The following is a 288,358-nucleotide window of genomic DNA, read 5'->3' on the forward strand; positions in this document are numbered from 1 at the left end:
TCTTCTAAAATGTATGTCACACTGATTTAGGAATCCTCGGCAGAGTTTAGGATTGCCGTCAAATTTATTTGGTAAAGGAAGACGTAAGCGGGGAGATGATCTGCCTCCTGTATTCCCAGATGCTGATGCGGATGTAGATGCTGGTACTTCAGGGGTAGAAAAGGAACTTTGCAAACTATCCTGTCGCTTGCACATCTCTTGCAGAATTGAGCCATCTGATGCTGCATGTTTTCCAGATTTTCTAAACGACCAGAAATACACCTGAACAAATTCACTCCTGACTCCTGATCCGTGGCCGGCTCCATGAGGCCAGTGCAAACTGTGATGTTCTGGGTTGTTTGTGGACCCGGGGTGCTAGCAGGAGCGATCACAGAAGCAGATTTAAAAATAAAACTAGAATTTTTAATAAGTGCTTGAGTAGACATATAATGGCAGTAAATAAAAGTCCAGGAATATATAATGTGTACAAGAGTTCTGTGGTGGGAGTAAAAGGGTTAATGTCCAAGTTGAAACAATTAGAGCTGTCCAGGTGTGCAGGTAGTGAAACTGAAAATAAACAAGCCAGGTATACAGGTAGTGAACTGAAGCGCAGGATGTCAGCAGGCTCAGGCACTCAGGTATGGGCAAGGGTGATGGAGGAAGCGGGGTAGTCCAGTGGGAGCTAGGAGCTGACAGGCAGACTGGCAGACAGCGAATTCACAGGAACAGGAAAGCACAGAGAACTCCCTCTCAGCTAGGCTGAGATACACGTTGCACTGGCAAAGAAGGAAGGCACTGACCCTTCCTAAATACCCCATGCCGTGCTGTTACTGGCCGGAGGGAACATGTGACTCACCAGGATTGGCCAGCCGCATCACATGGCCAGAAGGCAAGATGGCGGCGCCCATGCCAAACGGAACGGAGACGCCGCCAGGCCTCACCAGCGCAGAGTGACAACAGGGCCGCACAACAACGCGCGCAGCCAAAGCCCCCCGCCAGACACCAGCTCCGCCACCAGACAGCCCGCACCACAACGACCTCACAGGTAACACCTGCCTAGCACCATGCTGAAATACCCTGGCCGTGACACTGTGTGGCATAATGTGTTGTATGTGGCATTACTGTGTGGCATAATGTGTTGTATGTGGCATTACAGTGTGGCATAATGTGAAATAGGAGCATTACAGCGTGGCATAAATTTGTTATAAGGGCTTTACTGTATGTCAATATGTGTTATGCCGGTGTGGCACACTGTGTTATAAGTGGAATTACTTAGTGTGTCATAATGTGTAAGGCACGTTGCTGTATCATGTAACCACACACCTTAAACGTCGTCTTTGGGTGTGTTTGATCTTTGGGTGGGGAGGGGCGCCTGAAACTTTTTTGGTATGGGGTAGCAAAATTTATAGTTATGCCACTGCTTGGCAGGATATTGACACTCCCCCCAACTCAAAGTTTAAGTGCAGCGAGTGTCTGACTGTCTCTCAGTAATGCAGGTGGAGCGGCCTTAACTAAGGGAGGAGCTGCTAAAAGGATATTATTGAGGTGGGTTTCAGCTCAGCATTGCTCTGCCTACTTCTCACGCCCCCAGTGACAGCACCACCCTCTCCTCTCCTCCTCCCAGAGTGTCAGTTCTTGCACTCTGGCAGCACGAAAAGAGACAGTCTGGGCAAGGCCAACTGGCAGCTGCAGACAATGACCACAGCTGAGTGTATGAGCGCATGAGTGTTTTTCAAGGCTATCAGGAGGATTGTCACAAGGCCTACCACCGGAGCAGGGGTTTTCATGAGGGAGCCCAGTTACTGTGTATTACTGTAGCAGGGATAATCTTTTGTGAATTGTAGCAGTAATTTATGTTGCACTGCTGCTGCAGTAATCTAAGGTACAAAGTGTTAGTTACCACTGCACTAATGTATTGTACATATATAAACCCCTATGTGTGACATCTGTTAGACTTTTCTGGAGGAGTCCGAATTTAAAATCCAGAGTAGCTGCATAATATGCTGTTCACAGGTGGATATGTTGAACTGAAGCTATATTACAACAACTGATCGCTTTCATGCTTGCATGTGTTGAATTCCCCTGGACTAGCTGGACATACTGGTAAGTTAGTAAAGCTTGATGTCCTGATGATGCTGTTTCTCATGAAGACCAGTAGGGGGAAAGAAAGGTATGCTGGATATACACTAGTATGACCAGCATAAGATAAGATTCATCTTACAATTTCCCTTGAACTGCCGAGCAGCTCCCTGGCAGTCCCGGCTGCACGATTGTACATACGATCGATCTGCAGTTTAGGAGGGAAGGTCATTGAAAGAACAAACACTTCTTCAAAATGTCACTGAAATTACGCCGGTCGGAAGCACGATGCATCGTATGCGCAAATACACGGCACGATCGGCATTCGATTACAATAGACAATATGGGTTGCACATCTGATCATACGATATGTTTTAAGAGTGGCGGGAGTGAGTATCGCATCGTATCCTACCTTAAAAGTTACACGATTTCCACACGATTCACCGTACGATGCATCAAAAATCGGGTAATTGGCTCGAAATCACACTAGTGTATGGCCAGCAGTAGACTGCTGCAGTGCTGAGATCACCACAACTGGATTGCAGCTAGGATGAGTAGTATCAGCTGTGCAGAGAGAAATAAGCCAAGGTGTAGGCACTGGTGTGGCATAGAGGTATACAGATATTGCGTGTATGTGGGCACTTGAACACAGGAGCTGGTTTCCAAGATATTAGTATATGTACACTGATGCAGGTTAGCAGAATATCCAATGTAGGGATACTGGTGCAGGTTTGCAGAATATCCAGTGTAGCAACACTGGTGCAGGTTAGCAGAATATCCAGTGTAGGGACACTGGTGCAGGATGCAAAGCAGGAAGGTACTAAGCCTTTGTGAGAGTAGTTGTACTGGCCATGTACTGCCAGGACTTCCTGCTTTAAATAGGGCACATTTACTATCATTGGTTCCCTTAGTCACATGACTGGGACTGGGAGAGGACACCAGCCACATGTAGGTGAGTGCTGAGCGCTGTGGTGTGGCACTCTGGGGATCTGCAAGACAAAAATGTACCCTGCCAGACCTGGTAATGGGGTCCCGGGATCCGTTGTGTGACAGTATCCCCCATTTCTTTTTAGGGTGGCCACTGAACACTTGCCATGAGGTTTCGTAGGAAATTGAATATGAAGTCTCTTCACTAATGCAGAAGCGTGCACAATGGATGTATTAATTCAGGCCGTCTCCTCAAGACTCTATCTCTTACAATCAATAAATATTCGAGATTACTGCGATGAAATAGAGAGTCATATTCTTCACCATGTTGGGTTTGAATCTTGGGAGAACCTTGATTGGGAGAATAGAATTGATTGAGTGAGGGGTTTTAGAAGTGATATGTGGAAGGAATTGGGAATTTAATCTGGAGGTAATAATTGAAGTTTGAAAGACACAGGATTAATGATCTGGGATATGCTGACCAGACCAATGTAGCATGGAGTGAATTTAATTGATCATACTTGTAGACGAGTGGACAACCAAAACTTGTCTCCAAGCTGCAGATTAGGAATGGCTCTTGTTCTCTTCTTCTCTTGCTGTGTAGGACTTGTAAGATTGTGACATTTTAATAAGAGATAACTTGTTGCCAGATTTTAGTAAAGTCTTCAAAGTATTAATGTGAATGCTGGAACTGAAGAAGGTGATATGGGAGAAAAAGATGGAACCAAAGGATGCATACCATAAACTGAATAAAAAGAGAGGAGGAGGAGGATTCGTGATAGTAGTTGTTATGAGCGAATTCTGCCCTGGAAAGAATTTCCGACCAGATATGCTGAGATGTTGGAGTGTATAAATGAAGGAAAGTCTCAAGATCCTGGCTGATCCATTCTGTCTGACCATTGGACTGCGGAGTATATGTAGAAGAGAAGTTGGCCAAAAACTGTACACCCCAATCAGAAACTATTTCAACAGGACTGCTATGAAGTCAGAATATCTCTTGGATGAATAGTTGAGCCAGGTCCAGAGCAGATGGAAGACCTTTGTAGAGGTATGAAATTATCCATTTTTGAGATCCAATCTGGATGGTAGTGAACTTGTTAGAAGGTGGTAGGTCGGTGATGAAGTCCATAGAAATGTGAATACAAGGAATATTCAAATTTGGCAATGGTAGTAACTGCCTTGCAGGAATTTGTCTAGAGAATTTGTGCTGAGCGCATTTTGAACAAGTGTCTATTGTCTTCTGCATGCCCAGCAAATTGAGAGCAATGTGTCCATTGCAGTATTTTTTTTCAAAATCTGTGAGGAATAATAGTCTTTCCCTGAGGAGGAACAGAAATGTGGGTGACAGCGGCTACAGATTCAGGTTTAAGAATTATCCATTTTGCTTCTTGAGGCGACTCCTCACCACTCATCACAGATCAAGAGACAGCATCAGCCTTGCCATTTTGGTACCTAGGACAAAACAAGATGTAAAGATCAAGGGTCTGATTCAGAGCAGCACCCAATACTAATGTGGTTGAGCTATTTTTTTGCAACTGTGCGTAAATTCCTAAAAACTCATATGGTGCATGTGTTATACAGAGTGGACTCTGGAAGTCAATTTATTTTTTTCAAAACCTGGGATTGAAAAAAGTTAGGCAGTATTGGCCTCCCTAATTGTACATGTTTTTAATGTTTTGTGTGAATTCTACTACTATTGTGTGCCCCAATTATACCATTTATATATATCAAGGACACTTCATGAGTGCATTATATATATATATTTATTTATTAACATTTATTTTATTGTGCCAGAATATTCTGCAAACCATTCTAATTGGGAACAAACACAGTAAAAAAACGAGACTGGGTACGTAACAGACCGATAAAGAGGTAAGAGGGCCAAAGTTGTAAGGTTACAATCTTCATGAGAAGATTCCTAATATTGTATGCATTTTGTAAAAAAAAGTATTTCCGTTTAACACCCCTTTCTTTTCCTGTGACAATCTTACCATATGGGTCAGTGTTGTGGAGGAAAAAGAGAAGCAATAGACAAGTGCAATGAGAGAGGTTTTTTTTCTTTTAGTTTTTTCGCTGTATTGCTGACAGGCTCATACTTTATTCTAATGAACACTTTGCCATAAACATCAGAACAATCAGCAGAGTTTGGCAAATAAGCCAGGAGTGTAAGTTCATACCAGGCATCCGGAGTCAAAAAAGACAAAAGTGCCCCCAGCACATGAGCAGTAGCAAGGTGAGGGGGCAGAGGAGGAAATAATTTGCCAGTAATCTTGCCAGTTGTGGATAATCACCAGCAACTCCACCCCAGATCTCTTCAGCCTCAACATTCCTTGTGTCTCTCCAGCCTCATTCTGCCATGTTTCTACAGCTCCAGCCCCTCAGTGTCTCTTCAGCTCTATCCAGCTCTCTTCTCCAGCCCCCCCAAAGGTCTTTTCTGCCAGCCACATTCTGCTTCCAGCCCTGCTTGTCTCTTCAGCCAGCCCCCTTCTGTCTTCAGCCCCCAAAGTGTCTCTCCAGCCAGCCACATTCTCTCTCTCCAGCCCCCCAGTGTATTTCCAGCCAACCATCATCTCTCTCTCCAGCCCAACAGTGTCTCTCCAGGTATCCCTCTTCAGTCTCCAGCCTTTTCACTGTCTCTCTAGCCAGCCACATTTGTCTACAGTCCTGCAGTATTTATCCAGCCAGCCCACTTCTCTCTCCAGCTCCCCAGTGTCTCTCCAGCCAGCAACCTTCTGTCCACAGCCCTCCAGTGTATTTCCAGTGAAGCCCCTTTTATATTTTCAGCCCCCAGTGTCTCTCCAGCCAGCCCAATTCTGTCTTGATGCCCACCCCCAGTGTCACTCAACCATGTTGTCTCCAACCAGCTCCCATCTGTCTCCAGCTACTCCAGTGTCTCTCTATCCAGCTATGTTCTGTCTCCAGCCCTGCAGTTTCTCACCAGCCCCCTTCTTTATCCAGCCCCGCAATGTCTATCTAGCCTGCAATGTTCTGTCTACAACCCTGCAGTGTGTTTCCAGCCAGCCCCTTCTGTCTATCCAGCACCTCAGTGTCTCTCCAGCCAGCTATGTTCTGTCTCCAGCTCTGCAGTGTCTCTCCAGCTCCCCAGTGTCTCTCTAGCCAGTCACATTCTGTCTCCACCCAGCAGTGCCTCTCCAGCCAGTCCTTTTTGTCTCCAGCCCCCCCAGTGTCTCTCTAGCCAGCCATGTTCTATCTCCAGTCCTGCAGTCTCTACAGCCAGCCCCCTTCTGTCCCCAGCCCTCCAGTGTATCTCCAGTCAAGCCCCCTTCTGTCTCTCCAGCCCCACCCACAGTGTTTCTCCAGCCAGCCCCATTCTGTCTCCAGGCCCACCTTGTTTTTAAGGGGTATGTTTAGAGGTTGGATTGTGGTTATATAGGCAGGGATTACATTATAGTTGGTCTATTTGTTCCAGAAAAGTCTACCTCCCTAGTTTTGTAGAAAATATATCAATTATATGCAATATGCTCCCCTATATCGGTTAATTTTGTACTATGTAGAATATGATAATAGTATGTTTGCTACATACTGTTTACCTAGAGCATACAGTTGTTCTTGACAGCATTGATGTCTGATTTATCTGTGATGGCATGGTTCAAAATGTGCTCTGCTCTAAGCTCTGTATCACTATGGTTACTAAGATGTAACAAATAGTGCTCTATTACATCACCCAGTGAGTCACATGGAATACAATTAGCTGGTGTTTCTCTACATTTCATCAGGTAAATTGTTATTCATTCCCACTTTTCGATTTTGTTAACAGATTTAGTTGCTAAAAATGCTTATAATGTCAGTAATTGAATTTCAATCTATGGATTTTTAGCAACGTGTAGTTATAGTTGATTTGAATGGATGAAATAATTTGAATGAGTAGTTATATATTTTTTTAACTGACCAATGAATTTGTTTATATTTACAGTGTATACGTAACAATTTATATGCCTGAATGGACTAATTTCAAAATTAAGTGCTAATGTCGAACAATAGAATATTGGAAAAATAAATTTTTAAATATTCATTTTTCACTTTCCTGATTATATTCTTGTGTAAACAGACAGAAAACCAAAAAGACAGAGGAGTAGATGAAAAATATAATACTGCACTATTTAGATAAACATCTTGAAGACTGGTAACTTTTGGAAACTGTTCACAAAGCAGTTGGTGCCCAACTACAACCATCAATCATTCACAAGAAAGTTACTGATATCTAGTTTATAAGGGTGAAATTGCTATCTCAAACATCATTAAGAATATCCCATAAATCTCCATTGGTTTCTGGTCATCTGGTGACTGACAAGTCTACGACAATTAGATAACATCATTGATTAAACCATTGGGCAACCACATGTGCTCTGTGTATAGGGACATCCGGATCCTGGAATATGCCCCCGCCCCCTCCCCTGCGGCAAATGAAATACTGCAACATGGGGAGATAATGATGATTAACATTGCTTTCTAAGTTAATTACTTTGCCCAAACCAGGGCAGAAAAATTAACCCCACAACATTAAAGAACCACCAAAACCCTTCATTGTTGAAAACAAATAATCAGGGCTAAAGAGATCATTAATTTAGTGCCAGGCGGGAACTCGTCCATCTGTTGTTGAGAGCATGGTGAAATATCATTGATCTGAAACCTTTCCCCACTGCTCATTAAACTATTACCACCTCTATTCTATCACACATTTCAGGTGTGATGTGCAGTTTGTGCACTGCAACCTGACTATGATACAGTATACTGCAGTGTGGAGTTCTCATCAGACCATTTTTGAGAGTGGTTGCTCAATTGACCTGATCTTGCTTGTCTGTTTTGCCTTGCACCTTGAATCAATTCACATTTATAGCAATTCTGAAGAAAGAATCTGCAGTCCATTCTTAAAAGATTATGCTTGCTGATGTCACCTAATGAAACATTAGCCGTTGTGCTGTCTTGGCACCTACCAAATGAACAATCATCCCTCTTTCAAATACACTAAGGTATCCTTTGCAGCCATGGTACCAATAATTATAGGGCAGTCCATGTTTGGATTTGATTTGATTAACTAATCCAGGAGCCACAATTGCAGTTGCTTTCAATATGTTGGGTGTCCCTCATTTACCTAGATGTTTAAAAAAAAATTCCACTTCCTACTGTATACATTTTATGATGTGCGCTGAGGTGAGGCAGAGCCTTTCCTGTCTTACTTAGGTATTCTCCAGAGTTTTGACTAATAATTATAAGAAAAATTTAAAGAAAATATTATAAATAAATTGTCACGGGAGGATTATGATTATGACCCGCAGTGGAGCTAGGAGAGGTCTACAGGGCAGATTGCTGGTACTGGAAGGATGCAGGTTTCAGAGGGGTATGATTCATGAGTGGCCCACTGGTAGGTGGTAGCCCAGACAGAGGTTATCCGACAGATATGCTGAGTATTGCCGACTGGTAACTGACTGACTGGGGAGAAGCGCAGACTGTTTGGATGTCAGCAGGAGTCCCCTAGGGGTGGTAGCCTGGAGAAGCATTGCTATCTCACAGAGGTCTGACAAGAGTAGCTGGAGTCTGGAGCAAACAGGGTCCATGGATAGTAGCTAAGAACAGGTAACAGCAAGGGAGCACAGAGAACTAGTACCCAGCTTGCAATGGGATTAGATGGCGACGCCCATGTTGTGCTGCAGCACTGCCTAAAGTGACCTAAACTGACACCTGCATTCAGAACTGTCTCTGTGTGACCCCGAAGTATGCAGCGCTGGCCTTAAGATTCCCGCGCCCCCACCAGAGGGATCCTGCCACAGCGTCTGAACAGGTAGGCCCTGGACACACACAGCCCTGGTCATGACAGTACCCCCTCCTTTACGGGTGACATCCGGCAACTCTTGGGTTTTACAGGATATTCTGAATGGAACTTGCGAAGAGGACGGGGAGCACACACACAGCCCTGGTCATGACCTAAATCTTCTTTGTATTATTTTAATCATTTTTATAGTCAAAACTCTGGAGTAAAGAGTGTATGGCAGGTGAGGGACTGCCTGATCAAAATGCACTATATACTGCTGTATAATGCATCCTTAGAACATTCATGTTTGGGGTTGCTTCTCAGCCAAGGGAGTGGGATCACTCACAATTTTGCCTAAGAACACAGCCATGAATAAAGAATGGTACCAAAACATCCTCCAAGAGCAACTTCTTCCAACCATTCAAGAACAGTTTGGTGATGAACAATGTCTTTTCCGGCATGATGGCAAAAGTGATAACTAAAGGGCTCGGGAACAAAACATCGAAATTTTGAGTCCATGGCCAGGAAATTCCCCAGACCTTAATCCCATTGAGAACTTGTGGTCAATCCTCAAGAGGCAGGTGGACAAATGAAAACCCACAAATTCTGTCAAACTCCAAGCATTGATTAGGCAAGAATGGGCGGCCATCAGTCCGTATGTGGCCCAGAAGTTGATTGACAGCATGCCAAGGCGAATTGCAAAGGTCTTGAAAAAGAAGGGTCAACACTGCAAATATTGACTCTTTGCATAAACCTAATGTAATTGTCAATAAAAGCATTTGGAGGTTACACTATGAAAAGCTTGTAATTTTACTTCAGTATACCATAGTAACATCTGGCAAAAAATTTTAAAACCACTGAAGCAGCAAACTTTGTGAAAACCAATACTTGTGTCATTCTCAAAACTTTTGGCCATGGCTTCACTTCACAATATTTAAAAAAGAAAATTTGTTTAAATGCAAACACTGCTGTTCCTGATTGAGGTCTGCTGATTGCCAGTAGCAATTAAAAAGCATTCAAATTAATAAATTTAAGCTTTAATAAGTTTAATATTGTGTGCACATAAATGAACCAGCTCGATTAGGAGCAACCTAAAGCTGGGTACACATCTAAAGATTTTCTGTCCAACCATCCAACTACTTGATTGGTTAGAATGAAAATCTGGTAAGGTATGAAAGCAAATGACAATCAGCAATTTGCGCCCAAATGCCAGAAATCAAAAACTGTTGTTTGAACAAATTGTTTCGATCAAACATTTAACAAACTTGTCTGACAACCATTTTCATCTGTTTTCTGGCATTTAGGAGCAAATTGCTGATCATCATTTACTCCCATACATTACCAGATTTTCATTCCAACCAATCAACTAGTTGGATGGTTGGACAGAAAATCTTTACGTGTGTATGCAGCATAAGTTGTCCATATGCAAACCAGCTAGACCATGGTCAAACTGGATTGAATATGATCAAAAGTGCTCAGCATTTTTGTACTACTTTGAGAAACAATAGACAGTTATTTTAAGCATCTCTACAATAGTTGTTCTATCTTATTCTATTAACTTTATATTTTTTTATAAATCAAAACAAGGAGCTTTTAGCCTGAAGATTAAATTATTTGATGTGTCTTAAGCACACAAGTCATTTAGAGACCATAAACTAGGCAATGAAATTACAGAATGCCTGCCCCAATTTTCAAGTATAATGTGCTAGTGCCTGACCACTGATAATCCTGACCACTGATAATCCTGACCACTGATATGAGTAAAATAGTTTATTCATTCTGATGATTTCCTACATTTTGTGTGATTTGAGGGTATAGTTTTATATTGCAGTTTAATGTACAAGAAGTAAATTCATAGCAATTATCAGTTACAAATAAAAGGCATTGCTCAGCTATCATAATAAGTCAAGGTGGGGTGATGATAGCATGTAAAATTTATGTTATCACCCTGGGTTGATAAATAGACCACTAAGTTTGAAGAAGTATTTTTTCACATAATGGGCCAGATGTACAGTATGAACATATGTTAAATGTATTTGCGGTAGCTACACACGTTATGTGCTGCAGTTACCGTATCCCCAAACATGCCTCCTCTCCCGGAATGGCTGTGAGTCACCTGAATCGCGTCATCGTGGCCCCGCCCCCTGTTTCACAAAGCCCTTAATCTCTGCATTGTGAAGAGACGGGGCCACAATGTCTTGATCACGCTGTCACGCCCCTGCTCCACCCCCACTGCTATATCATCGCTGCACCATGCCCTCTTCTGCCACGCCACGCCCTCCCCGCAGTAGAAGCATAGAAACCGACATTCAGCTCTCTCCCGGAAAAAGGGAGCTGAATGTCGGTAAGTATGTGCTTCCCTGCATGTATTAATGCAGGGAAGTGATCAAAATTACAGAAGCACTATGCATCCCCGTCATTATTGGTGCTGCTATACCTAGATAGGATGCTGATCTGGTTTTGAAAGTTATAAACAGTCAGTGGCACTGACCAGTCAGACATGTGCAGGTATAGATTTTTCCAGATGAAACTGGCATTGGCACATAAACAGCACTGTCCCTGGCTGTCGGATAATGCAGCCAGTGATTGTGCATAAAAAAAAATAATAAAGGGTTTTTTTGTCCTTGTTTCTCTGTCAGCGCGGGAAGTTTAGACCAGAGCATGCGCGGAATCACTGCAAGCATCGGACACAGACACCAAAAGAGGGAAAGTGAGATTCGCCAGAGAGGTGAGTTAACACTCTCTCAACTGCATTTTTAATACATCCCATCGGTAATTCGTCCTGCTCCGTTCAATAATGGGTGAAGCAAGGCCATGCATTTAGAGATCTTTAAACATATGGCTAATACATCTGCCCCAATGTTTTTTTTAATACACAGTGCTTAAGCATACATATTTTTCCATTTCGGATCATACTTTGTTACACATCAGTGACATCACAATTAAGAAGGCTGATTAACCTGCAAGTACTCCTCCTGCTCTCTCTCTCACTCATACCTTAATGTCAAAGCAATTTACTTCCTGAGTTGTGGAGTCAGCATAAACTGCAAACTGTCATTATCAATGCATGTCCTGATTCTCTATTAACTGTTTCTAGTGTGCCTTTCTCCAACTTCTCTAATCACACTGAATAACACAGCTGTCAGCTGTCTCTTCCTTTTACACTGTTTTCCCTACTCAGCAATGCAGCAACCATTTCCTCTAGATAACTATTTCAGCCTCTCTGCTTGGTCACACCCATTTTTTATGTTAAAGCAAATGAGTATTAACTTATTTAATTACTAGGTCAATATGTATTGTAACAATGCTGGCATCACTAGGATATACAAATAGTATAAGCATTTTTTACAATCCCTAATTCATGAAGTTACGACATTATGGGCAGGGGTGTAACCAAAGGTATGGGGGCACCATAAAAAAATTTCCTCGGGGCCCCCATAGGTCTACCTATACAGTGCCCCAGTAGTTGTGCTTATTATGCAATACCCCTTGTAGTTGTGCCCATTATACACTACCCCCTGTAGTATGGTCCCCCATCCCCCGTGCAGTACTTACCTCTCTACACGATCCAGTCCACGCTGTCAGCTCTGCCCATAGGCGCTGCCGCTGACTGGATCTGACTAGATCCAGAAGCAGGCTCCTCTCTCACCCGCACACTGCATCACTGGGAACGCTGGCCTTTGAAGCGATCAGAGGTGTCTTTAGTCTCTGATCGCTTCAGAGACCAGCGTTCCCAGTTACTACAGTGGGTGCAGGGGGACACTTGCTGGGCTGGCAGGCCCCCTAAGCCGCAGGCCCCACAGCAAGCACACCCCCTGCACCATCTATAGTTAAGCCACTGATTATGGAGGTTATGTAATTGGTTCCAAGATTACAGAACCTGAGGGATTTTGGTGAGTTTACTGAAATCACTTATAAAGCTGGTTTTCAAATAGCAAACTTGCCAAAATCAAGCTGATTCATATAGCATAACCCCCTATATGTTTTATTGCATCTTTTTCACTTAAGTGTTTTTTTCCCTCTTCATGTTCATTACATCAATCCTATTGCAGCTAATTCACATAGGGGACAATTAAAATAGGAGCGAGTAAGGGCACTATATGCCGCACTTATGGTACCTCCAGACTTGTGGAAATTAGTTCATCCCCACAGTTCAGCTGCACTGGCGTCATTTATATGCCGTTGCAAGGGCATCTTGCCCCCCTTGCTCCTAATTGAATTGACCCCTTAGTGTGTTTTTTTCATCTGCTCATGTTCATAATCTCTACCCCATCCCATTTTCTTAATTAGATGACTTTCAAACTTTTTAAACTGTGTTCCTGTATTGTTTTCTCAGCCTTCAGGCCCCTCACACATCTGTCCTTTCCTGTTCCTCTTTACCTTAGTGTATGATCACTGGTTCCTCAGCGTTCTTTCCTCAGAATTCCACCCTGCTACAATATATGGAGTAAGCAGGTGTGAGTTCAGACTTCACCACTCGGGGCATTCAGCTGCTGCTCAGCTTATAAGTATCTAGCATTTTATACCTATCACCTTCCTCTCACCATAAATAAGTCTCATGTCCATCACAATATTTCTCCCCAGGCTAAGTTTTTTCCCTTCAATTACTCTGCTTCCCATCACACACTGTATAAGTTTCATGCTTGTTCAGTCTTGTGCTCCTTGGACTGAATATCCATTCTCCTCCACTGTCAGTCACTTCCTGAGATCTTACTCAGTTCTCTGTGATGTTAATGTTGTGCAGCCTTTCCGTTCCTGGTCAAGTTGGTTGACATCTGCAATGCATGATACTGTTTTATCTATCACAGTTATTGCTCTTAACAAGGCTTTACTGTCTGTTAGCATCAACCAGGTCCAATGTCTCTCATACATATCGGGCTCTCATTAACAATCAGCTCAGAGCTTCCATTTTATTCACACCAATGCATTTGCATTTCTTCTCTTGCCTTGAATTCATCCCTTGACACTGCCATACATTCCAATGTTCTAGGAAAAGTGTTTGAGTGTTTCCATTTAAATTACATAATATTTCTGTCTTTCAATTTAACTGTAATTCTACTTTCTTTTTACAATTTAGTGTGTAATTTGTATTTTAATTATTACAACTATTTGGGAGGGGATGTAGTGAGTATGCCGGCGGACGAGATTCTGGCCGTCGGAAGCCCGACCCGGGACTAAAGATAGGCGTTGAAATCCCGATGCCTAACTAAATCCCGATGCTGGAATCTTGACAGCCGCCACCCCAATCAAAGGTACACCGGGGCATCTTAGCGGTTAGCTGCGGGGGTGGGATGGTTAAGTTTAGACACCACAGTGGGGTTAGGGTTAGGCATTGGGCGGGGAGGTTAGGGCTAGGCACCACTGGGGGGTTTAGGCAACACTGGGAGGGGTTAGGGTTAGGCACTAAGGGGGAATGGTTAGGTTTAGGCACCAAGGGGGAAGGGTTAGGTTTAGGCACTAACGGGGAGGGTTAGGGTTAGTGTGCGGGTTGGGGAGGGTTAGGGTGCAAGAAGGGAGGTTTAGGTGAAAAAAGGGGAAGGTTGGTATACTTACCCGACTCCTGTCGAGATATCGAGCATCAGGATGCCGCTGTCGGCATTTTGACAGTAGGCATCGCGACTGCCGGTATTTCATACCCAACCCATTTGGGTGATATTGGACTAGATGTGCATATTTCTCTCTCTTTTTTTCTTGTAGCAAGATGCCTACTGTGTATTGTAAGTGGGGGGAATCGAAATAATTAGTGGATCCTGATTATGTGAAACATTATAAAGTGGCATATATTTTGTGTGTAATTAGAAGTGTAATTACATATTGACCAGTGTAGGAATCACCATTGAATGTGCACAGAAGGTCTAGGCTAAATATTATATTTCTATGGAAAGTAGTATTTTTGTGTTCCAGTTATTTTACCAGTCTCAAAGACAATTTTTTGTGTAAGGTCAACCACAAAGAGAATCGGTGGAGGGTTCACCTATTTGATACTGCATGAAAATGTGGAGTGACGTCACTAATTGGGGTATCAACCTTTTATCTTTATTTATTAACCTTTTATAGTACCACACTATATATTTTCATTGTTATTTCTCCTCTTTGTCTTATGTGTTTAAGGACAAAATCAGTGGAAGATGCCATAATAGCTGAACTACCTTTACAGTAGAATAGATGGATTATTTTATTGTATGATTTCAATAATTTGATGTCAATTGTATATGTTTATTATTATTATAATTTTATAGATGTCATCTTCAGATTTTTCATAGGGCCAAATAATTGCTTATATTTTGAATTTGTCTATCTATGGTGGGTTGAGTGGAGCTCTTTCAGTTGGTATAGGCAGCAATTAGGAGAACTGAAGGAACAACACTTTTTTCTAGGTTACTATGGGTGCCTAACATTAGCAGTAACTAATGCTGGGCATACATTGTTGTCAGATAAAATGTCTGTGAGACCAACAGACATTTTATCTGACAGATATCGTGGCCATATTTCACGGTGTATGGCCACAAAATGGGGGAACCATGTGGACAAAACTGCAGACAATCATCGGTGTTGAAAATCTGACGCTTAGTAAATATAGCCTCTTTATTTTAATTCATCATATAAAATAGCTCATTCAGACTTAGTAACATTCATTTCAATGCCTAGCCATCTATTTGGTTATTAGGACTAATTGATTTTATGTTTTGAGTACCAAGTTCTATAATCCCTTAGTTCAGTACTTCTGACCTCTTGGTAATGACATCAAGATATGGAACTTTATTTTCTTCTTGATTAGAAAGTATTACCAATATATAAATCACCAACTTTTTTCCCCTTGGGAGGATAAAAGGCCAATTGTCAAACAGAACATTTTTTTTTGTCTTCCTTTGGATCAATGAAATTGGTTAGTAAGGTAAGGTTGAAAATCCATAGGTACATGCAGTTAAACCTTTCATAAATTCATGCCACTTTGCCCACAATTGAAAACCTTCATTGGCACGTTAGGCTAAAGTTATCTTTAATCTGTTCAAAACTTTTGGGATAACGTATGGTCAATTTCAAGGATAAGCTACTGAGCTAACATCATGGCACAGAGTAGTATAGCATATTCCCAACAGTCCCCACATATTTGGACATTAATTGGAAAAATGAGGCACTGCTCATCACTGGTGTGGTCTACATGGATTAATATAGTGCAGTTTTTCTTATTTTGTAATTTGTATGTTTACCCCTTGTCCTTTCCCTTCTTCAGCATACTACTACACCTTCTTATGTCAATCCACATATATTAAATGTATGAAGCCAGATGAATATTTTGTGAAAATCCATTGAACAGTTATAGATAGTAGATTGTATTATCTCCAAGACTATACATCCTTCACACCCTGCATTATATGCCTCTGTCCATATCGCCTCCTCAATACTCTGCTCTTCTCTTAATAATTAATTCTACTATCTGTATTCATTAATTGTAACATCCTTATGGATATCTATTTAAAACCTCTATGCAATCCTGTCTATACCTTCTAAAATCCTGCCTATAACTTCTAATAATTGTCGCTATTTAGCGTAATGAGTCGCACAAGAAATAAATGCTTTCAGACTTTGAGTATGGTTCCAAAGCACAAAAAGTTATTATTCAATATAAAAACAGATGGTTACACGCTGTGATCTACAGACAATTAGCACAAATAAATCATACAGACCCAAGGTACAGTTGTTACATATGCACGCGCTCTGGACCCAGATAACGGCATCAGTATAGAAACCTCTGTCAACAGCACAGCAAGAAGACTCTTCTGAGTTCAGAGAATCCTGGTTCTTCTGTTACATTATAGTTCATAGGTCAATTCGAATGGACACAAGACAGCCTCCAACAGCCCTTTGTGTCCTTTTTCCCGCTGCATGCTAATCTAAGCTGATAACATTACAGAGTACATTTTAATGTTTTAACTCTCTATAGTCCATAGTTTGCAGACGCATGTTGCGATCTTCTCACCGAAGATACTGGAAATCTTTTGAGACACAGTGGATCAGTACAACACCAAACACGGTCTGCTTACCATGTACTAAACCTTAGATATCAAATAACCTTTATTAGACAACATAATTAATATAATAATTAATTATTACTGCATAAACCTTGGATATTACACTTTAATGTTAGGGAACCTTTTATGTAAGTGTGCAGTGTGTAAGTATTGGGATTTTGGGAAAAGACGCTAGTTAGCGCTGTGCGACTTCGTATTTGGAGTACATCATGGTACGTGTTTTGCAGGGTTAATCATTTTATATGTTTTAGTGACTGTATTTATATGATGAGGACTTTTGACTTCTTTCTATTGCGTGGGAATCGCACAACGCTAAATAATAGCATCGCCGTATGTACTTAAAGTGGACAAGATTCACTAAAATGGCGCTGGGCGGCCAGTCGCAAAATGGCGTCTCTTTGCCATTCACAAAATGGCGTTGCACAGATTTAATTTTAAACCGATCCTGTCTCAGCCAATTATCCGGCATCGACATCCGCAACCCCTATCAGAAAATAAAATCACACATCCTACACATTTTTTTTAATCTCTCTCTCACACACACACATCAATTGTCTTCCTTCACTGTCTAAATCACTTAAACATCCATAAATGGCCTAAGCAACCTTAAACTTCTGGCAATAAAAGAAACTTATCTAACACAATCAGACTCTGCCTCACCTGCAGCCCTTTCACATGGTGGTCTCCACTTCACCCAAACTGCCAGAGCTGGAAGCAGTAAAGGAGGTTGGAATACTACCATGACAATACTGCACATGCACATCTTTGGAAGTACACACTATCAGGATTTTCTTCCCATTATCACTCCCCTAGACAACACTAGCAGTTTCTTGAACATTTCTCTGCCTGGCTCCCTCATTTCTTCTCCTCTGACATCCCCATTATCAACATACCTATTGATAGTCCACATTCTCCATGTGCCTCCAAACTTCTCTCTCTAACCGTCTCTCTCAGATTCCGCCAGTGGAGTAACTCTTTTGCTCATTACTACCTTGATCTTATATTAGCTACTACACCTTCATATGACTGTGCTTGGTTTCTGATTTCCTTAATACTCTTTTCCCTCTCTGAAATCACAACCTTGTCACCCGCTAGCTCCCCTCTACTACTTCAAGCTTCCTGTTAATGAACTCTACCAAGCCTCCTCAAACCTGCAGAAATATTACCTCTATTAATTTTTATCACCTTTCAACTGCTCTGCAACAAGTTTTCTCAACAATTTCTGCATTCACGTTTCCTGATAATGCTGTACCGTAGCTTATCCTACAAATAGCCCTTAATAAAGTGGTTTCTGCTAATTGTCAAACTCTGTATCAATTTCTAGGTCATCCATAACATTGTAAACTAACGTGACATCTACAAAAACTTTCTTGTAAAGTAGAACATCATTGGTGCAATTCTCATACTCCTAATGACTTCCTCACATATAAAGCTATATACCACTCCTATTGAAAGTTCTGGGCACTGCCATACAAACACACTTCCAATCTCTCATCTCAAGCATCTAACTCCTAGTGATTATTTAATAAATGTAAATAATTCCTTAACCCTCCCACCTTAAACCTCAAACTCCTAGATACAATCAGTGCCTAAGATCTTGCTTTCTACTTCAAAAACAAGATTCATGTAATCCAACATGAAATGGTATGGTCTTCTTTAGTCAACAACCTGCTCAATTTCTTCCCTGAACCCTCTGGCAACTTCTCTTCTTTTGATCCCACAAATGAAGAAAAAAATATCTTCTATTGTCTTATCTTCCTACTATACTACTTCTCCTCTTGATCCTTTAACATCACAAATCAGTCAAGCCCTGTGTCCATTTTTCATTCCAACCTTAATTACAACCTGTAATCTTTTTATCTCTACTGGTATCTTTAAATCATTATTAAAGCATGTAGTGAGCACTCCAATTCTGAAAAAACACAATTCTGAACCAACCTTATTTACAAATTACTGTCCCATATATCAGCTACCTTGCCCCTCCAAGCTGCTTAAGAGACCTCACCTCAAACACTTTCGTGCATCACATAAGTTATTGGAGCCACTTCAGTTCCACTCTCTTCCCAACACTCCACAGTGACTGCACTGACTAAGGTGGTGAATGATTTCATCACTGCCAAGTCTAAAGACTATTATGCATTCCCTATTCCTACCCTGGTACTCATTATACTTAACAAATTGCTTGTTCAGTGTGCTTTTCTCTGGATCCACCTCTTCTCCATCTCTTCTCTATCTATACAACGTCCCTTGGAAAACTAATCAGCTATTTGAATTTCAAAATCAACTTTATGTGGATGTTACCCAAATTTACCTTACCCCTACGATCATTTGCCATCTGTGTTGGCCAAAGTTACTGAATGTCTTTCTGCATTTCATTATGGATGTCATTTTGCCACCTCAAACTCACTCTTTCAAAAATAGAGTTAATTATATACCTACTGAATAATAATAGTTAATGACTTGACAACTCTATTTCTGTTCACGACACAAGAATAAACTGTACACCTCAAGCGTGTTGCCTAGGCATCATCCTTGACTCTGAACTGTACTTTTCTCCCCACATTCAATCTGCATCAAAATCATGTTACATACATCCAAGAAACATATGCAGAATGTACACATATCTCACACAAGACACTGCAAAAGCTTTAATCCATGCACTCATTATTTCCCACATTGATTATTGCAATAGTCTCCTTACTGGTCTTACTGCTCTTCCCCTAAACAGACTTTGACCACTACAGTATATTCTAAATGCAGCAGCTAAGCTGATCTTCCTCACAAAACTTCTTCTGTTCTCCGCATTGCCAGTCCTTACATTAGTTGCCTGTATTCAACCAAATTCAGCATAAAATACTTCTACTAATATATACTGTAAGGCTACCAAACTATACCAACATACATCTTATGTCAAAAATACCTTCCAGCTCAAACCTTTTGCTCGGTGCAAAATCTGCATCTTTAATCCACACTTACATTCAAGGTTAAAGGGCTTTACAGGCTGAACTGTTTTGGAAACCCTTCTTCGCACAACGAGATTTTTTTCTTGCCTCCAAACCTTCATCATTCTCTCTAAACACCTCTTCAGACAAGCTTTTCAAATTCCAGATCCAATCACACAGGCCATAACTAGGGTTGTGCGAGTGGCGCAAATCATGTCATCAAGCTGGCAGCAGCGGATTCTGGGAGACGTGCTTGCTCTTACCAGTGTTTGAAAGAGGCACCTAATATTCAAATGTCTCCTGAACGTTAGAAGGGAAGAGAAGGGAAGCATGCACTAAACCCAGGCCAACATTGCTGTGTGACTGTATCAAAAAGTCCACCAAGAACCTCTGCATTCTGGCTCGACCATTTGCAATATGTAGCTATGATTGGCTTGCGGAGGCACCATATTCTAAATGCCACGGCCACCGCACTGGGCTGCTCTTCATGACTATCACTGGATGGCTGCAGGTCCATGACTGCAACCAGCTTGCGGCCGGCGCTAATCCACACCGCTGGCAGTGCTGCTGACAGGCGGGTTCCGGAACGCCGTTCCTGATGACAGAAAGTTTCAAAAGAGCTTCAGGAATGGCGTTAGGGTCCGTATCCACCTGAAAAATATCCCTGGTTTAATATAAATAAATGTTAATAAATATTAACTATTAAATAAATCTGAAAACTTGCCAGCTCATAGGGTTAGGCACTTAGAGGGGGGATTAGGTTTAGGCACTTGGGGGGAAGTTAGGTTTAGTCACCCCTAAGGATGGTTAGGGTTATGGGGGTTAGGTTAGATTAGTTGATACCACGATTGGGATTTCCAGCGCTGTCGGGCTTCCGCTGCCGGCCTCTACTGTTTTGTCGGGCTGCTGCTGCTGGGATTCGAACTCCCGGCCTTGCGGCAGCTGGGATATCATACCGATTCCGTGAAACCTGTCAGTAAGTTACCTCTATAGTGATACCTGTCAGTAAGTCACCTCTATAGTGATACCTGTCAGTAAGTTGCCTTTATAATGATACCTGTCAGTAAGTTGCCTTTATAATGTTACCTGTCAGTAAGTTACCTTACCTCTATAGTGATACCTGTCAGTAAGTTACCTTACCTCTATAGTGATACCTGTCAGTAAGTTACCTCAATAGTGATACCTGCCAGTAAGTTACCTCTATAGTGATACCTGCCAGTAAGTTACCTCTATAGTGATACCTGCCGGTAAGTTACCTCTATAGTGATACCTGCCAGTAAGTTACCTCAATAGTGATACCTGCCAGTAAGTTACCTCAATAGTGATACCTGCCAGTAAGTTACCTGTATAGTGATGCCCAGGGCCGGCTCTTGGAGGGGTTCCTAGTGAATACCGTGCCTTAGTGCTGGGTTCCGTCAATCCCTAAGTATGGGTTAGCATCCATTATCCATCCGTAAGTTGCGACAAACAGGCACTGTAGTCATTTTTAATTGATGTGGAAGAAGTTCTAGGTTGCACTTCTGTAAGTCAAATTATGTTTTCAATTCCAAATCAAGAGCAGATGTATTAAAGAAAAATCACCATCTCTGGAAAGAGGTACAGTATTATTGTGATCAATAAATGTAATTTAATCATTCTAGCAGAAGAATATACTTAGGGCCTGATTCAGAGATGGACGCAAATGCCATTGCAGCTGCTATCACTCACGGATCGCAATAGCAAAAATATGCTAATGAGTCACTTGCTGCCCAGGGATTAGAGACTCCCACTTAAAGCATCTCACTTCCGCTGCTCATGCACAAAACTGGAAACATTGAATGCAGATCAGGCGGCCATCAGCCTTCTGAGAAAGTCTAATGGTGCATACACACGATCAGATTTTTCCTTCAGATATGAACGATAACGATTTAAAAATCGTTCAGTCGTTCATATCTGAAGGAAAATCGTTCATATCTGACATGCCTGAACGATGGACGATCAACGATGCGCGTTCCCGATGGTCAGATAACGATTTCTGATATCTGATGTGTTTGCAGTCAGACTTTGAACGATTTTTGACTGCATTAAAATGAATGGAATCGTCCATCGTTCAAATCGTTTAATCGTTCAATCGTTCATCTGACAAATCTGACAAGTCTGACAAATCTGACCGTGTGTACGCTCCATAAGATGTCGCAAGCAAGAACGCAGTGGCTAATTTATGGACGCCCAGAAAACAGTGCTTAAACGGTCCAACATGCCTACATTTCTCTAGCCACCCCCATTACCTCCCCCAAATGCTGACTGTCTGTCATTCACTTTGCAAGTGAATCCTCTGTGTGAGCATATTTACAATTCAATTTTTGCACGTGCTCAGTGCAGCTTACACGCATGTGCAATGGCAAACAATCGCTCAATCTGCATACATTTTAGAATTGCGTCCATCTCTGAATCAGGCTCTTATGGGCTCATTTATCAACGAGTTTTATCATACGAGTGATAAAACTCACTGCGTTGATAAATGGTGCTCCAGCCAATCAGCTCCCAACTGTCATCAAACATCATGAACTATTGTAATTTACAGTGTAATTAGGCAATACAATAATGTTATACTTACAAGTATTGCACTTTCCTGTTGTGTGCCAATAATGAGAATCGCCTATAATGGTTGGACATGCCTCCGGCATATATAAAATGTATTTGTCTTGCGTTCACTTCAGCATGCTCTGAATCTTCACACTGCTGAGTGTATGCCATGTTTCGCAATAAAAATAACTCAGATTGTTCACAGTTAATGCATTATTGACACTTATGTATTTAACATTTCCATACAGGATGTTGCATATGAGTAGGCTTCTACTACAGTATGTCCTGCCATTCCACCATGACCCGTGTCACATTTCAAGGCTTAGTAATGATGGTAGGTATGAATTAAGAAGCCATGCTCCAATATACTTATTTTGCACCGTGTCCATGGATTAGTGCGCATCATACTTGTCGACTTTTCTGCAGCCCACCCCGCATCATTGTAGCCCCGACCCCGTCGGCATGGTCTCCTACTTTATAAAACCACAGTCATCAGCATTGTAAAGCAGGGACGCATCATAAAACCACCCAAACGAACTACTACATTCAGGAAGTGTGTGGTGGCAGCGAGCAGCCGCGTGGGGGCTTGTGAGACCTGCCCACTCTTCCTAGTGTCCTAGATAGCAGCCCGAGTTTCAGGAGAGTAGACAAGTATAGTGCACACCCGCAATTCCTATATTTAAAAGTGCCCCAGTGCTGAATTTCTGTCGGTCATAGAAGAAATAACATTTAGTTTTCTGCAGACAAAAATAAAAACATCATCTCAAAGATTTACCTACTATCACTTTTCCCTTTAAACTGTTAATTGCAATTTTCTCCTATTAGATTGATTATATTAGAGCCTTATTGCTGTCTTTAGTTAAGTTAGAAACTAAGGGGACATTGGAGCTGTCTAAATTCATATTAGTGCATATTTATAAATGTGCTTTTCTATATGAAGTGCGACAAAAGACATCCAGATGTATGCCAGGGCCAACTCTCAATTTCAGTACCTCAGATAACATGTAAAAATCAAGTTGTGTGCAGCAAAACTACTAAACCAGAAACTTTCTATAGGACTCTCCACCCATCGAAGATTATTTAGATATCTCTCCTCATATCATGCAATCTTGCAAAACAAAATCTCACTCTTGCATTTAGCATTACTGCAGATAGGGCCTGATTCAGCGCAGGACAGAATTGCAAAGCTGCACGCAAGCGGTTGTTGAATTCGTCAATAAACCTTTTAATATATTCCTTCCTATAAACCTCTAAGATTCACCTGCCTAGAACCTCTAAGACAAAACCCTGCCTAAAACCTCTAAACAGAACGCTAATTGCGTACGCAGTTTAACCGCAAATAAAGACAGGAGTGGAATCTGTGTTTCCAACGCACAAGTATTATTCAGGTAAAAGTACAGTCAGTTACATGCAATCTATACATACACAAGTTAGGCGTAAAAGGAAATAATACAGACCCAAGTACGGTTATACATACGCTGCGCCTCTGGACCCAGAGTTAGACTTCGGACTAGATATCCTCAGTTCACCCAAAATTCAGCATGAACTGCCAAACCAGTGTTCGGACACATGTATTTATTCCCCCCCAGACTGAAACAGGACAAAGGGGGAACTTCCTGCTGATCTCATTGGTTCCCAGAGGAGAAGCATATGTAACGACACATTTAACAGGTTGTTTCAAATAGACTTTCCCTGCCTCTAACAGCCGAAGTCTTTCTGGTAACGCCTCCTGTAACATTCCATCAACTAAACATTTTGTTGCTTGTAAGTTCTTCGATCCGTAACTTGAGTTGGCATGATGCGATCTCTCCACCGATAACACCGGGATTCTGTAAAAAGCGTACGCATCAGAACGAAACCAAACACACCTTGCTTATCATGTATAATACCTTAGATATCAAAAACCTCTATTTCTTAGCATTTAAACTAACTTAACCAACTTGAATCATACAATTTGATGCTAATGGAACCTTGGCCCTCATTCAGAGCCGTTCGCTATTTGCGTTCATTCGTTCAAAAACAAGGGGTGGCTATGCAAATGATCCGTTCGCACATTGCAGTCTGTTCACACCTCTAAGTCTGAACGAGCGAGCAAAACATATGCTCTTTTATTTCTTAAAAATGCCCCCTGGCCGCTCGCACCATACGTCATGTCCGCTATTTATTAGATTAATCGAGTACATCGAACAGAATATGAACTGCTCGCTATTCTTGTGGTTGGTTTTTTCAACCGCTATTTTGCGAGCAGTTCTGAGTTTAAAAAAACCAAGTGACGTGGTCATTGACGCTGCTATATTAATTATGCACACCCATAAAACGCCCGTTTTGACCTTTAAGCATGCCTGCATTCGGATCTCCACTCCCCGTTTTCAAGCACCTTCCCCTGTTACCACCCACATACGCCTCATTCTGTCACTCACAATAGCAGGCACTCGCTATATTGCGTACAAATGATTTTCGGCCGCACTGACTGGTTCGCGCATGCGTACTAAAAACCGTACGCATGCGCAGATGTTGCGAACATCGCTCGGAACGAGCGTACTGCCGATAGCGAGTGGCTCTGAATGAGGGCCCTTGTGTGCGAATATGTAGTGTGTGAGTATTCGGGGCTTGATATAAGGACGCTAGTTATTAATGGGTGAGATTTAAGTGCATCATTTCTCATACACGAAGTGAACATCCAGCAGTGTGGATGGCTGAGGGTTGTAGTTCTACATGCCCTCTGTCAGCAGGCCCCCACCTGTTGTGTGTTCAAAGGAAAACAAAACCTCTTTTGTTCTCACAGACTCTTGTGTGAAGTGCAAATGTATTACCACCTCAAGCTGTGGAATCTGGGGCCATCCTGTCTAGGATTCAGACAAATCCAATTGTGTAGATATTATATTACAATTGCCACAACTATACTTTATCTGCATCCACGGATTCCCAATTTGTATGTAAAAATACCCATTGTCTCTTCTTATTTACTTTTACTCAGAAAGCTTGTTTTTCCAGTTGCCCTTGGTAGGTTAACAAAAACATTGACATCTGTTCTTAGCTCCTGAGTTATAACTTGAATTGACGCTGACCACAAAAATGGTGTCTTGCGATCTCATTTCCAAAATGGAGTCTTGCGGCCATTCGCAAGATGGCGTCGCCGCGATTAAATTTTAAACTGAACTTGTCTCAGCCAATTTTTCAGCTTCAACATGGTCCTAATCACGTAGGTTTAGTACATCTAATTACACAGGTGAAATTACAGAAATATAGGCACATAAGGGTATATTTACTAAAGTGCAGATTCTTAGAAGTAGAGTTGTTGCCCATAGCAACCAATCAGATTCTAGCTATTATCTTCTAGAAGGTGCTAGATAAATAAGTAGAATCTGATTGGTTGCTATCGGCAACTTCTAAAACCACTTCAAAAACCCGCACTTTAGTAAATATACCCCATATAGTGTTACCAAAAAATAAATGGCATTTGACCCCCTATTCTTATGTTTTTGTGAATTTTTCGGAGATTGGGAGTCACAAGTCCTAAAGTTACACGTTGCTGTTGTAATGAGCAGAGTACCACACTAATTCTAACATCATCCTTCTATTAATGAAATAATCACATTAGTATCATAGATTCCATCTTTTCACTGATTTCTTTTGCATTTAATGGTTCCATATAGCAGACTCCACTTCCTCTTTGCTGCTTACATAATGCCACTTTCTCTCCACCAAATCATTATTATGACAAGAATGAGGATAATAACATTGGCAAAATTTAAAGCAATGGAGTTTCACCTTGATGCTGGTAGCTATTTGGGTCAGCCTCTCACTGTTAATTGCAGTACTTGTAATGCCTGACATAAGCATATTATTGCATGATAATATCCTCTTTCTGCAATAGGAATGTTTGAGGCCCTTTTATTGTGGCTGATAATATGAGTATTAATGATCTGAATGGCAAAATGAGATGCAGTATGAAGATCTATTCCTTTTTTTCCTTTTTATAGTGTTGCTCTTTTGACTGATAATTGCAATCCCATTTAGTATTGTTCCAGCCCATACAACTATATTGCAACAAACCTGAAAATGTATATTAAATGTACCTTATTCCTATGTGCCTGTTTTATTTTCTCTTATGGAATGGTAAAATGTCAGTAGTAAGGTATAAATTAGAGATGTGCAATGACACCCGTGTTTTGGATTTGGATTTTACAAAACCGCCCTTACGGGTTTTGATCTGTATTTTTTTGTTTTAAATGATAACTGCTAAAATCATATAATTTGGGCCTGTTTTTGTTCCTACAGTATAATTAACCTCAATAACATTCATTTCCAGTCAATTTTGACCACCTCTCAAATCACAATATTGTTTTCATTCAGTTTAGGCCAAAAGGTTGCACCGAGTTATCTAGCTAGCTGACTAAGATAAGTGACAACAGTCGGCAGTACAAACAACTGCCAACATGGCACATCCAGAAAAGAGAATGGCACTGCAGTGGCAGACAGGATGGCAGTTTAATAAACTATATGACTCCATAGAAAGAACCCGAGAATGCTTTCATTAATCAAAAACTAGATCAGAGGCCTGAGGGAGATGGAGTATGTATGTAGTTGAATGCAGGGAAAGGAAGGAAGTTTTTATTTGTAGCAAATTTAATTACAGTTTTTGATTCCAAAGCAAATTTAAAGGAGTAGGGAGAGGTAGTATGGCCAGTGGATCAGCCTCCTAAATTATTTGATATATGTCATTTGCTCATGTAAGATTGAGTTTCCAGCTCTGCAGTGCAATAATTAATTCTCTTGACTTTAAGTTTTGGAATCCAAAGCAAAATTTATGAGGGAGGAGGGAAGGCATTTACAGAGGAAATTTTCTCATTCACATCAGTCCCTTCCCCAGTGGAGATCTTCGGTTGTTCAGAACATTTTCTGCATTCAACCGCATGTAGATTTCAGCGGCTGTGGTAGTTCAACCTCCAAAATGGCATATCTAGGAATCAGAATGGCACTGCAGTGGCTGAAAGGAAAGCAGTTTAATAAACTATAAAAAAAAAATTGTCTATGCAAAGACATTCAGCAATGCCCCAAACACCACATAATGCAAGAAAAAAAGTGCAAGATGGAATTGTCCTTGGGCCTTCCCACCCTTATGTTGTAAATTAAACAGTACATGCACAGTTTAACAAACCTATCACTTCAGCGACAAGTACTGGCACTTGTGGCTGAAGTAATTGGTTTGTTAGGACCCCCACAAAACAAGCTACCAATAGGCAGCTTGCAATGATCTCTATGTACAAACTGGCTCTACAAAGGGAAAATGTCTTCATCATTATCATCCTCTCTCTCATAATCAATGTGTGTATATCATCTTCTTTATACAATATTAATTCATCCCTGCAAGAATCCACCATTACAGGTGTCTCTGGACTTTGAGGTAATTGCTGGTAAAGGTCTTCCTCATGGAATTTGTAGTTCATTTTGATGAATATCAGCTTTTCCACATTTTGAGGAAGTAACCTCCTATGCCAATCACTGACAAGGTTCCAGGCTGTGCTGAAAACTCTTTCTGAGTACACCCTGGGGTGAGCAGCTTACGTAAAGCAAAGCCAGTTGTGCAAGGGCCTCCAAATTGCCATTTTTTTCCTGCCAGTATACAAATGGACTGTCCGATATGCCTATTTGGATGCTGTCATTAAAATAATTTTCAACCACTCTTGAATGGTGACCGTATCAGATGGAGTCGCGATAGAGGTGACCGTGTCACAAATTTTAGGCCATTCTTTTAGACCCGACCAGATGTCTACATGTTATATTGACTCATCAGTATCACCAGTGGGTCTCTTAGGAAAACTACGTTTTTTCCTGGCAGCCGCAGTTGCCGGAAAAACTGAATGAGACCTCTATGTCTCACGTGCCGCTTCAGCTGACAACGTGCACGCGAACAGCTCTTTGCATCTCTTAAGATCTGTGTCCATTGGAAAGAAATACGTGACATACGACTTAAACCTAGAATCAAGCATGGTCGCCAAACTGAGATGCTGACAACCCTTAGATCCTGGTGAAGCGAATAAAGGACTTGAGCATTATTCAGCAGTGCACGTTAGTTGGAAATCCACGCAGGTGTTGGACCCATCCTGCATTTGTGGGCAGGAGGGGTGACAATGCCCTCCTTTTCCCGAATCGGAGGCATGTTGCCGCCATTGAGTGTATCTGCGGCGGACGGCTTTGCATGACTCCATGGGTCACTCAGCAGGCCGATGTTATCGCAGACTATCCAATGCTGCATCCTTGGATGAAGCTCGGATAGGTAATGCATGCAGGAGGCATGACGCCTCCTGCTGCATTACCATATTGCAAGGACGGAATTGCAACGCTGCTTTGCAATTCTGTCCTGTGCTAAATCAGGCCCTTGAGCTAAAAGGCCGACATACTTAACAGAATCATTTGTTTCAGCTCCTCCTTCAGTTTCTTGAGCTTCTTTTCCAAAAGTCTAATTAAGGGAATCACTTGACTCAATTGGCAGTGTCTGAACTCACTTCACAGGTGACAACTTTGATGGGTTTCGGCACCTTGCACAACACAGAAAGTATTCTCCACTGTGCTGGAGTAAGGTACATTCTGCTTATATCATGGCTAGTTGTGTAGCTTTAGATGGCTTTTGGCTGTTCCTCCATCCACTGTAGCATATAAAGGGTGGAATTCCACCTTGTTACTACATCTTGCTTCAGCTGGTGGCAGGGTAACTTAAAATGTTCTTGCAGGTGCTACAATCTTCTACATGCAGCTGGTGAATGACAAAAATGTCCCGTAATTTTTCAGGCCACATACAGCATCTCCTACAAGGCCCAGTAATTTTTCCAAAAATTCTGTACCAATAAATTGTGTGAGCAAAACATGAGATGTGTTCAAAATCACCCCAGAAATCACAAATCCGAGGAGAGTACAAGCAAGGTAAGCCATTTTGCAATGACTTCCCTGAGTTTTTGTAAGAGGTTGACACTGGTATTCCTCTTAGGATATTGATGATAAAGGTGTTGGTGGTGGCGATTGCAGGTGCTTGGATCTGGCAGAGAGAAGGAAGCTAGCTGACACAGGACTCAGGGCCTGATTCAGAGCCGCTCGTTAGCGGCCGCTCGTTCGCTCTGAGCGATGTTCGCACATCTGTGCATGCGTATGGGTCGTAATGCGCATGCGCCAACCAGTCAGTGCGGTCGGAAATCGTGTGTTCGCAAAATAGCGAGTGCCTGCTAATTTGAGTGACAGGATGAGGCGTTTGTGGGTGGTAACAGGGGAAGGTGCTTGAAAATGCGGAGTGGAGATCCGAACGCAGGCGTGCCAAACAGTCAAAACGGGCATTTTAAGGGTGTGCATAATTAACAAAGCAGCGTCATCGGCAACGTCAGTTGGTTGTTTCTTAGCCTGAACTGTTCGCATGATTGCAGTAGGAAAATCCTACCACAAGCCCTGCGAGCAGTTCAGACACCTTTCGATGTACTCGAATAATCTAATAAATAGCGGAGATGACGTATGATGCGAACGGCCAGGGGGCGTCTTTACAAAATAGCGAGCGCCTATTTCATTCACTCGCTCAGACATAGAGGCTTCAACAGACCGCAAAGAGCGGTAACAAAAACTGCTTGTAACAAAAACTTTTCATGCACGTGCTGCAAATGACGTAACAGGGAGGAGGCTTCTAGATGGTTTAAGGACCTGATTCAGACCCGCTCGCTAAGAAGCAGGCTGACAATGTTTGCATTGTGCTCATGCATCACAGTGTGCGTGAGCGAACCAGTGCGAGCAATCAGGATGTGTTCGCTCACCATGCCTAGACTGTCCGGCTGCATGAGTGACAGAAGCAGTTTGTGGGTGGTGACAGGGGCTGGCCGCTGGAAATGGGGGGAGTGGAGGTGCAAACGCAGGCATGCCTGAGCGTCTTAACGCTGTTTCAGAGGCGTGCATAATTAACAGGCAGCATCATTGTACACTTGGTTGAATTTTACACTGAAGTTCTCGCAGTGCTTGCAGTAGGGTATGGTCAACCACAAGTGCTGCGTATACATCTGATGGTACTCGATGGAGCCTATAGTTGCATACTTCCTGGAGAAGATGTGCTCAAGTGGGCATCTTAAGACTGGCTGGTGGGCGTCTGCATACACAAAGCGATCGCACGCCAAGACATAGTAAGCGTGCTAATGCTTTGCCGTGCTATCGCCTGCCTTGCTGAATTTGCATACACATCTAGTGAGCGGGTCTGAATCAAGGCCCTGATTCAGAGCCGGACGCTCTGACAGAGCACTCGCTCTGAATCAGGGCCGTCCTTCTTCATTTATAGAGCGGCCTTCTGGCCGCTCGTATAGCTGTGGGTGACCACCCACAGCTATAACGAGCAGCCAGGAAGATGGTCGCGATGGTCAAGACCATCGTGACCATCGGGCTTGCGATGAGACCCTTGTGGTAGGATCTCGTTGCCGCAAGCCCTGGAATGCTTTCGGCTCTATCAGAGTCGAGAGCACTCCCACTGACATCACTTGTGATGTCAGTGGGGCCACCCCCAAACGGAGGCGTTCCCATGGGAACACCTCTGTCTGGGCAGCCACGCCCCCAGCATGCCCACCAAAGGGGGCGTGCTGTCACTCAACATCTACAGCACGCCCCCTTTGTAGCGAGACCCAGAGCGACGGCTTGCCCTTCACTATCCGGGTCTCGCACATGCGCACGACGGAGCCGCCTCCGTCATGCGAATGCGCAATGGGCCAACATCGACCCGCTTGTGAGCGCTCAGCGCTCGCGAGCGGGTCTGAATCAGGCCCCAAGTCCTAAGTTCCTATCTCTGCTTACTGCGGCTTTACAAACGCTACAGATGGCAAGACAATTGTTGTCCGGGTTTGGGTAAAAATAATTCCACACATAAGAGGTGGATTTTTTCATCTTTTGCCCAGGCATGACAATGGCCTTCTTCTCATAATGGGCAAGAACTGTGTCACGACCGGGGTTTCGCGACATGGAGGTTGCGGTCCTTGCTGGGGTGGGTGCTGTGGCGCGGTCCTTCCAGTGAGGGAGCTGGTGTGTGAAGACTGGCAGTGTGTGTGTGTGGGGGGGTCTTCCAGTGTTAGGCCATCCTGGCAAGGGTAAGTCTGGCAGTGTCTCAGCATCACAGGTACATGGGAGCGGCCATCTTGCCTTAGGTCATGTGACATAGTGGGCCTATCCTGATGCGTCAGGTGATCTCTCCAGCCACTCACTTTCTGATGCTGGGTACTTAAGGGGATTTAGAGCTCCCTGTAGTGGCCAGGGCAACCGTGTGTTTCAGCATCAGCTATGAGAGAGTTCCTGCGCTTCTGACCTTAGTCTTGTGCTCCGGTGCTTGCCCTAACTCCTTGTTGGTCCCTGGCTCCCTGAAAACCTGCACCATGCTACCCTGCCTTGCTTCCTGCTGTGGATGAAGTCCTGCTCTTACTACCTACCCACTCCTCCCTGAACCTGAAGTTCCCAAACCTACCTATTCCTTCCTGAGCCTGTTGTTCCCAATTACCTACTCCAGTCTGCACTTGAGTTTTCAGCAACTATTACAGCATTTCCTGATTACCATGCGCAGTCAACTCTCAGCATTTTTGGATATCCCTTCAGCCATTATCACAACATTTCTGGATTACCCTGTTTAGCCATCATCTCAGCATTACCTGCTTTCCCTTTCAGCAACTATTAGTGTTTCTGGATAACCTTGTTCAGCCATCGTCTCAGCATTACCTGATTTCCTTTTCAGCTATTATCACAGTATTCCCGGATTCCCTACCCTGCTATTACCACTCACTTTCTGGACTTTTTCTTCAGCTCCGCAGTTACCTCGGTAATCAAGACTTTATTTTAGTTCTGTCACTGATCTGGACATTCATTCATTGCATCACTATTTTTTCTTCGGTCACAGATGTTAATCAGTATTATTATTGTGCTTGTCTATTAGTATTTACATTAAACAACCCAGCTTTTAGTTTAAATCAGTTTCGGTGTCTGCTCCTGTTTCCACCCTGGGTCCACAACAAACACAGATCCTAACAAACTGCTTCCACTGTTGCCTCACTTAGACAAAGAACATCATTATCAACATCCTCATTAGCACCTGTGTCAGATACACAAATATCCCCCTCATCCTGTTGTACTTCTACTGTAGCATCCTCAATGTCTAGGTCAGCAACTTCTTGATTTGTGCTGTTCATGCCCACATTGGAGGAAGGAGGCTTCTCTATGAGTTCAGAAAGGTCAGGCTTACACATAGCACTCATGGACACAGACTCTCCTTGGGGATTTGTGATGTTTCTGAACAAACAGTTTGTTCTACTGGCTTAGTGGGGGTTTTTTTGCACTGATCTAATTTTCCGGTGTTCATTTTTTTGACACCTCTTCTACATTCTGAGTGAGAAGGGCTTGTATCGTCATCATGAGAGAAAGAAGATACTTCACTGACAGCAGTAGCAGAACCACCACTCAAATAAAAGGCCAAAGCCTTTCCTTACCACTGCATGTGGTAAATTGCATGTTGGTAATTTTATATTTTTGGGCAAAAACTTTCTCTTTATTAGAGGTGTTTTTTTCTTTACCACTGTAACATTGATTTCATGTAATCATGTAACATAAGAAACATATCCAGAATGTGCCATCTCAAACAAAACACTGCATAAATGAATCCATACACTTATTGCAACAGTCTCCTTACTGGTCTCTCCCAGACTTTCACCACTACAGTCTACAGTCTATTTTGAATGCAGCGGCTAGACTGATCTTCCTTACAAATATTTTTCTATTCATGCTCTGCTCTGTCAGTCCTTACATTGGTTACTTACCAGTACTTTACTATATTCAAAATAAAATATTTCTGCTTACCTATAAGGCCATAAACAAGATTACACCAACCAGGGTCATAACTAGGGGGGTGCAGCCGGTGCCACCACGCAGTGCGCAACAGCCCTGAGGGCAGAACCGACCACCCACCACAATTTCTAACCGTTAGGCATACGCTGCTATATATATTAATAGTAGGGTGCATGGCTCCCAGCTCTTTCACTGTAGCAGCATGTCTCTCATGCACCATAGTCTCCTCCCTCTTGACCCAATCCTGCACTGTCTCTTTGGAAAGGAGAGACAATTAAGTCTCTCCTCCGCTCCCACAGTTTCTAGGGTGAGGAGCTGTTGGGTAGGTCATTAACCTTGGATTAGGAATTAGATTTATGAGAATCTCCTTAGGGCGCTACTACTGTCTACATAATGTGTAAGGGGCACTACTGTGGGCATAATGTGTAGTGGGTACTACTACTGTGTGTCATGTGTAAGGGGCACTATAACTGTGGGCATGTATTAGGGGCACTACTACTGTGTGGTATGTGTTAGGGGCACCACAATGTGGCATAATGTTTCTAACTGGTACTGTAGTGTTGCATAATGTGCATAAGGGGCACTACTTTGTGGCATATGTTTAAGGGGCACTACAGCATGGCATAAAGTGTATAAGTGGCACTACTGTGTGGAATAATGTGAATAAGCACTACTGTGTGGCATAATGTGTATAATGGGTACTGCTGTGTGGCATAAAGTGTATAAGAGGCTCTACTATGTGGTGTAATGTGTATAAGGGATACTACTGTGTGGCATATTGGGTCTAAATGGCACTATTGTGTGGAATAATGTGATTAAGGAGCACTACTGTGTGACATAATGTGTATAAGGACCACTACTCTACCCAAATACTGGGTGGCAATCAGTGCGCTTCAAAAAGTGGGAAATTCTGCAAAGAGTTCTGGTGTACACCCTGTAAGAAACACCAAATGTAAACTGGAAAAACAACGAAAAAAAACCTTGAGCAAAACCTCTAGTTTGGGGTACAGTCTTAGGGCCTGATTCAGAGCCGGACGCTATTTGTGCTCGCTCGTTCAGAAAAAGGGATCGGCTATTTCAATTGACCGCTCGATCTTTGCGGTCTGTTGAAGCCTCTATGTTTGAGCCAGCGAATGAAACATGCGCTCGCTATTTTGTAAAGACGCCCCCTGGCCGCTCGCATCATAGGTCATCTCCGCTATTTATTAGATTAATCGAGTACATCGAAAGGCATCTGAACTGCACGCAGTGCTTGTGGTTGGATTTTCCTACCGCAATCATGCGAACAGTTCAGGCTAAGAAACAACCAAGTGACGTGGTCGATGACGCTGCTTTGTTAATTATGCACGCCCTTAAAACTCCCGTTTTGACCGTTTGGCACGCCTGCATTCGGATCTCCACTCCCCGTTTTCAAGCACCTTCCCCTGTTACCACCCACAAACGCCTCATCCTGTCACTCAAATTAGCAGGCACTCGCAATTTTGCGAACACAAGTTTTCCGACCGCACTGACTGGTTGGCGCATGCGCATTACGACCCATATGCATGCGCAGATGTGTGAACATTGCTCGGAGCGAACGAGCGGCCGCTTACGAGCGGCTCTGAATCAGGCCCTTAGTTCAAGTCAATAAGCATGTCCACAGCTTATTACTGTATACTGTCTTAAACCCGGAAGCCCCTCTGTTGCAAAGGACAGCTCTTACCAGGAGAGCTGTCCTTTGTGATCTTATTCATGCAGCGTTATTTACACCAGCATGCATGCGGTGAGTGGTGGGATGCATCGCATGCAAAATGTGATGCTTGATGCATCCTACCCATAAAGTGAATAACAGAAACTACTGTGTGGTGTAATGTGAATAATGGACACTACTGTGTGGTATAATGTGAATTGGTACTTTTGTGTGGCCATGTCCCATCCCTGTGAGGCCATGCCCCTTTATTTTTGGTGTGCACCTTCCCCGCGCACTATACCTGTTTAAAATATAGGGGGGGGCACCAATGCTCTTTCTAGCACAGGGCACCAAAATGCCTAGTTACGGCTCTGACACCAACATACATCTTTTATCTGAAAATATTTCCAAACTTCACCCCTCCACTTTGCACAAGATCTGTGTCTCTCATCCACACTCATTACCTGCTCATATTACTGGAATTTTTTCGGGCTGCATCTACTCTGTGGAATGTCCTCCCACACACAACAGGCCTTTCTTGTAGCCACCAAACAGTCATTATTCTCTGGCAATTCACCTCTTCCGCAAGCTAATCTGTTCTGAACTACACACATGATCTCCATAAGCTATTCTCATGGCTGTAGAGAGCCGGCCCAGGTCCCATTACTAACTGGGTGTGGCCTAATCATGGGAGGCACGGCCACACCCCCTTAGAAAAAAGAAACCACCTATTTGCAGCGCAGCTACGGGCTGGGGAGGAGGGTGCTGTGAGCCTCTCAGCCTGGCACATATCCAGGCAGGGCACAATTAGTGTGACTGCTCCCCTCCACAGGCAGAGGAGAGGAGAGTGCTGTTGCTGACTAACAGCAGCGAGCAGTCTCCCTGGTCCAACACAGCAGCGTGTGTTGGGCTGCTGACAGGTAAGAGGGAGGGGGGGTCGGCGTCAGACTCGGGCACCCGCCTTGCCCCTCCAACAAGCCCGGCCCTGGGTGATTAGTACCCGCCCCTCCCCTCTCAGCGCCCTTGCCTATTCTACCCAATTACCTCCCCTCTACACAGTCCACACTTTATAACCACGATAAGTTATTGAAGTTGTAGTGCCTTTAGGTTTGCCTATACTGCAGCATGTAGGATATGCTTAGATGCACCTGTCCAACTGGGTCTCTGGAAATCATAATAGAATATTAGCAACTGCACAACTCTTGATTTACTAAATAATTAGGTTGTACTACCGCAGGTCTGCATTAAGGGGACACAGATAAATGACTCCCAAATGACAAATAATTAGAGACAGCGTAGGAAGAGAGGATACTCATGTAAAGTATTACAGTATTATACCATATCATTACATGTATTGATTTAATTTCCCAAGCAGCATCATTTTCAGTAACCGATGACAAACAGTGAGTCATCCTGAGTCCATTTGGTTGAACCATACATTCTTGTTTGTGTTATCAATAAACTAAGCATGACTTCATGTGGCTTCAGATTGTCTTACAGTGGGTTAGACTGCAGAAAGGGTGCAAGAGTCAGTTATTAAGCAGACTCCAGAGAAGCAAATGCAATTACATTAATCTATCTAATGAGGAAGAGAAAGGTTTCATGTTACTTTTAATATGTGGATATTTCATGCAGTATGGTGTTACAGCAAATACAAGTTTAGAAGAATTATATCAATCTGCCTTCACTGCCCTTCCTGCCAACAACATGATTTTCCTTAGTGTATGGCAGCTGCCCGCCTCTGGCAGTGACAAATCATTAGACAATACTATCCAATTATAGAATCTAAGATATATCAATAGTAACATTACTTTCATGGAAGCTTCATGTATAAATGGCTCACGTAAGGGAAAAATGGCAGCTGGACAATTGTTTTGCCCATGTGTAGAAATAAACAATTACTACAATTGTATAGGCCAACAGCCATTTTGAAATTAAGAATAAAAAGAAATTGAAATTGAGTTATTTGGAGAATTTGTGGTAAATTAGCTATCATTTCTTCTCATGAGCCAGACACAGATTTATGTTCGAACACATTGGGATGTGAGGCTATTTTGAGCTTTTATGGCTGCGGCAGACTACTTAGTACATTATGGTAATGCAATAAGTCACCTGTGTATGCCAAACATCCAAAGTGGCTGCATGTGCAATGCCGTGCTGCCCAGTGTTTTCCTGTCTGCTGCCATAGCCATCATCATTAGTATCTGGACATGCACCCACTTCATGCTGGGTGCAAAAGGTCCCCGGGAACAGGCGTCCCATATTCATCCACACACTACTAAAGTTGGCTTGCATGCATAGGACACTCCCGTATGTCTGCTTTGTCGCCACCCAGTTACTGCTCAGAAATGCCCAATTCATGGAAAAAGAGTGGCCCGATCATTCCGCCTGCACTCAGAATCTCTATTCATGTGCGTATGCCAGATCCAGCAGATATACAGTAGCCAATTTCTTTCTACAGCGCAACCCACTTGTGGCTGACAGAATCACGTCCTGTATATCTATGACATCTGCAATGGCAGCCAGCTTGTCCCTACAATTGAACCAGGCTACCAATCATAGCATTTTGTTCTATGCAATAAGAGGCTTGTGCAGAGTTGGGCATAAATGGATTTTGCAGCTTTTTTTTAGACCAAGATGCTTTTAACGACTTCTTGCACGACAAAGGTTGACATAGGGGTGGGAGGGTTGTACAAACGTGGGCAAAGTACAGTAAGGGTGTGTTCACACAAAAAGCTTAATCAGAGTTGAACACAAAATAAAAACCACAAAATGAGTGCGAAAAAAAACACTTTTTTGCGACCTATTTAGAGTTGGAAACATCTGCAAATCTTTAGCTGCGTCTCCCTCCCATTCACGTACTTGGGTCAGATGGGGCTGAAATATGGCTAGGAACATGAATTCACTGAGGGGCCTATTCATCAACACTAAAATAAAATTTTTAAGGACATTTTCCTTAATTACCGTTATTTTAGTATTCATGAAGAGACTTAACACAGGAGATATCACTGATAGCTCCTGGTTAAGTCCCCCTACGTTAATTTCCACACTCCCCATACATTAGTACATTAGTATGGGGATATGGAAATTAGGCTATTCATCAAATTCCGAAAATTCTGTATTTTCAGAATTTGATGGAGTTACTATCCGCCACTGTGAGGTAGCGAATAGCAGGTAACACTTATCTGTGTTAGCGTGTGCAGGTCCCCTGGCGCTTTGGTCCCTCCTCTGGCTCCGGTGTCTGCTCGGACACTGTGTTCTCCCAGCAGAACACAATAAAATTTAGAAAAAAAAAAAATGTAAGTCGGGCGTGGTCAGCCACGGGGGGGGGGGGGGTTAGAGGTTTTAGGGGTCCCAGGAGGACTTAGGGTTAGGCTAGGGGGGCCTTACGGTTAGGCTCCCCTGGGGGGAGGTCAGGGTTAGGCACCCCCAAGGAGACTTAGGTTTAGGCATGGCCGGCGGTTCGATTCCTGGCAGCGCCTGGCCGACAAATGCAGAGTTCCCAGCAGCAGAAGCCCGACAGCGCTGGAAATCCCGATCGTCGCTAATGTAAGTATAAACTAACCTAACCTAACCCTCCTTAAGGGTGCCTAACCCTAACCTCCCCCCCCAAGTGCCTAACCCTAATCCCCCCCTTCCCCGCTGCCTAAACCTAAGTCCCCCGGGGGGGTGCCTATCCCCAAGTCCCCCCCGGGGGTGCCTAACCCTAACCCTCCCTCCCCCTAGCCTAACCCTCCCAGGGGGGTGCCTAACCCTAAGTCCCCCTGGGTGCGCTAAACCTAACCCTCCCCCCCCAGCGGCTGTCCGCTCGCAGAACCCGGAATCCCTTTGATCGGGATGCCGGGCGCCTGTCTCCCGGCGTCGGGGAAATGTCAGGCGTCTACATCTAGACGCCCGGCATTTCGCCCCCGTCAGGATATGACAGTCGGGAAGCCGGCTGTCGGTATTAAGGCAGCCGGTTTCCCAATTGTATACCCTGCAAGGAAGGGGGGGTTAGGTTTAGGCACTTAGAAGGGGGTTAGGGATGGGTACCCCTTAGGGAGGGTTAAGGTTAGTAAATACTTACATTATTAGCGATTGGGATCTTCACCTCTGCCGGGCTTCCGCTGTCGGGATTTGAACTGCCGGCCATGCGGCCGGCGAGATTACCTACTAAACCCGTCCATATTACAGTATATCAATAGTAGATACGAAATTAAGGGATGGATTTCTGAAATATATTTGCATTTTATAACAAAGCAAGTATAAAGTTCAATAAGCTGATTTGACCCTCTGCCTTATAATTATAATTAAAACACTAGTTAATATGATATGTACATAACTATAGAGTAATTAGGAATGATTCATAATCTAATTAAACAAATTATGACATTTATAGCCATAGTAGGACACTTCAGTGCTGGCTGACGTTGCCCCTCACACGTGACATTTTGAGATCATTGAAGGATGTGGCCGGGCTGCCGGGAGCACTAGGGATTCCAGGAGACTCTTTGCTGGCAGGTTTAGTAAAACAAGGAACTAAGGATGGTAATACAATGCACAAATCAGCAAATAAGTTAGAATAAATGCATAGCTATGGAAAATCTCAACACTCCATATTTAATCCTGTAGTAATATTCTTAGACGTTATGTTTTATATTAATGAACAGTGATAATAACTAACTTTTATTAAAGTTTTAGTTTAAAATTTACAAAAGAACACTTAATAAAGAACCAGATGCATGCCTCTAATACAAACCAAGGCCCTGATTCAGAGCCGCTCGCTGCTGGCGGCCGCTCGCAGGGCTTGTGTACGTGTTTGTTTTATTTTGTCTCCGGCCACTAGCAAAGCTGTGGGTGACGACCCACAGCTTGTGTGAGTGGCCAGGAGACCGTTGCGATAATTGCGACCATCGGCCTTGCGATGAGACCCCGGAGTAGGGTCTAGCTGCTGCAAGGCCGAGTGGACTTTCTGCTCTATTAGAGAAGGAAGTCCACTACTGACATCATTAGTTATGTCAGTTGCACCGCCCAACAAACGCCCGGCGTTCCTAAGGGAATGCCTGTGTTTGTGCAGCCACCCCCTCTACCCGCCCACAAAACGGGGCAAGCTGTCACTCACCATCGACAGCCGTCCCGTTTTGTTGCAAGCCCCGTAGCGACTAACCTTCAGTTGCTCAGCGGGGCTCGCGTACACGCACGCCAGACGCGGTGTATGCACTGTGCACAATCATCGAGCCGCTTGCGAGCGGCTCTGAATGAGCTCCCAAGTGCAACTAGTATATGTGAGCCCACATCCTGGTAAGACATGTCTCATTTTTCAGATGGTCCAAAGCAGCTGAAGAAGAAATAAAGGGGGTCATTCAGAGTCGGTCGCAAGTGCTGAGCGCTCTCAACCGACTCGATGTTGCCCAACTGGGCATGCGCACGACGGAGCCGGCTCCGTCGTGCGCATGCGCGAGACCCGGCTAGCGATGGACGCTCCGTCGCTAGGGGTCTCGCAGCAGACGGGGCGAGCTGTCAATGGTGAGTGACAGCTCGCCCCGTTTGGGAGGCGGGCAGGGGGCGTGCCTGCCCAAACGGAGGCGTTCCCGTCGGAACACTTGCCATTTGGGGGCGGCCCCACTGACATCATTGCTGATGTCAGTGGGGAACTTCCTGCTCGATCAGAGCAGGAAGCTCCCTGGGGCTTACGAGTGCCCAGACCCCAACCTTAGGGTCTGGTCGTGATCCCCGATGGTCGCGATGGTCTTGACGATCGCGACCATCACCCATGTCGGTCGCTAGAGCTGTGGATGTTAACCCACAGCTTAGAGATCGACAAGGAGGCGGTCGTTCGGGATGCAAGTGGCTGCCCTGATTCAGTGCGACCGCTTGCAACTAACGACCGCCTCTGAATGAGGTCCAAAGTCCATGTATGACAACCTAACCTGTATACTTACTTAACTGCCAGCAGGGAGAAAGACCACGGGCAGCAAATGGACATTTGGAGCTATGTGCACCAGATATGGGAAGATTGAATAGTAGAGGAGACAGAAACAACAAGCTTTTAAGGAAAATGTGTTTTATTTTCTAAGCCTCAGCTGTTCTAAATTATGATCGTGAAGTAGTCACTCTTTTGCATAGATTTATTTTATTATACTATCTTCCTGGAAAATCACTAAGTTAAAATATGAACATGCACTGGTCACAGTAATACTTATGGCACATCTTTCCCTATATGTTTGAGGTTAGAACTTAGAAGTACATTCTGTATTCCTCTTATGGCATACTCATTTTGTCTGGATCAAGTGATATGAAAGTTTAGAGATTAATAAAGGAACTTGATGGGCTCTTTTTTCAACCTATACAATTATGTTGCTATGTAACTAAACAATGTAATTCCTTTAGATAAAATATATGCATTTAGTATTATCCTATCCAAAGTAGGACTCACTTCGGGTGAGTTCAGGTGCTGGGGTCATGGATCACAGCATTGCGGGAGGATCGGGGGGGGTTACACCTCCCCTGCACTCCTGGACCCCTTTAGAAGCTCAGGGTGGGGTAACTGTTACACCCTCACCTCCCTTAGCACCCCTAATTAGAGGCAAGAGTGTGCCCTTTAATAAGCCTCAATAAAATCTGTTAAAAATATGATTGCAAATCCTTCTGAAATTAAAGGAAAAAAAAAACCTCACTTCTAGGTACATTACAAAATAATTGGTCAGATATAAACTAACACATTATTTAGTTCAGGTAACATAAAAGTACTAGCTTATATCAGTACCAGATAACAACATAGAAATGAGTATAGCTAGATTGCAATATAACAGGATTTACATAGGTACATCAGTACAATAAAAATATTTTTCCAGATCTGTTATTACTGCTAGTGTGACTTGTAAAGGCAAGAGACAATATTTAAGCCAAACATCTGGGAAAGGGTGTGGACTGACACTTAAGCTTTTAATGCCATAAACATTTCATAAATGATTAAGAGCAACCATACAGAGGCACAGAATAATCAGTTATGTGATAACTCAAACTGGGTCTATGATTTAGGGAAGGGCTCGCTTCTTAAAGTCATTTCATTGATAATGATGAACACATATATTATAGGCTACGTACAAGCTGTAACTTACCTTTCCATTTACTAACTAATGTTTTATAAGTTAGTGTTATTGTTATTTTTTTTGCTATAGTACCTTCATGTCTGCTTCTGGACCAAATATATATTCTAACATCATTTACTAAACACCTGTTGGTACTGTATATGTATTAAAGATATAACAGATACATTTGTATTTTTGTATAAATGTAAAAGTGTATAAATAACATTTGTTTATACTATAGTACAGCAGTACACAAATAATGTATATTATTTTTATTATTTAAGATTTTAACAATAAAACAGGAAATGATGTACATACATATAAAAAAAAATTAGAATTTGTTTTGGCAAAGTGAGGTACCATATCATTGTGGGAATATCGCTATGGTATTAATAACTTTGACCAAATGTAGAGGGAAGGAAAACAGGGTGGGATGGATGTCTGGAAGTAGCCCGGGTATATGGGTAATGATGAAATTATCCATCTTATTTTACCAATCTGTCTCTGTTTTCGGCACACCATAGGGTATATTTACTAAAGTGAGAGTTTTTAGAAATAGAGATGTTGCCATATCTCTATTGCAACCAATCAGATTCTACTTAACATTTAACTAGCACCTTCTAGAAGATAATAGTTATAATGTGATTGGTTACTATGGGACACATCTCCACTTCTAAAAACTCTCACTTTAGTAAATATACCCCCAAGTGTAGATCCAGATTAATAATGGATAATAATAATGATGGGATAGCAGTCATAGAGAAATAGGTCCATCAGGCTTCAGCTGTGTCTCCCAGCTCTGTGCCCTGCTGTGACATATTTATCTGCTTTCTAATGCAGCAAAGGATAGTGTGACAGACCCTCCGACATGACCCTTTCCATCATGTACAAAATTTTCTGCTCCTAGACTTCCCACTTAATTTATGATTGCAGTCACCTGTTAAAACACACTTCTCATCAATTCTTTTGGAGGTCTTGTTCCTTATTTTAGGTGTAGTGTGTAAGAGACACTAACAGCATAAATACACCTCCAATGTTATTTATGCTGTAAAGCAGGGGTTCTCAACCCCAGTACCACATTTAGTAGATTACTTTAATTATGCATAGATGAGTTTATCTATTTTGCTGGGTCAATATTTATCCCACCTCCACAAAACATGACCTGTTGGGAAAGTTTGAGGGTTGAGGTTAAGAACCACTGATTTAAATTTAAGCTTTGAGAGTGTGGAACAGTAGGTCAATGCTCTGCCAGCAAAATATTTAATGTAACCACCCTATCATCTAATATGTGGCCAACTCTGCCTAGGTACACCCCACGCAACCATTACCTATAACAAAATAATGACATGGAGGCATATAGACGAGGAAAAGGTCAGCTTTATTTTAAATTTTACTATAATTAACTAAGTAATCTTCCTAATCTGTGTATTGAAATGGAGAGTACCTCAAGACATACTTGCCTACCTTGTAATATCTCTTCCCGGGAGAAGCCCGGGTAAGAGAAGCAGGAGGGTGGCGACGGGGGTGGGGCCTGATGATTCACGTAATTAAGCCCCACAGCGGCTGGCCGACAGAGGAGGAAATCCCGATCGTCCCCAGGTAAGTATAAACTAACCTATTTTTTACCCTAACCGTCCTTTAGGGTGCCTAACTCTAACCTCCCCCCCTGTGCCTAACCCTAATCCCCCCTCTAAGAGCCTAAACCTAACCTCCCCTTCCCCGCTGCCTAAACCTAAATCCCCTGGGGGATTGCCTAACCCTAACCTCCCCCCGAGGGTGCCTAACCCTAACACTCCCCCCCCCTAGCCTAACCCTAAACCCCCAGGGGGGGTGCCTAACTCTAAGTCCCCCCCGGGAGCCCTAAACCTAACCCTCCCCCCCCGCGGCTGTGCGCTGCAGCGCCCGGCATCCGCTCGGTCGGGATGCCGGGTGCCGGTCTCCTGGCGTCGGTAAAATGACAGGCGTCTAGATTTAGACGCCTGTCATTCAGCCTTCGTCGGGATTAAATTGTCTGGAAGCCGGCGGACGGAATGCCGACCGCCGGCTTCCTAAAAGTATACCAGATAGATAGATTCTTCTTCACTTATCAATTACTGAATTCAAAGATGTCGTAGAGCTCTTGACTGTAGGTGCTTTGGCTTGTAGAAATGCCCACCCATCATGTGCTGCTAATACCGTGTACAAAAAAGGAAGGAAAATCTCCAGTGCTGCATTGTTTCTGCTGTTAGAGGAATCATCGCACTGCTGCTCTTATCCCATTACCTGACTAAACCTACACAAAGGCTCGGTGTCATCGGTCTGACTGGCCCCTCTCTCCTTTGTATCTTTTATTCTGTTACGGCTGGAAGACATGTCTTGTCTGTACTGTACAGGAAATAGCTACTCTTCAAAAATGGAAGCGCTTATACTAATTATTATTATAAAGTGGAGCTCAGTTAGAGAACAGAGCGCTGCATAAGTAAGGTCACCTTATTCATATAAAAATCAGTCTGTTGTGGGGCATTTGGTGCTTAAACAAACATTTTCCATTTAGGATGAAGGTTAATATGTTTTAGCCTTCAAAGATAATTACATATAATAAGTCAGTGTATTTGAACATTCCATTATTACATAAGAATGAATGATCCCTCTTCCATCTTGCTATATTGCTCTGGTCACTATATTATGAACAGTGCGCAGCATAGGCTGCTAATGTCGTAAAAAGCAGCAGAGTACAAATCATGAAAAAAATAGTACGTTCCTAAATCCTAATAAAATTTTAAAAATACACAAAAAATTAGTTCTCTATTTGGATTTATGTAAAAGTCTAAAATGAAAATGTAGTTATGGGAAGAATGAGATAAGATAATGAGAGTTATGGTAAAACTTAGCTTTGTTAACTCTCTTCCTTTGAAGTCCATAGGGTCCACAGGGATACCATGGGGTGTAAGTGGTGGATAAGGACCGGACACCAAACAGTTAAGCTTTCAACTGCCAGGATGCAACGGTGCCTCCCCTCTTTACCGCGCCCCTGAGGCAAATCAGTTTGTTAACAAGCCCAAGGCAATAGGAGGAGAGGAGATGGACCTTGAGACAACAGATCCGGACGTTGAAGAAGTAGGAGAGGAGCGTCTATGGAGAGGCTGTGAAGTTCGGCATACCAATGTCGTCTGGGCCAGGCCGGAGCCACCAGCAGGACAGTGCCTCCATCTTGCTTGAACTTCTGAAAGACTTGAGGAAGAAGGAAGACTGAAGGGAATAGGTACGCCAGAAGGAAGGTCCACTTCTCTGACAAGGCATCTATGAAGGCTGCTTTGGCATCCCTTGTTCTGGACCCGTACACTGGCAGTTTGTGATTGTGTCGGGAAGCCATGAGATCCACAGTTTGCAGGCCCAACTTGTCCACTAGGAGTTGAAAGTCCTCTGGGTGGAGAGACCATTCCCCGGCATGCACATCGTGACGGCTGAGGAAGTCTGCTTCCCAGTTGAGAACTCCTGGAATGAACACCACAGAGATGGCTGGGAGGTGACCTTTGACCCATGCGAGAATGCATGACTTCTGCCATTGCTGACCGACTTCGAGTGCCTCCTTGGTGATTGATGTAGGCCACTGCTGTGGCGTTGTCAAACTGCCCTTGAACAGGCTTGCCCTGAAGAATGTCCTGAGCCAGAGTGAGGGCTCTGTAGATGACTCGGAGTTCCAATACATTGATTGACAGGGTCGACTCAACCAATATCCAACAGCCCTGGAAGGAGTGTTGACCGGTCACTGCACCCCAGCCCTGTAGGCTTATGTCTGTTGTAAGGAGTACCCTCTCCGGGATCCAAAAGGGGCGACCCTTGTTTAGGTTGGACGTCTGTAACCACCAGGAGAGGGACAGAAGAACCTCTGGAGAGAGAATCATTGTCTGGGATCTGATCCAATGGGGCAAGCCTTTCCATCTGGAAGGGTCTGGTGTTGCAGAGGCCTGGAATGGAACTGAGCTTACTCCACCATATCGATGGTGGATACCATGGATCCCAGAATCTGCATTGCTGAGTGAACTGAAACTCGGCGACTGTGGAGTAATCTGCGCACTTGTTGAAGTGTGCATATCTTGTTCATTGTCAGGAATATTCTCTGAGAATCCAAAAGAGCCCTCAGATGGACCATCCTTTGTGAAGGGTCCATGGAGGACTTTTTCCAGTTGATTAACCAGTTGTGTCTCTGTAGGAAGGCAATGGATATCTGAAGATGGCATTGAAGACCATCTGGGGAGCGTGCTAAGAGCAAGAGGTCATCCAGGTATGGTAGCAGCCTGACTCCCTGACAACGCAGGTGGGCTGCCATGACCGCCATAATTTTGGTAAAGACCCGTGGAGCTGTAGAAACTCCAAAGGGCAGAGCCTGAAATTGGAAATGTTACTGTAGTACAGCAATGTGGAGATATCGCTGATGAGAGGGCACTGTACATGTAGGTAAGCGTCCTGAATATCCAGAGATACCATAAAGTCCCCCAGCTCCATAGTTAGTACAATAGAACACAGGATTTCCATCCGAAATCTGGGCACCCTGATGAATTTGTTCAGGGATTTGAGGGTGAGGATAGGCCGATAAGACCCATTTGGTTTCTGCAGAAACAGGGTAGAATAATAACCGTTCCCTCGCTGCGATAGCGGAACTGGAACTATTACCCCCCGCTTGCAGAAAGGACTGAATGGATTTCTGGATAAGCAGGGTCCTACTCAGGTCTGATGGAGGACCTGTGTAGGAAAACTGGTGGGGTGGCTGTCTTAGGAATGAGAGGGCGCACCCATGAGAGACCACTTCTTACACCCATGTGTCTGTGGTGGTTTGACACCAGCACTGCGAAAATTGAAGAAGTCGGCCTCCTACTCTGGGGAGGCCCACCCCGTCAGGCTGAAGGTTTGTCCCCAGATTTGGAAGCAGGATGTCCGGTTGCCCAGGTCTGCTTTGTACTGGGCTTGGCGGCCCTTTTGGAAGCCGATTGCCGAGTAAAGGACTGGCCCTTTGGATTTCACTGGGGACGAAAGGACTTGAACGACGTTGTCTGAGGCTTTGCAGAAGTTGCTGAAGGCATAAAAGTAGTTTTTGATGCTGCCAAAGTGGTTACAATCTTGTCTAGATCTGGGCCAAACAGGATCTTACCAGTGTAAGGTAATGATTCTAAGGCCTTCTAAGAGTCTGAATCCGCCTTCCATGACCGTAGCCAAAGAGTGCGGCGGCCAGACACTGACGTAGCCGATGCTCTAGAGGCCAGGAGACTAGCGTCCAAGGTTGCTTTTCTGATATAGGAAGCTACATCTCTTATGTTGTGAGCTATAGAAGACATCTGATCCCTAGAGGCCTCTAGTGAGAAAGACTCTTCTAGGGCATCTGACCAGCTCTCAATTGCTTTCGCCACCCAGGCAATAGCCATGGTTGGGCAATCAATGGCTCCCTAAAGGGAATACACAGATTTAAGGCCAGTTTCCAACTTTTTCGTAGGGTCCTTTAATGAGGAAGCTGTAGGGATAGGTATGTGGAGCTTTTAATCAATCGCTTAACATGGGGCTCATCGTCTTCTATTTGGAGGATACATTTGACAGCTCGCACCAAAGCAAGTATATTCATTTTAGACTGATGTACACCGTCCCCTGATGGAGATTCAGTATCGTCGTCATCTTCTGCCTCAGATGATATCTCGATTCTGACAGTTGTGTTAGACTGTGAAGTCAACATAGGGCCTGATTCCGAGATGGACGGAATTGCACAGCCGCACACAAGCGGATGTGCATTTCCATCCATTTAAAATGCAAAAGGAGGTGTCACACGCCTCCTTGCTGCATTTGCATGATCCCAGCGCTGCGACCCAGGTTGCAGCCTGGGGACACCATCGAAACAATCATGACCATCATTCGCGATTGTTGTCGATGTTCCATTGGCCAGGCTGCGGGAGCTAAATCTTCCCGGAGCCTGGCCGGGTCCTGGCTGCGTGCACTCCCGGAAAACAGGGGTGACACGGGAACCATTGGGTTAGCGTACATCTTTGAATCAGGCCCACAGTACGCTTGGTAGGTTTACTGGGTAGGGGCTTCTCACCTTGCAACATATTTTGAAAAGCTGTAGAGGAAGCTGCTAGACTCTGTACCGAAGTAGAGAGGACATCTACCCATGGAGGTACCGGTACTGCCTGTTCCTGTTGAGGCAACCCCATAGGGGGAATTACTGCCAGGACTGTCAGGCGGTCTGCAATAGTAGCTAGCACCTGAGTCAGGGATGCCCAAGGAGGCTCCTTGGCAAGGGCAGAAGATGTACCTGGTGTAATATAACACTTTGTACATAGTCCGTCCTGGACAACATCCTCCTCATTCAAGCTTGCTGCACAGGATTTGCATGAGAACAATGTAGGTGCAGTCGTTTGCTTGCTACTTTTGCCTTTGTTAGACATAGTCGCAGAGTATACACTAATATGCAACAGAATACACCAAATACAAATGGGTATGCAAACGCTATTATGCAACAGAATACACCAAATACAAATGGGTATGCAAACGCTATTATGCGACAGAATACACCAAATATAAATGGGTATGCAGACGCTATTATGCGATAGTGTATACAAATGGGTATGCAGTATAGTGATCCTGCCTATGCTTGAATAAGCTGCAGGAGAGCACAGCACAGAATATGGTACTGTGTAGAGTGCAACCAAACAGTATGTGACAGCCTTCACATTTATAAGTAAAAGCGAAGTATAGTAGACCCTGAATACACCAGTATGATAGGGTTATAGTGAGAGAAAAGGGAAAGGCATAGGCTGACATTAGAAAAATCATAGAGACAGACGGTGCTAGCAAGATTCACATACTATAGCTACTCAGACGCAATGTCTGGTAGGCTATAGTGCTACATAACCTGACTCCTGGGAGAGGTATGTAGGGGACCAGACCCAGCATTTTCCAGAGAGAGCTGTGGCTGAGCCAGCAGAAAATGCCCACCGGAGACCTGAGGGGGCATGGAAGTATGGCGCCATGAGCTGGGGGAGGAGCCACTGTAATAGGGAAAGCTGACCTCCCCTGGCTGATTTTTGACCACTGGGACGCTGGATTCCTGCACCATATGTACCCTGGTGGTCTAGTGGATCACGCGGTCGAGGCCAGTGTTCACTCTCAGCACCTCCGGTCTGTCCCCTGAGACCGGAGGTAAGACTGCCCAGCGTGGACTACCGCAAGCGGTAACCCACCTTACCTGTCCCCTGCATCCGAGTTGCAGTCTGAGGTCCTCCACGGGGCTGGCTAGCAAGGTCCAGGGAGCACCGCCAAAAGTACCAAGCGATACTATGGAGTTGCGGCGCCCAGAGGGGTGATGGAGTGGCAGCACAGACATCCTAAGGACTGTCTAATACTGCGCACTCAGTAATAAAGATAAATAAATTTAGAAATCATAAAAATAAAGCTTTGGGCTGCATAAGGCAGCCCACTATTATAAAAGGTGATCCGAGCTCCTGCTTGACACCAAGCAAACTGATTTGCCTCAGGCTCAGCGGTGGGGTTTAGGGGGGATGGATGGACCATTGCATCTTGGCATTTGAAACCTTAACTGTTTGGTGTCCGATCCTTATCCACCACCTACACCCCATGGTATCCCTCTGGATCCCTATGGACCCTGAAGAAGAAATAATATTTCTTACATGTGCTCTGACCAAGTAACATTTCGGTGGCTACCTTGATGCCTCCCAGAGTTGAAAAAGTGGGTTCTTGGACTGCACACTCTAATTTTAAAACATAATAAGAGGTGCTAACCTGCTGAGACTTGTAGTGCCATGCAGGAAAAAGAAAATACAGGTGCACACTCTAAGCCAGTGTTTCCCAACCTCGGTCCAAAAGGCACACTAACAGTCCTGGTTTTAGTGATATCCATGCTGGCGCACAGATGGTTAAATCAAAATAACTGAGGTACTTATTAACAGACCTGTGCTCAAGTATGGCTATCCTTGAAACCTAGACTGTTATACCCCTTTTCCACCTAAAATCCGGGTCTGACCCGGAGTTGGAACAAAGGGCCTGAATCAGACCCACTCGCAAGCGGGCACACGTACGTTAGGCGTACGTACAAAAATATTTAAATTCAAGGGCTCGCTCGTATTTTCGAACGCATCTAAAAATCCTCCCCAAACTCTGACGACCCCTCCTCTAACTAACGAGCATGCGAAATAGCGAGCGTACATCCCCGAAATGGCTTGAAGGGAACGCACGCACAAGTATAAACCGGAAGTGGCCTTGTCAGATGTCGATTACCTGCTCCTTTATTCTGCCTACCTCCATCAATTGTATCATGCCAATCAATGTATCAATTAGTTTTTTGTTTTGTTTTTTCAACACAATGCAAGAAACTTTACTCTTGTCCGTGTTTGTGTTTTCCCGCAGAATACGTACGGCTTAAACATTCGCTTTTATTGCTCAAAAAACATGTTACCCACAATTAAACAATTGTTCTATTGCTTTGGATCCCCGCATATTTCCCGGGGTTCATTTCTTTATTTAAATTTGCTTACGCATGTCACTGCATCAAGCCTATCATAACTCTCAAGAGATTTCTGGCCCTGTCGAACACATGACTCATACACTAACCAATAGAATTGCTCCTGTTAATTTCCCAAATACATTAGCCAATCAGAAATTTTTTGGCCACTTTATCAAAAATGAATTTTAGGAAAAACACCATTGCCATCATGAGAGCCTCCGCATTCACCAAGCGCGAGCTGCTGGTGCTAACGGAGGTGATAGATAGGCGTATCACCAGCCAGCCTCCACCTATCACCAACCGGCAGAAGCGTTCCGCATATGCAGAGGCACGGGCCCGCCTGTGCTCCTTCGGCTCATGCCGCAACATCGGCCAGCTGGAGCGCAGGTGGTCGGACCTGCAACGGCGAACGCCCCGCTTGCTGGCATGCTTTCGCATGCAGATTTCAGAAAGTAAGTTTTATGTATTTTGTTTTTCATGTTTGTCTTTGTGGCCCAAACTGCGTGTGCATGTTTTCATGTCTGTCCTATTTATTCATTCTCCTCATATTTGCATGGCCATGTTTTCCCTCTATTTCATAATTATTCCTTCTCCTCATATTTGCATGGCCATGTTTTCCCTCTATTTCATAATTATTCCTTCTCATATTTGCATGGCCATGTTTTCCCTCTATTTCATAATTATTCATTCTACTCATATTTGCATGTTTTTTGTAGGTGGGGGGTGATTTTAAATTTTTTTTTGGCCAGGATTTGTGCTGAAACTAACCACAATTTGTTTGACATCTTTTAGGGGGACAGCCAAGACTACGCCGTCACCGTCCGGCCAGACGGCGGTCGCGGTCACGCCCACTCTCCCCAACCCCCAGCCAACACTCCACCCCCAATAATTCCCCTATTCCCCACTCCTCCCCAGCCTTCCAAGACCCTCTCCCGGAAATGTCGGGCCTCCTTCCCCTCCGTCCCACTTCCCCCTCTCCTCCAACCACCCCTCTTCCAATTACCCCCTCCCCGGAGTCCGTAATAACCCCGCCCCGATCTTTGGGGAATGGAGGGTCCTCCAAGGAGGACGATGGTGGGACTTCCGGAGCTGCCGTTTTGTCAACCGGTATGTTTTTCTTTCTCCTTTTTTTTAAGCACAAACTGTTTGTATGTAATCATGTGTCGTTCCTTTATTCGGGGTTTTTGGGTCGACTTTTGTGGATTTAGCAGATTGCCTTTACCTGTTCCTGCTGATTTCAACATACACATATCACACCTGGGGGAATTTGTACATAGGCCTTGTATTTTTTGCAGCCCCCATTTTTTTTTTTTTGTGGTTTTTTTTTTTTTTGGAGTGATTTCGTTGTTTTTTTAAATTTTTAATGTGGTTTCCCTATTGTTGTATTAATCCACACACTTTTCTCACCCACAGAGGAACAGAGGCGTCGTCAAGAAGTACAAGACTGTGTGGCCCAGATGCGCCAACATATAATTGGGGTGCTCGTGGCCCTTGACCGTCTGTCTGGCATCCTTCGCCAATAGTTTTATTTTTGGTTGTTTTTTTTCAAAATAAATTGTATTTTTCAAACATACGTTTCGGCTAATTCGTTTTTTCAAACCCAAAGATTGTTTACCCTGACATAAGTAGACTGTTCCTGCAAGGATTTCCATTTTTTTAAAGTAAGATTGTGTTTTGTATTTGTATGTAAAACAGCCACAAGAAACACATAACAGTCACAATGTCATTTCCCTTTTTGGGTGTAGTGTCAATTAGATATTTCTACATTTTACAGGTTCCTAGTTGGTGTGCAAGCTGCTTAGGCCAATCTTACAAAGCCAAATGATTGTACAGGCTTCCTTTTGGTGTGGGTTTTGAACCTGAAAACATATTTCATTTTAGCTCAACTGGCGACAGTACTGGATTACCCCTTAGTCAAATGTACCGTGTGTGAACCTGGTTACACTTGCTGGTAACGTCCAAAAAAAGGAACAACATTTCACTCTACAAACATTTATTCACAACATAACTGATAAATCAAAGTGGTCACTCACAAAAAAAACACACAGTGATAATCTCAAATACAACACATACCAAACAAAAACAAACCAAAAACAACAAATCAAGAACTGGTTGACGAAGGACCATGCCAACATGATTCCACAAACATGGCGTTGCGATATGGGTTCCATAATATATTCCCAAAATGTCCAGATCCAGGTTTGGTAAGGGTAGCAGGAAGTAGTGAGCGTTGGAGTGCCAAAGATTATGTGAACAAACAGAAGATGGTGAAAAAAAGAACAAAAAATTAGAGGTTCGCAAACAAACCCAAACACATTAGGTATAAACACTGTTGTTTTGTAAAAACGTACCCAAAAAATCTGGCCACCACATAATCGCGTATGGCCCCCCCACATACTGACCTCCGACCAACCTCGGGGGGGCCATCCTCAGGTAAGGCATCCTCTGGCTGCATTGGGACACCACTCCTTATGGCGATGTTGTGAAATATCCCACACAGGACCACAATTTTCGACACCATATCCGGCAAATACATGAGCTCGCCACCAGAGCGGTGGAGGCATCGGAATCGGCCTTTTAAAAGGCCGATACAGCGCTCCACTACTTGCCTGGTGGCTGCAAGTGCAGAATTATACGCACTTTGTGGGCCTGGTGTGGGAGCCAAATAAGGAGTGAGCAGCCAGGACATGCAAGGATATCCACTGTCTCCTGTGAAAAAGAATAGACAACATCAGGAACACTGTGTATCAAGCTTAACATTGTTATGTACTAAAGGTCTCCACTTACCCAGAAGCCACGCATCACCAGCTTGTAGGTTGTTTAATTTGTGCCATATCCCTGATTGCCGGATGACGAAGGAGTCATGTGCACTTCCGGGTAATTTAGCATTCAGGGACAGGATCTGGAGGGAGGCATCACATACCACCATTACATTCAGGGAGTGATAGTGTTTCCTGTTTTGAAATATGGCCTCCAGCCGTGCTGGAGGCTGAAGTGGTATGTGAGTACCATCCACAACCCCTATGATGTGTGGGAAGCCAGCTATTTGGTAAAAATTGGCCTTGGCCACACTAAGGGCACCCATATCCAAAGGCATTTGAATAAAATGATGGAGGTGCTTGAAAAGTGCCTCCATCACTGCCCTCAGGATCCGGGAAAAGGAGGATTGGGAGATGCCCGCCACTATTCCCACCGTTGTTTGAAACGATCCTGAGGCACAGAAATGTAACACCGCCATAAATTGCGTAAGTGGTGGTATTGCTGTTGGACTGTCAATTTGCCGCTCAAGATCACTTTCTATTAATGAGAGAGTGTCTATGATGATTTTGGGAGGTAGACGGTAGCGTCTTAAAACCTCATCATCGGGCATTCCAAAAAGGGTGACACGTGTTCGAAATATCTGGGGCCTTGCATGCCTACGATGCCTACGCCTGGGATGAGATTGAGGTTGGTCGGCTTCCGGGAGCATGGCCAGAACAATCCGCCCCAGATCTACCTGAAATTCAAAGATTTCAATGTAAGGCTTTTGACCCACCCCAAAAGTAAATAAAAACAACTTAGCTTGATGATACCATCCATTGCTGCTTACATGCCGGGGTATTGTCATGATACGTCCAAACTGAAATTAAACACAAAAATTATTTGACACATTTCACTCTGTGCATTTTTGTTTCTAAATTTTGTGCTAGACCAAACTTAAAATATGCGAAACACACATTTGGCAAAACAGCAAAACGACATTTCACACAGTACATCAAAATGGGTTGAAATGTTTGCACAAAAAGCGAAAGGGAAACCTCAAAAAAGTTAAAATGATTATTAAGCATTTAAAAATGCGCTAATTAGTTCGCAAATACAAGTCACAAGAGTAAGTGGTAAAAATGCGCTAATTAGTTCGCAAATAAAAGTCACAAGAGTAAGTAGTAAAAATGCGCTAATTAGTTCGCAAATACAAGATAAAAAATGGACTTACCAAGAGCAAATATATAAGAGTCCAAATCAAAAGGTCTTTTGGTTCGAAAATAATCAAAAACTAAAATAGAAGAAATTATGGATCCAAAATTTAAAAAAAAAGAAGAAACACAATGAAACAACAATTGATCAAAAGTTAGACTTCACAAAACTTACCAAATCAAGAAACGAGGTCCCAAAAATATAAACCAACAAAGAGAACGGAAAATAAAAACGCAAATCTAACCAACAAAAGAATCTCCAACCGCCAACTCCTTTATACGCAATCAATAAACTCCAGCCAAGGTAACCTCCAACAATCCAAAAACGCCACCTCGACTCGAGACACACCAAGCCATAAATAGTGTTCCGTTTCCCGCACAAATTAAGGAGGGATCATAGGGACACACAATCAATGATGCGGCCGCAAAATAAGGACGCATGTATAAATACGTCACGAAAACATTAAAATTCTGGTGTATTTCTTGTTTGGATCTCAGACATGGCGACAGACCAGGGAAACAATGCCCAAGAGTCAGGCGGTAAGTCTTTCATGCATTTTGTATCAATGATTAATTTGAAACATAAGATTGGGCAAGTTGTGATTTTGTGAATTCTGAAAATTTACACAAATAGGTGGAGGATGACATGGAAGAGGCTGCTGGGCCGAGTATTCCGGCCAAAGCGGCCAAAAAAAAAAGGCAGCCACATTTCACAAGAAAGGAGATGGAGGTTTGGATACAGAAGTGTGTGGACATCCTGCCACAGGCAGACAGGAATATGAGTCTAAGCCAGAAGTGGAGAATGTGGGAAGAGGTAGCCGTTGCTGTCAATAGGGTGGGTGATTATGTCCATCTAGCCCGGGATGTCAAACGGCGGTAAGTAAACCCTTGCCCCCCCTAAAAACAAACACCATTTTAAACCAAAGGATAATGGCTTCCATTTTTTCCCACAGATGGGGCGACTTCAAATATCGCCTAAAGCAAAAACTCGCGGACAGGGCTAGGCATGCAAGGGGGACAGGTGGGGGTCCCACCCCTGTGTCATTGGAGTTGACGGATTTAGAAGAGCTGGCACAGGGGTGTGTGCAGCCTGTGGAGGTGTTTGGCGTGTCCAACATGGATACGGACATGCCAGACTTTGCGGCTCCTCATGTTGTCCCAGGTAAATCTTTTGATGTCATCAACTCAGAAATGTTATTGTGCCAATATGTAGATTTTAATGTGAGGCTTTTCTCTTTATTCCTAACAGAGACACAGGCGGATGAGTCTGCTCCAGAGGGGAGCCTTGGCCGCCGAATTTCTGCTGGCTCGGCAGGGGAGGAACCAGTACATCCGGCTGAGGACCCTGCAGAAGCCAGTCCAGGGCAATCCCCCTCGCAGGCAGTGGCCCTCCTCACAGAACTCAATTTCAAATCGGATTTCCATACGGAGATTCTGCAGAGGATGGACGCCAGTCTGCTATGGGTGGCTGAGGCCCTGGAGCAAAATGCTGCGGCCAACGTGACCATTGGTCAGGCCCTGGCGGAAAATACCAGGGCCAACATCCGCATCGCCAATGCCCTGGAGCAGCTCGTTCGCCAGCACATGGTGGAGCCGACCTCCCTTCCTGCCGGAACATCAGGATCCTCCACCTCTGGCACAACATCAGCCAATCCTCCAAATGTGCCTAGCCCTGTGCCTAGTCCAGAGGCCACAACATCTGCCTCTGGACAGGCCAGCCCAATGACATCCCGGACCCGGTCTGGCGCCCTCCCTCCCCCATCCAAACGGGTGAAAAAACGGTGACAGCAATGGTGACTTTTCCCACAATCCTTCTGTGCTTGGCTCATATTCCTTTCTGGTCAAAACTTCCCTCTCCTTTCTTGTGAAATGTTTTTTTGTTTTTGTTGTATGTTTATGTCAACAGTTATGTTGGGCCAATTTGTTTGATTTGGGAACATATCTTTAGTCAAAAAATATGTCCCCAATATTTTTTTATTTTTTTTATTTGAGCAATAAATTGAAACAAAAAATCTGACATTGGATTGTGAAATTATTGTACAAATGGGTTACATTTAATCCTGGCCCAAAAGGCAAAAACTGGCCAAAAAAAAAAAAAAAGGGCTCTTTAAGGAACGTTTAAAAATTCATATAACGAGGCAAATTCAAGAGACACAAATAAAATGGTGAGAAAATTAAAACATGATGACATTATTGTTACAATAGGCCCTAACCACCAAATTGAGGGCAAAATAAACCCCCACAAATGTACGCAAATTGATTGTGTCATCCTGTCATTAGCAGCTCTGAGTTCCACCTGCGTACGGTTTTGTGCTATCCCAAAAAACTGCTTTCCAAACACATACCAAGCCGGTTTTCAATACAACACTAATTGCTTTTCTGCCCTCCCGCGATTAATCGCAACAACATCGAGGAGTTCCGGGACGGAGGAGAAGGCCATCGCCAATGTGGTCGAGTAATCCAGACCCTAAGCTGTGCGAGCATTTTGAAGTGAAAGAGGATCATCCAGTGACGTATGAGTCGGTCCTAACACATTTTACGCTCGCATCTGCTAATGTATGTACGCCCCAAAAACGCCTCGCCACGCCTGCGTTTTTCCATCTCCACCCCCGTCAACACCCTAAAACGCCCTGTTCTGTCAATCACATTTGACATGTCACTTCCTGTACGCTATTTTAGGAACGAGTCAAAAAAAGCTCGCAATCTGCCGTACGCACATGCGCAGTGTAACACCGACGCATGCGCGGTTGGTCAACATCGGAACGCAACGAGCGTACTGCTGTTAACGAGCGGCTCTGAATGAGGGCCAAAGTTCCTATCCGGATCAGACCCGGAATTTTGCCGGCGCCGACTCGGGATATTCCCGAGTCAGCGCCGCTCACACCGCAGTCGGGTCTGCATAGACCCGGCCTTTGCGGAGTGAAAGTGGTCACTTGGAGATGACGTCATCTCCAAGCGCCACTGAAGCCGGACCAATCGGCCGGCTAGCAGCGCACTCCAGGTCATCGTGACCCGGAGTGCGCTGTTCTCACAGGGTTTCACGGGCTACGCCTGCGTTAAACCCTGCTAGTTACCTGGGTTGGATTGCCGGATCACTCGACCCGGCGATCCAACTCTCTCCCCTTTTACACCAGGGAGCTGCCCGGGTTAACCCTTCAAAAACCCGGGTTTAGCTCCGGTGTAAAAGGGGTATTAGTGTGCCTTGAGAAACATGGTTGGGAACCCCTGCTCTGAGCTCTAAGAATACTGATAGTCAAAACTAGAGATGTGTGCAGACCCCCTCACATTTTGGATCTGGATTTCTTTAAAAATTTACAAAAACAGCTGAAATTGTGTAATTGTGCATTTTCCAGTCAATTTTGACCATGTCACAATATTGTTTTCATCAATATTGGCCAAAGGCTGCAGCGAACTGGCTGGCTAAACTAAGGGCACACATCCACTAGACAATTTATGTGAGTGATTGAACGATAACGATATCGTTATCGTTCATAAATCGTTTGCAAAAATGTCTTAAACAACCAGCGATGCGCGCTCCCGCTGGTCGTTTAGACATCTATCATCGGGCAAAGTTACTGTACAACCTGACGATATCGTCAGGTTCAGCATGTTTGCAGATGATTGATGTGCCTTCACTGAACGACTGTTCATTCAGTAAAGGCACATCACAGACTGACAAACGACTGCACGATTACAATGTCGTAATTGTGCAGTCTTTTGCCTGTCGATTAGTGGATGTGTGCCTTAAGTGACAGAGCAGTGGCACAAACATTTAGCAGTTTAAAAGAACATTGCACATCTATGAAACAGAGTGGCACAGCAGTGGCAGACAGGATGGCAGTTTAATAAACTATACAACCCTATAGAATGTTTTCATTAATCAAGAACTAATAGCCTAAAAATAAAAGCCTAGTAGAAAATATATTACCAACACACTTTCCAAACAGCAAATCAATAGTATCAGACGAGTACAGGTTAATGGAGTAGTCTTTACACCAACAGCAAGGTGAGCAAAGCTCATAATGAAAAGTGGTGCATGATGGAAATGCCCTTATGTTGTATATTAAAAAGGACATGCAAATTTTAGCAAACCAAGAAATTCAGCGACAGGGACGGTCAATTTTGTGGCTGAAGTGCTTGGTTTGTTTGGACCCCCAATGAGTGTCCTGGCATAAGTGATCCGCTGTGCAACAGGAAGAAGACTGTCATACTTGGTTCCTCTTGCAAAGAATTGTTACACAGTCAATTGTTGTAGCAGCACTAGCACACAAGGATTCTCCTTGGGAATCCTGGATGGGGGAAAAGTCAGTTTGCTTTTGCAAATGGGATGAAGGACTACCTCTGATCATTAATGAGGAGGTTGATGATGAAGGTGTTGGGATTGGAGATTGCATGTGCTAGGATCTAGCCATGCTGTTGATAGCTGATGTTGGACTGCTTGTTATTATTTTACATATTTTTCCAGATTTTGATAAATATGCATGAACTTGCTGCATATGGGGTTGCCTAGATGGTTAACGTCCCTACCTCTACTTGTACAATTGGTACAGATGGCTTGACAAATGTCAGGATTTGGGTAAAAAAATATTCCACATGAAAGGTGACTTTTTTTGGTCTATTGCCCAGCCATGACAATGGCCTTCTTATCACTGGCAAGAACTTCTGCCACTGCTGGCTGACTTACTTTGACACAAACATCATCCTCCTGAATTTAATAAACTTGTTTTTGTCCAACACATGCATCATCAACATTATTATTATTTATTTATATGGCGCCACAAGTGTTCCGCAGCGCCTTACAAAGTACATAAACAAATTGCAGACAAGCGACTTACAGAACAATACAATACAGGACCAGGACATGGATAATATATATTGCTACATTAGCGACCATAACACCAGATAAGCAACAGAGCATAAGGAACCAAGTGTTAGGTGCCCTAGTGGTGAGTAAGAAGTAGATGAAACTAATGTAGGGAGAAGCACAAGAGGGTAGAGGGCCCTGCTCGTAATAGCTTACATTCTAAAAGGGAGGGGAAGACAAACAGGTTAGACACAGATGGGGTAGATGGGGAGGAAGGAGCATGTAGCTGGGAGTTAGAATGATAGTTGGAAGGCTTTGATGAAGTAGAGGATCTTGACATCCTCATCAGTATCAGATAAACAATTATCATCAAAATCCTATTGCACTTTCTATGTCTAAACAAATATCATTACTTTTACTACTACTCATACTCACATTTTCATAGGATTCAGAATGTTAGCAGAGGTTGTGGTAATTAGTAGATCAAATCTTTTATATTCACTGTTAGCAGGCACACACTGGGAAATTATTTGTGGTAAAACCATTTATAATAATAAACTGGTTTAGTTTAACAGCATACAGACATGACAGAATTACATGAATACTTCAGCATGTTCACATCTTCTAGAACATTCCTTTAACAACAGAGTACATAACAGTAACACAGAGTAATAACATATCAACACATTTAGCAACAGTGCCACCTGCTGCCCCTCCAGTGTAATCACTCAAACACATTAAGTCTAACTCTGTTGCAATATCAAAATACCCCTTCTCAACAGATGAGGCTTGATCCACAAGACCCCTCCTTCTAGATAGTCTCTTATGTCTCTTTCCAGCCAATAGTTTATTTTACTCCTGGTAGCCCAGCCAGTGTCCATACCTGGTCTCCATGAATGCATAGCCTCTTCCACCAGGTACAAAATTCTCTGCTCCTGGACTTCACTTTTAATTGATTATTGCTGTCACCTGTGCTGAAAACCCTTCACATAAATTAATCAGATCAACACAGGTGACTGCAATCATAAGTTAAGAGGGAAGTCCAAAAGCAGAGCATTTTGTACCTGGTGGAAGGGCTCATGTTTCAGGGTCTGTGATGCACCAGGGCCGGTTCTAGACATCGCGGAGCTCGGGGCGAAAGTTCACAGTTGCACCCGCCCCCCCCCAAAAAAAAAAAAAAATTTGTAGATGATGTTCCTCTGCATGCGCTGAAAGCACACGTGCTTCTGGAAAGGGGAACACCCCCAATTCATCACACTGTGGGGCATGCCCAGCACTTATGAAGGTGCTGGGCTTCCCCCAAGCTCTCCCCTTGTGGCGACTAATTGCCATGTGCAGTAATGTGCCTTACACAGTATGTCTTACACATTATGCCACACGCAGTAATGGCCTTTATAACACATTATGCCACATGCAGTAATGCCCTTTATAAACACATTGTGCCACATGCAGTAATGCCCTGTATAACACATTATGCCAGACGCAGTAATGGCCTTTATAACACATTATGCCACACGCAGTAATGCCCTGTATAACACATTATGCCACATGCAGTAATGCCCTGTATAACACATTATGCCACACGCAGTAATGGCTTTTATAACACATTATGCCACACGCAGTAATGCCCTGTATAACACATTATGCCACACTGTGGGGCGTACCCAGCACTTATGAAGGTGCTGGGCTTCCCCCAAGCTCTCCCCTTGTGGCGAATAATTGCCATGTGCAGTAATGTGCCTTACACAGTATGTCTTACACATTATGCCACATGCAGTAATGGCCTTTATAACACATTATGCCACATGCAGTAATGCCCTGTATAACACATTATGCCACATGCAGTAATGGCTTTTATAACACATTATACCACATGCAGTAATGGCTTTTATAACACATTATGCCACATACAGTAATGCCCTGTATAACACATTATGCCACATGCAGTAATTCCCTTTATAATACAGTATCCCCAATTCAAATTACGCCACACATTAGTCCCTTATTCATGTTATGACACACAGTGGTGCCCCTTTTACAGAATGCCAAAATTAGTCCCCCTTATACACAAGGCCCACAGTACTGAGTAGTAGTGCCCCTAATACAATGCCCACAGTAGTAGTGCCCTCTATAGTAGTGCCCACATTAGTAGTGCCCCAGTAATAATGCCACCTACATTAGTGCCCACAGTAGGAATGCCCCCTATAGTAGTGCCCAAAGTTGGAATACCCCCTATAGTAGTGCCCCCAGTAGGAATGCCCCCTTATAGACATGCCCCCAGTAGAAATGCCCCCTTATAGACATGCTCCCAGTAGTAATGCCCCCTATAGACATTCCCCCAGTAGTAATGCCCCTTATAGACATGCCCCTAGTAGTAATGCCCCCTTATAGACATGCCCCCAGTAGCAATGCCCCCTTATAGACATGCTCCCAGTAGTAATGCCCCCCTATAGACATGCCCCCAGTAGTAATGCCCCTTATAGACATGCCCCCAGTAGTAATGCCCCCTTATAGACATGCCCCAGTAGTAATGCCCGGATCTATGGGAGAGATGTCATGACGTCCCTCCCATAGTGCTCTCTGCTGGAGCCGGAGCTCTGGAGTGAGCTCCGGCACCACGGATCTATGGGGGAGACGTCATGACGTCCCTCCCATAGTGCTCTCTGCTGGAGCCGGAGCTCTGGAGTGTGCTCCGGCACCACTGATCTATGGGGGGGACGTCATGACGTCCCTCCCATAGTGCTCTCTGCTGGAGCCAGAGCTCTGGAGTGAGCTCCGGCTCCACGGATCTATGGGAGAGACTTCATGACGTCCCTCCCATAGTGCTCTATACGGGAGCCGGAGCTCTGGAGTGAGCTTCGGCTGCCTCTTCAGGGAGGGAACCGGGTGCCCGCTGATAACAAATATCAGCGGGCGCCCGGCAACGCGGGGGGGACCGGCGCTGTTTTTTTTTATTATGGGAATTATTTTTTTTTACCTTCTGGGGACTCAGTGGCGCCCTCTAGGGGCCGGCGCCCCAGGCGACAGCCCTGTTAGCCCACCCCTAGAACCGCCACTGGAATGCACCTCATTCCTTCCCTTACTGCCCCCTATCCATGTGTCTGCCTCCTCTTCTGGCAAGTCAGATACTTCTTCCCAGAATGTGGATTCACGTATATTGATTGCGTCAGCTTTATATGAGAGGCGCACAGATGCTTTACATACAAAAACTCTTAATATGTTTCATACTGGGTGTCTTGCCATGCCATAACTCATACAGAGTTTTCTCCACTGTTCTAGAGAATAGTCTGTGCTGTAAATAAGTGGCTGTCATAGCAGCTTCACACCATTATTTTTCAGATAGTCCTGAATCTGCCAACATGTATCTAATCATATCAGTCAAAGTGTTCTTTCTTTTGTCTACCCCATTTTGTTCTGGTGTGTAGGGTACTATCTTGTGGTGCTCTATGTCGAGTTGTTTTAGGAAGTGTTCTATTTTGTGTCCTGTGACTTCACCTCCATTGTCACTAAAAATACAAATGGATTTCTCTGAAATTTATTTTTAGCCATTGTTACATTATCCTGTAACTTCATCTTTGCTTTGAATCAGGTAAGTAACTGTATATCTGGGGTAGTCATCAGTGAAAGTCAATATATATCTGTTACCTCTTGGTGTGTGCACTTAAATTGGGCCACACATGTTACTATGTATGAGATCAAGTTGTCTCAATGCTCTGCGTTCACTTTGTTTTGGGGTTGTTATTCTTGTGGCTTTTGATTTTATATAACATTCACACCTCATGGTTGTTGAACAGCCTGATACTGTGAGATCTTTTGTTAGGTCTCTGTTTTGCAGTTCCTTAATGCTGCTTTGGTGTCTGTGTCCTAGTCATCTGTTCCACACATGAATACAGTCAGTGTGTCTGTGTGTGCCTAATCTCACCTGTTGTGTTGAAGTGACAAGACGATACAGGTGTTCTTCTGCTTTGGCTGTGAATAATACTTTTCTTCCACTCTGGATAATCCACATATTATCTTTCAATTTGACAGTAAATCATTTAGCCACTAAGCACCTTACAGACAATAATCTGTCTTCCAATCTAGGAACATATAATACATCTTTTACTGGTATTCGTAAATTACTGCCATTTGCAGAGGAGCATATGAGCAGACTGTACAGTATACCTTCCACCGTAATATCAATACACTACCATCTGCAAGATAGATTGCTTCTTTATTATTCATGTCAAGCTCAGTGAAGAAATCTCTGTCACTTGTTATGTGACTTGTTGCTCCTGAATCTATATACCAACTATTGGTCAGATGTGTTGCTGTCGCTTTAAGTTCACTCCGCTTGTTTGTGCAGGGTTTTGTATGAAATACCTGCAGCTCAATAGCTGCCGATTCAAATCCAGACAGCGGCATGCCGATGCATGAAGATCCCGACAGGGCAGGTAAGTACCCTAACCCTTCCTCTCTCCCCCCAAACCCTCTGTTAGTGGTGCCAAAACCAAACACCCCCTTCCCATGCCCTAAACCTAACCCTCCCGGGGGGGTGCCTGGCCCTAACCTTCCCCAAGGGGGTGGTTAACCCTAACCCCCCCTCGTTGTAGCCTAACCCTCCCCGGGGGATGCCTAACCCTAATCTCCCCCCGGGGGTGCCTAAACCTAACCCCCCTATCCCCAGGGACAGTAATACTTACCCAGCATCCAGGCAATCGGCATTCTGGCGGTCGGAATGCCAACGCTGCTACCCTGATCTCACTCAGGATAGCGGCATCAGCATTCTCGAGTCGGTATTTGGGCGGCTGGGATCCCGTCTGCCGGGTTTTTAACTACATCCCATTTGTGCATGTTTGTGTAGTTTTACCTCTCGGCTTGGACCCTTTCAAAGATAGTTTGTGCTGTTCCACTTTTCATATTGAGCAGTTTTTCTCTAAATGTCTTGTTTTCTTATTATACAACTGGGTATCTGTAACTTTAAGGGCTTTTTCTGCTTTACTGTCCATGTTATCCTGTGTAATTTCTCTTCTGTGCTGATGTTCATCTATGAGTCTATCACAAAATTCAGTGTGAGTTCTGCTTCAGACTTTATTTCCAGAGCATCAGAGCATTTATCAGTGCACTGTATGTGTCAGGTAAGCTACAGAGGAGTATGGCTACTATATGGTTGCATTTTATATCTTCTCCTATAGATCTGGGCTGTACTACAATCTCCAGCAGCCCATTTATATGCTCTTGCATAGTTTCATCTGGTAGTTTATTAAGTGGAATAATTTGCTGCTTAAAGTGGATCATTCATGTAGTCGCTGCAGTGCATCCCACATACCCGTAGCAGTATTCTCATGTATTGTATGAATTAACTGATCATCATCAACTGATAAGCTTATGTTGTCATGTGCCTGACTGTTTTTCTTGTTCTATTCCTGATTATTAATGTCTGGTCTGTCTGTAATTAAAACTTCTCAGACTGACTCATTACAGCACACTGCCACGGGCCGACACCTCCCCTCACGTCTTTTTCCCTCCTCTTACCCTGCTCTCTCTGAAACTTCTGTTGCCAAGGGCCTGACGTCACAATGTAGTGAAAGATGCTGTATATAGCGTCACACTGAGTGAAAGGTAAGGTCCCTAGGCACCACAAATAACTCCTCCTGTTACTCCACATACTCTCACTCTCTCTCCCCTTGCCTCCCTCTGTTTCTCCCTATTACCCTCTGTTTGTTACCCTTTTCCGCTACCTGTTACCCTCTCCCTGTCACCTTCTGCTTCACCCGGGAATGGGGGGCCTAAAACTTGTATGTACCGGGGCCACATGATTTCTGTTGCCGGCCCTGCCAAGACCAGCAACATGAGGTGGTGGTGAATAGCCTGTCCACAGTGTTTCTGACATTTTAATGCAAGCACTTGAAATGTATAAACTCTTCAGGTCTCCTAAGTTGAAACATGTATAGCTGCAGTACATTTATGTTTGTAAAAATGCATCTACTTATCCACATCTCGCATAAATAGATGCACATCCACATTCCAGTTCATGGTCACAAATGTGTATGGTGGAAATTGCAAGAAAATCATTTTATAATCCAGCCAGTCACCTCAAAACCTATCACATTTTTAATTTTTTTTTTTTTTGTCTAAAATACTACTACTACTCATTCCAGGCTCCATATCTTAAAATAATTATAATGGGCATAAATATTATATTTATTATCTATGTCAGTGTAACATGTTTTAAAGCTTTTAGTACATTGGTCAATATGTATCTAAAAACACACTCTCCTATAGAAAGGTGGGAAAAGTTAAAAAACAAAATTGTAAAAAAAATGAAAACATGAATTCATGTTAACGTTAATATTGTTTCACAAATAGACTTTCTACACTATATTACTGTGAATTCACTAACCGAGATGATTCTGCAAATGTCATAAGCGAGGCTTTTTTTTTATACAAATAACCTGCATTTTTTTTTTCCTTATTCTCTAGTCGGGTTTTTTAATGGAACATTTTCCTGCCCACAACAAGCAGATGAAGGACAAGCTGTGTGCCCGGCACATATGGGACAATCTTGTTAAATTCAGATGTCTTGGCAACACTACAATGTTCCCTTCACACATTCCAATGGTTTCTAGACAAATGTAGAGGATAAAGGCACAGTTCTCCCTGCCATGACCTATTTTAAAAGTCAGACCATATTATTCCACTTAGAAGAACACTAAACATTGCTCTTATTGAGCTTCCTTCACTTGCCTAGTGTTGCAGCCATTTGGCCCAAATTCAATAATAGCGCATTTTACCATAAAGGTTTCTTAAACTTTCTCCATCTAAGACCCAATAGAAGGGAGCAAAAATGAGCAGGTTCCAGCTTACACTGGTCACTATAAGTCATTTCCAAAAAAACCTGCACCCATTTTTGTGAGAATTTACACCTTTTAAGGGAAATGCATGGATGAATACACTGTAGTAAGTGCAAAATGTAGCAACTCGTGATGGAGTTTGGCCAGCTAGCGCTAGGGAGTTTCATGCTGAAAGCAATTAAGGAGTATCTGACCACCTGATATTGCACCCACATGCAAAGACAAGAATCTGTTCAAGATATATAAATGAAATTCAAGGGTGTATAGGTAGCATTCACATGGCTATTCCCTGGTAAGTGGGTGGGTAACAAGCCCTTTTTCTTTTGCAATAAGAACTTATTTTGACATTTTCTCATCCTATACATGCAATGGAATGCATAAAGTATCTTCCAGGTGTACTTCATAAGGACAATCCCATTTGTAGACTGATAGTTAACTACAGTAATAATTATATGAACAATAGTAACACATATGCCATCATTCTCATATGTAATATAAAACAAAGATAAAACTGGCACAACTGGAATTTTAGGGGTGAAAGGCCTGGATATCAGAACTCCTCATCCACAGATCTTGGACGTTGACGAGACCTGGTCAAAGGTGCAGGGAGGTGTTCACCATTGACCCCTCCGAGGGGGATATGGATTTAGCTGCACCCTGCAGGCAGGTCGCGGTCCCTTGCCCAGGTATCCAAGATCCATGGGAATAGAGACTCAAGATATCAATGGCCCAGGGGAAGTGCCTAACAAAGACACTGTTACACAAGGAGTTTCACCAGAAGATGGTACTTGAGGAGTACCCGAGGAATAGTGTACTGGCGCACTTTTGCACAACTGGATAGCACTTGAGAGGTACTTGGAATTCACACTTGAGAGGTACACTGGAAGTGACACTTGAGAGGTACACTGGAAGTGACACTTGAGAGGTACACTGGAAGTGGCACTTGAGCAGTACACAGGTAGCGGCGTGCGGGCGTACTTTTGCATCACAGAGTGGCACTTGAGGAATACACAGGTAGTGGCGTGCGGTGCATGTGGATGCACTTTTGTGCCACGGGGTGGCACTCGAGGAAAACACAGGTAATGGCATACGGACGCACTTTTGCACCACATGATGGCACTCAAGGAATTCACAGGTAGTGGCGTGTGGTGCACTTTTGCATCATGGGGTAGCACTCGAAGGATACACAGGTAGAGGCGTGCGGAAGCACTTTTGCACTAAGGGATGGCACATATAATGCACACAGGCAGAGATGTAAACTCACTGTTGCTGGAGGTGAAGCACTCAGGCACAGATGTTAGTCGCACTGCTGCTCTGGAAGACACTGATAATTTGTACACAGGCAGGGATGTTGGTTGCACTGTTGCTCAAAAGAGACACTGGAACTAATACACAGACAGAGATGTAATCGCACTGTCACTCAAAGGAGACACTGGAGACTAGGCACACAGGCAGGGATGTTGGTTGCACTGTAGTTCGAGGAAACACTGGAAAACGAGAAAACCAAGGGAACCTGGAACAAAGACTCTACTAGCACACCAGGAGTGACAATTGTTGATCAGGCAACTTCCTGTTGCAGGAGTTGGTCCTAAATACCCTCAGGCAGCTGGTCATTGGATCCTGAGATCAGCTGGGACACTAGCAGGTCTGCCATTGGAGGAAACTGGTCAGGTGAGATGAACCAACATGGCTGCGCCCATGCCTGCTAACACAGGAGTCCAGATGCAGGCATGGAAGTCCAACCGGACTCGGGGGAGAATCCTCAGCCATAACCCACCACTGCCACTGACATCTGAACGCCTCAGAGCCTAAAGACACCAGTTCAGCGGTGAGTAAAGGCTGATCCTAGGCCGGATCCTGACAGCCTGCAGCTATGTATTAGTGTGGTGGATAAATGGATGCATTTGCACAAAAGCCATGCACAAGAGGAGTTAATTTTTTCAGTTTAATAAATAACCAGTACCCTGTGTTAGATAAGGAACGAACATCTATTCAATATTTGCGATTTATTAATTATTTGTTTAAGAATTGCTGAGTCCCGCATCTGGCCACCCTCATTACCACCTAGAAATGTCCACTGAAATTGCCTCTCTCTGCATCCAAGTTCTTTGTGTGGCTTTTAGCAGAAATCATCGGGACGCATGCGCAAAGACTGATATCGGCGACTTGTGTGTGGCATTGACATAGTGCAACTTCTGTATCAGGCCCTCTATCAGGTGAACCTGCTGGCCTATCATACTTTTCTCAATTTTAAATGGTATAATTACTTTATCTCTGCCTTACAGTAGCCACACAGACTTTTCCCACCATTTGTTATTCCTTGATCTTATGTATCAAGTTATTCCCCACTGATCTAAGATTGTAAAGTGATTTGGGCAGAGCCATATATACTGTCCATATTGAGTATGTAGGGTGTTTGTGTCATAATCTCCCAGTGTACAGAGCCATAATGTGTTTATATTTTACAAATAAAGCATAGTAGCTACCAGACTGGACTCAGCATTGTATATTACTATATGCAACTATATGCTCGGAATCGGTATGAAATACCGAAAGTTGGGATCCTGGTGGTCAGAATCCCGATGCTGAGATCCCGACAGAGTTAACATACTGACACTTGTTGGTCGGTATGCTAACCCTCACCCTCTCCCTACCCTAACCCTCCCTCTTTTGTGCCTAATCCTAACCTCTCCCCCTAGTGCCTGAACCTAAGCTCCCTCCTTAGTGCCTAACCCTAACCCTCCCCCTAGTGCTTAACCCTAACACCTAAACCTAACCCTCCCTCCAACCCCATTACTTACCATTCGCATCATGGTGGATGGGATGCCGACGCCGGGATTGTGACTGGTGTCGGTATTCTGGAGCCGGTAATGTAAGCGTCGGCATCCCGAACATCAGGATGCCGAACGCATACCATATGCTCATACTGTTTACAAGATTAGTGTAAATTTTGTATACTAGCCAGTAGATTGGGCTCATCTTTGTACAAGGCTGGGTTCAGGTTTGTATACTAGTTACAACTGCAAATAACAGCAAATCACCAGATCGGGTTTACCTGTGTGTATTCATTCTTAAATTGGGCTCAGCTTTCTATATTAGTATATTAGTCAGGATCATACTACAGTATAGTGGGTGCAGAGGGTGCTGGCGCCTCTGGGGCCCACCTTCCCTCACCCAGCTTACATAGGCATCAGTGCAGAATGGCACTGTAAAGCTGGCCACACACTAGACCAACTTACATCCAACCAGCCAACTAGTTGATTGGTTGGAATGAAAATCTGGTAAGGAATGCAATCAGCAATTTGCTCCCAAAAGCTGGAAAATGGACCAAAACTGTTGTTTGAACAAATAGTTTAGATCAAACATTTAACAAACTTGTCTGAACGACCATTTTCATCTGTTTTCTGGCATTTAGGAGCAAACTGCTGATCATCATTTACTCCCATACGTTACCAGATTTTCATTCCAACCAATCAACAAGTTGGCTGGTTGGATGTAAGTTGGTCTAGTGTGTGGCCAGCTTTAGAATAGGTGATGTGGTATTGGATAAAGTAAGGATATGTCTACAAAGTATTTGCCATGGTAGTAATGTATGTAATACATATGTTTCTGAAGAAGTTGTGGGATTACTACAAAAAAACATGTTAAGCCAACTACTTTACCTACCTAAGCTAACTACTCTCCTGGACACCTTGGATACTTAGGACCATTTTACCTTTTTATCTGAACCAGCTTTATTGCATTCATTATCTTCCAGCACCACGTACCACCAGCCATCCACCATATTGCGAGACCTTTATAAAAAGACGACTGGATTGATATTTCTGACTTATATGAAGCTGGTAATACATATCCTATCTGCTGGTTGAGAATGTATCTCCATTTGTGCACATTTGACTTTTAATTTGTTTGAAATATAAATAGTTCCTAATTGACTATTTTTAACAACAATCATCCTGGACTCCTTTCTAGGGGGGAATTTAAATCAAAGCGATGTTGAATAGCCGCGGGAGGGAGCTCCCGAAGATATTCAATACACCGCGCTTCGGTGGGCGAGGAGAACTCCAACAAAAGTGCTGGGTGCACAGCTGTTTTCCTGCTTAGAGTGGCGCTAACAGCCGCGCGCCCGGCACTCAGAGAATGCCGGTTCTCGCACCTAAACACCCATGTTAAGTCGTGTGAACCGGCATTCTCCGACATAACAGCGTGCTGAATTGAATAGCTCCGGGAGCTCCCTCCCAGCGCTATTCAGGTCAAGTTGAATTGAACTCCCCCCTATGTGTTGCATATATAATATTGAAGTATTGATTTAATGCAGTTACAACCTATATGTTATTTTATTGCTTGTCTAGTATTAAATATATAACATTTTAACCAAGCTGTTTTTTTTAATCTCTTTACTAATAGTAAATGCTAGGAGTGAAACCCTGGTAAGGTCAACAGACGCCCTCACCCCCTGCATTCGTGAGTCTGCTGCTCTTGTGTACCAAGGATTGAGGGAGATTGCGGCGAGGATGTCAGTCCGAAACCTTAAGCAACACCACCGTGGGTCAGAAGTTCCCATTCTTGGTAAGGTTGCCCCAATCCCTGACCAGGCACCAAAATGATGAAGGAGTTAGTCAGTCCTTTATCCTCCTCAGCCTGCCATGAAGAGTGCCCGGCGCAAGTACTGATCTTGTCCCAGATCTGGATTTTAGCTAAAGCAACAATTGCCTGTCTGTGTTATGTAGTCTCTCTAGTATAAGTGTCATAAGTATGTTGACCTTCTTAATGCTGAAATGTGGCAAATCTATCTTTGGTTTGACCCTACTTGGCCTAGTGGTTCCCAGGTGGACTTGTTTATTTTGGTTCAATATAGTGCTAGTTCCCTGATTATTAGCATTTGGAATAAGTGCTTGATGAGCTATGTGAGCTTCCTTTATTTTTTGTTATATTTCTTAAAATAATAAATATTATCTTTTATTTGTTAAACTGTTGTCCGTGTGTTACTTTCAATATTTAAATAAGACAAGAAAAAAAGGAAAAGTGTTTCCCCAGCACACTTCAAAAGACCAGCAATAAGATTTGAATATTACTGTACATGATAATAGAAATCCAGAGATCTTGATGCATATATTTGCAAGATATGTTTAAGCATCAGGCAGCATCAAGGTGTCTCTGTTCCGGTTTCCCTAATGCTACATGATAATAGCACACACTTTGGGTCATATAATTGCATACCGTTGTGCCACATAAAAATAGCACATACATTAATATATATAAGTTTGGAGCCAACTCACCTGGAGGCACTCACAGATCCTCCAAATGGCACTACAGGAACCAGCACACACTCCAAATGCTGGTCCCATCCATGCCTCTCAGAGCAGCAATATCAAATGGTGGCTGCTCAGATCAGCATAATGGTTTTTCACAGGTGCATGCAATCCCGAGGTTTAATCTAGACAAGAAAAAAAATGTTCCCCCAGCACACTTCAATAGACCAGCAATAAATATTAATATTTATTTTAATACAGTATAATGGTTTTGTCCACTAGGAGTTCCGTTCAGCATGATGCGTGGAATCAGTATGAATTACCGCTGGACCCCTGGCCAGCGGTTCAAATTCCGGCAGCGGCTGGCCGATAGAGGAGGAAATCCTGATCGTCCCCAGGTAAGTATAAACTAACCTATTTTTCCCCCTAACCCTCCTTTAGGGTGTCTAACCCTAACCCCTCCCGCTGTGACTAACCCTAATCTCCCCTCTAAGTGCCTAAACCTAACCCCCCCCCTTCCCCGCCGCCTAAACCTAAGTCCCCCGGGGGGAGGTGCCTAACCCTAACCTCCCCCCAAGGGTACCTAACCCTAACACTCCCTCCCCCTAGCCTAGCCTAACCTCACAGGGGGTGCCTAACCCTAAGTCCCCCCCAGGAGCCCTAAACCTTACCCCCCCCCGCGGCTGTCCGCTGCGGCATCCGCTCGATCGGGATGCCGTGCGCTGGTCTCCCAGCATCGGTAAAATGACAGACGTCTACATTTAGACGCCTATCAATCGTCCCTCATCGGGATTAAATTGTCTGGAATCCGGCGGTCGGCATTTCGTCCGCTAGCTTCCTAAACGTATACCTGATGCGTAACATCTATTTATAGAATGGAACTTGTGTATGTGGTTTAAAAGGAATTTGTTTTACAAATTTTTAATTTCAATATTTATTGGGTCTACATTTTTGTGGGATGTAGTTGGGATTCCTGCGCACAGAATGCCGGCGTTCAGCATTCCGCCGTCGGGATGAGAATGATGGCACCAGCATCTTGGCGCCTGCAATCCCGGAGGGTATGTATGAGGGTAAGGGGGATGGTTAGGTTTAGGCACTATGGGGAGGGTTAGGGTTAGGCTGCAGGGGGGGAGGGTTAGTGTAGAGCTGCAGGGAGGGTAAGGGTTAGGTGGAAGGAGGGCAGGGTTAGGGTAGGGCTGCGGGGAGGGAAGGTTAGGGTTAGGCTGTGGGGAGAAAGGGTTAAGGAGGGTTTAGGGGTTAGTGTAGGAGTAATTACCTTTTGGGTGTTGGGATTCTGACTGTCGAGAAGCCGATGTCGGTATTCTGACCACCGGTAGCCCGTACCCAACCCCATTTTTGTATGCTAAGGCGCATATAAGGGTATAAGGGGGAGATTTATCAAAGCTTGGAGATAGATAAAGTGGATGGAGATAAAATACCAACCAATCAGCTCCTGTCATTTTTCAAATACAGGGCCAAATGTAATAGGGTGAGAGTTTAGAAAATGTGAGATTTTTGTCACACTTTTTAAACTCGGCCAATGTAATAGAGTCCGAGAACATGCAAACTCACATGTTTTGAAACTAAAAAAAATCTCATGATTTAAACTCATCCAGATGTTTTCCCATTTTGAAGAAACAACTTGACCAATGTAATAGTGTGAGAGTTTACTGATAAAGTCTCACATTTTCTAAACTCTCACCCTATTACATTTGGCACCCAGCCTGTAAAATGACAGTTAGGAGCTGACTGTTTGATACTTTATCTCTCTTTCTCTTTTGATTAATCATCCACTAAATTCTTTACAATGTGTAGCAAACATTACACACCTTATTTAATATAAATATATCCACAAATATAGTTTTGGAAAAAAAAAACATTATGCAATTGTCCATTTTAATTAAAACACAATTAGTCTAATTGTACATGATCAAGATAGATAAATTAAACCGGTCCAAGTGTATACGAAATAGGATTATGTAAATACATATTTTATATTAAAAAGGGTTGTTGTTTTTTTTAAATGGTGTCATACAGACTATGGCCCGTATTCAATATGGAGTGAAAAGCCGGAATCGGCGAAAAAGTTTCGCCAATGACGTATTTTCGCCATGCGGAAAAGTATTGCCGTATTCAATTTGAAAGACTTTCCGCCTAGGCGGAAAGTCAATGCAATGAAATAGGCGAAAAAGTTTTGCCTATGAATAGCAGGCGGAAAATTGCAGAATTTGGGCTTTGGGGTGCAACGTTGCGGGAACCCCCATGCAGCCTTCAGACAGTTCCCCAAAGGTAAACTGCGTAAAAAAAAACAAAAACACTTAAGAACACAAAAAATCACTTTCAATTTGAGGGCAAAAAAAGTAAATTGGGGACAAAGTTAAAAACTACACTCCAGGGGGGTCCCCAAGTATGCCCCAGGTGTTTTTTTCATTGCAGGTGCTGGCGGCAGGTGGATTTTTCATGATTTTTTAAACTTCACTTTAGGAACTTTAAAATATGCTGGCCCCCATTTTCAAGTACCCCAAATTTGCTGCGATAACTAATTTTCTGCACAAAAAACTCCTGAATACTATTCTTCACCACTTGTACAAAAATGCTATTTAGCAGCTATTGAGCCTGTTTAAAAACACCAAATACTAAGCAGTGATAAGTGACAGAGTGAAAAGTGATAAGTCTGTGATAAGTGCCAGCCAATCAGCTCCCAACTGTCATCTCACAGGCTGTGTTTGAAAAATGACAGTTGGGAGCTGATTGTCTGGCACTTATCACAGACTTATCACTTTTCACTCTGTCACTTATCACTGCTTAGTACATAGACCCCTTAATGAATGATGGAACAATCACTGTTCCGTCCTTCATTAATATGTACAGACTCACATGCGATATCGTGTGATTGACTGTGCAGCACAGCCAATCACACGATATTGCATGCGATCATGGGAACGCGCAAATTGGGCATACACACTGCACGTTATGCCCAATTTGTCGTTCCGATTTGTCTATTTTCATTGGAAAGTGGCTATTCAGACACACAAAGATCTACAGTCTGATGAGTGTGCTATGGGAGTGTCATGGGCGTGTAGCAGGAGTCGTTTCAGACTTTCGTACACTGGATACCATACTCTGACAGAGATTCTGCACCAGGCATGCTGCTGGTGCAAATCCTGATGGTGCTGCCGACTGTATTAGGGGGAGATTTATGAAAGCTTGGAGACAGATAAAGTGGAGAGAGAAAAAGTACCAACCAATCAGCTCCTAACTGTGACTTTTCAAACACAGCCTGTAGAATGACAGTTAGAAGCTGGTTGGTTGGTGCTTTCTCTCTCTCCAAGGTTTGATACTTCTAGAGTGTTTTGTGCTGGATATTTGGATCTTGACCTTTGAACTGAACTTGGCCTACTTTTGCTTGTGCCCTTAAAAATGTCTTGTTGGATTTCTGGACCTTGGATTGAACTTGATCTGCTTTGTTTATGCCCTTTATACTGTACCTCTGCTGGTTACATGGAATTTGACCTCAGACTGAACTTGATTTGCTATTGCTTAATTCCTGAAGTGAACACTTATGTGTGTGCTGAGCCCTGGGCTGTATCTGTCACATTGAACTTGACCTGAAGATGTTGCACAGGTGAGAAACTTTCTATTTTATCTGGTTGCTCACTGCCATTGCCATATTGTGAAAGAAATGTTGCTACACTATACACTAACAGTGTGTATAGTGTTAAATAATTCACATATTTCTGTGACAAGTACTACAAGACCTAGCAAGTGTCGACAGACATTAACTGCTTGGGTATACACAGTATGTAGAAGTAGTGCCAGTTTACCCATGGCTGCCAAAACTAGCTTGAAGAACTACATGAACCAGCATGCCCTACCGGCCAAGTCCTACTGGGATTCCACTTATTAAAGTAACCGTAAATAACCAAACACACCATGCAAAAAAATGCTTAACTAGAAATAGAAGACATGCCAATAACATATTTATTGTCTTCCTATAGGAAGATCTTAGATGGCAAAACCAGAACAAGTGTTATGCACAAGGATTGTGCCGGCCACAGGGCAACTCACCCTTTGATAAACAGAGCCCTTAGATATTAGCAGCTAGATGTGGTAATAGTGGTAGGGGAATCAAATATATATAGTCAACATGAAACTAAAGAAACTAAAAAGCTACCAATAAACACAGCATTTTGTTTTAAACCAAACTTTAGACCAAATTTCACTGCCAGTGTGTGCCCAAAATGACCAACATTTCCAACCAATATCTGATTGGGATTGATAAAACAAGAATTATTAATGCATACAAATATTTGGGAAATGACCACGACCTGCAACCATTTCCATTCCATTTTCTATTCACTACTACTCTATGTGAATGAATAGCTTGCTGATCAGGGCCGTAACTAGGGTGGGTTGACATGTGCCACGGCACAGGGCACTGCAGGGCAGGGGGCACTGTTAGGCAGTGCCTGACAATTTTCTGTTTATTATCATTCTCACTTGTAGCTTTCTCTTCTTTTGTTTCCCCAGCATTACCTGCCCGCAGGGCCGGTGCAAGGTTTCTCGTCACCCTAGGCAAAGCTTTGGCCTACCGCCTCTCCTCCCTCCAATGCCTATTGTACAGCCCCTCACAGACAGTTTTTTTTTTTTAAACCAAAATAATAATTCCATAAATAATAATGGTTTCCCGATCATCTGACATAGGAGTTGTACAGAAGCACTGTTAACTGATGCTGCTTATGCTGTCCAGGCTTAACTGTTGTCCAGAGGCAATCACAGGGTTTCTTAGGGGGATGTTAAGGCGCATACACACTGAACGATTCGCTCCATGAGCGATATCGTTAGGTGTTTGCCGGGCTCAATGTCATTATTGACATTGAGCCTATACACTGAACGAGATCGTTAACGATATCGTTCAGTGACGTCACTGGCAGCATCCCTCAACATGCACAACCTGATGACATCGTCAGGTTGGCCTGCATGTTCAGGCGATGAAAGATATCGTTAACGATCCGTGGGAGCACGCATCGTTAACAATATCTTGCATACACACTGGCTGATATTGTGGAAGTTAAAGATATCGTTCACAATATCAGCCAATGTGTACTCGGCATTAGTTAGCAAAACAGAGCAAAAAAAATTCACTTTTCATGATTATTTGTTTGAGATCTTGTCTTTGTCCCATTATATAAATTTAACCATTTACGTGCTTTACCTTCACATGCCCCCCTGGATGCATTTCAGCAACAATTTTTTCTCTCACAGTAATACTGTGGGCAGGGGTTGATTGGAAAGGAAAAGCAATCCTAATGGCCTCCAATTAAAAAAAAAAACAAATACACACATTGGTCCTCACAGGAAAATAATAAAAACACATTGGCCTCCAAAGGCAAAAAAGCAAACATATTGGTCCGATAGGAAAAATAACCAAACATATTGGCTGCCACAGAAGAAAATAACACACACTGGCCTCCACAGGTAAAAACACACATTGGCCCCCACCGAAAGAAAAAAAAAAATCATCGGCCCTGACAAGAAAAAAAAACAAACACAATGGTCACTACAGGAAAAAAAAAACACACACACATTTGCACCCAAAGAAAAAAAAATTAAAACACACTTTAATTGCCCCAGCCCACATCAGAAGAACGACCTAACCTGTCAGTAGCAGAACAGAGGAGCTCCCAGTCCCTTCCTCAGCCACTTCTGGCACCAGCAGCCTCAGGTGTGGTGGGTGACAGAGTCTGCAGGGACAGGTGTGGTAGGTGACAGGGTAAGAGAGTCTGCAGGGACAGGTGCGGTAGGTGACAAGGTAAGAGAATCTGCGGTGACAGATCTGGTCACGGAACCACCTCTCTAAAATGATCACCTCTCACAACACAACTACCCCCCTCAGCTACTTCAATGTCTTCCTCTCACAGAACTCCAACCCCGCCTATAGCCACTTTATTGTCCACCTCACACAACACTCCTACCTCTCACCCCCCTCCCTCAGCCACTTCAATGTCCAGCTCTCACAGCACTCCTACCCCCTCCCTCAGCCACTTCAATGCCCAGCTCTCTCAGCCAGGGGGTAGGGAGGGCGGTTCCAGTGGAGCATGAGCTCCAGGAGCCGGACAATCAGTGGGCGCTGGCCGTGGCTGGAGTCCGACTCCAGCAAGTGTATAATATATTATAGACTCTCAGGTGCCGGCTCCAGGTGAACTGCTTTCTCTATCTGATTGCCTTCTTCTCTGCTCCTACACAGTGTCACATCTAAATGCCCGCCGTGGAGGCAGACTGCACTGGGGAGCAGGTATGGGATGGACCTCTGTTCAGTGTTTTGGGCGAGGGATAATGCAGCCATGAGAGGGGGAGGAGCGAGGTTATCACCAGCATTTGCCTGCTTTATTGTGGTCAGACAGGCCCCTCTGTCCCAGATCCTCTGCACCAGCGGAGTTGCAGCATCATCAACTGACATCCAAACCACATATATTTGTGCTTACTGGACACACCCGGGAGCTAGCTCAAAGATTCAGGACCTCATTCAGAGTCGGTCGTTGTGGCCGCACGGTCGTACGCCACCGATGTTCGCTAAACTGCGCATGCGTAAAGTTCACAATGCGCGTGCGCAAACTAGCTGCTACGATCAGAAATTTCTCTCTCCTTGAACACAGCCAGGTCGGTAGTTTGAGTGACAGAATGAGGCATTTGTGGGTGGTAACAGGGGAAGGTGCTTGAAAACGGGGGAGTGGAGATCCGAACGCAGGTGTGCCTAATTATGCGAATGGCGTTTTATGGGAGTGCATAATTAACAAAGTAGTGTCATGGCACACGTGACATGGGTGGTTTGTACACTGACCTGATCGTAGTGCTTAAGAGAGGGTATGGTCAACCTTAAGCTCTACGACCAGTTCCGATGGTTACCGATGGTCTCGATTAATCCTTATATGGCCGGAGATGACGTGTAATGCATACGAGAAGGGGGCGTATTTTTTTTACGGCCGCATCCTCCCCTTGGTCGGCCACCTAATAATCCGATCTTAAGGACGCAACTTGCAAGTGCATCATTTGCCTATCCGGCCCCTTTTCCCTTGCGACCGTGCGGCCGCAACGACCGACTCTGAATGAGGTCCTCAGTGTCTATAGAACCTAGCAAGGATCAGAGCCACTCACACCATATAATTTACTGTAGTGACAAAAAGGTTGACTCTAGTGAGAAGTGGTCACCCTCAGATCCTATACATCATATACATGAACGAGTGACGGGAATGTTCCTCATTATCACTCTGACAGTGGCAATGTGAACCATGTGATTCTTTAGCACATAAGAAAGAAGTCAGGCTGAACCTAAATGATCGAAGCACCCAAATTCCTAATCTCTCTTTTCTAAATTCCAACTCGATTGAATAGACGAAAGGGACTCATGCATATTAGGGTATACGTTTAGGATGCTGGCGGCCGCAATACCAACCGCCGGCTTCCCGACTCCACAATCCCGGCTAGGGTTAAATGACAGGCGTCTAAAATCTAGACGCCTGGCATTACCCCTATGCCGGGAGACCGGCACCCGGCATCCTGATCGAAGGCATGGCGGGCGCCGAGAGCGGACAGCCGCGGGGGGGGGGAGTTAGGTTTAGGGCTCCCGGGGGGGACTCAGGGTTAGGCACCCCCCGGGAGGGTTAGGCTAGGGGAAGGGGGGGATAGGGTTAGGCAACCCCGGGGAGACGTTAGGGTTAGGCTTAGGTTTAGGCAGCGGGGAAGGGGGGGGGTTAGGTTTAGGCACCTAGAGAGGGATTAGGGTTAGGCACTTGCTGGGGGGAGGTTAGGGTTAGGCACCCCTAAGGGAGGGTTAGGGGGTAGAATTAGGTTAGTTAGTACTTACCTGGGGATGATCGGGATTTCCAGTGCTGTCGGGCTGCCGCTGCCGGGATCTCTTCCTCTGTCGGCCTGACGCTGCCGGGATTCGAACTGCCGGCCATGCGGCCGGCGGTATTACATACAGATTCCCATATTAGAGGGGACATCATTAGCCTACTGGAGCTAGTGAGGCAGTGAGTTGCAATGGAGGTCCCTGCAGCTCTGACACACTCAGTAAAAGGAGAAATAAGAGGGGTGAGAGGGAGACAAAAGTAGGGCTGCCAACAGTTTATTATAATTGCAATCATTATTAATAATTATTATTAACACTCAGTTACTTTATTCACTTTACATTCACAAGCTCAACTCCCCGCCTAGTTGTCTGCATCCAGTCCTCTCCTGCCTACTAGCACGCCTCCATGCCTGTCTTCCTGACCCATCCAGTCCTTTCATGCCTACCTGCCCGCCTCCTAACCCGCTTCTAGTCCTTGCCCACCTACAGTCCTCATCTGTCTACCAGCACACCTCCTCACCCGTCTCCTTGTTCCCAGCCAATTTTCTCCTGCCTTATCAGCACAACTCCTCACTGGCTCCTCGCCTGACTCCAGTCCTCTCCTGCCTGCCCGCTCACTCACCTCACCTGCCTCCAGTCCACTCCCATCTACCCACTTGCCTGCTCACCTGCCTCTATTCCTTGCCCACCTCCAGTCCTCTCCCACCTACTAGCATGCCTCCTCACCCACCTCCTGTCCTCACTCACCCGCCTCCCCATCTGCCGCCAGTCCTCTTGCTTGCCTCTCCGTCTGTGACTGCCACTACTTCTGGACAAGTGCCCTCTGCAGTTGGCAGTGGACTGCATGAACATACATCCCCTCACTGCCTTTATTCTATCTATGGTGTGCCCTAATAGCCAGAAAACAATTTGTAGGTTTGAGCTCCTGTTTTCTCAAATGTGGCCCATGACCAGTTTAGCAAAATTCAGTGCTCAGCAGTTGATATCCTTACTCACCCTCCCTCCCTCTCCTGCAAAGGAAGAGGAGGAGTTACAGTAAGGGAAGAAGTGAGCAGGCCAGGCCGGGGGTAGGGCATCCACACTAGTAAACAGCGCACATCGGCGCTGCCTGTGCAGTTGAGTGACAGCCCGGGCGGATGTGGTAGGGAGACCTGAAGCCGCCGCTTGCAAAATGTTAAAGAAGGCATTTTTTCAGCTTAACTGACTCAGTGGAGCCCTCCAATAGCCGGCGCCCATTGGCAGCTGCCTAAAGTTGCCTAATGGCGGCACCGGCTCTGCCTGCCCGTCCCTATTGCCTCTATGGCTGACCCCCCTTCTATCTGGCGACCACACCAAGCACCTTTAGTCACATCCTCTTTTATTTAACACACATTTCATAATGCCCTGGACTCGTACCTATCACCTCTCACATGGCAGTCAGACACCATACACATGGAGCTATCGGCCCCACAATTTTTGATGGCAGCCCTGAACACAGCCACCGATTCCCGACCTAGTTGTTACCAGCACTCCTCGAGTATCCTTGCCAGTGAGTTCAGCTGCCAGAACAGTGTACATACACAGACCTCCCTGCCGCTGATATTTGCTGCATATACAGTGTATACACTACAAGCAGCGCTCTTTCTATACCTTCAGTCGGTGATCTACACTGCAGGCACCAGGCTTGTGCACGGCTGTTAGACAAATCCTGCAGCAGGTGCAGCTTCACCAGAGGTCTTCTACATCTAGGACTGGTGAGTTAAACTGCATAATTATTGTGTATCTTCACTGCAGCCATTGGATTCACACTGTATTTGGCAGTGACACCTAGATAATCGCGGAACAACGAAGTCGGTACCACTTCATCATCGTACGGGATAAATCAGATTTGTCATGGCCCTTTCCCATGAGGTCACGCTACTTTTTCGGGCGTGCATCTTATGTCCCTAAAAATGGGGGGGGGGAACACGCTTGCTCTTCCTGGCCAAGGGCACCAAAAAGTCTAGTTACAGCTCTGTTGCTGATGTTTGTTTTATGTGATTTTTTCCATTGCTCGGTACATAATAGGCTGTTCATCGATTTGGTCCTATTTTATTACCACAGGTAGGAAAATGGAGACTGGGTGGCCAAGCATGGCTGTGAGTTTCCAAGTTATGGGAGTAAATACAGATAAAAACCTTTGAATTGTAAAAGAAAATAAAGAGAGAAAATGAAGGGGCTTAGCAGTCAGTTGTGCTCAGCAGTTGATATCCTTACTCACCCTCCCTCCCCCCATTTAAGTATGTGTTGAAGGTTCTGGTATTTTTCATTGAAATAAAGAGCAGCAATCCTTTATTTTATACGATATACACAATTCTCAGCTGCCCATTAACACATCATAACTCATAACACTGCTTACAGCTTACAGTTCGCTGTGCTTAACACTGGCATTTCTCATGTGCTTTCACACACATTCCTGGGAATGTTACAGGATGGATAACAATGGAACAATAACAAACTAATTCATGATCTTGTATTTTTCTTTGCAAGCATTCAATATGGAAATTTAAAAATGTTTTGGGCCTCATTAACTCCTTGGGCTCATTCACATGCACTTATGAGAGAAATGTAATTATGGCATCTTGAGGCTCACCAAGTCTTTGCCCATCACATGCATGAGCAACAAATCCCTGATTGAGTAATTCCTGGTGGATGGATTCTCATGTGGTGTCATTTGCACCGACACAGAAAGGTAAACTAGAGAGCTGTCACTGGACTGAACACAGCCTACTTATGAACAATCGATGATAATGATTAACTTTTTTTTATCACCACTTATCACGGCTATAGGAAAATTGCTATCAACTCAATTTATCAGTAAAATATTGCTGCGGCAGTTGAGCAATACTCAGTATGCGTAACCTACTGCTTCACTGGAACAGTCTCTGCTGATTAGCAATTACGTTATTTGTCGAGCGAGCTGGGGCATTCAGTTTCACTTGGTAAAAAAAAAAAGATTGTTAAAAATAGATTGAAAACTTAAATTTTTTTTAAAACAGAAAATGTAAAACAAGTGACCATTTTTAAATTTTTCTGAGATGGCGATAGCAGAACAAGTATTGTAGTGGCACATGTATTGCCACAATGATTGGTAGATAGGCTTCTCCAGCGACAGCAGTGTATGGTGTACTGTATAGGGCGCAGACTTTTGATAAATATGTCCCACATATACATAAAAATGGGCTTCCATTGGGGATGTTGTCAGCATCCCGGCTCCAGTATCCCAACAGCGTCGGGATCCCAGCTCCAGTATCCCAACAGCATCGGGATCACGGCTCCCCGAAGCTAAGTATCGGGCGTTAGGGGAAGGTTAGGTTTAGGCACTAAGGGGGAGGGTTAAGTTTAGGGTACAGGAAGTGGGAGGTTAGGTTTAGGAACTAGAGGGGGAGGTTAGTTTTAGGCACCGGGGAGGGAGGTTTAGTGTTATGGTGCAGGGAGAGGGAGGTTTGGTTTAGGCACTATGGGGGGAGGTTTGGTTTAGGCACCGGGGAGGGAGTATTAGGGTGCGGGGAGGGGGAGGTTAGGTTTAGGCAGTAGCAGGGGAGGTTAAGGTTAGGCACTAAGGGGGAGGGTTAAGTTTAGGGTGCAGGGAGGGGGAGGTTAGGTTTAGGCACTAGAGGGGGAGGTTAGTTTTAGACACCGGGGAGGAAGGGTTAGGGTGCAGGGAGGGGGAGGTTAGGTTTAGACACTAGAGGGGGAGGTTAGTTTTAGACTCCGGGGAGGAAGGGTTAGGGTGCAGGGAGGGGGAGGTTAGGTTTAGGCAGTAGCGGGGAAGGTTGGGTTTAGGCAGTGGGGAGGGAGAGTTAGGGTGCGGGGAGGGGGAGGTTAGGTTTAGGCAGTAGTGGGGGAGGTTAGGCACTAAGGGGGAGGGTTAAGTTTGTTTTGCAATTGTGGGTCTGCAACATCCCCCACCATTAGTTTGTTGAACAAATTGCCCCACGTTAGACTGGGTTTGGGGGCTGTCTCATGCTGCATCCCAATCACATTCGACAAACTTCTGGATGCGACAAGCTCTCACTCGAACGAGGGAAACGCTTGGTGCAGTCATGTTACCTGTTACAGTTTACACCGTTATTTTTAATTTCTGTTTAACTTTAACATGGTTTTTACCTTATAATGCTGTCGCTATTATTTTAAGATGGCCTTTTTATACCTTTGTATTTAGCATCTCATTCATTATTTGTATTTTCTCTCCGCCTGGATATTATACTTCCGCTACTTGCACACCCTGCCAGATGTAACCTACACAGTGCGCCCCAGATGGCTGCCTGGATGGTTATTTCTTAGCAGGATGAATAAACATGTGGATCTATTCAGTCAGGGTGTATGATATTACAAATGTTCAGTCACCCATATACATCATGCCCAAACTGCATCACTGTTTGCAGTATTTGCTACTCCCTGTTTTGTACAATGTACTTCCACTACACTGTATGATATACTGGTGTGCTATACATCCACTGAAGTGCATCCTCTATAGGCAGTATGTACTTCACATGGATCTATTCATACTGGGTATATCATACTGCCACACACGTCAGTTTTCCCATATATGCCTTGGGTCCTTGTATAGCTTATCTCCCACATTGTAACCATCGTAGTGTGCCCAGCATGGCTGCCTCACCTGGTACACTCGTGGATGGGATGCAAATTACATGGACCTGACGATTATGGTGGGACCCTACTCCTAGCGTTAGGATGCTGCAACCACCCATTTTGTATCATCTCTTCTAGGCATAACCTATTCCACCCAGGGTAATCCTACGTAGTGCGCCTAAGAAGGCTGCCTCATCTGGTACCTTTTGTTGATGAAATATATAACCTGTGGAAGTTCTTTCGCAAAATGTCTGCACCAACCCTGCAATATGTTTATTGTGCTCTTTAGGTTCTGGTTGTTTTTAATTATCTCCATTTGGTTTTCTATTTTCTGCAATACCTAATCCTTGTACAATGTACCATGTTTTCTGATGTCTGTAAAGCGACTTTGAGTCCTGCAGGAGAAAAGCGCTATATAAATACAATTATTATTATTATTAAGTTTAGGGTGCAGGGAGGGGGAGGTTAGGTTTAGGCACTAGAGAGTGAAGTCAGTTTTAGGCACAGGGGAGGAAGGGTTAGGGTGCGGGGAGGGGGAGGTTAGGTATAGGCACCACGGGGGGAGGTTTGGTTTAGGCACCGGGGAGGGAGGTTTAGGGTTTAGGGTTAGGGGTTAGGGTTAGTAGTACTATATTTACCTATGAGTGTCAGGATTCTGTCTGTCGGGATGCCGCTGTCGGTATTATGACCGGCGGCATCCCGAACCCATACACAACCCTTCCATTGGCTTTTGATTTCCAAACCAAACGTAGTTTTGAAAATTAAACATTTTTGTTATTCATTAATGTTTTAAACTAGATTTTGTAATTTACAAATCAAATACAAATTTTGGAAAGTCAAAATTTACATTTTCTGTTTAACTAAGCATGCTTACTTATGCCAAGACCATCAGCTCTTGCCACAACCCACCATAATCACTCAGTTGCCCCATCAACATGTATATTATTTTTTAAATTTAACTGTGGTGATAACCAACTTCTTATCCAAGCAATAAAAAAATAAACTTATAGATAACTGATCCTTGAATGTGTGTGTGCCCATGTCACGAGGGTGTTATGTCCTGTGCCGGATTGGCCATAGACCTCACAGGGAGTTTCCCAGGTGGGCCGGACAGTTTTGGGGCACTATAAACAATCTATTTTTCTGTTTTTTTTTTTTATAAATATGTGACTCAACCTACCCAGTTGACCCTGGCATATTAATGGCTGTACCCAACATGATTTGTTCATGGTGGTTGACCCCTCCCCAGTAACTAGCCACCTATGACTGTGCTTTGCAGATCAGTCCACCCCTTCCTGATCCACTACTCACCCTCCCTTGATAACCCACTAGTGGCTGGAAAGTAGGGATATGAGGTGAGCAGCACAGGCAGCGTCTCAAAGCCAGGGTCACACACATACACTGACTGCCTGTTGATCTATTCTGTCGATGCTGGGATTGGCGGCTGCTGCCCCTCCCAGTCGCTGTGGCAGAGGTTACCCTTCACTTCCTCTCCCCCGCCTGCAGACCCCTGGAGATCATCTTCTCTTTCATCGCTGGGCATGAGTTAGCCAGCAGTGGACACCAAGCATTTCCTGCCCCTGTGGAATTCCACAGTGTGCATGCACCTGGGGGGCTGCTGTCTGGGGCGCTGTTGGGTGTTTACCCACCTGGTTGTCTGTCAGGGCTGCAGAATCTTTCATTGCATTGTATTACAGGCCCCTGGAAGTACGTCAGGGTATATAGCCAGGCAGACTGGAAGTATGGTAGGGTATAGGCTGGTGGTTTATGTGTTCCCCTCTTTGCCGTACAGGACTTGGTCAAATTTTGAGGCTTCGGAGCTGGGTGCCCTCTACTCCCGGTAATGCAACTCTATTAGTGTCTGCAAACAAGTGTGAACAAGTTGCGACTCACTGGTGCGGGGGTACCTATACTGCCTTCATCCCCCTGAGCACTCACTGGTAAAGGTGGTACCTACACTGGGGCCAGCACACTGGACTAACTGCTGAGAGGGTAATACACTGCGGTTAGCACTCTGGGCACTCACTGCTGAGGGGGTAACTACACTAGGTTTATGTGTTCCTCTCTCTGCCCTTATAGGACTTGGTCAAACTTTGAGGCTCTGGAGCTGGATGCCCTCTACTCCTGGTAATCCAACTCCTGTAGTGTCTGCAAACATGTGTGAACAAGTTGCGACTCTTGTTGTTAGTGTAGCTGGGGACGACCCCATAGGTCTCACTGGTGTAGGGGTACTTATACTGCCTTTATCCCGCTGAGCACTCACTGCTGAAGGTTGTACCTACACTGGGGCCAGCCCCTAGGGCACTCACTGCTGAAGGTGTATCTACACTGGTACCAGCACACTGGAGTAACTGCTGAGTGGGTCCCTACACTGTGATTAGCACTCTGGGCACTCACTGCTGAGGGGGTAACTACACTAGGGTTAGGCCCCTGTACACTCACTGCTGAGGGCATGGGCGAATTGACCATAGCTTCACCATTATTTCCCAGTGTGCTGCTTTGTGTTTTTATTTTGTATATTCTGTAAATAATATTTTTACGTTGCCCAGTGGTGCAACTTCCCTATATGCATGACACAGTCTGCAATTACTGTGTACTGTGTAAATGTCTCTGCCCCCAGCTGAAATGTTACCACTTAGCCTGCCCCCTTTGAAGAACAAGTAGCCTTGCTTCTCCTAAACATGGCTGACAGGCAGGGCTGCATTAAGGGCTACACGGGCCTGCAGCTGTAAATGTTCAATGGTTCATATTGAGAAGGGGAGAATCTGTGACCAGTGCTGTGTGGGTGTAACCACCCCCTACCTTCAGCCCCACTTTCTCTCAATGTACATAAAAAAATAAAAGTTGCAGAATTTTGTGAAAACAATAGAAATATCATTTTAATAGTTAAGATTTATGGCCAACTATTTGATGCAGCTGGTCACCATCATCCTACCATGATGATAGACCTATTTTATGTGGAGGCCTTAAACTATAACTCCATCCGCCACATTGTTAATCTGGCCCTGCTGACAAGAGGAGAACAAACACCCCAAGTCCAGCAGCTGGAAAACTCCCTCACAGAGTGGAAAGTCCTGTCTACTTGGTCACCAACCAGCTAGAGCAGGGGTCTTCAACCTTGGCCCTCCAGCTGCTGTGGAACTACACATCCCAACATGCACTGCCATAGTTTTAGCATGCTGTTATATCAAAAAGGTGGCAGTGCATGCTGGGATGTGTAGTTCCTCAGCAGCTGGAGGGCCAAGGCTGAAGACCCCTGAGCTAGAGGATTCACCTCTGGGGATTAGAAGAGTGGGTCCCAGCCAACAAGACCTCCCTTCTTCAACATTTCATTGATTCATCCTCTCTCATAAATGGGATGAGGGAAATATTACATAATCTTTCAAACACAAAGTGCACATATGAAGATCCCTTTATCAATCTAACAGAAACACACACTATTTATGCCAGCAATCAAAATACAACTGTGATTAAACCAACTTAATTTGGCATTCTCATACTTTAGTCTGCAGAATAATAAGTTTAACCAGTGGCAAGTTATGAGAAAACATACCTCTATATAATAACTTATACCAAAATACTAGCTAATTTTACTAAGCTATAGGAAACAATTACAAATACTGATGTAGACTAGAATAACTAGCAGGGTGGATTGGTTGAAAGCTTCACTGGTAGATGTATTAAATTTGTTTTGTCCAACATGTAACAGGAACTGGGCAACAAGGGTCACTCAAGTATGGTAATCTCCCATGCTGGTCTCCACACAGTATGTTGGACTTGGGCTATGACCAGAGTGCTGTTCCATGAGTTTGTCATCCAGAAGTGATCAAGCTACAAGTCTGGGGTGCTATGTACATTACGATATTCTGTATGGCATCACCTTGATGCTCAATGTACTGTATGACATTCAATGGAATGCTGTCTGTACATTATGGCAGTCACTAGGATGCTGTATGGTGATCATGGGATATAATTTTTGCTGTATGGTGGTAACTAGGATGCTGTTTGTGCTGTATTGTCACTAGGATACTCAATTTAATGTGTGGCAGTCGCTAGAGTGATCTACAGCCGTGGCCAAAAGTTTTGAGAATGACACAAGCATTGGTTTTCACAAAGTTTGATGCTTCAGTGTTTTTAGACCTTTTAGTCAGATGTTACTATGGTATACTGAAGTAAAATTACAAATATTTCATTAGTATGAAAGGCTTTTATTGACAATTACATTAAGTTTATACAGAGTCAATATTTGCAGTGTTGACCCTTCTTTTTCAAGACCTCTGCAATTCGCCCTGGCATGCTGTCAATCAACTTCTGGGCCACACCCTGACTGATGGCCGCCCATTCTTGCCTAATCAATTCTTGGAGTTTGTCAGAATTTGTGGGTTTTTGTTTATCTTTGAGTAAAGCATCCTGAGACCATTTATGTGTGGGGTTGCTTCTCAGCCAAGGGAGTGGGCTCACTCACAATTTTGCCAAAGAACACAGCCATGAATAAAGAATGGTACCAAAACATCCTCCAAGAGCAACTTCTCCCAACCATCCAAGAACAGTTTGGTGACGAACAATGCCTTTTCCAGCATGATGGAGCACCTTGCCATAAGGCAAAAGTGATAACTAAGTGGCTCGGGGAACAAAACATCAAAATTATAGGTCCATGGACAGGAAACTCCCAAGACCTTAATCCCATTGAGAACCTGTGGTCAATCCTCAAGAGGTGGGTGGACAAACAAAAACCCACAAATTCTGACAAACTCCAAGCATTGATTAGGCAAGAATGGGCGGCCATCAGTCAGTATGTGGCCCAGAAGTTGATTGACAACATGCCAGGGCGAATTGCAGAGGTCTTGAAAAAGAAGGGTCAAGACTGCAAATATTGACTCTTTGCATAAACTTAATGTAATTGTCAATAAAAACCTTTGACACTTATGAAATGCTTGTAATTTTACTTCAGTATACCATAGTAACATCTGACAAAAAGGTCTAAAAACACTGAAACAGCAAACTTTGTGAAAATCAATACTTGTGTCATTCTCAAAACTTTTGGCCACAGCTGTATGTAATTTATTGTGGTAACCAAGCTGGTCTCTGTTCTTGTGGTGGTGACTGAGATGCTCTTTGTACTGTATGATGTTTACTGGGATCTAGCAAGACCTATGGGGGCCCAATAGCAACATTTCCAAAGCCCCCCCCATTCAATTATTTAGCAGTTTATCCATTTTGATTGTAAATTATCTACTATCTACCTACTTAGCTTACATGCACAATTAAATAAATGGTAATTAGCATATAGTAAGCATTACCAACTAAATAAAAAAAAACAATGATATAGTCTCCCTAGCCCTAAATGTTTCTGATACAACATGGTATATAAGAAGGCTATGACACACTTGCCTACTTTTGAAAAAGCATTTCAGGGAGATTGTGACAGCAATACCTTTGAGCGTGGCGGTAAAGTGGACGTGTAACTGCTACATATGAGAGGCGTGTCAGAAAACTGATTTACATCCAAATGTAAACAAGCCCAAAAGCAGTTAGTAAGATCTATTTGTTGATGAAAACACACTAATACTCTTCAGAAAATGCTTGAAGCCATAGAGATCATAGTGCTATATAACCAAGGCACTAAAAATCCCATTTGAATGTAAAATAGAACAGCTTCATAATGGGGAAAAGGTGCAATGAGGAAGATTGCTAGACTCTTCTGGGTGACAGAGAGATTGCTACTATTTCAGGGAGTCTCCCTGACAATGAGGGAGAGTTAGAAAGTATGCGCTATGATTCACTAATAAATCAGTTAATGGGCGGAATTCAATTATTTCTAGCCGCTATCGCGCCCGACGGAGCTATTCTATTCTTGCTCCTGTCGGGCGCGATCAGCAGCCAGCACTACATTTCAGCTCGCACCCCCTGGGGGATGAGAGCTGAAATGTGCGAAAAGTGACATGTTTGGGCGCCCAAACATCACTTTTCGCGATCGCGCCCAGCACTTTGGTCGGGTTTAGCTGCTTTACGCGGCTAAACCTGACCTCTATGGGCGCGATCAGCGTGAACATCTTGGACAATTGTATAGCGGCCCGCGATCTCCTGTCACTTTAGACGGGAGATGCGGGCCGCGAATACAATTGAATTCCGCACAATGAAGAGAGCTGGAGGCAGAGACAGCTGGGCCAGTGACAGCAGATGCCCTGCAGCAACACTCAAAGGCAGCCTGGGCCCTATAGCAGCCCCATTCTCTGTATCTACTGTCTAAGATTTGCTGCAAAATTGGACAGCTGTGTAGGCAAATATTGGGTGTTGAATCTGCGTCCAGGTCTCCAGTAGGATTGTGTTTTCAATCTGGCATGGAATTGAATCCTCAGAGGATTTGACAAGTGTATATCCATCCTAAGTCATGCAGTGTCATATCAGATGAATAATTTGCTTTATCCATTGTTTCTAAATTAAAAACCGGAGATAAAATAGAGGGAGGTGTCTGAAGGGGTAAGGGTGACAAGCCAAAATTTATTATAAAGTCCTTACCTGAAGATGTTATTCAGATTCTTTCTGAAAATTTTGCTGTTCAGAACCTTACTGGGAGATATAATCCAATGTTCATATCAGTAGTCGTTATCCAAAGTCACCTACATAAAATAGGAACTACTCAGAGAGTATCAATGTAGCAAAATGTCACCACAAAATGGCTGCCAGTAGCTGGGCATCCTTTATATAAGGCTGTGACCTGCATTGTGACATCACAATGCATGCAGGCAGCAGCTAGAGATGGCTGTAGCTTGGATCATCTCTGGGCCCAGATACCCTGCAGCAGCACTCTGGTGAGAATAGAAAAGCCGGGGCTGAGGAGATGGCAGTTTTACTCATTGCAGGGAGGGGGTGTCTGTAGCAGCCGCACTCTCTGCACCTACTATAGCTACACCCTTGACTGGGATGCTGTTTGTGTGGATGACAGGCACAAATATGCTCTCTGTATTGTATGGCTGTCAAGTTGGCTGTTTGCTAGCACAACTTATGATTGTTTCGGGGCACCTGCAGGTTTAATTTGAATGAGGCCACTCTCAGAATATTTTCCAGAGCCAAAGCACTTGGCTTCTCCTTACTCTCCAAACATCCATTCATTGCTGCGTACAACTACTACTCATTGGACAAAACTTTCACGATCAGATTGGTGGGACATAGCGTCCCTAAATTCAACCATTTGATAGGTATGCTACTGGTTTTTCTTTTATTCTGGTACTTTTCTAATTTGTTAGTTAGCAGCCTCCTGGTTAGACTCATTTGGAGGCTGTGACCTGTGTTTCTCCTGCATTACAGCTCAGTTTCTTTAGTTGGGTTCTTTAGTGAATATAAGGAAGGCTGTAAGACATCTGAAATTGCCTTTAAAAGGCGCTTTAAATCCTACAGTAGAAGTTGCCCCAAAGGAGCTAGTGTGGTGGCCAAGGGGATGGCTATATGTGCTGGACATTAGGCTTTAATATTCACAGGGGGCAGACCTTGGATTACTGTTTTACAGCTATATCTGTTTATTACAATAATTGCTAGTACATTGGTTTCAGTACAGGACCAGGGTTGTCGAGAGCAGTGATGGTCCCGGAGACAATGGAGTCAGCTGCCGCCGGACGCCTGCCCTGAAGGGGGCACCTGGCTCCATTGTCACCCGGGACCCGGCCGTTCCACCACCTACCGGCTTCTTCGTTCTAACAAGTAGTAAAAAGAAACAGAGCCAGAGGAGTCGCTGAGTGCCGATCAGCATCAGCGGCGCTCCTCCTCCGGCTCCATCACGTCGTCTGCACTCTCTGGTCGTGGCGGACGTCACATATCATGTGACCGCCCGTGACCCTGTACCTGCCCCTCCTGAGGAGCCCCTGACACTGTCTGCAACTTGGTAGGCACCAGCGGCTGGCACTGACTACTGCGGGCTGTGGAGAGTGGCCAGGACCCAGGAGAGAGGCTTTGTGGGCTGTGGCACTGGAGATAGGCAGTAAAAAACAGTAAGTCTGTCTCAGTGTCTGGAAAGCCCGAGAGCGGGGTGGGGTCGTTGTGGCGGTGGGGGCTGGTCTAGGATTTTTTGGGTAGTTGCTGTGGGGGGTGGGGTCATTGCCTGGCGGTGGGGGGCTGGTCTAGGACTTTGGGGGTAGGTGCTGAGGGGGGGGGGGAAACCAACATTTATCTTGTGTCCGGGCACCTGAGCTGAAGTTACGCCACTGATAGGATGGCAAGCACACAGGCATTGTCTGAGTTTCCCACTAATGATTTGCAGTTTAAATGATGATGTTGCTGGAGTCTGTCTTACTCTCCTGTCTGCTTGTGAGACAGAATGTACTGGGGACTGTGGAGGAAGAAGACCTGCGGAGGGAATCTGCGCAGATGCCTGACCCCTACTGATCATGTGTAGTCCGGGTCCTGCGTGTTCACATGCAGAGCGGCAGCAAACTGTCAGTGATTGACAGTCTGATGCCGTTTGTGGGCAGGAACCGCGATGGCCTCCGTTTCTCTAAACGGAGGCGTGTCGCCGTCGTTGGGTGGATAGAAAAGGCCAGGTTCTCCGTTGGGTGACGGAGATTTCCTAGCGTCTTTCTCTCATCTGTTGCGGCCGGCTTGTGTGACTGCATGGGTCACTTAGCTGGCCGATGTTCTCGCAGATTATCCGATGCTTTGTTGTACAATGCAGCTCAGATAAGTAATGCATGCAGGAGACGTGATGCCTCCTGCTGCATTACCATAATTGCAAGGACAAAATTGCAAAGCTGCTTGCATGCAGCTTTGCAATTCCAGCCTAAGCTGAATCAGGCCCTTAGCCTCTACCACCTCTAATGGGAGGCTATTCCATTTATCCACTACCCTTTCTGTGAAGTCATTTTTCCTACCTACCTCCAGTTTCAGTGCGGCTCCTCATGTTCTAATACTTCTCTTCCTTTAAATAATGTTTCCCTCCTTGTTAAAACCCTCTCCACAGGGTCTGTCCTGGCCTCTACCATGACCAGCACCTGGCCAGACTGCGGTAAGCTTCAGCTCCCACAGCCTGACCAAAGGAGAAACCATCACGACCATCTTGTATGCGTCTTTGCATCCATCCATCTCTGAATCAGTCCCACAGTACTCGAGATGCAGCTGTACCAGAGACCTATACAGTGGCATTACTACTTCTTTCTTCCTGCTACTGATTCCTCTCCCTATGCAAATAGGAATCTGACTTGCCTTTCTCACTGCTTTATTACATTACTTACCTGCCTTCAAGTCATCTGAAATAGTGACTCCTAGATCCCTTTCCCTCCTTTCTAGTTTCCATTGTAGTACCCTTAACACAATATTTAGCCTTTGGGTTTTTGAGACCCAAGTGCATGATTTTTCTTTTTTTTTCCTCAATCATTTTTTTACCCCTCCTGGTGTGTCTGCCCTGTTGCATATCTTTGTGTCTGTCACGATCCTGACTAATTTTTCCCATATTCTCCTATGTTTTACCTCTGCTGTGTTTGTTCCAGCTAGCGCTGAGGTCCGCTTGCACTGTGACCGCACATCAATCCCAGATGATGCAGGGGTCCGCCTGCGCTGCACATCACATCCAGCTGACTATGAGGTCTGCCCACACTTGCTCTGTGCTCTCAGTGTGTTTGCTCAGCATACTAGCTCTCAGGCTGCACACCAGAGTTCCTTCCAAAACTCAGTATGAGTGCAGCCATGTTGGATTCAGTTACCTGACTCTCCTCCACCACTCAGAGTGCTGCTCCCAGACCAGCTGATCGCAGCATCCAATCCCTGGAGATCCACCCCTATAAATTTTTCCTGAATGGCCCACATTGCCAGTACAACATTGCTTCTGCTGAAGTTACAGCTCTGTGCTGAACTCCCATGTACTCTGTATCTGAACGGTTCCAGTCTGTGTGATTCCAGTTCCAAGTCTGGTTGCAAGTCTCCATTCCATCTGTGCTCCAGTCTGGATTTTCCACTGTGACTTGTTCCTAACTACAACTATCGGTCTCAGCCAATATCGCTAACCATCGTTCCTAGCCGATACTACCATGATCGGTTCCAAACCGACCCAGTACTGCAATTCATCATCATCATTGGTTACAAACCGACCCAGTACTGCAATTCATCATCATCATCTATTCCAAACCGATCAAGTACTGCAACTCATCATCATCGGTCCCAAACCAATCCAGTATGCAATTCATCATCATCGGTCTCAAACCGATCCAGTACTGCAACTCATCATCATCGGTCCCAAACCAATCCAGTATGCAATTCATCATCATCGGTACCAAACCAATCCAGTACTGCAATTCATCAACATTGGTCCCAAACGATCAAGTTCATCAATATTGGACTCTTATCAATTAAGTTCTTCAATTAATTAACATCAGTTCCAAACAGATTGTCTCCAAACATCGGTTCCAACCTGACTGTCTGCAAACATCAATTCCAACCTGACAGTCTCCAAACATCAGTTCCAATCCGATTGTCTCTAAATATTGGTTCCAATACGATCCTGCTTCATCAATCCCACATCATCGATTCTATTCCATCGATTCTACAGTTAACTCTTTCCTGGCCATTATTGCTGAAACTTCTTTGTATCGCTCAGCTGCCACAGCAATATTATTTGATAAATTCCAGTGATGATGTTTTTACAGACAATATAAGAAGAAAAATATTGCCAAGATGGGGTTCTTAATAATAAATTATCCCAATAATGTCTTGTGATTTACTTGTTTAAATAAAGTTAATGTATGATTTTGGCACCATTACAAGCAGTGATGCAGAGATTTACTTATACGATTATGATTGGAGAGACAAAACTAATCCTTGGCACTCCAGAGCAGAAGGAGACTTCAACTCTTTAGGGTGCCATGTATCAATCTGTTAAAATAAATGTATATGGTGTCTATATAGAGAGCTATTGCTATAGACCAGTGATACCCAAACTTTTTTGAATCGCGGTGCCCTAGAGTATCAGCATATTTTCCACGGCACCCCTAGGCCAAAAGGTTCTTATTGAGAAATTCAGCAAAAATTAAATATGAAATTGTGCTTATATGTCACCCCTATGCCGGAGAAAAACAAGGGATATTCCCTCCAGCACACTGCAGCAATATTGGCAAAAATACTTGAATCCTACATGATAATAGAAATTCAGAGGTATTAGTTGCATACATTTGCAAATATATGATTAAGCGCCGGGCCAACGTCAAGGCTCCTCTATATCGGCGTCCCTAACATTAAGGGGTTCACGTCCGAGGCGCAAGGCACCCCAAAAGAATGCCAAGGACCATTCCTAGGGCATCACACGAAAAATGGAAGAAAGGTGAGTGTAAAGTATAGATGTGTAAAAGATAATCAATAAGTGTTAATATAATAAGAAATAATTAACATAACATAAATAAATAATAAACAAACAAATAGAAAAGTGATGAAAAAGTATTTATGTGAATTAAGTGGTGATGCCCTGAATAAGGCCCAGCCAGAGTAACCCCGGGGGTCCAGTGGCGGAACTGTGGGAGACAATGGAGTCAGCTGCTGCCAGGCGACAGCCCTGAAGGGGGCACCTCGGCTCCTCCATTGTCCCCAGTTCCATGCCCTGCTGGCAGTGCTGTCACAGAGGTGCCGCTGAGGCTGAGCTCAGTGCCGATCATTAATCTGCTGGACTGGTTGACACTGCCTATCAGCCCAGGCAGATTCATGTGTCTGCAGTGCAAGGAACGGCTGCTGCGCTTCCAGAATTTGCCTTCCGCTGCGGAACGCATACTGGAAACTCCTGGCTCCTGAGTAGTGGCACGTGGTGTCAGCAGCCAGTCCCCGGCAGTCGGCGCAGTCTCTCTGTTGCTGCCCTGAACTCAGCACATGTAGAAAGAGAGCAGTGAACCAGTCCCTGGCGGTCGGAGCAGTTTCCCTGCTGCTGCTCTGCACTCACTACTCCCAAGTGAGTTACCTACTTTCCCGGTGAGTCCTACTACTACTTCAGGGGGTCATTCAGACCCGCTCGCGAGCGCAGGACGCTCGCAAGCAGGTCGATGTTACCCCAATGCGCATGCACACGACGGAGGGAGTTCCGTCGTGCGCATGCGCGAGACCCGGGCAGCGACGCTCCGGGTCTCGCACCAAAGGGGGCGTGCTATCGATGGTGACTGACAGCACGCCCCCTTTGGTGGGCGTGCCGGGGGCGTGGCTGCCAGACGGAGGCATTCCCATGGGAACGCCTACCGTCTGGGTCCGGCCCCACTGACATCACTAGTGATGTCAGTGGAGTGATTTTGGCTCTGATAGAGCCAAAATCACTAAAGGGCTTGCGGTCACCGAGACCCTACCGCAGGGTCTCATCACAAGCCCGATGGTCGCGATGGTCTTTACCATCGCGACCATCTTTTTGGCCGCTCGCATATGCTGTGGGTGATCCCCCACAGCTATGCGAGAGGCCAGGAGGCCGCTCCATTTTTAGGTAGGAGGGCACTGATTCAGAGCGAGCGCTCTGGTCAGAGCGTCCGGCTCTGAATCAGGCCCTCTGTCCCCTGCTTCCCACTGCTTCTGCCATCCTGCCCCCTGCAGTGCTTCCCACTATTCCTCCTATCCTGAACCCCTGCTTCCCACTACTCCTCCTATCCTGCCCCCCTGCTTCCCACTACTCCTCCTATCCTGCCCCCCCCTGCTTCCCACTACTCCTCATATCCTACCTCCCTGCTTCCCACTACTCCTCCTATCCTGCCTCCCTGCTTCCCACTACTCCTATCCTGCCTTCCTGCTACCCACTACTCCTCCTATCCTGCACCCCTGCTTCCCACTACTCCTATCCTGCCTCCCTGCTTCCCACTACTCCTCCTATCCTGCTTCCCTCTACTCCTCCTATCCTGCCTCCCACTACTCATCCTATCCTGCCCCCCTGCTTCCCACTACTGCTCCTATCGTGCTTCCCTGCTTCCCACTACTCCTCCTATCCTGCTTCCCTGCTTCCCACTACTCCTCGTAACCTGTCCCCTGCTTCCCACTACTCCTCCTATCCTGCCCCGCTGCTTCCCACTACTCCTCCTATCCTGCCTCGCTGATTCCCACTACTCCTCCTATCCTGCCCCCCTGCTTCCCACTACTCCTCCTAACCTGCCTCCCTGCTTCCCACTACTCCTCCTATCCTGCCCCCCCTGCTTCCCACTATTCCTCCTATCCTGCCCCCTGCTTCCCACTACTCCTCCTATCCTGCCCCCCCTGCTTCCCACTACTCTTCCCATCCTGCCCCCCCGCTCCCCACTACTCCTTACATCCTGCCCCCCTGCTTCCCACTACTCTTCCCATCCTGCCCCCCTGCTTCCCACTACTCCTTCCATCCTGCCCCCTGCTTTTCACTAGTGTTGAGCAGTTTGGATTCTGAGGAATTCGAACCGCTCTAAACAGGTGGAATCCGAGTCCACCCGAACGCAAGTTGGAATGTTCCCGCCTGACTCGGATTCCACCTCGAGGCCGAACGTCACCCGGCCAGCGTCGGATTCTTGCGAGACTTCGCAAGAGCCGAGTGACGTTCGGCCTCTATAAAAGGCGCGGCGCCATTTCGCGTGACTGTATCAGACGGAACAGTCACGCTTAGTTAGTTAGTGATAGAGAGGGGAAAAGTGAGACTAGAGTTAGATTACAGTTAGAGAGAGTAGTTCTTGCCACTGTGTGCTCCGTGACTGGGCTTAGCCCACTGTGTGTGTATTATACAAGCTCCGTGACTGGACTTAGCCAACTGTGTGTATTATACAAGCTCCGTGACTGGACTTAGCCCACTGAGTGTATTATACAAGCTCCGTTACTGGACTTAGCCCACTGTGTGTTTTTATATTATACAAGCTCCGTGACTGGACTTAGCCCACTGTGTGTATTATACAGGCTCCGTGACTGGGCTTAGCCCACTGTGTGTATTATACAAGATCCGTGACTGGACTTAGCCCACTGAGTGTATTATACAAGCTCCGTGACTGGACTTAGCCCACTGTGTGTTTATATATTATACAAGCTCCGTGACTGGACTTAGGGCCTGATTCAGACCCACTCGCGAGCAGCTGTCCGCTCGCAAGTGGGTCGATGTTATGCACTGAGCATGCGCATGACGGAGGGAGCTCCGTCGTGCGCATGCGCCAGACGCGACGAGCGAAGGAAAGTCCTTCGCTCGTTGTGTCCGATCAAAGGGGGCGTGCTGTCAATGTTGATTGACAGCACGCCCCCTTTGGTGGGCGTGCCGGGGGCGTGCCTCCCTGACGGGGGCGTTCCCACAGGAACGCCTCCCGTCAGAAGCCGGCCCACTGACATCACTAGTGATGTCAGTGGGAGTGATTTTGGCTCTGATAGAGCCAAAATCACTCCGGAGCTTGCGGTTGAAAACCTCAACCGCAGGCTCCGGCTCGCAATTTCGATGGTCGCGATGGTCTCGACCATCGCGGCCATCAAAAAGCACGCTCGTATAGCCTGTGGGTGGTGACCCACAGCTATACGAGCGTCCAGGAGGACGCTCCATGAAAATGGAGCCCGGCCCTCATTCAGAGCGTGCGCTCTGCTCAGAGCGTACGGCTCTGAATGAGGGCCTTAGCCCACTGTGTGTGTTATACAGGCTCCGTGACTGGGCTTAGCCCACTGTGTGTATTATACAAGCTCCGTGACTGGACTTAGGGCCTGATTCAGAGCCGCTCGTAAGCGGCCGTTCGTTCGCTCCGAGCGATGTTCGCACATCTGCGCATGCATATGGGTCGTAATGCGCATCCGCCAACCAGTCATTGCGGTCGGAAATCAAGCGCTCGCAAAATAGCGAGTGCCTGCTAATTTGAGTGACAGGATGAGGCGTTTGTGGGTGGTAACAGGGGAAGGTGCTTGAAAACGGGGAGTGGAGATCCGAACGCAGGTGTGCCTAACTGTCAAAACAGGCGTTTTAAGGGTGTGCATAATTAACAAAGCAGCGTCATCGACCACGTCACTTGGTTGTTTCTTAGCCTGAACTGTTCGCATGATTGCGGTAGGAAAATCCAACCACAAGCACTGCAAGCAGTTCAGACGCCTTTCGATGTGCTTGATTAATCAAATAAATAACGGAGATGACGTAGGATGCGAGCGGCCAGGGGGCGTCTTTACAAAATAGCGAGCGCATGTTTCGTTCGCTCAGACATAGAGGCGTCAACTGACAGCAAAGAGCGAGCGCTCAATTTAAATAGCCGGCCCCTTTTTCTGAACAAGCGAGCGCAAATAGCGTCCGGCTCTGAATCAGGCCCACAGCCCACTGTGTGTATTATACAAGCTCCGTGACTGAGCTAAGCCCACTGTGTGTATAATACAAGCTCCGTGAAAGGGCATAAGCCCAGTGAGTGTATTATACAAGCTCCGTGACAGAGCATAAGCCCAGTGAGTGCATACAAGCTCCGTGAAAGGGCATAGCCCACTGTGTCTATTATACAAGCTCCGTGAAAGGGCATAAGCCCACTGAGTGTATTATACAAGCTCCGTGACAGGGCATAAGCCCAGTGAGTGCATACAAGCTCCGTGAAAGGGCATAGCCCACTGAGTGTATTATACAAGCTCCGTGAAAGGGCATAAGCCCACTGTGTGTATTATACAAGCTCCGTGACTGGGTTTAGCCCACTGTGTGTATTATACAAGCTCCGTGACTGGGCTTAGCCCACTGTGTGTATAAAACAAGCTCCGTGAAAGGGCATAAGCCCAGTGAGTGCATACAAGCTCACTGCAACCCTTGGGCAATAATGGTGAAAACAATCATTTAAGCTGTGAGGTGGTCTAAATTGACTGTAAATGACTGGAAATTAATGTTATTGAGGTAAATAACACTCTAGGAAGAAAAAAAAGCCCAATTTATGTCAGTTTAGATTTTTTTGCAAATTTTGGCAAAAAATGCAAATCCAAATCCAAAGCCAGTCACCGCAGTTTGGCAAATCCAAATCCGGACGACGAATTAGAACCAAATCCAAATCCGGCAAAAATGGTCCGGCGCACATCCCTACTTTTCACTATTACTCCCATCCTTCCCCCAACGGCCTCCGAGTGTATGGAGCTTGTGCACCAGGTGCTGGCTCTGTTGGGACGTACTAGGCTAACCAACACTACTCCCTGGCCTACCCTAACCACTACCCCCGCCTACAAAACATACCTGTAACCCGTCCTACCCCCGGCCCCCTATAAATACAGTACCCTCCCCCTCCCTGGCCCCAGAGACGTACTCTGACCACCACAACCCCAGCCTCGGTTACATACACTATCCATCCTACGACACCCCCACCCCAATAGCTAGGGACATACACTCCCTACCCTACCTCCCCTCGACCCCCTAGAGATAGCCCCCCTAACCCAGGGACATACATTATCCACACTATCCAGGCCAATTTGCTTGTTTCATTTTGTTCTTTTATATTTTCCTGTGGGGGCTAATGTCTTTTATATTTTCCTGTGGGGGCTAATGTCTTTTATATTTTCCTGTGGGGGCTAAAGTGCTTTTTTTTATTTCCTGCTTTGGTCAATGTGATGTTTTTTTGTTTTTTCCTGTGGGGGCCAATGTGTTTTTTTTTTCTTGTGGGGGCCAATATCGTCTGCGAATACGGTTGAGTTGCACCATGCACGCTTCGTGCAGGATTGCAGTACAGATACATGCAGTATACTAAAAATGTGTTTTTTGGCATTACTAGGCAGCTACAGGGGTTTGGCTGAGCAGACGCAGATGTAACGTAGTATGGGTGGGTTGACAACATTGCTTGTGTACAGTATAGAGACACTAAATTGCTCACATTGGAGGCCATAGTCAGATGAGAGAGAGAGAGCATTTTTTTTTTATTTTTTTTTTTCCCCTGGTAGCACTTTGAAGTTTTTTTGGGGTTTTTTTTTGGGGGGGGGAGGCACCAACACTTATCTTGCCTCCGGGCAACTGGGATGAAGTTACGCCACTGCGGAGTCATATAATTAAAATTAATGTACTGCATAATAACAGCACATATGACCCAGAGTGGGTGCTACTATTTGGTAGCAATAATTATTTTGGGGTGAGCGTTTGGGCGTGGGGCCCCCGGGGTTACTCTGGCTGGGCCTTTTTCACAGCATCACCACTTAATTCACATAAATACTTTTTCGTCACTTTTCTATTTGTTTATTATTTATGTCATTTTAATTCTTTCTTATTATATTAACATTGATTATCTTTTACACATCTATACTTTACACTTCACTATCACCTTTCTTCCATTATTCGTGTGATGCTCTGGGAATGGTCCTTGTCTGGATTCTTTTGGAGTGCCTTCCGCCTCGGACGTGAACCCCTTAATGTTAGGGACGCTGGTATAAAGGAGCCTTGACGTTGGCCCGGCGCTTAATCATATATTTGCAAATGTATGTAACTAATACCTCTGAATTTCTATTATCATGTTGGATTCAAGTATTTTTGCCAATATTGCTGTCGTGTGCTGGAGGGAATATCCCCTTTTTTTTCTCTGGTTCAGTGTAAACCCCGCCCTTTACAAGCACCTGGGCAATATCATTAAGCTGACTTGAGCGACCACCATACTTTCTATTTGTATGTCACCCTTCTTTTTGTCCACATATTTTTTGATAGGCAGTTATTAGCAGTGGTTTTGCCTATCACACTGACTAAAAATCATTGTATTTGATACTGGACTACCAACCTGAGGTACCTCTGCAAGTGCCCTGAGGAACCCAGTTTGGGACCACTGCTATAGACATTAAATCCTATCATTCTTTTGGGATGTAGTTATGAGACCGCCTCAAACCCGACGCTGAACGTCCGACGCGGGAATTAAGATAGGCATCGAAATACTGATGCCTAACTTAATCCCGACGCCGGAATCCAAGGACGGCAGCCGAACAAGGTAAGTCCAGGGAGCCCTTACTTTTAGCCGGGGGAAGGGTTACGTTTAGGGTGCATAGCGAGGTTAGCGTTAGGTTTTTGGGGGGTTAGGTTTAGGCACTAATGGGGAGGGTTAGGCAGGGGTTAAAGTGGGCAGGAACGGGGTGGAACTGGGCTCCGTCACCTCTAATGGTAGGTGGAGCTAATTCCACTTTCACCACATCTCAGCACAGAAGTCCCACAGACAGAGATGCTTGTGGGAGAAGCTGATGGTGATGGATGCAGGGTCAGGGAGCTGCTAGAAGGACATAAGGGGGTAACTGAAGAGACACAGGGGGATGGTGTTGCAGTGAAGACATGAGAATGGCAATGGTGAGATGCAGGGGGGGCTGATGCTTGTGAAACACAGGAAGCTGGTGCTGAAGAGACAGTGGGGAGATGGCATTGGAGAGATGCAGGGGGGATGATGCTGGTGAGACACAGGGGGGATGAAACTAGTTAGATACAAGGGGGGTGAAGCTGGTGAGATGCAGGCGGATGGTACTAATGAGCAGGCCCGCCAAGAGCCGCGGCGGGCCCAGGTAACAGGGGGTGTGGCCTAATCACGGGAGGCGTGGCTATGCCCCCTTCCCGAGAAAAAAAAAAAGCTTTACAGCGCCGTGAAGCGGTGCTGCGCGCTGGGGAGGGGGAGGTGCTCTGAACCCCCTGAGCCCTGCTCAAAGCCAGGGGGGGCACGATCAGTGTGATCGCTCCTCCCACAGGTATAGGAGACTGCTGTGGCTGCTGCTCAGCAGCCACAAGCAGTCTCCCACTGCAGCTCAGTACACGCTGTGTGCTGGGCTGCTGTGATGGAGGGAGAGGGGCGGTGCCGGGCCCCTCAGGAAGTCCGGGCATGGGTAATCTGTACCCGCTCCCCCCCTCTCGGCGCCCCTGCTGATGAGTAGGAAGGGGGTGGCACTGTAGAGATGAAGAGGGATGACGTTGAAGAGACGTAGGAGGATGTCTCCCCAGAATGTTTGTTCAGGCAAGTTCACATTTTGCCTTATCCCAAAATGTATAAGACTAAGTATTATCTTGTATGAAGATAAAATATTATTCCTACCCCAACCGGTGGCTACAATACCACGTGTTATTTTATATGCATACTGAATACTGGCTCAAGACGCTTTAAAAAATCGTTGAATCGTTCATATCTGAAGGAAAATCTGACATATCTGACATGCCTGAACGATGGATGATGAAGGATACGCATTCCCGATGGTCAGATAACGATATCTGACATCTGATGTGTTTGCAGTCAGACTTGGACGATTTCATTCATTTTAATGCAGTCAAAAATCGTTCAAATCTTTGGTAAAATCGTTCAATCGTTCATCTGACAGATCTGACAAATCTGACTGTGTGTATGCACCATAAGAGTTACGCTGTTGATATAGAACTTTTTTTTCTCTTTAAGTGACCTAACATTGTAGACTAATGGAGCATACACACGGTCAGATTTGTCAGACTTGTCAGATTTGTCAGATGAACGACTGAACGATTGAACGATTTGAACGATTTTACCAAAGTTTTGAACGATTGAACGATTTTTGACTGCATTAAAATGAATGGAATCGTCCAAGTCTGACTGCAAACCCATCAGATGTCAGATATCGTTATCTGACAAACGGGAACGCGCATCGTTGATCGTCCATCGTTCAGGCATGTCAGATATGAACGATTTTCCTTCAGATATGAACGACTGAATGATTTTTAAATCGTTATCGTTCATATCTGAAGGAAAAATCTGATCGTGTGTATGCACCATTAGTTTCTGCCCCCCAGCCATTCACTTTAAAGCTTCCTATACACAACTGTGTGTGTGTGTGTGAGTTTGTGTGTAAAGGACAGTTTTCACAGTTGTTCTGGCAGCTCAGAGTAGTCCTCGGTAGTATGTAGGGGGTGGGTGGCGGCGGGGGAGATGAGTTCCACCACCTCTCGTGGACCACTTTAAGCCCTGGGGTTAGGGTTAGGCTACAAGAAGGGAGGGTTAGTGTTAGGGGGAGATACTTAACCAATCCCTGTTGGGATACCAACCATCGGAATTCTGCTGTCAGTATTTTGACAGGAGGCATCCCGACAGCCGGCATTACATACCGATTCCATCTTTTTAGCGGTTATCTCAGATAATATAGAACATCAATGAGCCATTATTAATACAAGTCACATTGCTTTGATAACTCTCCTAAGGCTACTATCACTAAGCGTAACATTGAGACTATCGACACTGCTTCCTTATCTTCCCTGCTCAACTCACTTCTCTCCCCCATTGTCTCTCTCTCCTGCCCTGAACAAGCCATTTCTCTATATCAGTGGTTCTCAAACTCGGTCCTCAGGACCCCACACAGTTCACTGTTTGCAGATCACCCAGCAGGTGCACAGGTGTATTCATTAGTCACTGACACGTTTTAAAAGATCCACAGGTGCAGCTAACAGTTTCACTAGTAATTATGTGAAGAGACCTGCAAAACATGCACCGTTTGGGGTCCTGAGGACCGAGTTTGAGAACCTGTGCTCTATACAATGTCTTCCTTACTTCTGCTCTGGACTCGGGGTCTGATTCAGTGCGGATCACAAGTGCAATTGCCGCTGCCATTGCGTACGCAGTCTCACTGCGATGATATCCTTATCTCTGCGATCGCTATGCCGTCGTAGCATAACATAAGGATGCCCGCCTTACCTTCCACACATCCGTAATGTTTAGCAAGACTGCAAAAACATCGGTACAATCGGAGCCTCACGCACACTTGCTAACCTCAGCGCACGCTATGAGGCCTCAGGCTGCCCATGCAGCGGCGTTCAAATGCACACGCATGGCTGCGTTTCCCCGATCACCCCGTGTCACCACCCACAAACGGCACTTCCTGTCAATCACTCTGCGATGGGGCTGTGTAGTCACTGCGGTCGCAGTCCTGATTGCAGTGGATCTTCGTGCACGTGCATTGCTGAATCAGGCCCTCTGTTGCTCCGGCAATCACTACTCACCCTCGCAGATCCACACCTTAACCCTGGCATTCCAAATGCACCAGATACCCGCAAAAGTGCTCATCTTCTTCCAGTCCTCTAACCCCTGGCGTTTCTTCATCACTTTCAACTCCCTCTTCTACCCCCCCTCTCTTCCTCCCTCACTCTGTGCCCTAGACTTTGCCACCTACTTTACATCTAAAATTGAATCCATACATCAGGACATCACCTGACCATTCCTTCCCATCCATCTTACCTACTCCCTTGTATCTGGAGAGGAAGTCATAGCCCTTATCCGGGCCTCCCTTCCTTCCACCTACCCCCTTGAACCTATCCCTTCCAGAGTCCTCCACTACATCTCTCCTTCTGCCTGTTCCCATCTTGCCCACCTCCTTAATCCTAAACACTTGAGTACCACCACATAAGAGCTCTGACCCTGTCTAGGTCCAGCAAAGTAATTCTGGCACAAGTAAAGCCCATGATCATCCTGCATATAGATTTCCCCATTAAAGGTAGGCATTTTGTGTATTTGTAAAGCCTCTTTTTGCATTGCTGTCACTTTATTGTTGCCGAGTCCTGCATTGTTTTATGTAATTGTGCTGTATTGTGTTAGAACTGTTTAGCCAGGAATGGTAGTGCAATACACATAACCATAGTTCTATTGTGCAGCTACAGTATAAGCGACCAGTTAATCGTTGTTCAGATCATTAAGATTGTTGTTTGCTAGTATGGGATGAATATGTTACAGGGCAGTTATATTGTGTATCTTGCAGGTACTGTGCAGTGGAGCAGTGAGTAGCAATCAAGGGGATATGATAAATTTCACAGCAAGTAGCCTTGGTCTATCTGGGCATTCTCTTCTTTCTCTGGCCCTTGCACTTGTGCGAGCAAAGCGTCCATTGAGGAACTCTTCCCTGCTACAGAGACATGTAGCCCCTGCTAATGCATACTTGCCTACAGGGCCGGATTAAGGTCTATGGGGGCCCCTTGGCAACAAACATGTGGGGGCCCCTATTAAATATGCACAAACTGGGGGTATGCGCAATGGGGACCTTATGCAGAGCCCTCAGTAGTGTCAGTGCCCACAGTGGTAGTGCCCCATATGCAGAGCCCACAGTAGTGGTGCCCTTTATGCAGTGCACCCAGTAGTAGTGCCCCCCCAGGAGTGGTGCCCCTTATGCAGTGCCCCCTCTGCAATACCCCCATTAGTAGTGCCCCCAGTAGTCATGGCCCCTGTGGTACTGACCCCAATAGTAATGCTTCCTCTGATAGTGGCCCAGTAGTAATGCCCAAGTAGTAGATCCCCCAGTAGTAGTGCCCCCAGTAGTAATGCCCATAAAAGTAATGCGCCCCAGTAGTAGTGCCCCTTGTGGTAGTGTCCCCTGTGGTAGTGCCCCCAATAGTAATGACCCCAGTGATCGTGTCCCCTGTGGTAGTGCCCCCAATAGTACTGCCCCAGTAGTAATGCCCCCTGTATAAATGCCCCTCTATTAGTGCCCCAATAGTAATGCTCCCTCTGTAGTAGTGCCCCTTGTAGTAGTGCCCCGCCCCAAGTAGTAGAGCCCCCCCATTAGTAATGCCCCTAGCAGTAGTGCCCTAAGTAGTAAAGCCACTTTCCTCTTTGCGAGGAGGGAGCCGGGCGCCTGCTGGTTACAAAATCTCAGTGGGCACCTGGCAAATGGAGCCTCCCTGCGGCGCCGGGCTGAGGTGGGCCGGAAGAGGTTCCGTCTCCTCCAGCCCACTTTAACCCCGATGGGTGTGGGGGCCCTTTACGTGTGGGGGCCCAGAGTCGACCGACTCTATCACCCCCCAGTTAATCCTGCCCTACTTGTGGGAGGTTCACAATTTTTCGGGTAGCTCCCGCACCTCCGGAAGAGTAGGCACTTCCTAGTGAAGTGCCTACTTCCCGCCCACTTCCTAGTGAAGTAGGCAAAATGAAGAGAATCTTACCAGTTACCTGTGGTCTATGGGGAGGGGGCGGGGCTTAATGATGCGGTTCTTTGATATTAATAACATCAATTGGCCCCGTCTTCTAATCAAATGTGGGGGAAAACAAAACCAGGGTAAAAGCACTGCAGAAATGCTTCCCTACCTTCTCCCAAGATGTATTCAGTATCCCGACGGTCAGGATGTCGATAGCGGCATCTTGATGATCAAAATCCCGCTGGTAAGTATTAGGGTTAAGGGAGGCTCAGGGTTAGGCACTAGTAGGAGGGTTAGGGTTAGGCTGCAAAAGGTATGGGTTAGTCTTAGGCTGCAGGAGGGGATAATTAGGGTTAGGGGGATGGTTAGGGTTAGAATACTTACCAAAATCTTTCGTGATTTTGAACATCGGGATGCCGCTGTTGGTATTCTAACCATCAACATCCTTACCATCGGGATCCTGTACCCATCCCCTTCTCCCAGGGGTCTTGGTCACCGCAGGAAGAACTGCTGCTTGTATGCTCTTATCTTAACAGACTTGTCACATTCGTACAAAGATGACCTCCCACCCAGGGGTGTATCTATAATGGGTGCAAGGTGTGCGGTGCACACGGGCCCCTAGGTCCAGGGGGGCCAACACACAGCATACCCTGCACCCAATTTAATATGCTTACCTCAGGCGTCATGTTCCCAGAGACCTGCCCATGCGCAGTAGGCTCTGGCACAACGCCTGAGTCTACTGCACCGCCGTAGAGGAGGGGGCCTGATCGGAGCCTGCACACGGTCCCCCACCTTTCTTCGGGAAGGGAGCTCAGCTGCCACAGATCTGTGTTTAGCATGCACAGCACAATCAGTGACTTGTGATGTCAGTGGGGCTGGCCCCAGACGGTAGGCCTTCGTCTGGCCAGCCACGCCCCTGGCACGCCCACCAAAGGGGGTGTGCTGTCACTCACCATCGACAGCAAGTGCCCTTTGTAGCGAGACCCATAGCGACGGCTTGCCTGTCGCTATCCGGGTCTTGCGCATGCGCATGACGGAGCCGGGTCCGTCGTGTGCATGTGCACTGGCCCAACATCGACCCGCTTGCGAGCGCTCGCGAGCGGTTCTGAATCAGGCCCACTGTCTTTCTTATTCTTGTCTATCTTTTATACCATACCTCTAAGAATCAGCCCCTGAATCATTAGCTTCAACATTTAATAATGAAATCCGCACCCCAACCAGCATGTCAATAATGTTTATTTAAAAAATAGGCCTGCTTTCCTCCAAACATCCCACAGATAAAGTAGATATCATTTACATATAAATTATAATATATATATGCCTAGGGGAGACAAAAAAGTACATTTATTGGTTTTATAGAACAGCAGTGAGCACTACATATCTCCCAACTCTCTGGACTGCGGGACAAAGATATCCAAGGGCAGAATAGAGCCCTCTCATCGGGACCTTTGGAAGGTACGGTATGCTTTTCAGTGGGAGCGTAGAATGACTTGCATGTGAGCACAATTAAACACGCATAAATTCAACCACTTCATATTAAGCTAGGAACACCACAATCAGCATATGAAACCTCCCACACCCCATGCAGCTGCTGCTACCTACACATGCAGATTATTGATGCTTTCCATAAAAACAGGTTCATTTTCTCATAGTGAGTGCATGATGGGATGCAATTTTGCACGTTCAGATTACCATTACCACTATATGAACTGTTTACTCATGTAAAGCTTCAATCTACAACCAATCATTTCAAGCAAACAATGCAAAAACGTTACTTACCCTGTAAGAGTAATCCCAAACCACCACTTATGGTGCGTACACACTGGGCGATTAAAGTGGACGACTGAACGATAACGATATCGTTATCGTTCAGTCGTCCACTTTATCGTCCATTTTTAACACAAAAAAGATGAACGATGACGACGACGCGCGTTCCCGCGGGTCGTTCGTCATCCTCGTTCATCGGGCTGACATGCAGGCCAACCTGACGACCTCGTCAGGTTGCTGCATGTCAGGGAATGGGTGAGAGAGCCCAGCGCTGAACGATATCGCTAATGATATCGTTCAGCGGCTGTGCTCTATGTCATGAACGACATTGAGCACAGCCTGCCGGGGACACACTAGACGATATCGCTCAGGGAGCATATCGTCTAGTGTGTATGCACCTTTACATTTGTATTTACACATTGAAGTTAGTATTCCTTTAAACTACAGGTGCAGTTACTAATTCAGTCACTAGAGGCCCTGCTGTTTTGTTTGTTCCCACAAGACATTGGGATTCTTTGGTTGTAGTAGACAGTTGGGAGTTTGTTAACTGCTAATTTGCAGGTAAAACTTTCCTTTCTTCTGTGATAGACGGATTACTCTCATACAGGGTAAGTAAGGTTGTTGCATTGTTTGCTTGAAATGATTGGTTGTAGTTTGAGAAGATGGAACTTTACATGAATAAACTGTTCATACTGTATGGAGGGAGTGGTCATCGAAAATGCTAATGCTGTGATCCAATGCTTGTCTGAGGGTTTTATATTCCAAATGCACTAAACCTTTATGCCTAAACCATTTTAAATATGTCTAAAACCAAATCTGTCCTTTTTTGTGCAGAATTGCAGTTTGACAATAACTGTCTGCTCATCCTGCACCACAAGTATTTCTATTTAATTCACAGAATAATTATATAGAAAGATAATAAAGAGAAAGCAGAAGGTAGGCCACACAGAGCCACAAAAATATCAATGCTTCAGAATGTGTAGCACTAGGGCTATTCTGTTTACCTGGTCTCACCAGTATTTTATTAGGCGTGTTTACTCTGCATCGTTTCTGAGGCACTAAGAAAGCAATGCAGCAAATCCCCACTTTAGTTTAAGTTCTGCTTTACAAAATATATTGTTCTTACGCAGCTTAAGTAACGTGTTTTCAGGTAAAACTCAGTACAAAAATTTGTACCCACCGATGCGACAGGCCGACATAGCGGGCGGCCGGTACAAATTACACGTTCCAGTGCGAAACGTTGTGCACCTTCTACATTCACCTGCCTGATATCGGCAGCTGGGTTGTCCCGTTGACCATGCTTCGGCATGCATGGTCGTCTATAGTGGATACACATTTGCAATGTAGACGATATGTCGGCCAGATCAGGCGACATATAGTCTAATGTGTACCAACCTTAAAGCTACTCTGCAACTGCTGCGTATTTTCTGCATGTCATAACTGGGGTAGTTATTTATACTACTTGAGTGGTATAATTGCATGGGGAAGTTATTTATACTACATGAGCGGTATAAGTGCCACCTGTCCCTAATTTCTATAAACAGCCACAGGTTTTAAAGAAACATCCCTATTCTCCAGCATTGCGTTTCACCAAATGGACAGTATTCTGTCATTTCTGTACGTTAGATGCAGTTGCTACTCTCTAGGTGAGGGGTAGTCAACGGGCACGATTCAATTTAGCGCGATGTAAATAGCGCCGGGAGATGGCTCCCGGAGCTATTCAATTCATCGCGCTGTTAGGTCGGGGAAGGCTCGTTATCGTGCTTTAAACAGGGTGTTTAGGCGCGATAACGGGCATTCCCCGACCTAACTTCCCGGCGCGAGGCTGTTTTCCCGGCGCTAAGGGCAGAAAACAGCCTCGCGCCGGGAGTTTTGTCGGATTTCTTCTCTCATCCCCGGAGGGATGAGAGAAGAAATCATTAGTCGGACTTGTCAGCGCGGTGTATTGAATAGCTCCGGGAGCTAACTCCCGGAGCTATTTGCATCGCGCTGAATAAAATCGAGCCCGACATGTGGACCTCCAGTTGCTACTACACATCCCAGCATTCCCTGCCACAGGTTTAGCATGCCATAAAAGACAATACTGGGTTGTGTAGATCCACAGCAGCTGGATTATGATAGATAACTCTGCTCTTGGCTTTATTCTGCTACAAGTATGATACCTCACAATCATCCAGATTTTGGAGGAACAGTCCCCATTGAACCTCCCCCATCACGATCTGGACTTCATTATTCCAGTCTGTCCAGCTGTTGGGAGGTATGACCCATCCACTGCTTCTCTGCAAAGCAGTGGTGAATGTGTGCTGCACAAACATGACACTGGTGTATGTGGCAGTAGAAAGATGATTGCAAGACGTGGCACCCTTTTGCTTTTCATTGCTAGCCATGCCACTTCAACTTGATGGCCATGTCCCCTCTGTGACAAAAGCCCCTCCCCCTTGTCATGGCCACACAGCCTGTCTTGAGCCGAGATTCCAATATGGTGAGAGTTTTATTTACAGTATATACAGACATTTGCAATGCATGAATTAGTGTTCATTCTAGCACCCTTCACCTGTCACAATCTGTGCAGTTCTTTACTACCTAGGGTGTCGCGCTCTGCTCTGGTGCTTCTAGCACACTCAGCTAATTCAACCAACTGTTGAGATACAGACCAGTGTGTGCTAGAAGCACAAGAGCAAGAGCAGAGAGCGATAATCCAGGCAGGAAAGAGGAACTGGTTGTGACAGGTGCAGGGTTCTAGAACGAACACTAGCATGAATAATATGTTAAATGTTTAAAAACAGTTCAATATTACATTCATGTATATGTTTGTTGTTCATTTTGGAAATGTTTAATATGCTTTTTTGTGTGTATGTGACAAACAGGAAGTTTTCTGCATATTCGCATAAATAAAACTGTGAATGAAAAAACTACATTGTTAGCTGGCACTGATCAGTTTGTGTGCAACAATTTTACATCCGTGTGCTTCTGAATCTGTATACGAAGAGCAACGATGCCGCAGCTTTTTCTCACTCTGAGTTCCATTGTGCTTCATCTGTGTCTTTGTACGTGTGTAAAACTAATTCCTATGTGGTTAACGTCGCAGCCTTGTGTCTCTAGTACATTGTCAGTGACTTTTTCCTGCATCTGCGATGCATATAAAATGCTAAATTTTGAGAAAAAATGCGCTACCCATCTCTGGTCATGTCAGTCGTGCCGGGCTCCTTGCACCATATGGCAGACGCTAGGTGTATGATGGCATATCTGCAAGTGGCAGTTCCAACAAAAACAGATGTAGCGTTTTAGTGGGTGCTGTGCCCTGCCCTATTTCTAAAGGGCAAAAAACACCCTGCCCTGCGGCGCCCCGCTGAAACATACTGCGGGTTCCGTCCCCATCAGCACGTTGCAGTGTCCTGCAGGTGGGGAAAACTGCGGAGTAGCGGTCACTGCCGGTGAATGGATGCCAGGCGCTTGCGCCCAGCATCCATTCACACTGACAGCAGCGCTTGGGGGTAGCCTGGCATGTCCGTAAGTGCTGGGCACACCCCCAAGACTGACAAAGATGGGACACGTCTTAAAGACATGCCCCCTTTTCCTTGGTCACACCCCCTTTTTTGGCGCACAGCAACAGCCCTTCCTCTAGGCGCCGGACTTGGAGTGAACACTACAGATGTGCTTGGTGCCAGCGAGTACAGTTAATGTTTGTTTTTGTCCATTCATTTTATGCAGCTACTATTTAGCCCAGTTTTCCTGTACACATTTATTAATAACCAAGTCTACCTGTATAACTAAAACTGCCATTTAACCTTGTAAGCTACAACAACCCCTGACAAATCAACTAGCACGCAAAGGTTTTATTGCAGTCCAAATGCAATATTTGGACTGAAATACCATTTATTACCTGTACAGTACGTTATCATTTGCTACAGTCAAAAAAGAGGAGGGGTGTGAGGTTGTGTACAGCAAAGTAATATGATTAAAACAGAAGCCGGTTTGCTTATACAGGGTGTTTCACTCGCTAATGGCCCCAAAGATTTCTTATAACTTTTAAAGTAATTGACATAATTTAGTGTGACAGACATACCTTGGTCTATAACAGTGTTGGCTAACCTTGACACTCCAGCTGTTGTGGAACTATATATCCCAGCATGCCCTGCCATAGTTTTAGCATGCCCTAATAGCAAAACTGTAGCAGTGCATGCTGGGTTATGTAGTTCCATAACAGCTGGAGTGTCAAGGTTAGCCAACACTGGTCTATAAAAAACATGAGGAAGTCATAGCAAGTGTTGAAAGTATTCTCCATTAGCATCCAGGCCAGCTGTTCTTTCATGTGCGAAGTGAAGGCCATCTGTTCACCCCCTAATCAGCAGCACAGTCCAATATTCAAATAGGGGAGCTACACCAACTGCCAGTGAGGGTGGCTCCCCTATTTGAATTTTGGACTGTGCTGCAGCCCCACCTCTGGAGCCGCCACTGCTAGTCAGTAGGTATTTCTGCTTCTGACAGTGGTGTTGTGTACTGAGGCGTCTACGTTCATCGTGTCTGTGTGTTACATGCCGATATGAACCGATACACAGCTGAACAACACGTATTTATTGATCAGACTTACTGGAAAACTGAGTAGATAAAGGCAGGTCAAAGACAATTTATTGAGCAGTTCGCAGGTCAGAAACCACCGGCAAAATTCACTATTACGTATTTGGTGAAAAAAACTGGAAACCACTGGAACATTATTGGATGTCCATGGAGAAGGCCGTCCGAAAATGTTAGAAGCGAACACTTTTAACACTTGCTATGACTTCATGTTTCTCATAGACCACTAAATTACGTCAATTACTTCAAAAGTTATAAGAAAAACTTTTGGGCCAATAGCGAGTGAAACCCCCTGTATTTTACATTGCAGGGTTATTGATGCTGCAATCAATAATAAGATTTAATTTTTTTTGCTTTACTTCAAAGATGTTAATTTTTCCAAGGATTAGAATAATAATAAAGTAGTGTGACATAGCTGAGCTATTTGAAAAATTAATTTTGGGGGTAAATATTGAAGTTTTCAATCTTTGTTGAATATGGTCTAAAATGGCTGATAACAGAGAACATTTGTTGCTGCATAATAAATGTGAATGCAGTCCTAAACAGAAGTTCTGTCAGCCTGTGATGGCTATTCATTTGCCTGCATTTTGTGAATTACAAACCTCTTTATCTTAAAACAATTTTGTATTTTAGGTCTAGTGGTCTTTTAAATAATCAAACTATACAGGGCATTGCTATGCCGACAATGACGCCATATGCCATCAGTGCTTCGGTCCCCAGAGTGTATTCTCTGCTTGGCAGAGAGTTTTGTCACTGCTTGCTGCATTCTGTAGTCCTGATGAGGGAACGTGTCATGTGATTAAGTTCCCTTATGTGATCTTGTTATGGTCCCAAACCCTACGTATTATAATTGCTGCTGATCATTTTCAAATGCATCCGTAGATGAGTCTAAGGGGCCAAATCAAATTTACGGGACGTGGCACCGACCATTACCACCAGCTCACCTGATCCCATATCCAGCAAGTTTTCCTACGCAACCTCTATGAGGAAAACCTTGCAATACTGCTGCCTGCAATGTGCCATTTAGGAAGGGCACAACACTCTTGCTTCTCCTACACGGACATCTCCCGGGGAGGAGAAATTAAAGGTTGGCAACTATGGTATACTTACGTGGTTGTGTTGGGATTGTAACCCAGGCAGGATGCCGGGATCCTGAGCGCCAGTATCCTGCCCTTAACAAGTATTGCAAACTATTATTTAAGGGACACGGATCTATTTACTAAGCCTTGGATGGAGATAAAGTACTAGCCAATCAGCTCCTAACTGCCACGTCACAGGCTGTGTTTGAAAACTGACAGGAGCTGTTTGGCTGGTACTTTATCTCCATTAAAGGCTTAGTAAATAGACCCCACAAACGGTTATCACTATTACTTTACTGATGTCCCTGACTTTTTATTATACCTTTGCGGGAGCAGCTGGGAGAACTGCTGTTGTGAGCCGTTTCGGCGGTGGGGCGTAATTAGACACCGCCCACTAACTTGGAAAAGTCCATAAGCAGGGGACGGGGCTAAATGACATATTGCGCCTTTTAGCCCCGCCCCCTCCTCACAGACCCACAAATTCCCCATTAAATCTCCCCATCCTGCCTGCTTAGGATGCGGGAGATCTGCCTACACTTCTGGGAGTGCGGGGGGCTACCCGAAAAATCGGGAGCCCCATGTGACTTCCAGGAGGGTAGGCAAGTATGCCTTGCGCATGTGCAGCCACTATGCCACGCATGGACCGAACAGAACTACGGTAGGATAAACAGGGGGAGTATGGAGGCTGCTGAGAAGATTCTTCTCCAGTGATGCCCATAGGGTTAGGATGGCCAGTGCCATCTTGAGTTGGTTTTAGCTATGGGGACCAGGCCCAAAAAGCTTAATTGACAGTACACACAACTCCTCCCCACAAAAACAGTTGGAACAAAAATACATATTGAACACATTATGAAAGAAACTGAGCTCTAAAGTGTAATCATTTTATTAACTCCTTCATGCATTATCTATACTAATATAATAAGAACATTGTGGCTGTTTGTTCCAAGTTGGTAAAACAAACAAATGACCTTGGCACTTGTATAAATATTTTCAATTTTGATTCATTTATCAGCTGCAAGTCAACAATGTGGGGCTTGTGAAAACCCAATAACAACAACCAAAATAAAAACCAATTAATACTGCGCTGTTTAATATAAATCTTTTAGATTATGAAATGGCAGAAAAATACACAGCAGTCAAGTTTCCATATGTTAGAAACAATTAACAGTTTAATCACATGCAGATTGTGATGTTATTTAATAAGTACACTTAACAATACCACTTAAGTGGTCCTTTTACTTCAATATTATAACACTTGTACCAATAGTATACTTCTAAAGATAAACTTGTCTCTGAGCCACAATCCAGAAGAATATAGTAGTTTAGAAGAACACTTTGTAGCAGTCTATTAATTGGACCTGATGTAGACTTCCAGTGTAAAGTATTTATTTATATTAAGGTAAAGTCCAAGGCAATAAAACCGAGGTAGTATCGTAAAGTAGTATCCTATCTAGCGAGCAAAGTTGATTTAAATTATGCTGATATTTAATTATATAGTGATTTTCTCTAGAAGGACCTACTTTATATTTGCTGTAAAGAGACCATAGTAAAGGCAGCAATCTTGGGCGCACTACATTGGCTACATTGCGTGGTCCAATCAATAAGTGGAGGTATGATTACACTTCAAATGTAAATCAGAATACAAGTGACAAGATGTAACAGTGGAAGAAAGTACCTGTTGAGACAGCCAGAATAAACAATACCTGGAGATGTGATCTACATTGTCAGACTACAAAATATAAAGAGTTAGATACTAAATAACCGATACCCACAGAATCTTCTCTTCCAGGGAATGTTCAACCTATCCACTAGGGTACCAGGCAAGGCCAGCGATGTGCAACTTCATACATCAAGGGCCGCATGCACTGCCCTTTGACCTTCAAAAGGGCTGCTCATAACCCTTAATCTCAGTAGTCAATACCATAAAACCATAGATTTAATCAAAGTAAGAGACACCAATTTGTTTTAAAGATTAGTAGGGATTTTATTGTAATCAGAACAAGGGGAGAGAGAGATAAAATACCAACCAATCAGCTCCTGTCACTTTAAAGGTGTTTGAAAATGACAATTAGGAGCTGATTGGTTGGTACTTTATCTATCTCCAAAACTTAAGCTGGGTACACACTAGACAATGTGTGCACCCAGCGACGGCAGATTTGTCCGCACTGCAGGCTGATCAGAGGATATGATGAATGACGCACAGTGCGCAATAGTGCGTACACATTTGACAAATTGGATAATATTTGTTCTGATTCGCCTCAAAATAACAGATCGTCCAATATATTGTCTTGTGTGTACCCAGCTTTAGGCCGTGTGCACATCAGAACGATGTGTTCCCGGGCAATCGGCCGGCCCGTCATAGCACCATGTGTACACACTGCACGATGTAGTGGTACGACAGTGCAATGTACAATGACATGCTGCATCGTACATGATATCTTCTTGACCGTGCTGCGCGGCTAACCAGAAGATATCGTGAACGCCCTACGAGTGTGCAACTGTGGGTACTCTGTGTGCGATGCACACGATCAGTGGGCGCGATTCAGACCTGGTCGCTAAGAAGTGTTCGCTCGTAGCTGCCTGATTTTCGCATCGCAGTGCGCGAACTAGTCAGAGCGATCGGGAAGCGTACGCTCGCCAAGCATAGACAGCCCGGCTGAATGAGTGACAGGAGAAGCCGTTTGTGGGTGGTAACAGGGGCAGGCCACTAGAAACGGGGGAGTGGAGCTGCGAACGTGCCTGAGCGTCTTAACGCCGTCTCAGAGGCATGCATAATTAACAGGCAGAGTCATTGCACATGTCACTTGGTTTTATTTCACACTGAAGTGATTGCAGTGCTTGCGGTAGGGTATAGTCAACCTCAAGCGCTGCGTTCACTTCCGATGGTAACCGATGTACCGATGGTTACACTTCCTGGAGATGATGTGCGCAAGTGGACATCTTAAGACAGGCTGGTGGGTGTCTACATACACAAAGCGATCGCACGCCAGGACATAGTGGGCGTGCTTATGCATTGCTGTGTGATCGCCTGCCATGCCGTCACTTAGCTGAATTTGCATACGCTAGGAGCGAGCGTACGCATCTAGCGAGCGGGTCTGAATGAATTCCAGTGCCTCCAATCTGCCTGGAAATTACATATCGTGACAATATAGCTCGTGTGTACCCAGCTACAGATACATCTACCCCAAAAGTTACAAGCTCTGCCAAACATATCTGATCATTCATTGTGACCAGTTTTTCCAATTCAATCAATTGCAAATAAGAGCACAAAACTAAAGAACATACAGCAACTGAAAGTGGCCTATTTATGACAGAGCTCTCTTTTCTTGTCCCTTGTACTCCTCTTCTGGGCCATCACTGTCCAACAGTAGTCAGCAAGCATAGAAGCATTCCACCTACCCTGATATCTTCTATTGCTGAAATGTCTTGGTGGAATTGCTCACTCACTTCAGGTCCAGATGAATCGTGAGGGTGGATTTTGAGAGACATAATTGCTGCCGGATCCGGTCAATATCCCGGCAAGTGGGATGCCAGCGCCAGAATCCTGAAGGTAAGTAGCCACTAGGGGGGAAAGTTAGGTTTATGGTGTAGGGAGGGTAGGAGAAGGGTCAGTATACCTACTGACAGGTGTATGTATCATAACCCTGTCGGGATGCCGGCGTCAGGATTTTGACCGCTGGGATCCAGAGCGCCGGAATTCTGTACCCAACCCCTTGCAGCCTAATTGATTATACTTTTCTAGAAAGTTATTCACAATCTCAACATACAGTAGATTCCAGCTCTTCTGTTAACCAAGAAGCCATTCACAACACTTGGCTTCCCAAGCTGCTTTCTCATTAACCTGGAGGACTCCTCTCATATTCGTTCTTAGCATGTTGAAATCGATCAGAAGTCACTATTTTCACGTCAAACATTTTCACTGTTGCACAGTCAGTGTCATTTCAGTTGTGATACTGAGGAGATCTGTAAAACATGCACTGTTAGGGTATACTGAGGACTGGAGTTGGGAAACACTGCACTGGGCAAAGAATAAGATAAATGTCAGTCTCCTCTGTGTTACGAACTGATAAGCTTCACTGTCTGCTCCACAATGTTCGACAGGACATAAAGTAGAGAAAACGCAGTGGAGACAGAGTATAAAGCAGGAATTGGCAGGGAGCTCCAGGTAAAGAAATGGAGGCCCACAGGCAGATGATGTTATAATCTATGCCAGTGGTTCTCAACTCCAGTCCTCGAGTACCAACAGGTCATGTTTTGTGGATTTTTTTTAATCATGCAAAGGTGAGTTATTGTATATATTTTGCTGTGTCACAAATTATCCAACCTACTTCCACAGACAGAAGTTCTCAAAACATGACCTGTTGGGAAAACTTGGGGGCTGAGGTTGTGAACCATTGGTACAGGTGATATTTTTTTTTTTATTTCTCTTTTAAACCAGCACCTGGAAGTCAGAAACCGGTCCGCAGTTGCAATGTGCTTGTGTGACCTGCCAGGTGATGCATGCTCATAATGACGCTGACTAGCCAGCCATGCTGTAAGTCACTGCTTTTGCTGGCAAGTGTGGCTGAGGAGCTGAACATAGGGCCTGATTCACTACTGTACGCAACTGCGAATGCAATAGCGATTACGCACACAGTTCAACTGCGATAGTATGCTAATCCAGTGTGATCACAATGCCCTCACAGCATAACATTAGGATGCCCACTTTACCTTACACACATCCGTAATGTTTAGCAAGACTGCGAAACCATCGGTACAATAGAGTACCATTGCAGCCTAACGCTCACTTGCACAAGCCCTGACCTTACTCAGAAATTGCTAACAACCACGCACACTATGAGGCCTCAGGCTGCGTAGGGCATCGCATGTGGATAATTTATGCACACCCCTGCAACGGCGTTCAAACGCACTGACACTCCTGCGTTCACCCGACCACCCCCCTGTCACCTTCCACAAGCTGGACTTCCTGTCAATCACTCTGTGATGGTTTTGCGTAGTCCCTGCAATCACCGTCTCGATCGCAATAGCTAGCACTTGCACTGCGATGCATCTGCATGCGCAGTACGCAACAATTGTCTAATTGAGTGCTTAATCGTGAATCAGGCCCATAGCTCGGCTACCCTGGAAATGGGTTTTTATTTTGTATTGTTTGTGTTTTCTCTCTAAGAAGATTTCATAAAACCATATCGTGCAGGAAGTAAAGTGTGTGTGTGTGTGTACGTACGTACGTACGTATATATATATATATATATATATATGTGTGTGTATATATGTGTATATATAATATATCTTTCTATTTCTCTTTCTCCCCCTCCTCCCCCACCACATTCAGCTGTGCTCTTTGCATCCATTTTTGCAACTGACAAGATTTTAGTGGGAACGTCCCAATTCATGGCACTGGGGGCATGGATTTGTTCAACGGTGCGCATTTGTGGGCAGTTAGGAGCCGTGGTTGGATCCCAACTTCGTGTCTACATATTGGGGGGCATGTGTGTTTGTATAAATTTGTATCCCCAAAAAAACAAACTATGAACTACCTGATGATACATAGCTGAAAAGCACAGAAAGAAGTTGCACGAGGGTTAGACAGTTACTATTAGACAAAATACTGACTTGCATATTTGTGTGGACAGCCTCAGGGCTGTGTTCTTGGTGACTCTGGCAGTTAACCCTTGGTTACTTATACAACTACTATATCACTCCTGCTACTTAACCTTGATCTCTCATTTGTAAATAGGAAATGGAGTTTCCTGTATCTGTTCTCATGGAAATGTAATGTACATGATCCACCCACTTTGTCCTTACATCTCATTCACTGCATACAAAGTACATAAGACAAGTTGTCTAACATATATATTTTCACACATACAAATGGGGGAAAAAATATAACTTGCTAGGTTGTTGTTTTCATGGTTTCACATGACTAGTGGAGAGTTTCATTGCAAAAAAAAAAAAAAAAAAACCTTTAAAAAATGATCCCTTTTTAAGCAAAGCAATTTGTACGTTAAATCACATTTAATCTAAATTGGGACCATTCTTAAACCTCCTCACGTTTATTTACTCTGTTCTAAGTATTAGTAGAGTGGATCATATTTGCTTAATTTGCTGAAATGCCCAAAGGGGCTCCGGAATTTTGGTGCATTCACCCAGACTCCCAGGAGAGTAGCACCCCAGATCTCAACCTGTTACACAGAGAAGAGGGAAACACTGGGATATAATGACACAATTGACTGTGAATAGCATCATTAAGCCATGTCACCTCACCACTATGTAAGGCTAGAAATCGTGGAATTTTGCAACAGGGGGTCTTAATGCAAATATTGCATGACCTTTAGGATACAATTTACAGGTAATGGTGTCAGGACTGCCAGTCTTCATGACATTGCTATCATGTGATAGGCTAGACCAGTGGTAGACAAATACATAGCTATCATGTGTTAGGATAGACTAATGCGGGCCATGCACTGTGCGATAAAGCAGCAAGTACGAGGGATTGGTACGATTTAGCTGCTATATTGCACCGTGTATGGACCTAATGTCATGAGGCTTGCCACCTAGCAACAGCTGGTCGGTTAGTTGCAAGCTTCCCGACGAGCGCAGAGAAGGTAAATTGAAAAATCTTTCACTTACCGTCTCCACAGCCGGGGGTTGCGGGTGATAGGCGCCGATGAGCGTGCACTGCGCGTGTCACGGTTGCGCACGCTGGGCATGTGCTGCGCGCGCTCAGTATACAAGGCTGAGCCACGCCCCCTGCTATTTTTTACCTCAGCGTGATAGAAGACACAGTGTCTGTATCTGCCACAGACACACTGCTGGTGTCCCCATCCATAAGTAAAAGAGGTAGGCAGTCCTCCAGGCATAACCTGGATGAGGCTGCTAGTAGTTCTTCCTCAGGTGAGGAAATATTTAAAAGAAGAAAATAAATTAACCTTGTTCGGTCGGAGGACAACAGGGACACCTCTGAAGAGGGGGAGACTAGTCAGGCAGCAGAGACTCCTTCCCCTCCTGCATATTCTCACGGAGTGGTGAAAAAATGCACCTATAAAAGAAACATATTTACCGTGTTTCTTCAAGAGATGCCTGTTCAGGAGACAACATCTCTTTCCCAGGAATTGCCCGTAGCTGGAATATCTCTAAGGTCCACAGCAGACCTCTCTCTCCCGCCCATGGCCGGTACATATTTCCTACCTTGGACCGGCAGTTCGCACCACAGCGCTCTCATAAGGTGGATAGTCACCACCACACACCGCCCCTGTCTCACTCATATAAGGACGCAAGTTACCCTCAAGTAGATTGGGAGTCAGAGGAGGTAACTAGGACTAGCGCGTCCTCTCGCAGAGGCAAGTATAGTGATTTACAAATGGCCCGGGTAACATTAGCTGTCCAAAATTCATTCCTCTCACTGGGCCCTGAGCGAGCAGTCTCAGGTATATCATTTTGCTCAGTTAGCCTTTAGAACTGCTCTCATTAAGGAGGACGAGATGGTTCTCTGCAACCATACGGGCATTCCTGACATTCCCGCTCTGTTTGCCCCAGAGATTGATCCGGCCCTGCCATCATTCGTTGGGGATAAGGCCCAAAGTGATTCTACAGATAAACTTAGAAAAATTTAGCTTAAAGTTTCGGATGCGGCTTGTCCACTGTCATTTTTCCTAGAAAAAGAAGGGGTCTCTGGGTGCTCCCTAGATTCCCTGGTAGCTTCCAGGTTGGCCCTCTTAAAAGCTATAAGCAGGGCTACCCTAATGATTGGCCAGACTTTTGATTTCATATCCAATTCCTGTAGAATTAGCTGGCTGGCTAGCACAGGTCTGACTAATACCCCTTTTACACCAGAGCTAAAACCCGGGTTATTGCAGGGCTAACCCGGGTAGATCCTTGGTGTATAAGGGACTGGGTTGGATTCCAGGGTGGAGTGACCCAGTAATCCAACCCAGGTAACTTGCAGGGTTTTACACGGGAATAACCCGTGAAACCCTGCAGTGTAAACGGCATGATCCAGGTAATGATGACCTGGATCGTGCTGCATGCCTGCTGATTGGCCGGCTTCATTGGTGCTTGGAGATGACGTCATCTCCAAGCGTCCACTTCAACGCTGGAAAAGCCGGGTCACTGCAGACCCGGCTCCGGTGTGAATGGCGCTGACTCGGGAATATCCTGGGAATATCGCCGGCTGAATTTTGGGTCTGATCCAGTTTGGAACCCTGTTTTTAGGTATAAAAGCCCCCAGGCCAATAGACGTTCCTAACTTAACAACAGATTCTGACCTTTTTGGCCCTGACTTCATAGATGAAGTGAAAGTCCGCTATAAAGCCTGTAAGTCCATATGCAGACCTTAAGGACCCCCAGCCTTACAAACGGCCCTTTTATTCAGGAGGGTCATTCTGTGGTAGCCAGCAGTTTGACCCGAGACCAGCGGGACGCTCCCAGGGGAGGGTTCTCCCGGACACGTATCGTGAGAGGCTCCAGGTCTGGCAATGCATACTCCTCCCCAGGAAAGACAGAGGATATGGTAAGTCAGTTGCCTTCGCTTCCTCCTCCTTGTCTTTCCCAAACAATAATTTCCTGGAGATAGATCACCACAGACAGGTGGTTCCTAAGGATTGTGTAGAAAGGGTTTGTCCCTCCCACTTTTCCATTTTCCTCGTCTGGTTTATCCCTGCTCAAAAAACGCCAGTCCTTTATTAGATGGTTTCCTATTCCTTGCCCTACAGCAGGGCAAAAAAGAGTTGGCAGATCCTTCCAGGAAATGCTGGATCAGTCACCTGTTTCCCGTCAAAAAACAGGACGGTTCATACATACCGGTTTTTAATGTCAATACCCTAAATCAGTATATAAAACCTCGTTCTTTCGGTATGGAGGGCTTAGCTTGCGTACGTTTCCTTCTCGCCAAGAATTATTTTTGTATCAAAAATAGACCTTAAAGAGGCCTTTCACATAATTCAAATGCATCCAACTCAGAGAAGGCTGTTAGAGGACACCCTTCCAGAGGAATCCTATCAGTGGACAGTAATGGTTTTCGGGCTATCCAATGCCCCTTACACATTCACACGCCTCATGTAGGCGGTAGTTGCACACTTCCGTCAGATGGGAGTCCGCTGTATAATCTACCTGGACGATCTCCTGGTGGCCCACTCGGACCAGGACTCCCTTTTACTCCACAGGGAGCTTATACTGTCGCTCTTAAGGAATCTAGGGTTTACCATAAATCTCGATAATCTGCGTTAACCCCTTCACCGTTAATCGCATTTCTGGGACTCTTGATCGTTCCCCCAGACAAGTGGAGGGATATTTAAGACTTGTATCTCAAACCCTCGAACACCAATTCTCAATGATGGATTTAGCCAAAGGTATTGGCAAAATGAGAGCCTTACACCCAGGTTTTCTCCATGCTCCCCTGATATGCAGGCACTCTCAGAACCTTCTCTCAGCTCTGCTTCGAGAGGGTCGGGATTGGACGGACAAAATCCTCCTAGATCCCATAGTTCGCAGAGAGATCCACAGCTGGACAGCCCTTCCCCTACCCTCTCCCAGACTTCTGCTTCCTCCTCCACCGGACATAGTCATCACATCAGAAGCGTCTTTCGGGCTGGGGAGCATATACAAAACACACAGCAGTAAGGGGAAGCTGGTCTGCTCAAGGGTCGACAGCTCATTTCAATCTCTTGTAATTGAGGGCTGCCAGGTTAGCTTTTTCTGCACTAGTCGCACCGAATTCCCAGGTGATATCGGTCCAGCTCTGCCTAGATAACAAGATCGCGGTTTCTTATCTCAACAGAATGGGAGGCACTCGATCCAAACTCCTATGCGCAGTATGTTTCAGGAGAGCTAAACGAGTAAGGCGATTCCTTATCCAGGAAAAAACTCGCACTGAATCGTGCAACTCTGAAACCAGAGGTTTTTCTCAACATTGTGAAGACCTTTGGGTCAACTACAGGTGGACCTGTTTGCAACTCCGTCAAACACTCAGGTTCCAACCTTTGTCCCCAGAATCCACTACCCGATTAAAATGAGTGACATAAAATACCTCCCAACTGTCCTGTTTTTTTGGGACTGTCTGCAGGCCGCGGGCTGCAGTGTCCCACGGTGGTGGTGGTGGGGGGGGGAGTTGGGGGAAGCATACACCGCTGCTCTGCTATGCAGAGCAGCGTGCATGCAGAGCGAGAATAGATGCTGTGCGCATGTGCAAAGCATCTATTCGCAGTACGTGAGGAAGCACGGGGGCAGCCCAGCATCTCGGAGATGCTGGGTATGCACCTTAGTGATGGAAGCAGGGCGTGCCACTAGGCCACGTCCATTTTTTGGAGCACGACAATGGCGCGCAAATGTCCCGGTCAGCCTTCATCAAATGTTGAAAGGTATGGATATAACGATATGGTTATCGTTCATTAATTGTTCACAAATCAGCCATGAAATTTTAAATGAACAGCGATGCGTGCTCCCGCTGGTCGTTTTTGACATCTGTCATCGCCTGAACATACTGGTAAATCTGCCGATAACGACAGATTGCCCATGTTCAGGGATGATGGAGGGTGCCTACACTGAATGACTGATCGTTCAGTGTAGGCACAGCACAGACTGTGAAACGACTGCACAATTACAATGTCGTAATCGTGCAGTCGTTTCACAGTCTGCTAGTTGATGTGCCCCTTTAGACCCAGAACAAGATCCATATACCAGTCCATAATTGATGTTTATGGCCTGGTGGGCTGCTCAGGCTCCGCCCTTGGACTCCCTTTCCGAGCCCAACTTAGCCTAGATTTCCTGGCTACTAAGTTCGAGTCAGGCCTCGCTTCTGCCACAATATGTTCATATGGCTCGGCAGTGGCTCTCTTTATTCCAAGCCTCACAGAAAATAAACTATACATGAAGGTGCATACACACGTAAAGATTTTCGGTCCAACAATCCAACTAGTTGATTGATTGGAATGAAAATCTGTTAATGTATGGGAGTAAATGATGATCAGAAATTTGCTCCTAAATGCCAAAAAACAGATGAAAATGGTCGTCAGACAAGTTTGTTAAATGTTTGCTCTAAACAATTTGTTCAAACAGAATTTGTCCATTTTCCGGCATTTGGGAGCAAATTGCTGATTGTCATTTGCTTTCATACCTTACCAGATTTCCATTCCAACCAATCAACTAGTTGGATGGTTGGACAGAAAATCTTTACGTGTGTATGCACCTTTAGACTGCTTAAAGGTATTTTCTTGTCCAGACCTCCGTGTCCATGATGCTCTACCATGTGGGACATTAATCCCTTTCTAAACTTCCTAGCCACTATTCCTTCTACGGCTGACATCTCTAATCGTTCGAGAAAGCTGGCTTCACTCCTAGCACTGGCATTTGCAGCTAGACGAGCCGAACTTTATTTATTTTATTTATTTATTAACAGTTTCTTATTTAGCTCAGCATATTCCGTTGCGCTTTACAATTGTAAGCATTAACAGAACAAAACTGGGTAATAACAGACAGATATATAGGTAGGAAGGCCCTGCTCGCAAGCTTACAATCTATAGGGAAATAGGCATTGATACACAAAGATAGGTGCTATATATTGCATTTTGGTCCAGCCAGAATGCACAGTTTCTTGGTTGGCTGCATGATCCAGTCACACAGGAATGTCGACCAAATGTCATGAGAATGTGAGAGAAAAACGATGTGTAAGATTGTGTGTGGACTGTAAAAGGGGATGTAATTAGATATGGAAGCTATGAAGGTTATGTGGGAGGCTCTGGAATCTGATAAGCTTGCCTGAAGAGGTGAGTTTTCAGGGAACACTTGAAGGATTGGAGACTAGAGGAAAGTCTTATTATGTGAGGTAGGTCATTCCATAGAGTGGGTGCAGCGCGAAGAAAGTCCTGTAACCGTGAATGGGAGCAAGTAATGCATGGGGATGAGAGACGCAGATCTTTTGCTGAGCGGAGAGGTCGGGTTGGGAGATATTTTGAGATGAGTGAAGAGATGTATGTTGGTGTGGTTTGGTTAATAGCCTTATGTGTAAGTGAAAGTATTTTGTATTGAATACGGTAGAAAACCGGCAACCAATGGAGTGACTGACAGAGCGGGGCAGCAGAAGAAGAACGTTTCGCAAGGAAGATAAGCCTTGCAGCTGCATTCATAATGGATTGTAATGGTGATAGCCTGTTTTTGGGAAGACCAGTAAGGAGGCTATTGCAATAGTCAATGCGGGAAATAATAAGTGCATGGATTAGAGTTTTTGCCGTGTCTTGTGTGAGATATGGTCGAATTTTGGATATGTTTTTTTAAATGTACATAACATGATTTTGAGACAGATTGAATATGGGGAACAAAGGACAGTTCAAAGTCAAGGATGACACCAAGGCAGCGAGCTTGTGGGGTGGGGTGGATGGTCGAGGTATCAACAGTGATAGAGAGATCAGGTTGGTAACTGTTATTGGCCGATGGAAATATAATTAATTCTGTTTTAGAAATAAGTTTCAGGTGGCGAGATGACATCCAAGACGAAATGGCATAAAGACATTCAGTGACACGGACCAATACAGATGGAGATAAATCTGGAGAGGATAGGTAGATTTGAGTATCATCCGCATACAGATGGTACTGAAATCCAAAAGAGCGGATTAGTTTGCCAAGAGAGGTGGTATAGATTGAGCATAGTAAAGGACCTAAGACAGAGCCTTGAGGTACTCCAACTGATAGAGGTAGCGAAGAGGACGCAGAATCAGAAAAACGAACAGTAAAAGAGCGATCAGATAGGTAGGAAGAAAACCAAGAAAGAGCTGTGTCCTTAAGACCTAGGGATTGCAGTGTTTGTATGAGAAGAGAGTGGTCAACCGTGTCAAAAGCAGCAGAGAGATCTAGAAGAATTAGGAGTGAGTAATGGCCTTTAGCCTTGGCAGTGACGAGATCATTTACTACCTTAGTCAGTGCTGTCTCTGTGGAGTGTTGGGAACGAAAGCCGGACTGAAGTGGGTCCATTAAGTTTTGTGTGGGTTAAGAAAGTGTGTGAGGCGGGTGTAGACAAGTCTCTCAAGTAGCTTGGAGGGGCACGGGAGCTGGGAGATAGGACGGTAATTTGAGAGACTATTAGGGTCAGAATTTTGTTTTTTCAGAATGGGAGTAATCACTGCGTACTTGAACAGTGATGGAAAGGTGCCAGTAGAGAGAGAGAAATTACAGATTTTAGTTAGGGTTGGGATAAGCACAGGAGACGGAGCTTTACTGATTTGTGAGGGTATAGGATCTAGAGGAGAGGTAATAGAATAGGAGGATGAGAAGAGCGTAGATACTTCATCTTTGTTTGTGAGATCAAATGAAGAGAATGTGCCAGAGGGTTCGGGTAGGGAATTGAGCAGGTCACTAGCTGAGGAAGAGCCTACCATTTAATTTCGGATCTTATCAATCTTGTCCCTAAAATAGGAAGCAAGATCTTGTGCACAGATAGTAGCAGGTGGTTTGGGTGATGGAGGGGTAAGAAGCAGTTTAAATGTATTAAAAAGTCGCTTGGGGTTAGAAGCTTGAGTAGAGATTAGAGATTGGAAATATGTTTGTTTGGCAGTGTCCAGTGCAGTACGATAAGAGTTGTAGATAGTCTTTTATATGTGAGGAAGTCACTTGGAGAATGAGACTTTCGCCACTGACGTTCAACTTTACGCGAGAGTTTTTGTAGATGCCTTGTTAAGCTAGAATGCCACGGTTGACGTCTAACGCTACGTGGTGTGTGATGGGTAGCTGGAGCTACTTCATCGAGGGCTTTTTCTAGAATCTGGTTTAGGTGTGATGCAGCAGTCTCAGGAGAAGTGAATGTAGAAATTGGTGAAAGTTGTTGTTGTAGAGAGGTAGATAGTTGTTGAAGGTTAATGGCATTAATATTTCTACGGGGTTTAGGTTTGGTTGATTGCAATGATGTTGATGTAATGGAGGAGAGTGTGCAGGTGATAAGGTTGTGATCTGAGAGAGGGAAAGGAGCATTAGTGAAATCAGAAACTGAGCATAGTCTGGTGAGTCCTGATGAGTAGAGGAGTCAGTCCATTGGGAGAGGCCAAGAGAGGATGTTAAAGAGAGTAGTTTGGAGGCATGAGGAGATTGTGGACTGTCAAATGGGGATATTGAAATCACCCATAATGATGGTGGAGATGTCTGAGGATAGAAAGTGAGGGAGCCAGGCAGAAAAGTGTTCCAGAAATTGTTGAGGTGGCCCAGGTGGGCGATAGATAACAGCAACTCGCAGAGAGAAAGGGGTGAAAGTCCTGATAGAATGTACTTCAAATTATGTAAATGTGAGTGAAGGTACCTGTGGGAGAATTGTGTATGTGAAAGATTGGGAGAGTAATATTCCTACCCCACCGCCTTTACAATTACCAGGCCTGGAGGTGTGTGAGAAGTGTAGGTTACCATGTGAAAGTGCAGCAGGGGAGACAGTGTCTGATTGTGTAAGCCATGTCTCTGTTATTGCCAGAAGGTTGAGGTTGTTTGAAATAAAGAGGTCGTGGATGGATGTTAGCTTATTGCAGACAGAGCGTGCATTCCATAAGGCACATTTTAGTGACTTGGATGGTGAAGGGAGGCATGCAATGTTTATGAGGTTAGCTGGATTTATAGTTCGTTTTGGGTGTGGAATGTGGGTTGGGCCTGGATTTGGTGATATGTCACCAGCTAATAGAAGCAGCAGGGGAGAGATATAAATATAATTGTTGGATTTGTCCAAAAGATTTTTATGGCGACAGGTTGTGGATGTTATTGTCAGTGTGTATAGATAAGTTAAAAGCTCATGTGTGTTCATAAGTGGTGAGTAGATTAATGAGGTAGCAATATGTACAGAAGGGTGAGCTGCAGGAAGAGTAAAGGATGTAATAGCTTTAGAGATGATTCCATGAAGTGAGATTATAAAAAGAAGTTTTTGATGCATTGTCTTTTTTTGTATTTGGAAAAAATAAAATTTTCTAAGTAATGGGTTTGTAATTACCTGGTCTTCAATGTTGTTCAATGTTTTTCAACTGTTATTTAACTGTTCAGAAAGCACACTTGATTTTAACCACTTAATGCATAACCACATCAAGATGCTGCCCTAAGACTGAATGTTAAGAAATAGTATGCCTGATTAAGACACTAGCTTACATCTGAGCCAATTGGTCAGCTGGTTGAAATGCAGATTGTTCAGTGGACATATATCGCACTAAGTTTAAGTAAACAGACAGTATGACACTATAAACTATGCTTCAGTGATACCCATCTAAACACAGGTCATGACTATGGCTAGCAAGTAAAAAAAGATTCACAGACATTTAAACAATACCAATTACAAACTTGTACAAAATTAAACACATACTTTAAATACACAGCTAATTTTGCATTAATGCAACTATAGATTAGGAGTTGTGGTTTGCAGGATGTCAAATAATATCACATACATTGCCTAGACAGCTGATGGTGCATGGGGGTTAATGCAGGCTCTGGCAGTTGTACTAAGCAAGGACAATCACATACATTGCCTAGACAGCTGATGGTGCATGGGGGTTAATGCAGGCTCTGGCAGTTGTACTCAGCAAGGACAATCATATGCATTGCCTAGACAGCTGATGGTGCATGGGGGGGGGGGTTAATGCAGGCTCTGGCAGTTGTACTCAGCAAGGACAATCACATACATTGCCTAGACAGCTGATGGTGCATGGGGGTTAATGCAGGCTCTGGCAGTTGTACTCAGCAAGGACCATCACATACATTGCCTAGACAGCTGATGGTGCATGGGGGTTAATGCAGGCTCTGGCAGAACTTTAATACACATATCTGAACCCTCGATGACTCCCACTCCACTGGGTTTCCATATTGTTTTGAGAGGATACACAAAGACCAGTTCCATTCTGTCCCCTCTGTTATAGTTCGATTTACTCAGCGACCGGTCGGACCTGGATCTTTGCATAGTCGACTGCTTATCTACCTACTGAACACTCACAGCCCCACTGAGAGACATTTCTAATCTCTATCACTTGCAGTAAACCCTTTAATCCCACCAGACCTTCCACAATCAGGGTTTGGATAGTTTCTGCTATGCACCTCCCACTTCAGTGTTCTCCCCAGAGAACTTTGCAATTATACAGGTCACAGATTACTGCAAACTAGTGTTGCTGTATACTTTGTACAGTTCTAACTGCAATATAATAGTTACGTCGGGTTTCAGTTGAAGCTGAAACCTGTCTGAAGATAAATCTGCGCCTTTTAGACAGCAATACGCCATAGTTGGTTTTGAAACCGATGAAAAACAGACCATTAGTAAATTTTCCCCTTAGTGTTTTTTAGCCTTGAAAACACAGGCTCACAATACTAACTTGTTCCAAAAGCAGATAAAAAAATTAAATTGTCTACGATGGCGAATGCAACTTTGTAAGATGACGAATCTATTTCAAGATTGGCTTACTGACTTTCAAAGCCCTACATAGCCAGGGCCCAAGGTACCTGAATCTGTAGATGAAAGGCTAATAGTAGTATCTAGAATCTCCTTTAATTAATTTGGGGATCGAGCTTTTAGCTTTGTGGCTTCGGCATCTAAATTGTGTGGGCCCCCACCAATAAAATTTACACGCCACCACTACTATTTCGCTTACCTTGTCTCCAGACTCTCCACCGACCAGCAGCATTGTAGCATATTCCATCATACCCATGATGGACATGATGTAGTAGACTGCGATACAAATAGGTTGATTTGTTAAAGTGGTGGTTGCATGTGACTGGCTTTATAATATGGCTGCTAAACAGTTAGTAGGATAATAATGATACTGGGTTTTATTTTATTTATATTCGTAAAAAAAAATAGGAGTTACTGTGATCTCAGGGTTTAGGTGTAGGGGATGTTGGTGGATGACTGAGATAGCAATTAAAGTCATTGCAGGTGACAAGTTACTCTTGCAGGGAGTACCTTCTGTACACACCTGGTCCTCATGGCCTCATTTCCCCCTTCGGATGACTGCTCTGTAGCAGTGGGATCTACATCCCTTGGGAGGAATCCTCCGGTGGGTAGACTTGGCGGCATGCAATTACTGACCAGTACCAGGTAGGCAGTGGGAACTTGATCAGATGAGTTGGAAGTCCCTTGATGTCCCACCTATATGCACTAAACTGCCCTGGTGAAATGTGAGTCCAGTTGCTGTCGGTGGATGTCTGTGTTCCCCCTTTTCCTATGTGACTGGCATTCTAACATTGGAGCAGGGGAGTGTCTGACCACATTGTGCGGTGACTTCCTCTGTGTGTAGCTGCTCCAGTGGTGGTATAATGGAGTGGTGACCACCCACTTTGCAGTACCAATGCTTGGCTGTGGCTGTCAAGTGATGTTTGCCGGCTTTGCTTCCAGGTCAAGTGGTTGGGTTAAGGGTGGGGAGATGATGTGTGACGGGTTTGGCCCGGTGTAGCCGGGAGCCAGCTAGGGAGAGAGAGCTGCAGAGTGGGCCTTGACAGGAAAATAGTTGCGGCAATGTGGAGATTCCCAATGTGTGGAGGCCCCTGGGCGATTGCCTGGCCTATAACTGCCCTGGAGATGGCTCAAGACTTACCTGTTTACTTAAGCGTTTCTTTAATGTCCCTTTTAGTTTTTAAAATGCTACAACCCAAATGCTTAGTCTCTTTTCTGTTCAAGTTCTTTTGTATCTTGTGGTTATTAAATGCAAATGTAAAGCACTTTGGGCGGGATGTACTAAGCATCACACTACCGCGATGCGGTACATCCCGCCTCTCATTGAGTACATACCGCGGTATGTACCTAGAATATCGTAAAAGACAGCTCTCCCGTTAATAGCTGTCCTTTGCGATGGCTCCTGAGAGGGACACTTCCCGGTTTAACACCCAGCAGTCCCTCTGGCATCCTTCTGCACATGCTATCGATACCCCTTAATCTATACACCCTAACTATTGCTGTTTAGCAACACAAGTGGGATAAGAAATAATTGCTTTCCAGACTTATATTGTGGTTCCAAAGCACAAAAGTTATTATTGCAATAAAAGAAAGTTACACGCTTAGATCTAGCACAATTAGCGCAAAAGACAATTTGGGGGAGATGTATTAACGGCGACATCGCCGTTGCGGTACATCCCCCCCGACTTCGCGTACATACCGCGGTTCATTACCGCGGTATGTACCAAGGATTTCGCAAAGGACAGCTCTCTCGATGAGAGCTGTCCTTTGCGATGCTGCCGGGCAGAGGGACTTCCGGGTTGAACACCCAGAAGTCCTTCTGCGCATGCGCAGAAGGCCGCGGGCCGCGAGGGCTCGTGGGAGGGATCCGATCGGATCCCTCCCAGCCCCGAGCGTTGCGATAAGAAGCCCATAGGCTTCTATTGGGTAAGTGGCGTTACCTAGCGACGCGAAGCTGCATTCTGCTGCTTAATACATACGGGGAATGTGGTAAAACCCCCGAAAACTGCATTTTCGGGGGTTTTACCGCATTTTGCCGTTAATACATCTCCCCCTTAAATACAAAAGGTACAAGCTGATACATACGCGTTTGCAGTGTCCCAGTAAACAGTCGTCACTCCAGAAGCCTGTGGTCATCCAAGAAGAATGGCTGTGTACTATAACCAGTATGCCAGCTATATACCTTACAGAACAAAGAAACTAGTTAACAGGTTTCCATTGGGTCTTGCTCCTGGACATTCTGGTACGATGCAGGTCAATGGACAGTTCATATAGCATCACTAGGGGTATGTCCCAGTTTCTCAGATGTTGCTTTGTGTGATTTTCTCACCGAAGAACTGGTTTAAACTACTAAGACACTACATACAGCTTTTCATTCTAACCACTAATTTCATATAGTTCATATCTTGCGAACGCATGATGCGATTTCCTTGCGGGTAGAACCGGAAATCTGCAAATAGTGATTTAGAATGGTACCAGACATGATATGTCTACTAGCTTTTGTACCTTAAATATTGTATACATTACATTTCACAACATAAGTATTCGCTAATAAAACCTCTGATATTAAGCTTTTAATGCGGAGGAACCTTTTTATAAGTTATTGTAAGTGTGAGAATATTGCGTAAAGTCGCTAGTATGCGTGGTGCATCTGTGTTTTATGCTTTGATAAACAGCGCAACTGTGCGCTGTGTGTCTTGTATATTTTATATGTATGATTTAATGTGCGTATAGGTTATGGGAGGACTTTTAACAATATACGGGAGCAAAGCAGTCGCACAACGCTAATCTAATAAAGCATCTTACTCAATGGTTTCGTGCTGGCGATGCCCGATATTGACTTAAGATCTGGTCTCAGCCAATCATCTGGCTTCGCCAATGCACAGAATGACGCGGGGGGTGATGGGAGGGATCCGACTGGATCCCTCTCAATCGGATCCGTCCCGAAAAGAAGCCCATAGGCTTCTATTGAATAACGCCACCTGATGATGTACGTATGCGGTAAAACCCCCGAAACCGGCATTTTCAGGGGTTTTACATCCCACCCTTTGAGTCCTATGAGGAGAAAAGTGCTGTATAAATAACATTTAGTATTAATAATAATATTCATTGCTGGAAATTTTGATGGCAATTCACCCCATGTACAGTAGTTGCTATAATATCTAGGACTCTATTTCCCAACCGTAAACTTCTCTATCCAGATATGACAGCTCTGCAAATGGAATTAATTTACTTTTCTGAGATTCTATTTGGAGAAACTTAAAATGGATAAATTCTAGGGTAATTTCTGTTGCTTTCTCAGGGTTCAAGATATATTGAAACATTTGGCCGTGGATTTAGAGATCTTGAAACCATTTTGAAAAATCCTCTTTCAAAAGAGAAATGTATCCCTTCAACTGTAGTATATTAACACTGCATGCTTATCCACAAACATTTGTACTGTTGGAAAGTATTTCGGAGTAGAGTTTCTTTGTAAAAGAATGCCAAATTTCATACAAATTTAGTTTCTTTGACCCTGAGTATTCAAATGTGAAGTGATATCTGTTCAGAAACATGGCTCAGAGGCCATTCTTTGCCTTCCAGTTCTGAATAATTTTCACCAATTTCACAAAGAAATATTTACATTTCATCCACACAACTGACCCATGGAGAGAGTACTTTCCCTCTGATCAGCCAGCATACATTGCTGTGATATTCAAGATCACCATATTCAGATTCCATTTCTTCTAAGAAGTTTCTAAATCGATTATAAGTGTCATGCCACAATTCTATTAACAATTTTGACTACAATAACCATAACTTCATTTAAGGCATTATTTTTTTAAACGCCCTGTGCCGTCCCGTCCCCTTAGCCCCTGACCTCATGCGGAGGGGGTAGGGCCAGCACTACCGGTAAGTGCAGCACTGACTAGAGCATCCTCTCAGGATGCTCCAATCGGCTGCACAGACTGCAGGGTGTCTGTCTGGAGCATCTAAAAGACGCTCTGGCAGTGCCACAGCAGTGATCCTGGCTGCAGGATGCCATTATAGGCACTCTGCTAGCCAGAAGCAAGGGCCATGGGGCGGTGACGTTATCACCCACAGAGCCCTGCACTCTGTGCGGCAGCATCGGTTGCAAACCCCATGGACTGTATGTTTGTGTATATAACTGGTACTTTGGAAATGTTTACAGCTATTCGTTTAGAGCTTTATTTAAATAGTTTACTGTATAAATAGTTGTGTACAGTATAATATCAGATCCTTATGGTGTGTTGGTATTTGTATCAAGGATTTAAGACAAATGTGAATATAGCCCTAAATATCACAGTATGCCCCCCATAGGGTATTTGGAGCCCAGGGATAGATGAAAAATGGAGCGCCCCCCCCCCTCATGTGCGCACTGCAAGCACAAAGGGGTGTGGCCACTGGAAAATGGGGCATGTCAACATGACACACCACCGTTTCTCGTCATTCTGGCCTTGCTCGACCCCCCCACGTTACGTTACTGATGCCCACACAGCTAACGCTGTGTTTAAGTCTAACAGCAATGTCTGTACAGCCATGGCCAAAACTATTGAGAATGACACAAGCATTGGTTTTCACAAAGTTTGCTGCGTCAGTGTTTTTAGACCTTTTTGTCAGATGTTACTATGGTATACTGAAGTAAAATTACAATCATTTCATAAGTGTCAAAGGCTTTTATTGACAATTACATTAAGTTTATGCAAAGAGTCAATATTTGCAGTGCTGACCCTTCTTTTTCAAGACCTCTGCAATTCGCCCTGGCATGCTCAATCTAATTCTGGGCCACATACTGACTGATGGCCGCCCATTCTTGCCTAATCAATGCTTGGAGTTTGTCAGAATCTGTAGGTTTTTGTTTGTCAACCTGCCTCTTGAGGATTGACTACAAGTTCTCTATTGGATTAAGGTCTGGGGAGTTTCCTGGCCATGGACCCAAAATTTCGATGTTTTGTTCCAGAGCCACTTAATTATCACTTTTGCCTTATGGCAAGGTGCTTCATCATGCTGGAAAAGGCAGAGTTCGTAACCAAACTGTTCTTGGACGGTTGGGAAAAGTTGCTCTTGGAGGACGTTTTAGTACCATTCTTTATTCATGACTGTGTTCTCAGGAAAAATTATGAGTGACCCCACTCCCTTGGCTGAGAAGCATCCTGAAACCATTCATGTGTGGGGTTGCTTTACAGTTGGCATGACACAGGACGAAGACTTTGGAGGATGGCCTGGTATCAAAAAGGGCAGCAAAGAAGCCACTTCTCTCCAGGAAAAACATCAGGGGCAGACTGATATTCTGCAAAAGGTACAGGGATTGGACTGCTGAGGACTGGGGTAAAGTTATTTTCTACTTCAGGGTCCATAGGGTATCCACAGGATACCTTGGGGTATAGGTGTGACGTCAGTCGCAGGGCACCAAAGAGTTAAGCTTTCAGCCTCCCAGGATGCACTAGGTCCCCCTCCTATACCCCGCCCCCGGGCCAAGGCACCTCAGTTTAGTTTGGTGCCCGGCCGGAGTCGGGTGCACCTGTTGGAGTGGGGGCTAGAAGAGCCCCTGAAGCTTTTTCTTCATGCAGCTGTGGCTGCACATCTGGATGAACAGCATGGACAGTCAGTCCTGACGTCCATGCTGTCTTCCCTACACCCCGCCGGTACCAGAACGCCGGTACTGATCCGGGGATGCTGGTGGGCGTCTGGGGTCACAGCTAGCGGTGACCCCAGATGCTCCGGACCATGGCCGGATTCAAGGGGGACAGAGGTAAGCAGCGGGGTCCCGCGGTGGGTCCCCGCTGATCACATGGTCCTAAGTCCCCAGGCAGGGGGCTCCCTGGGGACTGGCTGCAGCGTGGAGCCAGGCGACCAACCTGCGCTTCCACTACCCCCTGGGACAGTGGACCGCAGCAGAGCGGTAGCGCTGCGGCGTCCCAGGGGTTAAATGCATGCCAGGGGAGCGCGCCTTCCCTGTCTCACAGCCGGCGCCTCCCCCGCTGCACACAGCCCTCTCTGCACTGTGCTGACTGGTCCTGTGTCAGCGCTCCTCCCCCAGGCCAGCTTCTCTCTGCTCCTCGGCGGCCATCTTCTCTGCAACGCATGGTGAACGCTGCTGGAAGTCTGGAAGGAAGCATCGTGGTCTGGGTCCCCCCGCATACCTCTCCTCCGCTGTGGCTCAGGTCTGTGTATGCAGCGCTGTGTCCTACCAGGCCCTGTGTCTGTGTAGTTGAGTGATCAGCGCTGTTAGTGCAGGAATTGTTATTTCTCTGCATTGTATGTGACTGTGCTAGCGCTGCCTGTAACTATTCTTCTCTAAACTGTCAGCTTTATTACTGTCCCTGTTCTTTCTGCTAAAGCCCTTGCGGTGCGGTGCTGCAGGGTGGTCTCTCGCCTATTTAATACTTAATTGGTGAGAGAGGTCACATACGTGGTGCCATCATGTCTGAAAGTGATTTTCCCCTCCGGCTACAGTGTACCACGTGCAAAGTACCGTTAGCGGAGGGGGAGGGTAGCGCGGAGGGCCTTTGCCGGCAGTGTTTGTCCATGGCGCGGCCTATTACGGTTACAGCACCGGTACAGGAGCCGCCCTGGGCTTGTTTCGCTCAGGCGTTAACAGCTTTAGTGGGCCAGTTAGCTCCGCAGCCCGCGTTTACTCCGAGGGGTTTGTCCCAGCAGTCTGTGGTGTCGTCACCCATGCAGGGGTTCCCACGACAATTGGTGGTACCCCACAGTCTCCCTATTTCCCCGCTCCCGGGTTCTCAGGAGCCAGCGTGGGTTAACTCCCTGACGAGTTCTGTACAGCACTTGTCGGATGTGTTGCAAGGGGAGTCTGTGATGCGGCCTCATAAAAGGCCGGTGGCGTCTCTGTCCGCTCCTTATGAGGATGACGAAGGGACGTCTGATGATGGGGAGATTCTTGATCCTTACGATCAGGAACCTCTCCATACTAAGGACGCTGATGCTAAGTCCAAAGTATATATTCCTGGACTTATTCGGGCGGTCCGCACAGCCTTGGTGATTGAGGACGAAGTTCCCCCAGCGGCTAAATCTAAGTATGCCTTTTTCAAAGATGTGAAGGGCGATGCCACAGTCTTTCCTCTTTCGGGTCAGTTGGTGGACCATTTAGAGGAGGCGTGGAAACAACCTGGCAAAAGATACCAGCCGCAGAGACGCCTAGCGGTGGCTTATCCGTTCGCGGATAATTATTTTGCTAAGTGGGAATCCCCTCCACAGGTGGATTCTCACGTGACCCGTCTTGTCCGTAGTGCCACATTGCCGATGCCATCCATGTCCTCCCTTAAGGATGCTACGGACCGCAAGGTAGAAATCTGCCTGAAGTCCGCTTATTCCCTTGCAGGGGGGGCAGCACGGCCGGCTATGGCCATTTGCTGGGTTGCCAGAGCGATGGAGCGCTGGGCGGATTCATTAGAGGCTTCTTTTGAATCCGACTGTCCGGCCGAACAGGCGGAGTTGATTGGCAATCTCCGTGATTCGGCCACCTACATCAACGAGGCGGCTCTAGACATTAGTACTCTGGTGTCTAGAATTTCTTCAGCAGCGGTAGCTGCTCGTCGCACCTTGTGGCTGCGATCCTGGAAGGCGGACGCAGATTCCAAGAAAGGTCTGGAAGCGTTGCCGTTTACCGGAGAAGTTCTCTTCGGTCCGGATCTGGATAAGATTGTGGCCACGCTGGCGGCAGCCAAATCTGCTTGTCTCCCGTCGGCCGCTGCTCCTTCTGGTTCGGGACCATCGTCCTTTCGGTCATCTAGGGCCCAGGGCAGGCCCAAACCACAGTCGTTTCCTCGACAGGCTGGCCCTAAGAAATCGGTCAAGCCCCGGAAGCAGGCATGGAGTACCAGACGTCCGGCCCCCAAGCCAGATGACAAGCCTGCGGCCTGACGGTCCGGGCCTCCCTTTGGGGGATCCCAGGGTGGGAGGCCGCCTGCTACAGTTCGCCCAGTGTTATTCGACCACTACGACAGACACTTGGGTTCTGGAGGTGGTTTCCCACGGATACGCCCTCTCCTTCCGGCACAGACCCCCGGCTCGCTTCTTCACCACGGGTCTCCCATCAGACCGGAACAAGGCTACGGAGCTGCGGAAGGTATTGCACACTATGCTCCAGGCTGGAGTTATAGTGGCGGTTCCATTCTCCCAGAGGGGCCAGGGTTTCTATTCAAATCTATTTTTGGTACAGAAACCCAATGGGTCATATCGTCCGATTCTCAACCTCAAAGCACTCAACAAGTCTTTGCGGGTCCCGAAGTTTCGGATGGAGACCCTACGGTCCATCATTCTGGCGCTGGAACCTGGGGACTACTTGGTGTCATTGGACATACAGGACGTTTACCTGCATGTCCCTATTCTTTGGCGCCATCAACAGTTCCTCAGGTTTGCAATCCGCAGCGACCACTTCCAGTTTCGGGCGTTACCTTTTGGCCTGGCAACAGCACCACGGGTTTTCACCAAGGTGATGGCGGTCATGGCGGCTTCTCTGCGGCTGCAGGGAGTCCGCATGTTGCCGTATTTGGACGACCTGTTATGGGTGGCAGGATCTCCGGAGCTCCTGTTACGCCACTTGGACCTGACCATTGCACTGCTGCAACGGCACGGCTGGCTAATCAACTGGCAGAAGTCCACTCTAATCCCGTCTCGGAGGATTCTGCATCTTGGAGCCTTATTGGACTCGGGACAGCAAAGGATCTTCGTGACGGAGGACAAGATCTCTGCTTTACAGTCAAGGGTGCGCAGTTGCCTGCACAGCCGCCGGGTGTCCTTACACTCGGCGTTGAGGTTACTGGGCTCCATGGTGTCGGTGTTCGACATGGTGGAATACGCCCAGTTTCACTCCAGACCTCTGCAGCACCTGATCCTGTCCAAGTGGAACGGGCTGACTCAGTCTCTGAAGTCCCAGACGATTGTGCTCACCCAGGAGGTTCGCCTGTCCCTTACGTGGTGGTTACAGACGACCCACCTCAACAAGGGACGTCCGTTCTGGGTTCCAAATTGGGTCCTGTTGACAACGGACGCCAGTCTTCGGGGTTGGGGAGCAGTTTCGGGTCCACACTTGTTCCAGGGCAGGTGGACGCCGACAGAAGCGGAGCCTCCAATAAATATCTTGGAACTCCGTGCGGTCTTCAATGCTCTCCAGCAGGCACAGCGGTTTCTCCAGGGTCGCCCGGTGCAGGTCCAGTCGGACAACGCTACCACCGTGGCCTACATAAACAGGCAAGGAGGAACTCGCAGTCGGGCGGCTCTCGTAGAGGTCTCTCGGATCCTGGTTTGGGCGGAGCGCAATCTTCCGGCCATATCAGCGGTCTTCATCCCGGGAGTGCTCAATTGGGAGGCGGACTTTCTAAGTCGCCAGGACGTTCATCCGGGGGAATGGTCCCTGCACCCGGACGTTTTTCAACTACTGGTGGACAGGTGGGGTCTTCCAGAAATCGACCTCATGGCGTCCCGGCACAACAACAAGTTGCCGGTGTACGGGTCTCGCACAAGAGACGAAGGGGCGTCTCTGGTGGATGCTCTGTCCGTCCGGTGGACGTTCCGGTTCGCATACCTGTTCCCTCCGGTCTCCCTTCTTCCACGGGTAATCCGGAAATTCAAACAGGAAGGAGGGACGGGACGCTCCTGTTGATAGCTCCCACGTGGCCCAGACGGCACTGGTTCTCAGACCTTCAGGGTCTGTCCGTGGACATTCCTCTGCGGTTGCCGCTACGACCGGACCTTCTGTCTCAGGGTCCTTGCCTTCACCCGGACCTGACTCGGCTGTCTTTGACGGCGTGGCTGTTGAGACGGCCATGCTGAGGTCCCGGGGGATTTCCAGCTCTGTGGTGCGTACCATGCTACGAGCTCGGAAACCGTCTTCCGCGAGGATATACCATCGCGTGTGGCATGCGTTCTTCCAGTGGTGTCGACCGAGAGGTTATGCACCGCGGGAGTTTCGTCTGTCTCGGATTCTCGCCTTCCTGCAAGCGGGACTAGATCATGGGCTTCGCCTTGCTTCTTTGAAGGTACAGGTTTCGGCCCTATCTGTCTGGTTTCACCGTAGGATTGCTACAATCCCGGATGTGCGCACCTTTATGCAGGGTGTTCTCCGCATTCAGCCGCCCTTTGTTCCACCTGTGGCGCCTTGGGATTTGGCTGTGGTCCTGAGGGCTCTCCAAGGACCGCCGTTTGAACCACTGGGCTCAGTGGATCTTAAATGGCTAACAGCTAAGACTGTTTTCCTTCTGGCCATTGCTTCGGCCAGACGTGTTTCTGAGTTAGGGGCTCTTTCTTGTAGACCCCCTTTCTTGGTTTTTTATGGGAACAGGGCAGTGCTCCGCACTCGGCCCGAGTTTCTTCCCAAAGTTGTTTCCCAGTTTCATGTTAACGAGGAAATAGTTGTTCCGGCCTTTAACTCACCGGGTCTTTCCGTGGGTGAGGCCTCTTTGGATGTTGTGCGGGCCTTAAGGACTTATGTTGACCGCACTTCTTCGTTTAGGAAGTCGGACGCTTTATTTGTCCTCTTTGGCTTCCGTAAAAAGGGTTGGCCTGCTTCAAAGCAAACTTTGGCAGCCTGGATCCGTATGGCTATTTCTGAAGCTTATCTTCATGAAGGCCTACCGGTCCCTCCTTCTCTGAAGGCTCATTCCACTAGGTCTGTGGGTCCTTCGTGGGCAGCTCGACGTGGTGCCTCGGCAGTTCAGATCTGCAAGGCTGCTACGTGGTCTTCTGTCCATACCTTCGTGAGGTATTACAGGTTTGACACCTTCGCCTCTCAGGATGCTTCCTTCGGGCGGCGGATTCTCCTTTCTGCACAGGAGCGTCCCCATCCTTAAAGGATACTGCTTTGGGACATCCCCAAGGTATCCTGTGGATACCCTATGGACCCTGAAGTAGAAAATATGAGATATGGTAAGAACTTACCCTTGTTATCTCTATTTCTACGAAGTCCATAGGGTTCCACAGGACTCCCGCCCTGTCGCACCTGTGCTGCAGATGGGCTTTGCTCTGGTCACCGGTTTTCCGTCTCCCTCTGGTGAGAATGTGATTCTTGTATGTGTCCAGATCTTTGTTCTCTCTCTTCCTTCTCCTCCTCCGGCCTATGGCTTGGTAACTAACTGAGGTGCCTTGGCCCGGGGGCGGGGTATAGGAGGGGGACCTAGTGCATCCTGGGAGGCTGAAAGCTTAACTCTTTGGTGCCCTGCGACTGACGTCACACCTATACCCCAAGGTATCCTGTGGAACCCTATGGACTTCGTAGAAATAGAGATAACAAGGGTAAGTTCTTACCATATCTCATATTTTCTCTGATGAATCCCCTTTCATATTGTTTGGGGCATTTTGAAAAACTCTTGTCCAGATAAGGAAAGGTGAGCGCTACCATCAGTCTTGTGTCATGCCAAGGTAGTGGGCTCACTCACAATTTTTCCTAAGAACACAGTCATGAATAAAGAATGGTACTAAAACATCCTCCAAGAGCAACTTTTCGCAGAATTTGATTGACAGCATGCCAGGGCAAATTGCAGAGGTCTTGAAAAAGAAGGGTCAGCACTGCAAATATTAACTCTTTGCATAAACTTAATGTAATTGTCAATAAAAGCCTTTGACACTTATGAAATGCTTGTCATTTTACTTCACTATACAATCTGACAAAAAGGTCTAAAAACACTGAAACAGCAAACTTTGTGAAAACCAATACTTGTCATTCTCAAAACTTTTGGCCATGGCTGTACAGTGGATCTACGTTTCTCATCTGTAGTACATAGTGTTTTCTTTATTAACATTTTAAAAGGACATGTTCTAAATTCAAACTAATCCTTACTTTGCTTTGTTTTAGTGCATTGTCAATTTTCTATAGCTATTATCTTGGTCAGTACTAGGAGTTGTTTTTTCTGCACAATGGGACTTGTATTACTGTGCAAAGGTGGTTTTCCAGTGAATGGAATGGTTTATCTTCAGATACATTGTTTATCCTATAATCTCATGTGTGTGTGTTCCTATTGACCTAGAGCATTTAACTGACTTCCAGAAGGAATAGATTATTGAAAGAGGCACGCACAAGTACGTCAATGTGCATCTCAACCATCTTCACTTTTCAAAGTGAGTGTGCTTGTGGCATTTTTTGATATATATAAAATCTCTATTCTGTTATGCTTTAACACTATACTGTTTACATCCTTTGAAACCAGTTTACAAGAAGCATAAGCTTTTCTTGTTATAGAAATTTTTTGAAAGATCTAGGAGCCAAATGAAAAGATAAGGAGCTATACCATAATGGAGAACGGTATGCGGTCAAAAAGTCGACGTTCACAATGTTGACATTTAACAATGACATGTCGACTGCAGATGGTAGGGTTACATTAAAAATGAATGCGAATTTGGATTGTCGTCATTCTGTCCATGTCAACATTCTGAATGACTAGTCCTTATACCGCACCCTAGAGAACAGTTCTGTACAACAGTCCGGATAAACCTCCAGGGGGTTTCTTCAAGCTCATATATTATATCAACACTGTCATTAACATGCAGTAGATGAGCCTTTGATCCCACCAAACGCCACTAGTCTTGGAGAAACATACTCTATCTGTATACAGGCAGAAACCTGTAGATGGTTATGTGATACTCTATGGCAGGTCTTAATAATATGCCATAGCCACTTAGTAACATGTCACATTTTGTAATCTGATTGGTTATCGCAGCATATAAATGCTTCTGAGGCAGAAAGTCAATATTAACATTAATGTGTGCAGGCAATACAAATGAATGCAAACCCATAACATTAGCCTAATGGTGTAAAATATATCATTATAAAATATTATTACGCCATCATATTCCATTGCGCTTACATTTAGGAACAAAACGGTAATAACACAAGACTAGGTAATAACAGACAAAAAGAGATGATAGGTCCCTGCTCACAAGCTTAAAATCTATGGAAATAGTATAGGATTTTTGGGGGGCAGAGTGCTAATCATTGATTAGAGCAAATTTTAATTTTAAAGGGCAAAGTTTTGGATTCAAGTTGCAACACGTTGTTAAAGTTAATGTATTCAGTTATTGTAATATAATCAATGTTACACTATATATACTGTTATGGGTTGGATACGGGATCCCTGCAGTCGGATGCCAGCGGTCAGAATACCGACAGAGGCAGTCCTGTAACCTTAACCCCCCTAACCTACCTTTCCCGCAGTCAAACCCCAACACCTCCTGCAGCCTAACCCCAATACTCATCGTCGGGATTCTGGGACCGTGATTCCGACTGCTGTCAGGATTCCGGCACCGGTGTTCTTACCGCCGGTATGCCGACTACATCCCACTGTTATATGCCCCCAATTCATATTATGCCACACCGTAGTGCCCACAATTAACATTATACCACACAGTAATGTCTTCCTTGAGTTCATATTATGTCACATAGTGCACCCAATGCATAATTTGCCATTATAAAATGCTCACATCATCTGCCAAAGTTATTTATTTGTATCTTTTTAAATTGATGTGTTTGTCATGTCAGACAAATTATAAAAAATGTTGCTAGGTAATGTGTCAGCACCGAATACTCATATCAAGGCATGGCTCTGTTCATGTTCAAACAAATGAATCCCCAAGTTCCTATGTTCTGCAATACTATACAGCCAAGCAAGCTTTGAGAATCTTGCGGTCTCCAGGTGGCTCACCACTTCTTCGCAGTGGCATACCCCATTGGCGGCAGAGGGACATGTGACATTGTGGTGCAGCGATGGTGTGCTCCAAAGTGGTGCAGGGTGCTATTCAACAGTCAGAAAAGGGGCAGGGTGCATCTCAACATAAACAAAACAGGCAGGGCGCTGTACCCTGCTGAAACAGCCTAGGGGTAACACTAGGGAAATAGGCATTGATGCACAAGGATAAGTGCTACATATTGGTCCAGCCAGATTGCAGAGGTTCTTGGTGGGCTGTATAACCCAGTCACACAGGAATGTTGGCCTATGGTCAGCGGGATGTGAAAGTGAAGAAAAGTAAATATGCAAAGTTATGTGAGGACTGTATTGAGGGGATGTAATTGGGTAGGATAGCTTATTGCGGTGATGTGGGTTCTGGGATTTCATAAGCTGTCTGAAGAGGTGAGTTTTCAGGGAATGCTTGAAGTTTTAGAGACTAGAGGAGTTGTGCATGGGAGGGCATTCCACAGAGTGGGTGCAGCCCGAAAAAAAGTCCTGTAACCATGAATGGGAAGAAGTAATGCATGAGGATGAGAAATAGAAATCTTGTGCAGAGTGGAGAGGTCGGCTTGGGAGATATTTTGATATAAGTGAAGAGATGTATGTCCGTGTAGTTTGGTTAATAGTCTTATGGGTAAGTAAAAGTATTTTATACTGAATTCGGCACAATACAGGTAACCAATGGAGGGGCTGACCGAGCAGAGCAGCAGACAATGGGCCTGATTCAGAGCCGGACGCAATTAGCGCTCGCTCGTCCAGAAAATAGGGGTGGCTATTCAAATGAACCGTTCGCTGTTTGCGGTCTGTTGACGCCTCTTGGTCTGAACGAGCGAACAAAACTTGCGGTCGTTTTTTGGGAAACTACGCCCCCTGGCCGCTCGCATCCTACGTCATGTCCGCTATTTATTAGATTAATCGAGTACATCGAACAGGGTATGAGCTGCTCGCTATTCTTGTGGTTGGTTTTTGCTACCATAATTTTGCGAGCAGTTCTGGCTTAAAAAGAACCCAGTGACGTGGTCAATGACGCTGCTGTTTTAAATATGCACACCCATAAAACGCCCGTTTTGACCTTTAAGCACGCCTGCAATCGGATCTCCACTCCCCGTTTTCAAGCACCTTCCCCTGTTACCACCCACATACGCCTCATTCTGTCACTCAAATTAGCAGGCATTCGCTATTTTGCGAGCACATGAATTTCGGCTGCACTGACTGGTTCGTGCATGCGTATAACGATCCGTACGCATGCGCAGTTGGGCAAACATCGCTCGGAGCGAACGAGCTGCCGCTTACGCGTGGCTCTGAATCAGGCCCAATGAACGGTTGACAAGGAAGATCAGCCTCACAGCTGCATTCAAAATAGATTGTATGGGTGAATGTCTGTGTTTTGAGACAGTCCAGTAAGGAAACTCTTGCAATAATCTATGTGGTAGATAAGGCGTGCATGAATTAAGCTGGCTACACATATATCCAATCCTCTGGGGGTACAACTCCCGACCAGAGTTACATAATCCTACTGGAGAACTGGTTGCAGATTCAACATCCAAACTATGCATACACAGCTGTCCAATTTTGCTGTAGATCTTTAATCTGCATCTGCTGAAACCATCTGTCTCTGTTTCTGTGTGAAAAGGGTCAACCTGGGTCAAAATTGCCACGTCCCCGACCCTGGTAAAAAGCCGTGTCGGAGACCCAGTAATTTCGACCCTGGTTGACTCTTTCACACAGAAACAGAGACAAAAAAAACCTGTGTTGATCTGCAAATTACCGGGTAAAAGTGCTTTACCCGGTAATTTTGTTTTCTGTGTGAAAGGGGGGTAAGTCTTTAACCGGCAAACCCATACGGCATTCAAATTCTGGGTAAAAGCCAGGATATTTCACACATTCTGTGTGAAAGAGGTAAATGAATACACCTGTGCACCTGCTAGATGACCTGGAAAACGTGACCTGTTTGTCATCCTGAGGACAGAGTTTGAGAACCACTGATCTCCATACATCCCCTTATTGTAAGGGGTGTCCCTTCTTTATATGAACAAATGACTTGGGTAAATATTTGTGCAAGTAGTATCTGCAATGCGGACAACCTCTTATCTTGTGTAATGCAAATTCTGCAATTCCTACTACTGTAGCTGCGGCTCCAGGACTACAAGATGCGGCTGGAGCCGTGGATAGCAAATGACAAATAGTGATTGCATCCTCTTGAATGCAGAAAACAGGACACTGCTTTCTTCAAATGACTGCCCATGTACAGGACCATCAACATCATAGTTAAAGCTTTTCACTTACTATGGCCTATAATAACAGCAACATTTATTGTATATTTATTAATAAAAATGAATGTGAATGAGTGTTATTGGGTGAGAGTTTACATTATTACTAAGACTTTTATTAGTATAGCATGTAAGTGTTTTTTCTTATCATGGTATGATCCCTGTTCCCATTGCTTTTACAGCCATGAGCTAGATTTATTGTTGCGCAGTTTGTCAAAGAAGTTGATAATCAACAGCTTTGATCAATGGATTTAAAGTGGCAACAAAAATAAATGCTAAACCACGCTGTTTTAGCTTTTATTTCTATTTATACCAATCATCGGGACATGGACAGACCACACAACACAAAATCTAGCCCCATGTCGCTGTATTGGTTATGGCTGACTTTTTTTTTAGGGGGGGGGGAAATACAATTGTTTCTTGCGCCTGTAGCTCCCGTCTAAAGTGACTGGGAGTAGTTTTGGGTGCCCATCACTTATCGCTAATTTCTGCTCGCACTCTCCGTAGGTGCGAGATGAATTCACCCATAATCAGGCTTTTGAGTGCCTTAACTAGCACTTTGCATGGGAGAAGCTGCTTTGCTCGGCTAATCATAGATTTTGGAGGACATGGCAGTCGTGACCAGCGTGGGGCTGATCGCTCAAACATTTGAATATCTCCCGGACCTTTAGATGGGAGCTACGGGCACCTAAAAACAATTGAATCACCCGAATAGAACCAAAAGAAATGAAAACTTTCTGGAAGCGCAGTAACTTTACATTCCCTTTTGTTACTCTAGAACAACATTTTGTTGTGATTTTTTTTTTCTTTGTTTTCAAACTTTTTCAAGTTGTATTAAACCATAATTTTGTCATTTTTTTATGATCTCCTTACACAGACCTACATCTGCTTTTAAGTCCTTTATCTAGAAGGCTTTCATATGCTGGTTGTCCATGAAGAGGTTAAAGACACTGCTCTGTGCAGTCATATATAAGAAATTCCCTAGTGAATCAATCTACTGCATGTAGGTTATACATTTACATCTGTCTACCTATAGACTGGGCACCTCTTAAAGGCTTTTGCATGCCTAATGCACTTAAATATAATCTAATTGTCTCTGTTCAGCAAACTGCTCAATTATAAATGATTCTCAGAACAGTTGTGCGCACACCAGGAAAAATGTGTTTTTAACTCCGGTATAAAAACAGTGGCCCCCTATAAGTGGGTCTCACTTCCTTTCCAGCATCTGGTCTTCATGTAGTTGTTGTATACTGTACCTGTATATTATCTGTAACTCATATGGAGGAGTTTCTTGTGTTTGGTTCTCTAGTCTGTGAGGGAGAAAGCAGTCCATTAACGATGGGATCGAAGGATACCATTGTTGATCTACTCCTCATCTCTTATGTAATAGAGAGAGAAGACCCCCAATGTACAGTGCTAGACCAGAAAGTGGTTAAGGTTTACAATACTGATTTAAGGACTTTGAGATGTATAATAAAAGTTTTAGAATCTATCGGTAATTTCAAATATACATGTAACAATTTACATTCCAGAATGTAAAGAGGCTGTTGACCTTCAGATAACTTCATTACTGTCACCTCCTCTTTCCGTCACTTCACCCCCAACGCTGACTGTCCTCCCATCAAACCCCACTCCAATACTTACCCCAGGTGATTGGCAGGGCACTGCGGCACTAGGCCTGACCCAGCTCCCTGCAGTGGGAGCAGTTGTGGTGTGCTGCCACTGCACGCCCATTCAGATTTATATAGATTCGTCTTGGATATGACACAGGTAATCTGTGCTTTGAGCATCTGATAAAACTGTATCCACCTAGCCATTCTCTCTTTATATCATTGTCTATACCATATAACCTTCGAGGAAAACCGAACCAAACTATAAAGATTAAACAGCGTATTTGCTTAAAGCTTCAGTAGGCCATATACATTCAATATGCAATGTATACAGTGTATCCGGAAAGTATTCACATCGCTTCACTATTTCCAAATTTTATGTTAGTCTTATTCCTAAATGGAATAAATTCATTTTTGTCCTCAAAATTCTACACGCAATAATCCCAGAATGACAACGTGTAAAAAGTTTTTTGGGGTTTTTTTTTTTTTTAGATTTTTGCAAATTTATCTAAAGAAAAAGAAAAACTAAAATCACATGCACATAAGTATTTAATGCCTTTGCTCAATACTTTGTAATTGCTGCCAAAGGTGCATCAACAGTCTCAAGTCTTTTTGAATATGATGCCACAAGTTTGGCACGCCTATCTTTGGGCAGTTTCGCCCATTCCTCTTTGCAGCCCCTCTCAAGCTCCATCAGGAGATATTAAATCGGATTCAAGTCTGGGCTCTGGCTGGGCAACTCAAGGACATTCACAGAGTTGTCCTGAAGCCACTCCTTTGATATCTTGGCTGTGTGCCTAGGGTCGTTGTCCTGCTGAAAGATGAACCGTCGCCCCAGTCTGAGGTCAAGAGCGCTCTAGAGCAGGTTTTCATCCAGGATGTCTCTGTACATTGCTGCATTCATCTTTCCCTCTATCCTGACTAGTCTCCCAGCTCCTGCTGCTGAAAAACATCCCTACAGCATGATGCTGCCACCACCATGTTTCACTGTAGGGATGGTATTGGCCTGGTGATGAGCGGCGCCTGGTTTCCTCCAAACATAACGCCTGGCATTCATGCCAAAGAGTTCAATCCTTGTCTCATCAGGAAAGATAATTTTGTTTCTCATGGTCTGAGTCCCTCAGGTGCATTTTGGCAAACTCCAAGCAGGCTGCCATGTGCTTTTTACTAAGGAGTGGCTTCCGTCTGGCCACTCTACAATACAGACCTGATTGGTGAATTGCTGCAGAGATGGTTGTCCTTCTGGAAGGTTCTCCTCTCTTCACAGAGGAATGCTGTAGCTCTGACATAGTGACCATCGGTTTCTTGGTCACCTCCCTGACTAGGGCCTTCTCCCCCGATCGCTCAGTTTAGACGGCCGGCCAACTCTAGGAAGAGTCCTGGTGGTTCCGAACTTCTTCCATTTAAGGATGATGGAGGCCACTGTGCCCTTCAAAGCAGCAGATATTTTTCTGTACCCTTCCCCAGATTTGTGCCTCCAGACAGTCCTGTCTCTGAGGTCTACGGACAATTCCTTGGACTTCATGCTTGGTTTGTGCTCTGACCTTATATAGACAGGTGTATGCCTTTCAAAATCATGTCCAATCAACTGAATTTACCACAGGTGGACTCCAATTAAGCTGTAGGAACATCTCAAGGATGATCAGTGGAAACAGGATGCTCCTCAGCTCAATTTTGAGCTTCATGGCAAAGGCAGTGAATACTTATGTACATGTGATTACTGCTCACTGCATAGCCGGTGGCTGCCATAGTCCGTGTTAAGATACGAAGTTTTCAGATTATAAGTGTAATTACAATTTGATAACTAAGTCAGAGTTACGCCGGAGGAAAACTGAGGGAAAACAAACTCAAAACCAGAACACTTTCTGAACGACAACAAGCATCTTACTTATGTGACTTAACAAAATCAACATCTTCTGCTGTATGCATATCCAGGCAACTACTTACTGCACTCACTGCTTGGACACTGCAAATACTTCCCTATCTGCGTATTGCTCTTGTTGATGGCTCTTTGTTGATCAGAACACTTCGGACTGGATCAGCTTGGGTACATTGTAATTTTGTCCTCATACTACATAAATTAAATTTTTACTGCCTTTTCCAATTGTCACATCTATCATTTGTTTAATAACTAATTCCTGCACCCACTACTCACACACCTCTCTTTCTATATCACTTTTGGAGCTGCGCTCATACATTAGCAGCACTGTTCTTTTACATGTATTTTTGAACATTTAACAACTTTAATTTACACTGTCTACTGTACATCACACAGCTTTCAGTCCAGTTTTCATCTCACTTATTACCTTGTCCACAGCATGAACACCCTTACTTCAAGCAACCCCCATATTCTATGTCCATATAATCCTCTACTGTATCCATCCCTATCCTCCCCCTCTTGTCTCCTCCACTTGCTGTTCCCCCTTTTTTCTCTCATCAGTCTGCTTTCTAACCCTCTGCTTATTTCCCTCACCTTTCCTGTCCCTCCACTCTCAACCACCTCCCTTCATCCATGGCCTTGTTACGCCAACACTAAGCCCCATTCCCTCCTGGTTCTGTCTGTCACCTCCAGGGCTGCCAAGAGAAATTCTGGGCCCTGCAACATCCTGTGGGACCACATAATGTATGGCTGCACCCATTTGTGAGTGGGTCTAGCATGTGAGATGCACCCACTCACAGGAGCATGGCATAGCACCCAGCAGCTGGGACTAAAGTAGTCACTAATACTATATTAGGATGGTGGGACAGTCCCATAATAGCTGCATTCTTTGTCAGGCTGTATATAGACGCTAAAATGTAACACACAACAATTAAAGTGCTACAACTTTATTTTGTACATCTCTCATGTAAATAACACATAAACAATCTATTTTCTGTCATAGAGATAGATGTATGAAGGACTTAATTTTTACATAACATCAGGTCATCTTATACACACACATTCCGCAGCACATTTCCTAACCCACTGCTCCATGCTCCTTCCTCACTATCTACCCCTCTGTGTCGCCCCTGTCTGTCTGCCCTTCCCCTTGAGAATGTAAGCTCTCACGAGCAGGGCCCTCATCCCTCACGTGCTTCTACTCCCCCTACTTATAGTATCATTTACTCCTGAATCCCCAATTGGCACCTAACACCTGGTTGCTCATGTCCTGCTGCTTGTGTTATGCAGCTATGTTTATAACCATGTCCTTGTCCTGCATTGTTTTGTATTACTATTAACTGTTATTCTTGTATGCTCATTTATATACTGTATAAGGCGCTGCGGAACCTTTGTGGCGCCATATAAATAAAGGATAATAATAATGTGATTAGTTTTTTATTTTTTTATTAAATTTGCAAAAATCTCAAAAAAACTTTATACACGTTGCCATTATGGGGTATTGTGTGTAGAATTTTTGTGGACAAAAATAAATTAATACCATTTTGGAATAAGGCTATAACATAACAAAAAGTGGAAAAAGTAAAGCGCTGTGAATACTTTCCGGATGCACTGTATATGCGGTTTACCTGTATATAATGTCCGCCAGTATATATAGCTACTTGTTGCTGCGACAGCTGTGCAATAACCTGCTGTCCCAGCGATTCCCTGACTTCCAGGTTCCTGAGCCAGGGGTTGAAGTTCACATGAGCGGCAATAGGCATGCGCAAGAGACCCGTAACAGAGGAATACTTCAGATACCTCTCCTGGAAATTTGGCAAAAGTAGCCCATACCATCTAATGATGGCATTAGCTAATTGGGCACAAGCTTTGGAAAGTTGCACTTTATGGAGCTTGCGCCAGCATGCAAACACATGCTCTACTCTCTTCACTGCCTGCCTGTAAGATGCCTGACTTTCGAAGCCCTACATGACCAGGGCCCAAGGTACTTGAATCAGCTTCTGATCCCATACTGTACCACTCGATTCCTGCGATCTGTTGATGGACTATTAACAGTATCTAGAATCTCTCGACTTTATTTGGGGTTGAGTTTTCAGCTTTGTGGCTTATGTATTTTGTGCTGTAAAGGCTAATGTACAGCATTGAGTTTTGGGAAAAGTGCTATATAAATAACTTATTATTATTATTGCAGCCCCCTTGAATTCTATTGGACAGTGGGGTATCTATAATGGGTGCATGGTGTGTGATGAGGGGGCCACACCGCACCCATGGTCTTTAATACTTATCTCTTCATAGTCCAGGTAAAGCAACATGGCGGCCATTTACTCGTTGATCGGAGCATGCGCAGTAGAAAAATCGCCTGCTCATGCACAGTAGACTCTAGCACAGCACCAAAGTCTACTCACTTATGCCACCGGCTAGAGAGGAGAGGGCCCGAACTGGGACTGCACGCAGGCTCCCTCCTCACTTAACAAGCCCCTGCTACAGGGACTGCTGTGCTGTGGAAGATATTTCCAATATCTGCTGCTGACCCTTTTCTTACATATGGGGATGTGATGCGGTAAACCTCTGAAAACTGCAGTTTTTGTAAGATTTTCCAAATTTTTCTATTTGATATATCTTGCCCACTGTATAGAGCAATGGAAGGCAATGTGTGGCACTCTAGCTGCTGTGGAACTACACATCCCAGCATGCCATGCCACAGTTTTTAGCTTTCCCTAACTGGCTGGGTATGCTGGGATGTATAGTTTAACAGCAGTTGGAGTGACACAGGTTGCTTACCTCTGCTCTTGATTTTTTTTTTTCATAATCCTGGCACTTTTTCTTTTGTACTGCATGTTTTGTTTTTATAATCTCCATCTCTACATTTTGTAGTCAATTAGTCAATGTGCTGCAACATGTGTGTGCAAACATATTTTATTTTGGCTTGACCAAGAAAATGTGCTGCCACAACCTAGGTGGACAACTATATAATATATCAAACCTTCAAAGATTTCCAGGGCCATCATCTAGCACGGTTCCTAATAAATTAGTTTTTTTTTTTTTTTAGGGATCTAGCAGAAACGTATGCTTCCTGTGAATTCCCACGGCTCCCCTCCCCCTCCCTTCAGACTGAAGAAAGTAGATTTCGATAAATATGTACTATGAAGCCGTACAGTGGGTACTCTGTTAACGTACAATGTCTGTGTTTATACAGTTGCTAGTGAACACATTGTACAAACATTTTTTAAGAACTATCTTTGATACATGAAGGTAGACTTAACTTTGGGGTTCTTTAATGAAATGGAAGCATCCATTAGTAGCACTTAGGGGCCTATTTATTATGGGAATAAAGTATCTAAATCCAAATGGAAGTTAGAAGATATATATAAATAAAGCCAGATAGAAGCTTCCTGGCCAGCTGATAGCTATCATTCGATAGCTACCATTGGCAATAGCTTACCGCATTCGTTCCGACATCTGAACGACTTTAATGAACGAAGGAACGATCCATCTTATTCATTAACAATGCATTGGCTGATTGCAATATCGATAGGTTTGATGTACAGCACATTAAACCTGGCGACCGTCACTACCAACCGCGGGAGCGCGCAATCGTGCGCACACACTGAGCGATGTAGGAGATATGTTACGAAAAGGCATATCGGCCCGACATTGCTCCAGTGTGTACCTAGCTTAAAAAGAATTGTAGCGTTAAAATCCTCATCACTATCGCCAGCTAAGGCTAATACATTAAAGCAGAGTTTCCCAATCTCCGCCATTACAGTCCAGGTTTTAAGGATATCCATGCTTGAGTCCAGATGTTTAAATCAAATATTTACTGAGGTACTACTTAAGCCACCTGTGCTCAAGCATGGATATCATTAAATGCTGGTGGAGTTTGGGAACCTCTGCTTTAATGGATAGCCTTGCACTATATTTTTAAGTGTATGTAGGTTAAAGATATTTAAGGAAAACAAAAAATTGTAGTCTGCCTCTTTGCCTTCCTTCGTAATGGCACCTACATGCCAGGGGCGGATTGGGACAGCGGGCAAGTCCCCACTGGGCTGGTCCTCTCTCCGCTCGGCTGGGCCGCTTTACTCTGACCGCGGCGCCGGCTGTCAGCTCTGCGCAGAAGCTCATTCAGCAGTAAAATGCAGCAGCTTCTCCCATGAGCCATTGCAGAGCACGTGAGTGACACCTCACGGCTCCGCCTCTGAGTCCAGCAGCCACTGCACCCACCAGCGCAGGAGCCAGGAACGGGGCAGAGCAGCCGACCGCAGGACTCAGGAAAGTGAGTGGCCGTGATTGGGGCATCGGCAATGGCACTGTGAGTCATAAACTGAAAATAAAAAAATATATATATATAATTTGCACTCATTCTTGTAAATAATCATACATTTATTGGCATCAATGCTTCAGAGCCCCTGTGTCTATGTTTTACTTGATTGCCTTTTAAAAAAGAGCCAAAAGGAGCTCTGAAACATTGGTGGTGTATGCCAATACATGTATGATTATTTACAAGACTCTTGGGGTGCCGCAGTCTTTATTTAAGCATGACCATCTTACTACTGAGGCCACCCAAGGAGTTGTCTCTATCAGAGAGTGCCAGTCCAGTAATAGAAAAAAAATAAAAATAAATATATATATATATATATATATATTGTTTTATTCTGTATAAGACCCCTGAGCTCTGACCATTCCCCCTGTGTATATATGTGTGTGTATGTATGTATGTATATATAATATGTATAATATTAGTATCACTCTTGAGAACAGTAGCACACGCTCCAATATGTAACAGCAAACTACATATTAGTTACTGTATGGGGCAAAAAGAGCCGGTACATCCTTTCATTATATGCAATAGAAAAAACTTTAATCCATCATCAAGAAAGTCCAAGTAAATATCCATAATATAAAGTCAGGGCATAGGAGAGACTTGTAGCTTTAAAGTGCAACGTTTAAAGAGCAGCATCATATACAAAGCAGCATATCCATATAAAATAATGATACTCATTGCAAGTCAAACTCCTGCATGTAGTGCCCAAAGGGCCAGCGTCTTCCCCAGTATTTTACCTGAATCCAGCCACGTCACAATGCCAAGCGTAGCTTGTCATTGAGACGTTCCTGTGATGTGTCTGCCCGGTGAAACCTGGTGTATTGCTGGTGGTATCTCTGTATGAATCTGCTATACTTGCTGTCGTTTCAAACGCCAATATTGGTACGTATGCCATTTTTCAGTGTTTTATGATTGCAATATATTGTTTTACTATTTAGTGCACGATGTGGCTCCCCCTTCTTGTGCTTTGATTTTAGGATAGATAGATAGATGTAAATGCCATAGGTACAAGGGGTGCAGCTGCTGTGGGGCCCAGAGTTAGGGGGTCCATCTTCCTTATAATAGTTTCATGTGTTTTATACATTTTTCACCATTGAGTGGTACACATAGGGTCCCTATTAAATTTTGCTATGGGGCCTTCAAATACCTAGTTACGCCCCTGGATGGATGGATATATGAGATAGATAGATATACACAAACCTGTTTTTGTATGGTGCATTTATTTCTACATTTATAAATAAAGGGATCACACATCACTGTGTACTTATAGAAACCATGCACATCTGTCTATCCTCTAGTCATTGTCAATTATGTAATATTGATGGTGTAGGTGCATTATACACAGGTGATAAGACACAGAGGATTTGTCTCATATGCAGACACACTGTGCGCCCCATTGTACGGCCTGCAGCCAGGTATGATCTCTGGCTGGGGAAGTGTGTGAGAGAGACATATTTACATTACATTGACCATAAAGAATTTGATTTGGTGCTGGACCACCAACCTGAGGCATGCAGGGTGCCGTGGCGCAGTTTGGGAACCACTGGTATACAGCATTTTGGGTTTGGGGCCTGGCTCGCTCTGACTCAGGGTGTTCTTTTTTTTTTTTTTTTTCGGACTCCAGGCCGCTTGCACAGCTGTGGGTGACCTCCCACAGCTTGTGCAAGCGGCCTTGCGATGGTCGCGATTACCGCGACCATAGGGCTTGCAGCGAGACCCTGTGGGAGGGTCTCTGCTCCCGCAAGCCCGAGTAGACTTCCTGCTCTAATAGAGCAGGAAGTCCACTACTGACATCACGAGTACGCCGGAGGCGGCACATGCGCAGGGGCCAAATATCAACCTGCTTGCAATCGCTATGTGCTCGTGAGTGGGTCTGAATCAAGCCCTTGGTTCTGAGTCAGAAGCAGTGACAATGTTGGATGCAGTGGACCAATATTTTCAACTGATTTGCACCACATATACATCCTGATGGCGTTCGTACAGAGGCCCTGATTCAGAGCCGGACGCTCTGAATCAGGGTGGCATTTTTTTTTTTTTTGAGCCAGCCTTCTGGCCACTCGCTAAACTGTGGGTGACCACCCACAGCTTTAGCGAGCGGTCAGGTGATGGTCCCGACCATCGGGGCTTGCGACAAGACCCTTGTGGTAGGGTCTCGTCTGCCGCAAGCCCCAGTGAGCTTCCGGCTCTAACAGAGCCGGAAGCTCACCACTGACATCACTCGTGATGTCAGTGGGGCAGCCCCCAAACGGCAGACGTTCCTTCGGGAACGCCTCCGTTTGGCAAACCACCCCCCCGACCCACCTACAAAATGGGGCGAGCTGTCAATCAATATCGACAGCCGTCCTGTCTTGTAGTGAGCCCAGGAGCGACGGAGCTGCTGTCGCTCGCTGGGGCTCGCGCACGCCGGATCCTGCGTGCGCAGTGGGGGACCATCGACCTGCTCGCGAGCGCATCTGAATCAGGCCCACAGTCACAGTACTTATTCACATGCACACAGGCCATTCTCAAATGATTAATCTGCACCTAGCATAGGGCTGGTGAACGAAAGCACACCCTTAAAACGCCCGTTTTGATCTTTTGGTACGCCTGCGATCGGATCTCCACTCCGCGTTTCAAGCACCTTCCCTTGTTACCACCCACAAACGCCTCATCCTGTCACTCAAATTAGCAGGCACTCGCTATTTTGCGAGCGCTCGATTTCCGACCGCACTGACTGGTTAGCGCATGCGCATTACGACCAATACGCATGCGCAGATGTGCAAACATCGCTCGGAGCGAACGAGCGGCCGCTTACGAGCGGCTCTGAATCAGGCCCTCTGCTCCTGCTGCAAATCACAGCCACTGAGACCTTTCTGCAGCACCTAGAAAATCAAGGTGAGGGATCTGGGGTTGTTTATATAAACTTATTCCATGATCTTGGGCTTTTTTCGTTTCTCTTTTTGGACGGGCACTCATGGTGAATACGCCCTTGAAAATAAACATGTAGCGTTTTAAAGTCCTGGTACCTTTTATCCCTATGAATCTCACTCTTTAATATGGGTTGCTCTCGATATTATACAGTGTATCAATGGCAGTTAGAGGACCAATCCGGTGCCGGCGCTTTCAGCTGCATACAGCGTGGGTTTTTGTCTCTGGGTTCTAGCTATTGCCCTTCTGCTAATGCACTGTGGCTGTGGTTACCCTGCAGTAGGAGGAGGAGGGGGGCGGCGACTTGCAGCCATATGTTTTGTGCAGACAGTGTAGAAAATAACAGCTCTTTAGAAGCAAGAAACTTGGGTGAAATCAAACGTACTTTGCCGCATTCCTTCTTCTTTTCTTAAAACTATACTGTTTCGCAAAATTCAAAGTAGTAGTTCCTTATTTTAAGTAATCATGAATTAGAGACTGTGTAGGGAAATACCGGGGAACCGTTGCACTACAGCGATTTTTACAGTACTTATGTTTCCTCAGCTGGGGAATGTGTGTGTGTGTACATAATTCCGTTTCTGATCTGGCCTCTATACTCTTCTATTGGTTTAAATCCATGGCTAATTGGCCCCAACTTAAGCCACTTAGGTATGATGGATTCCCTTGTGCCTAATTCCTGGTAGCATCTTTTATGCACCCTTATATGGTCATCTCTGACCACACTCCCACTGAATAAAAACGCAACACACTATAGCTGGTGGAAGAAGATCCAATTTATTTAATACTTCCATAAAGTTGGTGGCCCAGGAAAAGCAATTGCAAACATACTATTCAATTTGGTAATACGGGTGGAAACTCCTACCCACCCCCTTCATAGGTGGGCCCATCCGAGCACACCAGTTCCAACGGACTGGGTTCTCCAATCCTATTGACCGTGAAGCCAAGACTTCCTCAGTCACCACTCCTCCCTCACTAGTGGGGTGACGGTCCGAGTTTGGGCCTAGTGCCCCCACTATGTTCAGCTTGGGAGGAGCCTTCACGTTCCACCATCCAACAAAGGGGGCCGTGACACTACCAGCAGCACTGCTGCCCACATCGGCACGGTGTCATACACCGACACAGGTGTCTTCTGCCCATCATGAGGCAATCTATTTCCGGAAACGTGCCTAATCACTACACGGCCCCGGAGGACATATCAGCCTCCCATCATGTCATTGACAACGTACCTTGATTATCAAGTTTGCAATTGCGTTTCCCGCCACAGCTAGGCCTCACCACGACCTAGCCCGCCACCAACTAGCCTCCTACCGCCCTAAGCCCTGCAGCAAGTCTTCCACGAACCACCCCATGTCCAGTTCTGACAGATGTACCCCATCTGTTCTGTACAGGGGTTCCTTCCTAGCTTTCAGCCGGGGGTGTGTTATTACGTCAGGAGCACATGCATCCCTTCATCAAGTTGTTAACTTTCCTCCCTGTTCTGTTCATCGCTGCCCCAGACGCGGCACGCCAGCGCCTCCTTGGGACAATGTTTGACCTGACCAAGTGTACATTTGGCCAAAGGTTTTTTACTTTTACGAAGTCTGTTTTCATTGTCTTGAACAGATGCCTGAATGTTATACTGCCTAAGTCGTTACCCCCTAGGTGTACTATCATCCTATTAGGGTCCCCGTACCGCCTACCTAGCCTGCCTAGTGCTGACATTAATTGTCCCCACTTCATTCCCCTTTGTCCTACCCACCGTATATTCTGACTTTATCTGTTCCTGGCCCCCTCCCACTTCTTGGCCCTGACAAACTTCTCAGCCCAAAATATGAACGAATGGCCCACGATCCATGTGTCTCCAGGCCTGCACCATACATCTGCAAATAGAAGGAAAGTGTTAGCAACCATTTTATGGCTAGGTAACGCTTAGCGCCCCTATCCGCCCTAACACTAATGCGTACTCTCTTGAGGTTCGCATCCCATGAAGGGGGTTAAAAACCCTCATGCCGAAGTAGCCAATTTATAGAGGGATTAGTAATTTTTGCGACATGAGGTAGATCCCCTCACCATCCGAAATCGTGATGAGTGTGACCCGCATCTGCCTATTTCCCCGGCCTGATGCAAGTCTTGTAGTTATCACTCTTCCTCCTTCCCATTGCCTTTATGCTGTTGACGGTAGCCCCCGTACTAGCAGCACTGGTAGCTGCCCCAATTCTGAATGAATGTGATCCAAAGTCCCTTATATCCAATCCTAATTCGGAGATGCATCTCTTGAACACTGCGAGGAACAAAAAACCTAGTGAATGGGGTCCCATTTTCATGTACCAACCATGCATGCCCTTGCGTATGCCGTAGGGCCGTATAACTTGATGCTAGCCGGAGTGGGCATATCTCCTTGTTCTCATGCTGTGCCATTGTAATCCACTGCCCTTTGCCTTCTTGGTCCGTTTTGGACTTGTGGATCCTACATAGTACACCAGATTCCCTGATCATCACGTTGCCTTGTAGCAATCCGGTGTTTGTCGCCGCCCTGGATGCTGCGACCAACTCTCCTATGCGAAAGGCACCAAAGTAGGCGAAGGAAAAAGCCACGCGAAAGAGGGACACCTCGAAGGTGCTCCTAGCGACCTTGCTGACTGCGCCCATCAAGCTTGTTAGCATTTGTGGGTCTATGGGTCGTCTTTTATCCTCTTTAGCAGGTTGGCGTTTTCCCCAACCCATTAGCGCCTTTGATATAAGAAAACTCTTGGTTGTATCCCTCTTACCTTTTAGCTTAAAAAAAAAAGGATATACCGGCCAGATCGCTGGCCATGGCCGCCTTAGACCGACCTGACATGTAATTCTCCCAGATGTAATCTAACATAGCCTGGCTGCTGTTTTTACTTGGGTTCCTCTCTAGGAAATGGCACCATGCTTTCCATGCAGCGTTATACTTGCGATGCGTGGTTGTGGCTAAGGAGTTAATTACGAGTTCCTCGATCTCGGCTTGATGATCTGCCAAACATGAGATGGACATTTTTCACCAACTAACTGTGCCGCGGGTGCCAATTGGCGGAACTTGTCCCACTGAAACCTGGATAAGACATCAGCTATGTGGTTCTCTACCCCTGGGACATGTCGTGCTGTGAATGTGATGTTGTTGCGAATGTAGATCATGACTAGGTGTCTAATGAGCCGCAGCCATATCCGTACCCCGTTGAACTCATACGCAAACACTTGCCACATTTTGAGGTCCTCTCGTGTCTCTTTTGACAGGTGTATTCGATGATGTGGTGCCTGGACCCCCGCCATTGCTCTCTCTAGTCAGCGGCAAAGCACCCTACCCATGGGTATGACCCTGCATACAAAGTTAAGTAGGCCTAACAATGATTGTACGCGCTTCAGGGTTACCGATTTTGCGCTTAAGCACTCTGCAAGCATGGCGTGAAGCTTTTGCACTTTGTCCAGCGGCAGTCTACAGCATCCTGCCACTGTCTCTATTTCAATCCCGAGGGTCCCTCTGTTTTGTCATGTGCTACAGGCACACCCAAGTTCCAGAACAGGGCCTTGGCTGAAAACAACATGTTTTCGCACCCTTTGGACCCCTTACTGTCAATAAACAGGAAGTCATCGAGGTAATGCGCTACTCCATGGTGCCCGGTGCCTGCTTGAAGGGCCCAGTGTAAAAAACTGCTGAAAGCCTCGAAGTACGCACAGGATATTGAGCATCCCATCGGTAGGCACTTGTCTATGTAGTAGCCGTCTGGCAGTCTGAAACCCATGTACTTGAAGGAGGAGGGGTGAAGCGGGAGGAGGTGGAAAGCCGATTCCACATCTAGTTTGCCATGAGCGCCCCCCGTCCATAGACCTTCACTAACTCCAGTGCCTCTGCAAATGATTGGTAAACTACTCTACTTTGTGTGCTGTCAATGGTGTCGTTTACCGAACCACCTTCCGGGTGAGACATGTTGTATTAGGCAAAACTTCCCCTTGGCTTTTTTGGGGACCACCCCAACTGGCGAAATGTTTAGGTTAGGTTTGGGTGGTGATTTGAATGTGCCAGACATTCTGCCTAGATCAACTTTTTTTTATTTTAAGGCAAACTTGCTCTGAATAATCCCTGGCTGATTGGAGGTTTCTAGAAAACCCTGTATTCACCTTCCCACATATGGGTAACCTGAAACCCTTTTGAAACCCCTCCAGCAAGAAAGCGGCGGCTTCCTTATCTGGATACCGGCTGAGCCATTGGCCCAGTGCCGGAAGATCAATTGGGGTGCTGGCCAGCTTTAGGCTTGCCCTCGGGTCCTTTGACAAACCCTTTTCCTCCTGCCCCTTTCTTGTCGCAGTCTCTGGAGGCGTGACCTCCACCCCCACATTGCAAGCAGGCGTGCTTGAAGCGACATCTACTACCATGGCTGCATTGTCCCTTATTAAAAGCAAAGCAGTGTCCTTGTTTAAGAAAGGATCCGTTATGCTTGTTTCTGTCTGTTGCTTTGCTTTGACCTCCTGCCCGTTTTGTGGGCGGGGGTTTGCGCTGATTTACTGTGAATAATATTTCCATATCCCTTGCCCCAAAATCAATGTTGCGCCTACCATCCTGTTTCTTCCTGAAGGCCTCGTTATATGCCAGCCAGTTCCCTGAATCTGCGTTTGCCCGCATACTGTAGATCATGTGCAAATAGCTAAGTAATTTTAACTCTTGCCCTGGCCTTGTCTCGAGGTAGCTTGCTGCGAAAACTAGCATCTCCCCCAACCAGCGGAAGAAGGACTTGTATGTCTCTTGTCCCCCGCCTTCCTTTCCTTTAGCCTCTTTTAGGGCCACCCGACCCTTGTCTGTGATCTGAAACATATCTACATATTTTCCACGCCTTATTTTTTTCCCTAACACTGCGCCTTAAATCCCAGCCAATGGCCGTATTGTCGCACCACGCTTTGTTATCCTTGCGTTTCCTGGTCTTACTGACTCCCTGCACTTTAGATGAGTGCGTGCACTTGTGAACCTTCTGCAAACTACGGGTTAGCAGGCACAGAACTTTGCGAGAGCTCTTGCTCGCTTTATCTGTACTGCTGGACCTGCTACTCGCACTGCTGTAATCAGATGAACTACTGTTGCACACATATTTGGATTGGTAGTACTTACTGTCGTGGATTGGAGATGACTTGTCAACCTTGTCCCCAGTGGACCCAGCTGCAGAGGGAGATTTAGATCTGGTTTCTGAGCGAATTCTGCTGCTGAAATCGCTGGCTCTGTGGTCTCGCCCCTGCCGGTGGTGCTCGTGGGTTTCTTCTGGGCTCGGTATAATGCTCGCTGGGGAAACATGTGTGTTAGTGTGCTCTACTAGTTCGCTGCTATGTGCCGGTACATTTGACGGCTCACTAATACATCTATTACTGTTTGATGGTGGTGTATAGCTTGCCCTCCTGCTTTTACTGTTTGGTGTAGGTATAGCATCCTTTGTTGTGTCTCTTGTCTCCTGAGCCTGTTTGTGTTGTACGTTTGTTTGGGTATTGGACCTATCATGATTGTAATAATCCCGCTTTGTTCGGGTTGAACTTTCTTCCCCCCTTTCTAAACTATCTGCATATCGCTTCCTATTGCCTGTTGTCCTATCTGATCTGCCCCTGCCTTGTGTGTGCCAGGGAGATGTGTAAAGGTGACTACTGTATGCAGCGCTCACCCAGGTTGCTTTGCCTCCCCTAAGATTGCCGCCACTGTTTCTAGGTTCCTCCCTGTCCCTTTCAAGATGGCTGCTGTGTGATGTATGCACTGCGTCTCTAAACAGATGGCCCCCACCCAGTGGGGGGGCAGTTCCTTCGTATATATGCTCCTTACTGTGCATGCCTATGGGTCTCAGCAGCTGGGCGTTGTGACGCCGGTTTACGCTGGGAGGATAATCTTGCCTGTGCTCTATGATGCCGGGCGCCCTCTGTGGACCCCACCCAATATGGCCGCTGAGCCGGGAGGGGGCGGGTCCCAGGTCACATGTGCCGGGACTGCAGCAGCTTTGCCGTGATGGGCGGGGGCTTTGACGAGTTAATCTACCTGTGGTGCGACCACGCGGCGGAGGGGACCCTGTGGTGCGCTGGTGGTATGCTGGCGTTACCCTGTCCCCATCATTCCAAGGGCCGGAACGATGGCGATGGCGTCGGGTAGGTGGGGGTGTTGGGGGACAATGTCCCATGGCGCGCTGCCTGCTTGCGGTAGTTTCCGTTGCCGTCACGTGGGGCGTCACTACCGGCACGCGGGGTGGGAACCGCAAGGCCACTGGGCAGGGGACGTCAGCGTGTCCCTGTTCCCAGGACATGACAGGTTTAATGGTGTTGGTGAGGCTGACTGTGTACGGCTGCGATATGCTGTGAAAACGGAGGGATCATCCGCTTCGCAGTTATATCGCTCGTGTATGCTTGTCACTGACATCCTAAATGGTCATTTATCAGAGGGAGGAAGGGTTTATAACTGGTAGGATGGGAGAGGTTTTGATACAGGGTTGGATTCTGATTTGGGCAGGGGGCAGGAAACAAGTGTGGGTGGGGGGGGTAGTTATAGCAACGGGGTTTGTTTGTTTGCGGCTGATGGGAACCTTTTTAGAAGGGGATGTAATAAGAGCTGGGTGTGCCTTTTTAGATAGTTCTACTACACTCGCAGCCGTTATAAAAACAGAGATGCAGCGATTGTTTGACCACGATACCATAAACTGTAAACAACTACAATTGTATAATGTAAAAGACGTGATATATGTTTGTGGGGAGGCAATTGGGAAGCCGACTGCCTAAATACCGGCAGCCGGCTTCTCGACTGTCTTATCCCGGCAAGGGTGCAATGCCGGGCGTCTAGATGTAGACGCCCGCATTTCCCCAACGCCGGGAGACCGGCGCCCGGCATCACGATCGTAGTGATGCCGGACGCCGCGAGCGGACAGCAGCGGGGGGGAGAGGGTTAGGTTTAGAGCTCCCGGGGGGGACTTAGGGTTAGGCACCCCCCTTCGGAGGGTTAGGGTTAGGCTAGGGGGAGGGAGGGTTAGGCACCCCCGGGGGGGACTTAGGGTTAGGCACCCCCCCGGGGCACTTAGGTTTAGGCAGCGGGGAAGGGGGTGGTTAGGGTTAGGCACTTGGGGGGGAAGTTAGGGTTAAGCACCCCTAAGGAGGGTTAGGTTAGTGGATACTTACCTATCCACGATCGGGATTTCCAGCGCTGTCGGGCTTCCGCTGCGTCGCACTCTGCTTCTGTCGGGCTGCCGCTGACGGGAATCGAACCACGGTATTTCATACCAATTCCTGTTTGTGCAAACTCTAGATAATATTTAAGCTGTGCTACTGATAATTATAGATAAAACAATGGATGATGTAAAACACGATCTAATCTTTGTTAGAGTAACCTCAGTTTAATGCTGTAGCTGCATAAACAAACACAGTACTGTTAATTTAACTACAATTATATAATGCAGATGAGTTGGGTGCTGATTTGGGCAGGGGGCAGGAAACGGGGGGGGGGTTGTTGTAGCAGCAACCACAAAAGGGGAAGAGGGGGATGGGGTCCTTGTTAGAAGGAGATGTAATGAGAGCTGGGTGTGCACTTTAGATAAACAATTCTACTATAGTCACAGCAGTTATAGGGCACAGTAATGCAGCATTTATTTAAAACTACGTTACCACAAACTTTAAAACTACAGTTGTATAATGGAAAACACGGGTTTTATGTATATGCAAGCCCTTAAATAATATTTAAACTGTGCTACTGATAATTATAGATAAAGTAATGGATGATATAAAAACGTGATCTAAACTTGGTAAGCAACCTCAGATTAATGCTATAACTAAATAAACAGACTCAGTAATGTTAATTATAAACCACAGCATTTGGATATCGTGAAGGGATTACACAGAGGAAGTTTCAATGTCTCTGGGAAGGGCTATGTTAGGAGAAATTAACATTCTATGAAAAGATGTAGGAATGTTGCATACACATAAATTAATTTTTTTATTTATTTTTTTTAAAAAGAAGGAAAGGACCGAAAAGATTCATCACAGATTAGTATTAAAAGGTATTTAGAAAAAGAGGGGGGGGAGGGGGGGAGTTACAGCAGCTTGGTGACAGCAAGGAAATACGGATTTAGATAGGGTACAGACTGATGTAAATACAGATGTGCAAAGGCATGATCTCATAGAACAAACAGTGTAAACCCAGAGAGGGATATGTAACAATCAAGCACAACAATGTTCCAGCGATTGGTACTTGGTACTTATCTATCCCACGTGATCTTGCTTCCGGAAAATTTTCCTGAGAAAGAGAAAGTATCCTCCTTTGTCGTTCTTTTGTTGATCTTGATTCCTCCCACTTCTCCTCCTCCCAGGCTGGACCTCCTCTTTCTTGTGAGTCACTTTAACCGTGTATGGTCTGGGCTATATCCCAGCCCTCTGCCACTGCAGCTTTCACATTTACCTGCGACAAAGGCTATTCATTCACCTAGCCCCAATTTATATCCCCAATACCACATCGCTTATCTACATTGCGTCCAGAATGCGGACGCTGCTTCCGTATTTCTGGACTAGACACCCCACTCTCTTCTCCTCCCCCCTCCCCTGTGCATTTTTGTGAATGGGTCTCGTTATGTATGCATGTTTGTGCTTTCCATTCATTCCCCCCTCTCCCCCTCCTCCACAACAGCCTATAAAATACAATCTTTAAAGGGTCATGAGGACCAGCATCTGAGCAAACAAGCATTAGTCACATGTGCAACAGGAACAGCAGAGTGTAATGTCACTGTAACAAAGTGTGACATAAGTTGGAAAGTGTTAAGGAGAAAGCAATAACCGAGGAGCTGAACTCGTGTTTTTTGTTTTGTTTTCCAAGTCCTATAAATGAGTATAGTTCTCCTTTCTGCTTTTGCCTTCTAGCAAATAGAAATGTTTGTTACTGTATGTGTTTTTCTTTATTCCCTGACTTTTACATAGAATTGCTTCAAATGCTGCTTACATGTAAGCGGTGTACAATGCTTTGCATGGATTCCTGCCTATCCCGCTCCCAGCTCCCCCCTTTCCTCCTCCTTTCTCCTCCATGAATGAAGCTTGCTCTGTTCTCCCTCTCCGATTTATGAATGAGTGCCAGAGTTCTCAATGGAACTTTGGCCGGCCCCTCCCCTCCTTCCATTGGCTGGGCGGGGCGTAAGGCGAGTTCTGCCATTGGCTGACAAGTCTCAGGCTGGCTTTCATTCACAAAAAAACTCAATGAAACAAAAGAGAGAGAAGGGGAAATCTGAGAGCATGAAAGAGGAAACTCACCAATCGCTGGCTCCCCTGGGCAAACAACTGTCTGAGCTGCGAGAAAAACAAGTCCTTTCAAATCAGCACTTTAAATCTGGGGCTGCAGGGCTCCATTCCCTCCCCTCTGGTGACTCTGCTCCTGCTGCAAATCACAGCCACTGAGACCTTTCTGCAGCACCTAGAAAATCAAGGTGAGGGATCTGGGGTTGTTTATATAAACTTATTCCCTGATCTTGGGCTTTTTTCGTTTCTCTTTTTGGACGGGCACTCATGGTGAATACGCCCTTGAAAATAAACATGTAGCATTTTAAAGTCCCGGTACCTTTCATCCCTATGAATCTCACTTTTTAATATGAGTTTCTCTGGATATTATACAGTGTATCAATGGCAGTTAGAGAACCGATCCGGTGCCGGCGCTTTCAGCTGCATACAGCGTGGGTTTTTGTCTCTGGGTTCTAGCTATTGCCCTTCTGCTAATGCACTGTGGCTGTGGTTACCCTGCAGTAGGAGGAGGAGGGGGGCGGCGACTTGCAGCCATATGTTTTGTGCAGACAGTGTAGAAAATAACAGCTCTCTTTAGAAGCAAGAAACTTGGGTGAAATCAAACGTACTTTGCCGCATTCCTTCTTCTTTTCTTAAAACTATACTGTTTTGCAACATTCAAAGTAGTAGTTCCTTATTTTAAGTAATCATGAATTAGAGACTGTGTAGGGAGATACCGAGGAACCGTTGTACTACAGCGATTTTTACAGTACTTATGTTTCCTCAGCTGGGGAATGTGTGTGTGTGTGTGTACATAATTCCGTTTCTGATCTGGCCTCTATACTCTTCTATTGGTTTAAATCCATGGCTAATTGGCCCCAGCTTTTCTGGACTAGACACCCCACTCTCTTCTCCTCCCCCCTCCCCCTCCCCTGTGCATTTTTGTGAATGGGTCTCATTATGTATGCATGTTTGTGCTTTCCATTCATTCCCCCCTCTCCCCCTCCTCCATCCTGTCCTTCCAGACTGCAGAGTCCTCCATGACAACACACAGTTAACAAATGGACCATAGGATGAGAGGTTACCTGGATCAGCAAGTGCCTTACACTCTGACAAATGTAAGTCTTCTTGTCGCTTTCTCCTGCTGCGGATTCTGAGTTGTCTCAACAGCAACTTTTCTGTAATGTTTTCAGGATAATGTTTCCTCTTGCATTCTCAGGACAGATTACACAACCTCATGTTGTGCTTCATAGATATAGATATATAATTTATTTATTTTTATGTGACTCTCACAATCTTTTTTTTTTTTTGGGGGGGGTTTAGAATCCTCATGGGCATGGAGATGCAGACCGATATTGTATGACTAACAAGAGAAAATTAATGGATACAGATCTTCCGCCCCAAGAATCTGAAGGTAATGTCAACATTTACCATTGGTTTCTATCATGAACACAAAGTAGATAAATATTTGCAAGTCTGCAGAACCTATTGTTCTATCATTATTGTGAATAAGAATGTATCCAGGAAACATCCAATTGTCAATTTGTCTTATGTTTTTACGTCTTTTGATAATAAACCATTAAATATTAAAAGTGCAAGGAACAATTTATTTTTACAGCATTGGCTGTTTTGTAGTAATCTGTTCTTGTTGATTTATAGATCTGTCTTGTGAATTCCTATATTGTATATCACAGGCAATTCTGCAGAGCTTTGATTACATATATCCACTACTCTTATCAGGCCTCTTGCTCCTGTTAGGATTCCTCTTATAGATTATGTACATCTATGTCAAAAGTATTGGTATGATTTGTGTTCTCTATAGTACTATCTGCAGTAGAGGTGCATACCTATTTATATGTAGATAGGGTGGGTGTTAGAAGCTCTCTGGGTATTAAACATTCCTAGGGACGGTAGCAAATGAAAGTAAACACTGTGTAAGGGAGTGTCTGCATTATGATGCTAACATTTGCTGAAAACTGGGCTCTAAATTCACAATTTTGCTTATTCCAGATCTCTTCCAAGATTTAAGCCAATTCCAAGAAGCCTGGTTAACAGAAGGTACATTTTTTTAACTTCCCATTATTTTATACCACCTCCTAAGGTCAACACATCTGTATTTCTGTCTTCTCCCTGTATTTATTTTAGCCTGTTCCACAGATGAATGATATTTTCTTTTCTGCCAACGTTTTGGGACTTGTTTAACTTCGGGATTATGAATAAAACAATTGTGCTGTTATTTGCTTATGAATAGGATCTGGCTCTCAGCCCGTTCCACAACCCCCTGTTCAAAGTGATGTGTTTTTTTATGTTTCTGTAGTGTGTTTCTTCTTTCTTGTATCACACTAGTGTTTTCAAAGATTCAAAGATGTTAGTTATGCAAGAGTTAAAATTGGGTTTTAATATTCAGCAAGTGGCCTGTAGAAAGCAGTTTATATCCCATTCTGATTTGCTATATATATGTATTTGCGTGTGTGTGTGTGTGTGTGTGTGTGTGTGTGTATATATACACATTATTTTTTTTACTCCTATCGCTAGTTTGACAGGACTGGAAACTAATCAGAGCCTAGGTAGCTGATTATAATTTTTGTACTTTTTTGGGTGCAGTCTGCAAGGTGTTATGCGCACTGAATTGGAATGGTTAGCAATTTATTCATATAGTCCTAACCTATTTTGCAGTGTTGCATAAAAATGGACCGTTTTAGTCAGACTGATGCATCTAATTGGAGAGACCTTGTTCTCAAGAGCTGACAATCCAAAATTGTTGCAGAATTTACTTGCTGTGTCTTCCCAGTTTGATATGCAGTCCCTGCTGTCAATTTAAATTTACTATACCCAGTTCCAACTTCTTTAATATGTTTCAGTACTCGGCAGGATGTATAATGGCTGTTCCAACCCTTTCCATGTGCCTGTCAAACTCATTGTATAAGTGGCCAGGGAGTGGTTAATGTATTTACAGCAGATTTTTAATAACCTGTATATGTATATTTGTATGTGTGTGTGATTGAATAGCTGTTAGACCATTTTGATTCTGTGAATTAATTTCTGATACCCTTATGATGACAATTAGACAATAACATATGGTGTACATTAACACAGGAAATGATCACAAGGGTTCCATGTCTACAGAAATTTCTGTACCATTGTGCTGTGTAAATCAGTCTATAACTTGTACCTTGGTCACCCTTGAATATATTTGTTTATAATTTTGCTTTATAAAGAAGTAATCTTGCATGTGTAAAAATAAAAGATTTATCATGGCTATTGCATCATTTACAGAGAATATTAGTTCTTAAATGTTTTAGTGGATGTTAGCATAGTGAACTGGTTGTATATTCTTTTTAAATCTGAGTATTAGGCATTTGTATATTCAGTTTACTTTTCTCTATTGGAGGTTGGATTTGGTCAAGAACATGTTTGAAAATTTAGAAAAGTGTTTGGTAGTTTGCCATATGATAGATTGTTTCTTTATTTGAGGCGTTACTTGGTGACCAAGGCTACAATGCTAAGCTTACATATACACCACACATCTATAATTCAATTTACTGCAAATGTACAGTAAATAGAAAATGTACTGGACATTCATATATACACCTACAACTGGTGCATTTTCATTTACTTTTGTTTAATTTCTTGATGGCTTTTTGATGTAATACCCAACAATATGCATATAGTGATTTGTATTTTCATGTAAACAAAAATATTGCAGGTTCAGCAAGTGGATCTCAAACTCCGAAAAATACATTTCTTTTTTTTTTTTGCTTTTGAGTTTCTTTCCTCTGGTCTTTAGCTGATTGGTGTTCTCCGACCATTGAGATAGTATTCCCAGCCATTGTGCTTTAATGTAAACAAGGACCCTGACTGTTAATGACATGTCCACATAAAACCTGTCTTTCTTAAAGAGAGAGCAAGAACTGTGATGGTTGCATTGCTGTTCCAACAGTATTTTATAATAGTAAATACTACACCTAGTGGAGATTGAAACCTTTATTCAAGAGGCTGCAGACTATCAATTTGCAGAGTGCATCACTCTTGCCAGCTCTTACTTCCTAGCGAATAGATAACTTGTACTCTCACAAATAAGTTCAGCCTTCAATATGGCTGCCCCCACAGTGTACATAATGGGCACACTTATTATCATTATCAGTTATTTATATAGCGCACACATATTCCACAGCGCTTTACAGAGAATATCTGGCCATTCACATCAGTCCCTGCCCCAGTGGAGCTTACAATCTATATTCCCTATCACATGCACACACACATACACACTAGGGGTTAATTTTTGGTAGGAGCCAATTAACCTACCAGTATATTTTTGGAGTGTGGGAAGAAACCGACGCAAGCACAGGGAGAATATACAAACTCCACACAGGTAGCGCCGTAGTAGGAATTGAACCAACGATCTCAGTGCTGTGAGGCAGTAATGCTAACCATTACACCATCTGTGCTGCCCTTTTAATGTGTCGGAATAGGATGTGTCAATATCTTCCTACACTTAGTTTGTTTTTGTTGTTTTTTGGAGTGGTAAGGAGTTTCCCTTTCTGAATAATGTAAATGTAATGTTTAGCAAGAGAGAGATGATTTTATACTGATACTTAGCAGTGGGAAAACAGTTGATGCCAAGCACCGACGAATGACAATGGGAGCATGTCATTAAATGCACATAGTCTTTGTAAAGCTAAAATAGGAACTGTACATTTTCTATGAAGCACAAATGTAATGGTTTTTTTTTTTTTGCAAAGTCCTATAAGTAGAAGCTTGTATTGCAGTTTCTCAAGTGGCTGACTGTTTTAACAATGTCTTTATTTCTGAATGGTGAATTATATCCACGGTTCACTCATTTTTAACGAACAAATGTGTGTACATGTAATTTAGGTGGTATCTGGTCGGCTAATTCAGTGCTGGATTTGTGTATCTGAGATGAGACCTTTTTGGGCCAATTGTAATAGGTAGATGGTTTTTGAAAGTGCAAAGATTTCAGCAAGTTAGCAGTCAGATATAAAGCAGCAGTGTTTATTAAAGCAAAAGCAGCTTGGGTTTGCCTTCAGGAAAGTTAGCAGTCAGATTTAAACCAGCAATGTTTATTAAGTCTCTGCATCTTTTACATTTGGCCCTTAGAGTAAACATGCATTGGAATTGAGTGAATTTGTGAAATATTTATTTTATTTTTTTTTTTCAATATGCTTTTGAATGCGTTTGCCAAAGGAAGTACTATTCAGTTTGGTGTGCCAGTCCAGGTCTTTGGACATATTTTGTGTGCTGGAAACTAAGCATATCAATGCACTATGAACCAGTGACATATGTGGATATTTTAGTATTGGTTCAGGCCTCACAAACGGATTAAGGATTGTTGGGGTCCCAAAGCACTTAACTTGTGGGGGGCCCTACCAATAAAATTGTCAATATGATATGCTGGCGATGTTAATGGAAAGTATAATGTGTAAATACTCCCAACACATCAACTGTGACAAACGCACTGTCGTGCTCCTAGTTTACGTTATGCCTCAGAGAATCTCCATTTCACATATGGCAAAGGTTCCCCCACCCCCCCACACTGGTGATGTAGCTGTGCGTGGGGGCCCAGGGGCGACCATCCTGGCTGCCCTGTTAATCCGGCACTGCACAAATGTGTAGGTAACGGGAGCCTCTTTAAAATTGAGGGGTCTATTTACTAAGCAGTGTTAGGAGACAGAGTGAAAAGTGATAAGGTGCCAACCAATCCGCTCCCAACTGTCATTTTTCAAACACAGCCTGTGAGATGGCAGTTGGGAGCTGATTGGCTGGCACCTTATCACTTTCTTATCACTTTTCACTCTGTCTCCTAACACTGCTTAGTAAATAGACCCCTGAGTCACAATTACTAAGGTGTTCAAACATCTTTTATGTTAGGGATTTCTTTTGTTTTTATCTTCCAATATATGTACTCTAATTGGTGAATTTACTGTAATGTTCTGTATTCTTATAATATTGTGGAAGCACTATTTTAGGTTTTTACAGAAGGTATCAAAATTAGTGAACTGTGATTATAGTAAAGCCTCTGTCTGGTTAAATGAAATGCTAGAAAATGGAAGATGGTCAATCAAATCTTAAAATATTGGGAAAGGGTGTATAATTTATAAAGGACCTTAATAATGGGGGGAAAAAAACAATTATGGCTTCTGGGTTTTGGTATTTGTCCAGCCCTCTGAAGACCTGAATTTATGCATTAGTACTCTATGTCCTTCCACAGCAATAACCATCTTTCTCTGTAGCTCATAATGACTTGCGTAGAGTTTGAGTGTTCTGTGTCTCAAATCCATGAAGAGGTTAATTGACTAATGAACATTGAAGTCTAATGAGTTTTGCTTTAAAACAATTGGATCAGTGGTATGTCGGGGTTTACATATTGTCGCTGGGTTATTATACAATCAGACAATGGACTGACAATCTTAATGCAGGTGAGCATGCAAGACTCTATGCACTACATGTAAGGATGGATAAATTAAGTATTAGTGGTTGGCACCACAAGTCCCTGAGCACAGGGACATGAGCCTCCTACGTCTTCCTCAAAGGACTGCTGTTTTTACCAATTCTGATGTAACCGGCGCCATGCTCTTTAATATCGGCATAACGAAATCACTCAGAGCCCCAGTTTCGATCTGGTTTGATATCACTGGTAGGTTTTTATTATGTTTTGTATGATCTGTTGCTTTTGATATGTCACTTTTGCCATCTAATATGTTTCTATAGATAAATATTTGAATGTCATTGTGTGTGTGGTAGGGATAAAATAGAGTTCAAGTGACAATGATACAAAATTTAGTTAGCCAATAAAGTAACGCTTGAGTACATTTAATGGTTTGCAGGAGTATTTATTTTGTTTTTGTATGTTGGAATTACTTTTGTTATAGAAAATATAATTTTACAGATTTTCCTAAATTCTACTTTAAAATATTTGCAACACTGCAGCATTTCTGTGTCAATGCTATCATGGCAACTGATCTAGGGAGAGTCGTTCAGAATAGCGATGATTGAATAAATCTCAGTTTCTTCTCTTAGAATAATTGCTTTATATGACTGCTATTCAGACCTGTTTATTTAGTGTAAAAAGTTGTGTTAATAATGAGTTTACAGTAGTGTCTGAATTCAGGTCCATAACAAAAGCAGTCATTTTAGCATATTGTCAATCTCCTATTTACTGAAATTGTTGGCACTAGTTGATTTTACATGCATAATTGTAGTTTTAAATTTGTTCTTCAGTGAAGTGGTGTGTCAGCTTTCAGCATTAAAATTTTAAATTATTTATATCAACCTTTATCATTTTTTTACATTGTGTAAATACATTTTTATTGATTAATACTAGGTGTTGTGTTTTTTTCTTTGTTCAGTTTTTGTACTGTGCTGTCACTTTCTACATCTTTATTTCCCTGAGATCTTGTTTTCTAACAATTTGACATTCTATTTTATGGTAAACAAAGTTAAACTTGAATATGGTTTTATTTGGTCATTGAGGTATTAAGACTAGCTGGTATGATTATACAGAACTCGTTATATTCCCCCAAAGACACCCACAGGAAGATGTATAAAATCCCATACAGATATAGCAAAACAATTTAACCTTTTTCTTTCTGCATTTTCACATAATCAGCCAGCAAGGAGTACCATATATAATGAATGCAATTTTCTGCCTTTGCTTAACCCTTTAGCAAAGCAGCAGATTACTTGCGTCATTACACACACTTGATCCAGAGCTCTTGGCTGTTGGAATTAATCGCCTAATAATGCCCTAACATCTCGCCTGGCCTTCCATCCTGGGACTTGTAGTTCCACAGCAACTGTAAATCTGCATGTTGCTTAAGATGGCTGTAATCTTTAAACGCCGTGTTACTGTAAGACTGAGCGATCTTAATGCAGCCCATTCAGCTGCCACTTTAGATGCTGTTTCAGTGTGGCAATATGTTTGGTAATACCAATATGTGTGCATTATCCCTATTAATATAATTATGTGTAAAGTATAGCTATAGTAATGAATAAAACATTGAATAGTGTTTAAAGGGAGTCTCATTTGGGAATTCAGTGACTTAATTTAAGAAAGGCTTTTTCTGCAAAAGGTTTTGTAATTTTAACATCACTTTTGAAATTTGGTTTCCTAAATAATTTGGGTTTATCTGTAATGTCATCTGCAGGTCACAAGGACAGTGCCTAAATGATCTCAACTGTAGTGGTGCATTGTGCCCTCTGTAAACTGCTTTTTTAATGGTTATACATGTGGCAGTCAGTCACAGAAAGCGCTCAGATGTAACACCTCTTGTTAAGTATTCCTGGGTTTCCTTAAGTTTTGTACATTTGCTGTTTAATTGGAGTCTTTGAAGTTCCAGTTCAGAAAATCTTCATTTACAAGTGTCTGCAGAGATATGGGAAGTGGCAGAGCCAGATATTGTATTGTTGGTTTAAGACTGACCTTATCTGCTCTGAGATCTGCATTACTTTTGCTGACAGAGGAGACACGTGATATATGCTATGATATTGCCGGGATACTGACTTATTACAGGTACATATATAGCGACAGGCTGAAGATCAAGGTGAACTGCACAAGAGTAGGCTGCTGCACAGTTTTGTCTGCCTATATTGCTTAGACTTCTCATGTTTTGTAACCAGTGTAGCCAGCAATATTTTGATCTCTTCACATTTGGCTACTGCTGACTAGGCCATAAACTTGCATGGTTCATATAGAATTGATGGTGTTCCTATATAATTATATTGCTGTGTTGGCCTTTACCATATTTAGAAGCAATATGTTGGCAGATTGCTATAGTTTTTCTAACAAATATATGTATTATAAGTCAAGATGAGCAGTTCGGTTTTGGCTCTGTTAATTTCGGATCTGAAAACCGAATCTTATTGGCTCTTCGGCTCTCCTGTGTTTTGGATAGTCAATAAGATAAATCCGAACTTATGCTAATTTGACAAAAAGAACAGAGTAAAACCGAATCACTCATCTCTGTTTACAAGTTACATGACAGATATGTGGTTGTAAACAATCTACTCTAGTTTTCTGTATATCTGGCCAAATTTTTGTGTTTTAAGTTGTTGGTTATTTAAATCAAACGTATTTAACAGAGCTACTAATAACATTCCAAAATATATATATATGCTTCCATACTATGACTGACCCTAAGTCTACTACTCTTGGAAATATATCTATTTTGTAAATCCCCCTACTTCAATATTTTACTTCGGTAGGTGCGTCTCCATTGGAACCCCAAATCTCTCACACACATACAATTCCCTGCATATAACATGATCTTGTCTCGTGTATATACTGTTAATAACTGTACAGCCCACTGGACACCACCTGGTGCCATACAAATTAAAGTCAGCAGCAAGCTTTCACTATTGAATGTCTTTTGCTATGGGGTAAGCAGAGATCCTGGCTATAAGCAAGTGCGGCAATCATGCTAAATACAGCTAATGATGGGGTTTCCAGTGACAGGATCCCTACCAAGGTAAAATATGGAAGGGAAAGTTACCTAAAATGTAACCAAAATATAAAACCCATTTAAAATGTTTGACATTCAATTTACATCTGCTATGTAGAAGCTAGTGTTCTGTTACCAGTCAGAGACTGGATACAGTATCCTTAAATAGGTGTACTGGGTGTTTAATTCCTTTAGGATTTTTAAATGTGGTGTGTTGTATTTTAGCTCTAGTGATCTTTTTAAAACTGACAGGTGCTAATTCATTCCATGTCACTAGGATCTTGTTTGCAACTAATACCTGATGAGTAGGTAATTGTCTATGAACAAGATTTCATCTTTACACTTTTCATGTTTTATCAACAAATAAGTTAATACTGTATTGTAGTTATTTTGTTCTCTTCAGATGGTATTAGATTCATCAAGCCAGATGGATACTTGAGTTAGGCAATTTCCATAATGCATATGTTCAGGTTAAAAAAAATCTGCCTGATGTAAATGCCTTCGGACTGTATAATATGTAACATCATTTAAAGTAGTTGTCTTATGATAATACTGTCATGTATTTTGCTTCCCTTCTGTGAGTACTTTGATCTGCTGTCTCTGAACCATTTGGTTGGGCCTTTGGCCTGGGTAAGAGCTTGAGCAAACCCTTAGGACTGTAGTGGAGGTCTTAAGCAACGGAAAACAGGAAGAACTAGGTGATGAAGGGACAATAGCAGACTCACTTCTTGGGTCCACATGTGACACACTCTTTGAAGTGCAAATAATTGTGCTTACCCAACCTTACTTCCTTGGCTCCCCCACCCCCTATTGTTGCAGTTGAGGGTGATCATTGGTTGATTTGGCCAAAAGCGAAAATATTTTGTTTATAACATGTGGCCAGTGAGAAGCCCTTTTTCATTTGGGCTACATAGAATGCAGGTTTTAAACTAGATGGCAGTGTGGAACTAAAATTGTTACGAAACAAATGGGATAATTTATTTAGAAAGTGTTTAAGTTGCTTTAAAAATATAATATCATTTTGAGGGTCATCATTGTTCATTTACTCCCATCTGTTTATATTCTATAAAACTTTTCATGCGTTAGGCAATCCTAGAGTTCGGCCTGACCATGAGTTTATGCATCTGTCATATTTCAGAATACATGTATATGACAAAGTTGTCAGATTTTATTTATTTATTACCAGTTATTTATATATCGCACACACATTCCACAGCGCTTTACAGAGAATATTTTACCACTCACATCAGTCATTGCCCCAGTGGAGCTTACACTCTATATTCCCTACCACATGTCAACACATACTTGCACACTAGGGTTAATTTTTGTTGGGAGGCAATTTAGGAGTGTGCGATGGAAGCAGGAGCAGCAGGAGGAAACCTACGCAAGCACAGGGAGAATATACAAACTCCACACAGTTAAGGCCATAGTGGGAATTGAACCAACGACTTCAGTGCTGTGAGGCAGTAACGCTAACCATCACACCGTCTGTGCTGCAGATTCAATAAGATTCTATTCCACTACCATTAGATCCCAGTTAAATGTTTATTAGAATTGGTTGAATGTAGAAGCTGCATAACATGGCTAGTTATCCATCAGAATTGCAGCGTGTTCAGAGGATTGCTTACACAGTGGCAATTGACAGATTTGACCAATAGTGTTCCAGCATTCTTACAGATCTATACGTAACCTAAAGGCGGATATCCACTACCCGATTAAACAGAGTGATTGAACGATAACAACATAGGTATCTTTAAAATCGGGCATGCAAATGTCGGAAACGACCAGCGATGCGTGCTTTCCGACATCAATCATCGCCCAAACATGCGGGTCAATCTGCTGATAACGACATATTGACCATGTTCGGGGATGATGGAGGGTGCCTACACTGAACGACTGATCGTTCAGTGTAGGCACTGCAGGGGATGAGGAACGACTGTACGATTGCGATGTCGTAATCGTACTGTCTTCCCTGGGTCTGGTAGTGGAAGGTTTGTTTGCTACAATGTGCAGAATTTCTAAAATAAACAAATTACTCAGATTGCAGTGATTCCTCTTTATGTTGTTACCCCAACTTGCCAAATATATAAATTATAATACATTTTATGTATGAAGAAAATGTATTACCGTGAGTGTCACCACAATATGGTTACATGTAGTTTGAGGTTTGCATGTGCACATTGGAGTTTGCCATGTATATTTTACATTAGGGAAATGATTGGGACCTGCAGTAAATTGTTCCCTTTGCCATACTGGTCAACTCACTGCATTACAGTTGGCACATTATGGCTATATAGCACTTCTATTATATTCGCAGTGAGAGTGCCTCATGTGCCCTGTCCTGTGTGTGTGTGTGTGTGTGTGTGTGTGTGAGACCTCTGCTGAAAATCACATGATGTGAGGAATGAGTGAATAATTAAATATATAGAAAGTATTTTTACTTTTTTTTTTTTTTTTTATTTGTGTGTTTTGTTTTTTTTTTAAAGTAGATCTAAATTGGAAATGCCTTGATGTTTGTGGTTACTTCTTGGCAGCAGCCCTAGCTTGGTATTTTGAGTCCTGATTTTATATAATTATGCCTTGGCACACAGGCAGACTTGGTTCCTCAGATTGCGTCATTCTCCCTCTAAACAGGGCATTTTTTTCAAATGCAAAGTCCTCTGTACCACTACAAAGATTGGCGAGTCCAATAACTTTTTAGTTTCCTACTGACAGCACGATTATCATTTCCACACTACTCTGTTCAAAACACAGGAGTCTATTTATCAAGCAGTGAAAAGCGTGGAGACACGAACCAGTGGAGAAGTTGCTCATAGCAACCAATCAGCGTTGAAGTAGCATTTATCAAGTACAGTCTATGGTTGCTATGGGCAACTTCTCCACTAGTTCACTTCTCCACACTTTTCACTGCTTGATAAATAGACCCACCAATGCTTTAAGAGAGTTAAAAACCTTGAGTTAGGATCTAATCTCACATTCACTCTTTATGCTTCAGTGCCAACAAGTTTATACATCACTACTTAAATGAGTCCTGCACATTGTAAATCGCATTATATCCAAAGTCCAGTAATATGCAAAAGTTTAGTTTAACATAACTCAAGATCCTTTTAGGTATTGGTGGACAAAGTAACGTTAAGTTTTGTCAAATCTTGTAGCCAGCAGGATCTTGTCAGAGGAGATGTTTGTCCGTACACTGCCACAATGTTGGTCGCTTTGTAGTTTGTTCATTTTAGTGGCATTGGTTGCCTATCTTCTAAGGATTAAGATAACCGAATCCCTAGAATAACAGGTGTGTGCTGAAAAGACTTAACATAACCAGAACAAATGTCTATTTTGTCCTAATCCACCAGTCTTAATTGGTTCAAAATTCTGCTGAAAATTGTAACTTAAAACATGGTAAGCTATTGCACATACATTGTGGTTATTGCATCTAAGGACACGAGTTTTTGAACTTTACAGTGACCAAGTCCTGTTGCCAGTCCGTGGATTAATGTGCTGGGTCTGCTGTACCACCATGGCTGAGGTCTGACAGTCTTTCCAGTGTGCAATGACAGCACTGCAGGTGCTTTTATTTTAATATGTTTCTGAGGACCTTAGCAGACGTTTATTTCTGTTTCCTATTTGGAAACATCAGGGTAATGGAAGTTTTTTGGGCAGGATTGCCTTGTTTATACAGTTCTACTGGCTAAAAAATCAAGTCCAAAATCAGCATTTATGAAAAACAGGACACATTAAGCTGTAGTTAATAGTAAAAGGATTTCTGGCTTTTGCTTATGGAAAAAGACAATTTGGAAAGGCGTTTTAAAGGATGTTGAACAACTTTCTGCTCACCCCTGGCTCGATGTGCACATGATCTGTGATTCTTTCCCTGCAACTTTATGGGCTCTCTGAAATGTTTCATGTGGCTGTAGTGGCAGAATAGAGCTGGAATCTGGATTATCTTGAATGGGCCTCCCCAATGGGTGTTTTGGTACTCTGCTAATATATTATGCCATGCGAGGCCAACTTTTGGCTTCTCATAAAGTTGTGCTTATATGATTGGCGAGAACCGACATGTAGCTTGAAAATCAAGGATGTGCTGAAGTCAAACCTGAGTCCAGTAGCCCATCTATATTCATGTTGTGGTTTTCCACCCATTTAACACTCCTAGAATCCTCTCTTAATGATGTGTGTTGTGATTACAGCATACCAATCACATTCACATATTAGTTGGATGGGTCAATGGTTAACATTTTTGGCAGAGGCAAAGAGGTTTTTGTTAGGGATTTGCCTGTAATGTGCATCAATCATGTTCCCATTGATCCTGACAATATCGCCTGAGCTTTCTGCTGAAAGCATCATTGTAACCTGTTCCTATTACCTCTATACTTAATGCTGGTGTGTTTTGTATCTTTTAATATTCAAATCATAAAGTTCCACTTTACATTTGTGGCATGGTGAAACTGTTCTAAAAAGTCTCTAGCGTGCTGTACAACCTCAGAGAGAGGTATTTCCATTTACTAATGCATTGGCAATAGGCAACCAACTTCCTTACACAGGAGAAGTCCATAAACAAACTGTGACTTTGGAAGAAAAGACTGCACCTGGAATTTGTAACCAGCTGTTACATGCGGTATGAATGTGTTTACCAATTTCTGTTTTTCATTGTTAGAGGGAGACGTATCAAACCTTTTAAAGAGGACAAACCAATCAGCAACTAGCTATAATTTATCAAGTACAGTCTATAAAATGAGAGCAAGAAGCTGAATGGGTAAAATGGGGTACTTCTCTTCCTGTCCGCTCTAGAAACTTTGATATATCTCCCACTTTCTGTAGTAATGAAAGATTTTGGAACTCTTACACATTATTCAATACTTTTGGGATCGTTCCAAATAAATCCCGCTTTGACAATCTATTTCAAATTCCAAAAACAAAATGTGCTAAATATTGTTGGACGAAACCCCTCTATGGGGGGAGTTCTATTGTTTTGGGGGGGCTTCTTTAACTAATGGACGCCCGATGGAGCAATTCAATTGTTGCTCCGATCAGGAGTGAGTTCCGTGGGCACACAAATTTCTGCTTGCAGCCTCCTGAGATGGCGAGCAGAAATCTGCGAAAAGTCAATTTGGTCGCCCTATCCAGGACTTTATATTGTCTTAGCCGCAACTTGCGTTTAAAGTCCAAAACAATTGAATATCACACGGCGATCTCCTGTCACTTTAGATGGGATATCTGGCGTAAAAAAGCAATTGAATTACCGCCTATAAGTCACTGTCTTGTACTGATGAGATAAACCTTGACAGTTTTGCCATAATTTTGGCACGTTTCACTGACGAAATGACCCTGCACCCCTACTCCAACTGCATCACACAGCAGCAAGAAATCACCATCATAGTCCCCAACTCTATTCATGTATTCTAAAATCTTCAGATATACATTGTGAAACAGCTATGTAAAAACCGAACCAGATAGTTTTATCAAAAATTAGCTGGTACTTGACACTTTTTACCTTTTTTTTTTTTTTCTTTTTTATATATTTTGTAGCATTACTGTAGCTCTTTCATCAGACATCATTTCTTGCTATCCTCAAGGCCTCTTTGAGCTCTTCAAAGCTTATTAACTTGATTGGGTCAGAAATTGCAAAAACTAAAATGATTTATTTTTTACCTTTCCAGATTGACATTTTAGTGTTTGTTTCTTGGGGATGTGAGGTTTTGTTTTTTGTTTTTTTTTGTCTTTTTATTATTATTTGTAATTCCATGTATTTTTCATGATGTAGACAAGAAAAGCCTGTGCTGTCTGGAGACCCTCTAGTTAATAAATGATTTCTTTACCTTTTTTCATATTATGCCATTTTTGCATTTTATGAGATTTGAGCAGATTAATGAGGGCCCTGAAGGCATTGCTTTTATTTAACAGCACATAAAAAAATAAATCTCTCAAACGCCTTGGCCCACCCAGTCTGCTCTCCTCCTTCTACCTGCTGTTAAAAACCTCAGACCTGGCGTGGGCAAAATGATGTCAAATTTAGGAGCCAGTCTGGCTACACATCGTACAGTGGGAAGCTATGTGCCAGTAATAAAGACTTTAAGAGCTGTAGTCCTATTGGTTTAGTTGCTTGTTTATCAGTACCCCCTCCTACATTTTTCAGCACTTTATCAAGCCCAATGATAACCTCACTTGGTTTCTTAGCTGCTTTCCATACCAAGACTATGAATCACCTTTAATGCTAGTTCTTTAGCACATATCCTAGATACGCTCTCATTTGTGCGGAAAACCAGGTGCTACATTGTCATTGTAACATCTCTCCCGTTTCACATGTATCTAACAATTAAACCACTAGACTCGTGTTAAACATAATTATAGTGTTGGTGTGAAGGAGCCTGTTGGTCGAATTATAATGTAAGACTAAACATCTAAATAAGGAGTGCATTATGGAAAGATCTTATTACTTTATTACCTATTTATATTGCATATACATTTTAATAGAACATTCTGCATAAAGCTTCCCTTATGTGCCTGTTTACCCATTGTATCATGATGGCCCACCAAATTAAATTACAGTATATTATTATTTGGTCTGTCCTGAATGTAGGCAGAGAGGAGTATTATGAGTATACTAAATGTGTACATAACTGTACTTGCCTGTAGAATAGAGGAATTTGCTCCGAGCAGGTCTGCAGACTATTGCATTTCTATGTTTGCTGTCACCAGCACTGGGCAGTTCTATAACACACCCTCATATTTGATATATTTTCTCTTTTAGAAATTCTTTTTATATTTTCCACAGATTATCATCTATGGTCTTTGTTTATATAGTGACTCGGAAAGCAATACAGGAGTCTCAATAACCTCTTACAATCACAGGTGTCAGTTACGCAGGGTTAAATGCCTTCAGGTTATATCTACGCCTGTTTTGTATCAGGGATGAACTGACTGTAAGTGCACAGTGGGTGGAACAGGTCAGGGCACAATGGAAATGCATTAAATTTCCATGTGAAAAGATACAGGAAACTCCGTTTCCTATTTACAAATGAGAGATCAAGGTTAAGAAATAGGAATCATTTTAAAGTCACTGAAGTAGCCATGGGTCACTCCCGTTACTAAAATAAAATGGCAAACTGTTAAACGTTTTCTTTCTTTTGTTTTTGTAACTGACCACCTAGTATGGAAAACCGCTTTTAATTTTCATTATATGAAACATTAGTGTTGGCATTTTTGGAATTGAATGTCCTTCTTATTACTTCCAGAGGGAAGTGGGTGCAGTAGTACCTTTTACTCCTGAAGTGATAATGCAGCATTTGGATAGGTGTCATTTTTTTTTTATTTCTCCCAGATTGATTTTGTTGTGTATGTGTGGTTATTTATAATATTTGGATGTATTTGAGTAATTTTAAAGGCATTTGTGACAGTTAATATCTAGAATGTAAACTTAAAGCGATTGCTGATTAAAAATTTTTAAATTTTGTTCATCATAGTATTTACTATGATTGTTTCTTTTGCATCTAATTTAATGTGAATGATACATAAAATGAGATTGGATTCTCCAGCAAGTTGCTTTCTGTTTCAGGTAAACACAATTATTTATCAGAATATGCCGTAAGTGTAAAATGGAAAAGTTTTTGTTGTACTTTATGGAAAAGTATAGGAATTTTAGAAAGATTTTTTTTTTTTATGTTATTTTAAAAGAAACTTTGCTCGCAACCATTTTTAAAGCCCCTCTTGCACTTAGTATAGATCTGTTGCTTTCTAGATCACTTTTCAGTACGGTGCCAACGTGCCAGCTTAAAATAGTTGCTGATATCTGAGGATGGGGTTTGGGAATGCACCGGAAGTAACACTGCCAGTTCAGTGCTGGGTCGTCTTCTAGTGTTACTCAATGACCAGCAGACAATAATACTTCCTTCCCAAATGTCAGAGTGCAATATCTAACCTATTAACTGAGTGGCTAATTTTAGCCTGGATCTTTGCACTGCTCTTTGCTGTTTTTCCACTTTAGGAAGTAATAACCTACAACCGTGTTACGAAGCAGATTTATAATAAAGCAGACTAATAAGAAACTAGTTTGTTGGATCAATAAATTTAGTTGTTGCACTTTTTTAAAAATGTATTTTCTCCATAAATTGTCAGTGGGAGTTAGAGACATTTTGGAAGAAGGCCATACAACATGACCCCTTTCCACATTGCAGTTATCTCTGCTGAATGAATTGGGGTGTTGGGAAGCAGAGAGCTTGATACACTTTCTGTTGGCTTATAATTCTAGTTCATTGAGGTGTTGGCTCATGCACCTGTTGCTGTAATACACAGTGGAGGTAGACATTTTCTGGGCTGAAGACCTATTTGGGAGAATGCAGCCTATCAAATTATACTTTGTGGTGTTAAGGTAACCAATTCACTGTAGCTGTTTGGGAGACTTGCCGAAGTTTAATTTTAATGTAAAAATAACAGGTATGGAGCAACACAAAATGCAGCACATCGTTTGAAATGTCTCTCCAAAGAAATAAACTATTTACATGGCAGGGACTAAAACAGTCAGTTATTTTGCTGCACTTAAGGTCATTCGCAAAAGAAAAAATATTGATTGTGCAGCCATATTCCTTCATAAAAAGGTGCATTGCTCATCAACTCCAGAATGTTTATCACTATATAGACAAATGTTTCCTCAACTCGGCCCTCAAAGCCCCTTAGCAGTCCTGATGATATTAAGAATATCTATATTTGAACACAGGTGACTTAATAGTACCTCAGTCCTTTTAATGTAACTGTGCTTGAGCTTGGGTACCCTTAAATCCAGAACTGTTAAGCTGGGTATAGGGGGGCCCATGAAAAGTTTGCCATGGGGCCCCGTAGGTCTAGTTATGCCCCTGCTCCTGACCGATATATCTGCAGACCGAGTGATCTGCAGATGATGGTTGTTCATACACACTTAACAACCATCATCTGGCCAGGAGGGGGGGTCGAGCCCCCGGCCTCTGCAGCAAGTATACGGGAGAGGTATCTGCCATCGGCTGTGCAGCAGAGCCGACACGATATGTCCGTGAACGACATCCTTAAGACATATCGCTGGTACACACTGGCCAACGGGCACCTGATTTATTGGCCGATCAATGATCTGATCTGCCAATATATCTGCCAGTGTGTGCCCAGCATTAGGTGGCTCTGAGAACCGTGTTTGGGAAACAGTTGGATATACTAAAATGATGATAATGCTGATGATGAACAGGGCCATTTTAAATATACAGGGTATTGGGTGTTTGGTTTATTTCCCATTTTTCACAACTTTAATTACATTAAACTCCAGTTTCTTTACTTGTAGTGTAGTTATAAATTGTATTGTATGTGATCTTTTATCAAATTCAAATGTTTTGTTAATGCAACAGCACAAATGTGGCAGAAGTGTTTTACCATTGATGTGATGCTGTGCTGAGATTTTCTATCAGTGTTGCCCCAGAGAATAGGATAATCAATTCAGAGATTATACACTCCACTGGAGAGTGTGATGGGTGCACTCTGTGATCTGTATTAAATATCTTTGATCATGTTTTATTGCTCTATAAATGGGGAAGACTGGCAGATCATCTTACAATTCCATAGCTACAGATAACTGCTCGCTTTAGAAGTCTACTCCTAACTTACTCTCAAAATAACACCAGACAAATATGCTTGTTCACCCCTGCCTGCAAGCAGCATTATTTCATGTTTTATACTCGATGCTAGTGTTTTTATCTGCAGAGAACGGCGTCTCGGAGTTAATGTGAAATTTAAGGGATGAGCTCTCCCAAAGTTGAATTTAGGGAATGGATTACACTGACATTCACTTGTAGTAGTGACAACAGCACAAAATTGCATGTCAGGTTACATGCAATACCCCCACCTCCCCAATATGTGTTGTGGTGTCCTATGACTGACTGAAGATATTTTGTGCCAAAATGTCATACAATAGACCTAGTGGAGAGGGGCACGTTATATTTTTATCAGACTGATCTCAAGACATTTTTGCAATCGGCAGTCACACGCAGACAATCATTGACTATTTTGTTTGTACCATGTCCTTGGTGTTGGTCGTTTGATTCCTGCATATATCATTTTTATTGCCAATATGGAAAAATTATATATGATAGCTATATTTTCTATAATGCTTACATACCAGACAATCATCTGGTAATTTGCTGCTTTGTGATAATATAGCTACCTGTTTTCAGCACTGAAAAGTGACATTGGAAGCCTATAAATTTGTGTCTTTAAACCTAAGTTAAAACACACCCTTTTGAGGTTTATCTAAAGTATTTGTAGCTAAATAAGTAATGAACAATGATTAAAAACAAAACTGCATTAATTTTCCATTATGTTGCTAGATCACTTATTAAGACATATTTTGCAAACACATGACTGTATGTTAAGATATATTTATTTCTGCAGACCCTTTTAATTAATTTGTAAATTATGCTTAATTTTTGTTTTCCTTTTGTTTTAGCTCAAGTGCCAGACAGCGATGAACAGTTTCTGCAGGACTTGCAGTCTGAGAATCGTAAGTAACCTTTCAAGTTTCTTTCACTGCATTGTAATGAGGACAAAATAAGTAAGATGAGATAGCGCTGTTAAATTGCTGTAGTGCAGCTGGGGTTATTACAGCATGGTTGAGCTTATTTCCCCTTCATGCAAAGGACCTGGAAGTGACGTCCAGTGAGGGCGGAAGTGCAGTTCCATGCCCATAAAGTCCCCATAGGGAAGAAACTTGTCCCCTCGCGGGCTCGCTTCGCTCGCCACGCTTCGGGCACAGGATTGTTTCCCCTCTATATCCAAGCGGATGGTAGGGAATGACGTTAGAAAGTAGCTGATGACGTCAGGGTTCTCTCCGTGAAGGGCATCTAAACACTACCGTCTCATTACAGCATATGGGTAGGTGATCATTGCAAGGCTGGAGGAATGAGGCTGCTATGGTGAGGAGTGTGTGTTGCTGATCTGGGTGGAATGTTTGCTGCTGGCGTTCTTTGAAATAATTTGCTATATACATGGCTGTGTTATGGTTTGTATTTTCCTTTTGTTGTGGGCGGAGGCAAACAAATCTTAAATACAATGTCCCACATAGTAGTATGTTTTTAAATGAATCGTTAGTTTGTGATCCTAGTAATTCCTAGTTGCACAGGTGCATGTCTAGTATTTATAATCATCCTTTATTTATCTGGCACCACTAGGGGTCTGCAGCACCTTACAAAGTACATAAACAAGAAACAAAAGTGACTTACAGTACAAACATTGCAGGACAATGATTATAAACATTGCAGCATCAGCAGTTATAAGAACCAAATAAGCAGCAGGACAGCCAAACCCAAAGGGAACCAGTATTCATGAGAATAAACATTTTATAAATTCACATGACCTATTACAAAGTTCTTTGTTCATTTTAATAGACTGCACATTGGTTAAACCCATTCAGTGACTTTTTCCACTGTGGTTAAGAGATGGTTAACACTTATTTTATTCAGGATTGCTATTTTATGTACAATTTTTGAGTGTTTTGTATTATGCATACTTTTTGTATATACCATGTGTTTGTTTTAGCATCTTTTCTAAATCATTTTATGAAAAAAATGCTTGATATATAGGCCCCTTAGATTGAAGGTAACTGTAAATTATCCTTGGGTGTCTAGGAGAGTTGCACTCATTCCTGTTTAATGCTTGATAAAGATTTGTTACACCACTTAGCCATTAAGTGCAACAACGCTTTGCACGATGGACCAGCCCTTTACCTAGGCTGCCTCCACTAATGTGTGTTATTCCATTAGAGGTCATTAGTGCTCTGTGTCTTTGCACACTTCTTCTGAGTTCCCACTCCTCACGTGGTGGCTGCAAGACTGAGACACTGCATTGACTGGATACTGGACACCAGCTGCAGGGTTGGCCTTTTTGGCACAGCTGTCAAGCTTCTAACCATACTGATTTGATAAAGATAAAGAAAAAAGGCTGTTCCATCAGTTAATTTCAGACTCCCCCTAAATAAGCTGGTTATAAGTTGTTTCCTCTTCCATACATTTTCATGGTAACGTGGCTTTTTTTATTTAAAGAACAGGACTGGCCCCACACACACTGTACCTTTCTTCCCTATGTCTCTGGCTGTGAACAGGTTAAACGTAAGGTGTTGAGGCAGCCGCCTCTATAAATAGTTGAGGGTTTTGTAAAAGAAGCTGCATGATAAAGGAGTGTGAAGCTCTATCTGCACCCCATGCCTTTCCCTCTGTTATGGATGCAGTCTTTTCAAAGAGTTTGTGTGTTGCTCCCATAACAGATTGTGTGGAGCTGTTTCGGAAGTGTCTGGTCTGGCCTGTGGGTGTGTCACGCTTAGACTTGTTCCTGAACAATGCGCAGTGCTTTGTGTGCCCTTAGTTTAACCCCTTGGTGCCACAGTTGTACTATCAGCGTTCTACTTTATATTTTGCTCTTGGTACTAGCTGCAATACCAACTCATTCTTCATTTCCTGTATTGTTTGTTATTTCTAAATTCAAAGCTCTAGCATGTAAAGGTTTGAATCTTTGTGAAAACTGCTGCTGCATCATCTAAAGAATCCCTTTTTTTCTGAAGGTAGTAAAGATAGCACTGCTTTATCAGGGTTTGGTTGTGTATAGCAGAGATTTCAAGTCTATGGCTTCCCAGCTGTTGTGAATGCTGTGACTTGTTGTTCTACATTGGCTGCAGAGCACATGCTGCCTAAGTCAGTTTATATTGTATTGCAAGCTACATTATAGGGAGTTTATTTAGATGGCACACCGTAATTGTCATGTAACTCGTTTAATCAGACTGTTCAGTGCAATTTATTAATACTTTTATGCAGTTAAAGATGTAGGGTGGGATGTACTAAAAAGAAAATGCAGCCAAAAATCCAAAAACTGCCATTTTTGGAATTTAGCCGCATTTTCCAAATTTTCCAAGCTCCGGAATGCGATACATTCCAGAGCTTCGACCCAGTGGGCAATGCCTTCTTTATACGGTGCTGCCCAATTGAAGCATATGGGCTTCTGTTTGCATTCTGCACTGAGCGGGATCCAATTGGATCCCTCCCAGTGTCCTCTGCGGAGTGCGCATCTTTTTGTCCATGTGCAGAAGGATGCCAGAGGGACTTCTGGGTCACAAATTTGGAAGCCTCTCTATCTCAAAGGACAGTTCTCATCGGGAGAGCTGTCCTTTGTGCATTTCTAGGTATATACTGGCATTATTAATGCCAATATGTACCGCATCGGCAATGCGATGTTTATTACATCCTGCCCGTAATGGGATAGTCCATTCATGGTAAGGTGTTACATTCAGAATCTGCTGTACAATGAAAACTTGCACTAACAAGGCTTTTTCCTAACAAGTTAACTTATAGCACCTGGGCCAGCTCGAGGCACGTTCAAACAGTACCATAGAGGGCACACCCCTTCCAACCATCCCGATTTTCAATGGGATAGTCCCTTTTTATCGGGCACTGCCCCGCTGTTACACTCGCGGGCTGAAGTGTCCCGCCGGTGGTCAGGAGGTTGGGCACCCCCTCCGCTGCAGCTGTGTGGCGGTGCCGGAGAAGAGGAATGGATGCCGCGCGCATGCATGCGGCATCCACTCAGTGCAGGGAGAGGGCTGGGGGCAGCCCAGCTACTGAAGGAGTGCTGGGCTCGCCCCCAGCCCGACGTTAAATGGGAGGCGTGCCATACGGGCACACCCCCAGTTAGCGTCATTTAGGGGCTGTGACCTATGACACCCCCAGTTAGCGTCATTTAGGGGCTGTGACCTATGGTACTTAGGCCACACACCCTTTTTGGATGTGCACAGCAAAGCCGCACGCAGGGTAAGGGGGCGTCAGAGTCCCTCTCTGCACAGGGCTCGGCTCCTCCTTGAGCCATATATAGTTAGTGCTATATACAGCCCTGTATATAGCACTAACTTTTCCAGAATGCACAGCTTCCAATACATGAAGTAAAGGCCCCCATACACGGTGCGATTCAAAGTTGGTAAGATGAGTTGTATGATTGCCCTTGAAATTCTTCATAAGATATGGTCAAATGTTGTACGATTGATCGTTCCGATCATAGGATAAGATGCATAGGAGTGAATCAGGTTGAACTCAAAAGAGCGTAGATCTCTCTGCAAAACCATCTGATCTGCGATCCAACTGGACGGTGGGAACGCGCATCGGGGTCGCGGAAGACTCAAAATACAACTATTTTCAAACGATTGGTCTGTCCAACCTGTAGAAACTGCCAAAATCGTGTTAAAAATCGTTCCGTGTATGGGCACCTTTTAAGATTCACATTATTGTTTTATTTATTTCGTAACCCTTTCTTATATAGGCCCAGCATATTCCATTGCACTTTACAATTGGGAACAAACAGCAATAAAGCAAGACTGGGTAATAACAGACAGACATAGGGGTAAGAGTGCCCTGCTCACAAGCTTACAATCTATAGGGAAAAAGGCATTGATACATAATATATAGAATATACTTTCTATATATTTGTAAAATGCAGTAAATGGTACAAAAAAATGCATTGGTTTTGATAATACCGATTTCTGGGATCTTTTGATCTCTAGAATATATATTGGGGGAGATGTAAGAAGCGCAGAAGCGGTATCAGCGCACGTTATGTGGCTGATACCGCTTCTCCACGATGTATGATCCGGGGCTGCGCCCCTGTCATTATCGGTGCTGCTATCTACAAGATAGCAGTGCCGATTGGCAGGGCATGTATGAACGGTCAGATCGCCTGACCGTTCCGCCCGTTGCAGCTGTCGCTATTGACAGCGACAGCCGGGCAATGCCCTATCCCACAGCAGGGACAGCGTTGTCCCTGCTGCATTGGCTGCCGGCTCCAGGGCTGCATGCAGGATCTCGCGAAATCCCGCGCATGCTCAGTGGAGCCGGCCCGGGACTAAGACACAGCGCATCAGCACTAGGCTGATGCACTGTGTACTCAGCCAGGGATCGCCGGAAGGGGGAGTTAATGCTCCCCCTCTATGGCCAATGAGATGTTAAAACATCTCATCGTTAGTGCTTCCTGCTTCGCCTCGGTAAAGAGGCGAAGCAGGAAGCGTTATAGCGGCACGTTAAGTGCTGCTATAATACATCTCCCCCATTGTATTTTTCTAAAACAAAAAGAGTGTTCTTTATCTGCACATGCCCTCAGCAATGCGCCTGTTTCCTTGTAAATTGATAGGTGAAGATTTTTGCTACTTTGTTTACAATGGGCACAAAAACTGCTACTCCCAGCAAGCACTGGTATCCAGAAATTTGATGATAAACCAGCTACTATGGTTCCAATTGGTTTTGTTTGACTGGTGAGATGGAGAATTCTTTTAAGATCTATTTGCCTACTTTTCATACCTCCTTGTCCGGGTGATTTGGAGGTGAGGTGTGAATAGAGGCGGGTGTGACTTTGATGGCATTTGGATCACATCGGATAGTTGGAGTGTAGGACTGTTATTTGCATCTTCACACCCCTGTCAACTCTGTGTTCACTCTTGTGGGTGGTGCTTGATGATGTTATTTACATAATCATGGCACATGCCCACCCACCTTGCAGGCACAGAAGCCTGCTCTCTCTCGTGAGTCCTGAGGCCTCCTCCTAATTCAGGAGCCTCTTGGTTTCTATTGGGAGAGTTGCAGGGATGTAGTTATGATCCTGGCTGTCGGGAATGCCAGCATCCAGACCGCTAGCATCCCAATCGCTGACATCCTGACGGTAATTATTGGGGTTAGTGGGAAGGTGTTGATTGGGCACTAGGGGGAGGTTTAAGCTGCGGGGAGGGTTGGGTTTAAGGGTAGGGTTAGTATACTTCATACATGCCTACCCTCCCGGTTTTCACGGGAGGCTCCCGATTTTTTTTTGGGGTAACCCCACACACCCCCGGAAGAGTAGGCACTTCTCCCGCATTCTGCCCACTTCCTAGACAATTGCCGCCGGGTCCCCATGTAGGGGGCGGGGCTTAATGACGTGATTCTTCATGAATCGCGTAATTGAGCCCAGACCCCTATGTAAATGTGCGCCAGTCGCGGCTATTTACCGCGAAGGGGACAGGGCCTAATGACGCGAACCGTCAGGCCCCGCCCCCGTCACAACTCACTTGCTTCTCCTCCCCGGACATCTCTCGGGGAGGAGAAATTGAAGGTAGACAACTATGGTATACTTACGTGGTTGTGTCCGGATTGTAACCCAGTCGGTATGCCAGCGCCGGGATCCTGAGCGCCGGTGTCCCGCACCCAACGAGCATTGCAAACTAGAATTTAAGGGGCACGGGTTTATGTACTAAGCCTTGGATGGAGATAAAGTACCATCCAATCGGCTCCTAACTGCCATGTCACAGGCTGTGTTTGAAAAATGACAGGAGCTGGTTGGCTGGTACTTTATCTTTGTCCACTTTATCTCCATCCAAGGCTTAGTAAATAGACCCCACAAAAAAATGTTCCTATAATGGCATGTACATTTGTACATGTTTATTGATCCATTCATTGTATGAATAATTGCATGTGGTATATGGTTATGTTTCTTTGCATCCCCACCCTTATATTAATTCTCTGGAGCAAGGTCTTGCTTCATGGCTGCTGTAAAACAATTAGAATAAGGTCAACCTGTTTACTTTAGATTAAAGCTGTAAGTGAGGACAAGGCAGGTTATAGAGAAGGGGAAACCTGCACAGTGATATTAGCCTCATATTCTTTATTTATAAAAAAAAAAAAAAAAAAATCTAAAGTGTGATTTTAACTTACAGGAACTTAAACTGAAAATAAATTGCAGCATGTTGGTATTAAGTTCTCTACACACAGAACAAATTTGTGAATTACATGTACCATAGAGGCCATAACACGCTGGTTAACTGGATATGCCATTTTACCAAATTGTATATAATCCATTAAACCTGGCCCACATCCCAATCAATAACTTGACTTGACAGTATTGCTTCAAGATCACATCCTTCTATTGATACAGGAGCAATGCTTTTGGTACAAAAATTATTTTTTTTCTCGACAATGCCCTGGCTCCCCAAAAAAGCAAATGGGTTACTGTGGACACTGACTGTAACATGCAATCACTGTGGAGCTGTCTGGATGACTGGTTCTCGCTGCTGAACTATGAAAATGGCACAGACATGAAGAGGAAAACAGGTGCCGGTGTCCTAGTGGTGTCACTACATCTGCCTTCCTGTTCATTGTATAAGGTTGGTTGCCAACCCCATCTTCACCATGCAGTAAGCTATGAGGTAGGGGAGCAGATCGATATTCTGCCAAAAGGTAGTTAAATACAATAAAGGCATGGGGAAAATATAAAATCTGTATACACCTTATGCTTGCTATTATTTATAAAATAAGTTAATGCTCCTTTAAGTCTTTTGACCTGGTCACCCGTGTAAGCTTTGCACTATGCAGCTTGTATGGATGATTATTGTGCACTTAGAGATAAAGTAGTCTAGCAGATGGATTTACCATTTTCTTTTATCTGCATTTGTTACTTAGTTAATTCTCTTTAAGGGCTTATAAAATATTAATGCTGTAATAGAGAAATGGCTCTTAAATACTTAATTACAATATGTTTTTTTTTTGTGTGTAAGTGACCTGAAAACACTGATGAAGGGTTTGTCTGTAAAAGGCAGTTTGCTGCTGCCTGCAGTGTATGTGGGTATCCTAAACCCCAGAGTACATATTTGCCCATCAGGATATTCATAGGGAAGTATCACTTTTCATCTGTTCAGACTGAATGACATCTACCAACATTGCCATAGGTTTTAAAGGTTATTGGAACTGTAAGCACTCTGCAGCAGTTCTATTTGGTATGAAATGTGCTTTGCTATAAAAGCCAATGAACTGCTTTATATATCCCTATTATCTGTTTCATCCATTATATAACTTCACTATGGAACCTATTTATTAAAGTAGTTCTACAGTAACTTTTCCAAATACCTCAATAAAGGATTTGCTGCATCATTTTAGTATCAGAGCTTATAAGAGATATTGGAGCAGATGTATGAAGTTCTGGAAAGTGATAAAGTGGAGAGTGATAAACGACCAACCAATCGGCTCCCAACTATAATTTTTCAAACACCGCCTGTAACATGACAGTTAGGAGCTGAGTGGCTGGTCAGTTCTCACTCTCCACTTTATCACTTCCCAAAGCTTCATACATCTGCCCCATTGTCCGCAAAAGTAATCCACATAGATTTCTATCATGACCAATTTACAGAGCTGTGAAGAGCTCCTCTTTTTGGAACTTGACCTGACAGCCATATTTAGGTAGTGTTAGCCATTGTAGACTATAGGATACAATTTCACATTTATTTTTTTCCACATGTTTGCAAATGTGCAACCCAGTAGCTGCTCAGACACGGTAGGTAAGTCCGCTTCCAATCTGGCAGTGAATTGAGTAAGCTTACTTTAATAATCGCTGTTTGTCGAGGCGGTCTCTTATTGGAGCCACTGTTCCAGCAAGAGAATTTTAATTGGGCCAAAAAAGATCTTATTGCCGATTTTAGACATTATAGTTTACAGGGACATTTTGCAAGGCGAGATAAATTGGTCCCCATGTCTTTTATTGACTAGGTCTACATTTAATTAAAACATTTTTTTTCATTTGCAGTGCATGCATTGGTGATACAGGTTGAGTCTCCCATATCCAAAATGCTTGGGACCAGGGGTATTTTGTATAACGGCATTGAATCGTATTTTGGAATATTTGCATATCATAATGAAATATCTTAGGAATGGGACCCCAATATACACACAGAATGCATTTATGTGTTACATACACCTTATACACCCAGCCTGTAGGTAATTTTATACAATATTTTCAATAATTTTGTGGCTCAAACAAAGATTGTGTACATAAATAAAATTCATTTTTCTTCTTCAGGATCCATGGGGTCCACAGCCATCACATTGGGGTTTATGGATTCATCCAGGCACCAAACAGTTAATCCTTGGTCTCGGCTCCCAGGATGCACTAGGTCCTCCCCCATATACCCCGCCCCTGGTCACAGGGCGTCAGTTTACTGTTTGGTGTGAGAAGGCACCGTACTAGCAGTGGGACTGCTTGCAGTCCCCGAAGTTCAAGCTACAGGAAGGCAGGGGCACGTGATCCCACATAGGAACCACGCGTCTAGCAGACGCACGGGTCCCTGCTTCAGCAAACCCCGCCGGCGCCGCAACGCTAGTCGCGGCTAGTGATTTCAGCAGGGGCTCTCCGGACAAGAGGGCTCTGGACCGCGACCGAGCGGGGTATAGGTAGGTGGACCGTGGGCGGCCGCCGACGCCGCGGTCATAAGCGGTCCTTCCTCCGGCTTAGAGACGGGCCGGAGGATTGCTGTGTGGGCAGCCAGTCACTGGGTCTGCTTTCACAGACCACCGGGATATGTCTGACAGCTCAGTTGCCGGGTGGTCCATACAGCATAGGGGAGGCACGCTTTCCCGGCGGCCCCTTCCCCAACCCGAACTACGGCCCTCCTGAGGTCCCGCTTTTGGGTTGCTCCACCCAGCTTCCTATTTGAGTCACTACAGACCACACTCAGTGCTCTCTATTGCTCAGGAAGCATTGGGTCAGTCTCCCTGTATACTTCTCCTTTGGGATCATTTATACAGAAGCTCCATATATGCTACTAGGCTTTGCTAATTATAGTGCATGGGAGCCTAAACAAATTGCATAGACTATGATAAGTATATATGCATTGTTTGTGACCTGTGAAACTGTGTGTATGTATTGCTTACATTTCATTACTGTTTCTCTCCCTGCAGCCGGTGTGTGGGGTGGGGTCACATATGTATATAATATAGAATTTAGACTTTTAAATATGTCAAAAGATTCTGAAAGGCAGGTGGCTGAGGCCCCTCTTTTGATATCATGTGTAGCCTGTAAGGCAGGTTTGTCCTCTCATGACTTTGTGCAAAATGGCTTATGTGTTCGCTGTTTTGGATAGTCTCCACAGCAATCAAATTTGCCGCCTTCGGGTCAGGAACCCCCTTGGGCTGCTTTTTCCCAGATCATGGCCCAGGTGGCCGAGAGATTGGCAGTTCCAGCTGCTCCGGGGATGAAAGTTCAGTAGCAATTGCAGCCAGCTGTATTTATGCCTCCTATGTTGCCATCTTGGATGGATATGTATGCGCATGGGCAAGCAGGCCCTTCGTCGTCTTTGACTTTTCAGCAGCTGCCTCAGATAGCCAAACCTATACGGCCAAAAGCTAGAAGGCGTTTGGCTACACAGGCAAGTCAGGACACAGATTCTGATTTGTCTTCTGAGGAGGATGAAGTATCCTCTCAGGGATCTCTCTCCACAGAAGAGGGGGATCTTTTCCCAGTGGCTGATGTCCCATTCTTAATTAGGGCGGTCAAAGCGGTTTTGAATATCGAGGAGGCAGAGCCTATGCATAAGAAGGCTCCGGTGTTTAAGCACCAGAGGGTGGTCAAAGCAGAGTTTCCCGGGTCGGAGCATTTATTGGAACTTTTGGGCGAAGCTTGGAAGGCTCCGGACAAGAGGATCCATGTGGCTAAAAAGATTTCGGCTTTATATCAGTTTTCTTCTCAGCAGTGTTCTAAATGGGAGGTTCCAACATCAGTCGATACGCATGTGGTACATTTAATGAAGTCTTCCACTTTACCAGTACCTTCAGCCTGTTCCCTTAAACATCCTACTGATAAGAGGCTGGAGGGTTGCCTTAAGACAATTCTTTCAATCTCAGGGGCAGCTACCCGGCCGGCAATGGCTACAGCCTGGGTGACTAGAGCCATAGAAGAATGGATGAAGGCTTTGGCCGAGTCGTTGCCTGAGTTGTCCAAAGAACAGCAGGATATAGGGCCTGATTCAGACCCACTCGCGAGCAGCTGTCCGCTCGCAAGTGGGTCGATGTTCTGGACTGAGCATGCGCACGATGGAGGGAGCTCCGTCGTGCGCATGCGCCAGACGCGACGAGCGAAGGAAAGTCCTTCGCTCGTTGTGTCCGATCAAAGGGGGCGTGCTGTCAATGTTGATTGACAGCACGCCCCCTTTGGTAGGCGTGCCTCCCTGACGGGGGCGTTCCCACGGGAACGCCTCCCGTCAAAAGCCGGCCCACTGACATCACTAGTGATGTCAGTGGGAGTGATTTTGGCTCTGATAGAGCCAAAATCACTCCGGAGCTTGCGGTTGAAAACCTCAACCGCAGGCTCCGGCTCGCAATTTCGATGGTCGCGATGGTCTCGACCATCGCGGCCATCAAAATGCACGCTCGTATAGCCTGTGGGTGGTGACCCACAGCTATACGAGCGTCCAGAAGGACGCTCCATTTTCATGGAGGCCGGCCCTCATTCAGAGCGTGCACTCTGCTCAGAGCGTACGGCTCTGAATGAGGGCCATAGTTTCCTATGTGAAGGAGGCTTGGAGAGGCAGCTCTAGATGCAGGGATATTGTCCGCCAGAGCTTCAGCAGCCTCTGTAGTCGCTTGTAGAGCATTATGGTTAAGAGATTGGAAGGCTGATTCAGGGTCCAAGAGGGCCTTAGAGTCTCTACCCTTCACAGGTGGAGTCCTTTTCGGTTCGGAATTGGACAAAATTGTAGCCTCGGTGGCAGCCTCTAAGGCTGCAGGGTTACCCTCAGCATCAGGGTCTAGACAAAGGTCTTCTTCGGCCTCAGGGGAAGGTCAGAGGGCAGCCTTTTGGTAGAGCAGGTGTTGGTAGAAATCCATCACCTAAAAAGCCCTGGCAAACCAAACGCCCGGGTTCCAAGCCACAGGATAAACCCGTGGCCTGATGGGATGGGCCTCCCCCTGGAGGATCCCAGGGTAGGAGGCCGACTTCTTCGGTTTTCGAACGTCTGGCGTCTCACAACAGATGCCTGGGTTCGGGAAATAGTTTCCCAGGGATATGCCCTAACGTTTTGGAGAAGTCCGCCCCAAAGGTTTTTTCCGTACTCCTGCCTGTGGGGTCGGTGAAAGCATTGGCTATACAGCAAGCTGTTCACTCCCTGTTGAGGACAGAGGTGATTATCCGAGTACCACAGGAACAGGTTCAAAAGGGGTTTTATTCCAACCTGTTTCTGGTTCGGAAGCCAAATGGGTCTTTCCGACCAATTCTAAATTTAAGGGACATCAATACGTTCATACGGGTACCCAGGTTTCATATGGAGACCCTGAAGTCAATAGTATTAGCCTTGGAACCGGGGGACTTCATGGTATCCCTCGATATTCATGACGCTTATTTACATGTGCCCATTGTGGTATCCCATCAACAGTTTCTGCGGTCTGCAGTAGGGCAGGACCATTTTCAGTTTCAGGCATTACCGTTCGGCCTGTCCACAGCCCCCCGGGTTTTTGCCAAAGTCATGGCGGTGATAATGGTAGCCCTCAGGCGCCAGGGCATCAGAGTTTTGCCTAACTTAGACGATCTCCTTCTGCTAGGGCAGTCTCCGAAAGGAGTTGATGAGGCATCTTGAGATGACAGTCTTTTGTTTGCAGAGGCATGGTTGGATTGTGAACTGGAAGAAATCCTTCCTTCAACCAGCACAACAGTTGGTGCACTTAGGAGCACGACTGGACTCTGTAAAGCAGAGATTGTATTTACCGGAAGAGAAGATTGCGGTCCTACAGGGGTGCATACGCAATCTTTTACACAACAGGCCGGTATCAGTGCATGCGGCCATGCGAGTGCTGGGGTCAATGGTATCCACCTTCAGCATGGTGCAATATGCACAATTCCACTCCCGGCCGCTGCAACGGTGGGTTCTCTCACGCTGGAACAGGGATTATCAGTTGATAAAATCTCAGATGATCTACCTCTCCCCAGAGGTCAGGTTGTCCCTGTCCTGGTGGCTATGGACGGACCACCTCAACCAGGGTCGGCCATTCTGGATATCGAATTGGACTCTCCTCTCCACCGATGCCAGTCTTCGGGGTTGGGGAGCAGTGTTAGGCCCGCATGTCTTCCAGGGAAGATGGACAAGAGCAGAAAGTTGTCTACTCATAAATGTACTGGAACTGAGGGCAGTTTTCAGGGCATTGGTACAAGCCCAGGATCTTGTGCACGGCAAGCCGGTGCAAGTACAGTCTGACAATGTTACCACAGTAGCTTACCTAAATCGGCAGGGAGGCACCCGAAGTCGGGGAGCCATGGCAGAAGTGTCAAGGATCCTAGTATGGGCAGAACGTCATCTTCCTGCGATAACTGCAGTTTTTGTACCAGGAGTACAAAATGTGGGGGCAGACTTTCTAAGTCGGCAGGACATAGACGCGGGGGAGTGGGCTCTCCACCCGCAGGTATTCCAGGTTTTAGTGGACAGATGGGGTCTTCCAGAGATAGACCTTATGGCCTCAAATCACAACCGCAAGGTCCCCAGGTACGGGTCCAGGACCAGGGACCAACGGGCTGACTTCACGGATGAGTTGTCAGTAAGGTGGAAGTTCGGGCTGGCGTATCTTTTTCCGCCTCTAGCTCTTCTTCCCAGGGTGGTCAGAAAACTCAAACAAGAAGACACCATGGTGATATTGATAGCCCCTGCTTGGCCCAGGCGCCATTGGTTTACCGATCTACAAAACCTCTCAGTGGACACGCCTTGGCCGCTTCCTCTCAGGCGAGATCTGCTGCTACAGGGTCCCTGCTGGTATCCGGATCTCCCTCAGTTAGCTTTGACGGCATGGCTCTTGAGGCCTCAGTGTTAAGAGCCAAAGGGTTGTCAGAGCCAGTAATAAAGACCATGATGAGGGCGCGAAAGCCTTCTTCGGCCAGGTTTACTATAGGTTTTGGCATGCTTTTTTTTTCAGTGGTGTAAACTGAGAAAATATGATCCTAGTGTGTTTAGGATCTCCCATGTACTCTCTCTTTTCCAGTCAGGGTTAGAGCGGGGTCTTCGTCTGGCCTCCCTAAGAGTGCAGGCTTCTGCACTTGGAGTTTGGTTCCAGCGTAGCGTTGCTTCGTTGCCTGATGTTAAAACCTTTTTTCAGGGAGTTTTGTGGGTGCAGCCTCCGTTTGTTCCTCCGGTAGCACCATGGGACCGGTCTTTAGTTCTTAAGGCTTTACAGGCTTCCCCCTTTGAGCCATTAGAGTCGGTAGATCTCAAATGGTTAACAGCAAAAACAATTTTTCTTTTGGCCATTGCTTCTGCTCGTAGAGTGTCCGACTTGGCGGCCTTGTCAGTTCGCTCTCCTTTTCTGGTTTTCCACCAGGATAGAGCGGTGCTGCGGACCCGAGCAGGATATCTCCCTAAGGTGGTATCACGATTTCATATAAACGAAGAAATTGTGGTCCCAGCTTTTCATGTGTCAGGTCTGTCCTTAGGTGAGGCTTCCCTGGATGTTGTACGTGCTTTACGTATTTACGTGGAGCGCACCAGCAAGTTGAGGAAGTCTGATTCTCTTTTCGTTCTTTATGGCTGCCATAAGCGGGGATGGCCGGCCAATAAGCAGACTTTAGCAAGATGACTTCGTATGACCATATCACAGGCATATACTCAGGTGGGTCGTAGGGTGCCAGACTCGATCAGGGCACACTCTACGCGCTCTGTGGGTCCTTCGTGGGCAGCCTGCTGGGGCGCGTCTGCGGAACAATTGTGTAAGGCAGCCACGTGGTCGTCTGTCCACACCTTTATAAAGCATTATGCATTTGACACCAGGATGCCTCCTTTGGGCGCAGGATCCTCCTTTCTTCCGAGACACAGGAGCGTTCCCGCCCTTAGGGGTTACTGCTTGGGTATATCCCCAATGTGATGGCTGTGGACCCCATGGACCCCGCAGAAGAAAATAGGAGTTATGGTATGACATACCTTTTAACTCCTTTTCTTCGAGGTCCATGGATCCACAGGACACCCACCCTAACGCACCTAGTGTTAATGGGTAGTTTTGTTGTATCTCTTGAGTGTTTCCCTCGTGGAGAGAATGTCTAGAGAACATATGTCCTTCCTTCTTACCTCTTTTTGCCTTCTCTTGGTGGGCTTTGTGACAAACTGACGCCCTGTGACCAGGGGCGGGGTATATGGGGGAGGACCTAGTGCATCCTGGGAGCTGAGAGCTTGGATTAACTGTTTGGTGCCTGCATGAATCCATAAACCCCAATGTGATGGCTGTGGACCCCATGGACCTCGAAGAAAAGGAGTTAACAAAGGTATGTCATACCATAACTCCTATTATGTTTCATATACATCCACAGCCTGTAGGTAATTTTATACATTATTTTTAATAATTTGTGCTGTACTGTAATCTATGTACAACAGTTTAGGTTTCCAATGCATAATATTGTTTCCCCATTTTATTTTTTAATGAAATGTTATAGAAACTATTCAAAAAAATATATACATTTGCTGACTCCTGAATAGGGAATAGTTTGGAATCTTCATGCAGAATTGTTGTGTTTACACTTGCAGAATTTCCCTGAGACAGATTTTTGTAAAATGCTGTTTTAAGGCAGTAATAACCGAACGCCACCTGCAACCGAAGGAAGTATTGTCCCAAGTGAGAGCCTTGCAACTGTTACACCATCCCATGATGCTTATCACATGACTGCACTGGGACATGGCTAACAAGCTGAGCGTACTTTCATAGAGAATAGTGACAGGAGGCCCAATAAATACGTCATTGCCTGGTGTCTAATTATTTTAAATGTGCTTCACTGGGCTCTTCTTGTGTCACATGAATCCCAGGGGAAAAAGTGATGCAAAAAGATTCCTTTTTACAGTGATATGACTGTCATTTAGAGGAACCTTGAATTCTAAATGATTATGGAAGGTTTCTGTTTCTTAGTATTGACCAATTTCACAATAAAAGTCCTCCTTTTCTGCAGGTTATATGTACTTCTCATCTAGTTTAAGTTTATTAAATGTAGTATTTAAAAGGCAAACAAAAGTATACTTCTGGCCAGTAAATGACACGATGGGGATTGTAGTGGACCAAGATATTCTGAGACCATATTGTGCATAGCCTTAATGGATGTGTTGACTCACCAGTGTCCCTAGGACATATTCCAAAAAGTTATGCTATTTTTCTATCTATATTTTTCTATAATGAATGAAGTATTAATGAAGTAAAACACTAATAAGCAGTACACTCTTAACAATCGCACCCAAAGCAGAAGCAGATCTCTTAACAATACATTGCTGTAATCTTGCTTCTCTGATGAGTAATCTGGTGCTATCAGAGGAAAATACATTTCTCATACGTTACCTGAAAGCACCTTATAAAAATCTCCTGTCCCTGCGCAATTACATATAGGGTGTGTTTTCCAAATACATGGCAAACTTTAAGTGTTATAATTACTCCTCATTGCTAAGTGGGAAGTGCATTTTACAGCTTTCAGTATTAAAGCTAGTTATTTACAAAATGGCCTAAGTACTGTAAAGTAGAAATGACCTACCGTATATACTCGAGTATAAGCCGACCCGAATATAAGCCGAGGTACCTACTTTTACCCAAAAAAACTGGGAAAACGTATTGACTCGAGTATAAGCCTAGTGTGGGAAATGGCAGGAGCTGGTAGTGCCCCCAGTAGTAATTCCCTCTGGTAGTGCCCCCAGTAGTAATCCCTCCTGGTAGTGCCCCCAGTGGTAATCCCCCCTTTCAGTGCCTCCAGTAGTAATCCCCCCCTGGTAGTACCCCCAGTGGTAATCCCCCCCCTTTTAGTGCCCCCTGTAGTAATCCCCCACTGGTAGTGCCCCCTGTAGTAATCCTCCCCTGGTAGTTCCCCCAGTGGTAATCCCCCCCTGTAGTAATCCCCCCCTGGTAGTGCCCCCTGTAGTAATCCCCCCCTGGAAGTTCCCCCAGTGGTAATCCCCCCTTTTAGTGCCCCCTGTAGTGATCCCCCTGTAGTAATTCCCCCCTGGTAGTGCCCCCTGTAGTAATCCCCCCCTGGTAGTTCCCCCAGTGGTAATACCCCTTTTAGTGCCCCCTGCAGTAATCGCCCCCTGTAGTCCCCACCCCCCAGTAGAGAGAGACGTGACAAGACTAAAAAAAAAAAATCACTTACCTGTAACTCCCGCTCCTGGTCCCGCCGCTGTCCGCTCCTCCGGCCGCTTTGCATGGGAGAGACGTTGTCATGACGACGTGTCTCCCATCACCCACTGCAGGAGCCGGAAGATGGCTCCCGCAGTGGGAGCAGCAGCAGCCGCTGAGAGTCTGACAGACTCTCAGCGGCTGCTGATTACACCAAACACGCAGCTGCCGGCTCCGGCGGCTGTGTGTTTGGCAGTGTGTAGCGCTGACCGAACTCCGTCCGGTCAGCGCTACACTTGACTCGAGTATAAGCCGAGGGGGTACTTTTTCAGCACATTATTTGTGCTGAAAAACTCGGCTTATACTCGAGTATATACGGTAGACACATTGCTGCTTTTGAGTATATAGTCCAGCTAACTGATTTGTTATTGTTAATTTAACAATAACCGGAATAATTATTGAGAGGGATGCTACCGTAGTTGCACTTCATTTGTATAGGACAAACTAGAATCTAGGCAATATGTCTGTCATTATGTTGTGTCTTTTAAAATCGCTTTATAAAAGGGACATTGGCTTACAAGCAATTTATTTTGCTATTGTTTTGCATTGAGACCCCAATATGTAATACTTTGACTGAATTTGTGAACTTCTTAATGGTAAAGTATTCTGGGTCTAGTCCAGTGTTTCCCAACCTTGGTCCTCAAGGCACACCAACAGTCCAGGTTTTAGTGATATCCATGCTTGAGCACAGATGGTTAAATCAAAATAACTAATGTACTAATTAACACACCTGTGCTCAAGGGGATACAGTCAAATTGCCGACGGCCAGGAAGCTGTCTGACTAAATCCCGGTGTCTAAATACCGATGCGGGACTAAAGACAGGTGTTGGGATTTCGACGCCAGTCTTTATCCAGACGCCGGAATCTACAGTAGACAGACGGCTTCCCGAACGAAGGTAAGCCAGGCAGTGGTAGCGCTTACCCGCGGGGGGGGGGAAGGGTTAGGTTTAGGGACCCCCGGGGAGACTTGGGTTTAGGCGCCACCCCTGGAGGGTTAGGTTTAGGGTGCGGGGAGGGGGGTTGTTATTATTATTGTCCTTTATTTATATGGCACCACAAGGGTTCCGCAGCGCCTTACAAAGTACAGAAACAAATGAGCACACAAGACAACAATTATTAACAGTACAGACAATGCAGGACAAGTACATGATTTATAAACAATGCTGTATAATACCTAAATAAGCAGCAGGGTGTCAGTAAGCAGTTTTAGGTGCCATTGTAAATTAGAGTAAAAGTAAGGCAAGAAGAAGCACGTGAGGAAAGAGGGCCCTGCTCATGAGAGCTTACATTCTGAGGGGAGGGTCAGACAAACAGGGGTGACACAGATGGGCTAGATAGTGAGGAAGGAGCATAGAGTAGTGGGTTAGGATGAGCGCTGGAGAGCATTGAGGAAGAAATGGGTCTTGAGGGCCCATTTGAAGATTAAGAGCCAGGAAGCCAAGTGATGGAGGAATTTTGCAGGAGCAGTGGTGTCAGAGGGGTATAGCCAGGGTTTGGTGATGGCAAGGAGAATCAAGGCATTGCAGATGAAGTGCTCATGAACGGAGACAAGTTTATTATAGACAAAACTGGCTTTCCAGAGGGAACAGGAGAGAGGGACAAAGTTAAGAGGCGAGAAGAGAATGAGAATTATTAGGGTTGATGTAGTGTGGAGGTGATATTGATCTAGAGAAGGGGGATAAGGAGTGTGGGGTTATGTGGCTGGCTTCTGAATGAGGAAGGGTGACAGCAGGTGGTGGGTAAGGTGGAGGTTTAGTGTGGTGTGGGGGGGGAAGGATAGGTAACTTGGAGAAAAGAGAGGGTGCAGAGTTTAGCGGTGGTGCAGCAGGACCATGGTGGAAGAGAAGTTAATAATACTGGAGTTGTGGGAGATGCAGTGGAGAGACTTATATGTGATGAAGAGAGACAGGGGAGGGGAAGGAGGGGGAGAACGTAGAGGGGACTATGGTTGGAGAAATGAGGTGAAAACTGGTGGTAGAGGAGAAAATAATGTAGCAGCTGAGTGAGGGAGGAGTAGAAGAAAAGAGCCATTGTGTAGATGAGGCAGTTGGGGGGGGGGGGGGGGGGGAGTGAGTAGTAGTAATGTGTGAGATGAGGGAGCAGTACAGGCCAAAATCAGATAAAAGGAAGAACAGTGCTGGAAGATGTAAAGGCACAACTACAATAGTATATTATAACCAAAAAAGGAGTCTAGAGGTGTTCAAGTTGCAAGACTTGAGAATTAGTATAAAGTATGAATATATTAAAAAAATAAAAATAAAAGGTATAGGTGTGAAACAATGGCAGATACTACAGTGGTATAAAGATAAATTGACAGTGGTATTGGAATGATTTAAACATTGTAGAGAAGAAACACAAACACAAGTATTAAATGTTCAGTAAGCAGGTAGTTGCTTGCAATGCTGAAGCAGGGTGTTGGCAAAAAGAGTGTCCAGGTTATAATGGAAGCTGGTGGCTGAGTAGCAGGGTTTCCAGAAGCTCAGAAGATCCTTTGTTTTTTCCCCAAGTTTTAGAGAGTTCTTTTAAAATGTCGTCCTCCTGTCTTCCTCCTGCTTAACTCCTGACTAGCTCTTTAAGTTATGCTGTACATGTAGTCCCACTTAGAAAAAAACCCACTTTGAAATAAAACCTAGCAGCCTTGTACAAGCCTAAAGCCTTGTGACCTACTGATTATATAGTTAAGCATAACATGTGTAGTCAGATTAGGTATAGGCAGCCCCGGGGGGAGGTTAGGGGTGGGGAGAGGAGAGGGTTAAGGCACTTACCAGTCCCAGTCGGGATCTTCAGCGTTCGGGCTTGCGGCGTCAGGATTTAGTCAGACGGCTTCTCTGCTGTCAGCATTTCATACCCAACCCGTGCTCAAGTATGGCTATCTTTAAAACCTGGACTTGAGGACCTTGATTGGGAACGAAATGAGTATGTAATGCCAGCTGTCTGGATGCCTCCAGTCAGAATACCGACAGCGGCATCCCGATGGTTGGAATTCCGACGGGTCAGGTAAGTGTTCTTCCCCCCCCTTCCCCTCATTTTTTGTAGCCTAACTCTAACACTCCCCATTAGTGCCTATACCTAACCCTCCTTCCTTCGTACCTAACCCCACCACCCTAGGGGTGCCTAACCCTAAACCCCCCCCCCAAAAAAAAAACCCCAACCCAAAAAAAAAACTATGTCCGCTACGTTCCCTAACCCCCCCCCCCCTGCACGGCTAACGCTAAGGGCGCCCCAGACTTACCTCGTTCGGGCTGGCGTCCTTTGGCATTCCGGCATTGGGATTAAGATAGTCGCCGGTATTTACGACGCCTATCTTACATCCCTTTTTGGGATTCCCTTGTCTGTATTGAGACCGGCGGCTGCTGGTCTCATAACTACATCCTGTTGGGAACCCCTGGTCTAGTCCATTAGAGGTACAGGGTTTCAGAGTCTCATGCAAGATCATTCAGTTGAGACAAATCTTGCTATTTTGTTGCACTGCACATGGTCCATAGCCAAGCATACACAAGAGTCCTACGCGTCTCAGACGCCTCTCCTATGCAGCTGAGCGGGTGTAACTGTGCTGCAACTAGGCGTTTGTTGGTGGCTAAGTATTCTGTGGGCTTTTCGTGGGTGTGTAAGTGGAATTATGGGCAATGAAGTGTTGATCATAAAGAGATTAATCTAATTTCAGATGCATCTCCAAGGATAGGGCTGGTTCAAATGCACGCCGATTGTAATAACTACTACTGTAGCGCTGTCAGATTACATACATATTCCCACCACGGCTTGCATGCCACTCTGAATCAGGCCTCTAGTGTTCAAAGCATATTATCGTTTTTTTTTTCTCCAGTCGCTTTTCACAGCCCTCCAGTGAAAATAAAAAAGGAACAGCCAAGCTCTTGTTCAGACCCCAGTCTTTCGTGCAGCCAGAAACAACAATTTCAATATCGTAATGGCGAACAGTGCCTTTATGCCAGGTGAGCTCACTAGTTTCACTTAACTGTATTGTCCACTGTAAGTCACTAGCACAGTCTATATGGATTGTTGTATGAATCGTGTCTCTGTCTGCAGTGCCTATGACCAAACAAGACAAGTTGGCATCAAGTCTCCAAACCAAGGTACTCAAGTGTCCCCACTCCATCACTTTTCCAGACAGGATCGGGGATATGTCAATCCACAGAGCACGTCACAGCCTGTTCAGTCTGGAGGATATCTCATGGAACATGGGTAAGTAGAACTATAGAAAACCCCAGATCTTTCCCAGAAATTAAATTTTTATCAATTTACACAGCGTGTTTAACTGAGGCGGAAATTACAGTATCTTCAATTAGATTTCCTCGCAGTAGATGTCTGGAATTCATAAGTACTCAAAAACAGATTTAGGGGGAGATGTATCAAGCCTTGGAGAGTGAAAAGCTGCCCATGGCAACCAGTCGGCTTCTGTCATCTTTCTTGCAGAGTCTTTGAAATGACAGAACATGAGTGGTTGCTTTGGGCAACTTCTCCATCTCTCTCCAAGGCTTGATGCATCTCCTTCATGTATGGTGAAGACATCCCCAAATATATCTACTATGACAACTAATTTTACAAATGAAAGATTTACATACATTCTATTACAGATGGTAAGTTTAAGAGGACATTGAAGTGTTCTCTCCCCTCATTTGTAAACAGTGATTTCCATGGGACACCATTTGAACTCAAGTATTTACGGTCTGTGGAACAGCATCCTGCTTCATTATTTTAAATACACTAACAAACAATGCCATAGGGCAGAGGTTCCCAAACTCCGCCATTACAGTCCATGTTTAAAGGATATCCGTACTTGAGCACAGGTGACTTAGGGCCTGATTCATTACTGATCACAACTGCGATTGCAATAGTGATAATGGACGCAGTCTCACTGCGATAGTATGCTAATCCATTGCAATCGCTATGCCGCCGCATCACAACATAACGACGCCCACTTTACCTTACACTCATCCGTAATCCTTAGCAAGACTGCGAAACCATCGGTACCATCTCAGCCTCACGCACACTTGCAAAAGCTCTGACCTTACTCAGGAATTGCTAACTTCATTGCACGCTATGAGTACTCAGATTGTGTAAGGCATCGCAGTGGATAATTTATGCATGCCCATGCATTCAGTGTGTTAAAACTCACTGGCACGCCTGCGTTTCGCCAACCACCCCCCTCCCCCGTCACCACCCACAAACGGCACTTCCTGTCAATCACTCTGCGATGGGTCTGTGTAGTCACTGCGATGCATATGCTGTATGCAACAATCGGCCGATTGCGTGCATATTAGCAGTTGCGATCCTTGCTGAATCAGGCCCTCAATCAATTTGATTTAACCATCTGTCGCAAGCATGGATATCCTTTAAAACCTGGACTGTAGTGGTGGAGTCTGGGAAACTCCTACATAGTGGGCAATCTAACTAATGATAAATGTCAAGTAGGTCACTATTTAACTTAAATGACCCTCAAGTCTAAGGGATTTAAATATCCTTTTAAAGGTGGAATATTCCTTTAATATTTTTTGTCCATAGCGTCACTTATTTTTGTTGCATTTCAGGTTACCCAAGTAAATTTTTATTTTGTGATGATGCAAAGCTAGTACCTTTTTGTAATCATTTAAAGTGCATTCGGAAAGTATTCACAGCGCTTCACTTTTTCCACATTTTTTGTTATGTTACAGATTATTCCAAAATGGATTAAATTCATTTTTGTCCTCAAAATTCTACACACAATACCTCATAATGACGACGTTTAAAAAGGTTTTTTTTGAGATTTTTGCAAATTTCATTAAAAGAAAAAAAAACAATCGCATGTACATAAGTATTCATAACCTTTGCTCAATACTTTGTTGATGCACCTTTGGCAGCAATTACAGCCTCAAGTCTTTTTGAATATGATGTCACAAGCTTGGCACACCTATCTTTTGGTCAGTTTCGCCCATTCCTCTTTGCAGCACCTCTCAAGCTCCATCAGGTTGGATGGGAAGCGTCGCTGCACAGCCATTTTCAGATCTCTCCAGAGATGTTCAATCGGATTCAAGTCTGGGCTCTGGCTGGGCCACTCAAGGACATTCACAGAGTTGTCCTGAAGCCACTCCTTTGATATCTTGGTGTGCTTAGGGTCGTTGTCCTGCTGAAAGATGAACCGTCGCCCCAGTCTGAGGTCAAGAGCGCTCTGGAGCAGGTTTTTATCCAGGATGTCTCTGTACATTGCTGCATTCATCTTTCCCTGACTAGTCTCCCAGTTCCTGCAGCTGAAAAACATCCCCGCAGCATGATGCTGCCACCACCATGCTTCACTGTAGGGGTGGTGTTGGCCTGGTGATGAGCGGTGCCTGGTTTCCTCAAAACATAACGCCTGGTATTGACGCCAAAGAGTTCAATCTTTGTCTCATCAGACCAGAGAATTTTGTTTCTCATGGTCTGAGAGTCCTTCAGCTGCATTTTGGCAAACTCCAGGCAGGCTGCCATGTGCTTTTTACTAAGGAGTGGCTTCCGTCTGGCTACTCTACCATACAGGCCTAATTGGTGGATTGCTGCAGAAATGGTTGTCCTTCTGGAAGGTTCTCCAGGTACTTGGTCACCTACCTGACTAGGGCCCTTCTCCCACGATCGCTCAGTTTCAACGGCCGGCTAACTCTAGGAAGAGTCCTGGTGGTTCCGAACTTTTACGGATGATGGAGGTCAAATATTTTTCTGTACCCTTCCCCAGATTTGTGCCTCGAGACAATCCTGTCTTGGAGGTCTACAGACAATTCCTTGGACTTCATGCTTGGTTTGTGCTCTGACATGCACTGTCAAGTGTGGGACCTTATATAGACAGGTGTATGCCTTTCAAAATCATGTCCAAACAACTGAATTTACCACAGTTAGACTCCAATTAAGCTGTAGGAACATCTCAAGGATGATCAGTGGAAACGGGATGCACCTGAGCTCAATTTTGAGCTTCATGGCAAAGGCTGTGAATACTTGTGTACATGTGATTTCTTAGATTTTTTTTTTTAATTTAAATTTGCAAAAATCTCAAAAAAAAACTTTACACATTGTCATCATGGGGTATTGTGTGTAGAATTTTGAGGACAAAAATTAATTTATTCCATTTTGAAAAAAGGCTGTAACATAATAAAATGTGGAAAAAGTGAAGCGCTGTGAATACTTTCCGGATGCACTGTATTTCACAAATGTATGGTATACTAGTCATGAAATTGCTAGTATTCCTCATATTACAAAGACCTATTATAATTCCCTGGGGCCTGTAAATTGACTAGCAACATCTCCCATAATGCCTTGCTAGCTCCTTGCTGCCTGAGGATCATTTTAGTTGTTTTGCGACAACTACTGAAAGCATGAACCCTATTAAGGGGTAAAGGTTGCTTTTCTTATGCATACGGCTTTCCTTATGGCCATACAGTGCAAGAGTCCTGTCGCGACAGATGCTTCAAGGAGAGTAGCACTAGCTTAGTGCACTAGAGACGCTATGCTGCGACTTTAACCGCACAGGCATTGGTATTATTATTACCCTTTATTTATATGGCGCCACAAGTGTTCCGCAGTACATAAACAAATAATTTGACAACTGACTTACAGTACAAAATAGGACAAGGACATGGATAATATAGATTGATACATAAGTGACCAGAACACCTAGATATGCAATAGAGCGTAAGCAACCAAGTGTTAGGTGCCCTGGTGGGGGGTAAGAAGTAGGTGAAAGTAAAGTAAGGAGAAGCACAAGAGGGTAGAGGCCCTGCTCGTAAGAGCTTACATTCTAAAGGTATATTGGTATACAACAACTGCTCGTATCGGTGCCCTTTTTACACAGGTTCGGACTCAAAGCCACAGATGTACAAGTGTCGCAAGCCCCAGTGGTCTGTGTACACTAGCAATGTAGCTTTGCTGCTTCCAGTTATATTTATACGAATAAGACGCACGAGATCTGGAGCACCGGGAGAGGCTATTTGCTGCAGCTTGATCCACAGAATAAAATGACACATCTGTACTTCGGAATAACGTAATTTGTTGGCATTGAATATACTGATGTTGATAATTTTTTTCTTTTACCACAATCTCCTACTTCCCAGCTCCCGATACCAACAGCAGCTGCCAGAGATGTGCCACTCATTTCCATCTACACAGAACCTGAGTAGGGAGTCTCCAGCCAACTACCAGCGTCAGGTGTCTGAGCCATGTCTCCAGTACCCGCAGCAAGGCTTCAAACAGGAGTATCATGATCCCATGTATGACCAGGCAAACCACATTGGTACTAGCCGAGCGCACAGATACCCATCCAGTGTGATAATCAAGCAGGAGCAGACAGACTATGCATATGATTCAGGTAGGACCACTTGTATTGCCTTTTGATATGCTCTTTTCTTAAGCTCTTTATCCAGTTTGATAAACATATTTGAGGTAAACAGGACAATGTTCCCAGGTTCCTCTGCTTGTAATGCACTGTCCACATGGAGACTAATTACGAGATTTCACCTTCAGATGACTAACGTATTGGCTTGTACATGACCTCATGCAAGCTTTATTACATTCACAGCTTTTACTTCATGCTTCTTCCTTTCTTCGTCTATTTAACCAGACAAAGGGATTTTATTTTTGTCAGCTAAGAATATGGTGCAACTCAGCAGCCCTCTCTGCATTAGTTACATTCCTGTGCAGAGAGCATCTTTTGTGTCCGGTCCCAGGACATGCAAAACAATTGTCCAATTGTATAAATATGTGGCTAAAACAACCAGCCTAGAAGGTAGATAGCCCATTTGCACAGGAATTTATTTATTTTTATCTCAAAAAATGCTCTTTGGTATGCTACATCAGTACATGACTGATTGTGGAGGTTTGCATAACTTCCGCACCATGAACATTTAGCTTTGGCAACCACCAGCTGACTGCATATTTGCGCTAGTACATTTAAATCCCAAACAAGCCTATTTAGTAGCCTTGAGACAGACCTATAGGGGCTGAGGGCCTGATTCAGACCCGGTCACAAGCGCTCGCAACCAGGCCGATGGTGGCCCAGAGCGCATGCGCACGACGGAGCCGGCTCCGTCATGCGCATGCACGAGACCCGGATAGCGACGGGCGCTCCGGGTCTCGCAACAAAGGGGGCGAGCTGTCAATGTTGAGTGACAGCTCGCCCCCTTTGGTGGGTGGGCCGGGGGGTGGCTACCCAAACGGAGGCGTTCCCATGAGAACTCCTGTCGTTTGGGGGCGGCCCCACTGACATCACAAGTGATGTCAGTGGAGAGCTTCTGGCTCTGTTAGAGCCGAAAGCTCTCTGGGGCTTGCGGCCACGAGACCCTACCACAAGGGTCTCCTCGCAAGCCCGCTCCCAACTGCAATCTCACAGGCTGTGTTTGAAAAATGACAGTTGGGAGCTGATTGGCTGGTACCTTATCACTTTTCACTCTGTCTCCTAACACTGCTTAGTAAATAGACCCCTAAGTGGGCAGGGTGTTGGCTACAGCTTTGTAGACTTGATGTGCAGAAATGCCAAGTGCCATGTGGAGTGATTTCACATCAACAGATGAGATCAATTTATGCCCTAAAGTCGGGGATGAGTTGCATCTGTCTGTAATGTGGTGTAGAAGTACTATATATTTTACCACATCTACATCCGTATAATGTGTCCTAAATTAAAATTTTGGGGTTAAATGCCACTGTAGTGTTTTATTTGTTTCGTCTTTATATAAAGTATTCCTTTAAAATACTTGCCTGTCCTGGTATTCTTTCTGCCTCACTACAGTCTGTCTGCTAATGAGCTAACGTCTGTCTATTCCATACAACATAGTGTCGCCAGGGAAGATGGAATGTAAATAAAACGGCTTGTTCCAGGCACCTATATGAATTCAGTATAGTGTGTTATAAAAACTCATAAGAAAAGCTGGCTGTGAAATGATACAGTTAGACCTGTCAGAAGCCTGTTTTGTGTTGAGTTTTAATTTCCTCTAATTTCCTTTTGGAAAGCTTGTCTAATATATAACTGAATAAATGGTTTTGTCTTTTATGTACAGTGCTATTGTATATGTGTTTTAATCCTAGTAATGTTTTGTACTGATCTATAGAGCAGAGTGGTGGGTCTGTATTCTGGTAGTGTGACACTCTAGGCAGCCAGAGGTTCAATAGCTGTGCACCTGGAGTAGCTACATTACATTATTATTATTACTGTTTATTTTTGAAGAGATGAGCTATTACGCATGAAAGGATCATGACAGAAACTAATGACATACAAAGGGCCTGAGTCAGATTTGAGAATAGAATAAGATAGAGCAAGTAACTGTGTACAAACCATTTTGCAATGCAAGGGGTGCAAATACAGGGGGGTGGCTCCCCGCGATTAGTGTGATCTGTCCTCCACCCAAAGGCAGAGGAAAGGGAGGCTGCTGCTTCTGCTTGGTGGCAGCAGTCTCCCACACTATGCTGGGCTGCTGACCGATAAGAGGGAGGGGGTGCGGCCTCTGAACCGGGCCACCGTCCGGCCCCTCCAGCATGCTGTAAGCAGTCCCCACCCCTACCTTTTTTTCCTTTTATGATCTTATCTTTGTGTGCCTGAAAAACTAAATTTTTAATGACATCCATTGGGTTTTAAAGGGCAGACCTGGGTTCAGTGTGAACGGGGCCAACCCGGGTCTAAGGTACAGTGTGAAAAGGGGTCTGACCCAGGTCGCAGCTGGGTTGGACCCGTATTCAAAATCACGGGTCGGAGCCGGGTTTGCGATGTGAAGGAGGTATTATTCTATTCCCAATTAATTCTTAATCAGACCCACTGACCTGAAATATTCTAGACCCAAATGATCTTACAATCAAAGAGATGTGACATCTACACAAGTTGGATGTAACATTAGAGGACACATATTTGTAAACTATAATAACATCTCTGTGCAGGTCTATTACCCAGAATGCTTGGAACTTGGAAGTTTTGCTACATAATGTGTGCGCTTTTTTTTCCATTTATTTTTGGAACACAATGCCAAAAATATACTGATTTTACATTTTAAGCTGACCTGTGTTGTTTTTTTTCTGTTGTTTTTTTGGTTTTTTTAACCACCCAGCTTCTGGCATTCCCCTCATTAAATTGCATAGCAATTTTCAGTCGGGTGTGGTATAATATGTCAACATAAAAATTCCGACATTGACCATACCTAATGGAAACGTCGACATTATGACAATGTCAACATTTAGTCAGTATAGACATTTTGCAGAGGGCTTCTGATTGGTTAGGTGTGCTCTTGGCAGAAACTGTTATTCACTTTGACTTTTGGAACAACCTGGATAAGGGGCTTCTGAATAAGAGATCCTGGAGGTGTATTTATAATTTATTAAATTGTGTCAATCTCTATCTAAGACCTAGTTCACATCAGCAGTGTACTTAAAGAAAATAAAAACTCAGGCGGCTCAGTCATTTTAATAAGAAAAACCAGTGAAGATGCCTGTAACTTCAGCAGAAACTTTCACTTACTGTCCTGTGACCTTGCAATTTCGAGCTGCACATTTTCTGCATCCTCTAACAGGATTGCATTGCGACCTTGAATTGTAGCTGGCTCCCTCCCACCTGCCTGCCAGTCACAAACCTGCATACATGGGCTCTTCACTCTCTGAATGGAGTCAGAGGAATTTCATTCACAAAATGGAGGACGAGAGAAAGACAAGAAGTCCCTGTAGGGCTGATCTGGTGCCGGCTTACACAGCCCGGCTGCCTTTTCATAGGTGGCTGACATCATACCAGAAATATGGGCTGTCTTGCGGTAACACTATCTGTTACTGTATTTCTGCCCAAGGCTATTAAGGCGCTGGGAAAAAAAAACATCCTTGCTATAGAGGTTTCAAATACACAGCTGACAGAACCAAACTTGCAGCCTTAACATTTGCACTTAAAGGAGCAGTTCCAAGAACAAGCAGAAAATAAAATACTGTTTGCTAGTCTTCAACAAGAGCTGAAATACAAATTACTGCAAAAACCCTACTCAGGAGTCTTAACTTATTTTAAGGATTGCTTGATGCTTCAATTTTTTTTAATTTACTTTTTTATTTTTGAACATAGTCTATTATATTTGGCTTTTTGTGTTGTGGTGGCCACAAAAACACACTATGCCGTTCCACCATTCTGGTGTTAGGATTTTGCTATAATGTCACAAGCATCACTGTTACTGTTTGTGTGCTTAGCTCCATTGCTCTGCATTGTTTGAAATGTTTGTGCTGTTTTAGTGCGGCTGCTGTGCTTCAACGCAGTTGAAAACTGAAATAGGACTGCAAGGTCAATGCAATGAGATGCAGTTAAGAAGTGTCCACACATGTTTGGTTACCCGTATAAGCTCCCATAATATTAAAATACTATTATTTGCAATTGTAGAATGTTTATTTGGGTAAAACTGTATAACTGGGCTCATGTTGGCCATGAGACGATGCAATGCATTTTCTTAGTTGTCCTACATACTTGTGTGGATGGGGTATATTACAGGGAGCTTGGCACAATATATGCACCATGCAACAAGTGCTGTGCCATTTGTCTGAAATAGATGTGCTGTATTTGTAGTTGGTTAGTCCACAATCCAGCACTGATCCAAGAAGTTTGTACATTCTGCACACCCCTTACCTCCCAGTGGCTGGCTTGCGTGCTCCCCTCGCCTCCCTGTGGCTGGCTTGGGCACCTCACCTCCTTGCTGCTGGTGGGCGTGCTTCCCTCACCTCCCTGCGCGATTAGTTATTGCACAATACAGCGTAGAAGAGAGGCAGGAGAGCTGCATGGAGACGCAAGTCTGCATACCGTCAGATTATCCCCATGCAAGCTGGGGGTATAGAGATGTGTGTGCAACATGTTCACACTGCTTCATCATAGACTAGATAAACACCAATTTACTATTGTGGAGATGTGAGCAAACTGGTATATAGTGGCCTCTTTTAGATAAATGTAGCACACTGCACTTGTACAATGATCTAACTTTATTTAATATTATAAGGCTTATGTCACAGGCCTATTTATTTAATGTATTTCTTGTATTTAAAATGTCTAAACAGCTGGGTCCTCAAATAGCATAACTCTGAAGGTAACAGGAACGGAAGCAAGTACTAGGTTTTTCAGATGTGTTTACAATACATTCCTAAATTTACTTGGTCTAATATAAACCTGCAGGACATGTGGTTAATTAACTTGCTTGCCATGTATCGTTATAAGAAGTTCAGCTGTACTCTACTGTTTCTTCATATTGTATTTTATTGTAAGAAGTTTTGTGGTCTCTCTTGGTTTGTGGTGTGTATTTTTTTTTTTAAGGTCTTATTGAAAATGTGTGGTTTAAAAAAATGTCTCTGCTTTCTACAGATGTTCCTGGGTGTCAGTCAATGTACCGGAATGTGGACAGCTACCCAAACATGGATGGTAATTATTATTTTGTGTGTGTGTTTGTTAAAAGCTTCTGTTTTCAAAAGTAGTTGGCTTTCAGTATTTTTGTTCAGATGCCTAAAGTTTGGTATTAAAGCTGTTTTTCTGCTAATGTAGAGTGTTGGGTCAGCAGAAGTTGGGTAATGATAGTGTTAATTTTACATCAAAAACCTTCTTCTCTTCCCATGCAGGTTACAGCTATGAGAAGCCCATGAGAACCTTCACTGATGATGCTTGTGTTGTGCCAGAAAAGTTTGAAGGTTAGTATTTACTTTTATTATTTGATAAATACATTGGTTAGACATGTAGTTTCTGGATATCACATGGTTCTCTTGCCTTTTATATGAGAATAAAATTAATCTTCTAGTAGCTGGCTACCAGTGGCGGTTCTAGGGGCGGGCAAGCAGGGCTATCACCTGGGGTGCTGCGGCCTGGGGGCGCGGCCACAGTCTCCTCGCCAGTGGCGTCTAATTTGACGGCGCCCGTCCACTCTTGCCTATCGCCAAGATAGTAATAAACTGTGTTGGCGCCATGAAATGCTGCTGTTCCCTCCCACTGACTCCCAGAATGCCAGTGCTGGGCGTGACGCATGGCATACTGGGAGCGGCCACGATGGGGGGAGAGAGAGGAGCAGCAGCAAGGAGGAGGGACCGCAGGTTCTTCAGAAGGGTATAAAATGTGAATTGACCTTTTGTCTTTGTTGGTATTCCAGCAGGAGATATTAAACAAGAGGTTGGAACTTACAGAGATGGACCTCCCTACCAAAGACGTGGATCTTTACAGCTGTGGCAGTTCCTTGTGGCTTTGCTGGATGATCCCACAAATTCCCACTTCATTGCGTGGACCGGCAGAGGCATGGAATTCAAGCTGATAGAACCAGAGGAGGTGAGATTGACGGTTGACTAAGCTGTGCTCTTTGCCTGGTGTCGGGTACTTTCTGCAGTAGTGTAGAAGATGTGGAGATATTTTATAGTGTAGAGATTTACCGTACTTCGAGCTGCTCTGTTTCGACAACTTGAAATGGTCATGTGAATGGTACATAGTGTTTCTCAATGAATGATGTGGCAGTGAAGCTGATGATTCATGGTGTAGTTTCAGGCACAAAATTTCTGCAGCTTTTTGAAAATTGTGTGACTGGCATGTTGTACTTGAGTGTTGTAAAAGTCGCCATGGCCAGCCAGACCTCCGTTCTTGTGATGTCAAGTTGCACTCCTACATTTAATATTTTAATTTATATGAAAAAATATATATTTTTATATAAGGGTTATTTGTGCATACTCTCGCACTGGGACATGGCAACTGCTGAGAATTTGTAGCTGCAATGAATAACACATTAACGTTCTTGACAGTGAAAAGGTTCATCCGTAATGAATGAATGTGGAATTTTTTCTCTCTGAATAAATATGAATTTATAGGTTTCCAAGACTGTTTCGTGTATAACATTTTGTGAAAATTCATAATCTTAATGGGGTTTTATACCTCATTAATTGATTTCTCATGTGGGTCCCTTTTTTTTCTCTCTCTGTTGACCAAGCTATTTAACAATCTTCAAAAAGCTAATCTTTTTACAGTTTGAGATCAAACATAAAGGTCTATATATGTACTAAGCCTTGGAGAGAGAACATGAATTGAGATAAAGTACCAACCAATCAGCTCCTGCCATTTTTCAAACACAGCCTGTAAATTGACAGGAGCTGATTGGTTGGTACTTTATCTCCATCCACTTTCTCTATCCAAGGCTGGGTACATAGATCACATATTGCCATCTCACCTCCATCCGCGATCCTCCAAAGACATACTGCAAATGCACAATTTCCATCTCGCACATGCACAGTACTGAATTCAAATGGAAGGATTACTGGGCATGCTCGACCTCATGAGCTCAGACATATGCACTTCCAATTTAAGATTTTTTTATTACTGGGCATGCATAGTCTTTTCTGGCTGTACGTGTGAAACAGGCATAGATGCCATGGAGCCTTGCCGGAGTTCTGTGTGACTGACAGAGACATTCATGACCATTCACAGAACCCCAACTTCGCATCACATCGCACTGGGGATCTGTTGATAAATTGAAGCAGTAAAACATTCTAAATGGGATGTACTAAAGGGAAAATGAGAAAACTATAGTTTTATGAGATTTGGCCGCATTTCCCATATGTACCAAGGTCTGAAATGCGTTGCTTTCCGTAGCTTGGACCCGGAAGGCAATGCAATCTGTAGACTGCATTGCCTAATAGAAGCCATGGGGCTTCTTTTTGCATTGTGCACCTGGACGATCCAATCGAATCCCTCCCAGCATCAACGACAGGGCATGCGTCATATGATGCATTTGCAGAGGGACTCCCGGGTCATAAATCCGGAAGTCCAATCATTGCAAAGGACAACTTTTTGGAAGAGCTGTTCTTTGAGATTTTAATCGCAATTCTAGGTACATACCGGCGTTAACGCTGCTATGTACCCGATAAGTGGCGTGAAGTACCGCATCCAAAATGCAATGCATAGTACATCCCGCCCACTGTATCTCAGAGAGATGCTGCAACACACAAAGTTAAGTACCGCAGTTTATGCTGCAAAAAATAATAAAACCAAGCCCAAAGTGTTCAATTATTTCACTAGTTCCTAATGAGTCTATAGGGCGAGTATTGGTTCATCCCTCAAAATGGCTGCATATACTGTGTGTAACTAGGTAATGGGAACACTTTTGGAAACTTAATTTTGTCTCTTGATAAAGCAGTGCTATTTACAATTAACTGGTGAGAAAGATGTCCGTTTCATATTTGTTCTCATCATCCTAACATTTCTGTGCATATTACTATTTAACTTTAATTAATAAACAAGATACACAATTATTAGATTCCATGCACAGTTCGGTTTTAATGTAGAACTGCGCCTCAGGCTATTCTATTCTAAACTGCACAAGCAGAACCACTTAATCTGAATGTAACACGGGGAGGACACTGATCATAAACTAGCAAGTCATTTTATGACCTTGAGATGCACATTTTAAAGTCTGTTTAATAACTATAAATTACAACTTGGAATTAGTCTTGGAGTCTGATCAGTCTTCCTGGAGCCGACTTAAATAAGCATAGTGCTTGTTTCTTTTTTCTTTTGTTATGCTGCATGTTGAAAACTTCAGGGTGGAACAATTGGCTTAGCTTTGTGGATTTTACTGTTAATACCATCACAAAGGAAGATTATAAACAACCAACTTTTTCACATTAACATAGTAACAGGAACACATTATATTAAACTTCACTCTCCTGGCAATCAGTCAGGTAAAGAAAAGAAAATATTCTTTCTGCCCATTGTGGCCAGACAGGCACAATGGGCAAGATTCAAATGTTTTTTGGGCGCCTGGTGCCCAATGGAGCTATTCAATTGTTGCTCCGATGGGGCCCAAGTGCCGTCGGTTCTTTTGGCCATTTTTTTATTTTTTTTTTCCAATGGATCAAGGACTTTCACAAATTTCCATGTGGCATGTTTTTGGTACATGTCGTCTAAGGGTATTTTTCCCTTTAAGTAATGAGTGGAATTTCATACTTCATGGAAGTTCACACTGTTAACTATTTATACTATAGAACCATTATAAGCTGGGCTTCAAATTTAGTTTACATGGCCGAATTTAGCTTCTTTGTAAATATTCCAAATTGGTTGCTATGGATTATAGCAGCTATCGAGCAACCTTTCGAGCAACCATAGCAACCTTTCATTATTCTGACAGCAATGGCCTAATAATATTGGATTGGTTGCTTTGCTCCTTTGAATGTTATTTATTTCTTACAACTCAGAATATTGTCTAAAGGTGAAGAAGCACAAAATAGAAGTAATTTGACCTTTAAAATGGTGTTCAATAAACAACCTACTCGTATATTATGCAGTACTTGGTATATTAATAGGTAGTTCAAAAGTGTTTGCAAAGAAAGGACTATAATGCACCATCAAAAACAGCAGTCCTATTTCTAGATTTGTCAGCCATAGGTTAAAAACCCAGTTCTAGATACCGAATTTTTTAAGGCCTAATTAATAAATAACAGACTGTTTGCGGTAAGAGTTGCTATTTTTCATTTATCTTATGCTGTCCTCACAAAATGTTCTTCATTCTGTACTTGTTCAATTTTGTTTACGTACTTGTTTTTTCCCCTTGTCTGTGAGCGTACACCGTATCAGCAAGGGTTAAATTGTATTTATTGCCAAAAGGCATATTAGACCTTTACAAGTATGGTAGTGAAGGAAAACTGTTTTGTGAAGTTAACTCTTTACTTAATTTTCACATTTGTTCTTACTTATTAGTCTTTTTACGTTTGTGACCTATTTTTGCAGGTTGCCAGACTCTGGGGCATGCAGAAAAACCGGCCAGCCATGAACTACGACAAGCTCAGCCGGTCTCTACGCTATTACTATGAGAAAGGAATCATGCAAAAAGTAAGTTATTTCAAATGCCAGTGGCTATACTTTAGAGTTGGGGTAGAACAGACTGTTTCACAGAGGTGTGAAGTCTTTTGGTGCATACACTTGTAAGGATTTTGTAACCAACGATTTTCTGTCAGAGTTTCCCTTGAAAAAGTGAACGATTTTTTTGAACGAATAAAGGTTCCTTCCCTTTTTGAAAATCGTCATGTTGGACAGTCTGAAATGAACGATAACTACAAACGGGAGTGCGCATTTGTGATTATCATTCATCGTTATAACTCATAAATTGAACGATATTTTTTGAGCGATTTAACTATAACTACCTCGTTATCGACATCGTTCAAAAAATCATTACGTGTGTATGCACCTTTTCAGTTCCATTTAGCTTCAGTGTTCCATGGACTACCATTCTGCACTGTATGTATACATTAGAAGTTTGTGGAATGAGTAGATCGGAGATGACAGTCCTTTCACTCTGATGTATGGTTTGGGTAGGAGTGAGAACATTTAAGGCCAAATTTTACTTGAGAAACATGAACAGCTGTGTAGCCAAATACAAAATGAGGTAAATATTTTACAAAACAGCTTTGAAATTTCGCACATCTCTACTGTGGTTTTAATGTGTTTTGTGTGATGTATTTTAGTGAGCATAGAACACATTTGGCAGCTGGCCCTAATATTTAACATTTTCGTCTACTGAATATAACACTGTGTCAGACGATGACTTTTAAAAGAACACCAAATTTGGAAAAAATAAATAAATAAAAATAATTACTGAGGCGAAGTTGGGAGCAGTACCGACAAGATGTATGCACTCCTTCTACAGGAGTGGGGGAGTGAATTTCTGTGTTATCTTTATATAATTCTCTCTCACGACTGTCTAGCGTTACTAAATATGTAAATTTACTCCAGGTGGCTGGCGAGCGCTACGTCTACAAGTTTGTTTGCGAACCTGAAGCCCTCTTTTCTCTGGCGTTTCCTGACAATCAACGTCCTGCCTTGAAATCTGAGTTTGACAGACAGATCAGCGAAGAAGACACTGTTCCTTTGTCACACCTGGATGAAGGTGGCATGTATCTTCAGGACGCGGGAACTGTTCCTTCCCAAAACTACAAAGGCAGCTACAGTTACTAGAAATGGCTGCCATGTAATCATGTATATATGGGTACATTTTGTTAGCAATCATCATATGAATGTAGATGCTTTTTTTGTTCGCGTTTTTATTGCAAGAACCTGGTGTTTAAATAACATGGACTTTAGCGGATAGGAGCTGAAGACGACCACTGTTAGTTTTGGAAACTCTGGTTGTATTTGGGTGTTTGTAACATGGCCTTTTCCAGATACACTCCCTGGCTGTGGTGTATTTGAGCACCAGATTTTAGATTTCTCTTAATACAGCTAAGCTTACGAATGGTTGATTATTTCAGGAAATGCATGTTCTCCAGCACTAAGCGTTGACGACGACAATCCTTTCCTTCAGACTTTTTATTTTATTTTTTTAAAGAGACCTTTTCAGCGGCATTTATTATGTAGGAAAGGATTTTGTTAAGTGGATTTCAACTAAGTTGGCATCAAACCAGTGCAATAATCTTGGGATCTACCGATGCTAATGTTTTCTGCCTTTTTGAAATTAAAACAGTTTGAATGAATCTTGGCTTATTTTTCCTTTTTGTATGGTCTTTCATGTCACTTTATACATGCCCCAGCTCTTAATAATTTGGTCCATGAGCAAATATTGGGCAAATCTCCGAAGTAGCCGAAATAAAAAGCTGTTTTATTGGCTACTATTTCTGGAAGACAGGTTTTTCATTCTTTGTAGTTCAATAGTCTTTTAGTACCACATCAAGCCAAAACCGACGACAAAAAGCACATTCTTCAACTACTTTGGGGTTTTTTATATATAGGTATAAATGTTGTTTTTTAAAATGTTGTGTAAAAAAGATGCAAAAGGCCACTCTAAAGCTTCTTTTGTGATGATATACTAGAAATATGAAGGAACGCCAAAACGTGTTAGTCTTTAAAATTATTACATTTTAAGCAATTATATTTAATTTTAAAAATGCGGATGTAACCCTTGCAATTATATAAACTCTCTGCTGCTTAATAATACACCTTTATATGCCATCACTGATATATTCACTTTAAACTGTTTTTTTGTTTTATTGAAATGACGAATGATCTGTACTTTAATTGCTTTGTGTCAAGCCTTTGTTTTTACGATGTCACCTACAGTGATGAACAAAGTCGGTGTGTTGTCTTTTTGGATTCTGCAAAGGCAGAACCAGTGTCTGTGCTAGTCCCCCACAATGTTATGGTGAAATTGGAGGATGTGGTTGGCGCACATTATGAATTCTAATGGTGGCTATACAGTGTATATTATTACAGACAAATATATGAAGAAACAACCAACATCAAAGTTGCATGTACAAAGTTGCAGATAGAGCACCACGGAACTTGGTATGAGAAAAACCCGCAGCCCCTGCATCATAGCACTTTCTATAAAGATTCAGACTGATTCGCACACAGATGTAAAAGTGTTGCATATCTAATTCATCTCTGCAGTCTTGTTCAGTGGTTTTGTCGCATCGGATTGTTTAATTTGTGTGTAAAAAGACGCCTGGCGCTTTCAGTTGCGCGAGACCTGCTGCATCGAGAGGGGCTGTTTGGCGTGACTGCAGCAATAATGGATGAGGACACATCTGTGTCCCCTGTCAGGTGATGGTGTAATATGTCTTTGGTAAATAACCCATGTTTTGCGTGGATTTCTGTTTGCAAATGCAGAAACTGGTTTTCGTATTGGTAGCATCGTGGAATCCTGAAGGTAATGCATTACTGTAACTGGGACTTCCTGCTTTAGGGTCTGGCCATAATAGAGCAAAGTATGGCTTTTTTGCAGATAACACAAATTTATGTAACCGGGTAGTCCCATGGAGCTACACAAAGCTGGTGAGTGTTAACTATAAAAATGATTACAATAAACAAATAAGATGTTTAGAATAATACAAAGATTATATTAGTAAAACTTATAATCATTTTTATATCAAATCGCAGGAGTATGACAGGGTAGGCTCTGCCTCTCGTGCCTACCCTGACTGCACATCCCTGTACCCATGCCACCTCCAATTAAGACCCAATCTACCCCTTTTTCCCATATAAAAAGCTTTTTAAATATTTATCACTAAAATGTATTTATTTATTACCAGTTATTTATAAAGCGCACACATTCCGCAGCGCTTTACAGAGAATATTTGGCCATTCACATCAGTCCCTGCCGCAGTGGAGCTTACAATCTATATTCCTTACCACATCTACACACTAGAGTTAATTTTGGGGGGATTCCAATTAACCTATCCAGTATATTTTTGGAGTGTGGGAGGAAACCGGAGTACCCGGAGGAAATCCACGCAAGCACAGGGAGAATATACAAACTCCACACAGTTGAGTTTGTATATTCTGAACATTTGTTCTCGATACTACAACTATGTCAGACCAAACAATTGTCAGGCGCAAAAGTGTTTGTTTTTAATGTAATATTTGTTCCAGTTTGCTACCTAAAGAAAGTCCTTTCAGCCTTAGAAAAGAATACTCATTTGGATAGACTGAAGTTCTTTTCATATCCCAAAAAGTAAAATTGGGTCATGAGGGGACAAAAAACCCTGACCAATAAGTGGTTAAGCATGGCAGGAATACAAGGCTATTTTGACAGCTATTAATGTAACCTTTTTTAATTCTGATATTAACAGCACACCCTCTTCCCCTACACCTCCACTGGTGCTCAGTACAATACTTTCATGTTTTGTTCATTTAAAGCAGTCTAAGTGCACGAGGTCAGGGAACTCCTTTGTAGCTGATGAATGCAAATAAGCTTGTTTTTAACAGGAGTCACTTCTGAGATTACATTTACGTGTCTGGATTTACCCACAGCATATTCCAAGTAGGATACAGTCACCTTCTGACTCTACACTCAGGATGTTTCACACCTTCTGGATGTGCAGATTAGATTTCTTTTTTTAAACGGAAGTTGAGCGCAATAGCACCTGTTTTGTAGGTGTGCGTTATACTGTAGGTTCATCAATAAACTGTTAAATTACTGTATCAAAGGGTAATAGGCTTATTTGTCTTGCACTCATTATCAATTTTAACATTGCAAATCCTGGCATTAACCGGTGGGGTGGTTATGTTGACTCTTCCGACTAGCCCTAGCTATTATAACCCTAGAATTTAGGGTTAGAATTAACCCTAAATTATATTTAGCACTGTTTAATATTGTCATTTAATAGTTTTGTACATCTCTTCCATTTTAAAGGATACAAATTGTACAACAAAGGTGAAAACCTTACACCTGTTTGGTTTACCATATCTTACTACAGACTTGACTTGATCAGGTCATTCAGGGGAAGATGTGGCCATGGAGAGAGAGAAAGTACCAACCAATCGGCTAATAACTGTCATAGTTAGGAGGCTGTATTTGAAAAATGACAGGGAGCTGATTGGTTGGAACTTTATATCTCAAGTTCTTAGTACATCTACCCCTTAGTCTGGGAAATTCATATTAATTAATATAGGGTTATATTAGATTGCATGCATTTTAGTGGCAGTGTGGTCACACTCACCCCCAGTATCTTAATATATACTTCTGCCTGTTCACTAACTGAATGCATGCACTTTCTTTTCCATTAATACCCAGCATTAAAAATATTGTCCATTTTAGTGCCTCCTTAATCTAAATTTACCTACCGGTAATTAATGCTTGTCACATACACTGCAATCTTGGGCAATTAGTTCAATATGGCAGCATATGTCATTCCACAATACCCCATGCCTAATACTTTGGCAAGTTCTGTTACCAATTTTGTTACATTTGTGGATATATAGTTCTATGGGTAGACTAAAAAAGTGGATCTAAAGAGTACAATGTTCGCAGCAGCCAAATAATTTTGCACATAGTGACGTGTTCATTAGATGTCCGACTGTTTCACCAAAACTTAATCCAGTCAAGAATTTAATAAATTAATCTCGCTCCTTTCTGGTGCATTCCACTCTTGGGTGAAATAGAAGGACAAGGCTTTCCACAGAAGTGTGCATGTTAATATAAAAATATATATGTGTATCAGGGCCGGCCCTAGCCCAAATTTTTTGGTAAGCAAGTATATTTTTTGGCGCCCCCCTATGCAGTGCCCCTTTTACAGTGCCACTGGGGGTGCAGTGCACCCAGTAGTGGTCCTCCCTCTGCAGTGCCCCTTGTGCCCCCAGTAGTATTCCCCTTATATAGTGCCCCCAGTAGTAGTCCCCCTATGCAGTGCCCCCAGTAGTGGTACCCACTATGCAGTGCCCTTTATATAGTGCCCCCAGTAGTGTTCCCCCCCTTGTAGTGCCCCTAGTAGTAATCCCCCCCTTGTAGTGGCCCCAGTAGTATTCCTCACCCCTTGTAGTGCCCCCAGTAGTAATCCCCTCCCTGTAGTGCACCCAGTAGTATTACCCCCTGTAGTGCCCCCAGTAGTATTACCCCCTGTAGTGTCCCCAGTAGTATTCCCCACATAGTAATCCCCCCTTGTAGTGCCCCCAGTAGTATTACCCCCTGTAGTGCCCCCAGTACTATTCCCCCTTGTAATCCCCCCTTGTAGTGCCCCCCAGTAGTATTACCCCTTGTAGTGCCCCCCAGTAGTATTACCCCCTGTAGTGTCCCCAGTAGTATTCCCCCCCTAGTAATCCCCCCTTGTAGTGCCCCCCAGTAGTATTACCCCCTGTAGTGTCCCCAGTAGTATTCCCCCCCTAGTAATCCCCCCTTGTAGTGGCCCCAGTAGTATTCCTCACCCCTTGTAGTGCCCCCAGTAGTAATCCCCCCCCTGTAGTGCCCCCAGTAGTATTACCCCCTGTAGTGCCCCCAGTAGTATTACCCCCTGTAGTGTCCCCAGTAGTATTCCCCCCTAGTAATACCCCCTTGTAGTGTCCCCAGTAGTATTCCCCCCTTGTAGTGGCCCCAGTAGTATTCCTCACCCCTTGTAGTGCCCCCAGTAGTAATCCCCCCTTGTAGTGCCCCCAGTAGTATTACCCCCTGTAGTGTCCCCAGTAGTATTCCCCCCTTGTAGTGCCCCCAGTAGTATTCCCCCTTGTAGTGCCCCCCAGTAGTATTACCCCCTGTAGTGTCCCCAGTAGTATTCCCCCCTTGTAGTGCCCCCCAGTAGTATTACCCCCTGTAGTGCCCCCAGTAGTATTCCCCCCTTGTAGTGCCCCCCAGTAGTATTACCCCCTTGTAGTGTCCCCAGTAGTATCCCCCCCTAGTAATCCCCCCTTGTAGTGCCCCCCAGTAGTATTACCCCCTGTAGTGTCCCCAGTAGTATAACCCCCCCTTGTAGTGCCCCCCAGTAGTATTCCCCCCTAGTAATCCCCCTTGTCGTGCCCCCAGTAGTATTACCCCCTGTAGTGTCCCCAGTAGTATTCCCCCCTTGTAGTGCCCCCCAGTAGTATTACCCCCTGTAGTGTCCCCAGTAGTATTCCCCCCCTAGCAATCTCCCCAGTAGTATTACCCCCTGTAGTATTCCACCTTCCCCCGCAGTAGAGACGTAATGAAAATGTAAAAAAAACACTTACCTGAAACCCGCTCCTGGTCCCGCCGCCGATACCAGCTCCTCCGTCCGCCGCTTTGCATTATGGGAGTGACGTTACGTCATGACGTCACTCCCATTACCCACTGCGGGAGCCGGAAGATGTCCTGCTCTGGCAGTGGGAGCAGCAGCCGATGAGAGTCTGTCTGATTCTCATCAGCTACTAAAGCAAACACACAGCTGCCGGCGTCTATGTGTTTGTGCTGTGTAGCGCTGACCGAACTCCATCTGGTCAGCGCTACACACACGGTGCAGCTGTGTCAAGGAGACATGGTACGCAGCTGAGGCGCCCTTCACTATGTGGCGCCTTACGCAGCTGCGTACTATGCGTAACGGGAGAACGGGCCCTGATGTGTATGTATATACAGTATGTATGTATATTAAAAAAAATATATATATATATATATATCCCTTCAACGTACTTTAAGTACAGTCTGACAAAGAAATTATGAAGCCTCTCCTGTAGGATCCCTGCCAGTAAAAGATTTAGAAACCAAGCGTTCACAAACACAGGAAGGCGCTTATAGGGCCCAATGTCATAGGGTACAGGATTCTGAAAGTCCAGAGATTTCGGCAAGTTAGCAGATAAATTTGAAAGCGGCAATGTTTAATAAGGGAACAATAAATTTGGTTTTTCCTCACTGAACATTGCCGCTTTTAAATTTATATAACTCATTATAATCTCATGACTTTAAGAATCCCGCTCTCTATTATATTTGATTCATAGTGTACTACAATATGTATAAGATAACACAAGAAACTACAGTAACATGCATACTTGAATAAAAATCTTATATTTGTTCCAAAAAAAACAGGCCGATGCCTCTCCTAGTGGCATTGCCTATTACAGTGTAGATAGTTTTTGTTAATTTAATCTAAACACTTCAGGATTAAAAGCTGAAGTGTTTAATGAATATCTGATCGCTATCTCATAAGTGCACTACAAGCCTTGGAGGATGAGGTCACTGCAAGTCCACCGCTGCACTCTTGCAAGGTGAGGGCCAGTTTCAGCAAGGCATCACGCCCCCTGTGCATTACTTATTCGAGCTCCGTTGTCTAACGCAGAATCGGATAATCTGCGTAACATCGGCAGGCTAAGGTGACCCATGGGGTCACACAGCCGGCCGCCGCAATTGAGAGCAAGAGGCCATGAAATCTGTCAGCCGACGGAGATCCTGGCCTCTTCCCTCCCCCCAACGGCGGTGACACGCCTCTATTTCAGGAAACTGAGGCCATCGCCGCCCCATCCCCGCCAACAAACGGCATGCAGACTGTCAATCACTGACAGTCTGCGAGCGGGATCGCATACCCGTTCTGCACATGTGCAGAACGGGTAATGCTCCTTCGCAGATTCCTGAACATACGGAATCTGTGTTCAGCAGTGCACGCTGAATCAGGCCCTGAGTTCTCAGATGGAATTCTGACTCCCAAGTTCAGCAGACCAGAACCATCCATGTTTTGTTGTGAATCAACTTCATTAGAGATCATTTGTCCCAGCAGAAATATCTGATTAGCCTATACATTTTTATTCAAGTAGGGATAGTACAATACTGTAGCTTGGTTTTTGTGATTTCCTATATATATATATATATATATATATATATATATATATAATAATGATAAACAAATCCTGCACACTCAAAAAATTACGAATTCAATGGAGGGTGCTAAGTCATAATGAATAAATACAAGTCCTGTACCAAAGCCTTGATACTAGAAAAAACCAGCACTCCAGAAGTTCATGCAAAAAAATGTGTAATTCTCTTAAATGGTGCATACAATCACAAAAATGGACTCCAGTGCAATGGTTACATAATTTTCAGTCACAAATCAAGTAAAGTGCAATGTGCCAAGTATTAGCAGCAATAATGGGATACTTGCGAATATGTTGCATACTGGAGCCAAAATACATGAGAATATGTTGTCAATACAGCCCGACGGCCGTTTCGGTGCTGAGTAGCACCTTCATCACGGGGCAACCACAGTCAAATAGGTAAAGTGACAACTGCTTTAAATATGGTCAAAATCGTGCTCAAATTAGCTCACCTGATTACTCACCTGCAAGTGCATATTCGCTCCACAGTCCGGTGTACGCAACCAGCCAATTCCAACGGAAGCCGGATGTAAAGCGGGCTGTACAGGAAGTCACTAAGATAATGGTTTGCGTTCCAGACACCGGAAGTGTCGCATGGTAGAAAACCGGAAGTGACGCGTGCGGTCCATCGCACGGCCACTAAAAAATAGGAACTCAATGCCGCTGAGCTGACTGCGTGCATTGCAAAAAGTGGTGTTCGTCTATGCCCCCGGAAGAGATACGTGCAAGGCAACACTCCCCCATTTATGGAAACACCCAAACATTAGTTCCAAATGTAATGTAAAAACAGTATACTGTAGAAAAAATATGCACGTGCAGGTGAGGAAGTGGCTCATATAACGATTAGACAAAAATAAGTAAAAAAAGATGGATAAAAAACATAATTAAAAACATATAAAACACCAACTTATGTGCAAAAGAGAAAAACTGAAAAACAATATAAATCAAAAAATGCATGACTAACAAAAAAACGTTCATAATAATGTGAACTACAAAAAACAAGAAAAATTTAGTTCCTCATTTAACCCTGTTGGCGCCAAACTATTTAAATCATAAATCCACCTTGCTTCTTTTTGAAGAAGCAATTTTTCACGGTTGCCTCCTCTTTTTAACGGAGCTATATGATCTATTGGCATCACTTTAAAATCCAAAATGTTGTGTTTCATATCAAAAAAATGTCTTGCCACCGGAGGTGTGGCCAAGTCAACTCCAGTTAGGGCTTTTTTAATTGACGATCTGTGTAAAGCTATTCTTTCTTTTAGCATTCGAATAGTTTTGCCAATATAGAGTTGTTTACAGGGACAAATGATGGCATAGATTACGAATTTGCTTTCACAATTCAGTCGATGCCTGATTTTAAAGGACCGGTTAGATAATGGATCGCAAAACTTGTCGCCTGTCATCATAAAGCGCCAGTTGATACATCCACAGGATGTAGAGGAGGCAACCGTGAAAAATTGCTTCTTCAAAAAGAAGCAAGGTGGATTTATGATTTAAATAGTTTGGCGCCACCGGATATGGTAAGTAGAGCACTGCCCGCAGATTCCTAAGGACACTGTGGGCGGCTCTGTAGTAGCGCTAAGTGGCTGCAGGGTGTCGTTCCGGGCAACCTGCAAGCCACACTCTGCTACCCACAGGGCCCTTCTCTCTCTGCGGCTGCACCGCTCACACACCCCTAGTTATGATGCAGGAAAATGACACTGGGCATTAAGTGTAGCCAATCCTATTATTTTTTTTCAGCCTACAAAATGGCTATTTCTAAGTATGTAGGAGAAAGCTGGACTAATATCTACAGATTTTTTCAGCTCTATGATTCTAAAGCAATTCCAAAATAGTAAAAGTAAACGTTAAACTGTTGAAGACGGATTAGACCTTAATCTTCTCGTTAAAGAAAAATCAGTTAGTTAATCCCTATTTACTGTACAATTTAATCATCTTAACACAATTATAATTTTGTATGTTCCTGGACAAGCAAGAGTGATTTCTTTCTGCGTTAAATTTTTGTAAAGATAAAGACGGGAGCAAGTGATTTTTTTTTTTACTGCATATAAAATATAGATAGAATCCCTAGGGTGCACTAACAGTTATATAAAGGTAAAAGTCCAGAAACCGTTTTGAACCAGAGGATGGATGGGAAGATGTCTGCTTAAAATGATTTCTCTAATGAGACCCTCGCACCAGGGAGACGCAAACAATCAGCTTCTTTGTTATTTTTTTTATTTATTTGAATTTATACATATAAAACTTCCTTATGTGACACTTGCAATATGGCCTTATTGGAGGTAGTTGGTATAAGCTTTGCTGTCCTTGCAGGGTGTCAGCTCTTAACAGTAAGTATTTTCCCCTTTAGGTTACTCTTGCACTAGCACCCATACATTTATATATACATCCAAATTGTTTGGCACACCTGTGTACAACAGCACAACTCTGCCCGGTGCCTCTCCTATTTTTTTTTAATTATAGCAACCACTGATGGACGGCACTCCGGCTGTATTTAAATGTAATAAATGAACACGCTGGGACAAGCGCTAGATTGTCAACGTTTCAGAGTCTCACCTCTTTTATCAAGACATAGAACAAACAAAACAGTACATACCTTTATAGATGAACACTTTACTGTGCATAACCTCCACCATCGTGGACCCGTGGAATCCTGATGAGGTCATCAGGCAGCGCCTGCATCCCAGCAGCCAACCGTGTCTTGACACCTTACGTGACCCATCACCATGACTACATGTAAACACTAATAGAAAAAACATACATGTTTAGATGAAGCGCTCTAGTATCTGAAAAAGCAGTCCATAAATAACAACAATGCCTAATGCTAAATATTGTACAGCGCTGATGAAAAGCTAAGCTGGGTCCTATTCTATTATAAATGAATGTATAATTGCTGGCATGATGCCATGCAAGCTACAAATTATATATAAATATATAGAATAGCTAACTAAATAGGAGATCTAGGGGGTTAAATAGTTGTAAACTACAGTGACTTGACAGAATCTAAAAATATCTATTAGAGGTAGCAAGAAAGGGAGAGCATCAGAGCAACCTTTTGCGAGACATTTTCGTGACTACAGACACGGATTATCAACAATTAAGTACAAGATGATAGACCATGAACCCATACAGCGCAGAGGTGGTGATTGCAACAAAGCCCTTCTACAAAGAGAATCAAAGTGGATTCATTTATTAAATACCGTGCAACCGCATGGTCTGAATGAGATGCTCTCCCTATCTTGCTACCTCTGATTGATATTTTTTAGATTCTTTATAATAATTTTTAGCTTGCATGGCATCATGCCAGCAATTGTACATTAATTTATTATAGAATAGGACCCAGCTTAGTTATTCATCAGCGCTGTACAATATTTTGCATTAGGCATTGTTGTTATTTATGGACTGCTTTTTCAGATATTATAGTGCTTCATCTAAACATCTATGCATGTTTTTTCTATTAGTGTTTACATGTAGTCATGGTGATGGATCACGTGAGGTGTCGAGACCCGGTTGGCTGCTGGGGTGCAAGCACTGATGCGCAGCCTGATGACATCATCAGGACTCTACGGGTCCACGATGGTGGAAGTTAGGCACAGTAAGGTGTTCATCTACAAAGGTATGTACTGTTTTTTGTTTGTTCTTTGTCTTGATAAAAGAGCTGAGACTCTGAAACGTTGACAATCTAACGCTTGTCCCAGTGTGTTCATTTATTACATTATGTGGAAAGGGGGCCCTAGACTGCGCACCCTGAAAATACATATAATGCTAATGGGAGGTGCTACCTGTGTAGACTATTGTTGCAAGCATACAAAAAAGAATTACAGATGCAAAACAAGATTTTTTGACATAATCATGGCCATGGTTATGGGCCTACCCATCACGCCCAGGTAACCTCTGAGGATAGGTCCCTAACATACTGGGGTTGAAATCCAGAGGTCAGGACACCCCCAAACCAGCCCAGCTGAGCCACCCCAGGGCATCACTCCAATAAGGAAAGGTAGTATTGGTTTTAAGCAGGGATCTGGCATTTTGACTGCACTTTAACAAGAGGCACAATCTAGGTAAGTCCTAAAAAAATTTATACTGGAGTGCAGCTATGGGTTGAGTTTTGGGGCGTGGTTTGCTTTGGTTGGGCTGCTTCAGGGCATCGCATTATATACACATTTTTCCTTTCTTGCACTTTTAGCACTTTCATTGTTTGTTTTAATATATATGTATTATTTTCACATCTATATGCGGCAGCAGCTGCTCTTATCTATCCTACACCTTTTTACACTTCTCCTTTCCTTATTGGAGTGATGCCCTGGGGTGGCTCAGCTGGGCTCATTTATTACACTTAAATACAGCTGGGAGTGCCATCCATCTGTGGTTGTGGTTGCTATATATATATATATATATATATATATATGTATATATATATTTTATGCATCTGTATAAAGTTTTCAGACTGACTTTCCTGGAAACACTAAAAACAATATTTGAAGTACAAAATCTGTATGGCGTTGTTTATTTCTGTGTAATGGTATGTCCATAGATTGATGCATCAACATGTGTATTGGGGTGGTCCTTCATATTTGCAGACTAGAGACAGTATTGCAGCAAATTCGTGCCCAAGTACGATTTAATTTTGTAGATGTTCTAATTAACAAGAGGTGATATACTGTAGATCGGACTACTTATGTGACTTTCAATTGGTCTTGTGTAACACCATCTAGGTGCGTTTTAGACGCTAAAGACCATTTAAACTTGTGTTCATTAAATATGTTTTACTAATGTGACTCCTGTAATAAAGTCCCATATGACTTTGATAACATAAGTCAAAATTACAGTCCGCAGAGCAGTATTTTAAGAGGGGAAAAAAGGGAATTCTTCTAAAAGACTTCAGGTCAGTTAAAGGCCATGACCCAATATATGTGCATTTTTTTGACAAATAGGTGCATTGTGCAAAAAATAACATATAAATGCAGTATAGAATTTCCTTTGTTGATTTCAAATGTGGATCATCTTCCAAGTAAAGGTATTCTGTAAAGTGTTAGCAACTTTGTTTAGTTTGGAAATGTCACAGTGCAAGGAAAGGGCTTGTGATAAATATGTGCACAATTTTTTAATCTGAAACCTGTTTTATTACTTAGATTTTGGATTTTATTTAGTGACAAATATAGTAGTGCTCTGCCGTCTATGGCACTGAATCAACATTTTAATTTTCGTATGAATAATGATGGTAAAATGTTCTTCAGTGTTACCCTGAAATTCCACTGCAGCGCTGTTAAAGTGTTAGCTTCTCACTCCACTACACATAGCAGGAAGATTTCCCATATCTTTAGGACACAATACAGTCACCATGTTGATAATCACAATCTCAATAGTCCTAATACTGACATCTGAAATGTTGACATTCTGCAGAATGCCAACATTACCTGCGGGAGTGGAGGGTTAGGCTGCGGGAGGGTTAGCTTAGGGGCGTTACTGCTGAATGACAGCCTGAAGTCGTCATCACTTGACCGCTGGATCCAGAAGACACTGCCAGAGCCCCACTAGCAAGTGATTGCTGCACCACCAGGACTGTTTGGTCAATATTTTAAGCATTTTGACATTCTTATGTTGACATTATGAATGTCGACAAAAAATACAGAACCCCTTTAGGACTATAACCTTATGTATTCTGATTGAAGGCTACAGTCATTGGCTCATCACCACGGTAGCTGAAAATCAAACAATGAAGTCCGAAAAATAAATCAATCTCCTTAGTAAAAGCTGCAAGAGGACATATACCAACCCTATAGTCTGGTGCGGATGTGTGTGTGCTATTTGGAGGTGGTATGCAGAATTAAATAGCAACACCAGCATAAATGTATATACACCAAACAGTCCAGGTGCTTAACCAGGGGTCAGGTTTGTTGAAGTGTAGTAGTAGTGACACACTTGTTAATCTGGATGGAGCTGATCTTGAGTGGAACATGCAGAGCACCAGCCGGTAATGTATAAAGGTAGCGGTGCAGGTATACACCGGATATGTAGTATGTACAGGCTAATATGCATGATAATGTAGCAGGGTGTCTGGCGCTCATACACCGTGACCAGATGGCGCCACACATGCGTATTAGCCCACACGGTGGCCATCTTGTTTAGGTAGAATGCTTCAACTAAGGAGAATTCATGGAGGCAGCGCAGTAGTGCACTCTGTATTTCAACAAGGTAATTGGAAGATGGACAACTCCCTTAAAGTGTAAGAAAGGTAATCCTGTAACTCATGACAATGATTTTTTTTTAAATGGTTAAAATAAAATTTGTCTACATTGCTTTATTGTATATTTTTGAATCGCAATATAAAAGGATAATTCTGTCAACATGAATGGTTTAACTTAAATGTAGATGATACGAAATTGAACAATTCTTTTAATACCTCTCTAGAACATCCCAATATTTAATATCCTGCAATAAAATTAATTTGCTTCAATTTGATAAGAACTGGATAAATTCCAGCTCTCCGAATGCAACCTGAAAACGTTTCAATCAAGAAAAGAATAGAAGATAATGTTATGGGGCCTTTCTTAGGTCAATGAGAATTGGCATTTTTTTTACTATTCTTTAATATAAGATCCCATAAAGATTATTAACCAGCTACTTAATGGAGAACATTTAAAAGCTGGCTCTTGTTACATCGCAATTGAGATGATCCCAATAACACAGATTCTTCCAACACTGAAACAATTTAGAAATTATCATGTATTATGTATCCTTATATTAATTGTAGTAACTGTTGTATTTTCAGTAGGTAATTTCCTAAATATTTAAGGAAATATTATGGGTATATATTCCTATATTAGGTTAAATGTGACAATTACTTGTATAATCATAACTAAGTTTAATAAAAAAAAATTGTCAAATGTATAAAACAAAAAATATGTAAGCTCAGGGTAATTTATTAATGATAAACAATAATAATTCTATCCATGAGATAAGTGTGCCTGCATTACTTGTGCACACAAAGCTCCTTTCCACTTGCGCACAGACAAATTTCAGAAGCCTAAGTACTGTACATCTCTATGTCTCCCTCATGAAATTACCATTAACATAAAATTAAAATTATACCACTTGTTTCATCATGAGCATATTATTTTATAATTTGTGCTACGTTAAGAGGCATATGCAGAACGCAAGTCTGCTGTAATATCTTCCACTTTGCATGTACAGAACTACATTTATTTTCTCCTGTGTGCAGCATTATACACATTTCTGTGGCTGGACCACCCTTATCTGTACACTTTCCTAGTCGTCGTCATAATCAGTGTGCACTTGCATCAGTCCCATCTATGGTGCAGAAGATCCACCTGAAACCAGGCATAGTCAAACTGGCCATACACCATAAGATTATCTGTCCAACCATCCAAATAGTTGGCTGGTTGGAATGAACATTTGGTAATGTATCGGAACAAATGACAATTGTCCATTTGCTCCCAAATGCTGGAACACAAAAAACGATAATTCATACAAAATTGATAAATCAAACAGATTCAATAGATTGTCTGAACGTCCGGTTTTGTCCGTTTTCCAGTGATGGGAAAAAATGATCGATTGTCATTAGCTCCTATACATTTGCATTCCAACCAGCCATCTAGTTGGCTGATTGGACAAATGATCTTAAGGTTTATGGTAAGCTTTACACTTATGCAAGGAATATACAATTATTGGGACAATTTGCCAATAACCAGGTAATTGGCATGATTTATTGTATAGTGAGTAGGAACAATCGTTTTGGCGTTACACCAATAAAACAGTTAAACGTCCACAAACGCATTTCTTCGATTATCTGATCGGTCAAAACAGAAAATCTCAGCCTCAATCTCCCGATATCAACCAGTATGCGTGCATTCTTGATAATCTGCCCATTTTTCCTATGTTTTCACGTGACTACATCATCCTCCATGTGGGCAGACATATGCATAATCAGTGTGTTGTGGGCAAAAATTGGTAACATTTAAAAAAATAATAATTACATACTGTGTAGCACAGATATTGAGGATTTCGATTTGCAAAATTTGCCGCATTTGTTGGCCCACCAAAGATCAAAGATTACCGCTGTTTACTAAATACAGGAAGATGGGATAAATGATGGAGGCTTTACACAGAACTCAACATAGGCACTTCAGCATCAATCAGGAAACCAGCCAAGCTTTTATCAATCAGATGCCATGGTTCTCTCTGCCCTACTAGCATACTCGTTACAAGTAGGACTGCCATAGGTGCGAGTTGGGTCCTGTGTAAATGATGTGGGGCAGGTCTGTATAATGGTGTAAATGATGTGGGACAAGTATGTGGAGGTGTAAATGATGTGGGACAGGTACGTGGAGGTGTAAATGATGTGGGACAGGTATGTGGAGGATTTTGGCAGGACAGCACTGATTTGTGAACCTCAAAGAGGGTATGGCTAAAACTAACATGGGAGAAGTTTTTCCTCTAAAAGTAGTGAGCATATCTGGGTGCATCAGACTAAGTTTGGTCAGATCTGGTGAGTGTCTTATTTTGTAGAGGTTTCACATGTGTAAATGTTAGGAGGTATGCATACACCTTCTAATGCTGGTGTGCCCTCCCTATTATATCTCTAGGCAACAGCTTCAAATAGTATCACTCTGTAACCTATTCTCAACATCATTTGTAATGTCAATACACAACTATGCTTAGCATGTATGAAGATGGACTTTGGACTTTTGAGCAGTGATTCACCTGCTTTTTCATCTACTTATGTTTTTAAATACCCAAAGCACAGAGTCAACACAGGCAGCCTATTGTCATCAATTAAACATGGGGATGTAAATGTTGTAATATAGGCCACCACTGGGGTAATTAGACATGATTGAAACACTATGTAGTACAATTATATGAAGAGCTGGAGTAAGGCCCCATAGGGTACTCGGAAAGTTACTGGTTTGGGGCCCTCTCCTCACCTATTCAATACCTGCAAAAATATATTTTCTAGACAGGACATTCCCCTGCGAAGAATGTGATACAATTTGTGTCTTTTGGTATTTATATTAAGATGTTTGTTTGTTTCTACTAAACCTCACCCGATAAAGTTGCTATGATGAAATACATTGAGATCCTTTGCACAAACACTTTTCTACCTCCTTTGCATTAACAGTGTCTCAACAAAGTGACATCACATGCGAAGTGCTGCAGGAGGCATAAAACAGAAAGCAAAGCGTCTCTTCCGGGAACAAGTCCAATGCCATGACCCCCTTGGCCTTGCACCACTCTCTCTACAGCAATGTCTTCCAAACACCAGCCCCTGTATTACTTTAATATTCCCCTGCTTAACATGACTCCCCACAATGCATACCAGCCCCCTCACAACATTAAACACTTGCCTGGCATGATCACATAAGATACGTCCATGCCAGGCTGGGCTTTCCCGTACATGGTCACATCTGAGCCTGCCAGCGGCTACTGGAAGCTAATCTGTGAAATCCTATGCAAAGTTAAAAAGAAGTTTATTATATTTACTGTATATCGATCTATCTATGTACACATGAGTATATATAGGAATATATATATATATACATACAGTCAGGTGCATAAATATTGGGACATTGACAGAATTTTCATATTTTGGCCTCTATTCAACACCACAATGGCTTTGAAATGAAACAAACTAGATGTGTTTTAACTGCAGACTTTCACATTTAATTTGAGGGTAATTACATCCAAATCAGGTGAACGGTGTAGGAATTACAACGGTTTCTATATGTGCCTCCCACTTTTTAAGGGGCCAAAAGTAATGGGACTATCAACTCAAAAGCTATTTCATGGACAGGTGTGGGCTATTCCCTCGTTATTTCATTATCAATTAAGCAGGTAAAAGGTCTGGAGTTGATTCTAGGTGTGACATTTGCATTTGGAATCAGTTGCTGTCGACTCTCAATATGAGATCCAAAGAGCTATCACTATCAGTGAAGCAAGCCATCATTAGGCTGAAAAATCAGAACAAACCCATCAGAGAGATAGCAAAAACATTAGGTGTGGCCAAATCAACTGTTTGGAACATTCTTAAAGAGAAAGAACGCATCGGAGAGCTCAGCAACACCAAAAGACCCGGAAGACCACGGAAAACAACTGTGGTGGATGACAGAAGAATAATTTCCCTGGTGAAGAAAAACCCCTTCACAACAGTTGGCCAAATCAAGAACACTCTCCAAGAGGTAGGTATATATGTATCAAAGTCAACAATCAAGAGAAGACTTCACAAGAGTGAATATAGACACTCTATATTCACTCTTGTGAAGTCTTCTTCACCACAAGATGTAAACCATTGGTGAGCCTCAAAAACAGGAAGACCAGATTAGAGTTTGCCAAACAACATCTAAAAAAGCCATTACAGTTCTGGAACAACATCCTATGGACAGATGAGACAAAGATCAACTTGTACCAGAGTGATGGGAAGAGAAGAGTATGGAGAAGGAAAGGAACTGCTCATGATCCAAAACATACCACCTCATCAGTGAAGCATGGTGGTGGTAGTGTCATGGCGCGGGCATATATGGCTGCCAATGGAACTGGTTCCCTTGTATTTATTGATGATGTGACTGCTGACAAAAGCAGCAGAATGAATTCTGAAGTGTTTCGGGAAATATTATATGCTCATATTCAGTCAAATGCTTCAGAACTCAATGGACGGCGCTTCACAGTGCAGATGGACAATGACCCGAAGCATACTGCAAAAGCAACCAAAGAGTTTTTTAAGGCTAAAAAGAGGAATGTTATGCAATGGCCAAGCCAATCCCCTGACCTGAATCCGATTGAGCATGCATTTCACTTGATGAAGACAAAACTGAAGGGAAAATGCCCCAAGAACAAGCAGGAACTGAAGACATTTGCAGTAGAGGCCTGGCAGAGCATCACCAGGGATAAAACCCAGCGTCTGGTGATGTCTATGCGTTCCAGACTTCAGGCTGTAATTGGCTGCAAAGGATTTGCCACAAGGTATTAAAAAGTGAAAGTTAGATTTAGGATCGTTTAGTTTGTCCCATTACTTTTGGCCCCTTAAAAAGTGGGAGGCACATATAGAAACCGTTGTAATTCCTACTCCGTTCACCTGATTTGGATGTAATTACCCTCAAATTAAATCTGAAAGTCTGCTGTTAAAGCACATCTTGTTTGTTTCATTTCAAAGCCATTGTGGTGGTGAACAGAGTCCAAAATATGAAAATTCTGTCAATGTCCCAATATTTATGCACCTGACTGCATATATATATATATATATATATATACACACACACACATCCCTGACGAAAGTGTAAAAACTAAAACGTTGAAATGCAGACTGGGCTCTTGTCCTTTTATTGAGAAATCCGTGAGTGCCGCCATTCTATTTACTTTGTATATGTGTATATATATATATATATATATATATATATATACATATATATATATTAGAGATGAGCGGTTCGGATTCTGTGGAATCCGAACCGCTCCGAACATTGGGGATCCGAGTCCACCCGAACCCTGTTCGGGTGTTCACCGCCTGACTCGGATCCCCGTTCGGGGCCGAACGGCGGCCGCCTGATGTCGGATTCTCACTAGAGAATCCGACATCAGGTCTCCTCGCGTGTAGGGCAGAGCGCAGTGATAGCGCTCTGCCTACACAGACACAGACACACAGCCACCAGCGGCAGCTGTGTGTTTGTCACAGCAGCCAATGAGAGTCACACAGACTCTCATTGGCTGCTGTTCGGAGGGAGCCGGCTGGAGCTCACACATGAGCTCCGTTTTCCGGCTCCCTCCGCAGCGTGTGACAGCAGAGCGGACGGCGCGGGAGCGGGGAATCAGGTAAGTTTTATTTATTTATTTTTTTTACTTGTCAAAGGTCCGGGGGCGCTACTGGGGGGGTCTGCTGCTGGGGGGGCCTGCTACTGGGGGGGCTATACTACTGGGTGGGTCTGCTACTGGGGGGGCTATACTACTGGGGGGGTCTGCTACTGGGGGTCCATACTATTGAGGGGCCTGCTACTGGGGGGGGTCTGCTACTGGGCGTCCATACTACTGAGGGGCCTGCTACTGGGGGGGGCTATGCTACTGGGGGGGGTTTGCTACTGGGGGGGCCATACTACTGGGGGGGCTTACTACTACTGGGGGGGCTTACTACTACTGGGGGGCCATACTACAGGGGGGGCCACTACTGGGGCAGCCTACTACTGAGGGGGGCCTGCTACTGGGGGCAGCCTACTACTGGGGGGGGCATACTACTGGGGGGGCTATACTACTGGGGGGGCTGCTAATGGGGGGCATACTACTGGGGGGGCCTGCTAAAGGGGGGCATACTACTGGGTGGCATGCTAATGGGGGGCATACTACTGGGGGGGCCTGCTAATGGGGGGCATACTACTGGGGGGCATTCTACTGGGGGCACTGCATAGGGGACCCTACTACTAAGGGGACTGCATAGGGGGCACCACTGCTGGGGGCATTGTGTAAAGAACACCGCTACTGTGGGCATTGTGTAAAAGGGGCACTACTGTGGGCATTGTGTAAAAGGGTCACTACTGTGGGCATTGTGTAAAAGGGGCACTACTGTGTGTCGTAACATAAATAAGAGACACTACTTTATGGTGTAATGTGAATCAGGCCCTACGTGCGGTGTAATGTGAATAAGATTGTGCACTGTGACTCCTTGGGCCGTAGCCCACTATGTAAACAAGTACTGTGACTCTGCTGGCCGTACCCCACTGGGTGGGTGCACTACTTTTCATTTCTGCCACTGCTGTGTGGCAATGTGTCATAGATGTACTTTATACTGTGGTGTCTGTGTCGTTGTGCCGCTGCTCTGTCGCTTAGGAACCAGTCAGCTCACTGCAACCTTTGGCCAATAATGTTGAAAACAATATTATGAGCTGTTATATGGTCTAAATTGACTGGAAATTAATGTTATTGAGGTTAATAATACTCTAGGAAGAAAAAAAAGACCAATTTATGTGATTTTAGCTTTTTTTGTAAATTTTTGTAAAAAAATCCAAATCCAAATCCAAAGCCAGTCACCGCAGTTTGGCAAATCCAAATCCAAATCCAAAGCCGGACGACGAATTAGAACCAAATCCAAATCCGGCAAATATCCCTAATATATATATATAGCAGATGGCACTCAGAAATAAATTACATCAAAAAAGACACTGACAGCGCAGTGTTGATTACAAGGGCTGTGCTGTCAGTGTCTTTTTGTGATGTCATTTACTTCTGAGTGCCATCCACCTTGCAACCTATACATTAACTTTGGGAAAGGCACCGGAATATGTTGAACTGTACCTGAGTGCTGGATTCCACATGGCTCTAAATATATATATATATATATATATTTATTATATACACACAATATATATATATATATATATAAAAAAATTTCCTGCAAAAAATGTCCCCAAAAATTATTGATTTTGCAAAATGATCAAATTATGTAAATAATAGTTTTTTAATCCTTATTCAATATAATGTTAAATCTACATTATTTGTTAATAAAATTATACTGAATCAGGCTTAAATACCTATTATTTACGTAATCTAATAAAAAATAAAATCAACAATTTTGGCAACATTGTTTGAAGAAAAATATTAGACAGATAAGTGGTTAATACCTATACCGCATAATAAGACCATCCACCAGGAAGAACAGAAATTGCAAGGCTGTCCCTTTAAGGCCAGAGCTTGCTCCGATCTTGTTTGCACAGACAAGGACTCCAGGATCCTGCACAGATCTTCTTTACAATTCCAAATATGGGGTTACAATGAGAATAAGTGAGGGCCTCTGATAAATATAAAAAAAAAATGCAGAGAAACTTTGATCATCTTATTCCTGATTAAGCCCTGATTATAGCCAAGGAATAATACACCTTTTACACAGTCATAAAAATCCCGGGTCGATGCGCATCAGTGTAAATTGATCCACCCGGATCCAGGAACCCGGGGATCCAACTCAGGTACTTTGCAGGGTTGGCCATAGGTCACTGCCACCCTGCAGTGTAAACGGTGCAATCCGGGTCAGGATGACTTAGATTGCGCCGCATGCCACCCGGTTGGCTGGCTTCAGTGGCGCTTGGAGATTACATAATCTCCAACAGTCCACTGCAACGCCAGAAGAGCCGAGTCACTGCAAACCCGGAGTCCGGCATGAACGGTGCCGACTCGGGAATATCCTGGGACAGCGCCACAGTTTGAAATGGTTCTGTGCCATCCGGATTGGAACAGTGGGCCTGATTCAGAGCCGGACGCTATTTGCGCTCGCTCGTCCAGAAAATAGGGGTGGCTATTCAAATGAACCGTTCACTGTTTGCGGTCTGTTCACGCCTCTAGGTCTGAACGAGCGTACAAAACTTGCGGTCGTTTTTTTGGAAACTACGCCCCCTGGCCGCTCGCATCCTACGTCATGTCCGCTATTTATTAGATTAATCGAGTACATCGAACAGGGTATGATCTGCTCGCTATTCTTGTGGTTGGTTTTTGCTACCACAATTTTGTGAGCAGTTCTGGCTTAAAAAAAACCCAATGACGTGGTCAATGACGCTGCTGTTTTAAATATGCACACCCATAAAACGCCCGTTATGACCTTTAAGCACGCCTGCGATCGGATCTCCACTCCCCGTTTTCAAGCACCTTCCCCTGTTACCACCCACATACGCTTCATTCTGTCACTCAAATTATCAGGCATTCGCTATTTTGCGAGCACATGAATTTCGGCCGCACTGACTGGTTCGCGCATGCGTATAACGATCCGTACGCATGCGCAGTTGGGCAAACATTGCTCGGAGCGAACGAGCTGCCACTTACGAGTGGCTCTGAATCAGGCCCAGTGTTCCAACTCCCTTATCAGACCCGGGAATTGGGTGTAAAAGAGGTATTAGATGACCAGTTGCACTGTAATTTATCAAAGTGCCTTCATATCATAATTTGGTAATTACCCACACATTTTTCAAGATTCCATCCTGTAATATTATGATGAAGCCCAGCACTTTCTATGTCCTCTCTAACCACCAGATCTAAATGGGTGTTGCATGTTATGTCAACATTCACGCAGAATATCGACATGATATTAATTCAAAAGGAGTTGATCCGACTTTGGAGTAGGGAAGGATATATTACATGGTTAACAACAAAGCATTTAAAGACATGCCTAAAAGACCACTAATAATACTTTTTTACCATTACATATATGTAAAGAGAACCAGCACCTTTCATATTAAAGATCTCTCCTGGTGTTTGTCCAGGAGAGTTGGAATTTTATTAAGATGATAGACCTGGCAGGATCATTATACTACTAACAGCTCAAAATTGTGTAAAATTATTCTAAATGTAAAATAAACATAGTTAATGAGTGTAACCTTATTTAATGTGTTTTTTATGTGTTTTTTCTTCTATATATTTTATATTTAACTCATACCTACTTCTAGACCCAGCTGTACTTAGTGAATCTAGAACAGTGTTTCCCAACTTCGGTCCTCAAGGCACACCAACAGTCCTGGTTTTAGTGATATCCTTGATTGTGCACAGATGGTTAAATCAAAATAACTGAGGTACTAATTAAGTCACTTGTGCTCAAGTATGGCTATCCTTAAAACCTGGACTGTTAGTGTGCCTTGAGGACCGTGGTTGGGAACCCCTGATCTAGAAACTTAGTAGGAAAGACTAATACCCTTTATACCCCTTTTACACTGATCAAGTAACCTGAGTTATTGCCGTGTCACTAGTGATGTGCAGCGGAATAAATGGCTGAGGAGGCACACATGGAGATGGGTCTGAGTGCTGAGTGCATGCCCTCCATACTCAGAGGCATGCCTCTATTAGCTCTCTTTCTGTGCAGCTTACTGCCTTTGGTGTGGCCCCGCCCCCAGCTCTGCAAGCAGTGTCTGACTATACAGAAGCAAAGTATGGCTATTTTGCAGTTAAAACATTTTTATGTAACCGGGTAGTCCCAGGGAGCTCCACAAACCTGGTGAGTGTTAACTATAAAAATTATTACAATAAGCAAAGAAGATGTATATAAGTTATAAATATCTTCTTTGTATTATTCTAATCATTTTTATAATCAAATCTCAGGAGCATGACAGGGGGGGCTCTGTCTCCCCTGCCTGCACATCCCTGGTGTCAACCTGGGTTGGGGCTCAGTGGAAAAGGACTCATGGTTGGATTCCCAGGTCAAGTGGTTGGCAATTCAAAAAGGGGAGCGAGCATGGTTGAACACGGGAAGGACCCGTGTAACCCTGCATTGTGAACAGGTGACCTGGGTCATCCAACCCGGGTCCTGATAACACCCTATGGACAGCCGGCTCACCGGTGCTTGGAGATGACCTGGGTCCAGCCTGCAGTGTAAATGGGTTTCAAGCCGCTGTGACATGACTTGAAACCCGTGTTCAGTGACCCGGGCTGGACACAGGAATTTAAAAGGGGTATAACTGAAAACACAAATTCTCCACAAATCCTCTGTCAGACATTAGTATTTTTAATAAATGGCCTCTGTATTGACAGAACTAACAGATTAAGTATAATTTTATATAATAAATAGCTGATATCCCAAGTAATATTTAATCGATGTAACATCTGTTGATACTGATCCAGGTCTCACCTAACCCATATATTCTTCCTGTCACCTGCAGGCAACTGTGCTGTGGCAATCAGATTTTGTGCAGGATACCAATTCTGCTTTCCAATAACCCTAGCTGCTGTGAATTAGGATCTTGTAGCCTGGTATTACCCAAACACTTCCTAAGCAGATCATGGTAGGCTGTCCTTGACAGGTTGGTTCAATGTATGTGTCCAGTCCACACAACCATCATTTTGGTTCACAGCATGGATAACTGAATGTCATGGATAAAACTTTTCCTTTAATACAGTTAGGCTTTGTACCAGGGAGTTAAAACAGTTTTGGAAGATACAGAAAGAGTGCTCTGTACTCCACCCTTCTGAATGAAAGGAAGGTGATGTGAGGAGTCAGATGGCTGCCAGTTACAGGCTATTATTGATCACTGTAATATTTCATGATCCTTAGAAACCGCAGAGAAAACTGCTGGCATGAATATCACAGGCATACTCGGGGGAACCATTTTGCTGAATGGATGAGCTCTAATGACAGAGATACACACACTACCCCCCTCCTTTTCCTGCACTTCTCAATCACTCTTATAAAGAGATGTATTATATGGCTGGTCACTTCTTGATAGAATTAATATTGATTTCCCTATATCTGGTCTTTGATAGGAGGTGAAAGATATAAATTACAATGAAAAAAATAAAAGAGAAAAAAAAGAGGCAGAACTGTAAAATTAATAGAAAAGGTACAATAGCCTCTGAAATTTAAATTTAATTATTTCTCAAGGTTATGGTGAAAAGTAGGATTTTTATATGTCATTAAAAGATTGAATTGCTATTTTTTAGAGCTAAAAGTACATTACCCGTTGAGACTTATAGTGTAAGAGTTTTAGTTTGCAAGGACAGAAAAGCACAACAGATCATTATAGATGACAAGGATGCAGAAACCCTTTACCATACTGTAGCAGACATAAAATGTTCCTGCTTGGTCATTTAGTAATACTGCTCTGGCTGCTTACTACACTTTATTGTACAAGTAAAAGATGCTGACACCAGGTTTGTTTCCATCCAAAGATGTGTCATCATCAAATATACCAAATTGCATCCTGAACTGTATTACAAGGCACTTTATATGGAGCTTTCATGAAGCTGGTAGACCTAGAGCTCTTTCAAATGTACAGTACATACTGTAAACAGTTTTTTTTTTATTTATTTTTTAAATAAGCGCATTATAAATGATATGCATGAGTTAAACCGGTAAACATACCCATGTTGCAGCTAATGTGCATTTGACTATACACATTTTTTTTTTTTTTTTTAAACTTGCATCTTACCATTCAGGTTTTATATAATGGATATACACAAAGGCATTACAACAAAAGAGGGGGCCTGTGTGCAGTCTACGTGGGGTCCCTAGTACGCCGCCGCATGGGCTGAGAAGAGTCTGGCATTCATGCAGCAGTGGAAAGGTAAGTTCAGTTAATAGGTACAGGGTGAGTGGTATGGGCTCCCCTTGTCTCAGCGGCCTGTGTACCCCACACACCCTATACCTACTTTTAATTCCCAATCCTCCCCTGTCCCAAACACTTACACATGGGGAAAGTGGGCAAGCGCATGCCCTCACCCTTCTGTTTAGTAGATGTGTGTCCCTGTTGTTGTGGGTGGAGTACGCCAGGTTAATTCTTCTTTACAGGTTGGTTCATCCGGATCTGGTGAGTAACATCAAGAGAAGAAGGCAAAGTGTGTGGATTACTCCATTGTTTCACTTTTAGGATGCACTTCATGTAAGTGACCCATACATGCTGACTTTCAAATAAACCCCTGGAGGGAGCAACCTTATCCGATGAGTGGGGGAGGGAGTGTAGCACATCATTATCATAGTGCCGCTGCCCTCTACTGCTTAAAGCCACCGTTTGCAGCATTTTGTAGCGGGGGGCCAGGTTACAAGTCATTGTGACACCATCCCCACTGTTCAAAACTATGATTACTGATATTTCAACGCAAATTGCATTATCCAACCTCCTGACTGGCGACTTCAGTTGGAAAGTGGGGGAACCGGGAGACTGGCTTACTCTGTCAGTAAGCCGGGAGAGCCACCCCAAATTCGGGACTCTCCTGGACTGTCTGGGAGAGTTGGTAAGTATGAAGTGTTCACCACCTTGCAACTCAGGTTAGTAAGTATACCATCTACATGAGTACCAGGCTAGTGATTGGTATAAGCAAAGTGCTAGGTGGGGTTTGCAAGTTGGGTATCATAAACAAAGCATGTCTGAGGACGCTCACCAGGGATCTCTGGTGAGCTGTGGATCTACATATCCTGTTCTCTTCCTTTCCTTTGGTGTAAAGTATGGACATGGCAGGCATCAAACCAAGGTCATCCCAATAACACTAGAAATTATTCTGTCCTATCCTGGCATGCACAAGACTTGTTTCTCCATTGCAGACACCTCTCATGCAGCAAATGAGTGGGTTGAGGCATAGCCTGTCGGCATGGAAACTGTTGTGGCACCAGTAACTTTCCCCTGCTGATATCTACAAAAGTGGTAAAATATAGTTTATGGGAAAAGATAAAAAAAATGATAAAGTTCAATAAATAATAAAGGAAATATAAGAGATGTATCTATTATAGTAGGCTGAATGCATACAAAGTAATCACTGGTAAAGCAATAATAAAATGCAGATTCTCGTGGACCTTGAGTTTGCTTTTCCATTGAGACCGGTCAAAGACAATGGGCCTGATTCAGGGGGGGTGGTGGGGGGGAATGGGTACTCTTTACATGGGCCTGTTGGAGGGGCCCGGTGGGGTTCCACGTCCTGCAGCCCCTTCCCTGGTCGCCCGTCTGTGACTTTATGCAACTGGCGCTACAAAAAGTCCTTCACTTGTGTACATTTGTGCACACTGTAAAATCGCCAATCCAGTAACAGCCTGGCAGTATATTCCCATTGAAAGCACTCCCCGATAATAACATGATGGATAAGCAGTCCCAGGAGGAGGTGTATTTCAGTCCGGATTGCAATTATCAAAGAGAGCGCATCCAATGGGAAGCCACTTCCCTGCTATAACGGAAGCCCTATCTGGCTTTTAGGGGCTGCAGCCGCTGCAGTCCCAAGAAGTCTGCTTGCTGATTTGTGCACATGTACGGGAATGTGATCCAGTGCACATTTCAGACCGACAGACCCTCTGGGAAATGGAGGCAGGAACCACCGCTGGTCACTCCAACGAAACTTGCACCAGCCCTAAGGCAGCTGAAGTTTCTCTGTCCAAGTATGGCCCCCTATGTGAGCGACCGAGTGTCTGTGTATGCAACCACTTTCACCGACATGTCTGTGACACTCCTATAACACTCCCATAAGATGGACCAGCTCCATGCATGCGCTAAGATACCTCCCTGTCACTGCCCTGGAACACCCTCTACATCTCAATACACTTCTTCCTGCATGCACCTGAAATTACAACTGCGACTCTGTACGGGCACAATCGGGACGTATGGGTGTTGCGACTGAAATGCATGCATAGTAGGAAAAAATAATTCCACTACACCCAACATCAGCAGTAGAACACCTCTGCATCTTGGCCAATGTCACTGTATTAAACATGGCACTCACTACAAAAAGGTGATCTCTTCAATCAGATATGACTCTGGGCCTGATTCAGAGCCGGATGCACTGACCAGAGCGCTCGCTTTGAATCAGGGCCCTCCTACCTAAAAATGGAGCGGCCTCCTGGCCGCTCACATAGCTGTGGGTGACCACCCACAGCTTATGCGAGCGGCCAAAAAGATGGTCGCGATGATCAAGACCATCGCGACCATCGGGCTTGCGACGAGACCCTGCGGTAGGGTCTCGCTGCCGCAAGCCCAGGAGTGCTTTTGGCTCTATCAGAGCCAAAAGCACTCCTACTGACATCACTAGTGATGTCAGTGGGGCTGGCCCCAGACGGTAGGCGTTCCCATGTCACTCACCATCGACAGCATGCCCCCTTTGGTGCGAGACCCATAGCGACAGCTTGGCTGTCACTATGCGGGTCTCGCGCATGCGCACGACGGAGCTCCCTCCGTCGTGCGCATGCGCACTAGGGCACCATCGACCCGCTTGCGAGCGCTCAGCGCTCGCGAGCGGGTCTGAATCAGGCCCTCTGTCTCTCCAATCCGATAATATTAAATGATGGAATTAGATGGGAGTCTAGTTTTAAAAAATTAAGCAAAAAAACAGTAATAACGACCATGAAATGGCTATTTTTTTTCCTTTCAAAGCATAACACATTAAAGTATACCACAATGGGCAAGGCCACACCTAGGAAAAACTGTCCAAGGTGAATTAGCCAAAGGATGATCCCAAGACCGATGCTAGCAAGGAACTGTGTTGAAGTTGATCATTAGTTGAGAATGAGATAAGTGTGTGGAACCACAGTTACCAATACTGAACAGAGCAAAGAAGGAGTCTCAAAGGAATTGGAGGGCCCAGAACAGTGTTCATTTTGACAAGGATTTGCAATTACTTTTAGTTTTAATCACTTTCTTAAAATTTGACTATAGATACAGCTATTGTGTCTCGTCGTTATTCATCAGGACATCATGAACACAGGTTTCATCATAATTTCCGTTATTAAGAATTTCCTATTTTCGTTATTGTTGCACTTTAGTCAAGAAAAAACCTTCGTTGACAAATAGTTTTAGTCTAAATTTTCGTTGACGTAATTAACACTGACCCAGAAGTCATTTGTTGGCCAGAATGCTCCCTTAGGCTTATGCCAGGATGTCTTTTCAAAGATGGCCCTCAACTTGCCAGCAGGTGTTCCAATCCTCACTTGGTATATTAAAAAGTGTGTACCTGGCAACCTTCTCTACCTGCAGATTGGACTGCAGGCTTCAACTTCAAAGCAGTTCCCAGCAGGTAAATGAACTCTACAACAACAACAACGGATTTATGACTCAGGTACAGCAGCTACTACAGCCAAAGTGGATGGGAGTGGGTGCTGATAATAATAATAATGGATGCTTAATGAAGGTCTAACACCAGATATATAACTGAGGGGTAACTACACATCTAAGTCTACCACAAGCATACTGTAGCTAAGGTACACGGCAAGAAAATGGGTTTCTTGGCAAAAATAAATCAATAAAATATCCTAATCAGCTCAGAAACTTCTGCCCCTCTTTATGGCCTGCTAGTATGTATAAAATATGCTGAGTTTCTGGGATAACATACAACAAGATGAGATGGCATATTTTGTTACATCTTCGCACCGCTGCTGATTCAATGATTCAAATAGGTAATTTATGATTCATTTAACACTTTAAAAAATATACATTGAGCTCTAATAATAAGCATTTGATAAATTCACCAGCAAAGCCATCAAACGTCTCCCATGTGTGTCTAGTGTCCACATTCTTCCAAGCTACAAATTCCTCACTTTCCTGTGTCTTTTCCCACCTCTCTCTGGTTCTCTTTTAGTTATGGTAGTGCGGCTTATTGACTCTAATGAATCTAATGAATGATATTACTATGTTATTGACCTAATGCTGCTGAAGTGGTTTCTGTAAAGCCAGATCTGTGCAATCGCCATATATACATATATTATTTAATTGGAGTATTACAATCACTGAGGAACATTGCACTTCGGTGGTTATACCTAACCAGAAAAAACAGAATTCTGATGGAAAGTACACTGAGATCTGCTCACCCATCATAACATGTAACACTCTAGCAGTGTCAGTGCTGTGTATAGCATATTGATAACAAATAATCATTCCCCATGTAACTGACCATGTAAACCTGACCATGTAACCCTGACCATCTTGATTACAAAGTGTATTTTATAAAAACTAACCCATTCACTAATATAAGAAATCATTTGCATATGTGAAGTTGTATTATGTTGCAAATAAAATAATCATGTACGAAAAGCAGCAACTGAACTAGTTTATAAGATATAAATATATATTTAAAATGTTTAAATTAACATTTTTGCATTGCAGATATATATGTGTAATGCATCCTGTCAGTTATATGATAAAAGTCCAGGGCTTTTTCTACAGCATAATATGTAGCTTACTGACCCCCTCTAGTGGTGTCTGCTCAAGTTACTTTTTACCATAGATGTCCATATAGTTTATTAGGTAGCGAATAGTTTCTGTTGTCACCAGAATCTGTAGCCTGAATTCTGTATTATCAGGCAGTGTAAATTGCAAACCATGAATAAGGCGCCTGTTAGTGAATTGCATAAAGTGTACAATGCCTTTGCACAGCTACAAAATACACTTTGCGATTATAGAGCCCGATGCTGAGATGTACACATATTGGCACATTATTAAGCACATACTGGCCAACTCTCGCTGATTGTCAGGGTGACTCCCTGAAATAGTAGCAATCTCCCTGACTCCCTGAAGAGTCTAGCCATCTCCCTGATTTCATCTTACCCCCATTATGCAGAGATATATACATTCAAATGGGTTCATAGTATCATTTCCCTGCATTGGTTATAAGACACAATGATTTATATTGCTACATGTATTTTCTTAAAAGTATCAGTGTGTTGTCATCAACAAGTAGATCTTACTGACTGCTTTGGGGCTCATTTACATTTGGATGAAAGTGAATTTTATGACACGCCTCTCAGATGTAGCAGCACCCGCCCACTTTATTGCTGTGCTCATAGGTGTTGTTTTCCCAACCTCCCTGAAAAGCTTTTCTAAAAGTAGGCAAGAATGATTAAGTATATATGCTGTAGTGTATGCATCACAAGATGCATCCAGCGCTATACGAGTAGCATATGCGCCAGGATTATGTCAGGCCTGTGCTACCCATAGGGGGTGACTCATGACTGGGGCTTTACCAATTTAGCGAGCCCCATCAGCCCGAGGACACCTGCGCCACCTCCATCACCAGCATCTATAGAATGCGTAGTCCTGCGGCTCATAATGCACTGAGACACTATCTAGCGTGTTCACATCACACAGTCACAAAGGGAGGAGGTGGTGGTTTGGTTGGTACCGGGACTGCCAGTTGCTGCATACGTTCACCGCAGACTGGGACAGTAATGGTGTCCAGAGCTCATCAGTGTCTATGGTAAGGCTATAACTACATTGGAATTAGACTGTGCAATGTGCAGTCCCTCCGCCACACTGAGCTGCAAGCACCCTGGAGCATGTGTAGGGTGCACATAGACTTGTCATTACTGTGTGTTTTCAAATCTGAGGTAGGACTTTGTGAAAATTTGCATTTTTCATACACTATTCCCATACACTCCTTCCAAGAACAGATGTGCCTGTGATAAGGAACTTGGCATGCCTGGCCACTCTGTAACACTTGTTTTAAGTTGTGGTTCTAAAATAAAAATGTATAGTAACCTTATACATAGGGAATTAAGTTTAGTGAGATGTATTCTGCATGAATGTTGTGATGAAATTAGTCATTCTCCCCCTATACTGTATGTTTAACTAAAGAATCTTGCCCCTCACCATCTGCTGGACAACAGCAATTTACAGGCCCTCTTCTGTTTAAAATATCTTCATCCACTCATACTGTTACTGGTTTGATTTTCTCTTTACTTTTTGTTCAGTGTATTTTCACTTATTTTTTTCCCTTCCAAATGTGGGAGGGATCCCCTTAAGGGCATGCACTACATCCATTTCAGAGACAGATCACCCATTAGGCAACCTAGGCTCCTACCTAGGACCCAGAGTACTCTGTAGAACCAAATTAAAAGGGGAAGGGGGAGCAAAAGGGCACATGCTCCAGGTCCCCTCTCTTGAATTCCCTCCCTGACTCAGGATTGATCAGGCTGCAGACCACGGTACTGGGTCTTGGGGTGGCACCCCCAACCTCTCCATCCTGTTGTGGTACTGCAGTTAAACTAATTAGTTACACCATCATGAGTCTGGCTCCCTGCAGCTTCCGGGTCGAGAATGCTGTCACAGTGGCAGAGCAGCTTGGAGAAGCAACTGCAACTACAAAGTTTGCCTCATCCGAGAACACGCAGGTTGGTGCTTGGTGCGTGTAAGTCAGTTCACCCTGCATAACATAAGTACTGAAGTTGTTTTGAAAATTGGGGGTGGGAGCAAGTGATTATTATTCATTTAATTACCACATTTGAAATGAAAAATCAATGTACAAGATATGGGGGCCCAGGATAGTAAATTTGTCAGGGGGCTCATGCCTGTCATAGGTGGCCCTGCATCAGGTATACTTACTGTACACCTAGATCCACTTTCACACAACCAAGTCATATGCACAAGAAAAGATGCCCCACAAGTTGAGGGTTGAGTTCAGGTATCTGATGTCCTACCCTAACTGAGATCTGGGATGTCTGCTTGAGTATGACTAATAGCTTAGTCAAGTCTAAGTTTCAAGCCCATCATGATAGCCTTCACCTTGTCTAGCAGCTGACTGTAGGTATAGACCACTGAGATGAGGATCGACAAAAGAGAAAGTGAGAGAGTTAGTGTGGAGTGATACATAGGGCAGAGTTCCAAATGAGAGACTAGACAGATCCATGCCTCTCCCATCTCTGAAAACACCCCTGAGTTATGCTGAGTTATGTATGTATATAAGGCAAAATATCAAAACATCTTGTATTAAAAGATTTTGATAGGACAATCTCAATTTGCAGTACCCAATAGGCTCAGCCTTCCCGATTTTGGCACATGTCCTCTGGTAAATGGTGTGATGGATCGGGGATGGGACTTCCTTCATCTGGAGTGAACTCATTGTATACTGAAATTTGGGAGGTAATATAAGCAAAATAAACAAATATGATTTACATAGTAAAAAAAATATACACAGTATCTCTTGACAAAGAGACTTTTACTTCTTATAAGTACCTGAGATCTATATGTGACAATGTTACTAATAGCTCTTTTATACAAGTAATCTGATCTGTTAAGGGTATTAGGCATGAGATAAAAATAATAAAAGACCCAACAAAAAAAGAGCACCATTTAAGCTAAATAAAGCAAGCTGGCCAATGCAAGCGTAATTTTGAGAGCTTTACTACTTCCTTCAATGTATCTGGAATCAGCAGTAGCTTACGTTACAAAACAAAGCAAGCAGACAAACAGACATGATGTAGTTACACATCACAGCACTGCGTAGACCGTTCTGGGGAACAGTACGAGTGGTGGCTTTATTTATAGGGGTCTTGAATAGGTCAGTCACCATGAGTCAGCTTTATGCATGGGCACAAACAACTTGTTTGTGCCCCCCAATACTGGCTGGACATATAGATAAGATAAACATAAGACATTATGATGCATATTCTTGTTGTGTTCCTCGCCTGCCATCCTCGTCAACATCTTCTATCTTGTTGATCATCCTAGACTATCTCTTAGATAATGCTTATCTTCTCCACTCCAGGCTGGCTGGTGAATAACATGTTTTTCTGAAACTTCAAACTTATGTAACTTTTAAAATCACTCTTAAAGCGACATACACATAGATAGAGCATTTAATAATCTAATTAAGCATTCCACGCTAACACCAACTACGAGCTGGAGATGGAGGTGTGTTTGGCTTAATGCAGGTTCCAACAGTATTCACTTTAGAGCAATATACAAGCTGCAGAGAAGCAAAATGACTGCTATTTGTTAGGCAGGGAAGGACTTGTCTGGAAATAGGTGGCTCAGGTTGTTACAAGAAGAATTGCCGACTGACAGCACTGCAATAATGTACCTGGTACTGCACACTAAGACCTGATACAGGGATGGACACTAATACCATTGCAGCTGCAATTTCACACAGAATGCAGCTGCAAAAATGTGCTAATGTGGGGGGTGCCTAACCCCAAGTTCCCCTCGGGAGCCCCTAACCTAACCCTCCCCCTCAGCGGCTGTCCGCGCCCGCCGCCCAGCTTACCTTCGTTCGGTATGCTGGGCGTCGGGCTCCCGGCATAGGAATAATGACAGGCGTCGGGATGTCGATGCCTGTCATTAGTATCCTGCCGGGATTTGACAGTCAGGAAGCCGGTGGTCGGCATTTCGACCATTGGTTTCCTGACTGCATCCTGTCTCAAACACAGCGTCTCTCCTAACATGCAGAGAGCTCTCCTGCTGCGAAGGGGATAGCAGTGGTTAATTTATGCACACCCATGAAATGGTGTTTAAACCGCCAGACACGCCTGTTTTTGCCTAGCCACCCCCCTTTACCACCCCCAAATGCTGACTACCTGTCACTCACTTTGCATCTGTGCGAGCATAATCGCTTACACTCATTCGCAATTGCTCGATCTGCGTAAATATTGGCATTGCATACATCTCTGAACCAGATAAGAATTTTATATTTGTTAAACAAGATAATTTAATGAATTTTAAGGGGTGGAGAGTGTAACTTTGGAGGTGATCACCAGGGCTATTTTATATGTCAAGTGACACTGCATTCCCATTTGGAAATCTAGAGGCCTGTTTAGTTGTATTTGAGAAGAGTAGCTACAGTAGACCATAGGCTACTGCAAATATCAGTGATGCGACTTGAGTGTCGATGTTCATGAGTATACAACCTTCACTGCAATTGCTTAGACCGTGGAGCCTGAAAGTAAGTGAAGCACAAAGGGAAGGCTGAGATAAGCATTTGCATATTTCCACAAGTGCTACTGAGAGAGCGGCTGCGATTACGGATACATTAGCGTCCATCTCTGAATCAGGCCATTGCTTTGTTCTAAATACAAAGTTACTTGCATTTTTTTTTGCTTTGTTCCCTACTCAGAATCAGCCCCTATGTGGTAAAGTTTTATTTTCTGGCATGTAACTTGTTATGCAGAGAAATGCTGTACTGCAGGTTGAGACATGCAGGGAAAATTTTTTTTACGAATTGATTCAGTGAAATATGTAGAGAGAAGCTATGTAGTCTAACTGTCTCCTCTGGTGTCTTTGGCAATTTACTTATTAATCAAAATAAATCCATATGTATTTCAGGTTTATTGTTGTAGCGCATCATTATCTTGTACTCTGTCATCACCTGTCTTATGAATAAATATTACATGAGATGACTACAAATATACAACCTTTCAGAGAAGTAGAAGTCTTTTAAAGCAGATTTAAAGATGAAACATAAATAGATATTACAATTCCTATATATTATATAAGGTTTTTCATCGGATTTCCTGAAACATTGGGCCAGATTCACTAACAAGCAGGTTTGCGTACAAGTCCTATGGTGGGTGGACTGCGCAGGACCCGCATTGCACATGTGCAGGATGAGAACTGATGCAGTGTTCCCAAGCTGCAGCATGATTGATATGTGTACACAGGAACGCAGGATACAAACAATACTGTCACAGAACAGGAGCAGCAGGGTGAAGAGTTTGGCAAGACTAATAAATTAGCACGAAATATTTGGGGAAGGCTTCATTTTAAAGGCAGAGGAGCCACTGATTACTACAGGGTATAAAAACTGGGGCAAGATTGTCTGTGCATATGTGCACTAAGGATCATTATACCCAGAACCTGTGGCCAGTGACTTCAATTCTCCCTAATCTCTTGTCTAGTGAGGCACTGTTGTAACTTTTATCATTAAAAATTACTTTCTATGAAAAACAGGATGTATCTTGCATCGGCACACGAATAGTTGTTGATTAATTGGTTGGTCCTGAAAGCATAGGAAAAAGGTCCAATAAAGTGATTGGCTAATTTTCACTATGGTTGTCTAGAGTTCTGATTTTTGGTAGATAGCCAAACTTAGGGCCTGATTCAGAGCCTCTCGCACGATGTGTATGCAAATTGCGTAGGCAGTGCTATCGCACAGCAATGCATTAGCACGCCCAGTATTTCTTAGAGAGCGATCACATAGTGTATGCAGACACCCGCCAGCCTGTTTTAAGATGCTCACTTGTGCACGTCATGTCCAGGAAGTGTATGCAACCATCGGTACATCGGGTAACATCGGATGCTTTTGCAGCGCTTGAGGTTGACCATACCCTGCCGCAAGCACTGTGAGCACTTCAGTGTAAAAATCAGCCAGGTGACGTGTACTATGATGCTGTCTTTTAATTATGCACACCTCTAAAACGCTGTTGAGATGCTCAGGTACGCCTGCGTTTGCACCTCCACTCCCCTATTTTTAATGGCCAGCCCGTTACCACCGACAAACAGCTTCCCCTGTCACTCACTCTGCTGGGCTGTCTATGTGCAGCGAGCGAATGCATTGTGAACTTTCACTAAGGTATGCACACTTCGAAGCATACGTATGCACACAATGCATACACACTGCATACCAGCAGCAGCAGCGAAAGTATGCATCTTAGCGAGTGGGTCTGAATCAGGCCCTTAGTTACCTACTGTATAGCAAAGTAGTTTATGATCTACAGAAGTGGTTTTCAACTCCACGCCTCAAGTACCCCCAAGTGAAATTTCTGCACTCATTTCTGTGGAAACAGATGGGGTAAATACTGACCGAGAAAAATAGATTAACTCACCTGTTCAGAAAACATAACCTGTTGGTGGTACTTGAGGTGAAAATCGCTGGTCTACGGCGCTTATCGGATTGAATTGTGTATGTTTCTTTAGCAGTGTGCAAATTCTGTATCAGTCTTTTTTTGGATTTCTTGAAGATTCTTATACAATCCTGAACTGATGAAATACTGGTGATGAAATACTGGTACTGGAAGTAAGGGTGAGTATAATAAACTGTAGAGGATTTCCATAATATTCAAACAATGGAGTAAAAAGGGTTGACAAATGTTTTCCATTGTTTTAAGTTAATTCAGCTAATGGTAATAATTTAGCCCCATTGTCCTTTTGATAGGTATATATGTTTTATGAACAACCGAGGAGCATATGGTAATTATGCTAGTGATATAACATGTGTCATCTTTGTAAATCTACCAAGAAAAAGTAAAATGATTGTCAGTCCTTTAGATGGTGGGAGATAGTATTGAAATCTAAGGAGCTATCCTTCCAAGATTCTGTAGACACAGGTAGAGTTAAATTAGGCTAGGCAGTGGCATGTGCGGTGATTTATTTCTGCTGCAAGTTGAACACTTGGAAATGTATTGATGAATGAATTTAGCAAGATGAGGCCACCAATAATAGCTTTGTGGATACCAGGATGAACTGTGATAAAAGCACGGAACTGTTGTAACAACTGTTTTCTTAGGGCTCTATTTACTACAATCCGCATATTGAATGCGGATTGTAGTGTGATATTACTGAGTGAATTCGCATTGCGAATTCAGGCAATATCACAGGGATTTACTATAAATCCCTTGCAGGGACAGAGCTTGTGATAAAGCTCTGTCCCTGCGGATCCCATCCGCACTCTAGTCGCGGTATTTTTGGAAAAAATACCGCGACTAAGAGCCCGCGCATGCGCCGACCCACCATCGTTGCTAACCCCCACCGATGCTAAGCCCCGCCCCCCACGATCGCGGACCCTCGCGACCCCCCCTCCCTTCATTACACTTACCTGCATCCTCCTGGCCTCCGGTGATCTTCTCCGGGCTTCCCGATCAGGTGATCTCCCATACTGCACTGGGACCCGATCACCTCATGACCGGGCCGCAGTGCACTATGGGAGACCAGCTGACCGGAGAGGAGCCATCACCGGAGGCCCGATCACCAGTCCCTGGATTCAGGTAAGTAAAAAAAAAAGTTTAAATTTTTTTTTTCTTTTTTTTACAGCAATCAGCTTGCGGTCTGTTTAGACCACATAGCTGATTACTGGTACCGGCTCCCACCTCTGCTCTCCCCGTTAGAGCAGAGTGGGAGCCCGGTAACCGGTTGAGACCCTGGATAACGCCACCTCCAGGTGGCGTTATTATCACAGGGCTTCCCCCGGTATTTTTTTACAATTTATTTTTAGTAACTCTGGTCGGATCACATTTCCCATTACAATTATAGGAAATGCGATCTGCTTTACTGAAAATAAGTGATACTAGGGGTTGGAGTAGAATTTTACTAATTCTACTCCAATTGCCCTGTAATAACTACAGGTGAAACTAAAATAATGTGAAAAGGGTGTGAAAACACCCTTTTTCACTTTATTTTAGTAAAAATAATGTTAATAAATAGAGCCCTTAGTGAGAAGTTAGGGAGAAATATGCAAGGAATATAACCTTCTGATAATTATATAGCTCCTGAAAAAAGAAATTAATTCCTGGCTCTACTTTAGATACTTTTGGGGACTCTAATCTGAAGTATGGCAGAGTGAGATCAGCTATGACTTTATCTGGGTGGTAAAATGGGTAAATCTTTATGAGGATACACCTTCTGAGAATAATCCTCTGATTGATTTAGATATTACAAATTTCAATGGTCCATAATATGAGTTTAAGTACCTTACAGGATACGCTGCTATTCTTATAAAGGCAGGTGAATAGCAAATATTTCTCGATCTCCAAAGGATTTCCTGGAAAAAGTAAATACAAGGATGCAAAAAGAGTTGTGGACCAATATGCTGGGAGAGTATGGCTCCCCCTGCTAACTTGGATGTGTCCACTTCTATGATAAATGTTTTTGCTGGATCAGGATTTACTAAAATATCTCAAAAATGTTAATTCTCAAAGAATTGGAAAGTGGCAGGGGACACTGACTAACCCAAATGGCATCACGAGAGAGTCTATCAAACAATCCAGGTATTAGAAGCAATGTATACCAGTTTCAGATGGTCACTATGGGGCTGATTCAGGGCCTGATTCAGTGCCGCTCGTAAGCTGCCGCTCGTTCGCTCCGAGCGATGTTCGCACATCTGCGCATGCGTATGGGTCGTAATGCGCATGCGCCAACCAGTCAGTGCGGTCGGAAATCGAGCGCTCGCAAAATAGCGAGTGCCCACTAATTTGAGTGACAGGATGAGGCGTTTGTGGGTGGTAACAGGGGAAGGTGCTTGAAAACGAGTGGAGATCCGAACGCAGGCATGCCAAACGGTCAAAACGGGCGTTTTAAGGGTGTGCATAATTAACAAAGCAGCGTCATCGACCACGTCACTTGGTTGTCTCTTAGCCTGAACTGTTCGCATGATTGCGGTAGGAAAAACCAACCACAAGCACTATGAGCAGTTCAGACGCCTTTCGATGTACTCGATTAATCTAATAAATAGCGGAGATGACGTAGGATGCGAGCGGCCAGGGGGCGTCTTTACAAAATAGCGAGCGCATGTTTCGGTCGCTCGCTCAGACATAGAGGATCAACAGACTGCAAAGAGCGAGCGCTCAATTTAAATAGCAGGCCCCTTTTTCTGAACGAGCAAGCGCAAATAGCGTCCGGCTCTGAATCAGGCGGGTCGATGGTGCCGAATTGCGCATGCGCACGACGGAGGGAGCTCCGTCGTGTGCATGCGCGAGACCCGAATAACGGCGGCCAAGCCGTCGTTATGGGTCTCGCACCAAAGGGGGCGTGCTGTCGATGGTGACTGACAGCACGCTCCCTTTCTTGGGCGTGCTGGGGGCGTGGCTGCCAGACGGAGGCACTCCCATGGGAACGCCTACCGTCTGAGTCCGGCCTCACTGACATCACTAGTGATGTCAGTGGGAGTGATTTTGGCTCTGATAGAGCCAAAATCACTCCAGGGCTTGCGGTCACCGAGACCCTACCGGAGGGTCTCGTCGCAAGCCCGATGGTCGCAATGGTCTTGACCATTGCGACCATCATCATGGACGCTCGCTATAGCTGTGGGTGGTAACCCACAGCTATGCGAGCGTCCATGAGGCCGCTCCAAGTTGAGGGAGGAGGGCCCTGATTCAGAGCGAGCGCTCTGGTCAGAGTGTTCGGCTCTGAATCAAGCCCTATGTTCACAGCCCGAAAGTCAATGTAAGGCTTAGCCCTCCATCATTCTTTTCAACAAAGAAAATTGTTGCCACAGCTGGAAATGTCAAGGGTCTGATGACTCCTCCTGTTATAGGGCTATATCATCAACATATTATTTGTGGGTTATTAATATTAACCCTCAAAGAAAAAAAAACAGAACAAAACAATGTATACAGTATGACAAAAAGGAATTTGAGCCTCTTGAATAAGTTAAACAAGTCAAGTGTAATAACAGTGATGTAGCAAGGTTTCTGCCTGCTTCTTATGGAAAAGATCTGTGAACTCCAGGTATTCTCGTATGTATCAGAAGACTAGGGAAAAATTAGAGAAGTCAACAAAGTACATTGATCTTTACAGAATATAGATGAAAATGTTATCTCAACTGAGATCAAGTTAATATGAGGATAATATGAGGATATGAGGATATAGCATTCCGAAAATGACAGAATTACTGGAATTGTTTCTTTGTTAATATGACCAGAGATAATAAGATAGACATCAAGTGTTTCCAAAATAATACTGACTTGTAAATAGTGGGTACCAGATGTTCTGTCGCTAAACTTTTATCAATGTAATTTCCTATAGACCAAAAATCTATAAGGGATAGTCTCGAAACTCATATTAGTACTAGAAATTTTAAACAAGAAGGACATATAGCATATGTGCAAACATTTTGTGACATTATGATTGATATTATGAGGGAGTATCAGACATTGAACCCAATCCCTCCCCTTAACGGCTTTGTATTTCGGTTGCAAAGAGGACACTCTTTCATGAAGTGGTTGTGACTGGCACAATAGCTACACAAATTCATGTTTATTCCTGCGAGTCTTGTGCAATAAATGGACCCCAAAACCCATAGGCTCTGCAAATAGGCAGCATTTATGGTCCAAGGGCCTGATTCAGACCTGGGCGCAAGGCTGCATTCGAATGCAACCTGCCGATGTTTGCAATCTGCGCATACGTACAAGACGCAGTGCGTATGCGCTAACCAGTCACTGCGATTGGGTAGCGTTTGCAGCCAGTACACAGATGCTCCGCAAGCATGAGTGACAGGACGTGCCATTTGTGGGTGGTGACAGGGGGTGGTCGATGGTAATGGGGGTGTGGTGGTACGAACGCAGGTGTGTCTGTGCGTTGGAACGCCATTTCAGGGGCGTGCATACTTAAGACACATCATCAGCATATACGTCACATGGCTGAAGTAAACACAGCAGCACTCGCAGTACTTGCGTTAGGGTATGGTCAGCCACAAGTGGTGCACATGGGTCCGATGTCAGCCGATGTTACCGATTGTTTCATACACTTCCTGGAGATGACGTATGTTACTAAGGGAAAGTGGGCGTCTTGTGTCTGGCTGGTGGGCGTCTAATTTCATACCGCGATCGCACGGCAAAACATAGTGGGCGTGCTAATGTCTTGCTAGCTATCGCAGGATTTGCATACTTTGGCTTTGGACGGCTGCATGTGAACGCAGCCTTGCGGCCGGGTCTTTATCAGGCCCCAAGTCCCTCAGTCAAGGTGCTTGAGTCTTAGGAACATAAGAAGAATTAGACAGTGAAGCGGGGTGTTGAGACATATGCCTTTATTTGCATAGGTCTGTGAGTTGGGAATTGATAGTGATACAGCGAACCATTAAATACTTAAGATCTGAAGGTGGATCCATGCTGGATAATTCACTGAGACTCTAAATGCTGTTTATGCTTTGCTTCCATGTTTTAATCTGTGTCCCCCATCCATTGGCAGAACTCAAAAGTATATAAAAGAACAGAACAAGAACCTTTTTAAAGCAGTTTCAGTGGTTATGGCTCGCTTAGTTTCAACAAAAGCTTTTCCAAAAGCAATATGTTCCCATCATGCCCCTCACATGCCATCAGACCTCCCAGAATGCCCCTTACATGCCAGTCAGTTTGACCCACATGGCATCAGACTCCATCAGACTTCTCCATTCCCCTAATATGGCCATCACATTTCCACCTGTAGCCCCTTATATGCCAGTCAGATGTTCCACTCATATTCCACAAGTACCATTGTGAGATAGTTGTCTTTTTTATTTAGACCAATCAAGATTTCATGAGAAAATTCTTTGTTCCTGGAACAGTAGCATGCATCAGGCCATTAACAAGACAATGTAGGCATATGTTTATATCAAAGTGTGAGAGCGTCCTTGTTGGGAGTTTTACAATGAAATTAAACCTATTGTAATATACAAAATTCACTTGACGTAAAAATACACGGTCAAAAAATAGTACAATGGGATATAGTAGAGGAAGTATTTGTATGAACACTAATGCAACTGCGGTGCCAGGGCACCATGTTGCTGAATTGCAGTTCATTAGATCAACAGTGGCCTAATTTGCCAAAGGAAGATTATGTTCCTAACTACACATTCACTTACGTACAGTGGCCTATATCATAACTAACTGTTATTAGGGTTTCTGACAAGTGGTTAAGCTAAAGAGCTTGCAACACCTCCAAGTGCAGACAGCTCTTCCCCTACACACAGATTATTCCCAGGCCAATGGGTGGCCCAACCATCTAAAACAGCCTTAATGAGCTGTGAAGTCCTTAATACTCTTTTAAGTCATCAGTGCTCTCCAAACTGTTGATATGGAGGGAGAACTTCTGTTTGCTGCTTTCATATTGCTGACTTCATTAAAACTAATTTAAAGACTTAGGAAATAGGCTAACTCCATAAATTCAACATTTCCTAATGGTCCAGTTATCTAGGAAAACCAACTCACTATTGTCCCATTAACTAGCTGCAGAGTAGATCAGGGAGTCTGACTGAGTTTTCCTAAGCTGCCATGAAACCTTAGACCACACTGTATCCCTGACTTATTTCCTTATTTAGGATTCCCCAGAGCTTGTCCCAAGCAGTGTTGAATTTTTGTCATCTGGGCTCTGTGCCAGGAGCTTGTTTGCCAAAATACTCTATCTGCCAATCTTCTTTTGCACTCGAGCCAACCTGCATAGAAGTGCATTTATATACTAAGTATGTATTTTAAAAGCTTGTAAAATGTATACAAACATAACAAAAGCAGCAGTGACTGGTAATAAAAAGCTAGCCCTGCTAAGCCATGAAATATAGCTTGCAGATGACTTTCTTTCAGGAGAATTTTAACTAATAACAACTCCTTGTTATGAACTAACAAGCAATCTGGACAGTACCTCTTACAGACTTAGATAATACAGTATCTCATCTATACCAAGTTACAACTGGTGGTCTTGTAGACCAGCTACAAAAGCCTTTTCTCATTATTTTCATAATTGGTAAAATGTATAAGTTACCTCCTTTTGAGGTTGGCAGTATGTGTGTACCTGCTAAACTAATTAGCAGAAGTGAATTCCCGCATATATCCACCTAATTCTAAGCCAGATAGATTCTGGACTGTTCTCTCTGGACATTTTGGGTGGAAACTGGTCAGCAACCATACAATTGCATGGAACTGTTTTGTCTTGTGGGATTGATGTTGGAGTGTAGCTAGAGTTCTTTGCTATTCTGAGCCATGGATATGGGAAGGGAAGCCTGTTTCAGACGGATCTCTCGCACCTAGCATACGCTGCTGCAAGTGCCAATACTAATGATGATCGTTGCGGTTATGTAAAAACAGTGGATGGAGCAGCTTCCCGCTTGAAGTTGCATGGATACTCGCATTTCCTAATGGTGGGTTCTGTAAAACGACCGAATACTGACCAAAATCCAACGGCCAGCCCAACCAAAAAATAGACCTGCTTGAGGCTGGCAAGTTGGGGAGAAGCACTGCATAGATCACTATGATCTGTGCAAACCTCATTAGGTTTAAAAGAAAAGAAAGGGTTAAAATAAAAATTGTGTGGGCGGTCCCCCCCCCCACAAATGAGCAACCAGTCCTGGACCTTTCAGCCTGGTCTGGTACCGGAAAATCAGATGAAAAACCAGTGGGTGGTCACGACGAGTTTCCAATAACCAACGTTGGCATCCCCTGCCATAATGTAAAACCAGTCCCAAACTGGTCAGCTCAGGGCTGGCAATCCTCATAAAGTCGGGAGAAGTCAATGGAGAAGCACCGATTGGCTGAGAGAGCCATGCGAATTGCTCTCTCAGCCAATCAGTGCTTCCCATTGACTTCAACGTGAATTACAGAGAGTGCCCCTTTAATTTCGGGTTAGGCACATTCTATAGTTCCTGCCTGTCTAGGCTCTTGTTTGCATTTCTTATATTTTCTGAAGACCTAAGGACCTCTACATGGACCCAAGAGGATCCGATCCAAGGGGTTAAAAAATGTATTTTTTAATAAAGGACTTCTTCCTACGGTGTCCGCGTCATGTCTTCATTTTTATATTTTCTTTACAGTGGGACTACAGGTGTCAGTGGGCCCTCAATGTCTGCAAGTGCCTGCATGCCACGGCAAGCTTGCTGGGACCTGCAGTCCCACGATAAAGAACATTAATACAATCTATTTTTACACCATTAACCCCGCATCCACCGCCAGCAGGGTTGTTGGGAATAACCATGGACTTTCAGCCCAGGGATGGTTTATCCTCAGGAGAGGGGACCCAATTTTATTTTTGGGGTCCCAACTTTCTGAGGATTTCCAGTCCTCGACTGACCAGTTTGGGGCTAGTTTTACATTATGGAAGGGGGACCCCCAGGCTGTGTGCCTACCTGCTATAGTGTAAGCCGCCCAGCTGGTTCAGCCCGAGGCTGGTTATCGGAAAATTGGGGGGAACCCCACACCCTTTTTTTTTTACCCCGATTTTCCAGTACCAGACCAGGGTAAAAGGTCTAGGGCTGGTTATAGATTTGGGGGACGGGGGGGAAATCGCATTCAGTTTTATTTCCACATTTTTAAGTATTAATTGATTTTAACCCTAAGAAGCAGTATTTTTGTTTGGACAGGATTGCCCCAGCTTCAGGGGCGTATCTATAATGGGTCCAGGGGGGGCCCACACCGCGCAACCTGCACCCATATTATCTAATACTTACCTCTCCAAAGTCCCACACCGGGTATCTCAGCCCTGTACAAAACGCTGTTTTACCGGCATTTTGCGCATGCGCAGTGAGGAAATCGCCGGTAAAATGGCGCGGCCACATTGCGCAGTAGACTCTGGACACAGACTAGCACCGGTCAGCGTGTCAGTCTGCTGCCAGCCACCGGGGAGAGAGGAGGGGGCCCCGGTTGGGGAATGCACATGGGCCCCCTCCTCTCTTAATACGCCACTGCTCAGCATAATGTACTATATATCAGTGCAAATGAAATTAGGTGAGCCCACTATATTGACTATATTGGGGTGAATTAGTCTATGAGCCTGATTCAGAGTCACATGCAATGCCGATGTTTATGGAGATGGGTGATTTTTCGCTACTGAGCATGCACAATAATCCCTCATACTACGCACGCATTACACAATGTGTATGCTCAGAGACACAGTTGCAATTGAGACACATGGTATTAGAAATGTCTTGGGAAAGTGTTGGCCCTTTCTGGGCAGTTACTAGGAGGTGGCTAATAAGATGCACAAAAATGGTTTGTCTTAATGGCGAAATTATGGGACACAGACACTACATTTTTTTATTAGTGGAGGCCATACTCAGATGGAAAATATGCACCTGCCATAGAGCTGGTGCAAGTTTTGATGATGCGACCGATGTACATACACACAGATGTAGGGAAGGGCTTTGTAGCAGCATTTGGATAAAGTCCCAGCTGGGTGTCGACCAAAAGACGCAGCCGCGTCTTCGTCTACCTCTGAATTAAGTCCCATACTGGAACAGAGTATGCTCAGAAGAAACCACCGCTCGCCAATGCCAGGAGGATGATCCACTATTGATGGGAACATATTTCCTTCGGGCCGTCGCCCAAGGAATATGCTAATGCTTCCCCACGGAAATATACTAATGTTCACCACATGAATATGCTAATGCTTCACCACGGTAATATGCTAATTTTCACCACAAGACTATGTTAAGGCTTCACCACAGGAATATGCTAATGCTTCACCATGGGAATATGCTAATGCTTCACCACGACAATATGCTAATTTTCACCACAAGACTATGCTAATACTTCACCATGAGAATATGCTAATGTTCACCACAAGACTATGCTAATGCTTCACCACGGGAATATGCTAATTTTCACCACAAGACTATGCTAATGCTTCACCACAGGAATATGCTAATGCTTCACCATGGTAATATGCTAATTTTCACCACAAGACTATACTAATGCTTCACCACGGGAATATGCTAATGTTCACCACATGAATATGCTAATGCTTCACCACGGTAATATGCTAATTTTCACCACAAGACTATAGTAATGCTTCACCACGGTAATATGCTAATTTTCACCACAAGACTATGTTAATGCTTCACCACAGGAATATGCTAATGCTTCACCACGGGAATATGCTAATGCTTCACCACGACAATATGCTCATTTTCACCACAAGACTATGCTAATACTTCACCATGAGAATATGCTAATGTTCACCACGGGAATATGCTAATGCTTCACCACGGTAATATGCTAATTTTCACCACAAGACTATACTAATGCTTCACCACGGTAATATGCTAATTTTCACCACAAGACTATGTTAATGCTTCACCACAGGAATATGCTAATGCTTCACCACGGGAATATGCTAATGCTTCACCACGACAATATGCTCATTTTCACCACAAGACTATGCTAATACTTCACCATGAGAATATGCTAATGTTCACCACGGGAATATGCTAATGCTTCACCACGGTAATATGCTAATTTTCACCACAAGACTATACTAATGCTTCACCACGGGAATATGCTAATGTTCACCACATGAATATGCTAATGCTTCACCACGGGAATATGCTAATTTTCACCACAAGACTATGTTAATGCTTCACCACAGGAATATGCTAATGCTTCACCACGGGAATATGCTAATGCTTCACCACGAGAATATGCTAATTTTCACCACAAGACTATGCTAATGCTTCACCACGAGAATATGCTAATGTTCACCACAAGACTATGCTAATGCTTCACCACGAGAATATGCTAATTTTCACCACAAGACTATGCTAATGCTTCACCACGGGAATATGCTAATTTTCACCACAAGACTATGCTAATGCTTCACCACGAGAATATGCTAATTTTCACCACAAGACTATGCTAATGCTTCACCATGAGAATATGCTAATGTTCACCACAAGACTATGCTAATGCTTCACCACGGGAATATGCTAATTTTCACCACAAGAATATGCTAATGCTTCACCACGGGAATATGCTAATGCTTCACCACGGTAATATGCTAATTTTCACCACAAGACTATACTAATGCTTCACCATGAGAATATGCTAATTTTCACCACAAGACTATGTTAATGCTTCACCACAGGAATATGCTAATGCTTCACCACGGGAATATGCTAATGCTTCACCACGACAATATGCTCATTTTCACCACAAGACTATGCTAATACTTCACCATGAGAATATGCTAATGTTCACCACGGGAATATGCTAATGCTTCACCACGGTAATATGCTAATTTTCACCACAAGACTATGTTAATGCTTCACCACAGGAATATGCTAATGCTTCACCACGGGAATATGCTAATGCTTCACCACGAGAATATGCTAATTTTCACCACAAGACTATGCTAATGCTTCACCACGAGAATATGCTAATGTTCACCACAAGACTATGCTAATGCTTCACCACGAGAATATGCTAATTTTCACCACAAGACTATGCTAATGCTTCACCACGGGAATATGCTAATTTTCACCACAAGACTATGCTAATGCTTCACCACGAGAATATGCTAATTTTCACCACAAGACTATGCTAATGCTTCACCATGAGAATATGCTAATGTTCACCACAAGACTATGCTAATGCTTCACCACGGGAATATGCTAATTTTCACCACAAGAATATGCTAATGCTTCACCACGGGAATATGCTAATGCTTCACCACGAGAATATGCTAATTTTCACCACAAGACTATGCTAATGCTTCACCATGAGAATATGCTAATTTTCACCACAAGACTATGCTAATGCTTCACCATGAGAATATGCTAATGTTCACCACAAGACTATGCCAATGCTTCACCATGAGAATATGCTAATGTTCACCACGGGAATATGCTAATGTTTTAGGGTAATTTTCCTTATATTCACTTAACAAAAGTTCTGCTTCAGTCAATTGAAGTAGTTGGCTTTTGGGCCCCACGACAAACTGCAACAACTTGCTTTTTCTGCACACATTCAGTATCATATTTTGAAAGAACACTGTTTTTTTTTGTCCTGGGCAGTAAGGAAGGAATAAATCAGTGTATTTTTGGTACATGTGTGTTTTCCTTTAGTGGCTTAATACATTTCTGCTGTGGGAAAGAACATGATAAGTGATGACATTTTCCAGGGCCTCGTCCAGGTGGCTTTTCAAGAAGTTAAATAACAATAAGTGAAGCAAAAACCGAATAAAATACTTGATGATCTGTAATGCCACAAAGATGATTTTATATAAAAAAGGTCTGATGTAAAAGTCAAACTGCAACAGTATCGGTTTTGCATCCCAAACAAACAGTATGGGCCTGTTTCAGCAGCGGACGCAATGCCGATATTTTTGCAGATCGAGCGTTTGCTATTGCACATGTGTGAAACACTGTTTCGTGGGCATGCATAACTTAGACATTGCGGTCGCTTTCGCAGCATGAGAACTCTCTGCGTGTCAGGAGAGCTGCAGTGTTAGCAGCTGGTCCGACCTGCCATACATGCTGATGTCTATGCTGGAGCGCGACATTGAACGGATATGAGAAGGCAGCAGTGCCATACATAGGGCCCCATTTATTAACGATGATTAACCCCTTTAGCGCTCGCTTATGTCTTCCTTTCTGGATGTAACATACAGTCTGTCACAGCATCGTTCTCGCCATCTTCAGCGAAGCCTTCCAGACACTACCAGGTCCCCGTGTCATGCACATGCGCAGACGGACCGTTGCGTAAGCGCATTACACAAGACCCCTGTCGCTGCCAGCAGCCCAGCAGGGGACCTCGCAGACCAGGAGGACTTTGCTGGACCTCGCCGGAGGGGTAAGTATTGATAAATACCAGTGGCTTTTTTTGTTTGTATCACATTGATACTAAATGAAAAATGCAGCTGGTGTTTACCTTTGTTAAAAAATGGCGCCCATAGTATCAGTGTAACTTGACATATGAGTACAATACAGTGTAAATTGATGTATCTAGGAACAACAAACAACAATATGAGACTTTTTTAATTTTAAGTATACCTCTGCAATAGATCTTATTACATATTAACATGAAAAGCCTAGGTAATTAGTAAGAATTACCTAACATACAGAGGGCCTGATTTAGCAGGGGATGCAAATGTATTTGCAACTGCAATTGCTAATGGAACGCAGTTGCTAAAATATGATAATGCCTGCCAAAACATAAAGACGCCCACTGCTGCCTTATCATATCCATCCAATGTCGAATTCCTGCGTAAGCATCGCTACCACGACACACATCGGGCAGTCGCGCAGCTTGTACAGCAGGTCTGACCAGCCGCAAACACTGTAGCTCTCCCCACACGCAGAGAGCTCTCATGCTGCAAATGCAATCACAATGTCTAATTGCCATGAAACGGCGTTCAAACGGACAGACACACCTGCGTTTTTCTAACCACCCCCTCATTACCACCCCCAAATGCTGACCACAACACACTCACTTTGAGAATGGATCCTCTGTGCGAACTTAAATGCAAAGCTATCGTGACGCGTGTGTAGTGCAACTTACATGCATGTGCAATGGCAAACAATCGCTCATACTGCGTAAATATCGCATTGCGTCCGCTGCTGAATCAGGCCCAGAGCAATTAATTTTGTTGTGCAAATGGTCAATAATGAAATACAGGGACATTTTCAGAGACAATTTTCAAGGAAAAAAGTCTTTAAAATTAGGGAAAGTTGGCAATTACAAATTAGCATATTTATTTTTCAAATATAAGCAAGGTGTACTAACACGGTTTTCTAATAATAATAATAATAATAATAATAATAATAATAATAAGTAAATATACCTGCTATTTTATGAAGGTATCTGAAGAACTGTTCAACTCTACAGTCATTTTACTATAAGGATATAAGAAATAGGGGCTACTCACCTGATTCAAATTTAGGAATAGAGTAAAGCCAGGTACACACTGGAGCGATGGTCGCCAGGTTTGATGTGCTGCACATCAAACCTAGCGATATCGCTAGCGGCCAGTGTGTTGTTAATGACTGCTGTAACAGGTGACCATTCCATCTTTCATTAAAGTCGTCCAATGTGGACGCACAATCACTGTTCATGGACATTTGTTCTGATGTCGGAACGAATGCCTGTCGTTCCAGTGTGTACCCAGCCAAAGAAAGAGCAAGTAACTGTGCATCTTGGTAAAACCATGCTGCTCTGCAGGTGGGGCAGATGTAAATAAAAATAAAAAGATTTAAATGGGTAATGTACTAAGAAAGTCTTGTAGGGACACGTGCTCCAATATAAGTGCATGTGTCTGCAAAGAGAAAAAAGTTAATTGATAGCTAGTGCCATCACTTTACTTCTGACTACAAACCCGGCTTACTAAATGCGCATGACCGTGCCTGTGCAAGCAGTTATAACCGGAAAGGGATCCTTAGGATGCCTCTAAAACAGAATTCAATGGTATAGTCTATAGGCTACAATGACGTTAATTATCGGGAGCCAAACTTGATAAATTTGGCAATTTCACAGACCCCATAGAAACCTGTAGGGACTGCTTTTGTGAACAAAAATTTTGGAAATGCAGCAGATATCTCCAAAATCTGCTACAGTATCCTATTAACAAATGGAGGGAATAATAAATTATGCAAAATCCTCCAAAAAATGTGTTTTCTGAGGATTTTTTTCAAAATCACTTTAAATATGCTCAGTATAAAGATAGTCAAAGCGACAGATAGATTTATTTTTCTTCAGGACTGCCAGATAAATTAATCATTACTTAAAGGCCAATTCTTTATATACCTTCAAAAATTGGAGAAACCTAAATCAAGCACAATAAGACCCACCTTTATGTCACATGGGTTTGCAATTTGAGACAGCCCTGCCATAATAAAGACTGACATGCTATTATTTCTAATTGTGGAGAGATACCTAAAATATAATGTCTAAAATACCCATTTTCACATCTGGTTCTTCGTAACACTTGGTTTTTCTGAATATTAATCATTAAGATGCATTTGATCAGGGACAAAGTACTTGTTTGATTTTCGACTCCTGCATGTCACACCCCTGTCCCAACCATGTAGCCTATTAGAATTTTGGAATGTTCACAGCAGCAGGACATGAGTGAGCTGATCATGTGAGAGGAAATGACCTATCCACTTATGTATTTATAATGATAGTAGTGAGGACAAGGCTACTTCTGACAGTGGCAGTGCCATGGTATAATGAAAGGAATAGAGGCAAGAGGCCACAGTTTAACTTAAATTGTGCAAGGTGTAGAAATCCTAATAGCAAACCTTACATAAACACTTCTTACTCCAGACATACACCTAGCTCATTTGCTTGTAATTTATTTGCACAGCCTTTTAAATCTGCTAGGTAATTAACTACTGCACCCAACACATTGCTGCTTGGTTTTTATTTGTACAGTCTTTTAAATCTGCTAGGTAATTAACTACTGCACCCAACATATTGCTGCTTGGTTCTTATTGGCACAGCCTTTTAAATCTGCTAGATGATTAACTACTGCACCCAACATACTGATTAAACAGTATTTCATATTATTTTAAAATCTGTATCAAGACAGGAAATTACTCTGTATTTGTGTTGGTATATTGTCCTCTTACCATTTGTTTATTTTACTGCTGACCCTTTGTTGTGTAAGGGGTGGGGGTGGAATCAGTGTGGACACCTGGTTTGAGTCATACTTATTTGTCACTACAGGTTGAGTCTCCCATATCCAAATATTCCGAAATACAGAATATTTTTAGCATGACTGAGATAGTGAAAATTTAGATTTTTGATGGTTCAATGTACACAAACTTTATGAAGGCACAAAATTATTAAAAATAAAGTATAAAATGACCTATAGGCTCTGTGTATAATGTGTATATGAAACATAAATTAATTTCATGTATGTACACAAACTTTTTTTGAGCCACAAAATTATTGAAAATATTGTATAAAATTACCTTCAGGCTGTGTGTATAAGGTGTATATGATTCATAAATGCATTCTGTGTTTAGATTTGGGCCCTATTCCTAAGACATTTCAATATGGTATGCAATTATTCCAAAATACAGAATATTCCGATATCCAAAATACCCTTGGTCCCAAGCATTTTGGATATGGGAGACTCAACCTGTATTAGGCTGCCATAGCCGGGGCTGCTACAACATCAGTGCCTAGATTTGAAGTGATTAGATTAAAGTGTCAATAGAACATTTAAGTTAAAGCTGGAGTTAAACAGGAGGAGAATTTAACAAATCAGCAATTTCTGTTATTAAGGACTGCTTTTATCTACCACCACACCTGGATCTCCAATGCTGCCTGCATCCCTCCTAATCTCCCCATGCAATCTGCTTATCCACTCCAACTATATTTTACCAATCCACGCAGCAAGATGACCTCTCAAATGGTCCTTGGCTGTGGCCCCCAAATCATGAGACTTGGTGCAATTTTGCTGTACTCATTGTTTTTTTTCCTCTTAAGTTTAGACTAACCTTTCCATAGATGTTAGATTACTGTGACCCTTGTATCCAGCCCATCTGTGTCACCCATGTTTGTCTGCCAGCCCCCTCCCCTTTAGAATGTAAGCTCTCACGAGCAGGGCCCTCTTCCCTCATGTGCCTCTCCTTCACTTAATTATACTCTAATTTACAACAGCACCCAACCCTTGGTTACAGACACCATGCTGCTTATCTAAGTGTTATGCAGCAATGTATAAATCATGTATCTGCCCTGCATTGTTTGTACTGTTAATATCTGTTTTCTTGTGTGCTTATTTGTTTATGTACTGTGTAAGGCGCTGCAGAACCCTTGTGGCGCCATATAAATAAAGGATAATAATAATAATAATGTATAAATGGGCACACTGTGAAATGAATTTGCATGAACATATACACATCAATGTTCTTATTTACCAGATGAATCACAGGTCTGAACTGTCATCTTATCCTGTTTGTAAAAAAAAACATCACACATTTGGTTTCACCATCTCTATATTTGTTCACTGCCTTTAAACAGGAAGTGGTAAATTTACTAAAGTGCAGGTTCTTAGAAATGGAGATGTTGCCCATAGCAAGCGATCAGATTCTACTTAACATTTATCTAGCACCTTCTAGAAGATAATAGATAGAATCTGATTGGTTGCCATAGGCAACATCTCCACTTCTAAAAACCTGCACTTTATTTATTTAGTAACAGTTTCTTATATAGCGCAACATATTCCATTGCTTTTCACAATTGGGCCCTTAATAGAACAAAACTGGGTAATAATAACAGACAGACATAGAAGTAGGAAGGCCCTGCTCGCAAGCTTACGATCTATAGTGAAATAGGCATTGATACACAAGGATTGGTGCTATATATTGCATTTTGGTTCAGCCAGAATGCAGAGTTTCTTGGTGGGCTGTATGATCCAGCCACCCAGGAATATTGGCCAAAGGTAAGGAGGATGTGAAAGAAAGACTATGTGTGAGGTTATGTGTGGACTGTGAAAAGGGATGTAATTAGATATGGAAGCTATGAAGGTTATGTGGGCGGTACTGGAATCTGGTAAACTTGTCTGAAGAGGTAAGTTTTCAGGGAACGCTTGAAGGTTTGGAGACTTGAGGAAAGTCTTACTGTGCGTGTGAGAGCATTACACAGAATGAGTGCAGCCCGAAAAAAGTCCTGTAACCATGAGCAAGTAATGCATGGGGATGAGAGACGCAGATCTTGTGCTGAGCAGAGAAGTTGGGTTGGGAGATATTTTCAGATGAGTAAAGAGATGTATGTTACTGTGGTTTGGTTAATAGCTTTATGTGCAAGCAAAAGTATTTTGTATTGAATACAGTAGAACACCGGTAACCAATGGAGGGACTGACATAGCGGAGCAGCAGACGATGAACGTTTAGCAAGGAAGATCAGCCTCGCAGCTGCATTCATAATGGATTGTAGTGGTGAGAGTCTAATTTTGGGAAGACCAGTAAGGAGACTATTGTAATAATCAATGAAGGAAATAATGAGTGCATGGATTACAGTTTTTGCAGTGTCTCGTGTGAGATATGTTTGAATTTTGGATATGTTTTTTAAATGTATGTAACATGATTTTGAGACAGATTGAATGTGGGAAACAAAGGACAGTTCAGGGTCAAGGATGACACCTAGGCAGCAAGCTTGTGGGGCAGGGTGGATTGTCGAGTTATCAACAGTGATAGAGAGATCAGGTTGGTAACTGTTATTGGCCGGTGGAAATATTAATTCTGTTTTAGAAATATTAAGTTTGAGGTGGCAAGATGACATCCAAGATGAAATGGCAGAAAGACATTCATACCCCTTTCAGACATACTGAGATTCCCGGGATTTTGGCCTGCCTCGGCCAAAATTCCCGGGTCTCATGTCTGTGTGAAAGGTACCTACCCGGGTAGCCGCCCCTGCAATCGACCAGGGTTTTTCCCGGGACTTAAGTCCCGGGAAATTACCCTGCTGATGTCTGAATGGTGCTACCCGGGAATTTATACCCGAGCAGCACCAAACAGCTTCTGATTGGCCGGCTGACGGTCACTCCTGTCATAGATGCAGCCTCACCAGGATTGAAGTCCGGGCCGGTACTTGTGTCTCAGCAGCTCTTCTTCACCGGCATCTTGGACAATGCGAGGGGCAGGATGCTAGAAGAGGTGGCTCCGGGTCACTGGGGCGGGGGTTTCACGGGGTCACCAAGCTCGGCTCTAGCTCAACGCCATCAACCTGGCTCCAAGAGTGGGCCTCCCCTGTCACTGCAGCCCGGGAACCCATTACAGAATGGCAGTACTGGCTCCAGCCTGGCTAGTCCCCCGCTCTCCCCTAGCACATCTCGGGGGACATGTCCGGATTAGGCTGTGGCGCTGACGTGTCAGAGAAGGAAGTGAGAGGTGGGGAAGCTATGGCAGCAGCGTGGGATAAATGTCTGTCACACTGCAGTCTCAGTCATCTCGCTTTCTATAAGCATCTACAACACTAGGTATTATCAGACATCCAGTGTGTATAAAACAGAAATACCTGGCTTGTGTCTGAAAGGGGTCTACCCAGGAATTTCCCGGGTAGACTATGTAGTATGAAAGGGGGGTCTCCACCAAATACCCGGGATTTTACACAGGGGAAATTCCTGGGTCTGAGCAGGAAATTTCCCGGGTCGTATGTCTGAAAGGGGTATCAGTGACACGGACCAATACAGATGGTGACAAATCTGGGGAGGATAGGTAGATTTGAGTATCATCTGCGTACAGATGGTACTGAAATCCAAAAGAGTGGACAAGTTTTCCAAGAGAGGTGGTATAGATTGAGAAAAGCTGAGGACCTAGGACTGAGCCTTGTGGTACTCCAACTGATAGAGGTAGCGAAGAGGAAGCAGAATCAGAAAAGCGAACAGTCAAAGAGCGATTAGATAGCTAGGACGAGAACCAAGAAAGAGCTGTGTCCTTAAGACCTGGGGACTTTAGTGTTTGTATGAGAAGAGAGTGTCAAAAGCAGCAGAGAGATCTAGAAGAATTAGTAGTGAGTAATGGCCTTTAGCCTTGGCAGTGGCCAGATCATTCACTACCTTAGTCAGTGCTGTCTCTGTGGAGTGTTGGGAATGAAAGCCGGACTGAAGTGGGTCCAATACGTTGTGTGAGTTAAGAAAGTATGTGAGGCGAGTGTAGGCAAGTCTATCCAATAAAAAGAATCCTCTGGCGCCTCTTATAGGTCCCGTATATAGCAAAAATACTAATCACAAGGTGTATAGTAAAACTGAAATAGTTTAACGAAGGGCACTATAAATATAGATAGGCATATATGGTTTTTATGAGCAAATATATCATAGCTATAGCCATTAAAAACATACTCACTAACTCACTAACAACATGCAACACAAAACATAAAACGAATATAACTGTAAGTGAGACCGCAGACACGCAAATGTGCGTATTACTCTGCTGATCCTATTATCCAATCAGGAATAGTCCAGATGATGGAGGTCATAAAAAATATATCCTCCTAAGTAATGTCAATCTCAAGTATTAGTTCCAGGTAAGTATGAGCATGTGCTTACCGCACTGAGTGATGATCCTCCACGTGGTGACTTCCAAGGGAGGTAGGTTAGTAAAGATGGTTTGCCGGCAAACTGGGGGTGCCCTACGTACTGCAGACGTAACACAGGTCCCCCTCCACTGTCATCAACGCATTTCGCCTGCTACCAGGCTTCCTCAGGATGGTATGTGGATGTCCTTCTTACTAACCTATTTAAACCCCCTCGATCTGCACTTCCCACTCAGCCGCATTTAGTCCACTTCCGGCCAGCAGCACTATCGCATCCGGAGTCACTTCCTGTGGCTTCCGGTTGCGGGGTGGATCAATCACCTACTCCTCTGTCCTGCATGGACTTCCGGTTCGCCGCGCCATGATGTAAACGTCACTTCCGGTTAGTCATAGAGGCGATGAAACACGTGGTCTTCCATCGTGCTTCCATTCAATATCGGCGCCATGACATCAGCGTCCCTTCCGGTTTATGGTTATGGAGTGACACAAGCACGTGGACTTCCGTCGTGTTTCACTCAATATCAGCACTTCTATTATGATTATGTTAGGACTTATAATAGCCAATAAGTGTCCCATGTTCTCCTTCAATTCGGAGTTATTCTTCACAGGTGAATAAAATCCTATCATTTAAAAGTTGACTTTATGTTCTGTCATAATGATACATGGAAACAGAAGAAAAATCGTCTTTCATTTCATATGATTATCTTCTAGAGATACATATGAGAAGTCATTAGACATAGACATTCGACATAACAAACAAACAACATAAACAAAATAGATAAAAAATAAATAATTAAAAGGGAAAATATATTATAATTTAGGACAGGTGTTGGTGAGGAACCATGGACATTGTTAGGGATTAACTACATCTATCAAGAAAACCTCATTCTATGGGCACGTTACATCGATGATATTATCATTATATGGGATGGAGAAAGAGGATTGCTGGAAAATTTCATCTCCAGCATCAATCAGAATAATGAAAATCTGACATTTATTAGTGAGATAAGTAAAGATAAGATCGACTTTCTTGACCTCAGTATCTTTATTGATAATAATAAAATAGAGACCAAAACATTCTCCAAACAAGTTGATTGTAACAGTTATCTACATGCTAACAGTAACCACTATCATAAATGGAATATCCCGAAAGGACAACTAAAACGTATAAGGAGAAACTGTTCGAAAAAAGAAGATTGGGATGAACAATCGAAAATCCTAATTGAACAATTTAAAGATAAAGAATACAATACAGACAAACTAGAAAAGGATCGAGAAGAAGTAGAATTATTGGAAAGGAGTACCCTACTACAATATAAAGACAAAAAGGAGACTACACAGGAAAATAATGTCCTATTCATTACGGATTTTTCGGGACAAAGTGGACTCCTGGAGAAATCTTTAAGAAAGCACTGGCATATATTAAAGGCCGACGAAGAACTTAATACTTTTTTACCGAAAGTACCAAAGATCGTTTATAGAAGAGCCCCTACTATAAGGAACGCTTTAGTAAGAAGTCACCTTCGCAAGGAAAAAGAAGAAAGGAACACATGGCTACAGGGAAATACCCCAGGATTCTATAAATGTGGAGGATGTAGTGCCTGTAAAAAAACTAATAGCCATACCACTAAACCTATTCTAAGTATCATATCACATACTACGAAGAATTTCAAAATGAAACAAAAACTGACATGTCACTCAAAAGGAATGATATACCTGCTAACCTGCCCTTGCGGATATCAGTATATAGGAAAGATGATACGCAAATTGTCCATACGGATAAATGAACATCTAGACAACATAAAAAACAATAAGGAAAATCACAGTGTTTCTAAACACTTTCAGGAGAAACACAACAGTGATCCTTCGAAATTAACCTTTGTAGGTCTAAAACAAATATCAATTCCATGGAGAGGTGGGAGTTTGAATGATAGTCTACTAAAGGAAGAAACCAGAATGATTTTTGAACTAGGAACATTGTACCCTAATGGCCTGAATATCGATTTTGAGCTGACGCCATTCCTCAAATCTTAGACTAACGTCTGTAGTTAATCCCTAACAATGTCCATGGTTCCTCACCAACACATGTCCTAAATTATAATATATTTTCCCTTTTAATTATTTATTTTTTATCTATTTTGTTTATGTTGTTTGTTTGTTATGTCGAATGTCTTTGTCTAATGACTTCTCATATGTATCTCTAGAAGATAATCATATGAAATGAAAGACGATTTTTCTTCTGTTTCCATGTATCATTATGACAGAACATAAAGTCAACTTTTAAATGATAGGATTTTATTCACCTGTGAAGAATAACTCCGAATTGATGGAGAACATAGGACACTTATTGGCTATTATAAGTCCTAACATATTCATAATAGAAGTGCTGATATTGAGTGAAACACGACGGAAGTCCACGTGCTTGTGTCACTCCATAACCATAAACCGGAAGGGACGCTGATGTCATGGCGCCGATATTGAATGGAAGCATGATGGAAGACCACGTGTTTCATCGCCTCTATGACTAACCGGAAGTGACGTTTACATCATGGCGCGGCGAACCGGAAGTCCATGCAGGACAGAGGAGTAGGTGATTGATCCACCCCGCAACCGGAAGCCACAGGAAGTGACGCGGATGCGATAGTGCTGCTGGCCGGAAGTGGACTGAATGCGGCTGAGCGGGAAGTGCAGATCGAGGGGGTTTAAATAGGTTAGTAAGAAGGACATCCACATACCATCCCGAGGAAGCCTGGTAGCAGGCGAAATGCATTGATGACAGTGGAGGGGGACCTGTGTTACGTCTGCAGTACGTAGGGCACCCCCAGTTTGCCGGCAAACCATCTTTACTAACCTACCTCCCTTGGAAGTCACCACGTGGAGGATCATCACTCAGTGCGGTAAGCACATGCTCATACTTACCTGGAACTAATACTTGAGATTGACATTACTTAGGAGGATATATTTTTTATGACCTCCATCATCTGGACTATTCCTGATTGGATAATAGGATCGGCAGAGTAATACGCACATTTGTGTGTTTGCGGTCTCACTTACAGTTATATTCGTTTTATGTTTTGTGTTGCATGTTGTTAGTGAGTATGTCTATTTTTTAATGGCTATAGCTATGATATATTTGCTTATAAAAACCATATATGCCTATCTATATTTATAGTGCCCTTCATTAAATTATTTCAGTTTTACTATACACCTTGTGATTAGTATTTTTGCTATATACGGGACCTATAAGAGGCGCCAGAGGATTCTTTTTCTTTCGTAAACATACCAGGGAAGGTGATCCCCTATCCTGTCCTCTTGAGGCAGCAACCTATCAGGACCTTATTTGCGCTACCTTCATCCCCTCTCTTTTTCTAAGTCTATCCAATAGCTTGTCATCCCGATTCTTGGTAAATTTGAGAGATGTTTTTTTTAGATGATATGTACTTCCGAGTTGGCCCGATGGTGATTTAAGTCGAGCTGGCAATCTCTCCCGATTTGGAGGAAATCAATCGAGGCATCTCACCCGAGATGGACATTAGTAAATTTGCAAGCAGGAAAAAAAGGACTAATTCACCCTAGATTGTCATCTCGACCAATCTCGATTCTTAGTAAATTTACCAATGATACTTTAGTAAACACCCCTAAAACTCTTCAGGGAGACAAGGAGATTACTACTATTTCAGGGAGTCTTCCTGACAATCAGGGAGATTTGGCAAGTATGGCATAGTTACTTGTTTTTTTGCTTTGCTCCCAACTCAGAATCAGGCCTATAGTGAGTTGTGAGTTAAATGGGAAGTTTGAGTGGAATGGATCATGTGTGAGAGTCTCTAGTACTGTAGAGTGACAGACAACCAGGCTCGGATTGGCCATAGACCTCACAGGGAGTTTTCCCGGTGGGCCAGACAGTTTTGGGGCCACTGTAAACAATTTATTTTTCTGTGTTTTTTTTTTTTTTAAATAAGTGACACAACCTACCCAGTCGACCCAGGCATATTAATGGCTGAAACCGACATGGTTTGTTCATGGTGGTTGACCACTCCCCTGGGATCAGCCACCTATGGCTGTGCTTCGCAGATCAGTCCACCTCTTCCTGATCCACTACTCACCCTCCTTTGATTACCCGCTAGTGGCTGGAAAGTAAGGCTGTGAGGTGAGCAGCACAGACAGTTGATCTATTCTGTGGATGCTGGGATTGGCGGCTGCTGCCCCTCCCAGTCGCTGCAGCAGAGGTCACCCATCACTTCCGCTCCCCCACCTGCAGACCCCTGGAGATCATCTTATCTTTCATCACCGGGCATGAGTTAGCCAGCAGTGGACACCAAGCATTTCCTGCTGCTTGCTGAATGCCTCTGTGGAATTCTGGAGTGTGCATGCACCTGGGGGGCTGCAGTCTGGGGCACTGCTGGGTGTTTACCCACCTGGTTGTCTGTGAGGGCTGCAGCATCTTTCACTGCATTGTATTACAGGCCCCTGGAAGTACACCAGGGTATATAGCCAGGCTGACTGGAAGTATGGTAGGGTATAGGCTGGCGGTTTACGTGTTCCCCTCTCTGCCCTTATAGGACTTGGTCAAACTTTGAGGCTCTGGAGCTGGGCACCCTCTACTCCTGGTAATCCAACTCCAGTAGTGTCTGCAAACATGTGTGAACAAGTTCTGAATCTTGTTGTTAGTGTAGCTGGGGACAACCCCATGGGTAATCACTAGTGCGGGGATACTTATACTGCCTTCATCCCCCTGAGCACTTACTGCTAAAGGTGGTACCTACACTGGGGCCAGCCCCTTGGGCACTCACTGCTGAAGGTGTTCCTACACTGGGCCAGCACACTGGACTAACTGCTGAGATGGTCCCTACACTGCAGTTAGCACTCTGGGCACTCACTGCTGAGGGGGCACCTATACTGGGAGCAGTCATGATCACTCACTGCTGAGGGGGTAACTACACTAGGGTTAGGCCACTGTACACTCACTGCTGAGGGAATGGGTGGATTGGCCATAGATTCACCAGTAATTCCCAGTGTACTGCTTTGTGTTTTTATTTGGTATATACTGTAAATAATATTTTTACGCTGCCCAGTGTAACGTCCCTATGTTCAGCCATTCAAATAGGCTGCATAACATAGTCTGCACTTACTGTGTACTGTGTAAATGTCTCTGCCCCCAGCTGAAATGTCAACACTTGTCCTGCCCCCTTTGAAGATTAAGTAGCCTTGCTTCTCCTAACCATGACTGACAGGCAGGGCTGCATTAAGGGCTACATGGGCCTGGGGCTGTAAATGTTCAAGGTCCATATTGAGAAGGGGAGAATCTGTGACCAGTGCTGTGTGGGTGTGCCCACCCCCTACACTCTCAGCTCCACTGCCTAAATACATTAAAAAAAAAAAAGTTGCAGAAATTTGTGAAAAAAAATAGAAATACCATTTTAATAGTTAAGATATATGGCTGAATATTTGATGCAGCTGCTCACCATCATCCTACCATGATGATAGACCTATTTTTATGTTGAGGCCTTAAGCTGTAGCTCCATCCACCCCATTGTTAATCTGGTCCTGCTGACAGGGGGAGAACAAATGCCCCATACCAGCAGCTGGGAAACTCCCTCACAGAGAAGAAAGTCCTGTCTACTTGGTTACCAGCCAGCTAGAGGATTCACCTTTGGGGATTAGCAGAGTGGGTCCCAGCCAACAAGACCTCCCCTCCTCAACATTTAATTGACTCCTCTTCTCTCATAAATGGGGTGAGGGAAATATTACATAAACATCCAAACACACAGTGCACATATGAAGATCCCTTTATCAAACTAATAGAAAATATGAGATATGGTAAGAACTTACCTTTGTTATCTCTATTTCTACGAAGTCCATAGGGTTCCACAGGATACCTTGGGGTATAGGTGATGACGTCAGGCATCGGGCACTATAAAGTTAAAGTTTTCAGCCTCCCAGGATGCACTAGGGTCCCCCTCCTATACCCCGCCCCCAGGCATCTCAGTTACGTACCAAGTCATAGGCCGGAGGAGGAGAAGGAAGAGAGAGAAAAAAGATCTGGACACACACAAGAATCGCATTCTCACCAGAGGGAGACGGAAAAAACGGTGACCAGAGTAAAGCCCATGTGCAGCACAGGTGCGACAGGGCAGGAGTCCTGTGGAACCCTATGCACTTCGTAGAAATAGAGATAACAAAGGTAAGGTCTTACCATATCTTATATTTTCTACATCAGGGTCCATAGGGTATCCACAGGATACCTTGGGGATGTCCCAAAGCAGTATCCTTCAAGGGTGGGGATGCTCCTGTGCTGAAAGGAGAATCCGCCACCCGAAGGAAGCATCCTGAGAGGTAAAGGTGTCAAACGCGTAATACCTCACAAAGGTATGGACAGAGGACCACGTGGCAGCCTTGCAGATCTGGACTGCAGAGGCACCACGTCGAGCTGCCCACGAAGGACCCACAGACCTAGTGGAATGAGCCCTCACAGAGGAATGAACCGGAAGGCCTTCATGAAGATATGCTTCTGAAATGGCCATACGAATCCAGCCTGCCAAATTCTGCTTTGAAGCAGGCCAACTTTTTTACGGAAGCTATAGAGGACAAACAAGGCGTCCGACTTCCTAAACGAAGAAGCACGGTCAACATAAATCCTTAAGGCCCGCACAACATCCAAAGTGGCCTCACCCACGGAAAGGTCAGGTGAGTTAAAAGCCAGCACAACGATTTCCTCATTGATGTGGAAACTCGAAACAACTTTGGGAAGGAAACCAGGACGAGTGCGCAGCACCGCCCTGTTCCTATGAAAAATCAGAAAAGGTGGTCTACAAGAGAGAGCCCCTAAGTCAGAAACATGTCTGGCCGAAGCAATGGCCAGAAGGAAAATTGTATTAGCTGTCAGCCATTTAAGGTCCACTGAGCCCAGTGGTTCAAACGGCGGTCCCTGGTGACCCCTCCTCAGGACCACAGCTAAATCCCAAGGCGCCACCGGTGGAACAAAAGGTGGCTGAATTCGGAGAACACCTTGCATAAAGGTGCGCACATCAGGGATTGCAGCAATCCTTCGATGGAACCAGACGGACAGGGCAGACACCTGTACCTTCAGAGAAGCAAGGCGAAGCCCATGGTCTAGTCCCGCCTGTAGAAAAGCCAACACTCTAGACAGATGGAACTCCCGAGGTGCATAACCTCTCGGCCGACACCACTGGAAGAACGTATGCCACACACGATGGTATATTCTTGCAGAAGAAGGCTTCCGAGCTCTTAGCATAGTCCGTACTACAGAGCTGGAAAACCCCCTGGACCTTAACATGGCCGTCTCAACAGCCACACCGTCAAAGACAGCCGAGTCAGGTCCGGGTGAAGACAAGGACCCTGTGACAGAAGGTCCGGTCATAGCGGCAACCGCAGAGGACTGTCCACGGACAGACCCTGAAGGTCTGAGAACCAGTGCCACCTGGGCCACGCGGGAGCTATCAACAGGAGCGTCCCTCCCTCCTGTTTGAATTTTCGGATTACCCGTGGAAGAAGGGAAAATGGAGGAAAGAGATAAGCAAACCGGAACGTCCACTGGACGGACAGAGCAACCACCAGAGACGCCTTTTCGTCTCTTGTGTGAGACCTGTACACCGGCAACTTGTTGTTGTGCCGTGATGCCATGAGGTCAATCTCTGGAAGACCCCACCTGTCCACCAGAAGTTGAAAGACGTCCTGGTGCAAAGACCATTCCCCCGGATGAAAGTCCTGGTGACTGAGAAAGTCCGCCTCCCAGTTGAGAACTCCCGGGATGAATACTGCTGATATGGCCGGGAGATTGCGCTCCGCCCAGACCAGGATGCGGGACACCTCTACGAGTGCTGCCTGACTTCGGGTTCCTCCTTGCCGATTTATGTAGGCCACGGTGGTGGCGTTGTCCGACTGGACCTGCACGGGGTGACCTTGGAGAACCCGTTGTGCCTGCTGAAGAGCATTGAAAACGGCGCGGAGTTCCAAGATGTTTATCGGAAGCTCCTTTTCCGCCGAGTCCATCTGCCCTGGAACAAGTGTGGACCCGTGACAGCTGCCCAGCCCCGAAGGCTGGCGTCCGTTGTCAACAGGACCCAATTCGCCACCCAGAATGGACGACCCTTGTTGAGATGGGACGTCTGCAACCACCAGGCTAGGGACAGGCGAACCTCCGGAGTGAGCACCATTGTCTGGGACCTTAGACTCTGAGGCAGTCCATTCCATTTGGACAGGATCAATTGCTGCAGAGGTCTGGAGTGAAACTGGGCATATTCCACCATGTCAAATACTGACACCATGGACCCCAGTAACCTCATCGCCGAATGCAGAGACACCCGGTGACTCTGCAGACAACTGCGCACCCTCAACTATAAGGCAGAGATCTTTTCCCCCATCACAAAGATCCTTTGCTGTCCGGAGTCCAATAAGGCTCCGAGGTGCAGAATCCTCTGAGACGGGATCAGGGTGGACTTCTGCCAGTTATTAATCAGCTGTGCCGGTGCAGTACCGCAATCGTCAGGTCCAAGTGGCGTAGAAGGAGCTCTGGAGATCCTGCTACCAACAGAAGGTCATCCAGGTACGGCAACATGCGGACTCCCTGCAGCCGCAGGGAAGCCGCCATGACCGCCATAACCTTGGTGAACACACGTGGTGCTGTCGCCAGCCCAAAAGGTAACGCCCGGAATTGGAAGTGATCATTGCGGATTGCAAACCTGAGGAACTGTTGATGGCGTAAAAGAATAGGGACATGCAGGTAAGCATCCTGTATGTCCAACAACACCATGTAATCCCCAGGTTCCAGCACCAGAATGATGGACCATAGGGTCTCCATCCGAAACCTCGGCACCCACAAGGACTTGTTGAGTGCTTTGAGGTTGAGGATCGGACGGTACGACCCATTGGGTTTCTGCACCAAAAACAGATTGGAATAGAAACCCTGGCCCCTCTGGGAGAATGGAACAGGCACTATAACTCCAGCCTGGAGCATAGTGTGCAAAACCTTACACAGTTCCATGGCTTTTTTCCGGTCTGATGGAAGATCTGTGGTGAAGAATCGGGACGGGGGCCTGTGCCGGAAGGAGAGGGCATACCCGTGAGAAAACACCTCGTGAACCCAAGTGTCGTGGTAACCGTCCAACACTGGGCGAACTGCAGCAGGCGGCCTCCCACTTTGGGATCCCCCAAAGGGAGACCCGGACCGTCAGGCCGCAGGCTTGTCATCTGGCTTAGGGGCCGGACGTCTGGTACTCCAGGCCTGTTTCCGGGGCTTGGCCGATTTTTTGGGGCCAGCCTGTTGGGGAAAAGACTGTGCCTTAGGCCTACCCTGGGCCCTGTAAGGCCGACGTACCTGAACTGGAAGGAACCGCAGCAGACGGGAGACATGCCGATTTGGCTGCAGCCAACGTGGCTACAATTTTGTCCAGATCCGGACCAAATAGGACTTCTCCATTAAAAGGCAAAGCTTCCAAGCCCTTCTTGGAATCAGCATCCGCCTTCCAAGATCGCAACCATAAGGTGCGACAAGCAGCTACAGCTACAGAAGGAATCCGAGAAGTCAGGGTACTGATATCCAAGGCCGCTTCATTGATATAAGTGGCCGAATCTTGGAGAGTGCCTATCAACTCGGTCTGTTCAGCCGAACAGTCAGAATCCAAAGACGCCTCCAAACTATCAGCTACCCAACAAATGGCCATAGCCGGCCTGGCTGCCCCCCCCCGCAAGGGAATAAACGGACTTTAGGCAGATCTCCACCTTACGGTCTGTAGCATCCTTCAAGGAGGACATGGAGGGCATGGGCAATGTGGCACTTCGGACTAGGCGTGTCACATGAGAATCCACCTGTGGAGGGGATTCCCACTTAGAAAAATAATTGTCCGCAAACGGATAAGCCACCGCCAAGCGTCTCTGAGGCTGATACCGTTTGCCAGGGTGCTTCCACGCCTTTACTAAATGGTCTACTAACTGACCCGAAAGAGGAAACACTGTGGCGTCACCCTTAATATACTTAAAAAGGGCATATTTTGACTTGGACACCGGAGGATCTTCATCCTCAATCACTAAAGCCGTGCGGACTGCCCGAATAAGTCCAGGAATATAAACCTTGGACTTAGCGTCCGACTCTTTAGAACGGAGAGGTTCTTGGTCAGAAAGATCCAGAATCTCCCCATCATCGGATGTCACATCGTCATCCTCATAAGGAGTGGACAGAGACGCAACCGGCCGCTTATGTGGCCTCAACACAGACTCCCCTTGTAACACGTCCGACAAATGCTGTACAGAACTTGTCAGTGAATTAACCCACGCAGGCTCCTGAGAGACCTAAAGAGGGGAAATGAGACTGTGGGGTACCATCAATTGTCTCGGAAAACCCTGCATGGGTGATTGCTGGGACAATCCCATCTGTGGGAACGCAGGCTGCGGAGCTAACTGGCCCACGAGGGTTGTAAGTGCTTTGGCGAAACGAGCCCAGGGTGGCTCCTGTACCGGAGCCGTGGCAGTAATTGGCCGCGCCAATAAATAACACTGTCGACATAGCCCCTCCGCGTTACCCTCTCCCTCCGCTATTGGTACCTTGCATGTAGTACAAATAAGCTGGAGAGGAAAGTCACTCTCAGACATGATGGTAAGTATGTGACCCCTCTCACTGATACTTGTTAGTATAGTGGGAGAACCACCCTGCAATCACCTCACCGCAAGGGCTTTAGCAGAAGAAGAGCAGGGACAGTGAAATGGCTGACAGTAGAAAGTGAAAGTACAGGCAGCAGACGCTAGCAGAAGTCACATACAATGCAAAGAAATCAATTCCTGCACTATCAGCGCTGATCCTCAACTACGCAGACACAGAGCCTGGTAGAACACAGCACTGCATACACAGACCTGTAACCAACGGAGGAGAGGTATGCCGGGGGACCCAGACCGTGGTGCCACCGATCATCAGCATCCAGCAGCGCTCACCATGCTTCCAGCAAAAGATGGCCACCGAGGAGGCTGGCCCGGGGGAGGAGCGCTGCCACAGGGCCAGTCAGCAGATGCAGAGAGGGCTGTGTGCAGCGGGGGAGGCGCCGGCTGTGTACAGGGAAGGCGCACTCCCCTGGCATGCAATTAACCCCTGGAACGCCGCAGCGCTACCGCTCAGCTGCGGTCCGCTGTCCCAGGGGGGTAGTGGAAGCACAGGTTAGTTACCTGGCTCCACGCTGCAGTCATTCCCCAGGGAGCCCCCTCCTGGGGACTCTGGACCATGTACTCAGCAGGGACGCTGCTTACCTGCTGCCCCCTTGAATCCGGCCATGGTCCCAAACATCTGGGGTCACCGCTAGCTGTGACCCCAGATGCTTACCAGCATCCCC

General features: G+C 44.1%; 2 protein-coding genes and 1 pseudogene across 5 annotated transcripts; 2 read left to right on the forward strand and 1 right to left on the reverse strand.

Moving 5' to 3' along the window:
• Positions 1 to 106,468: 106,468 nt before the first annotated feature.
• On the forward strand, positions 106,469 to 122,158 carry LOC148515010 (uncharacterized; annotated as a pseudogene).
• ETV4 (ETS variant transcription factor 4) lies at positions 108,653 to 221,904 on the forward strand. 3 transcript variants are annotated; one of them, XM_088480723.1, is made up of 13 exons: positions 108,653 to 108,776; positions 167,102 to 167,194; positions 167,400 to 167,490; positions 168,087 to 168,134; positions 185,988 to 186,041; positions 206,294 to 206,420; positions 206,515 to 206,670; positions 210,540 to 210,793; positions 215,780 to 215,836; positions 216,031 to 216,099; positions 216,552 to 216,724; positions 220,166 to 220,267; positions 221,168 to 221,904. In XM_088480723.1, the coding sequence occupies exons 2-13, from the start codon at positions 167,138 to 167,140 to the stop codon at positions 221,387 to 221,389; spliced, it is 1,410 nt and encodes a 469-aa protein (XP_088336849.1). In that variant the 5' UTR covers positions 108,653 to 108,776; positions 167,102 to 167,137; the 3' UTR covers positions 221,390 to 221,904. The 3 variants fall into 3 exon arrangements, with proteins under 3 accessions (XP_088336849.1, XP_088336848.1, XP_088336850.1); XM_088480722.1 differs by lacking the exon at positions 108,653 to 108,776 and adding an exon at positions 162,838 to 162,983; XM_088480724.1 differs by lacking the exon at positions 108,653 to 108,776 and adding an exon at positions 166,091 to 166,285.
• LOC148515012 (uncharacterized) lies at positions 156,270 to 165,099 on the reverse strand. 2 transcript variants are annotated; one of them, XM_088480726.1, is made up of 2 exons: positions 161,974 to 165,099; positions 156,270 to 158,731 (listed from the first exon to the last, which is right to left on the reverse strand). In XM_088480726.1, the coding sequence occupies exons 1-2, from the start codon at positions 163,136 to 163,138 to the stop codon at positions 158,625 to 158,627; spliced, it is 1,272 nt and encodes a 423-aa protein (XP_088336852.1). In that variant the 5' UTR covers positions 163,139 to 165,099; the 3' UTR covers positions 156,270 to 158,624. The 2 variants fall into 2 exon arrangements, with proteins under 2 accessions (XP_088336852.1, XP_088336851.1); XM_088480725.1 differs by having other exon boundaries at positions 156,270 to 159,848.
• Positions 221,905 to 288,358: the final 66,454 nt, after the last annotated feature.

The sequence above is a fragment of the Taudactylus pleione genome, unplaced genomic scaffold (genome assembly GCF_031769625.1).
Source record: "Taudactylus pleione unplaced genomic scaffold, aTauple2 ptg000256l, whole genome shotgun sequence".
In the NCBI taxonomy this organism is placed as follows: Eukaryota; Metazoa; Chordata; class Amphibia; order Anura; family Myobatrachidae; genus Taudactylus; species Taudactylus pleione.

Bases quoted from the DNA above. Each gene is read 5' to 3' on its own strand.
- LOC148515012 (XM_088480725.1), bottom strand. From the start codon at position 163,138: ATGTCCTGGGAACAGGGACACGCTGACGTCCCCTGCCCAGTGGCCTTG. The intron at 159,849-161,973 runs GTAAGTACTACC...CATGTTTGGCAG, and splicing joins GTCATCTCCAATCCACGACA to ATCATCAAGCCGAGATCGAG.
- ETV4 (XM_088480723.1), top strand. From the start codon at position 167,138: ATGGACCATAGGATGAGAGGTTACCTGGATCAGCAAGTGCCTTACACT. The intron at 168,135-185,987 runs GTACATTTTTTT...CTTTTGTTTTAG, and splicing joins AGAAGCCTGGTTAACAGAAG to CTCAAGTGCCAGACAGCGAT. The intron at 216,100-216,551 runs GTTAGTATTTAC...TTGGTATTCCAG, and splicing joins TGTGCCAGAAAAGTTTGAAG to CAGGAGATATTAAACAAGAG.